The sequence below is a fragment of the Megalobrama amblycephala genome, linkage group LG23, assembly GCF_018812025.1.
Source record: "Megalobrama amblycephala isolate DHTTF-2021 linkage group LG23, ASM1881202v1, whole genome shotgun sequence".
Classification (NCBI taxonomy): Eukaryota; Metazoa; Chordata; class Actinopteri; order Cypriniformes; family Xenocyprididae; genus Megalobrama; species Megalobrama amblycephala.
In genome coordinates, this window is record NC_063066.1 from 22,302,661 (window position 1) to 22,504,710 (window position 202,050).

General features: G+C 37.3%; 1 protein-coding gene across 8 annotated transcripts; it reads left to right on the forward strand.

Moving 5' to 3' along the window:
* The first annotated feature begins 24,115 nt into the window (after nucleotides 1–24,115).
* On the forward strand, nucleotides 24,116–171,155 carry gria3b (glutamate receptor, ionotropic, AMPA 3b). Of its 8 annotated transcripts, none has more exons than XR_007182704.1 (16): nucleotides 24,118–24,769; nucleotides 25,225–25,383; nucleotides 70,669–70,908; nucleotides 110,656–110,843; nucleotides 126,445–126,498; nucleotides 127,217–127,378; nucleotides 130,293–130,460; nucleotides 131,074–131,178; nucleotides 132,999–133,106; nucleotides 135,455–135,661; nucleotides 138,718–139,091; nucleotides 144,291–144,489; nucleotides 158,620–158,867; nucleotides 159,650–159,764; nucleotides 164,287–164,401; nucleotides 165,575–165,711. XR_007182704.1 is itself a non-coding variant. In XM_048176211.1 (16 exons), the coding sequence occupies exons 1-15, from the start codon at nucleotides 24,658–24,660 to the stop codon at nucleotides 165,818–165,820; spliced, it is 2,685 nt and encodes an 894-aa protein (XP_048032168.1). In that variant the 5' UTR covers nucleotides 24,248–24,657; the 3' UTR covers nucleotides 165,821–165,822; nucleotides 168,355–171,155. The 8 variants fall into 8 exon arrangements, 6 of the variants coding, with proteins under 6 accessions (XP_048032170.1, XP_048032172.1, XP_048032171.1 ...); XM_048176211.1 differs by lacking the exon at nucleotides 164,287–164,401 and adding an exon at nucleotides 168,355–171,155 and having other exon boundaries at nucleotides 24,248–24,769; nucleotides 165,575–165,822; XM_048176212.1 differs by lacking the exon at nucleotides 159,650–159,764 and adding an exon at nucleotides 168,355–171,155 and having other exon boundaries at nucleotides 24,250–24,769; nucleotides 165,575–165,822.
* Nucleotides 171,156–202,050: the final 30,895 nt, after the last annotated feature.

Genomic DNA, 202,050 nt, shown 5'->3' on the forward strand with positions numbered 1-202,050 from the left:
TAATGATGAAATAGTGTACACTTTACAATAAGGTTCACAAATCCATTAATGAATGCTTTGTTAATGGTAAGTCATGTTAATAAAGGGTCTACAAATGCTAGTAACACATCAGTTAATGATGAAATAGTGTACACTTTACAATAAGGTTCACAAATCCATTAATAAATGCTTTGTTAATGGTAAGTCATGTTAATAAAGGATCTACAAATGTTAGTAACTCATCAGTTAATGATGAAATAGTGTACACTTTACAATAAGGTTCACAAATCCATTAATAAATGCTTTGTTAATGGTAAGTCATGTTAATAAAGGGTCTACAAATGCTAGTAACACATCAGTTAATGATGAAATAGTGTACACTTTACAATAAGGTTCACAAATCCATTAATAAATGCTTTGTTAATGGTAAGTCATGTTAATAAAGGGTCTACAAATGCTAGTAACACATCAGTTAATGATGAAATAGTGTACACTTTACAATAAGGTTCACAAATCCATTAAATGCTTTGTTAATGGTAAGTCATGTTAATAAATGGTCTACAAATGTTACTAACACATCAGTTAAAGATGAAATAGTGTACACTCACAAATCCATTAATAAATGCTTTGTTGAATGTAAGTAATGATAGTAAAATGCATATAAACATGAACAACATATCTGTTAATGTTCAGATGGTTTGCACTTCGTAATTATATTTACAGCCCAAATCAATGCCTTGTTAATAAATAATGCTGATAAGGTACACAATGGTATTTTTTACCTTAATTTAGTGTAAGTGAGTGGAGAGTTAGAAATGTGTCAACTGCTACATAAACTAATGTAAGTACAGTAAGTTAACCTTAACAAGGCTAAATAAGAGGCATTGTTCATGATTAATTCATGTTATCTAATGCATTAACTAATGTTAACTACTTGTGCTGTTAATATGAATAGATTCATTAATATATGCGTGATTTAACGTTAACAATGATTGACTAATGCATTAACTAATGTTAACTAATTGCGCTGTTCACAGGAACAGATATGCGTGAGTTAATGATAATAAAGTAAATAATGCTGAACAGAGGTGTTGTTAATGTTAACCAATGCATTAACTAATGTTAACGACTTGCACTGTCAGCGTGAATTCATGCATTAATATATGCGTTAGTTAACGTTAACAAACATTAACTAATGCTGAACAGAGGTGTTGTTCATGGTTAGATAACGTTAACTAATGTTAACTAATGCAACCTTATTGTAAAGTGTTACCGATATAACTTCTACAAGATATATCAGTCTGGTCAGTCCGCCCTCTGTCGCGCCTCGAGTCAACTCCAAACCGTACCGTGCAATCAGATTAGTTTGTTTCCCTTCAATATCAACAAAGATTGTCCACGGGAGACCCGAGAGTTTGTTCTATTCAGCCGTGAATTCAGTTTTAAATGACTAAAAACACATTAATTATTTACTTTTCGCTGTTGACTCTCTTGTCACTTTGCTAACGTCATATCCGCCCTTCTCTGATTGGTTTACTCCGCTTTCTGTTTGCTCAGATTTGCTCCGCCCTAGAAATCAAATCGATTCAATGGCCGACCAGACTCATCCGCTAGTACAGTGGTGAGGCTGGATTTTCCAGGCAAATAAAATATGCCAATTCACAAAACTATCAGAATGCATAGTTTATATATAACATTGGATGACTAGTAATTTCTTACAGCTAAATTCTGTAAAAACAGAGGTTGGGGTAGAGATCACATGGCTTGTTGGCACAGCTGTGAAGATGTCAGTAATGAGAGTTCCAAGTCTTGAGATCTAATCTTGGAGCATTATACAAGCAAAACTACTAGTTTATTATCAGTAGACAGGCTTACATTTTAGTTGACAGAACTCTTTTTATTCTGTGTTCTTACTAATTTCCCCTGTACTATTTTCTAGCAGATGTCAAGTTTGAAAGTAGTGTTCATTTTCTTAGATGTTCCTTATATTGAAGAAGAAAAACATGTATATATTGAGTGTTCCTTTAGTGCACTTGTTGCAGTTTGTTTTAACTGCATTGATTAAAACCTTTAAAACTGCTGTAGAGAAACCTACAGAAATTCTGCAGCTTTACACTATATCATTTTTGTATGAAAATTAAAATTTATAACATTAAAGGGTACCTATTATGCAAAATTTGAACATAAATGTGTGTCGGCACTTTTTTTTTTTCTTCCCATAAATCATAAGCAGTGCCTCAGAACAAGCTGTTTGCAGAATCTGGGCAAAATGACGTCATTTTGCACAGGCCCCACCCACGACTGCTGATGGACTCTGACGTATTAGCATACACACCTCCCTGGGTGAGTTGTTCACAGTCCACCATTTTCTCCAGGCTGGAGCAGCTGTAGCGACAACAATGTCTCTTAAGTGATTGAGGTGTTTTGTTGTTGGATGTAAGAGTGAACATAACAGTCTCCATATACTCCCGACATCAGAGTCACTGAAGACACAGTGGATTAGTTTTATTTTTGAAGGGAATGCACCCCCATACCTAAATTCATTTTTGTCTGCGCAAATCATTTTACACCAGACTGCTTTGTGAACGAATGTCAATAGAAAGGGACAATAAAAAACACAGGTTTTGCTAAAAAGTTGTTACTCAAGGATGGATCACTACCAACTGTTCATGGTCCAGCTTACAGTCTCCAGAGCCATACTGGATAAAGCAATAATGAAGGGGAGAGCACACACTTTATTATAGTTCATCAGAGTTGATTTACGGATATAAAGTTTACCAGTTTATTAAGCATCCCCAAAAGGCATAAGGTCACTATTGTTTTACTGTTAATTGTAACAAGTGTTTCTGTGTAAATATGTAATAATAATAGTTAATTTTTCCGATAAGTAATGCAAGTTACTTTTTTGTATATATTGACTGACAGCTCTTCTGTCCCCATGTTGAGAGAAATAAAGTGCAGAGGTGTTGTGTGCACTGAGTAAATATGATAGTTATTGTAGTTCTAGACTAAATGTGAACATGCATTTACTCATCTCACTTGCAGAAAACATTCATTATTCATTAAATGAATAAAAACAGTGAAATGCAATCTCAGAATTTTATGCAAACCTGTAATAGTTAACTATATTAAACTACACAAATGTAATATACTTTGTGTAATAAAAATGTAAAATATTTTATGTATTTAATCTCAATTTATTTACCAATGTCTTTGCTGCTGACCTTCAATAATCTAATTCAACCATACTAGCAAAAATTACTTTAAAAAATTAGATTAGATTTATAAATGAGCGTTGAACTTCCTTCTCCTTTAACCCATTCTTTTTTAATCCAGAATGGCAGCACAGCTGAAAGGAACTATAAGCTACAAGTCTTATGTAAAAAAAAAAATGATGCTCTTCAAAATATGTGAATATGAGTACAACTAAAAAATAGGGGAAATATTTCCCCTATTTTATGGAGGTCAAGCATGCAGCATTATTTCTTTATTTCTCATTATCTCAACTTAAGTTGTTTTCTCATGATCTAGACATTTAAAAAGTATTTGCAATCACAAGAAAACATAGGCTTCCAAGAAAACATGGGCTTCCATAGGCTTAGGCTTCCGTACTTTTTTGTTTGGATAGTTAAAAGACACCTATCCTGGTTTAAAAACACCCCAATATTGGGAGACGTTACTTTTTTGTTCCACAGAGACGAAGGCTGCGTTCCACTCCAATTTTAGACACGCACTCGCAAACTTCCCTAAACACTTTCCCTCTGGGGAATCCCTGTCACCATTTTGAAGTGCGTTCCACTTCATGAAGTGAACGAGTGAAGTTTATATGGACATACCCTCGTCCCCTTGATTTTGACAGAGGGAGCGAGTCTACTCTGATGTACGCTTCAAGTAGCTCTATATCCCACAATTCAACTTGATTGTGATGTCACAGCAGATCGCGCTTAATTGAAGTGTATGATTATGTAATAATATATTAATTATTTTGAGAATTAATCGCATAATAGTGTATAATATATTCATTATGGCGAGATTTAATCACATAATTGTAGCTACCTTATGTTCACAGTCAAAGATGATATTTTGTTTCATTTGTGTAATTTTATTTTTCTCCAACAGCTCATATACCTATAGGATTTTATATATTTTCTCCAACAACTTATAAGCATATAGAATGGTACATAAAACAAATTCATGAGTTCAAAAGGGGTTTAAATAATAAATCAGCTCCAGTGAATTCCAAGGGATCAAGGGCTTAGTGCATTTCATTTAAACCTTATGCACGAGTTCCGCCAGTAGTGGGCACTTGTGCAACGCAAGCAACATTCGAGTCCAGGAGACAGAGGGAAGTTAGCGAGTGAAGGGCATACAAATTTGGAGTGGAACGCAGCCCTATACTTGAACACAGAGAATGAGCTCTTGAAGCTCCGCCCTCAGGCCGAGAGCAGCAGCTCATTTGCATTGGCAAAAAGTGGCAATTTTAACATGCTATAAAAAATTATCTGTGGAGTATTTTGAGCTAAAACTTCACATACACACTTAGACATCACAGACTTATTTTACATCTTGTAAAAAGGGGCATAAATGGTGCCCTTTAATATCTCCATGCTTTTTCATAATCAAAGTGCAATGTGGAGCTATTAATCAGAGGTCTGAAACTTTCATAGAGATAGTTTATTTAACTCAAATATAATTATATTAAATATGAACTTACATTGTATTCAAGGTATACATTTTATCAATTCATGCATTCCCTGACAATGTTATATAATATGTTGTTGAAATTACCATCATATTGATTTTGATATTTAATGCAAGATGAAACAGAATAAAATGTAAGCTGCAAGCTAAGATCAAAATGACAGAGAATTTCAGTCCAATTTGAAGAAAGAGAAAAGAAAAAAAAAATTAGTGTGCATCAGGGAAATTGACTCCCGCATATATTGGCTAAAACCAAACAAACATCTCTCTGCTTCTCTGTACTGTATCCAACTCTCTGACATGATTTTGCGATGATTCCTCCTGTTTTTTAAGGCCAGTCAACATTTTATGACTATCTCCTACTGCATTTGTAAAAATTCATTCTCTAGCGCTAAGGCCTCTGTATCTTGCCTCTTTATGTTTCTTTAAGGCTCGATAGGGGATTCAGGGTTGGCCACAAGCATCTTTGAAAAGTGCTGTGGTGGGGGTGTGCTGCTAAATATAAAACTGCATATTCACACAGTCCACTGAGCAAAAAGAGCTCATTACAGCATACAAAACAATAGGCGCTCTGTGGTTTGGGTGAGCGTTGTCTGAAGGTAAAAAAGACAGAGAGAAAATGAAAAGCAGGCACAACTCAGTTCATATTTGAAGTGACAGTTGGCTAAAGGAACTCATACTATTAGTACTGAAAGTGCAGCAGTCACAGAGTGTTTCCATTATAGTATACTTAAAACACAGTCAGAACATGCCTAAGTGCAATGCTGCAGAATTTGGAAATGAAGCAACGAACAAAACATCCTGTTGCTCGTCACTTGTCATAGTTGTGGCTGGATAGCACAAAAACTTGGCTATTGTTTTATCACATACACATTTTGTCAGAAGTGTTCTCAGGAAAAGGATGTTCACACCAACAACAATAACTATATTGATAACTATAAAGTTTTAATAATCATTGAGAATATGGCTTCGCACAGTCGATAACACACAGCACCAATATCGCTAGAATCACTTTCAGAACTATTTTTTCCCCAGCTGATCAGTAGCTCCTCAGTACAAGAGATCCAGAGGGCGAAGTTGGATCCAGATCCAGGGTGTGGAGAAGGGTAGATGTAGGGATCAGTGTTTGGTGTAGGCAATCAGTACTGTGACTGACAAGACCAGAATTGGCTGCTGTGCGGCATTGGCCTGGCTTCTGACATCACACTTGGATGTGGGCTAACCTCACCCCTTGGATATCGTGTTCTGGAGTGAGGACCATCTCCAGCTGATGAACGAGAAAATCATGGATCAGAATCCAACTTACATTGAAGGGTTATGAAACCCCCTGTTCACCACCAGTCACCACAGTTGTGAAAAATGCTACAAAAGTGGGAGTGGTAAACTGTGGAGTGGAGGGGAAAAAACACACTTAGAATCTATGGAAGAGAACTTATGCAACACAGAAACTCTTACAAAGAAAAAACAAACACTCATTTTTGACCCATTAACGCATCTCTCACTTACAGTATGCAATCTCACTGTTTGAAGTGTCATAGGAAATCAACACGTGCTGTTGTGAATAAGTGAGGCATCTTCTCAAAGGATAAGGGCATGCACTCTCATGAATATTTATGAGTCATCAATGTTTTATAGTACAAGAAAATGTCACATCCTGTGACGCTGACACAAGTTTAAACTCGGAAGATCAAAATATTGCAAAAAAGCTTAAAATTAACTAGTTTTCCCTTACAATTAAAATGGATAGTAGCATTGCCTTCTATGATGTTCAACACACATAACATAAAATCTCAGAAAATTTAGTTTAGGGTTTCATGACCCTTTAAAGAGCTCCAGCATTTAAAGCGGCAGACGACAAAACTCCAGCACACGCTTATAATAAACAGAACAATATCATGCGTTGGTATAGACACTAGTTATTGTTATAGTTATTGTCCTTTTTGTGAACAGGCCTTAAAGGGTTCATAACACACACACTTTCCACCATGTCAATCTTGAGTACCTACAGAGTAGAATTGCATCCTTCATATCTCCGAAACATCTTTATTTTTATCATATTTAGAAAAGATAGATACGCTGAACCAACTCTCTCCGGAAAAAAAGCCAAGCTCCTGGAGGCGTGCCGTGGGCGGAGCTAAAGAGTCACGAGCACACGCAGGAACAAAACTGTTGTGTTGTTTACATTATATGCACTTGCGTGCCTATTGCCAACAAAACACAGACATTTGATGCAGTTTTACTCACCGCCCCTGATCTGCAAATCCAGCGTCGAACTGGGACTTGTTTACAAAACATTCCTCACCAAAAATTCAGCGAACAAACAAACATACATGCACAACTCCATTGCTGCCCCGGAAAAACAAACTGCATCCATTGTTCCCTTAATGCTGGGTTCTTTGGGAAGCTGAAAAAGGGTATCTTTTCTTTTCTCACAACCAAAAACATACTTCTTTGGTGACATTGTTGAAAAATCTCTTGGCTTCCGTAACCCGAACGAAGCACGTTGATGGGCGCGCTCTTGCTTTCGCTTTGGGTGATGTGTATGCTTATCAGGGAGAAGTGCCCATACAAGGAATTCCACCCTTTATGATGTGATACAGGGCCATACTCTGAAAAAAAAACTTTCCGAAACGTATCCGAATCCGGAAGGAATGTATTTGGCACAGAAATACTTCCATACATCTAACTCGTGTTTTGAAACTTTGGCCATGTTTAGCATGAGAATGCAACTCTTTAACAGTGTAAATAAGTCAGAATGCATTAAATAGCATTAACCCCCCCCCCCCCCCCCCCCCCCCCCCCCCCCCCTTTAAATGTGTGAAACCATACAAATACAAAAACCCTTTCGTTGTGCTCCACCCAGCTATTTATGAACACAAGAACAACATTCAAGTGTGGTTAAAAATTAAGACAGTGCTCATGGCGTGTGATGTGTCATGTGAACAACATGTGAGAAGCAATGCGATGGCCAAAGTCAGTCTGTATATTGATAGAGTTTATAGAGATTAAATATAATGCAAACATAAGAATGTGCTAATAATATGAATGTGCTTCAATAATATGAAAATATCAAAAAGCCAATTTGTCATTATTCAGTATTTGTCTGGCACATTAATATAATGTCTTTCAATAATCTTCATTGGGAGGTTTTCCTAGCAAATATGGGTATGTTATTGACTGAAAGACTGATTGAGTAGAAATCATGGAGTTAATTTGATAACAATTGATTTTCCTTCTTTTATTTAATGCATACTTATTGCTATTAAGTAAGCCCTCCCTTAAGTAAGCTTCTCATTAGCATTCAACTATTAGTCCCTAGTTAAGAAAACACAACTAAATCTGCAAATGGTATATGTGCAGCTTAAAATGAGAGAAAAAGGACAGAAATGTATTCCGACTGCCTCATCGAAACACCCACTCATGCCTTAGAGCACACAGCTCTCTCCTGCCTCTCTTTTGACAGCATCAAAAGGTTATTCAGAACATCTCTTCTCCACCGAGTGCACACTTTCTGTCTGCAAGCTACACAAGGGCTCTTTTATTTACAATACACTCCTGCACCTCAAGGCCAGCGCTCATGCTGAATATCCAGGCAACTCCATCCCAAACGCTGGCGTCTCTATACCTCAGAAAATACAAATAAATGCGGCACCTCCACCCACACATCTCGCTGAGAACATCAGCGTGGACCTCGGCATGACATCCCGAGGTGCTTTTAACTCCTGTAAGATGCAGATGTGAAGCAGTACTAAAATCCCTGCTCCCATTAAGCAGAACAGAGATGCAGACGGTCTGAGAACTTCTCTCGAAAACATTCTCGTGTGTCAGCTGGAACAATCTCTATCTTGATTGCGCCAGTCAGGGCATTCACAGCATGAAGGGTGAGGAATTGATTAAAAGCTCATTATTAATGCTATGTTCGCTTTAATTGGGAGCCATGACAGAGTCGAACCCATGCAGATAACAGGGCTGCTGTTGGCGATGAATGTACCTCCGCTGGTGCAGGAAGATAATTGTGTGATTGTACCGTAGGGTATTTTGGGACAGAAAGGGCTTCATCATTATCTGAGTTTGTTTATTAGCTATACCATCTTTCTTTAGATTTCTGCAGGTTAATGCCACTTGTTAGACTGTATGCTTGAATGAACTGAATTCAACACTATTTAATGCCTAAATAGAGTAGCTGGACAGTGTGTTTGTCCTAAGGCGAGCATCACTGTCTATAATGCTTAAGATTAGAAATTTTAACAAACACATAATGCTAAGTATTAAACACATAGAATGCTCAGAACACCTTAGCAGCTGCAAAGCAATATCTTGCCAACCACCCACAACACCCTAGCATCGTGGTGGTGCGTTTGGCAAGCACCACTCACATTTTCTTCAGAGTTATTTTTGTAATTCTGTTTGGTTTCACTAGTCCTGGAGAAATTACACACTTCAACTCTAATGAGCTCAATTCATTTGTTGGTTTGTACATACGAAAGGTGAGTCCCAAATCACATGCTTGCGCACTATAGCCACTTCTTCAGAGTTTGAGACTGAGTTGTTGCATCCGAAACTGCATACTTCCCTACTATATAGTAGGCGGAAAACAGTATATTATAAAATAAGTATGTCCGAATTCACAGAACTCATAAAAATGTTGGAACGTTTTTTAAATTTGAATAAAATGAAAACTAAAAGACTTTCAAATCACATTAGCCAATATTTTATTCACAATAGAACATAGATAACATAACAAATGTTTAAACTGAGGTCTCAAAATAGTTGGGATGGGGGCATGTTTACCATGGTGTAGCATCTCCACTTTTCCACTTTGAAACATTTTGAAATTTTAATTGAGCCTTGGCCCACAGGGCACAACGGCGCTTCAGGATCATGTTCAAATATGGCTTCCTTTTTGCATGATAGAGCTTTAGTTGGCATCTGCAGATGGTACGGCGGATTGTGTTTACCGACAGTGGTTTCTGGAAGTATTCCTGGGCCCATTAAGTAATGTCATTGGCACAATCATGCCGATGAGTGATGCAGTTTCTCTGAATGTTTGATGATGTTATGCACTGTAGATGATGAGATTTGCAAAGCCTTTGCAATTTGACGTTGAGGAACATTGTTTTTAAAGTATTCCACAATCTTTTTACACACTCTTTCACAGATTGGAGAGCCTCTGCCCATCTTTACTTCTGAGAGACTCTGCTTCTCTAAGACAATCCTTTTATAGCTAATCATGTTACAGACCTGATATCAGTTAACTTAATTAGTTGCTAGATGTTCTCCCAGCTGAATCTTTTCGAAATGTCTTGCTTTTTCAGCCATTTGTTGCCCCCGTGACAACTTTTTTGAGACCTGTAGCAGGCATCAAATTTGAAATGAGCTCATTTAGTGAATAAAAGTGTAACATTTCTCCCTTTAAACATTTATTATGTTATCTCTGTTTTATTGTGAATAAAATATTGGCTCATGTGATTTGAAAGTCTTTTAGTTTTCATTTTATTCAAATTTAAAAAAGTCCCAACATTTCCAGAATTCGAGTTGTACATTCGGGTTGAATTCAGGTGATTGCTGAAAAAACAAAAGTACCTGAAACTGAATGCCCATGAACAAAGATGGCAGCAAGCAGATTGTCTACCTCCTGCACCAGATGAGCAACTGTCACTGAGATGAACAGGAGTGCAAATGGATAGATCTCCAGGGTTTTTTACCTTCTTGCTGTTGCATGCATACTAGTTTAAATGTAAAGGTATCATTTGTCTTTTTGTTGTTGTTGTTGTTTAGGAAAGCAGTGACTATCCCATTGTATCCCATTGTACTAACTTTTTACAGTACAGTAACTTCTGCCCTACTTGTATACTAAAAAATTTGCAAATTTTAGTTGGTTGATTGATTGAATGGAAAACAAAAAAAAAAAACTTTTTTTTTTTTTAATGTTGTCTTTCCGCATTTTAACCTTTTCAGCCACTTTCATCCACAGCACCTTCACCGCACAAGAATGTGAGGTGCGTGATCTCCCGGCAATTCAACCTTTTATCATATGTGACCGCTCAGGGATATGAAAGCTGCAGGACCACACTCACAACATAAATGGACGAGCTGACAACAACTGAACAGGCATATTGGCGTTATTTTGAGAGATATATTGCAACTCTGTTACAAATGTTACTCGGGTCAGGCCACCTGCTCAAGTGTCAATAAGACCTCTCATCCAGCATCAGCAGTGAGATATCACCTCTCAAAATGACACTATGCCGTCTGTTTTCCCCCCTCATGACTGTTATGGCTAGACATTTGTCAGAGGTCCCTTCCCCTCTCTTTATACACTCACATATTAGAGGCTACTTAACTCAGCACACAAGCTGAAAAATGAACCTTGTCATTTGGCCAAAGGCTTGTTTGTGATTTTATTAGTCACAAACTCAAGCAGAGAGGTAACTGGATGATATATGCACATGCTAAATACAAGACCAGCTCTTTTATTTTTTCAATGCATCAACTTCAGCAGAATTTTTGTTCTGTTAGTGGTAAAACAATATAATGTTTATTGGATTCTGTTTTATAATGCTTTGAAAAGGGTTGCCAAGAAATCTACCATGTAATTTATAATTATGAAAATGTTTGCTGAAAGTGAAGCTGGCAGTGAGATGGTGGCATTGTGTGCTATGTGTATCCCCATGACTTACTACAGACATAATGGGTATGATACTGAATTTAGTCTCATTATTTGATCGATTAGTGTGTAATGCAAAAAAAGTAAAAAAAAAACTTATTTTAAATATCAGAAAATATGCGTGTAAGCAGCCATAACTTTGCGTTTTGGGAGCTTTGATTATCTCAAGAATGGTCATGTAATTTTGATAGTATTTTTCCAAATTCAGGTGGCCTCATTTCGAGTCCTGTCCAGAAACAGAGTACATTGACATTTTAAGACTGCATTTGTCCTACTTCCAATGCTGAGGATCTTCTCTGCACGCTTTTATTAAACAGTGGGGCGACCGCACATCTCTCCGGTTCCTGCCAGTCATTGCATTAACCTGAGAGTAAAGAATTTACAAGTGTCAGGGACATTAAGAACATCATGGCCTAGATCCTGTACCCTGCTGTCCCTCCCATCATAGGCAGCCTTGTGTCAAATGCTCACTGTCGTTATTGCTGAATATGCAAGTCAGGCCTCTAAACAAACCTGCTGACTGTGGAGATCTGTGTGCAGTGCCAGATGGAACCTGAAAGCACCTGAGTGTCAAAATACTGTGATATCTTTGACCTGCAATTTCATTAGGATAGTGTGAACAGAAGGATTACAACTCAAAGCTGATGTTGCTGCTTTGATTTTCAAAAGTTCGCAACAGTTTTAAGGTCGCCAAAATGTGTAAAGTAGCAATATGAAAGGAGACCACAGAGACCACCTACATTTCAATCTAAGGCGCAAACATCAAGAGCTCACCTCTAACAGCCTGCAGCTGGGGTCTAAATTATTAAACCTGGGGTTTACTGCATCTGTTATATTATTTGATGGACCTGCAATAACATGAACAGTTGTATTAACTAACTCTCAGGGAATACCACACTAAGTTAGTTGAACCCAAACAGGTATTTACTGGCACATAGGTGAACAACAACAGAGCAGGAGAAGTTTGCTTGGAAATGTAGTCTTTCACTAGATGATTGGACTGCTGAAGATGGGAGGATGGAGAGCATACGTAACACTAACATTAACAAAGATGAATAAACACTGGAACAAATATATTGCTCATTGTTAGTTCATGTTAGTTAATGCATTGTTAACTAATTGTAAAGTGTTACCAGAATTTTTTGAAAGAAGTCTCTTCTGCTTACTTAGGCTGCATTTATTTGATGAAAAATTGAATAATATTGTGAAATATTATTACAACTCAAAATAACTGTTTTCTATTTGTATATATATATATATATATATATATATATATATATATTTTTTTTTTTTTTTTTTTTTTTTTTACAATTTATGACAGATTAGGGTCCAAATCTCACTATTATCTAACTATTAATACTAATAAGACTTTTGCCTCAATAAACTCCTAATTACTGCTTATTAATAGTTAGTAAGGTAATTGTTAAGTTTAGGTATTAGCTAGGATTAAGGGATGTAGAATATGGTCATGCAGAATAATGCATTAATATGTGCTTCATAAATACTTATAAACAGCCAATATCCCAGTAATATGCATGCTAATAAGCAACTAGTAAATAGTGAGAATTGGACCCTTAACTAAAGTGTTACCATTTGTGTTTTCGGTAGCACTTTATGTTAGGGTCTTTTAACTAGCTGTTTATTAGCATGCATATTACTAGAATATTGTCTGTTTTTATTTCTATTAGTAATTATTAAGCAATAAGCACATATTAATGCCTTATTCTGCATTATCTTATTCTACATTCTTAATCCTACCCAATACCTAAACTTAACAACTAACTTACTAACTATTAATAAGCAGTAAATTAGGAGTTTATTGAGAGAAAAGCCATAGTTAATAATGAATACATGTTCCCTATACTAAAGTGTTAATGAGTTTTCTATTTATTATGGCACATGGTCTAAAAAAATTGTTTCAGTCACCAAATTCTTGCATTATCCACTATGCCACAGCACCTCACAACAAGACAACTACAGAAACACCTACAGGGTTAGAGAAAAATAGTTAAGAAATGACTTAACATATCCATTGTTTCAGGTAAATGGATGACACATGAGTGAAAATGCATGAAGTGCTTTTGTGCACAGAATACATCAACATCAATACATCACATCGAGTCAGAATGTATAAGACAACAAATTTGTCTTTCCTGCAATGTGTGTAAGATCTACCTACTGCCTCAACAACATTCCAATAGTGTGGGTGAAGGTTTCCTGCATAAATATCTTATCTCATAATGCATGTGATTGGTTAGACTTTTAAGAAGTATATCTCATAAACAACAGTACATTTCGTATGCTATGTCCTACTACTATAACATGTATATTCAGTTAGGTTCTGTTTTGGTTTCATTTTCACTCTGTTTGCTCTGTTCCCATTTGCCTGTGTTCATAGTTAGTTTCCTTGGTTGTTAATTATTCCCCATCTGTTTCTGTTCACGTTAATTACTCTGCCCATGTATTTAAGCCCTGAGTTTCCTAAGTTCATTTGTCTGGTATCGTCCTGTATCATTTATTATTAAAGACTATTTTTGTTCCCTTTTCCTTAAGTTGTGCACTTCACTAAAGCCATAGTGACAACTATAATGAGTCATAATCTTTAAAAGTGTAACCATGATTATTACTGTTACTGTTATTGTTACAACTGTGGTTATTTATGAAGAAACGTAATGTATTGCAATATGCATTCTAAGGAATTATGCTAATTTATACAGGCTTCAAGTCAACCAGAAAGCCATACAGATTCAGCAGCTATTGTTTACAGCCCCTGGTGCAGAAGTTCAGGGTCACCTCATCACAAAGGAGAAACAGCACTGGGCAGATGCATTACTTGGTTTATTCTTTAGGAGAAGTTATGAGACGACAGCAGTGACCACACCTACTGCTCCAGTGTGCACACAGTACAAGCCGTTGTTTCTCACATGACATTTTTATTTGCAAAAAGTGATTTATTCATGGTTCAATCACTGAAACCTTGCATTCATACTTTACATCAGAGGGCTATCTATAAAAATGGGGCAATTCTTGGCACAACTATAGAATCTTTGACATAATACATTATAATATACACTACAATTTAATATTCTATAATATAATATATAGGCCTGGTTTCACAGACAGGGCTTAGATTAAGCCAGGATTAGAGTTTAGTTAAATTAGGACATTTAAGTAGCTTTTTTAAATGTGCCTTAGAAAAAAAACATAACTAGCGTGCATCCTGAAAAAAAAAAAAAATAAATAAAAATAATCAAAACTTACATAAGATGCATTTATGTAAGAATCCAATATCATTAACTGCCATTGCAAGATGTGTGCAGCTATTTTATAGCTGTCTGTGGAATGCTGATTTACTATTAGGCTTGGAAAATGTGTGCTGTTGTGCTGTTTGTCTAATCAGACTAAAAGGACAGACAGTACAATTTCTAATGGCTCTAATCTGTAAACTGCTGACCATGTTTAGGTCTGTATAATTGCAAAGTTTGGTTATGCGAACAACTATGCCAGTAGAGTCATATTTATTCTACAAACACTTAATAGTATTTAAAATTATAATAGTAGCACTTTAGTGTGGGGAACAATTCTCACTTTTAACTTAGGAGTTTATTGAGGCAAAAGTCAGAGTTAATAGTGAATATGTGTCCCCCATAAGTGTTACCATGGTAATAATACAGTGGTTTAGTTTAATACTCCCTGATGATTCTACTTGTGGTGCAGAGATCACATCCCCCGACGACACAAACGAACGAGTGATGATTGACAAGAAACGACGTCTAAATGACATACCACCTCACCTCTTTCATCAGCCATGACAACCTCTTTCTTCCCCTCAATTAGCCACGCAGTATCTAACAATACCCACCTCGCTGGACAGAGCCAAGGGGCTGCAGAGAACACATGAGTGCTTGTCACCTCGCCAGACGCTCGACTCTACCCACAGAACGGGTGAGCCTGTAGGTGTGATATCCATGGTGATCAGATGGAGGTGTAACGCTTATAATATTAATCTTAGATCATGGCGACTGGCTTGATCTGTTCTGAAGGGATGACTCAGATGAATAATTGATTGTAATAGAGAGTAAGGAACAGAGGAGAGGGGTCAGAGCACTGCTGCTTTACACAGACAGGTCCATTCAAATGGTGAAATGGTGGATATCACAAGCGTCTGATGAATCATGTTGATTTAATCAGAAGGAGCTAGCCCAAAGGTTTTGCTTCAAGCTTTTGCCAAAGTAAATGGCATGCAATCTAAACAAAGGAGGTCTAGAATACCTGGACAAAAGCTATCTGTAAGCATTCCTATTCATCTCAGTGGTAGTTGTTTGGCTGGTGTATTCAAGCCTGGTTGTATACAATATAGATTGACACACAACACTTTTTTGAGCCAAAGCAAAGTGACTCATCTCTCTGGAGTCGCAGGGAAATTATGTCACAACAGTGCTGATTGGCTGATGGCACTTCAAGAATGAGCACAGTCACAAACCCTCCAAGACTGCTTTAGAACTCTTCACTCCAGGCTAGCAAATGAGCTAAGGACATCAATGACAGTAGACAGTGGAAATAATTTGGTCACTGGTGAAATATTCAATATACATATAATTTATTTATATGTTTGGTGCAAAAAGAAAAAAAAAATCTCTGTGCTATAGAGAACGTCAGTAAACTCATTAACATTCATGATTTCCTTCCCTCAGTTACAGCATCTTCCAGTAAAGACTTAGAGCTAAAGATAACCAGCCAAATCATGACCAACTGTGTAAAGCTGAACCAAATGATCAAACTATTTACCAGAATTTGCCAACTGACTGGATACATAATGAGCGTTTTGTCCAAGTAAGGGTGTGAGCTGACCGAGCTGAATATCAGGAATTTGTTTTACCCTAAAAGAAACCCCAGCAAGTCAAACAGTGGAGGGGAGAAGGCTTGAAGAATGACCAGATGAATGATCAACAAAGGCACATTCAGAACGTGCCTTATACATGCCTCAGGTGAACTATACATTTTGACCAGTCCAAAGGTACAATCTAAGCAGGAGACAACTGAGAGGCCTGCAAGTCTCCTTCTCTTTTAAGCCAAGTTAATGACAGTGACAGAACCACCTTTAAAGTCAGAAACTTCTCTGAGGCTGACACCAAGGACTCAAACGGAGCCTCTAATAAACCTACAGAAAGATCCCAAGAAGGACGTGTCAAGCCGAAACAGTGGTCGAGTACACCTTAAGAGTAGCAGGTGATAGTCCTGCTGGAAGACACTCCTGCAAGACCTCCAGCACTGAACCAAACGGGCAGTGGACTGGGTCAACTTGGTGCACTCAGTGCTTATCAAGAGATACAAGAGATGCTGCCTCAGGGTATAAAGCTTCCTCGTGGAGGGAGCTCTAGCATGTAGGATGGTTTCAACAACCTCAATTGAGAGACCCAAATCTATGAGCTGTTACCCTACAGGGGCCAGACCCACAGCTTCCAAATCTTTCACTAGGGGTGGAGAATCGACCCCTGAGCCTGGGACAGAAGGTCTCTCCTGATTGGAATCTCCAAAGGAGAACCTTCCAGGAGAGACATTAAGTCTGAGAACTAGATTTAGGCCAGCCAGAATGGATCCACTAATGACAGGCGAACTCTGTTCTGATGATCCCTCACTAGAACTCTTGGGAGCAGAGAGATCGGGGAGCCTCGGCCACTTCTGTACCATGGCATCCAGCCCAAATGGAGGTGAAAGTATGAGGGCGAACCAGAGGGGATAGTGTGTAGACTCTACTGATGCAAACACGTCCACTTCCACTCTGTCATACCTCTGCCAAATCAACTGCACTGCATGTTCAAAATGCCCTGGAATATAGACTGCCCCTAGTGAGAGCAGGATCTGCTGCACCAACCTGAATAGGGGGCGCAAACACCCTTGAGACTACCAATATGTTGTTCAGCAGGACCAAAGCATGGTAGCCCCATGGATATGGGAGAAAGTATTTTCATTGCTAGAAATACAGGCCTTGTCTTTCAGGTAATTAAATGCCATATGACATGACAGCACTCCCAGAGACTGTAAGCTGGATGGGCATTCAAGACCACACCCGAGCCTGAGAAGGATGCGTCCATTGTAATAACTCTTTATGGTTTGCATAGGGTCACGAGAGTGAAACCTCTGCTCTTGAGCCACCATTACAACAGTCTAACAGTCATTACAACAGTCTGTTCTGGAATTCAGAATATACAGGAGACTATCCCAGTGTTGTCTGCCACACCAACATGTGGTTGCCTCCCATCAGCCATGAGCTGGGCGGCCCTTTAAGACTGCCCCCAAACCATGAGGGGGGCATCATAAGATATAGCAAAGAAGTTGCAACACACATCGTACATATATTTAGTCACTTTATTAATAGGTCTCTATTTGGATTGAAAGAATTCACAGAGCGAGCTTATAGATCCAAAATGGAACACAGAGTCAGGAAAAAGAGCAAGAGAAAGGGGAACACCCGTCTCAAGATCTCCATGATCAAAGCTTCCGCGCCACCTCTGCAGACGCAGAACCCAGAACCATGGAGTGAAAATTTCTGACTTTCACCCCTCCAGAAGAGAGCGAGATAGGAGCGAAGCTTCCTTATCATGAAAGCTCGCAATGACCACAGTCAGCCCCCTCGAGAACTGACTGAGCATGCTCCACTCCCAGACAAGCAACACAGAGATTGTGACTTGTTCAGCAGTGAAAGGTTTAGGCACAGCATAACACTTTCTGTACTTCAGACCTGACATTTACAGACTAACTCCTGGTCTAAAGATTTTCCATACACAACACAGTTTTCTTTGTTTGACAATGCGCTCAACAGACATGCAGCTTCTGAAAACAAAAAAGCTGGGGATTCCATGACATAGACCCTTTTATGGTCTTGATGACACACTGCGCTTCGTCACCTGGCCTCTGTCGTCCAATAGGATTAGGGTGATTTTACACATGCTCCGGACACCAGTTCATGCTGAAGGTGTTCCCATAATGTCAATGCAATGATGCAGTGTTGATGTTCCCTTAAAAGGGAACTTTTTTCTACACAGCTGTGTAAAGTTGAGCAAGATGAATTTCAGGCACTGTTTTTTAAATCACTCTCAAAAGGAAATGTCACCTTAGCAGCATTTATCACTTTACTGAATCAAGGTTAAATTTTGTTGCTAAAGTGACAAATGTTTTAGACAGATGTTAACCTGCATGAAATGCTGGCAATTCCATTTAGATGGTTGTCATCATTCCATCACACATCTCATCTGAATAAAGTAATGCCAACTTAATGTTCATTCCTGGTCGTATTTAGAAAGAACACACAAATTCTTCCATCAAAATTTAATAATTTCATAATAAAATCATAATCATAATAAAATAATTTTTGACATCACAAATCCCTCCCACAAACGTTTTTACATGGCTCTATTCTAGTATGCAGCGCCCAGTTTTCACAATCCCATTCATTCTCATTGGATAAAATCAAGTCCCACCCTACATGTTTCCTTGCTGAATATCCCATTTCACTCTGACATATGCAGATTTGAGAAAGGAGTTTAACATAGACTTCAAACTGTACCTCTCCCTCGTATGAAAAGCAAAGCATGTGTACCCACCATTCCCTTGATCAGTTCTGGAGATTCATGCTGTCATGCTGAGGAGTGCAGTCACATGACCATGCCTGTTTTGGCCCTGGGGGTCTGTAAGTGTGTCAGTCTGCTCAGCTGATAACACAGAAGCCTCTGTCACACTTCTGCAAAGAGCGTTTGCAAAGAAACCAAATCGCATGAGGAGCGTTGTGACAGACCTCGATGTGGCGTTTAAAGACTGTCCAAGCGGTTATTTCTGTAAGTGTGTCACGGCGACTCTAGCACCGTGACACATTCAATAACTATAATCTCAATCACAGTATTTCTCAATAATGCCATTTTGTATGCAGCAGATAACACAAAATCATTTAGGAAGTTCAGTGCTCACTTCAGGAAGTTGCAATTTAGTTGATGGTGTGCAATTGCATGGGTTTCGGTGCCATGGGTAAACAAACTCTTAAGGAAACTTGCTCTTATGTGTGTAGCCGAGCACTTGACATCAACCTTACCGGTCTGGGGAGGGGAAAAAAAAAAAAAAGGAGTAATTGGCTCTTTCCCCGTTTAAATGTCACTGGGCTCCACTGATGTACAGGGGCTTGAGCCAACTGTCTCTTTGAATGATGCTGTGTTGCCCCTGTCATTACATCCCACAGTTTTCCAGAGCATGTTTTTCAAGTCAAGATGTGGGGTAATGTGAATGAATGGTCCTGACACATCTGGGCCATCACCATGACAAGCAAAGATTAAAAAGTCTCACCTTTTCAGAGGATGCTGGCAACATAACCATCAGTGTTACTTTGTATCATCCAACCCAACATTGGTCCATATACTACCATAAACACATTAGGGAATAATACTAAATTGTTAATGGGTTAATGCCAAATGAAGAGGTGCAAAAATAAGGTAGCTGGTATAGGAAATAATTTAATAATACAATATTTTCTTGTGTCTCAGTTTAGACAACTACTGTCTAAGCTATTTGTATGTGAACTTATTAAAGAGTCTAAACACTGTGACTCTGTGGCACAATTAAAACACTGTTTGAATGTCCCAACCAGATCGACATGCAGATCGAATTTAAAATTCCATTTGGTGATGCCATATTCTGCTTTTTCAGATATTATCTTTCATGCAGTATAAGCTGTTTGTGAAGGTAACACATCTGCAAAGTTTTAAAGATCAAAGTGCAGATATATGGAGTTATAGTCTCCCAAAATAAAGAATAGGTTCTGAGCTGCTGAAACGAGTCATCAGGAATTCCAGTCTCACATCCTGTTACAAACCTATGTCGAGATGATGCTGTTTTTGGTGCTGCGAAAGTAAATTTACATGCACTTCAAAAGGATGAGGATTGATATGGTAAAACTGACGCCATGTTACTGTTCATGTCAATGTATATCAAGGTGAAATTTAGGTATGGTAATGTCTGTATGTTTTCTGACACATGCTGTAAATGGTTGACCAGTCACAACAGACTAGGCCATCTGACCAATCAGAGCAGAGCAGGCTCTTGGAAAGGAGTGGTTCAGACAGACCGCATCCTCGATCAAACTGTTTCAGACATTGTGAGAAAAGAGGTAATGCTGCAATGTATATTATGAGAAAATGATTTTTACTTTGGGTGCATGTAAACATATTATAGAAGACTCCAAAACAAAATAAGGAGAGCATTATAGGAGTGCTTTAACTTAACTACTTTCCACTTGTGTTTATTGCTCAGTGTTTGAATCACATCCTTAATGTTTATTTCCCACTAATTCGATGAATTACAGGTATTTGTCATTGATCGAACATTCTTGATTGATTCCCAGTTCTTTCATTTAATTAGCCTGCAAATCATACATAAAACACATGTATTTGTATATCTTGAAATCTAATCAATTGCCTTAGTGCTGCAATGAAACTCTAACCTTTAATGATTATGGGATCAGTTTTTATAGGATGGTAAGGCGAATGACCTAAGTGCTCATAAGTAGATGACAATGATGACAGTCACAGAAAAATCAATGCTGGGGTCTTATTTGCTTCTCCATGCGACACATTAATGCAGGGAAGAGTGTGTGCTGTGGACGCTCACCTTCATGAAAGACACTTCATATTGCCTTACCACACAAGACATACATCTGATGCCACCTGTCAAATGCATCACATTCAATAAACAACGGGACAATTTTGAAAAACTGAACTGAAGTTTCACAATTTGTTTTAATACAAACAAAAGAACACAAAATAATCTCTACATACTGTTATGTTTTATTTGTTAGTTTGTTTATTAGTGTTCATGAATTTTGTAACACTGTATTTAGTCTTCGGAGATGTTGGGGAATTAACTTCTCTGCTTTGGAATTAACTAGTACATCTTCTTTATTACTCATTTTGGGGAACACATTTGCTGGTGATTGCAGAATTGCTGTTGAACGGAACTCGCAATGACGTTTTCCTTTGGAATGTTGCACTGGGGGCACAAGCCAATTTTAGTATCAATAGCTAAAGCCTTGTCTGTCTGCAATGCAATTAAAAACTCAATTTTGGTAGAGCTTTGCTGCCCACGATAAATGGAACTGTCATCCTTGAATTGTTCTTCCGACTGACAAAAATACACAGAGGGTAGACAATGCAAGGCTATACGTGTCTTAGTTAAAAATCTCAAAGAAACTCAAATAACCCCAAATAATGTTATTAGAGTAGTCAAATTATGTTATAAATCTATATTATAGGTTAATGTGTAAATATAATTTTACACTATTTCGCTATTTATTGGTTGGGACAGGGCAATCCCAAGTTGCATGCAGTTACTCCTTACAGTCACTCACTCATGTAAATACACAATATTGAACTATATATATATATATATACACAGTTGCAAGGATAAGTATGTGAACCACTTGCAGAATCTGTGAAAATGTGTAAAATTTTAACAAAATAAGAGAGATCATACAAAATGCATGTTATTTTTTTATTTAGTACTGTCCTGAGTAAGATATTTTACATAAAATATGTTTACATATAATCCATAAGACAAAAAAATAGCTGAATTTATTAAAATGACCCAGTTCAAAAGTTTGTGAACCATTGATTCTTAATACTGTGTGTCATTACCTGGATGATCTACAACTGTTTTTTGTTGTTGTTGTTGTTGTTGTTGTTGTGTGATGGTTGTTCATGAGTCCCTTGTTTATTCTGAGCAGTTAAACTGAGCTCTGTTCTTCAGAAAAAAATCTCCAGGTCCCAAAAATTCTTCAGTTTTCCACCATCTTTTGCATTTTTGAATCCTTTACAACAGTGACTGAATGATTTTGAGATCCATCTTTTCACATGGAGGACAACTGAGGGACTCAAACACAACTATTAAAAAAGGTTCAAACATTCACTGATGCTCCAGAAGGAAACACGATGCATTAAGAGTCGGGGGGTGAAAACTTTTGAACAGGATGAAGAGGTCCAAATTTTTCTTATTTCGCTTGAATGTCATTTTGTTGTTGTTGTTGTTGTTGTTGTTTCCCGGAAGACAAATTAAATACAATTTACCTTGATCTTCAAATTCCAAATGTTTTCAACCCCCATCTATTAATGCATCATGTTTCCTTCTGGAGCATCAGTGAATGTTTGAACCTTCTTTAATAGTTGTGTTTGAGTCCCTCAGTTGTCCTCAGTGTGAAAAGACGGATCTCAAAATCATTCAGTCACTGCTGGAAAGGGTTCAAATATGCAAAAAAATGCTGGAAAACTGAAGAATCCGCAGGACCTAGAGAATTTTTCTGAAGAACAGAGCTCAGTTTAACTGTGCGGGACAAACAAGGGACTCAAGAACAACCATCAAAAAAAACAAAAAAACCAACAAAAAAAAACAGCCGTAGATCATCCAGATAACCACACACAATATTAAGAATCAATGGTTCACATACTTATGAATGGGGTTATTTTAATAAATTCAGCTTTTTTTTTTCTTTTTTTTTTTTCCTCTTGTGGATTATATGTAAACATATTTTATGTAAAATATCTTACTCAGGACAGTACTAAATAAAAAATAACATGCATTTTGTATAATCTCCCTTATTTTGTTAAAATTATTAACATTTTCACAGATTTTGCAAGTGGTTCACATACTTTTTCTTGCAACTGTGTGTGTGTGTGTGTGTGTGTGTGTGTGTGTGTGTGTGTGTGTGTGTGTGTGTGTGTGTGTGTGTGTGTGTGTGTGTGTGTAAGTATAGTCACTTGACAGGAGTAAAATGTGCTCAGCACCATGGACAGCAGCCCTGCTCAATAATAGCTGCACTATAAAAGAGCCAACTAGCTCTCTCTGTTGCGTCCGTATTCATTTATTAATTCGTTCATTCATTCGCCATTAGATGGGATTATTATGTTTAGTCGTTTTTCCAAAGGCGGCGTTCACGCGGTAGGCTACGCGTCTGCCATGTTTTAATTGGGGTTGAAAGAAACCGGTGATCTGTGCAAACACGCGTCAAACGGCCGTTGCATTGCGTCTCTGTTGTTTGCGCGTTGGTGTCGCGTTATTAGACGGCGTGTCGACAGCTCAACTTTTAAAAACACTTCTTGAAACCACCGCGTTCTTTCTTTAAACGCAATACGCGTGCGAATCTCCTTCAAATAACATGACTGCTTTATCTTCATCCAGTCGCTTTCGATATGACGCAACGGTAAACGATTCCTAACAAAGCGATCGATGGAGCTAAACTTAATGGGCTTCATGTTACGTTACGCGTCACCGCCTCCCAAAACAATAGCACACAGTCTTCCTTTCGCGTGACACGGGATCTGCAGTGAACTGCCGTTATATTAAACAAACTTTGAGTTCGCGAGAACCTCAGTGTTGGTCGCGTCACTTGGAATATAGATTAGTACACTGAGCGTAGTAAATGCACACAGCTCAATGCATCAAAATGTTGTTTTTAATTAAGGTAATTACATGTGTAAAATAAGCTGCATGAACCCTTGACATGCAGCTGCTGAGGTAATGTATAATCACACTGGTCGCCTTGAGGCTGGTGGTTTTCCACCGCAACCTTTTGATAATTTCATGACGCAGATGATGAATAGTGAGAATAACCTCAGGTAGAATATTTCCTAGTCATGGTTATATCTTTAAACAGTACAGTATAAGTCAACAACACACACAGGTCCAATACCAGATGTGTTACATCATGTGTTACACGTCATATTCTTTAAAAGTTTGCATCAGTCGGTGAGCGAGTTGAATATATCAACGATGGCCAATAATATATTAACCTTATTAGCGTTTATTACATTGTTTATAGTGTGCATTAAAACGCATTTCCATTATTATATTAATATTTAAATATTATGATGCATTATAAATGTGGTTACTGTAATTCACGAACAAATCTAACAATATGTAAGCTATTATAATTAATAATGAAAAGCTCTATGCATGCATAATATACAGGCTTTCATAGCAAGTGTTACCAAATCTCCTTCTTCTTCAACGTCAGATCAAGTTTGATCAATATCGCCCTGCTGGTCCAATTGGAGGAGTCGCTCGCACTCACTCTGAATGTGATGCTCTCAGTCGCCTCGACCATCTTCAGCACCAGTCCCTCTCCATCTCCCCCCTTCTCTCTCTCTCTTTCCCTCTCTCTCTCTTTCTCTCTCTCTCTCTCTCCTCACATGCAGAAGAATTGTTCTCCATGAGTCGCTCCGCTTCACTCACGGCTGGATTTTTGCGTTTATGATTCTCCTCAAACAGTTCGTTTTATGAGGCTTGATTTTTTTGCGGCAGGAGAGAAAATGGCTCAAAGCGCGCTGCTTTTTTTATTATGGCTATTCGGCACATCTCTCGCTGGCTTCCCCAATCAGATAAATATCGGTGAGTCCGTCCGGATATGCTTGCCTTCTTTTATCGCTAGGCTTTGTATGTCGATGTCTGGTTTCGATGTATAGGCTATATATGTATATGCATGTTAAACGAAGATGTTAGTATCGCCCACTGTATTAAGTGCACTAATACAATCTAAGGAATCATCGCAAATTATACCAAACAGAATTGACATAAAAAATAAAACGATTATGATTATATTTATGCGAAATGTTTAGGTTTCCATTCATCTGCATGCATGTCTGCTATCAATCGCTTTTCATAAAACTTAAGAGAAAGTTCCTTCCTACGAATGGAAGCGAATCAAATTGAGTCCATGAATGTGTCTAAATGGATTTGACACTATCTAGTGGTGATTTAAGCCAACTGTTTAATATTTATGCAGTCTTTATATGCATGAAATCTGCGCATCATCTTTGATTCATTGCTGTTTGGTCTTCATAAAGGTGGGCTCTTCATGCGTTCCACCGTGCAAGAACACAGCGCTTTCAGATTCGCTGTGCAGCTCTACAACACCAATCAGAACATGACTGAGAAACCCTTCCATCTCAATTACAACGTAGATAACCTGGAGTCCTCCAACAGTTTCTCTGTCACTCATGCATGTGAGTACTATGAGCTTTTTTGCCTCAACGCTGCTTCATATCACTGACTGAACGAGACGGAGGAATAATTGTCCATTGGTGGAATTTCAGTGAACTGTGTTAATTATCATCCTTGTCCATCGGTAATAAACCAGTCACTACTTTGATAGATTCCAGCTCAATGCAGCATTAAAACTAGTGGAGAAACACTATGTTTAATAGGGTATTCTGCAGTGAAGTGTTTCTATTACCCCATATATTATCTCATAATCTTTACTGTAATGATCCAGTTAACATCATGCCTCACTGTGGAGCTCAAATAAAATGTATTGGTACTGATTGAATAGGTTAATAATATGAATATTAATATTAACAACATGCAGTAGCACAAAGTGGGGCATACAGTGACACAAACAATATAAGAGCACAAAAAAATTCAAGAACAGAACAGACAGGGTTGAATTCAGAAGCCAGAGTTTAGTATAACACAAAGAGATGTGTTTTTGGAGTTCGGATAGGGTGGAGAGGTCACCGAGGGACTGTGGGAGAGAATTTCATAGCTTCAGGTTGATATTACATTTCTTCTCTTCTCTAAGCAACAGAATGTAAGAGAGGATTTTCTCTGAGAAACTTCTGATATTTATCAAAATTCTTGCTTATGAAAATGTTTCCATTCAGTTCACTGTGGTTGGCTTCACCGTTACGCTTGCTTTGTACATGACAAGTCGTTTTGTATTTCTGCTTTGATGTTTTTGTGATTGAATCCCTTTATAATTATAACAGTTCTTTTGTGGCATCCATGCTTGTCCAGTCTGATTTGCAAGTGAAAGTGTTGCAATAAGAGGATGAGCATTCAGTGATAGAAGTGCTTTGTGGGCACAGTCTGTCGGTATTTCTGAGTCAAAATCACTTTGAATTCAAAAGCAAGTTCCCTTGGCAACACAGAATAACCCCAGCAATGTAGAGGTACCGATAGGTGTGAGATAGATAGCATAAATGATTATGCAACTCGAGATTTTCATGGAATTATTGGAAAGAAATAAACAAAATATTTTGTTATTTGAGACCGGAATATTTCCTACCAGACCTTGGACACTCACTATTCATCTTTTTCATCTTTTTTTTTGCTTATATTGTAGTCAACCAATATTAATATCTAGTGAGGAGGGTGAATATATGTATATATGTATATATATTATTGTGACGTGTATATATATATATATATATATATATATATATATATATATATATATATATATATATATATATATATTATAACATATGACGGGTCATTTTTTTTGTGTCCAAAGGCCTTAATAATAATAAAAAAACAAAGATATGATATCCAAAGTATGATATGATATCCAACTAGATCTCTTTTATTGAATCCAAAAGGTTTTAATTATATTTTGCTACATATAAATGTATTTTAAAGATTCAAAAGTTATTCAGTTTAACCCTCCAAAGGCCAAAACAGCCATTTCATTTGTGATTAAAATATTTTAAAATGTAATAAATGTAAATATTTTTTTATTCTGGAATGATTTTATAACATCATATATCAACACAGTGCAAAATGGTTTTAAAATTATGTGTAGAAGTCATTGCTTTGTTATGAGAAAAAATCTAATTCGGAGTAGCCAATAAAAAGGGACCATTTTTGAATCAAGTCATGCGGACAATATCATGTGACAGGATGTGACTTCATTCAGACACCTGCAAAGGACCACATGGTCGTGAAGCAAAGTTAACTAACTAATTCATGTTTTCACTTGCTCATACGCATGTCCCGAAACATCAGGTCATTCGGTACAATTGCTATAAAAAACAGAAAAATGTTTAATTGTCCTTTTAGCTAACTAGCAAGCTAACTAGCAAGCTAGCTAGATATCAGCCTGTTAGCATTGTTTGAAAATATTGTCATTCGGTATAACCAAAAGTGTCATTAGGTAAAATTGAAATTTTGGTTAAAGGGTTAGTTCACCCAAAAATGAAAATTCTGTCATTTATTATTCACCCTCATTCCGTTTCACACTCGTAAGATCTTCGTTAATCTTCTGAACACAAATTAAGATATTTTAGTTAAATCCGATGGCTCCATGAGGACTTCATAGGGAGCAATGACATTTCCTCTCTCAAGATCCATAAAGGTACTAAAAACATATTTAAATCGGTTCATGTGAGTACAGTGGTTCAATATTAATATTATAAAGCGACAAGAATATTTTTGGTGCGCCAAAAAAAAATAAATAATGACTTATTTAGTGATGGCCGATTTCAAAACACTGCTTCAGGAAGATTCGGAGCATAAATGAATCAGTGTATCGAATCTGCTGTTCGGAGTGCCAAAGTCACATGATTTCAGCCGTTGGCAATTTGACACACAATCTGAATCATGATTCGACACACTGATTCATTTGTGCTCTGATGCTTCATGAAGCAGTGTTTTGAAATCGGCCATCACTAAATAAGTCGTTTTTTTTTTTTTTTTTTTTTTTTCTTTTGGCTCACCAAAAATATTCTCGTCGCTTTATAATATTAATATTGAACCACTGTAACTTACTTAAATATGTTTTTAGTATCTTTATGGATCTTGAGAGAGGAAATTTCATTGCTCCCTATGAAGGCCTCACGGAGTCATCGGATTTCAACTAAAATATCTTAATTTGTGTTCCGAAGATTAACAAAGGTCTTACGGGTGTGAAACGGCATGAGGGTAAGTAATAAATAACAGAATTTTCATTTTTGGGTGAACTAACCCTTTAAACTGAATGACTTTTTTGGTGACAAATTTTGTCCATCTTAAAAAAAAAAAATGACAAAAGCAGCATTACTTGATTAAAAACAACCACATAATTTCATTGTTAACACTTAATAAAACTTTTAAATTAATTATATCTCCATTAGGTTTTTTTTTTTTTTTTTTTACACTTCTGAAAACCTTATTCGTTAATGACCCGTTAATGGAAATGAACTTTTCCATTAAGGGGTGATATTTAGATGTATTTACACAGACTGTTTAATGAAGGTCTGAGATTCCATGAATGCATTTACAGTTTAATTACAACTGCAAAAATAATGTTATGAGATTATAATTTTCAAATATAAAATATACTGAATATAGAAATATGAACTGTTGGAAAATATGAAACTTTAAAAAATATATACTTTAAATATGAAAGTAAAACCACCAGTAAGTGACAGCAAGTCTTAATGAGTGAGTCATTGATTTATTCATTCAATTGATTCGTTCAAAACTGCTGATTCATTCAGGAATTAATGGATAGGCGACGCTTCTCTGTTTAGAACTTTTTTTTGTTTTGTGAGCAGAATAGAGCAAAAACAGTTGACATTGGCAATATTGTGTACAAATGTATATTATTTATATTGGCTATTATTAATATATATTAATTATATACCATTGGATAAAGTTTAAAATAAATGGAGGATAAATGGCCATTGTTAGGTGAAATGGCCATTTCCGTTAGCTATACATTTCCATTGCCCAATACATTTTGAAATAGCCATATATTGGCAGATTTATCAGCCTGTTTAAAATATACACAAACCGTTCTTGAGTTTTTTGTTTTTTTTATCAGGCAAGGTCAGATTGACCAAAACACACTCCATAGTATATGAGCTTTAAAGGAATAGTTCACCCAAAAATGTGGTAAGAAGAAAGTAAAAATCATTTACTCTGTATGAATTTCTCTCTTCTGCTGAACACAAAAGAAGATATTTTGAAGAATATGGATAACATATATAACAGTTGATGGACCCCATTGACTTCCATAGTATTTTTATTTTTTTTCCATACAATGGAAGGTAATGGGATTCATCAACTTTTAGGTTTCTGACATTCTTCAAAATCTCTTCTTTTGTGTTCAGCAGAAGAAAGAAATTCATACAGGTTTGGAACAATTTGAGGGTGAGTAAATGATGACAGAATTTTCATTTTTGGTAAACTATCCCTTTAAGTATGTAAGATGTACCGCTGTCTGCTGTCCGACAATTGACTGTGATATCCAGCAATCCCTTATACTGTGAATATATGTAACATTTTTACTTATCTGAGCAGAGCACATATAAGGAATATCCCCACCAGTTGCTTTACTCATGCGTTCACTTCAGTGCTGATCTGTGATGTGGTAACCTCAGCAGCCATGTGGATCTCTAAACCTCTCCTCAACCTCTGCAGTGTCGTCTCATTAACAAACAGACCTCATATTGCTCCACTGCACTGACTGCCATTGGGGGGAAAAAATCTACACATAGACAGCCAATCAAACTGGAAGTGTCAAGGTGGGGGTGGGTTTGTGGTAAAAGAGGTGCGAATCTCTGTGTTAAGGTATGTTGAGCGGCAATCACATACTAATTAGGTGTCTGCACTGATAAGAGCAAAGGCGTTAAGAAAATGAGTGAATAAATAATAGATTACATTGTTCTAGCAACATGTCACTGCATTGAAGACGCTAAGGGCTGGGGGAGAAGGAAGCTGGATTTTAGCAATCCTAAGAAATCGAGGGGCACAGTAGTCCTAAGAGAGTCCCTTACAAAGCATCCAGAAAATGATTCAAGACTGTCTATATATAACATCTGATGCAAATGACAATGTCATTTTTAAACATGTAAAGCTATAAGCTGTAAGCTGCCATCTTGATTTTACAAAAAAAAAAAAAAAAAACAGACAAAAGAAACAATAGGCTGGGATTTCAGTGGGATTTTAGTGGGATTTATCAATAAACTTGAATAATAACAAAAAATTTAGATGTTACTTTTTAGGCTGCCATTTTTTAAGTGTTTGACTTTGAATATCAATTGATGCAGCACAGCATCTTATGTCTTTTTCACAGACTTAAAAATCACTATATCATGAAAAGTTCATACGAAAAGCTGACCTATTGGATAATCATTGACTTTGTTTTGTTTAACGATTATTAGCCTCATACAAAAGCACATGCCCTGTAGCTACTGTACTGTAAGTGTTAGTAATTGTGTTTTTGTAAATGTCAGCACTCTTAATTATAGTTATCCATGATGACATTTTATATGGAAAAAACATGTAATGCATGAATTTGTTTTTTTAAAGGGGTCATGAACTGCATTATTTTATTGTTTTATAATGTTTCCTAGGGTGCACTTATAATGTTAGTATGATTTCTACACCAAAAATTGTCATTATTTAGAAATAATAGGCATTATTCCTACCCTGATTTTAGCCCTCTTATATGAACACTCTGTTTTAAGGGGCATGTCAGCTGTGAGACTTCAATGTAAATGTCCAAGGCTGTGATTGGCTAACATCTTTGCCTATAAGTATTACTCTCTTGAAAACTTTTAGCACATTTTTACTATTACAGCTCTCAAGTTAACTGATTGTGAAAAGTGTTGTTTATAGGATTAAAAGATCTATGGCATTATATTTAGATCCTGTCATGAAAGGTTGCAGTGATGAACACTGTAGCTGATCACAGACATGTTGTTGAGTGTATGAATGCAGTGATCTCGTCATTGCAACTCAATTTCTACACACTAACGAATGCTTTCATCATAACAGTGCAAACGTGATGTTACTAAGAGATTCGTTGATTAAAACTGGAATTTTGCCGTGAGTCCAGAACTCAGTCACTGATAAACTTGCTGTTTGATTGACAGCTCCAGTGTGTGCTGTTTGATTGACAAAAGGGAGCATTCTTTGATCGCTTTCTATATAATTTAATAACCATTTAAATAACAGATTATTTTAATCCTACTAAGAGAAACAAAGTGATGTTGACTGTTTAGTCACTGGTTTGATTTACTGACACATAGATGAACATCTGTCTGTACATGCATCATTACATATCAGATCAGGCATTAGAATTAACACAGTTACTTACATATTCTTACATATCATAAAAGTCTGTTCGCAAATTCTGCACCAAAATGCGATTGGTTTACCGAAGAATCCACAGTGAAATGTACCGAATACAAATAAATAATGCTCAGCTGAGACATTCACATTGTTGAAAATAACCATATTCCTAACATTAGGATCCTTTGAAAGGTAATATTATTTTCAGTCCTGTATCTCTATTCCCTCCTCCTCATCTCACTAACATGCCAGTGGGTTGGGCTAACATTGCAATGATGAAGTAGGCGTTGATTTCTTCAGGTGTTTCACCTATCTATAGGCACATTCCAGGATGAGTCGCTCACTGGGCCTGGTGTCAATAAAAGCTTTTATTGGATTAACAAGGAAGGTATCAGTTCTGAAACTTACAGTATATTTTTTATAGTACGATGACCTCTTATATATCCAAAGCTCAAGGAAAAGTTGTTTTCTTACAATTGATGTTTACACTTTATTTTGATAGTTTACTTTAGAGAGTCTACTAACTATATGTAACTTTTCAATTGCATGTCAACTAACTCTCATTATTTTGCAACTACATGTCAACCATCTCTCATTAGATTATTAGTAGACTGTTAGGGTAGGGTTAGGGTTAGTAGAATAAGGGTTAGTAGAAAAAGTTCACATGTAGTTGCAAAGGAGACTGTCCTCCTCCAAAAAACGATCCTATAGGTCATTTTTTTAAGCACCTTATTAAAGGTGCTAAAGAGGATCTTTTCGTCGACTGAGAAACCAAAGACTGTTAGTCAGTTTTTGAAATGAGCGCATGCGTAAGAACAACCCCCCTCCTTCACAGCTCATTTCGAGGGAACGCCTCCCAAAACTTGTGCACGAGTATTAGAACACGAGTGTTTACCACCGGCATTCGCTGTGTCGTGTTAGTGGATTCATTATGTCGGACTCACCGCAGGTAACTCATAATCTGCAGTTGTTACTCCTGTCTCCTGACAAAAACATTGCATGTAGGCGCCTGTAGAGTGTGGAAAGTTACTGGAGCGCGCAGCCGCGCTTGTCTCTCACAAGGAACGTCATGTCAGTGATTTACAAGCCAGAGGGCCAATCCGCGCACGCCTTCAGAAGGAACGTAATGGCAGTGATTGACAAGCCAGAGGGCCAATCGTTTACGCGATTGGTAAACTGGTGTAAAAATAGCTGGTGTAAAAATAATGACAGTGTCGTGTTACATCTGTCGTTATGAAATGACGTATGACCGTCGTTAGCTATCAAAATGCGTGTTCATTTAAATGCAATGTGTGGACTTTTATGACGCAGATAAAAGGGTACAATGCATTAAAATGAAAGTGTCCTGTTGTCGATAGGGGCGCAACTTTAGTAAACGCTCCTATGCGTCATATTTCAGGGAAGTGACAAACCATCTACAGGTGCTGGTCATCATCAAAAAGTTGATTTATTTCACTAATTCCATTCAAAAAGTGAAACTTGTATATTATATTCATTCATTACACACAGACTGATATATTTCAAATGTTTATTTCTTTTAATTTTGATGATTTTAACTGACAACTAAGGAAAATCCCAAACTGAGTTTCTCAGAAAATTAGAAAATTACTTAAGACCAATACAAAGAAAGGATTTTTAGAAATCTTGGCCAACTGAAAAGTATGAACATGAAAAGTATGAGCATGTACAGCACTCAATACTTAGTTGGGGCTCCTTTTGCCTGAATTACTGCAGCAATGCGGCATGGCATGGAGTCGATCAGTCTGTGGCACTGCTCAGGTGTTATGAGAGCCCAGGTTGCTCTGATAGTGGCCTTCAGCTCTTCTGCATTGTTGGGTCTGGCATATCGCATCTTCCTCTTCACTATACCCCATAGATTTTCTATGGGGTTAAGGTCAGGCGAGTTTGCTGGCCAATTAAGAACAGAGATACCATGGTCCTTAAACCAGGTACTGGTAGCTTTGGCACTGTGTGGAGGTGCCAAGTCCTGTTGGAAAATGAAATCTGCATCTAAATAAAGTTGGTCAGCAGCAGGAAGCATGAAGTGCTCTAAAACTTCCTGGTATATGGCTGCGTTGACCTTGGACCTCAGAAAACACAGTGGACCAACACCAGCAGATGACATGGCACCCCAAACCATCACTGACTGTGGAAACTTTACACTGGACCTCAGCATAAAGCAACGTGGATTGTGTGCCTCTCCTCTCTTCCTCCAGACTCTGAGACCCTGATTTCCAGAGGAAATGCAAAATTTACTTTCATCAGAGAACATAACTTTGGACCACTCAGCAGCAGTCCAGTCCTTTTTATCGTTAACCCAGGCGAGACGCTTCTGACGCTGTCTGTTGTTCAAGACTGGCTTGACACAAGGAATGCGACAGCTGAAACCCATGTCTTGCATACATCTGTGCGTAGTGGTTCTTGAAGCACTGACTCCAGCTGCAGTCCATTCTTTGTGAATCTCCCCCACATTTTTGAATGGGTTTTGTTTCACAATCCTCTCCAGGGTGCGGTTATCCCTATTGCTTGTACACTTTTTTTCTACCACATCTTTTCCTTCCCTTCGCCTCTCTATTAATGTGCTTGGACACAGAGCTCTGTGAACAGCCAGCCTCTTTTGCAATGACATTTTGTGTCTTGCCCTCCTTGTGCAAGGTGTCAATGGTCGTCTTTTGGACAACTGTCAAGTCAGCAGTATTCCCCATGGTTGTGTAGCCTACAGAACTAGACTGAGAGACCATTTAAAGGCCTTTGCAGGTGTTTTGAGTTAATTAGCTGATTAGAGTGTGGCACCAGGTGTCTTCAATATTGAACCTTTTCACAATATTCTAATTTTCTGAGATACTGAATTTGGGATTTTCCTTAGTTGTCAGTTATAATCATCAAAATTAAAAGAAATAAACATTTGAAATATATCAGTCTACATGTAATGAATTAATATAATAATAATAATACATTTTATTTATAATGCGCTTTTCGTAAACCCAAAGCACTACAGTAATAAAATAAAGCAAAAACAACAAAAGCAATACAACAATTCATTAGAGAAAGACAATATAATAGAATATAATATACAAGTTTCACTTTTGAATGGAATTAGTGAAATAAATCAACTTTTTGATGATATACTAATTATATGACCAGCACCTGTATATGGGCGTTTTGGTTGGAGGACATGTTGTCTACAAATACTCTAATGACTGTAGTTGACGTAGTTGCAAAATATACTAATAGTTAGTAGAATGTGGGAAAAAAAAGTGGGCCATCAAAATAAAGTGTTACCCAAATGATTTTTTACAACCACTGAGAAACTGTGCAAAGTGAAGAAGTGTTTCCATTACTCCTCAAACGTGACAGCTACACTTTTCGTTTTGCATTTCAAAAGCAGCATAAAAGATCTGAAGCATGCTGAATAAAATCTTCAAATCGTTGTGGCGCTGAGTGTGTTTAGATGACACCATGTGCTAAAGTAGTCACAGTCATTTCTAAGTGTTTTCCTTTTACCCTTGTGGCATCTCTACATTATAAATTTGAGATTTGTTTAACAGTAAATCAAAAATGCAGAGAGGAAGCTTTCAGTGTGAAACACTGAAATGGCCCTTTATGGATTGGAAAATTTAAATGCTGCTTCCAAAATGTGTCATATTTAGCTGAATTAGTGCAATGGCAGCTAGATTTGTACATTTCCCAAAGAAAAACACATTGGTAGAGTGTTCTGGGTGGTTACTAGGTGGTTTCTTACATGATATATGAGCAGCAGTTATGCTTGCTTTAATTATCAGTGTAAATTCATTGGCTCTTACCTTCACACGAAGAGCTGAAGCATGCAATGCATTCACCATCTTTCTTAGAACAAGAAACAATATATTCTTCTCAAAAATTGCCTTATCAAGTAGCATGCATAATAGGTTCCTAGTATAATTTCTTGGTTCACTTGTCTTTAATGTGATACTGAATTGGAAATGTGTAATAAAGACCTAAAGTGCGATATAAAGCTTTACGAATAGCAAATCAGTGTAACATTTCTTTAAACTCCATGAAACATTTCAATATTTCATTTTCCCCCTTGCTTTTCGTGCTGGTTGCTCTATATAAAATCAGTGCATATTAATTTAATTTTGTCACATGGGAGTGGATGTCTTTTAAGGTGAATCTATTTAAGGGAAGCGATGTTCCTTCAAGGCTGAAGCAGCGTCACATGTCTCTCCCTGTAAACCTTCATTAGGAACAGCAGCCCAGCAGCCTACATTCACACAGCAGGCCTGAAACGCAAACAAACTTTCAACACAAAATCATTTGTTCTTTCCTTGTTACTAGCTTGGATTCAATGAGAAAAGACCTTAGCAGCATCGTTCTGCCTATTTCAGTTGATTGGATGTCGCCCCAAAGAGCTTCACTTTACTGTAAATTCAATACACTTGAACAATCAAAGGCAAAAAAGGAATGTCTGGAATGAAATCACTTGCTCTTTTAAGTTTTATCAATTATTATTTTTTGTCTATCTGATATGAGTATTGCATTGAAAAGCTGTTTTGCTTCTCACAATCGTGAGCTGTTTTAATTGTTAAACTGCTTTGCTGTCAGGTTATCAATCGATAATTTAGGTAATTGCTGTTTACAAAGTGACAATGAAGCAAACCAATGTTTATGAATGACTGAGCAAAGTAATGAGACTGCTTCTCAAATTGTTCTAGTTGATTGTACTCTGAGATTACATTTTTGGCTGTACAATTGTTTTTGTTTCTAATGGTGTTGGAGTTGTATAGTCTGGGGACATTTTGATGAGGTTGCCAGTTTATTTATTCTGGAAGAAATATCATTCTGGGATGGGTCATGTTTCACCACAAAACCAAAAGAAAGAAAATGATTGTGCATAATTAGAGATATACCAATGTATCGGCCAACAATCAGTTTCGCTCGATAAAAGCTATTATCGCTATCGGTAACAGCTGATGATCAGGGCCGATTATATGCTGTCAATCAAAAGGGTGAAGAAAAACATGTTCAGACTCATATTCATACTGTATGTGAAGAAAATCTCTCTTGTGTTGAATTTATTTAACAGTTTAAAAAACAGCGATGTTAACCCATTTTAGCTCACCGGCAACTATAGTTGCCGCAGTGTTTGGTTGTCATTTTTCTTTTGTAAGTATTTTTCTAGATGTTTTCTATGTTTTATGTCTCAATGACATGCAAGAAAACATCCAAATAAAGGATTTCAAGACCAAAAAAAAAGGTATTCACTTCCTTCCTGCGACATGAGGCTGTCAACTTCCAACCCCTACTTCCAGGAAGCATAGCGAAGGCAAACCCTCCCAAAGAAAAGTAATTTTCATGTTAATATTAAAAAATTTTTGTTTGACATATATCTACGTAATCATGAGGGTCTCTAGAATCATCCGAACAAAACAAATCTTACAAGAGATCTATAGTTTTTTTTGTATACTTAGTCAAAAGTACGAGCGGCAACTATAGTTGCCGGTGGGCAAATGACTTGTAAGTACATATATCATGGGGAAATGGGGTATACTGTGTTTAATGGGTTAATAAATCAGGGTTATTGGTCTTGTTTAGTGCTTTTTGCTTTCATAATATTTTATATTGTCATATATTATATATTGTTATTTGTAAATTCATTTATTTTTTAAATTTATTTATTTTTAGTTTGTTTGTTATATGTGACCCTGGACTACAAAACCAGTCATAGGGGTCGATTTTTTAAATTAAGATTTATACATCATCTGAAAGCTGAATATATAAGCTTTCCATTGATGTATGGTTTCTTAGGATAGGACATTTGGCCGAGATACAACTATTTGAAAATCTGCAATCTGAAGGTGCAAAAAAATTAAAATATTGAGAAAATCACCTTAAATTTGACCAAATGAAGTCCTTAACAATGTACATCCACTCACAAAAAGAATTTGTTATATATTTATGGTAGAAAATTTACAAAATATCCTCATGGAACATGATCTTTACATAATATCCTAATGATTTTTGGCATTAAAAAAAAATCAATAATTTTGACCCAAACAATGTATTGTTGGCTATAGCTACAAATATACCTGTGTGAATTATGACTGGGTTTGTGGTCCAGGGTCACATATAGAAGTAATTTTTTCTGATGAACAATGTAATTTAACATTTTGATTCACAACGCTCTGTTGGAGCAACTTAATGGCTGCACTTTGTTCTGCACTATGTTCCACCACTTTAAAACAAAAGGATTTGTTATTTGTTTTGTTTTCATATTCAAGAGATTATAAGCTAGATGCAACTTTTTTATGTTCGCATCGAATGTTCTTCAAATTTGATTGATCTGTTGATCTGTTGAAAGCAGCTAATTTGAGTTAGATGCATAAATGTTATTGTCCTATTCAAATTTTACATTGAGAGGTGCATACAACATATTTGCCCATCGGCAACTATAGTTGCCGCACGTTCAAACACGTTTTTTAAGAAGAAAAAAAAAAAAACCTGGGGAAAATAAATGCAGAACATGTTCACATAGGACACTATTAACAGGACTATATGCATGAAACCATTCAGAAAAATTTGGGCACACATGGGTTAAAGCAGACCCTATGAATCACCCATAGTTAAAGCGTTAAGTTGATTCAAGTGACTTTTAACGTGGCATATAGCTTCTAATGTCTATTGAAACCTGAACGTCTGAAACAGATTAATAGGGAAAGAAACTGGCATTCATTGTGACTGTTAAGTCCTATCTTGTATCTTATTTTACACTTTATATTAAGTTTATTACTTTATTACTTATTAGTTTGTTACCTTATTACAGTGTAATTACACATGTAAGTACTGATTAATAATAATTAACCTCATGTACTAACTATAGGGTTAGGGTTAGGATCAGGGTTTGGTTTAGGGTTGTAATTATGCATATTTTATAGTTGTTATTACAGTAACTACATGAACGTGTAACAAGGACACTGCAAAAAAAAAGTGTTACCAAATTGCTCATTTTAAAAGCTGTGGAAGAACAGAAGAATATATGTTTGAACCAGCAATGAAACGGTCAACTAGAGCTGCTTGTACACCAAAGACAGCACTGTCAAAACTGTCTGCCACACAAGCACAATGAAATGGCCATCCACTGCAAAATGTTCTGGCAGAAATGCAGGGCTCACAAAAATAATAGAATAAATAGACTCAAAATGACATTTCACCTCTACCGCCTATTGACGGAGACAGATTTCTGAGTCACTGAAGTATGTTGAGCACAACAAAGTACAGAGATTGCTAGAGCCCAAGATAAGAGCCATATTTGCCATAGGGAATCAGCTGTGATGTGTACTGTGAAGACAGTATGTGCAATATGGCAACTGCGACGGCAAAGAAAACAGCACATTTAAGCATGTTTTGTTTACATTAATTCAGTACGCAAATACATTCTGCATTCTGTCACTCCTCACTGTAATGAGATAGGAATCTTCCCAGACAGCATACATTATTTCTGAGAGAGCGGAACGTCTTTATATTTGCAGAATGCAGCATATATGTTGCACTTAATAGACCACATCTGTTGTGATTGCAAATATTTACATTTTGTCTTACTCAAAATCTTCTGGTGTTTTGGCCAGTCACAAGTTTGTATTTGTTTTGCTGCGGTGAATCTAATCCTTCGTTTGTTTGCTGCCAAATCAAGTCTTAGGCAAGCCTCAGTTTTGCAGTGGAACTTTGGAAAAATTTTGAGCATTTTGCTTTGTTTTGTGCTACTCACGGTAGATGGATCTGCCAAGACGAATGAATTTTCCTCCCAGCCCGCTGATTTGTGTCTGGGAAACCTTGTAGTTTTTGTGCAGCACTTTTGGGTATCAACTGTGGTTTTCTCTGGATGTGTTTAGTAGAAATTGTTTTAAAAATGCTTTTACAAATCAGATAAAGAGAGATTTTTCCCCTCCAAAAATGATTAAATTCTCTGTGATGTTTGTGAGAATTTAAAACAAACTCTGAATGCAACTGAGATTTCACTGAGATTTCAATTTCTCATTGTGTTGCAGGGCATCGTTAATAGCTGAACTACCTCAGAAAACTCTTTTAGCTTGAAATTAGACATGTACCTAAATCATGGGGTGGAATCCATTCTCTTGATTGGAATATGAATCAAGTTGTCCTACCACTGCTTATAAAATTGCCATCCTCTGATGGGATCAATACTGCCAAACTGATATCAAATTGCTGTGGCTTAATGCCTTGTTCTTCTCTGAGTAAATAAGCACAGAATACCTGAGATTGGAATTTTATGAGATGTGCAATTTCTTTTTGTCAAAAATGTTTTTGCTTATCATGTCTAAGCCATACTGTTTGTGATAAGACAGAGCTAATAGCCTCCGGTGCGTTTGACTGAGTCAGAGTCCATTCGAATTTTGTTTAGTCAATTAGCCTAGCTGAACTTGTGGTATTTTGCAGGAAAAAAAAGAGGCATTTCTCTGTGACGTCTGTTTGGGTTTTGTTTCTTGTTTATTGGTTAATGTTCATGTCTTGTGATTCCCTGTTCCCCTCATGTGATCTACTCATGTGTTTCCTATAGGTGTGTTCAACTTGAAGTGCGCTGATCAGTGTATGATATCAAAATACTGCAAGAACAATTAGAGAGCAGGCGTCTCAATGCTTTCGAATCACTCTCACGATACTTTGATGTCTGCACAGCGCCACCTCAAGTCAAACGCACCTTTTGTTTCTTATGTTTTCATTTGTTTGTCTGATAACACTTTATTTCACAGCCTTGATACACATGTAGTAACTATAGTAATCATATATATATATATATATATATATATATATATATATAGTAATATTAATATAAATTGTGCATAATTACATGCAAATAACATGCAATTACATCATTTCAACTTGTAAAAAGCATTTATATCCTCATAGAACTCGTAGTTACAACTTCTAAGCTGGGAAGTTCCCACCTGTAACACTTGATCGCTGCAGATTCATATTGCCGTTGATAGTGTTGCCATGGAAATGCATAATTCCTGGTCCGAGGATGTGAACAGCTAGAACATCACATGATTTCATCTTGAAATTATGGTAACTACGGCATGGCGTAGTGTGTAGTGTGTATTTATTTTTTTTATTTTATTTTAATGTTTAAAGGTGCCATCGAACGTTTTTTTTACAAGATGTAATATAAGTCTAAGGTGTCCCCTGAATGTGTCTGTGAAGTTTCAGCTCAAAATACCCCATAGATTTTTTTTAACTGCCTATTTTGGGGCATCATTTAATATGAGCCGATTTATGCTGTGTGGCCCCTTTAAATGCTGACGCTCCCCGCCCACGGAGCTCGCGCTTGCCTTAAACAGTGCCTAAACAAAGTTTACACAGCTAATATAACCCTCAAATGGATCTTTACAAAGTGTTTGTCATGCATGCGGCATGCATGCGTCGGATTATGTGAGTATTGTATACTGTTATATTGTTTACATTTGATTATGAATGAATTTGAGGCTGTGATCCGTGGATAACGGCTAATGCTACACTGTTGGAGAGATTTATATAGAATGAAGTTGTGTTTATGAATTATACAGACTGCAAGTGTTTAAAAATGAAAATAGCAACGGCTCTTGTCTCCGTGAATACAGTAAGAAACAATGGTAACTTTAACCACATTTAACAGTACATTAGCAACATGCTAACGAAACATTTAGAAAGACAGTTTACAAATATCACTAAAAATATCATGATTATCATGGATCATGTCAGTTATTATCGCTCCATCTGCCATTTTTCGCTATTGTTCTCGCTTGCTTACCTAGTCTGATGATTCGGCTGTGCTGCTCCAGACGTTAATACTGGCTGCCCTTGTCTAATGCCTTTCATAATGTTGGGAACATGGGCTGGCATATGCAAATTTTGGGGCGTACACCCCGACTGTTACATAACAGTCGGTGTTATGTTGAGATTCGCCTGTTCTTCGGAGGTCTTTTAAACAAATGAGGTTTATATAAGAAGGAGGAAACAGTGGAGTTTGAGACTCACTGTATGTCATTTCCATGTACTGAACACTTGTTATTTAACTATGCCAAGATAAATTCAATTTTTCATTCGAGGGCACCTTTAAAATGTTTTTCTTAAAGTCTGCATGAAATTAAAACTGACCCTATGGAGTGATTAATCTATGCATATTTTGGTCACACTTTACTTAATTAACTATTTACTATGACTTTTGCCTTTTTATTAACAGTTAGTAGGGTAGTTGTTAAGTGTAGGTATTAGCTAGGATTAAGGGATGTAGAATAAGGTCATGCAGAATAAGGCATTAATATGTGCTTTATAAACATAAAGTACTAATAAACAGCCAATATCCGAGTAATATGCATGCTAATAAGCATCTTAAAGGGTTAGTTCACCCAAAAATGAAAATTATGTCATTTATTATGCACCCTTGTGTCATTCAACAACCGTAAGACCTACATTCATCTTCAGAACACAAATTAAGATCTTTTTGATAACGAAGGTCTTACGTATGTGGAACGACATGAGGGTGAGTGATTAATGACAGAATTTTCAATTTTGGATGAACTAACCCTTTAATAGTGAGAATTAGACCCTAAACTACAGCGCTACCTATACATATATATATACCTATACATAGATATATATATAATGGTAATCTTTAATCAAAATGTCGTCTCTCTGCTTATGTTTGCAAGGCCATGCTGCATTTAAATCAGTCTAATTCAGATCGCCTTCATTCTGGTATTCAATGCTCTCAATCAAGAGCTAATGGATAAAATATAGCCCCGTCATTTCACTCAGAAATACATCACATTATGACAATAATGGCACATCTTACATTTCATGTCAACTTTAATATGCAGAAATAGTTTCCAGAAAAGTGTAAACACTGTGACTGTAGTGCATCCAATGACCAATAGAAGAATGAGGATGTGTTTTGGTTTAAAAAAAGAATTTTGCAGTTTTGTTAAGTGATGCACAGAAAATTCACACTTCAGCTTGAATTTTTGCTAATTTAAGTTCAGAACATAAGTTTTTAAAAGTTTATTCCTTCTTCCCTGCATTTACTGTGACTCACAACATTACATGTTAAAGTGATTTTGAAGCTTCTCTGTTAAATTAATTAGTGACACTAGCTAAACAATATTTGAGCATGCTAATCCTCCAGGCAGGGCTTTGAATGTTCGATACATTTTCTTGCCCAGGACTATGACAGATGTGCTACTTTGAAGTATGGTTGGGGTGAAAGAGGAGGGGACGGTGGTAGCTCCCTAATTACTTCTGTTTTCCCATTATGCCATTCAAGGCTTGAAGTCGCAGGTACATTTAGACGAGCAGTTCAAAGCCAAAGAAGCAACATGAAAAGACCGTGGGTGCAGCATTTCTTTTCTGATGGCCACAGCTGAATTAAAGCTGAGTATGTCTTCCTCCTAGCAGCACGATAGAACAGTGAGACCAATGCACATTTTTGTTCTCTTTATGAGCTTACTTTTCTTGATTTTTGTTAAAAAAAAGAATTTGCATTCCTAGGCCCTTTAATCTTGTCTCTCTGTCTGCACAAAGTTGCCCATCTTTCATTCTGTCATTAGGCTAATGGTGCATCTCTTCTGCCAAGATTTTACATGTGCCTAGCCCCTTTTTTTATGGGACCCACCAGTTTCGTACACACCCTGCTAGCAGATGGGTTATTTGGCCACGCCGCTTTGCAGTCTGCTGTTTTACTTTTCGAAAAAAGAGCTACAACAAAGCTTGATTTTATATTATGCACATTAGCTTCTCAAAGTTTAAGGCTGTGTTCACACTTCCGTACTGCATAATGTTGGTCCAGGCTGGTTTATGCTGGTATATTGCTAGTCTACCTGGTGGACCAGCATAGTCATTCACCAGCACTCATGCTTCTCATGCTGGGGACCAGTAGGCAAATCATACCTTATGTTGGTGACCAACAACGCTGGATTTTTCAGCAGGGTTGGCAGATTTGGTTCAATTAAAATTAACTTTGGTGCAATTGCTCTGTTAGTGCGGTTCATTTGAATAAGTGTGAATGCTGCCATCTGAACCTTGGTGTGCACCAAACAAGCAGACCGCTTCGAAAGGAACTCTGGTACGGTTCAACTGAAATATGAATGCAACACGGACCAATCTAAACAAAGCAAAAACAGGATGTGATGTCACAAGATGCGGCCCTAAAAAGGACAGAATTCTCAAGCATACCTTGTGGTTCTTGTCATAGGTGCTATGTTGTCGATTACAGTTCGGTACAGGCTTCAGAAATGCCGCCTCCTTGCAGCAGATCTTCGTTTGTGTGCAACAGAGGAATTCCTGTCACTGTTTTGACTCATTTGCACTTAAAAATAAAGGTGTGATTTTAAGAAAACAGGGTTTTCACAGTGATGCCATAGAAGATTGAATTTTGGTTCCCCAAAACAACATTTCAGTGTACAGTTCTTAAAAGAACAATTTTCTTCTTAACGTAAAGAACATTTTAATAATCTAAAGAACCTATTTTTTCACTATAAAGAACCATTTGTACAATAGAAGGTTTCCATGGATGTTAATGGTTCTTCATGGAACCATCAATGCCAATAAAGAACTTTTATTTTTAAGAGTGTAAACATTGTATAAGCCTTTCGTGAGTTCTCTAAAAAAAAAAATACTATTATATGTCCATCGCGCATTTGTTTTTTTTGTTTTGTTTGTTTTTTGTTTTGTTTTTCTCTCTTCCCCATTTGTATATTTGAGTCTGGTGTTAATAATGACAGTGTGAACACTAAGTGAACCAGTACTAAGTGTATCATTCTCTTTTTTTGGTCCGTACCAAAAGAACCAGAGAATCAAACTACAAGAATGAACACATGAGAATGCTAATAGAGACAACAAACAGAATTGTGACAATAATTAAGCAATTGCAGTTTACTGAATATCACAGACAAGCTGCAATTTTTCCACATAAAACTCCCATAAATAAGAAGTAAATATGTAAATATATTCATATTTAATTTTTCAATTATCAAAAATAGTTCCAAAAGAATTCAAAGCATAAAGCATTGTGTTACCAAGTAACACACAAGGGTATGTTAGTGGAGTGGAGTGGAGTGACAGCCATTTTCCCTTCTCACTTGAAGTATTGCGCAATAACTCCATTCCAGCTCCATTTCAGGCTTTCCATTTTGCATCCATTTCCCACACCGAATGATTCTGGAACAAGGCAAAAATCAAATTTTTGGAACCAGATGCTGTAGTTAGAGTATCTGGTTTTGCTGTTTATTTCAATTTTTTTCTCAAGTGATAGAAACGTTTTGTTAGCCAGCGTGTTTCCTGGAAATCAAACCTGCGGTGTTGCCAGTGTCATGCTCTCCCAGTAGCGCTACAGGAACACACATTATTTGTGTTGTGAAAGGTGTGATTTTTAAGAATGTTTGACAAACTCTTAATCTCTCATGAGTGGCAAGATTTTTCTTCACTGTCAGTCAGCAGGACAGCACAGCTTGTACTACGATCAAACTCTCAGCTGCAAAGAGCATATGTAATGATAGGTTGAAAGATGAAAGACTCTACTTGTTCTGCCACTTTCTTTCTGTCTCTCGCTTTTACTTTAACATGAAATTGTGAAGTCATGTATGACTTTCTTTGACAGATGCCCTTGACAGTCCATGGTATGGTCTTGGCCCAGCGCTGCTCTCATTAGCCAGAGCATTGGTGCACCGGAGGTGTTTTGTCAGGTCATTCTCCCCCTCGCAATCTAAAGCCAAAAAAAGCAACTTATGCCTGGGTCTCCCGTCAGAATGGTGGTGTCCAGCATTGCTGGAGTCAGGGGAGATCTGTCAAATGAGAGGGAGGATGTCTTCAGGGCAAGTGGACAGTTGCTGTCCCACCATGGATCAACTGTTCTGGCATTATGAAGGAAGAGCTACTCCAAGGACAGCGAATCGATACTCTGCTTCTCAAACATATAAACAAATACTGTTCATCTACTGGGGACAAAGTTTTTCCTCCGCATCTTTTTTTTAAAGAAACTACCTGGCCCATTTCTCTTGTTTCCTAAAAGAAAATATGAGTCCTGATTGCCAGTGTACTCACTAGAGCATTGTGGGCGGTTGTCACGGCTTTATCATGAAGTTTCTACAGTGTTCTGGGTGGCCGATAGCTGCTTTGGCCCAAGTCAAAAAAGCGACCTTCTGGTCTTAATGATTATAGTCTATAGATATTGCAACATAGAATCATTAGAAAAAGAATCTTCTATCTACATGTTTCCAAAACTCCAAAAACAAACCAATACATTCAATTCAATGCCGTTTTGCAGCATTGCAGGAAGTAACATAATATTTTGTCTACAAGTATGCGTTAATGTACATAATAGTAATAGATTTGTATAAAGTATGAACAATAATGATGCTAGTGGTAAGCACTAATAACATAAATACCACACTTTCAGTTAACAAATGTATATCCTGAGAGATCTCCATGAATGCCTGCAAACGTTATCTTATATCCAGTTAAGTATTATTGGTGGCAATAAATTAACCTGTTCATATCTACAACAAACAAGGTGAGTGTACCATTCAGTGTGATTATTTGGCCACAATAATCACATCACACTTGCTTACCTGTGTATAGAGGCTTCATTCAATCTTGCATGTGCTGATCAAATCATAGCCATTAGGAGATGATAGGAAAGACCTTCATCTGTCCTCTTCTCCATAGATGTGCTTGAAGAGATTTGAAAGTAGGCTATGCAGACAAGTGCATTTGATATTCAGCTGAAAGAAAACAGGATGGATCAAGGGCCCAGGGCGATTGGCAATTCATTTGTATGCTTTAAGAGGGATGATATCTTCAACAGAGAACGGTCAAGGGTACAAATAATATGCTATGCAAGAGAATATAGACAGAGAATGATAATTAAAAAAAAAAAAAGAAAAAAGCTCTTTATGAAGACTGAAGGCACAAAATGATTAAAAAAAAATCTATTGTTTAATAGTACTATATCTACAAATTATTCAGTGATTTCTAGGGGAAGCAGTATTATTACGGCTCCTCTCTCATACACTATTATTCTCCTTAAAACTTTTTTAGATTTTTTACTGTTAAAATCCATTTTAGAGTTTTATTGTTAAAAACAATACCAATCATGTTAATACCGTGTTATATTACTACTGTAACACATTACCGTTAATTTGACCATTCGTTAATAATTAGATTTCAGTAATAATATTACAGTTACCATCCATAAAACAGCTTGTTGCAAAATAATTTTTCTTTGCCTCAACCCCTATGATCTGAAGTCCAACAATCCAATCATTCCTAGATTAATTTTTGTAATCTTCATGACTTCATGAGTCCACCGTTACAGCAAGCCATCTTGGAATATCGAAAAGCTTACATTCAGCAACTGGAAATATTGACATTACTGATTTTGCTGGGAGAAAGGATGACAAGAACACCATTGTCAAATGTAAGTTGTGGCATATTTTAATCTGGCATTACATAGCTTGCCCATCCACATATCCCTTTGATCCCTATATAAATTGTACCTACCTGTTATAAAAAATCTTACTAGAAAACAAAACATTTTCTTACTACCTTACTTGATATTCTTTTGACAATATACAGCTATGGAAAAAATTAAGAGACCACTCCAAGTTCAGAAATCAATGTTAAGTGGTCTCTTAATTTTTTCCATAGCTGTACATCATGACATACTGTATAAAAGTATCTTGGTAACAGGTAGCAGTTCAACGGATCACAAAACTCACGGTTCGGATCATAGCACGGTTATTAAGTCACGGATCGGATCATTTTTCGGATCAGCACATAAAACAAAAAAACAAAAATTATTAAAGGCAAGTGAACAGACTGTAAAAAGAACAAACACTGTACACTAATTACAGATAAATGCAACATAAAGTTACAAATAAATGAAGAGTTTGGTTCCAAAACGCGATAAACGCCATTTTCAAAAAATTTAGTTTCCGCCAAAATCAGTATTGTATCTGGTCGGTATTGAAAAGTCATTTATTAGTTTTGCGCAAAATGCGATATCCGTCGTGTTATTCTGTCATGTTTTCTCCCTTTCTTCCCAAAACGCGACAAACGCCAGTCTCCTTTTTCTGCAGAACGTGATATATCCGCTCTCAACCAATCACAGCGCACCATTCCACGCACTGTAAACATTAAAGGCTTTTTTAAAAGCCGTTTTTAATACCAATGTACGCAGAAAAAAGTGTGTTTATTTAACCGTGCGGTGGCGCCAGATACTCTTTAATCGGTAATGACAAATAATTCATAACATTAACAAGATGACCATTTTGGGAGCGACGGTTGAATGTATTTTTAGTAAAACGGCTGAATATAAGATAAATATTGGCAAAGTTTAGACTCTGTCATATATGTGAATCAACTTACTTTGTTGTGTATTTTCAAAATGAAAAATAACTTTTATATTGACGAATTAATTGCATTTTGAAAAAAAAAAAGTGTCATGGATTTATTGCATTTTGGGAAAAAAAATAATACGTTTTTATAATAAACTTTTTAAAATCAAAATGTAGATTTGAATTTTTAATGTTTTTATATCCAAAAGATGCTATCTGAAAGTTTGAAACAGAAAATAGGGGTTTTCATCTTGCCACTTACTTGGTAAAGAAAACACCTTTTTACTCAAAATAATCAAAATGGAGTTATTGCGTTTTGGAACCAAACTCTTCAAATATAAGGTCTAACTATAGTATTCATTTTTGTGTACAGAAATGTAATTAAATGTAAAATGACACTGTTCACTGTATAACTTGAATATAGATTAATCTTTGTTAAAGCTGTGTTTTGTTTGATTTACATGACAGACAACAGCAGGTAGGCTATTTATAGGTTGCTGTCACTTTAAGAGTAAGACGCACGCTCACATCCGATAGATACACATCCGAATTCTCACATCGTTCACTTAAGACATAACCGAATGTGTTTACGAGAATACTTGCAGAGAGGAGTATTTTGGCTGACATCATTTGTGTATGTGTCCATCTAAGTGCATTGAGGATGCGAAAGAGAAATCAATTTGGAGTTTGCGAGCTATCTGAAACACGCCTCTCTCTCTCTCTCTCTCTCTCTCTCTCTCTCTCTCTCTCTCTCTCTCTCTCTCTCTCTGTGCGCGCGAGCCTTGTATGTATGCGCGTCTGTGCGCACATAACAGCGTGGCGTGCGATAGCCTACCGAATTAAATCCTCTTTTGCCTCTTCTAGCACTGGAATAGTTTTATATCTATTTAATGTGTAAACTAATGAGACAAAACGTGCAAATGATAACCTTTCACTCTATTGTAGTTAAACTTGCAATTGATCCGCGAATCACATGCGTGCCGAACCGTGGGGCTTGGTCCGTACGGATCACGGATCAACAACGATCTGTTTAACCACTAGTAACAGGTGAATTATAGCAACAATTAGCATCAGGCTACACATAACAATTTATGAGATTAATACTACACTTTTACTCAAAACTTACTGTGAACCACCATCAAGTGTTTGTAATAAAGTTTGATTGCGATCTAATGTGGATTTTGGTAATATGATGAGGCAGAAATATGTTGTTTGAAATATGTTGTTCGTACTGTACTACATTTGAATTTGAACTTACTTTGCGACTGTTAAAAAACATATCTCTCCAACAGTGTGTAATGTTAGCTTTAGCCACGGAGCACAGTCTCAAACTCATTCAGAATCAAATGTAAACATCCAAACAAATACTATACTCACATGATCCGATCCATACATGCAGCATGCGTGACAAACATCTTGTAAAGATCCATTTGAGGGTTATATTATAGCTGTGTGAACTTTGTTTATGCACTGTATAACTGCACTTATAGTCGAGAGCTCGGGGGGGCAGGGAGCGAGAGATTTAAAGGGGCCTCACGCTGAATCGGTGCATAGTTAATGATGCCTTAAAATAGGCAGTTAAAAAATTTAATTTGAAAAAAATGTTGAGCTGAAACTTCGCAGACACATTCAGGGGACACCTTAGACTTATATTACATCTTGTGAAAGAACGTTCTACGGCACCTTTAATATTAATATTTTGTATTAATATTAATACTGAGTCAGATGGTTCCTTCCAATATTTTGGGGCACCAGACAAGGACTCTCACCTTGACAATAAAGAACAATCATGGAAGATTGTTGACTGAATTATAATTATATAAATTGGAGGAAGTTTGTCATCTAACCAATCTGAAGGATTTGTGAGATACGGTTAACTTGTAGAGCCTCTTACTGTATTATTAACACAAAGAAGACACAAGTTTAATAAATGGACTTTATTAACAAAAGGATAGACAAATGTAACTAACAACTACTGAATGGACAAAGTGCAAAAATATTGATAAATGCAAGTGAATGAGTTGGATGTTACTATGGCAGTTATGAGTTAATCTTATGGAAAGATAAACTGTAGTTTCTCTAGAAGAAATAAGGTAAACCTTATTCTGAATTAAACAAATAAACCAAGGGATTATTTGTTATTAACTGATATTAGCTATGCAAAATCTAATGCAAATTAGATAATCATATACTGACAATATAAACTAATGCCAAGGCCTCTGGAAAGAGGTTTGGTAAGTGATATTTATGTCTGCCTGAATCCGAGGGTGACGTCTTCCACTTGTTGAGCTGAGCAGCGTTGCAGTGGGAAGAAAGGTGTTGGAATCTGTTTCACAGCCTTGAACACGAAGTACTTCTGAATGTTGAACTCCTGGAGCACAGAGAAGGTCCTTTTCCTGGAACACGCAGAAGAAGAAGCCTTGAAGAAGCTGTGAAGGTTCTGATGTCTGTGCAGACGATCCTTATTCTCTGGAACACGCAGATGGAAGGATCTTTAGATTCTGAAGTCAGTGCAGATCTAAGCAGTCTGGAACACGCAGATCTGGAGGATCTCTGATTTTGAAGATTTTTGAAGTTGGTGCAGAAGATAGTTTGAAGACGGGGGCTAAGCTTGTCGTCGTTGTCTCCATTGCAGTTTTCAAACTTCCCAAATTCACTTCTTGCAGAAATTCCTTATTTCTCTCTTTAGAATCTTGAGAGAGCAACTTCACAACTCCGTAGAATTGGGCTTAGCACATTTTGGGACCGGAACCTTGAACCGGGACTGGAAAAGGAACTGGAGCCTGGAACCAAAATAGGAAACTGCAGCAACCCAGAAACTGGAACCATTCTCTGTCTCAGAGACAAGCCTTTTAATCTGTCCTGAGAAGGAGGGAAATGCAAATTGGCACTTTTCAGATCCAGTGATTGATTGGCTGATGCTGTCAGAGGTGGCCACTGGATGGCCCCCCTCTTGCATGAGGTTCATTTGCATATCTTAAAGTTCATGTTTAGAACAATGTCTTTAAGGTTTTTCCTATGCATAATTCACTTTCCAAACCAATTTCAGATTAACCTAGGCATCGTGCTGAAAACATAAAGTCCAAACATCATTGGGTTATGTTGAGCTCCCTATGCGTTCATGTATACATTAATAGGTAGGTTTGTATATTTTGCATGTACACAAACAACACTCATTAAGTATATACAAAAATGGAGAAGATTTGCTCCATGTTATCCACTGTGTGTCCATTTTGTGTCCTTTGTGACTTCAAGCCACATGGCAAACTTGTTTGGTGAGTGGAGTTCAGTTCACACCACAGATGTTCGGACTGAGGGACGGGGATGAACAATGGGGCAAAATGGTGAAAGGATTAGTCTGCTCAATGACATGCTAATGTCATCATTCTTCCCTTGCACAAATGGTCAGGCTGATTGTCTTTGCAGGCTTATCTACTAGTCCATCTATTTCCTTGTTTGTGAAACTTCTCTTGGAGGTGCACATTTTGAGTCCTGTGCTTTTCATTATGGCAGATGAGGTGATTATTGAATTGATGTAATGGGGGTGTCTGCCCTCATGTCTGCCTGCTGATCACTACATACCCTAACATTCACAGAGAGGCACACATGCAAAGTTAATTACCACTTCTGTGGGGTGTAATGGAAAATTAATACAACTAGTAGTGTAACTGGATAACTGTTGCCAGGAAATAATAAGTAAAATAATTACTTTTAAAAGTAGTAATGAGTCATGAGTAATATTTGTATTTATTTTATTTATTTATTTACTTTTTTTTTTTTTTTTGAGTAACGAGCCCAACACTGATGTCAATACAATAATCACTTTTAGAAACCAGCATGAACATTTTTTTTTTTGTTATGTAAACATGTATTTTTTTTATTTAAAATCATTCCAAAAAAAAAAAAAAAAAAATGAATTGTTAAGTTAACATGCTCATACAGACTTAAAAGTCACTCCCTGAGGGTCCCTAAACCCCAGTTTGAATAGCACTGTTATGAGTGACTAGGCTTAAAATGATAATGCCATAATACCTGTATACTTACATTGATGGAGAGGCTCAGGCCATATAGAGAGCAGAATATCATTGAGACATGAGGATGAGCCCTTTTGATTTGCAACTTCCTACACAACCCTAGCAATACACTAAAAAAACATTCAGTTAGCAAAGCCCCAGTGGCAAATTGTGCATGGGGCAAATAAAGATCTAGTTTTTCATTTTATTTACCTCATGTGGTTGCACTTTATTTTACAGTACGTGCACTTACATGTACTTACAGTGTACTTACCTAAGAAAGTACACTGGGTAATATAAGGTTACTACATTGGTTAAGGTTAGGTTTAGGGGTAGGTTCAGGGTTAGTACTTAGTTATTACCCAGTTATTGCAATTACTATAAGTACAAAGTATGTACATGGGGAACAGAACTGTAAAATAAAGTGCTACCCCTCATGTGATAAAGAAAGTTCAGCTAAATTAAAAAAATAAATAAATAAAAAATGGAAGCAATATGCCGGCACCATGTGGCAGGAAATATATGCAGATATATGCAGAGCAGTATGCTGAAAAGGTCCCATAGAGACAGTCATTGTTTGCAGTCATCAGGGGGTGGTGGTCAGTCAATGAATTTGTTGGGGGATTCCAAGGCCGTTTCCATGCTATGCAGGCAGGTTCGGATTTAAGGTCCCAAAGAGGCAGCGGGGCAGTCACATGGTGTGGTCTGGACCCATGTGATTCTTGTCAGTAAAGGGCACAATGTAGTGCACAGCAGTCAAGCCTTCCATAACTTCATGCCCTATCCCTCCACCAATACATTTTTGTATTGTTTGTGTTGTCGCTGCCCTTGGTCCTGAACGACTGCCCTTGCCAAAGCGACTTGATCTCACAGGCCTCGCTGTTACACGAGAACAATGACATCATCCTGTGGAGTGAGGCGGTGGTGGGCAGTGTTATGAAATCCGGTTTAATTAAGGTTTTATTTCTCAAAGAACATTACAAACCTCGTCACACTTTCTGTTCCAAGAATTGAGCTCTGGAGAGATCCTGCAAGATAGCTTGGGGAAGATAGGGGGCAACAAACACTTCACTCACTTGAAGGCAAATAAAACACAATGAATTTTTAATGGGAATATCAAAGGGAACCTGAGGAGTATTGTAGCTGTGTCTTATTTATCCTGGTATAACTGGTGCTCACAGATGTTGTTTGATATTCAAGTCTCTAGTTTTTTGAGGTGCTGCGTACACTATCCACCCAGCTGAAGTAGCGCTTTTACCATTTTCAAAACCAAGCCGACGTTTTGACAGCGTAGCAACGATGGCGCCGGTCTGGCATTGAGCTCTTATTAGATAGAGCGCTGCTCTTATCTGCCTGTTGTTTTCGTGTGACCATGTTTCGAGAGGTTCTTTTCCCCTAAATCACTTTGAGGCAGAAATCAACAGATGACAGATCTTGCCCTTGTTGTTATTGAAGATGATATCAGCATGATGATATGACAAGAATGCACAGCTGACCATAAAAATCACCAGTAAACAGAAGGGGGAAATAAGTATAAGAGTAAATATTCCCACACACTCATAAAATCTCATTTATGCTTTGAAAACGTTTATCTGCAGTACAAAGCTGCAGATGGTTTATGGCGAACCTTATGACAAGCTCCTGGTGTGCACAATCACACAAATGAAAATTACTTGTTGTTATGGACTGTTTATCACTCATGCGTCACAGCTGTGGAGGAAAAAAAAATGGCTTTTGTGATTGTGACAAACCAGCATTTGGGTTAGGAAAAACACGGATGGGATTCATAGAATAGTTCAGAGAGAGTAAACAAAAACAGAGACCGGAAAGTCTTGAACTAATCCATCAGTTGAATCATGTAAAAATGAGCTACAGGGGCAAAATCATTATCATGCATGAGCATAAAGCTCCTCAAGTGACTGTAGAAGTTTTAAAGACTCTATAAAAATGGAATGGATTTACAGGACAAAACTAATTTTGAGGTGGAAAATTTAAATCTGGTATATAATTTGTTTTGCAGTCACATTTATGAATGTTAAATGACAGAAGTGGTCTCATCTGAATCAGCAAATTCTCTTGTTTCATATGATATATATCCATACAACTTTTCATCTAAATGTAAAGAGCTAGAAATATCTTGGTTTATGTATTTCTGTCATGTTCTGTTTTTTTGTTTGTTTTTTGTACTTAAAGGATTAGTCCACTTCAAATAAAATTTTCCTGATTTACTCACCCCCATATCATCCAAGATGTTCATGTCTTTCTTTCTTCAGTCGAAAAGAAATGAAGGTTTTTGATGAAAACATTCCAGGATTATTCTCCTTATAGTGGACTTCAATGGCCTCCAAACAGTTGAAGGTCAAAATTACAGTTTCAGTGCAGCTTCAAAGGGCTTTAAGCAATACCAGACGAGGAATAAGGGTCTTATCTAGCAAAACGATCTGTCATTTTTGAAAAAAATACAACTGTATATGCTTTATAAACACAAATGATCACCTTGCACGTGCTTCCGCTTTCCTTATTCTTCAAAAAGCTTACGCTGTATGTCCTACGCCTTCCCTATTCTACTTACTGAACGAACGCGGCGGCGCCAGTTCCGTTTTTTCTGTAAGTAGAATAGGGAAGGTATCTTGGATGACATGGGGGTGAGTAAATTATCAGGAAAAGTTTATTTGAAAGTGAACAAATCCTTTAAAGTTTGTCTAGTTCAGTTCCTGTTTCCTGTGATTCCCTCATTCCTCCATTTTACCCTTAGTATTTGTGTATTTATGCCCTTGTGGTCTTTGTCAGGTCTTGTCCTTCTATGGTGTTTCGTCGGTTTACTCAGTTCTGTTCCCTGGTTGTGCTATTATGTACTGCAGTTGGATCCTCTCGCCCTCATTTCTGAGTACTCCAGCATGAAAAATCCCATTTTATTTTTCTCTTTTGAGTTAAATGTTTGCTGTATGCATACAGTTTAGGTTAAAATGGGGTGATGGGGGTTGGTACAAGTATAATTATTAAGTAAAATCATGCATAAAAAAAAAAAAAAAAAAAAAAATCTATGTTTTGATGCTATAACTTATCCTGCTGTTCTGTTGTAACAACAGCACTCTTTGTACTTGGCACTAATTTACACTGTTTAATAAATTATGTATTTCAAAACTACTTGAAATGTTTGGACATATTAAAGCAACCTACCTGTCTACTTCCAAACGGTTTCCTATTTAAATATTTTAAATCTCAATTTGTCTATGATGTAGTGCACATCTTTTTTTTCTGGTGTATTTTCAGCCTGTTCTGTATTTTTTTAATTCAGCTATGTTGCGCTTCTGAAGGTCAGAGTGACGTCTTCAACTACATTTAACACTCCTTGGGCTTCAGCTGTTCTCTAGGAATAATGGAAAACACTTAACAGTGTGCATATGTTTCTATAATCTACTCTGGTGCACCAGGACCCCTCTATTGTTCATCGCTATGGCTTTGTGGAAAATGTATTTAGGAGAGGCAGAGGAAAGGCACAAAAGATGACAAAAGTCTCATTTGAATGGAGCGTGCAGAACTATCACAGGCTTTCAGATGGTTCCCATCCCAAGTTTATTATGGAACATGATTTTGGCAAGCTTTCAGCAGCCTCTGTGTGGAGAACTCACATACGTCTCTAGACCCAGTCAAGATTAATGAAGATCCCTGGATTGAGATCTGATCCTACCGATCCCAAGGCCACTGAGAGCATTTAAACCATTGCCCTGCAGGAAAGATGACACCATTAGGGAGTATGTGAACATTTGGTCTAGCTTAACCATATAAATCTACTAGCTTTCCAAGGATATTATGTGCTGAAATGGACAAGATTAGCACACCTGCCAAGATCATACCTATATAGGCCAGAAATATGATGTACAATAATTCATGACCCATGCAGTGTATGCAGTCTTCCATCAGTTAGCTACAAATAGAACATAGAACAAGCTTTTAATGTACCTTCAGAGCACCGTCAATTTGTGCAAAGAAATATACTGTAAATCAAGCAAGCTATTGATGTTTATCCTTTTATGCTAAAGATGCCCAACATTCTCTGAAGTCTTGCTTTAAGATGCAGTGCCCCTTCTGTTCTCAGTTACAGTACATACAGCAAACCATAATATGTTTAATTGGTTAAAAACACCAGCAAGCACAATACCACAGGTTAATGCAGCTGGCAGTAGTTTGACTCAAAGTAGGTCTAAACAGAGGAGTCATTGGTATCATCGTTTACTATTGATCTTTAACTGGGGTGTCGAATAGACTGGTCAAATTGATCAAGATTCGCTAGCTAAAGATTGCTTTAACAAAAAAAGAATGCAGAACCACTATGAACATCAATAACCTCTAGCAGTTTTGATATTCTAGCTTTTTATTGACATTTTCACTTTTATAGAACCTCCAACCCAACTGTGTTGTAATTTAAATAAAATTTGTATTGATTCCTCACTGTCAGTTGAAGAAATGGAGTAGAATAATACTGCTTACGGCAGTGTTGCATTATTGTAGGAAGTTATAAAACAACAAAAAAACATGTAGTATTTTGTGATAATGTCTTGCTGACTGTACATTATCCTTCTCTTACTGCATGTTGGAGTTTGTGGTAGTGCTGCACTGACCCTAACCAAATCTGTGAGTTAAATAATCATGATTATTGATTGATAATCATCCTGAGCTGAGAATCATTCTCTCATCCATGTTCTTCCCATGTTACTTTGGAAATGGTTCATTTGAGTAGCTTTACTCGGCAGTTCAAGCATCAGCAAGCAAAAGCTGTGGGTAGATTCCATAGGAAGACTTCCCAGCTTGTCCGTGGCTGTTTGTGTGACAAGCAATGAAATATTAAGTCACTCGCAAGTCAATCTGCAAATGCAAGGCCTGACACATGGCTCCTATTTATAACTCTCTCTCTCTCTCTCTCTCTCTCTCTCTTTCTTTGTGTGGGCTTTTGCTGCTTTCCCCCGAAGTTCCTCAGCTGGATTGTTTTCTTGTTAGGCTTGCATGTGGATCAGAAAGTTCACCCCAGGCAGAGATGATCCCTAATCCTGTCCAGCTGCAGACTGAAAAGACAATCTGGAGCGATTCCATGCTTGAACCTCCCGATGGTGCGTTTGGCTCAGATGTCCTCTATTTGGAAAAGCAAAAGAAAGGGGGAAAAATGTGATCTGTCAGAAGTGAAGCACTGTTTAAAGACATTTGAAAAGGGACAATGGCTCCTAAGCCTGTCATTGTGTTTTTATGCTGGCTTGGGTGACCTGGGAACTTGGTTGTGCAAAATAAGCAGCACGGACTCGCGCAGCAGCCAGTCTTTCCCTTCTGTTCAAGTCAGCGGCTCTGAAACTCTGGCTGTCTCAGCGCTCGAGTAGCTGCCACTTCTATCACCTGTGTGTTCCCTTTTGTGGCCCTGACCCTGGCTCTGCGTTAACCCGAGGGCCCCTTAGGTAATAGTTGGGCCTTTCATAGGCATTGTGTGTTTCTTTCCTCATCGCTCACATCTCCAATGCTGTTCACGCTGGACTGCAGCTTTTTGTGAACACACCGCCTCCTCTATCTCTATTACTGTCTTTCGTTCCTCCCTTTGCAGCCCACTGGTATCACAGGCTCTAGGATCTGCTGGATGTGCAAGCATTTAATGAAGGCCAGTGTCAGTGATGAGAGGATTCAGAGCTCTGCCAACTGCATCTTCACCCCACCACATACTATTAGTGCTATATAGCAATGAGTTAGATTTGAAGGAGAGCAAAGTGGATTGGTTAGGGGAAATGTTTCAAAGAGTATGAATTTCTTTACCACTATGCTTGCATTTCAGGGGTATGATAGGAGTTGGATTAGGGCTGGAGTCTGTCTCTCAAATTTAGGAGTAATTAGTGGTAAGGGATAGGGCATGCACTTTCCCATCATCAGCAAAGTACATTAGTGTGTGGTAGTGGTAAGCGAATTGGGATGCAGCCCACATCCCTTTCATGGTCTTTGGGTACTTTACCTCAAGTCACTGAGCCGCTCCTAGAAGACACATCTGCGGGCTGTCTGCAGGCGAGGCATAAGAAATGCCTAGATATTCTCATACTGCCAAGCTCCGAAATAAAGGGATTCTGAAGCTCAGCCTGTAATGAGGCAGGCCCTCTTTACTTTAGCATTACAACCTCAGCAAGGACTCCTGAAAGCTGTGATAGGAAAGTGGACTCTTTACTGTTTAAGACCAAAAGTAGGCTTGAGAGCGAGGCAGAAAGAAGTATTCTTTACATGATAGCTTCAAGGTTAAAGAGTCCTTTCCCCTCCCACCCGTGGCCTGTTTAGTTATTCTGGACAGTAACGCCAGAGCTGAAAGAGAGCGCCTTGGGAGACTTGCTTTAAATTCATGCCTGTAATCAAGCAAACAATGCAAATCCCTTTCTTGCTGGGATTGACTTTTTATCAGGCACTTCTTGTCATGAATTCCTATATATCATTTGAGAACAACTCTATGGTGAAAGCTATATTACAAGAGCTGGTCAGTGGTTTTCAGGTTAGTATCAGTGATGTGGAGGCGGCCGTGATGGATAGATATGTGGGTGATATGAGTGAGCTGACTCGAAGAATTCAGAGAGGCTGAAAAAGAGAAAAGCACAGAAAGAGAGAGACTGAATGTTGCATCTGAGCTGCCATTTTTTCATCCTGCTTTACAAGAAACCCAGATAAAACACACACCACCCACAGTTCTCGTCTCTCCCCTTTGAAAATGGCCTCTCTTGGAAACTGCAGCTAAGTTACCCAGAGGAAGAGACGATTTGCAAATGGCCTCTTTGACGACTTCCCCTGAGCTCTCTCCTCAACGAGGCTCGCTGCCCACTCCAGCTCCTGCTACGGGGGCGACTAGCATGATATGCTAGAAATACTGAGTCCAAGGTCTCTGCTTTTGTGTACGTGACAGAAAAGTTTTCCCTACAACAAACAAGCATGTAATTGTGTTTCATTCAGTGATTTCAGACAGCTTTTGATCTGTAATGAAGCACTTGCTTATTGAAAATGTAAGTTCTCACAAAATGTAACATTTTGTTAAATACAGTAGTTTATAACTCTATTTGATTTTTTTGAGTGAATTAGCTCATTGGTATATAGCTACATATAGTAAGCATGTATAAGCATAGCTAACACAGCTAAATGGTAGCATAGCGTTGAAACTGTATACTGTGATAATACCATGCTTTCTGTGCAATTGACCCTTCGCAAAGACCCGCCCCCCTTAGTTACTGTTGCTTTGTCCGACAAGCCGTAGCGCTGTCACACCACACGCAGTGAAAAATACATCGTGGAGCGAAGAGGACACTGACAACACGTCGACAGACAAGACAGAGCAGGTTACAAAGTCCCAGCTTTCAAACTGTGTAGTTATTAAAGAAATTCAAACAATAAAAAACGTTTTTAGGCTCTTTAATATGTCGTGACCATGGTCGTGACAGATTGCTGTAACGCCTCAGCTCAAGAGGCTCCTTAACCGATCATCTCTTCCTACGAGTCCATTTATAGCGTCAAATAAACATGAATGAACATGAGAATGAATGTTGTTTTAAACGCGTAGAGACGTCAATATACACAATTTTTCAAGTTTAACTCCACCGAGGTTAATCGTCTAACTACGGGCTGCTTTGTCGGACAAAATGGCGGATGCGGCGTTCTGATTGGTTAGATTGCTTGTCAATCAAACTCCCGGCAAGGGGTCAATTGAAGTATGTTTGGTACAATTTAAAGTACCTTGGATTACCAAATAAATACCTTGGAACTTGAATATAATCATTCAGTACCATTATAGTGCAATCTGACACCATGCTACTACTAACATTTTTTTTGTAAGGTAAGTTTAGTGTAGCTTCCTGATAACTATCATTTTATGGGAAAGAATAATTGGTTCTCAATGTCAGTGGACTATCACTGGCTTCATTACCTGATACAGTATCTATTAGATGTGAGTTAGGTTACATGATAGCATGTTCTCCCTTGTGCTTTCTTGAGATTAGCTGTTTTTATTGCATACCCTGTAAAATGCGCTGTGTTTTGTCAAATGCTACAGTAAATCCACAGCACCCCCTCATGCCATATTACAATGGCATCTCTGGGCTGCATGCTTCCATTGCTCTCTACCCAGCTATAGGAACATGCTCAGTGCTGCACTGCTGATTGGGGATTAGGCAGTTGTGGGAGACTTTGTCAACAGCTTTCTGAAAATCCAATTACAGAATATCATAAGCTGTACATGCATCAACCCCAGTCATAAACCCCCAAGGGGAAAAAGAAGTAGAAGGAGATTGTTGCAACCATTGCCCTTGTAATACATTTCCTCTGTGGAGAATGCATGATTTGTTGGATATTCTAGCAGGAACAGCAAAATACTGCAACAGCAGTGGATTGCAGAAAATGCTTAAGTGAATTAACAGCATGCTCACAATTCTTCACATGTTTGTTCTTTCATGCAGAGACTGTTTTTTTTTTTTTTTTTTTTGTTCTACCAGGAAAAGATAACATTTAAAGGTTATGTATGCAGTCTTTGGATGGATGTCAGAATACTTTGTTCTATCCTTGTTTAATGTGCAGAGACAACTATAAGTAAGTCATTCATAGGTTGATTTAAGAGTGTAGACATTGTGACACTATGGGTCTATGCTTTCAAAACATTGCTCTGTTCTGGTCGACATCTCGACCTCTCGACCCTGGGATTAACCAAAAGCTTGGGGTAAAATTACACAGTTCAACTTTAATAATTGGATTCATATTTATGTTACCATCAAGCTGCATTAGCTGTCATGTTTTGAAGGGCAGTTTGGTACTTTTATGATGCTATTTTTTAAGATTGATAGCCCCAAGTAACCATTCACTTAAATTGAATGAAAAATAACAGTGTGAATATTCTTCAAAACATCTCCTTCAGTATTTCACAGAAAGAGGAAAGTCATCTGAGTTTGGAATGACATGAATACATGATGACAGAGTATATATATGTGGCCCGTCACTAATGCAAATACGGCCCGCGATATGCCAACCACAATTAAAAAAATAAATTTGAGCTATAATGTTATAATGTTGTATAAAATATTTCTGGTGGGCATTTATTGTTTTTGGACGCGCAGACCTATGTACTTATGCAATTACGCAGTTAAGGAACGCTTACAAGTGCGCGCTTTGGCAGAATTCCAACAGTAGCCATTATTTTTGTAAATTTAGGGATCAGAATGATCAAATTTGTTATTAGAGGAGAAAACGAAATGAGGAACATACAATGAAGGAACACGTGCAAACAAGAAGAGTCGTAGCATCAGCAGCAAAGGTAAGAAGAATGGAAGAATCAGTTGCTGTTAATGAGCAAGATGGGTAGCCTTCCTGTTTGCTCTGTAGTAAAGTAATGTTAGCCTACTTGACATTTACAAAGCCTACAATTCCAAAAGACATGTGAATTGTGAATTCGATGTGTTTGTTTGATGTACTTGTATTTTAAATCAATAAAAATGACCGCATCAGCGCACCGCAGCTGGAATGAGGCCAACTCGGCCGCACGCTCGGACTTCTTGATATCGTCAGAGATTGTAATTACAATGCGCTTAATGTTGTTTATAAAAAGAGCTGAGTAACATTTTCTTATTAAGGTGTTTGTGGGATTGTTTGGTGACTATTAGATGCTGTTGAAGAGATTTTACAGTTGTACCGAGTTAAATAGCTACTTAAAGTGACTATATACAGTTTGTGAATGTTCATGGATAATTGTCAGTAAGTTAGTCAGTAACTTACAAATTATATTCGGCCTGTGACACATGCAGTAGGACCATTGTGCGACCCACTGGGAAAAAAGGTTGAGAACCACTGCCTTAAAGGGTTAGTTCACCCAAAAATGAAATTTCTGTCATTATTTACTCACCCTCATGTCGTTCCAAACCTATAAGACCTTCGTTCATCTTTGGAACAGAAATTAAGATATTTTTAATGAAATCCGAGACGTATCTGAACCATATAGGCAGCAACGTCATTGCACTTTTCAAGGCCCAGAAAGGTAACTGCCTATGTGTGGTTCAGATACCTCTCGGATTTTATCAAAAATATCTTAATTTCTGTTCAAAAGATGAACAAAGGCCTTACGGGTTTGGAACGATATGAGGGTGAGTAATTAATGACAGAAATTTCATTTTTGTATGTACTGACCCTTTAAAGAGCTGTTTTGTTGTTGTTTATTGTTGTTTACTTGATGTAACCAATAGAATTGCATTTTTTATTTTTTTTTTATTTTTTTGTATAAATTATTGTATCTAGGTTGATTTAGCAATAATAAATAATTTTGACTTGAATAACATATGCTATTATTTTTAGGTTAGAGTGTACAAAAATCAGGACACAACTATGACTAGCAGATTAGTGATGGACTACACCAATTGCTGATGTCACATGAGGTTGAAGGGTCTAGAGAAGACTTGTGGTACATTATATGTGTTTGTGCGTGTGTGTGTTTGTGTGTGTGTGTGTGTGTGTGTGTGTGTGTGTGTGTGTGTGTGTGTGTGTGTGTGTGTGTGTGTGTGTGTGTGTGTGTGTGTGTGTGTGTGGAAGGTTGGAATTGGTGTGGTCATGACCCTTGTCATGACCCTTTGGACAGGATTGACTACCATGTTTTGATTTGTTTTTCCTACTGTGGTAGTCAATGGGGGGCAAGGTCTGCTAGATTACAAACATTCTTCCAAATATTTTACTTTGTGTACAGCAGAACAAAGAAATGTATACAGGTTTGGAACAACTTGAGGGTGAGTAAATAATGAGAAAATTGTAATTTTTGAGTATCCCTTTAAGACCATGCATTTTTACTTTTGTGCAATATGTACTAACGTTAAACTTGGATTCAGCAGTAAGCTTTTAATATCTTATGAGAAATAGAGTAAGAACAATGTGCATTCACTTTTTTAACATATTTAGATATGAATTTAGCATGTGCAGGATGATGATGCATCAGCCAAAGTGTTATTATGGAAAATAAACAGAAACATTTGCTAATTTAGTTGTCATAGCACAAAATATACATTTATTCAAAAAGGCCATCTTACCCCAATACTTGTGGTCCTGGTCCTCCATGTACAAGGCAATGGTGACACCAGCAGAAATATCTTCTTACCACATCTTACCTTGCTATTTGTGTCCTGTGCGCGAGTGAATGTAAGGAGTTTGGCTGGAATGCCACCTATGTGCAGTATGCAGTGCAAATTGCTATTTATGTGTTGTAGTGAGCCAGTCTGTAACCCATAAACAGCCAAAATACCATCTGAAGGCTAACTGATGCTCCAGATCTGAAATGGCCAAAGGACAGAGGATACATTATGAAATGGCCATTTGTTTTGTGCAGGGCCGCTGCTGGCTAAATGGGTTCCCTAAGCAGAATTGTATTGTTGTACCCTCCCACCCCCCATACCTCTTCCAAATGTTATGGAAGTTTAGAAAAACAAAACAAAAAAAAACAGCTTCATTAGGGGTCAGAATAGAACTTTAATAAAATATTTAAAGAGAAATAAAATTGTAATTATGTACAATTGTAGCTTTACAGCATAAAACTCAAAGTATGATTTTATACATATTAAATCAAATTTAATGACTATTTTGGTAATCAAGTACTCTGTCGAACATTTTGACGATTAATTGAGTAATCAGATATTTGTATGATAATTAAATAAACCTAATGAACAATAGCCTGTAAAATAACAATGAGGCAATAATAATAGGTTCAAAGAAAGTATCAAAAGCAAGTAATTTTATGGTTTTACTGAACAACACTGTTAAAATACATAATATAATATACGAAATATAAATATTCAATTCTTTACATTATGTATTATAACAAATGCCTATAAAGGGTGTCAACGGCATGGTGATTGTTGTTGTTACACTTTACAGCATGATAAAATCCTTATTTAATATTGGCCAAACAACATTTAATTCAAATGATCACTTAATATTTAATATGGCCACTTCTTTATGATAGAAATGCTACAGCCACTACAGCCAAACAAGAATGTGTGGATATCAAAACATGCAAACTCAGAGCGAGGGTTTAAACTTTTATTAACAACTGGCATATTTAGAAACATATTGATGTATTCACCTGTGTTAGCATAGGTTTATAAATGATAGCACTATGCTATGCCAAATTATGGTATTTAAATAGTTTTAATATATTGTGCAGCCTTAGAAAATGGTCTAATAATACAGGTCATTGATTCTCATCTGTAGTATGTGCCACTTCCGGTATTTTACCGGTTAATTGACACAGGTAAATTGCAAATCGAGGATTTTTTAAAAATTTAATCGAGGAATCGTGACAACATAAACTGTAAAAAAAATCCCAGTAAAATTTATGGTAAAAAACTGGCAGCTGTGGTTGCCAGAACTTTACCATAAAAAATACAGTAGCAACGTAAAAAAAAAAAAAAAATCTGTTCAATTTACGGTAAAATAACGTATTTCATTAACTTATATAATGTTAATTTTAGAGTTGTGACGTTCGCGAACGAACCGATTCTTTTGAACGGCTCATAAACATGAACGATGGGAGCCGAGTCGCGGCTGGAGGGGAGCCGTTCTTTCTGTCGTTCTTTTTTCCTATGCGTGTTTCACACACACAAATGAGCTCCTCCGCGAGACAGAACAGTTATAGGGGGAGGGGCGCACCCAGCGCAGGCCAACCCTTTATAGCGTGATGATATTAGTTATTAGTTGTGCACGCATCCTTCACGTGAGTACTCCAGTGGAAAAAAACCCTGCGTTCCTCTGTCATTGGGTAGGAGCGGAAGTTGAAGGGGCTGATGTCCTATTTGCAAAGTTTACAGTAGTAATAGTATGTAGTATGTAGACATTTCCATTTTATTTATTCTAATTTTATCTACTTTAAATATTTTTTGTTTTCTATCAAAATGTTCTTGTGTGATAACAATGTTCTTGTGTGGAAGTGTTTGTAGTAAAAGCTGTTTTGCACAGAAATTCATTGCAGCCGGCTTTGTTTTTGATGTTTATTTGTGAGTAGGTATTGTATGAATAACATAAGTCAACGTAGCTTTACACACACACACACACACACACACACACACACACACACACACACACACACACACACACACACACACACACGCACACACTTTGTACTAAAGGTAAATCCAAAATAGTGATGTCACTGTCTAAGCAGAGGGATTTGTGCAACCCTATGGAATATAGTCCACACATGACAAATGAGGTAATAATCAATATTTCAGAATAATTCAAACTCAGATATTGGTGTGTGATATCCGAGTTTTAATTATTTGACTACAAATCTCACCTCATCATTCCTCCCAGTGATTATTTCCAGGATAAACTGAGATGCCCCCAAGCTGGCTTCTTAAAACTGACTAAATATTTAAAAAGAGCCAAAAGAGCCGTTCTTTTGAACGGCTCTTTGAAAGGAACGGATCGCGAAGATCCGGATCCCCTCAAAGAGCCATAAATCCCATCACTAGTTAATTTACCAACCTAATGAAGTACTAATATCTGTTTTGTACCTTTATAATACACTGACAGTCACCAAACACAGTGGTGATAAGAGTCACATGATGAATCAAAGTTCATCACAAGCAGCTTTTCCACAAGCTGAGAAGGACAACACTAACATATAGAAAGTGCACACAGTGTCATTCACACACACACTAAGCACCATCATGGTAACATTCATGAAATTTTAAAAATGCAATAAACATTAATTTAACAACATTAGATGTAACATAAAACCCTAATGTACATAACTGATTAGAAAAAAAATGAGAAAAACTAAGAAGAAACAGAGTTATTTCAACGAAAATATATCAAATGTGAAGTGTCACGCAGGGAATTGTGGGAATGTCAATTTACGGTTTTTCACTGTAAATTTTACAATGAATTGTTATTTTTCACTTCCAAAAACTGTGAATTTAATGGTATTTTACCGTAAAATTACATTAAATGTACCGTTAGATCTATTACAGTTATTCACCGTATATAGTACGGAAACTTTCTGTAAAACAATTGACAGTTTTTCACCGCAGCATTTTTACAGTATTTTACTGTTAAAATCACGGTCATTATACAGTGTAGCACATTAAAATAATTAAAATTATATGACATAAATTGCATTATCAGATGCATTATCAGAAATCAGATGCATTGATGGTTGCCAAATTATTAACGGCGATAAACACATTTAATTAATCTCATTTAAATTATCATCTCAATTATTTTTTTTTTTTTTTGGAGCTCTGCGTATAGGGAGCAGCAGAAGTACTGTTTTTGTGGTCAGTTCAATAAATCTGGTTAAAAAAATATATGTTTGTGCATGCAAGAGGATGTGAAATCTAAAAGTATTTGCCTTTCAAATACACATCCCAATTGCACGCTTCTTCACGCGTCTGTTTTCAGCTGGTATTTTGAAGAAACAGTTTGAAGGACTTCACATGTCTCCTCACAAGAGCAGATACAATTACTTGCTCAAACCCCCAGAGGACTTTCATCCTTGAGAGTGTTGTGTTTGGGGGGAGGTGTTTGTAGGGGTGGGTGGAATAGCAGAAGCAGCAGGATGAGAAGAGAGAGAGAGGACTAAGGACAGAAGAGGACAGTGAATACCGAAAGCTGGATGATCGACTCTGACATTTGCAGCAATGTGCTCTAGGTCTCTGGGCCATGTACAATCATGGTGGTGAAAGATGGCTTCAAGTGCATGACACTGCGATTACATTATTTCAGTCCGAAACGCAGCCGTTGGGACGGAGCCTTTTCTAATGGTTCTTATCATTTCAACACCAGTGGCCTCACGGTCATTTGGAGCAGCCAGGCATGTGGAAAGGCATTGTTCCTGCTACAGTGCAGAGAGCATCCTGATTAGCAGAATGAAGGCGCATTTTGACGAGTACCCTGTAATGAGACCGCTAGTTGCTCGGGGGTTAGAAGGTAAAGATGGAGGGGCCGAGGAAGGATTCTTCAGCCATTGAGAGAGCCGTTTACACTGTTCCCTGAGCTGCAGTGGGCCCAGCTGCATGCCCCGTGCCCACCAGAGTAAACACGTTATCAAAATGTGACGTGACATGCCAGGACTCTCTGCGTAATGAAAAGCAATGAGGCAATGCGTGCGCTACAAAACAGGGCTTATAGTGACTCCAAGCACTGAGATTTGTCTTAATCTCATGGAATTACTTTAAGGAATGAAGCAAGACCAATAGTGCAAACACTACTTCACATTGATGTTCAAGAATGTTCAAGAAGGGCCTCATTCACTCAGGCTGGGTTCTCAACAATGTTACAAAATCTGCCCTTTGGATAATCTTAAAGGGATAGTTTACCTAAAAATGAAAATTCTGCCATCACTCACCCTCATGTTGTTCCAAACCCATAAGATCTTCAAAACTTAATTTTTTTGAAAATCTGAAAGATTTCGTCCCTCTATTGAAAGTCCATTCCACTAAAACGTCTATTCATCCTCAGAAAGTTCATGTAAAAATAATCCATTCGAATTGATTGGCACTGCAGGGTCTCATGTTTCTTGAGAAAATATTTATAGTTATTATCAATTGCAAATTATTATCAATTATCATTGTTTTGTAAATTCAAGCCTATCACAAAGTGTGCACGTGAAAAACTTTTAATTCTCGAATATAGCATACAGTTGTCTTGCAATAATATTGTCGACAACATTAATTCCTATTATAGGACTGGTTATTCTGGTTAATTTTTCGCTCTTTAACTGGGACAGTGTATTTAATTGCAAGTAATGGTCTTAGGAGTGATCCAATGCTGCTAATTTATGTACTACTTAGATGATGATGATTTTGACAAAACGACTTAAAGATTAAACACTATTTGTGTGCACTTAGTGCTTTGAAAAAAAAAAAAAACAGCCTTAATCTGTAAACCAATTGATATTGAGAAATTCAGGAAGAGAAAGGTGCCAGGCCTGAAACAAGTAAGCTTAGGGGAACATCCAGATGGTTGGGGTAGACAGGCTGACACAAACAGGCTTTAGTTGGAGTTGAGAGACGATTGCAAGCAGAGGCATCTGACATAATTTATGTATTTGGTTTGAGTTTGTTCAAAGCCTGTCCTAATAAGTCCAGGACAACTGATGGAAAGGAAGCAGCCAGCTCTTATCCCTGAGGACAAAGGCTGTGTCAGAACTGGCCCAAATTAAGAGTAAACTGAAGGAAATGCTGCAGACCAGCAGAGCCAGTGAGGAGACGGGCAACTTAACTAGCCCCTTCACAGTGTAATTGTCACTCCGCTGCAGGCCTGTTATCTCACATACATGCCAGAGTAATCCAGCTGTATGGATGTCCAGCTGTTGAGACGGCATCTTCTAGAGCAATAGAGAAGACAGTGATTTTGTAATCACTAGTCTGGCCTAGTTAGACTTTTGATTATCAGCATAAGATCTGGTCCACTTACTAGCTAATTCCAGCCAGGAACGGGCAGTTTATATGTTATGTTTGGCCTTTGGGTAAATATGAAATCCATGATACCAATAGACTAATTGACCTGTTGGACTAATAAGGCTGGGTAAGGCTGGACGATTAAAGCCTAAAATCAAAACCTCGATTAATTGAACATTTTACCTCGATTACGATTAATGAACGATTATTTTGTTTGTTTTTGCCCTCATAGTTCACTGACAAGGTTTTTACTGTAAATATGATTGACTATTAAAGGTGGGATATTTTTTCCTATTAAAAGAGTGCTCTGACATAACTCACTTTCAGCAGTTATTTTATCTATGGTTCGTAACATTTCTTACAGATTTTTGCTAATTGTAAATCAGATGCAGATAAATTAGCATGTGTATTTGCATGTGTGAATTGGTCATTCTGTCTCTCTATTAATTGTGAAGCTGTGGGTTGTAAATAGTTCCTTCAAAAGTAGAAAAATATATGCTATAATAAGTTTTGAGTTTCTTAGCTACTTTAGTGATAAATCACAGGACGGCGCTGACATTTATAAATGCAACATACTACACACGTGGTAGTATGTTTTTAAGGGGGAAGTATTAACAGGATTAAAAAAACGAAATAACCGACATGGGAAAATTACGTCGGTTAGAGGTTCTGAATTTCGGTTTCAATTACTTTTCGATTAATCGTCCAGCCCTAATTACGGGTCTTGGTTTGACTGGTTAGCATGGCCCGTTAGCCCCTGATGGCTGATCTCTCAGCTACACCATCTGATTCTAACGGACCAATCTGGTTGGAGCTTGAGATTTTGAGTGCAGCATGCATCAGATGGCCATTGAACAGCATTAAGTGGTCTGGCTGAGATCAAGCACTATTCCACAGCCATTACCAAGACATCAGAGCTCTGCTGTTCAGAGATTTTAGTCACACATCCAAATTGTTAGGAGAAAATAAGAAATTTTTACATCTCTTCAAATGGCTAACAAATTAATTATAAGATAGTTATAAGTTATATTTAATGTCAGTACTGTATACATACTTTTCACAGCTTTTAAAAGTACACATTATGTCTACTATCAATATGGCATCTACAGGTCAGTATTTTCTTAAGTAGTTGCTTTTTTTGATTGTCTGAAATGAAACATACAAAGTTCCTGCTACATTAAGAGTAAAGCAGAGAGAAGAGCAATTCAGAAACGCTCTCTGTCAGTAAATCATTTTGCACATTCTGATTGGCTGACATGTCTGGAGGTCGGCGCTTTAGAAAGAGGCCTTGGTTGAAGGAATTGTAGCGGTAGGAAACCACTTGCAGCTGACAGTGTTTCCAATTTAGCGTTTTTTGTTTGTTTGTTTTGTTTGTTTTGTTTTTTTACTAGATTTAGCGAGTCCCGTGCTTCTTTTGAGCCTTTTTTTTTTTAAAGCCTAGCGATAAATCTACCAACTTCTTGAATAAACCTTATCTAGATTCTTATCACTGATCTATATTTATGTGAAGTTCCTAAACATAATTTAGGGAGGAGCGAGCCCATCTAAACTTCCAATCAACAGCCAGAGTATATAAGCCGCTGCTTACCTCTCTTCAGTCTCAGCTGTTCCAGCATCCCTCCACCTCCCCAAACTCCATCTTCATCTCAGGTACCTTGCCCTATGTAATCATATCCTATATTTATTCACTGGGGGGTATATCAGAGCTCGAGTTGAAGCTGCTTCATCGAGCCCCTCCTCAGTGGACAGCAAGCCAATTTAGCTAACCTAATACCCTAAAGATTATATGGGCAAACGAACTCATTAAATTTATATAAATCAGTGAAATCACCATTATGACGTCATCCAGTTAATTTAGCAATCAGATTTAACTACTTTCAATTGAAAGCAGTCGGCAACACTGGGAGCTGCATGTGGTAACTAGGCATTTTTCACACAATTTCATCAGCCAACAGTAAAGTATGAACATAGAAATGCTGAAAAGATCAATATTGCTGGTCAACCTGTTAGGATACTGGTGTCCTCACCAGGGCTTCTCACTATCTTGAAAATGTCTTGCTAACATTTTATTATTTCTACTGTATTAAGCCACAGATTCCATAATTTGTTTATAAAATTCTGAAACTGTTGTTACAATGAACATCTGTAAATATCTTTTAAATAAGTATATCATCTCTAAATTCATATTATTTCTTGCATACAAAACTACCCATGTTGTTGCCCTTGGCTAAATATTGTAACACAGATGAACAGAGGTTTTTTGCAAACCGCTATCTGTGTCAGTAATTAGATGTTATTGGCTCATAGAGATGTGCATAATTATGCTTCATTTGCTTCAAGTGTTTTGGGAGAATAAGGAACAGCCAATCAGACATGAAGTTTTGTGTTTTGTTTAAGGCAAGAGTGTGTTGATGGGTTCTCACTGTGAGACGTAACGAAGTACTTTCATCTGCTGGAAATAATGCAATTATTTCTCCGCTCATATTTATGCAGTCAAAACAAATTTCCCTGTTTGTACAGATTTTCCTATTATTGCAATTACTCACATGCCAACATCATCCAATTCCATTTTGTAGGATTGGTTTAGAATTACAAAGCTGTTTTTACTGTTACTTGGTCGAAAACAAACTAAACTCGTCTTGCTCTGATTCCAGTTTGTTCGCAGTTCTCCAGAGGGGTGTACGCCATCTTCGGCTTTTATGACAAGAAGTCTATGAACACGCTGACCTCCTTCTGTGGAGCCCTCCACACCTCCTTCGTCACACCCAGCTACCCCATCGACTCAGACGTGCAGTTTGTCATCCAGATGCGCCCTCCTTTGAAGGGCGCCGTCCTGAGTCTCCTGTCTCACTACAAGTGGGACAAGTTTGTCTACCTCTATGACACAGACAGAGGTAAGTCCTCTTAGTTACCTGTGGAACTCCAAGCAAAGTGGTTGTCCTACTGTACATGAGTTAATGAGTTAGTGCTGATTTGTATTGTTTTTGCTGGGTTTGTAGCACATAAGGAGCAGGGCTTGATGGAGGATGGATGCCCCATTTGAGTCCTTAGGGTCTGGATAGAGCGCCTGCAGTACTGGTGCAAAGGTCCAGATATCTCTGGATACATGATGAATTTAGAACTGATGTGCCCCAGTTCTGAGCAGCATAGACGAGTTTGGGGCCCTAAACTACTTCACTTATTAAATAGCTCACCTTACTTTCCTAATACAGTTTATCTGCATTAGCACTGCACAGGGATATTGATTTCAAACAGTTCATAAAAACACATCTTGCTATTCATAAGAATGATTCACCCAAATAAGAAAACTGTGCCTTCTCTCCCACAAGTCATTCTTTTCCTCATGGAACACACAAACAAGATATGTTCTAAAGAAGGTGTATGCTGCTCTTTTCCAGTGAAAGCATGTGACCTGTGTCACTGCTATTTTATGATGTGTCAGTTCCGTATGAATTTGTACAATGTGAATCGTACAAAAACGTGCAATTTTTTGGGGAAATAAAAGCATGAAGGTACACCCCGAAACATAACTGTTACCGGCGTGCAAGCAGATTGTAGGAAAACGTACAAATGAGATTGCTTGAATTGCCGAATTGCCAAAAATGTAAAATATTTATGAACTGCCATGAGATTTTGTTGGTCAAGTTCTAAAATGGAGAAAGAAGAAGAAGAAAAAGACCATAACACCATAAGGGTAGTCGATATAACTTGCATCCTATATATTCCAAGATTTCTGAAGCCACACAATAGGTTTATGTGAGGAACAGGAAAAAAAAAAAGACAAAAAAGAAAAGTTGATATTCATTGAAAATGAATTTGTTATATCAGTCTGGAAGTACAGCTGAGATTTAAGAGCTATAGCAAGATTATCAGTAAAAAATGACTTAAATATCAGCTACTCATAAAAATAAAAAAATGAAAAAAATGCTGCTGGCTTCAGAAGACTAACCAGACATGATGTGATAAGATTCCACTGAATCACAAATCACAGCCAATAGGAAGAGTGTGTGGGTGGGCTCTCCAGTTTCTCACACTCTCAATGAAATGGATTGGTCAAATTCATAAATATTAAACCAATTTAACATTATTCAAAACACATACTTAGGGACTGATGCAGTCTTTGTCATGATATATACTTGTTTGTTTACACAAAGTTCATTTCAAACATTATTTTTTCCTTTTTCAATTTACTTGCAAGATCTAATGTAAATTATTCATTGTGAATAATTAAAGTCATGCACAATGATATTCATTTTATTATCATTAAAAACAACATCAGTACCTGAGCTGTCAATCACAACATCTCAGAAACGGAAAATTTCTGGAAATACAATCCCCTGATGGTCGTTACGTATCGCTTTCACAGCTGGTTATGACAAAAACTCTGATTTAACATGGAAAAGATGCCTTTTATGACTCCACTGCGTTGTGTCTGGTCAGGACACGTTGTTAGAATGTATCGCATGAGTCATATGGACTTCCTTTATAGTGCTTTACTATGATTAAATTGTCATTTTTTAAATGAATCAGTTCTCATTCACTTTCATTGTATAGAACATAGTGTGAATATCACATTATTAATATAATATAACATTATTTTTTATTACACCGAAGAAAGAAATCCATACAGGTTTGGAATAGAATTAGGATTAGTAAATAATGACATCATTTTAAGTTTTGGACAAAATGAGAAGTGGCAGTAAAATAATAGGATCCTAACATGTCTTTGTTACCCAATTAAAATTCAGGACCATAACACCGCCAATGCCTCATTACCTCCCCCCGCTCCCCCTAGCGCACCTGTTCTTGGCCATGGTTTGTGTTTACTAATCATGAAGAGGTCACAATCTCCGTTTGACCCAGAAGACACCTGCCCGATGATTCCGCTCTCTCCGTACTTTATAGATGGCACTGCAGTCGACTCCTCTGCCGCACTTGTCAAGTTACAACATCTGTGCTGTTGTTTCGGTGTGGACGCCGCACTGCCGTTCCACCGTTCGCCTTTCTGCACCATGTCCTATTTAACCATTCACTTACTCGCAAGGAACACATCATTTCCCATCGCTCATCTCAGATGGATTGAGCAATTAATTAAACTCAAGTGCTTTATGTTGAGGAATATCTGCGATGAATCAAAGCGTCTCATGGAGGCACACAAGCTCGAGGCGGTGACACTGGCATTTCGGGTCCCATTAAAGCCTGCTAGCATCCTGCGGTTGAGTTCACAATGGTTTTCCCGCAAAATGCATCACTAATTAGATGAGACACAGAGCTAGCTCAGAGAGCTCAATGAGTCTTTCCCCCTTCCCATCCCAATGTGTCCTTCATAGCAGTTTCCGCCTGGATTTGTTTCACTGCGATTTAAAGGTCATTTCCTGTAAGTTGCCAAGGAGCTTCTCAGTTCAGTAAAAGACAATGCAAAAGAGCAGTTTTAGCATATCTCTCAAACTCCAGGACTTGCAACCAAGGACACTATGTAAATAGACTGGCATTTTAATCAAATTACATTAACATACATGATATGATGTAGGGCTGCCACAATATCAGATTATCTTTGTTTATTTTGTTTTATACTTTTTTTTAACAATGAATCACACTCAAACTATGAGTGAATGGAAGTGGAGTTTCAGAAAGATGCTGCTGGATGATTTATGATATTGCAACACCCCTAATATGATATAATTGGAGTTAATCATAAAACATCCCACATGGAAAGAACCTATATGTGGATATATGCGCATATATGAAACCTATATGCAGTGTATATGTACATATATGCTGCATATATGCAAATATATGATAATATATATGCTGCATATATGAGCATATATGCTGCATATATGCGCATATATACTGCATATATGCTATATATATGCTGCATATATGCGTATATATACTGCATATATGTGTATATATGCCACATATAGGCAAAATTGAGGTACATATATGTGCATATACAGGAAATATAGGTCTCCTGTATTGCTTCTTCATATCCATATATATGCCCTATACATACAAGATATGTCTTCTATATAGCTAATGGCAGGATCTGGTCATTTTGTAGCTCATATCTCATTTTTGACTGTCATACATGATGCCTTGCTCATATTTTCTATTATCAAGGCAAAAACTAAGAATTAACGAAAAAAATTATGCAAGAACTTATGTATGTGCGAATGTAGCAGTTATGTATTTAGACAATTATTTTGTGATTCCACTTGCCATGACCATATTTGGGGTTTCCTGCCGCCATGCTGACTTGGGGTGTTGACGCACTTTGCTGCTTCCCAGTCTGCATGAGACATCACAGCGGTAGGTCGCACAAAGTTTTTGCGGTGATTCAATTAAGGCCATGTTTCATGTAACAGCTGAATTCACATGATATATTTGTATGATTGTAATCCAAAACCCCTCTGTGATGTACATTCAGATGTTTCGTTGATTATTTTTCTTTACTTAAGTTACTTTTAATATCTCTCTTTCTCAGCGTTGTGCGTTGCTGCCGCATGCTGTTTGTATGCTGCACAAGTCCTCATATATTGCCATTTGTGTTATACAGAATAAAGTGAGGACCTGATGGCAAGATTTTTCGCAGTCTGTCTTTGATTACGACACAACGCAGAAAACACACCGCTACACGAACACGTGAAATTGGTCCCACATGGAAAAAACCTATATAAACATATATGTTTCAATATAGGTTTGATATAGGTTTTTAATATATGTGACATATATAAAATTGGCCGTTTTCCTATATTATGTGTACATATATGTACATATATGTGTATATATATATATATATATATATATATATATATATATGTGTACATATACGTGTACATATATGTGTACATATGTGTACATATGTGTACATATGTGTACATATATGTGTGCATATATGTACATATATGTACATATAATATAGGAAAACGGCCAATTTTATATATGTCACATATATGTAAAACCTATATCAAAACCTATATTGAAACATATATGTTTATATAGGTTTTTTCCATGTGGGATTATTTGCTGAAAAATGAAATACAATTAATATGGCAGGTAAAGCTTTGAATTGATAGATAGGCGTCTTTGATTAGGTGGTACTTTAGGGTTGGATTTGCGCAATGGCTTATTAAAGGCCTGCTGAAGTGCCTTGGAACGCATAGCATTATTCAGTGTGTTTGACATAATTTAAACTGTAGGAAGACAGGGCAGGACAGCTCCTCCCCTTTTTTTTAAATAGCCAATAGCGTTTTGTTTATATCACAGCTCTGCTAGAGCCGTTGAGCTCGGTAAAGCCTCTAGTCTCTAACCATTTATCCTCCTAATCTCCTAAATATCGCTTTAAAATATAGCATTCTGTGCAGAATTCAAATGGGCCAAATACGTTTTGTCGCCTGCGCCGACTTGCGCATATGATCCGCTCTCTCCTCTCGTGTCTCTGGACTGGAGCAGACTGTGTGCACACTAACATGAATCCAGACTTCATTCGCCTCAATGGAAAGCATATTTACACTTAATCATTCCCTGTCCCCCATATAGTGCACTTTTGTGCCATTCACCACGTAGAAATAGTAAATGTGTGAACAAGTGACTGATTTCACCGCAGCATTCGCAGCTTCAGCATCTATTAAAAATGTAGGGGGGGCGGGACGCTTTAGAATCTAGAGAGCATTTGATTGGACAGAAGATCTGATGAGAAGCTGAAGTCCGCGGTGATGTCATGAAAATCTGTGATCCATTTTAGCGGAAGTGAGTGTAGGTTTTGAATGCTTATATCTCCTAAATGCAAATGTTGTCATTGTTTTGGAACACACCAGCTTATTCATAACATTAAGGCTAACATAACTTAGCATTTTGATTTCAGGGGGACTTTAAAGTTTTAGTCCACTTTCAAATAAAATTGTCCTGATAATTTACTCACCCCCATGTCATCCAAGATGTTAATGTCTTTCTTTCTTTCGTCAGTCGAAAAGAAATTAAGGTTTTTGATGAAAACATTCCAGGATTATTCTCCTTATAGTGGACTTCAATGGCCTCCAGATGGTTGAAGGTCAAAATTACAGTTTCAGTGCAGCTTCAAAGGGCTTTAAATGAGACCAGACAAGGAATAAGGGTCTTATCTAGCAAAACGATCTGTCATTTTATAAATAAAAAAATACAACTGTATATGCTTTATGAACACAAATTATCGCCTTGCACGTGCTTCTGCTTTCCGCATTTCCGTTTCGTTTTTTTTTTTTCCATAAGTTGAATAGGGAAGGCGTAGGACATACAACGTAAGCTTTTTGAAGAATATGGAAAGGGGAAGCACATGCAAGGCGATAATTTGTGTTTATAAAGCATATACAGTTATCTCAGTTAGATAAGACCCTTATTCCTCGTCTGGTATCGTTTAAAGCCCTTTGAAGCTGCACTGAAACTGTAATTTTGACCTTCAACCCTTTGGAGTCCATTGAAGTCTACTATAAGGAGAATAATCCTGGAATGTTTTCATCAAAAACCTTAATTTCTTTTCGACTGAAGAAAGAAAGACATGAACATCTTGGATGACATGGGGGTGAGTAAATTATCATGAAAATTTTATTTGAAAGTGGACTAATCCTTTAAGGAATATATGTATAGGTTAAGGGGCATGATTAAATGCATTACTGATTTTAATAATTAAATGCACTTAATTAATGTGTTAAATTGACAACCCAAATAACTACTAATTACAGCAGACACATGCATCTAATGCAAGACAACCAAATTAAATAATGTAGCAATTACGTTGCATTAAAACACTATAGCTTCTCGCTCAGATTATTGGCTCAGATTTAAGCTAAGCTTCATGCCCGGCCAGCATCCCTCCCTCAAAGGCAGCAGTGAAATGTAATCCTTATTACTGGAACCCCAGGAGAGGATTAACTGAGTTTATTAAAGCACTTCATCAGGAATCTTAAGTCAAGTTGACACTTGGCGCATCACATGGACACGTATATCAAATGACATGACCCTGATGCGACATGGACGGGTATGGCACAGAGATGCTGGCCAAAGATGTTTATTCGTTTTTGGCACGGTTTGCTATTTAAATCTAATTTGGGGTAAGGTTAGAGCTGGTGCTTATATTCTCATCACTCTGCCATTTTGATTGTTGTTGTTACCTTATAGTTGGGGTTAAAGTGTTTCCCACAGAATTTTGTGGGGGGTGGACCTCAGTCCCTTTGGGGGGTCCGGGGATATGACCACCCCACCCTACCCTGAAAGAAATTTTTGTACATTTTAATTAATCTGGTGCACTTTAAGAGTTCAAATTTAAGATCTCCAACCCATGTTCAGATTACAGCTATTACTGTCATAATAATAATAATAATAATAATAATAATAATATAGAATTATTATTATTATTATATTCTAATTTTTTGGCTTCCTAAAACAACAGTGTGAATGTAATGATTTGATAAGGGCACAAAGCCATATCACTCTTTCAATTTTAGTTCATTAAACAGATACTTTGCAACTGTGCAAAACAATGTTAGAGAGTTTTTATGTTATCATGAGAAGTTTTCACAAATTTTTGGTTCATTATGAAACTGTGGCGGCACAGATTAGATTATGGCGGGCCGCCAGAGTGGGTAATCAATGGGAACACTGGGGTTAGGGCAGGATGTGAGATGGGCTTAGTAGTACTATGCTTGTTTGACAGAAATATTATCTCAATGCCAACAAAAGATATTGATCCAGGAACACATTCAGGCAAGGAAGGTGCTTCCTACAAAGAAAATAATCAGTTTGCAAAGACAAAACATAAGGAATATTAAAAATATGAGATCAGATTATAAGAATAAGAATTAATCAGAATATAAAACACCCAAACCTCCCTTAAGCACATTGTGTTCTCATTGAGTTCAAGTTGTGTGAAGTGAATGTGAGGGGGGAATGACCAGATACAGGTGAAAAGTCATGTGAGAGGAGGCAGTGCCTCCATCACGCTAAATTTGGCTCATCCGTCCATGTCAACGTGATAATGCCCACTTCTTGTGCTCGCACTCGGTCCCCAAATCATTCTGGGTGGGTCTAACTGGTGGAGATGGATAGACTAATTACAAAGTAAACAGCTCACCCACTCAAATATCACCACTTTCAAAATTAACTTAAAATGACTTGAAATGATGATCTGCATGCAAGCTCATTTTAGCTAGTAATTAGCCAGTTTAAATTAAAGCCGCAAATTTGTGCCTGCAATCATCATGACACATTGCAATGTATGGTAAATACAATAAAAAGGCACAAACATGATATGATTTTGACTTTGTTTTAATAAATAGTGTTAATATAAAACATACAAAAATAATGTGTTTATATATATATATATATATATATATATATATATATATATACACACACACACACACACACACACACACACAAGCATACTATAGTAATAATTTACATTTAACAAAAGGAAGGCGGAGAAGGGACTTAAAAAAAATCTAACCTACTTGACAAGATCTTAGTCATCCCTATATTACGGGTCTGTACATATGGGTATTTTCAGTTCTCTCCATTTTACACTCAAGTGCCTTTTCCTAAAACAGCTGGTTTCACACACACACACTCACACACACACACACACACACAAGTGTGTTTTTTTTTTTTGTTTTGTTTTGTTTTGTTTTACTTTACTCTGGAATATATAATTCTGTAAATCCACTTAGTTTCATCTATGATCCTGCTAGGGAAATGTCTGTGTTTCTGCTACAGGACCATTTCTAGTTCAGTCATGGAGGATAATAGCAAACCCCCAATCTGCCCCCGGCACCCATCAACTCAATAAAAGCAATTATTTTCCCCATGTAAAGGACAGATAGTGAAAAGATGACGACTGAGGGATGAAACGCAAAAGCATCTAGCAAAGCAAGCTTAATTCTACAGTTCTTGGCTCAGTGGTTTTCAGGTGAACAACAGTTCAAAGTCAGGTTTACAAGGTAGTGAGCTGAAAGTCTAACTAATCACTGTTTGCCAGGTTAGAATTTGAAAGATACTTTCAAGTTTTCCGTCACATACAGGTTTTTTTGTTTGTTTGTTGTTTTGTTGTTTTGTTTTTTTTACAAAATAAGAATGAAGGTTTTTTCAAGATTCAAACCTTGAAATCAGGATTAGGCCTAAAATAATGTCATACATGTAAAAACTAGCAGAAAATTGAACAAATAGTATCCTGGCTCAGAGGATGATGGGAATCATGTTATTGTGGCAGTTTATTTGGTGACCAAGAGTTACAAATGGATGTCTCAAAAATGCTACAAAATGCACATCATATTTTGTGAGAAAGTGTGAAATGCTAGAGCAAATCAGGCACTATTTTTGGAAAAATCATTTCAAAATTAGTTGGAAACAAGTCATTTCTAATTTCATTCAGCAACAAGCATTTAATTCAGCAAATATGATGCAAGGTGGTGTTCATATATATATCTTTATTTCTTCCTTGAATTTCTTTTTTTTTTTCTCTTTTTTTTTTCTTTTCAAAAACAGCATTACCATTATTTATGTACTTATTTAATCTGTTTTAGGTCTATGTACTGTATTAAACTCACCCCTAAACAGCCCATAAAATCAAAACAAACTGGTAGGTTGCTTTACATGTAATCAGACACTCTCTTTCTGTCTAAATAGGTGGCTTTTGGAAAGATATAATATATAAGAAGACTTTATGCCAAGAATAGCTTTGCAATGGCCTTAATGCATTGACCAGGCATTCACGTCAGAGTTTGCATACTCGTGTAGACTATGTTTTTGGCCATAAAAAGAAACAAATCAAACGGCAGTAGAAGTCTTCTTTATTTCTGCAGACTTTGAGTTTCTCCTTGACATAAGTTGAGGAGTGAATACATTTATCCACTGAATGCATGCAAGTTAAAGAGAAGAAGTTGTGTGTGTGGGAGCAATAGGAAGAAGTGAGATGGATTTTGCCCTTTCTGAAGTGGCGGTCAGGTATGGGCAGATAATTGCCGGGCTTGTGCAGCAGAGACGGATGATTACAGGGTTTATTGTCTCTCGCAGGCACAATCAACCTTACCTCATGTCCCTGATTCAGCACACTCACTGCCACTTGATTTATGGGGTTCGGTGGCTCTCTCTCTCCCTCGCTCAGGCTTCATCATGGCCACTATATTGCTTGAATTCTCTCTCCTATATGCTTTCTTCCTCTTTTCCATCTCACGCGTACACTGTATTTCTCATTGTTTCTCTGTGTCTGTTGTCTCTCACTCACATAAATCTGATGCAGATGTATGTTCATCTCTGCTGGACACAGGGTCACGCACAAGGCCAGATTTGATATGAACTTAAATTTCAGGTAGCTAGAAGGATTTTGTACATTTACACGATGACAATGTGCTAAAAACACAAAAGTTTTCCTTTGCGTTTTCAGACGACAACATTGTCAAAAAGATCCCAGTTCATACGGATCCAAGAAAACGATTAAACACTGTATTCTGCTGCCAGGCCAGTATTTGACGATGTCACTGTGTAGAGAAACACTACACACCTGTGCACTGAAGCATAACCTGATATTGCTGAGTTCAACATGTTACTGGGTCAACATTTTTGTTGATCCTGGAACAACATTCAAATCAACCAATCATATTTGAGGGACAAGTTTACAGATTATGTCAAGTTTAGGCTTAAAATCATGAATTGATGCTTCTATATCAGTGTTATTCATGTATCATTTCCCTCTGATTTTTGGGATAACTTATGGGTAGGGTTAGGTTTAGGGGTAGGAATAGGGTTAAGACTACATTTTCAGACTAGAATGTTGTTCCAGGATCAACAAAATATGGTGACCCAGGAACGCATCTAACTCAGCAATATCAGGACATGCTAGACACAACACGTAATATGCATGACGCCACCGTTTTCACAAATTTGCGTTTTTGTAGGGACTATAACAGTATTGTTTTCAAAAACTTGAAACGCATTTATCATGTTAATGAAAAGACATAAAAAAAAACACAAAAAGATTTCAGATTTTAAAAAGTGTTGTGTAAACGGCCCCTTAAATAACACTGGTTGCATGACCCTACTTACAAAATATGCTAAATTCCTTTCACTTGAATTCAGTAAATTCCTCTTCCTGTCATTCTGTCCTGTGGGGGATGTTCAATTCAATTCCAATTCAGTTCCATTTCACAAACTGTGAATCTCATGAAAGGATTCTCTTCTAGAAACGGAAGAGGAGAAAAGCAGCCCAGCATGCCATTCTGACTGTATGAAAGCACTTTTTCTTTCATTTGACATTTGTGACTGGCAATTTTGGAAAAGAAGTAAGTGACATTCCATGGAAGAGACCCACCAGCCATCTATTTAGGTACAGAACAGCATTTATACCAGCAGGATCTTGACTATCTTGACCTCATCAACTGCATGACTACTCTCAGTAGTGAGGGAGTGACTGCAGTCCAACCATCAACCTCTGCACCCTGATCAATGCTTGCGTATCACACAGTCCAGTCAATGATATGCAGGCTAATCGGGGCATGACTACGGGTTCAGACTTGAAAAAATACATCAATAATTTCAACCAAGAACATGGACACACAAAATTATCAATCTGGTCTCGTGGAAAGACGTACCTGTGGGAACATTTTTGCAAGTCGCAAAATACGTACCAATACGTACATATCACTGCAGTTTCCAACAGAAATTAACACTAGAGGCAGTAAAACAGCAAGCACTTTTAATAGTTTTCATACACACTTATGATTACAGGGTCAGATTGATTAATAAAGACTTGTTTTCACATCTCCTTGCACAATACTATTTTATGATCACAAAACACTTTTTACCAAAGTGCATGATTTGTAAACAAATACATTTTGGACTTTGCATTGCTTAACCAGCTCCATATGTTTCGCTTTTCTGACATACACCGCATTCCAAATCATTATGCAAGTGAATAAGATTTCTGTACAATAAACATTCAGATTTTAGTTTTTCTAAGAAAATGTTTGTTTGTTTATTTATCCATGACTTTTTAGATAAACAAACAAAATAATTTTCCAGGTCTATGGAAACCCTACTTAGAGGTTGTTCCACATTATTAAGCAAGTCACAGTTCTCATGCAATATGAGGAGGAAGAAAGATCTTTCTGAAGATGAAAAGCATGAAATGGTACAATGTTGTGCAAAAGGCATGAAAACAACTAATACTGTGTGAAAACTGAATGGAGATTATTGAATTATCATAAGATTTGTGAGTGATTTAGAGCACAGCAGAACTCGGTCAGATAAAGGCTTATTAATGAAAGTTCCTGTCAAAAAAATTAATTGTATTAAAAGGGCAGCTATAAAAAAAAGCCAGTGTTGAGCAGCAAACAGGTATTTGAAGCTGCTGGTGTCTCTGGAGTCTCAAGAAGCTCTGTATGCAGGCTGGCAGTTGTGCATAAAGATGCATTTTAGCCACCACTAACCAAACCTCACAAAGAGAAACATTTATACTTAGGATGCGGAAACATTTATACTTAGAATTATACTTAGGATGCGGAAGGCTTGGGTACGAATCCCGTGAAAGATGGGTCACGGTAAAAGAGCTCAAAGATGAGAGATCAAAAACAAGATAAAATGGCATGATTACGAAAACTTTTTATATCACATTTGCTTTTGTTAACACTATTGGGTAGGTTTAGGTGTAGTGTTGGTGGTACTTTATTTTAAAACGTAATGGAGCATTACACTTTTAGCACCACTCACCGGACATTTCAAATCAGAACTTCGGTGATACATATAAAACCAACGTAATAAAAATGTACCATATTCACGTTCAGAAAAAAACTGATCACGCTTTTAGCGCCACTCAGTGGACATTTCACTTTGAAACTGTCACGAAATGTACATGGCGCTATGTATTTTCCTTTTGCAAAAATGTTCCCAGAGGTACAGTTTTCTAATGGGACTGAGTTAAAAATGATATATGCAACATGCAATTTCACTAGAATTTTTTATTTTTTTTATTTTTTTTAATTTATTTTCAAGTCTTAAATTCTTATAGAGTAAACAGCGAGGGGAAAAAAATGCTGAATACCAGAAAGGACTTCTTTCTAGAGCATAAAAATACTGTACCCACCCAAACCTGCAGTATAATATAATATAATATAATATAATATAATATAATATAATATAATATAATATAATATAATATAAATGTTTGATGTGTCTTTTCCATTGAGGGTCTACAATGGTTTTGCACACCCCTCAATAAAATGGGTAGTTTTGCCCCTGGTTCTAGTAAATGTAAAAGATATGCATATCCACATTGGGGTTATATATAACATCTGTCATGATTTCATGTGATTGTTTTTTCACTTCTAATGAATTTACACTACCCCTCGCATAAACATACCCCTCCCGTAATGTCTGTGTTATGAGGTTGTGTGGTGTTTGCGAGCGATAAAGCTGGCGTGAGAACATCTTCAGTGTAATGACTGCAATCCATTACTAAGTGTGTGTGTGTGTGTGTGATGTGCAAGAAAACACTAATCTGTATAATGTGTACATACACAACTACTGAGCACTGCCTCAACTGTCAATACAAGACTTGTTCAATGAAAAAACAAATTTATCATTTTTCTTTTGCTGCAGCAATGGAGAAATAATATTTAACTGGCCCATGCGAATCCATGCCCACACTTATTAACTGTTTAACAAATGACTGACACAGGCACAACCAAATGTGAAACGTCTTGATAAACAGATCATTCACTCCAGGATCCATTGAGCTGGGATCAGGATTTGTGTTTGTTTGGAAGGGAATAAATTAGAAGGTTTACATGTGCGAAAATATCATAAAAGTAGTCTGAATAATTAGTGCACAGGCCATATTATAAGCTGCAAACTAAAACATAACCACTTGATGGCTGTATCCGAAAACGCATACTATCTTGAGAAGGTACTTATTTTAAATAAGTACTTTGTGAGCGCTAAAAAAGTATGTTATGTAGTATGAATGTAATCCGTTCGTACTACATTTACCATGCTGTCATTATCATGTGACCTTCACTGCCATTCTCAAAACCTCTCCATTGGCCTCATGGGATAGTAAAGTGTCCATCATATGCACACTTCAAAATCTCGCCAGAAGTAGTAGGTCATTCTAGTACTTTTTGCCTAATTTCTTATGATTACTGTGAATTTGGACATGCTTCTTTTGTCACATACTGTTTTTCACCTACTATATAGTAAGGAAGTATGCGATTTCAGATGCAGCTGTTGTTTCATTTTTTTTTTTTTTTTTTTTTTTTATCTAAGCTATCATATGTGGAAGTCTTATGAACCACTTTTATGATACTTCTGGAGTTTTTATTATTATTCTTATTATTATTTTTGTCAAACTGATATTCTTCAAAAAAACAACATTTATGTTATGGAACAACATGGTGAGTACATGATGGCAAAATGATGTTTTTTGTTGTTGTTTGTTGTTGTTGTTGTTGTTGTTGTTTGTTTTATGGTAAACTATCCCTTTAACGCTACGATTTAAATGTAAATTCTGGTCAGGCAGAAAGAAATTGCATTCAAATGGCCAGCATTTTCCTCAGAAGCCTTGTGCAATGAACCATTACCAAGCCCAAGACAACAACATTCAATATTGCATGGCAGGACTTGTAAGTGAAGATGGTTTGTGATGTGTGTCAAGCTAAATCCAGCAATATCCTTCCTTTATTGACTAAAAGCTTTTCATTAGGGTAAATAAAACAGAGAAGCCAAGTCCTCCCACCGTGAGAGCTTTATCCACCCACTGCAGTGCACAATTAAAATCCATATTTCACAGTTGGGGAAGAAAAAAAACATCACAAATGTTGAACAACAAATCATTTTTGTATATAAAAAAGATGCACAGAGGAGAAATACATCAAGCAGATGATATTTCTTTGTTTTTATTCCACTGGTGGGATTCTTGAATTCACTTTTATTCTTACCAGGGGTAAGATACTCTTGTAGTCTTATGACACGAGCAATATAACAGCGTATTATGCGTCTCACATATGCATCGTAATTAGAGACGAATTGCCCCCAAATTGGTGAGTGTCCTTCAAATGCCCCAACCACCCATGAAGATTTCAACACACCACGAATCAATACATGTGCACTTACTGAGTCTGTGTAATCAGTGACCTGACAATGGCATTCACAAGATTCATTCACAAGAAAAACAACAATAATGGCAGAGCTGAGCTGCAGTAAACATATATAAGGGGGGGTGGGACACTGGTCCATATCGGGACACAGTTTGCCACATATTTTTTAGACGTATTATTGCGTCTGGTGATTGTCTGCACCACCAGCCCCTCCCCCAAGACCAGATGTCCTGTAATGGCAGGGATATCCTTTACTGTCTCACATTAAAGTGGCAAACCTACTCTACTATATAGTTAATAAATGAATAGTCATTTTGGTAATACTTTATTTCAATTGTCCACTATTGTATAAGCAACTTTGCAACTATGTCAACTAACTCTATTATCTTGAGGTTTATATCTATTATATCTCGAGTATTAGTAGACTCTTGTCAGGGTTCTGTCACTTCAGTCAAGTATATTCTTAGTCTGGTGACAGAGCCATGACCCTCATGTATCATCCTGTCTTTGTGTGAGCATGCGGCTTTGAGCATGCTTGGGTTGTACAATCTCTTGTCCACGTGACATTTTGTATGTGTGGAGCATGATGTCCGGATCATAGCACTTCTGTCTAGTTTGGTTTCAGTTCTTTGCTAGGGTTCGGACATTCATGCGCCATGTTTGGTCTTTCATTGTGAACGCATGGTGAGGAAACAAACAACTGGCCTTGTGTCTCACATGCTTCATCTAGCGTTCTTGTGTTGTCATGTTCTGTGTAGCACACGGTTCGTGTTTTTCAACAGCCGCATCCTTCGTGCTTCATGCATGTTGTGCTTTGTGTGGACGTGTGGTCTGTTGGAGCTCTCATTGGCCATTTGTTCTCATGTTGTGTTTTGTTTTGTTTTAAGCTTGTGGTCTGTGGTAGTTATCATTCTCATTGGCCACCTGTTCTCATTTTATGTTTTGTGAACACATGACTTTTGTGTTTGTTTCTATGGGCCATGTGTTCTCTTGTTTATTGTCTAACCCCGCCCCTCTTGTTATCTGATTATTGGTTAATTTGCCCTGCCTGTCCTCGCTCGTTCCCTGCTTTGTTTGCTCTCCTATTTATTCTCCTTGTGTGATCTGTCCTGTGCTTCATTTCTCTACCCATATCCTGACAATCGTCTACTTAATATCTTCTAACACTTTATTTTGATACACCTCTAACAGACAAATATCCATAGACTTGCATACATGTTTCAGAAAACCCAAATAATAAAAACGTTTATATATATAAATAAAAGATTGGTAATCTGAACAAAGGTAAAATCCAATAAATCATTGCCAAAACATGGTGTGGATTAATTTGTAGCTGCATTTCTTCCACTTTTTAATTTGTTTTATACATGGCAACATAGCAAGTTATTAACAACATTATCTTTCTTATACTTGGGTTACTGAACATGTACACAGGTCATAACATAAATATATTTCAGCAGTGTATGAGACGGGGGATCCCCCAAATGAGGTGCCAGATTGGATCTTGGAGGTGCCGATCTGGATCCGGCTTGTTCCTGTACAAATTAAGCCCTGAGTCTACTAATACTTTAATGAGAGTTATTTGACATGTAGTTGCAAAGTTACTTATAATTAGTAAAATATCTAAAGTGGAACATCTAAATAAAGTGTAACTGTCATTTTAAAAAATTGTTATTTAAAAACATTTAAACCTCCCATGAGACATGGAAACAGACATGTTGAGATCACATGAACAGGTGAATATAATGGAAGGCATAAATGGAAGGTGAATATAATGAGAAATGAGGTTCCCTGAGAAGAGGAATGAGACACTGCGTAATGGAGATGACGCTATGGGAATGCATTGCATGAGTGTCTGAAGCATGTGTGTTACATGCCAATCTTGATTGGCTACCACCATCAGGTGACATCACGGGTGCTCTGACAGGATATAAAAGGGCACCCAAAGAGAACGTCATCAAATTCATATTCTGAAGGAAGATGTACAGGCATGCCGGAAGTATGGCAATGAGACAGTGTCTCATTACCCTTCTCAAGAAACCATTGTTACAGTTGTAACCTAAAAGCCAGATATCATTCTAAATAATTGGCGGGGAAATTTAGTATCAGTACATTTTTATTTTTAGTTTAGTTTAGTTCAGTTATTAATTTTAGTGCTTTCATTCATTTCAGTTAGTTGCCAAGGTGACATTTCTACTTTTTTTTTTAAATTTAGTTTAACACTCTGAAGTCGGGAAATGCGCCGGCGCATTTTGCTGAATTTTTTTCACATAGCAGCAAAATCAACTTAAAATACTTTGTCACTTTTTGTCATAGAGACGGAAGTAATATATCAATTGAAACTATAGAATGTCTTCTTTTATTTGTGTGCACTCAGAGTAAAAACAAAATATTGTGCTTTTTGCAAAATAAAGAAAACTAACATGATGTGTGATCTGTCGTCTGCCTCTGAACGAAGTCCAATCTGGTACTCCCTCAGAAAATGAACTGTAACTTAGTGAGTACTAATCACACAAAAATAAGACATGTGTTTAAAGAAACATTTAAATGTCAGGTTTTAAATTGTGTAAGTCAAATCAAAAACAAATATTCTCTGTTTATGTGTAAGGAACCCATAGCTGGAGACTGAGTTGAATCCATAGTGCAGAGGTTGTTTATTGTCAAAAACAAACTCAGAATGAACAATACAAGACGGCAGGCAAAAGATGTAGTCAAAGTAGAGGCAAGGTTCAAAAACACAGCAAGGCAGGCAGGCAACAGGCTAAATCCAAAACAGTAGACAAAAAGGTAAATCCAAAAACAGGCTAAAGGGTCAAGATACATGGAATAGGCAGATATAAGATTAAAAGCTTGGTAAGGCAGAGTTAAAGGTCCTATGACATGCTACTTTTTGGATGCTTTTATATAGGCCTAAGTGGTCCCTAGTACTGTATCTGAAGTCTCTTTCCCGAAATTCAGCCTTGGTGCAGAATTTCAGCCACCACAAGCCAGTCCCACAATGAGCTTTCCTCAGGATGTGCTGTTTCTGGGTCTGTAGCTTTAAATGCTAATGAGGAGGAGAGAGGCGGGGCAAGGTGGAGGGTGGGTGTGGCCTTAACCAGCTTGCGGCTACAGTACCATGCGCTAATGTTGACAGTGGATATACAGTATCCAATGGCTCATAGAATCTGGAAATCAGCTCTGCAATCTGGAAATGTGGAAACAGTCGTCGGTGAAATGTGTGGCGCAGACATACAAAACTATGGGAAGTTGTATCGTATTACCAGAGAAAATAAAATTAACCCACTGTTTCTTCATAGGCTCAGATGAAGGAACTAAAAAAATACTAATGTGTTCATTTGTACATCCAGACACTGAGCAACTCCCATGATTCGCTCGTTTGCAAGACATGATGTGTCTCTCAAGGAAAAAAAAAATATTGTGCTTGAATCTCACTGTAGTAGCTCATTTTCTCATGGGCGGGCAAAGCAGAGAAATGGGAGGTAACCTTTCCCCTTATGACGACATATGGGGAAGATTCCAGATTGGGTCGTCTGAGCTTTAATTTTCTCAAACGCGAAGCAAAACACCCTGTGCTCGGTTTACACCCATCGCATTTTCTAGCCACTGGGGGACCATATGCAGGCTAGGGGAACTCATATTAATGTTAAAAAACGTCATAAAGTGAAATTTTCATGCCATGGGACCTTTAACATGCAATACTTCGCAAGGTATTCAGATAAGCACATGGCTTATAAGGCTGCAAACAGGACATGAGAATACAAACAGGAAGAACCACTAAAACTCAGGTGACGGCTCCCTCTGCTGGAGGGATGAACTGTGCATGGGCTGAACTGTTACATTATGTAATCTGTATGAAAAGTGAGACATGTCAGACGTTGGTGACTCAGCTCATTATGCACTAATTCGGCCACGCCCACGGAGCTCGAGTGCTATTCAGACGCAAATTCTGAGGTGACACATGCAACAGAGTGAACGCCCATGTCAGCTCGGAAAAACGCTTCAAGCTTGGTCAGTTTCATGTAGGCTACTTTTCATCATTTTGAGATGCGGTGAAGAATAATTCTAAAAGGATTTACCTCAGTGGAAGAGCTGTTTTTTTTTTATCAGTATTGCTGTTTTTTATCTTTTTGATCAAATAAATGCAGGCTTGATGAGCATGTGACTTCTTTCTAAAACATTATAAATAGTAATGCGTCAAATCTTTTGATCGGTTCTGTAATTAAAAATATAATAGGCCTATACAAAATTTTCTTCACATGATGTGCAATAATACGTGCATGCATGAGATCACAAAAATCATGTTTTCTGCTAAGAGTGGACATTATTTTAATGTTAATACAATAGCTGATATGATCCTGTTATCAGCATGCTCACAGAGGGTTTTTTATCTCACGGATTTGAGAATTATATTGGTCCACACTGGACTACATGCATATGATACTAAGATCACTGACTGGAAGCAGGAAAGTTCTTTTTTTTTTTTTTTCCATTGCAGAAACACCAAATGCCAGGTATGTGATGTTCACATATATATTTGAACAGAATTTATTTCCAGGTATAACTGTGTACTCAAAATGTGTCTTTGACTCTCATTTATATAGTTAACTATATTTTAAATAAACTTCAAAAAAAAAGTTTAAGACAAAAAGTGTCTTAGAAATTTAAAATCAATACATTGTTTTTTGTATCCGAGTAGGCAGGATAATTTCCACATTATTTTGAAGCAAAAAACTCTAGACAAAAATATCCAATTCCCAAAAGTCTTGTGGAAAAAAAAACATTTAGTGTGTATTATTTTTTTATTTTATTTTTTTTTATTTTTTTTTTCAAAAATCACGCATATAGGTAATTCTCTCAAAAATACAAACATGTACATACTTGTTGCTCACATATTCTTGTAGCCTAGTTTCTGCTGAATATAGTGTAATGAGACTTTTGTCATTAATGTGTTAATAAACAACTGAAAAAAGCACAAATGTCAGGGCATGTCAGAACTTCTCCAGGACCCCAAATCAGTCTCAGACTCCAGAGAGTTAAGTTTTTTTTTTTTTTTTTTTTTTTTTTATCTGATATTTTATTTTATTAGAGCCTTATTTAAATTAATAAAATGTTTTTAATAGTTTTAGTTGATCATAACAACAAAGGCGGGTCGATAACTATGGTATGCATTGCAATTCACTACTCTCTATTTTTAGAAGTGATTTTTGCACACACTTCTTGATTAGTCATTTACACACCTTGATTTAACACACACTCCAATGACCTCTGCTCAATGGCAGATGCCATTGTAGTAAAAGATTGTCAGCAGTTGTAACAGTTACATTGTTCACTTGCATCTGTACTGACAGTTTCTGATGCTTCTGAATGAATTATTCCTGATGTGTGCTAAGTTTAGCGACCTACCTTGGAGACAGGTCAGACATCCCCACATGAACTACATATAAAATACATATTTTATGCCCTCCGTTAATGTGCGTTATGCTGCCGCAGTACCCTTGAGTCACTTCATGCACTTCGTAGTGTGTCCAATGTCTGACAAAATCAATGGGAAGGCACAATGCGGAGTGATGAACGTGCTTGTGAATGCTGTGAATGGAAGGAAGCCCTTGAATGGGTTTAATGTTGAGACACAGAAACCTTCCCTGCAGCTCACTGAAGAATCTCAAAAGGATGCTCTAAATGAAGGCCATTGGCTCTGCATTAAACTCCCATAATTCACAATAATGAGCCTGTTTAGCGGCTTTCAGTTTAACGCAGAGGATGAATGCCGCCTGGCACAGTTGGCAGAGATGGGCGGCACAGAGGCCAAGGCGCCTGTGAATAGGATTATTAGATGACCACACTTAGTTAGATCATCGCTCTATTTCATTAGTCAACCTCGGGAAGAGGAAATGGCCGTATCATGTTCACACAGTCAATGAACAGCTTTTAAAGGGACGGCCTTTTTAACCCTTGCCCTTTCATCTATTTTTAACTTCCCTGTTCATATATGCACTTCTCTAGAGTGCTCTGGTACTCCCCTGTCTCATTAAATGAGACTTTTCTCCCTTTTCTCTTATAAATTTTATATCATAGAATGGGACTCTATTATACATTATTACACTTCTATTATACTATCATAGATTTTATTAATGTTTTGAATTAGCTTTTATTTTATTTTATTCAGTTTTCATTTTAATTTATAGTTGAATTTTTAGTAATTTTGTTATGTATTTTTGTTATTTTGTATTATTTTTAATATTTCTATATGTCATGCTTTGGCTGCGTAAGGTATGTGCAGGAACAGGAAGAATAAGATAAATAGAATTTATATACAGGGAAAGAAACATCTCCAAACTAAGCTGAAACATTAACGAGAACTGACAAAGGTGTACTGAAACAAGGGAACTTTTACATACACTGACAAACAAGGATAACTAATTAGTCCACAGCTGAACTAAATGACTAATCAAATGAGTAGTCATAGAAACAAATGACTGGTAAGAAACAGAACAAAAGGAAACAAGAAAATGAGAAATGCAAACTAAAAATCCATGAAAAAGACACTAACTAGACCTAATGGTGACAGTACACCCCCCCTCTGGGAAGGTGGGCCTCATGCTGTAGAGATAGATGAGGTTGTTGAGATGAGAGGCCGGTGAAGGAAGTCCCAGAGGAGGGAACCAGGGTGGTGAAGATGGTGGTAGTAACCATGGTGGAGTTGGTGGGAGCCAGATGACAGCCCACGGCAGAGTCGATAGAGGGAGGAGCCAAGATTTGGCAGACGACATCCAGGGGATGACCGATAGGAAAATGTAGATGATGTCCATGGTGCAGGCAAGGTGACGGCTAACCTAGGTGGAGCTAGAGGGACGAGGGAGTCTGGTGGAGCCGCAAGGCCGAGGCTCTCTGGTGGAGCCGAGGGAGAGAGGAGCCAATGCAAAGCCAACAGGTCGATGGATCAAGGTGGAGCAAAGGGATCAGTGGCCGAAGGCAGAGCCAGGGGATTCACCTGCTTGGTGGAAGCAGGCGATCATAAGACCTGAGGCTTATCCACACCACAAGGTGTCCAAGGAGAGGACAAAGGGCTGAAGGGAACCAGCGAACATGAGGCTGAAGGATTGGCTGATGCAGGATCAGTGACGACAACATAATCTCAATCCAAGGTGATGAATCATGCTTGACGCTGGGCTGAACCAGCACCAATGATGGCACAGACGATTCAGGGCTGGGCAGTACCAGTGGTGATGAACAAACAATAATGCATGTAGGAACTGATGATGTAAAGGATTTCTCATTGGGCTGGTTGGGAAGTACTACCTCCGATTCCCAGTCAATCAAATCCTTGTCAGTTTCCAGATCCACTAACTCCCTCTCAATCATAGTCTCTGCTGGCTCACACACCTGGTCAGATTCTTGCATTGAGGTCATGTGTATCCTTTGATGTCTGGAAGGTCTACCTAGCGGTGGTAGTTTGCCCTGATCCAAAAAAAGACATTAAAGTCTTGTCATCAAAAGTAGTTTGCTGTGCAAGATGATAAAAATGAAATGAATAGTCCAAAAAAGAAAGCCCTTTTTGGACAAGGGTGGAAAATGCAGCAGCGATCTCCATAATGCTTTTTGTGGTTGGTTCTTGTGTCATGTTTTGGCTAAGTGAGGAATGTGCAGGAACACGAAAAATAAGATAAAATAGAATTTATTAAAAGGGAAAAAAACACCACCAAACTAAGCTGAAGCATTAATGAGAACCGACAAAGGAGCACTGAAACAAGGGAACTTATATATACACTGACAAACAAGGATAACTATTTAGTCCACAGCTGAACTAGATGAATAATCAAATGAGTAGTCATAGAAACAAATGACAAAAGGAAACAATGGAAAATGAGAAATACAAAGTCCATGAAAAAGACACTAACTAGACCTAATGGTGACAGCACATCCCCACTCCGGGAAGGCGCAGCCTTACACTGTAGAGATAGAGGAGTTTGTTCTGGAGGTAGACGGGGAGCTGGTGAAGGAAGTCCCAGAGGAGGGAACCAGGGTGGTGAAGATGGTGGTAGTAACAATGGTGAAGTTGGTGGGAGCCAGATGACAGTCCACTGCAGAGTCGATGGAGGGAGGAGCCAAGTTAGAGTTTTGGCCAATGACATCCAGGGGATGACCAACAGGAAAAGGAGCCGCAGTCAGTAGAGCCCTAGGCAAAGATGGTGTCCGTGGTGCAGGTAGGGTGATGGCTAACCTAGGTGGAGCTAGAGGGATGAGGGAGCCTGGTGGAGCTCCAAGGCCTAGGCTTGAGCCAAGGTGGAGCCAAGAGGTCGACGGGTTGAGGTGGATCAGGCCCTAGACTGGGCTGAACCAGCAGCAATGATGGCACAGACAATTCAGGGCTGGGCAGTACCAGCGGTGACAAACAAACAATACCTACCTGTTGAATAACAAAAAAGAAAATCTCCGTTTTGCTTTTACAACATTTAAAATCCCTCAGTTCTCACTAGCTCTGAAAAGCCAAGTCAGTGTTGATTCTGGTTTTATTATGAGTTCTGTCGCATTCTCTTTTAGTCAGCAGGCTCTCCTCTGTTCGATGTTTGTTTAAATTGTGTGATTCCCCAAAGGTTGGAGATTTAGCGGTGTCATGTCACCCTTTCTCATTCATTGTGACAACTAACCTCTGCCACTCCCACAACAGACAAGTAGCCGGGGCAGCTGTTCTTTATTTACGGATATGACCAAGCACGTATGTACGCAATTTCCAGGTGAAAACAAACGTTTTGGAAGAAGGATTGATGATGTATTGACTCATTTTGAAAAAAAAAAAACCTTTAAAGACCAAGTCTGTAATTGATTATCAAGTCCACTGATGTGACAGTCCAAAAATGATCAGCTGTACAGTAGATATTTTACACCAGCATCCCCTGTCTCGCTGGATCAGAGGATAAATTATGCACAAGGTGGAATTAATCAGCTGTGACACAATGACAGCTCAGGACACTTGGGACAAGGCCTAAGGACATAGAGAAGCTTATTTTTAAAAAGGACTGTAGAAAAACCTTTATTTTGCTCTGCGGCACCATAGTGGTCCTAAAAAACTCAATGCAATGATGTGTTATATCGCCTCAGAGGACAAACAGCTAATTTTCTACTTTCCAGGTAGAAAAGCAGCTCAGAGCTATTCCAAGGTGAGTGCATGTGTCTCTTGTCAGAAGCATGTTTAGAGATGTATAGTGGTAACCATAAAGAGCCGTATTGCTTTGTAATCCACTGCTAACTGAACCTGGAATAAGGACATTCGCTCACCTACCCACTACCAGTTCGACAACCATGAAATTACTGCTGGGAGCACTTTTTTTTTTTTTTTCATTAGAAATGTTATACAACACAAAATGACCTGCTCTTTGCTTTAAACAGCCAGTGACACGAATGATTACTGTGATGTTGCTATACGTATGTAACAAGCAAACATGAAATGTTTGTGAGCAAACATGCAACATGCAGAGAACATTATAAGGTAATGACTGAAATTATGAGGAGTGGCTGCTTAATATGACATCAGCATGAGGAGATGTGTACCAATCTGGCATAATAAACAGGGAAATAAGAGATTAATGAGACTGAACAAACACAGTGGTTGAATTAATGTTGACATTTGCTCACATCACGCACTGGGCAAACAATTTTATATTAGATTTTGTTTTGCATTTTAAATCCTGAAACCCTCCCTTCTCACGAAAATGATATTTAGTTACTGTATAATGCATTTGCAGAAAGGGTAAATTTTAATTAAATAAGCAAATTAATTATTTTTCTCAATTTATAATTCTTTGTTTCATACATCATATAGTATGTATATATATATATATATAATACATAACTCACAAACTTTATTATTATTATTATTATTATTATTGGTAGCACTTTACAATAGTAAAATCATTAGTTAACTACATTAGTTAACATGAACTAATAATGAACTGCACAGCATTTATTAATGTTTGTTAAAGGGTTAGTTCACCCAAAAATAAAAATTCTGTCATTTATTACTTAGACTCATGCTTTTCCACACCCGTAAGAGCTTTGTTAATCTTCGGAACACAAATTAAGATATTTTTTGTTGAAATCCGATGACTCAGTGAGGCCTGCATAGGGAGCAATGACATTTCCTCTCTCAAGATCCATAAAGGTAGTAAAAACATATTTAAATCAGTTCATGTGAGTACAGTGGTTCAATTATTATAAAGCGATGAGAATGTTTTTGGTGCACCAAAAAAATTAAAAAAAATAACGACTTATATAGTGATGGCCGATTTCAAAACACTGCTTCAGGAAGCTTCGGAGCATTATGAATCAGCATACCGAATCATGATTCGGATTGCGTGTCAAACTGCCAAACTGCTGAAATCATGTGACTTTGGCGCTCTGAACAGCTGATTCGACACACTGATTCATAACACTCCGAAGCTTCCTGAAGCAGTGTTTTGAAATCGGCCATCACTATATAAGACGTTATTTTGTTTTTTTGGCGCACCAAAAATATTCTCGTCGCTTTATAATATTAATATTGAACCACTGTACTCACATGAACTGATTTAAATATGTTTTTAGTACATTTATGGATCTTGAGAGAGGAAATGTCATTGCTGGCTATGGAGTCCTCACTGAGTCATCGGATTTCAACAAAAATATCTTAATTTGTGTTCCAAAGATTAACGAAGGACTTACAGGTGTGAAACGACATGACGGTGAGTAATAAATGACATTATTTTCATTTTTGGGTGAACTAACCCTTTAATGTTAATTTCAACATTTACTAATGCATCATTAAAATCAAGAGTTATATTTGTTAACATTAGTTAATGCACTGTGAACTAACATGAACAAACTAGCCGTATTTTTATTAACTAACTTTAACAAAGATTAACAAATACAGTAACAAATGTACTGAATGGTTAGTTCATGTTAGTTAATACATTAACTAATGTTAACAAATAAAACCTTATTGTAAAATGTGACATTATTATTATTATTATTAAGGAATGAGGTGAACAGATTGTACTACTATATATAATATGTCCATGTAACATCATAAAGGGTTCTGATTGATTAATAAGAGCACCAGGATTTTGAGGTATGATTTAACAAGTATGAATGTCACCGCATTAGACAACAAAATATCAAAGCAGGTGACATTTACTTCAAAGAAAACGTCTGTACTTAATGTGATGAATTTCACCTGCGCTGACTCTGCTATGACACCTGTGTGACTTTATTCATGCTTTATACTGTATGTCTACATTAGTACTGACTTTATATGTCTACATTAGCAGTCGTGCACTGAGCTCTGTTTGAAGTGAAGCTAGATCAGCTAAGCCTTGGATAAATGGAAATAAGGGCATCATTTGTAAGTTGTTCGTCTTTAATGGGTTTTTCTTACTGAAGTGCGATGGTAATGATAACCCAGCATGATATTAACATTTTGTTGAGCTCAGGCTGGTTTTGTGTGTTTTGTCATGTTTGTTCCTTCCTAATGGAATATTTTACCATTACCCTTTTGAAGCATTACACTCCAGGAATCACGTAAATCAAAAATTAAAAGCATTATCTTGCTCCAGTTGTTGCAAGGGGGCCTGAAACTCCCTCGTCTGTTTAATTTTAAACTTGTGATTGAATGTTTTTGGGGTGGCGAAAGGTACACTAAGGTAGATTAGATATTGACATGATATTTTTCTTATCCAGAATAAAAGTGTGTTCACATCATTTTATGAGTCATATAGCTGATGTAACAGATAATTGAATAGCATCCATCCACAAGTGTGGGCTATGTGTTTTTGCGGAGGTGTTTACTGTGTGTGTGTGTGTGTGTGTGTGTGTGTGTGTGTGTGTGTGTGTGTGTGTGTGTCTGCCCGCTGGCTCCAGCAGTCTGTAGGCTGTGCAAATGAAAAACAGTGCTGAGAGCCCCTACACTCACTGCATGTATGCTCTTTTATAGATATGCTTGACATGCTGCTTTGCATTTTGATTTTCGTATCGGCTGTCTGGCCGATTAGAACTGTACTTGGCTCGAGATGGTTTTAATTGGAATAAACATACCACATCAAAGACTCTCTCCCCCCCCTTAACCGTTTCTGCAATAGCACACTTAGGACACTTCCAATCTATCTTCTTTATTACAGAATGCAACAAGCATGGCGCATGCACCGAGAGGTGGGGAATTTCTGAGATATTTCTTGCTGGTAGCTGTGCATTATTAAAGATGCGTTCGTCCGCTCTTAGTGTGAGGTGAGAAGCAAACACTCATCAAACATTAAGATGGTATTTATTTTGGCTGTGGCAGAAGACTATGAAGATTAAGTATCCAAGAAGCCGTTGCTCATTAATGTGCGCTCATTCCCAGCAACAACCCAGGGAGCGAGTGTTCTCGGGAGAAAGCAATATCTGCCTAATGAAACATGAAGTATGAGTAAACTAACTGAAAGTCAATGACATTGTCTTTTCCTGTTCCTCCGGTGTTTGTGTGGTGCGGCTGAACATCAATGAAACATGCTTTGATGTGTCCAGAACTATCTCTCTCACAAGTCCAATGAGATTTCTGGGGTAAATTCAGAACCTTTCCATTTTGTGGAACAATAAATCTAATGGTGAATCTGTACTGCTCTTATCATGATGGATTCTGTTCATTTAAGTGGTGATTCAGCACCGTGGACAGCAGCAGACATTTACATTTACACATTTAGCAGATGCTTTTATCCAGAGCAACATACAAATTATGAAGCAGACAATCAATTAATGTTAAATTATTCCTGTTTCTAATTTCTGTGCCACTAAAAATGCCAATCACATAAATAACTAGACTTTTATTTTTATTTTATTTCATTTATTTATTTATTTATTAATGCCTGTACAAAACTTGTATTTATTATTTTGGGGGTTGCTAAATAAATCTTGAAGTGTTAATTTTGATTTGATGAGTTTTAGTCATTGTTTTTTGACTAAATTGGCACTTCGCTTTAGTCATATTTTAGTTATCTGAATTGTTTTAGTCTAGTTTTAGTCAACTAAATCTACTGTAGATTTAGTATTTACTGCTAAAATTATTTTGAAAGTTGTCATCATATATATATATATATATATATATATATATATATATATATGTTAAAACTACCACTTTCAGCTCCATGGCAGATCAGTTCGGTTCATATCTTTAGCCTGGAGCTGTGAATGATTTCATCTTCATCATGCATTCAGAGCCGGTAGCGAAATCTCTCAGTTGTCTCGTCACAGAACGGATGCTAAGCAACCTCGCTCAAACGGCGCTCTGGAGGTGGCAGAGCCGTCACGGCTCACATCACAAACGCAGCCCATACTGGCCGTGGCGTTTCAATTAGCCACCGCGAGCAGCACAGGAGCAAAGAGAAGATTAGAAACAACTAAATTCAATTACAGCTAAGCCTCCATGGGTATTGCTTCAAACTTCATCTTGTTAAGATCTAGTTAAGAGTACAGAGGAAAGGACGCTTACTTACTGCTGGATTCCCACACTCGGATTTCTGCATCTGTCCTATAGTGAGACATCAGAACATTACACAGAGTCACAGCGAGCAGTTTACTGAGAGATTTGAATGAATAAGCAAAGACCATACAAGCAGCATCAAAACAACAAACAAACAAACACATGAGCTCCATTTGAAACCTGTCTCCCATAGATTTTATTTTAATTTCACAACTCACAAGACTAGATGGCTGAATGTCTGAAATGTTTCTCTTTAGGAGAATTAGGAGACAATTAACCCTTTGCTAATCCCCACTCCTAAATTAGTAAAAAACATTAACTGGAATCAATTATGATATTACTTTTACCTGCTGTTTTCTTTAAAGAGACTGTTAAGTTGCACAGTAACATGACTAAAAACTGAAAACAGTGAATCAGGATCAAGGCAAAATCTTCTCACAGTCACAGAAGAGTGAACTATAGTACTGTAAACTCTTTAGTTATTATAAACACTACAATGACGTGAATCAATACATTAAGTGATATTAAGTTATTAAAGGTTTAGTTCACCCAAAAATGAAATTTCTGTCATTAATTACTCACCCTCATGTCGTTCCAAACCCATAAGACCTTCGGAACACGAATTAAGATGTTTTTGATGAAATCTGAGAGGTTTTTTATCTCCCATAGAAAGCAATGAAATTACCACATTCAAGGTCCAGAAAAAGTAGTAAAGACATCAAAAAATAATGTCTACATTCTAAAATCTCATAAAATAGTAAACATGACTACAGTGGTTCAACCTTAATGTTATGAAGTGACGAGAATACTTTTTGTGTGCAAAAACAAAACAAACATCAAAACTATCCAACAGGATCATTGGAAAACGTACCTGTGTCAACATTTTTGCAAAACGCAAAATACGTACCAATATGTACATATCACTGCAGTTTCTAACAGAAATGAACACTAGAGGCAGTAAAACAGCAAGCACTTTTAATTGTTTTCACACACAATTATGATTACAGGGCCAGATTATGGATTAATAAAGACTTGTTTTCACACGGCTCCTTGCACAACTATGTTATGACCTCAAAACACTTTTTTACCATAGTGCATGATTTGGAAACAAATATATTTTGGAGATCCATATGTTTTTGAGCTCCATATGAGCTCCATGTCAGTTTTACTTACATAATAAGATTGCTCAGTAGCTCAGCTGGTACAGAATTGTACTTACGATGCGAAGAGATGGGGTATGAATCCCATGAAAGACGAGTCATAACAAAAGAGTTCAAAAACAAGCTAAAATGCCATGGTTACGACTGCGTGTTTATGTCACATTTGCTTTGGCTAACACTATCGGGTATGTTTAGGGTTTAGTCTAGGTGTACATTATTAAGCGCGATGGAGCATTAAGCTTTTAGCGCCACTCATTTCAATTCAGAACTGCAGTGATACGTACAAACTCCAACATAATGAAATGTTGCCATATATTCACGTTCATATGTTCTGGAAAAAAATGTGTATGTACTTTGTGTTATTATTATACAGTAATTGCCCTAGTAGTCTCAGCCTCAGACGTCACACCCATGGACCGTTGGCTGAACATCTGATGCGTATGGCACACTTAACTGAAACACTTCAGGTCGTCATCTGGTTGGTTAAATTCTACATAATGTCCGGGAAACGTGTGTAACGTTTTTTAACGGTCCACCTGGAAACAAATGCCATGAAGCCAAGCCCCCTTATGGAAGAAGAAAGCCGTCTTGTTTACAACTGTGACAATAAGCTCTTACTAGGATCAACTAAACGTTGGATTTTCAAAAGTATGTGAAGTTCGTGGCTCCATTGTTGTTGCACAACGTTCTTGAATGAATAATTTATTAAATGCACACCAGTCTGTTATTGTAGGGACATTGACTTTACATTATCACGCCCATAAACATGACATGGAATAAAACGAACTATGACTGGTTGCGTTACATGTCAGTCAAATGTCCTCTTGGGCGGTCTTTGGCCAATGAAAGCTGCCGTCAGACTGAAGGTCTATTTTTTATGCAATTATTTATTTATGCAAGGTATTTTTTTGTTTGTTTGTTTGTTTGTTTTTATGTGTGTGTATGTTTGTTTTATTCTTTTTGCTATAACCTACTATTAGTTAATCACAAAGGACTTTATTAAACTCATACTTAATAAGGCAACAATCTTTTAAATTATGTTATAATTAGTTTAATCCAAAGCATGCACTGGTCATGTAAAGGTGTGTAGTGAAAAGCACAATCAAGAAGGAGAATAGGAATAGCATTGTTTAAGGACAAAACTCAGGAGAACAGATAGGAAACTCACATTAACACAGCATAACATTGACGAGAACTGACGAAGACTGAGTCAGAACACAGGGAATTAATACATGTAGCAAACAAAGGAGCTTAATCAGATGAGTAACAGGACACAGGTGAATGAAATGACTAATTAAACAGACTGGAGAAAACTAGTTCACAAGGAAAAACAAGACACGGTAAAACTGTAACAGCACTTCTCAATGATTTATTAAAGATTTGACAAATAAATAAATAAATAAATGCTTGACTTAGGGGAAGACATTTTAAAAAACAATAGAGTAATGTCAAACTTTGAGTAAATGTTTGTTGAGGGAGACCAATCAAATCAGTCAGCAGGCAGCTGTATGACCATGTGCTCACCAGTGCCGCAATGCACAGGATTTTTACAGCGTATTAAAATGAACCAGACACAAAGCTATGATTAGCACTTAGCAGTGCAATCAGAAACTACCCACACTGCCCACATTTCACCAGGCAAAAATTTATAGATCACAATACGGAAATCTTGTCATCAGATTTTATGTTCTCGCCAGTATTACTTTTGCCACAATCCCACCCGCAGCTGTGGCTTGTTTACCTAAAGAAGTGGTTGCAATTTATGGGGTTAGGTCACTGAAATATCAATAAAACATAACGGCCATGTCCACGATATCAGTGCTGCCGGTTCAGCTCAACCAGATGTAGAGTTCTTCTGGTCTGCTAATGCCCTAGATGGCGACTGGCAAGGGTAGAGGGCCCGTCTGCTGTAAATTACCGTTGGCAGGGACAGGGCCTTTTTTTTTTTTTTTTGGCAATGACTCACTACAGGATGCATATGCAAATGCAGCAGCCGAGTCATAGAATCATTCCAAATCAGTCTCAAAGTCAATTTACTTTTCCACTCTAATTAACTGTCAAAAACAGCTAAAAGAGTGATAAAGCCATTATGTGTATTGATAACTGGAGCTCAGCTCAGCTGGGTCTCTGTTTATAGGTGCAGACAGCTTTGTCAGGGCTGTCAAAGTTCTGCGCTCCTTCCACAGTTTGTCCGTCTTTGGTTTTAATGTCTGCGGGAAACTTTTGTGCTGACTTTGAAGAAGTGAAAGTAGAACTCGTTTAATTCTTTGGAAAATGTTTAGTCAGATTTCATCTCTTAATTTCCATACAAATGTGGATCCAGACAGGCATGGAATCTTTTGATGAATCTTCAATGAATTCCATTGTACCCATTCAGATTCTGTCTGGCAGCCAATGAGAGATAGTGCTTCTATTAATCGTGTTTTTCACAATAAAAGATGTATAGTTGTGACATTTATCTGGTTTTCAGTAAGAATTGCTCCTAACATTTGATTTGACTTTAATTTGACTGTAAAACTAGTGAGGATAGTCTTATTTAGCAAACATGCAACTTTTCACATTACAAGAAGTTCAATAAAAAAAAAATGTACTGTGTTGATAGAAAGGAATTCTCTTGATTTTGCACAGGTGTTTTACCCATCCACAGTGCATTGTGTTGTGTTGTGTTTTAGGGTTGAAAGAAATGTCTGTAAACTTAATGGATAATATCCTGGAAGAAAATACCAGTACCTTTTCCCTTTTTCTATGGATTTATTCGTTACAGTGTATAGGGTTAAGATTAACCCTTAAATGCATGACTGTTTTCATTCTTACATATCCGGGTCTTTATCGACCCGGATCTATATCTAACACGTAAGGATTTCTACCTGTCGCGATAATATAAAATTCCTCTGATATTAGAGTAACAATTGCAGAAGAATAAAATAAATCATATTTGGTTACCTTTTGGAGCTTGAAAGGGCTCAGTTTGAGCAGATGTTTTATGCCATCATCACTGTCCTCGTCAGAGCTAATTTCCCAATAAATTCAGCAAAGGTCACGAATATGAGCCCATTCGCGATCTCAAACGTATTCTCAAAACTATATAATTTTCAACATCTTCAAAATCAATATTTCGATCACTAACAGCTTCACCAGATCCATCCAGTAACAGTTACAGTCATATTTGATTGCATTCAGTACTTGCTCTGCAGTAAATCGCTGAACCATTTCATGTTTTTCTTATTTCATTTTTTGTCTGAATGAATCATCACTTCATCAATGTATATCAGACATTGCCACCTTGTGGAATAAAGGTGAATTGCACTTATTCCATCATCTAAGATTCAATTATTGTTGTGCAGAAAAAAATATACGTACACTCATACACACCTCGGGTCGTTTGCGACCCTATACAATTTTTACAAAAAATGAATACAAAAAAAGGCATTCTTTCATAATTTTATGATTTTTTTTTGTTATATTCTTTATAATGAATTGATTGAGGACTACCAAGAACGTTGATGTCTAACTTTAAAAAATGAATGAGGTGGAGGGTAGTGAATTATGTCCCGGGTCACTAAAGACCCGAGGTATGCATTTAAGGGTTAAACCTCGAAAAGCATCACTAAGTGTTACATTATTTTATTCATTTCAGTTGACCAGGTTAGCATGGCCCAGTTAGCCCATCCATCCATCCATCCATCCATCCATCCATCCATCCAGACCAAATAAAACATTTAAATATGCTCAACAATACCTCTGTTCAACTATTTATGGTCAATACAAATCATGTATCTGTGAGGTACAAAACCTTTATTAGTGGACTCAGGAGTTGGAGTGTAGCTCTGCAGGATGATGAATCTCCAGGGTCAAGTATTCATTATAGGGTATATCCATGTTTAGCCAAATACTTGAAATTCAACACTATTTTTGTAATGTCCAGCTTGAACAGTTTGCTTCCGAAGACTGTTCGGTTAATGCTGTGCAAAAACCAATGGTCTTTAAATGAACTGCATTTTTTGTAGCCAGAATCTTTGTAGTCAAAACCCATGAACGCCACTCATAGTGATGCATGAACAAAGACATTATTAATAGAAAAAGAGGTCTACGGATACTTAACGGTTCCCCGAGGGTTCTTTGTTGTTTCTTTGAGGATTTGATGGTATTCCAGCACTGATCTTTGGAAATCTCCACAGGGACTAACAGCAGAATTTCTTTCCCTTGTAATGTGACCATCTCTTGAAATCCTCCTGTAACTCTTTACAGTCTAGTGAGCTTTAACAACTCTTCAAAAGTTCTCAAAAATCTCACTTGATCTGCCATTTTGCACTTGAATAGAAATACATTGTGCAGAGCAGGTGACCAAGACAAGTATTTTGGCAAGTCAGGTCAAACCCCATGACTAAATAAATAAATAAAAAATAAATAAAAAAAGATTTCAATTACACCTTACACCTTTTTCCCCCTGTATTATCTTTATTAACCATTATTATTTATTTAAATTAATCACAAAGCCACTCATCCAAGAGGCTTTGTGATCTGATAATGGAGATTCCCAGCAACCTCTTCAACCTCACAGTCACATTACATATATATCAATAGTCACATAAAGATATTAAATAATGGCTCATTAATGGTGGAGTGATTAGATCACATGTATGAATCGGAGTCAGGGTACGGTCTGTAGCTCTTATTTTCACACAGATGGCCTCCTTAGCTCCTCTCTGAAACCATCTATGCTCTTTGTCCAAAATCTTCATCTCACTGTCCTCAAACGTGTGGTCTGTGTCCTTTAGATGCAGATACACTGCTGTGTCTTGTCCAGAGGGCTTTGCCCTTCTGTGTGGTGACATGCGCTTACACAGTGGTTGTTTGGTTTGCTGGTGTGCAGCTTTGGACATCATCCTCATCACACTCTGCTGCATGTATGATGTTGTTCTGTTTATTCTTCAGGAGTGTTTTAGCCAGTTTTAAGTGTATGTTGTGTTTGTTGATACTGTCTCAAATATTCCAGCCATCTAGGCAATGACAAGGGGATTTTATTATTATAATTATTATTATTATTAATATCATTTTGGTAACACTTTACAATAATGTTCATTAGTTAAACATTAGTTAATGTATTAACTAACATTAACTAACCACTAGCAATACATTTGTTACTGTATTTACTACTAATCTTCAGTAACGTTAGTTAATGAAAATACAGTTGTTCATTGTTTGTTCATGTTAGTTCACAGTGCATTAACTAATGTTAACAAGATTTTCATAATGTATTAGTAAATGTTGAAATTAACATTAACAAACATTAATAAATGCTGTATAAGTGCAGTATTATTAGTTCATGTTAACTAATGTTGTTAACTAACGTTAACTAATGAACCTTATTGTAAAGTGTTACCATTATTTTAATAAAGGTTCTTTATTGGCAGTGATGGTTTCATGAAGAATCTTTAACTTCACTGGAAACTTTCCAATGCACAAAAGGTCCTTTATAGTGGAAAAAGTTTCTTTGTTCCTCACACTAACAAAAAAAAAAAAAAAAAAAAAAATGAAAAGAAAAAAGCCCTCGAATGAAAAATTGAATTTATCTTGGCATAGTTAAATAACAAGAGTTCAGTACATGGAAAAGACATACAGTGAGTCTCAAACTCCATTGTTTCCTCCTTCTTATATAAATCTCATTTGTTTAAAAGACCTCAGAAGAACAGGCGAATCTCAACATAACACCGACTGTTACGTAACAGTCGGGGTGTACGCCCCCAATATTTGCATATGCCAGCCCACGTTTCCAACATTATAAAAGGCATTAGACAAGGGCAGCCAGTATTAACGTCTGGATGTGCACAACCAAATCATCAGACTAGGTAAGCAACCAAGAACAATAGCGAAAAATGGCAGATGGAGCAATAATAACTGACATGATCCATGATAACATGATATTTTTAGTGATATTTGTAAACTGTCTTTCTAAATGTTTCGTTAGCATGTTGCTAATGTACTGTTAAATGTGGTTAAAGTTACCATCGGTTATTACTGTATTCACGGAGACAAGAGAGCTGTCGCTATTTTCATTTTTAAACACTTGCAGTCTGTATAATGCATAAACACAACTTCATTCTTTATAAATCTCTCCAACAGTGTAGCATTACCCGTTAGCCACGGAGCACTATCAAACTCATTCAAAATCAGAAGTAAACAATATAACAGTATACAATACTCACATAATCCGTGCCGCATGCATGACGAACACTTTGTAAAGATCCATTTTGAGGGTTATATTAGCTGTGTAAACTTTGTTAAGGCACTGTTCAAGGCAAACGCAGGCTTTGTGGGCGGAGAGCATGGGATTTAAAGGGGCCGCAGCATAAAATCGGCGCGTTTATAATGATGCCCCAAAATAGGCAGTTAAAAAAATTAATAAAAAAAATGTATGGGGTATTTTGAGCTGAAACTTCACAGACACATTCAGGGGACACCTTAGACTTATATTACATCTTTTAAAAACATAATCTAGGGCACCTTTAAGAAATGTTCACTGATTTGGGAAACCAAAAATGGTTTCTTCTATGCCATCACTGAACCAAGTTGGAGCTAAACTCTACAGGACATTAGTATGTCTAAAGAAATGTCATGATATTTATCACAATTATTATATATATATATATATATATATATATATATATATATATATATATATATATAAGAATAGCTGTCATTGCCATAATATAAGCTGTCAAGTCAATACAAAGTGAAAATTCTCCAGATTTAAAAAGAAAAAAAAGTTACAAATATTAAAATAGTAAATATAATTTAATCATATACAAGTGCAGTGGCAATATAAAAAACAATAATGATAATTAAATGATTAAAATGAGTCCAAAATCAACATAATCCCTTGTGCCGATCATCAAGGAACGATTTTAAAAATGCCCATTAGGGGGGTGTCAAGGGCTAAACAAAAAGGCTACCTTGGTTCCAAATGCTGTAACTTTTGATTACTTTATGCTATCACTACAAAATTTGATCCGTGTCAAATTGCATTTAAAATCATGATATGTAAAATGATATATTTTTTTATATTTTATCAGCAGTTTCTCAGCATGAGAATGTCCAAATGTAATTTTTTTTAATTTTCTATCAAACGATACATACCTTTTGAGTCTCCTTGCTATATTTTTGGAATTTTGAGACTTTTGTGTATGTCACTCAGAAAAAAAAAAAAAAAAAAAAAAAACTAAAAATGTCTTCAGGACTTAAAGTGTTAAACTGAACTGAGTATTCCCTACCATAGCATATAGGTAAAAAAAAAAGGCTGAGAACCCATTTATCAAGTTCATTCTCCCATCAGAGAGCTAGAGAGTGCATGTAAATGCACATTACAAACCATTATTCTTAATTTCTAAGTCAATATCAAGTCACAGAAAAAGCAGCTCTTCCCGGAGATTGCTCTGAGCAAACATACATACAGCCCCTCATATATTATGAACTGGACACATTGTGCAGATGAGGATGTCAGACGTGCTGAGCATCACATCGATTCATTTGGAGCTGTCCTGTGATGGCTGGCATGTCTCTTCTTTGGGCGTCTTGCAGAAGAGTCATTTAGTGCTTTTTTCAGCCATTTGCTTAGCGTTTTTCTGAAAAGTCATTTAATGGGGTGGGGAGCGGTACGATGACAGCTGCATGCTGGGAGAGCAGACACAGGGCTTTTCACGCCACCTGGGCCGGGCAGAGCAACTGAGCCGTGCAAAGCCTGAATAGAGGAAGTCCAAAGAGAAGTTCGAGCAATCTGTAGTACAGAGGAGTTGCCAAAAACTGTTGACTTTGTTGCATTCGTGCCTGTGTTCACCGGCTGAGATAAGGCTTTAGAGGGGCAACAGCACGTGATTTCAGCCCTGAATGAATGCATTTGCATAATCCGCAGTGAATTACTCTGGCTATCATCTTTTAAAATCAGCATTTTTTAAAATGCATGTTTATATCTGGGAAAACACTGTCAGTCTGTTCTGCCACTAAGTACAGTTGGTCTTTTCAAAAACTGTGACAACAAAATTATTTTTAAAGTTAATCACAGCACAGTAATGTGTTTAAAAATAAGGTTTTTGTCTTCTTTATAATGACATGCTTAAGCTGCGTTTTCTGCCACTCATGGCTATTTTCTTTGTGTTCTGGTCTGTGTACAGGAACTAAATAAATCCTTTTAGCAAACCCCATACAAACCAATTTAGACCTGTCAGTCTATCACCGCACATTATGGAGAAAATGTCAATATGGTATATTAAAAAAATCCAGGGGTGCTATTCTATATGATCTTTGAAATCAAACGAAATGAATGAAATTATGTTCGTTCATAAATTGTAATATTTATACATATTAATAATGAAGTGTCTATTTACACCAAGTGCAAATTAGTCCGACTTGTTGGCAGAGGCTATTTACAAAAACTCCACCCACCAATGCCTGGTTAAGCCAGACAAAACCAGAGGTTTAAAGAGTAAACCATACTTGAGTAAAAGTACAGATACCTTACAGCAAAGATGCACTAGTCCTCAACACCTAAAGCCGGGGACACACTTAACGATTGTAAGGCCGATTATGAATGTAATTTGATACTAATGACTGATCATGCCCAAACATGCCGACTCAGAGCCAGTTGCGTTCAGTCGGTGTTTATAGCTAGCATTTAAAATCATATAGTGTGTTGAGTTCAGTCTTAGAATGTTTCAGCTAGTCGTTCAGTGTGTCCCCAGCTTTAGAGGCATGCTAGTGAAAAACAAGAAACAGTTTATTTTGTGAGGAGAGCAATCACCTTTATTTTCTAAAATTGAAATAAAACTACACACCTCAATTTTGCAATAAATCAAGGTCGACACAACAGCCTCTTAAATGTCTGCAAACACTCAAGTCACTCACATTCACGTAAAGTAGTCTTGTTGACAAGTTTGGGTGAATAAGGGCAAAGCGCGTAAGATATAGTCCCTTTAATGCCCTGTAGATGGTGAAATCGCTTCTTTTGTAGCAGAAATAAACTTCTGCAGAAAAAGTTAGGTGCCATGCAAAATGTAATGAGCAATTGCATTACTCATTACAAATGTATTGGAGTAAAGAGTACATATACTTGTAAAAATGTACAGTAGTCATGTACAGTAGTCAAGTATAGAGTAATTGTCTTAAAAAAATGAAGAAAATATTAGAAAAGTGGAAATAAAGTGCCTAACGGGTAATCAATAATGAGAATTAGTGTTAATGGGTATGGTTAGGGGTAGGTGTAGGGAGGACTTTAAGGACTAGTTACATCCCAATAAGGCATCCATTTATGATTTTAATAAATATAATCATAAACACTGAATATGTTGTTATTATTGCATACTGTTTTGTAATGTACAACAATAAACAAAGGTGCAAATAGTATCTGCCACTATTTTCACTCAGTATAAATAGCATCAATCAGCACTTTATTATTAATATAGCCTCTGCCTATTATGTGGTGAAAATCAAGTTTTTAATGTTGTTCATATGTCTATCTGGTGTTTTTAACATGCTTTAAGACAAACAATGTGCAAATTCATAAGTTACACCATTGCTGAGTATTTTCTATTTAAAACTGCAGTAAACCAAAGACAGTCTCAAACCTGCGGTTTGAAATCGCAGGTGTTTCTGACGACACAAACTACCTTGTAACCAAACGCATCAACATGCCTGCGGGCTTTAGCATATCATTAACTGAACACGGCGTGCAAGGGAGTCTCAAAAGAAGGTTATGCCGATATACTTTTCTGTTGATATGAAAAATCGGGTAGGTTTAGCAATATGGCGAGTGTATGATGTATATTACAATGTTATGATCAACTATATGCCTTTCTCCACCAACGTTCTGAGTTGTTCAAAGCATTTCTAAGGATATTGATTGTCAGAAGGCAGCTGTCTGACAGCAACACATTATTAGCTGTTTAATAACGTACACTGTAAAAAAAAACAAAAAAAAACACACATGATGAATCAAAGTTCATCACAAGCAGCTTTTCCACAAGCTGAGAAGGACAATACTAATATATAGAAGGTACACAGTCATTTACACAAACACTAAACACCATCATGGTAACACACATGAAATTTTAAAAATGCAATACTCATTAATTTAACAACATTAGATGTAACATAAAACCCAAATGTACATAACTGATTAGAAAAAAAATAAGACAAACTAAGAAGAAACATACATCAAATGTGAAGTGTTACGCAGGGAATTGTGGGAATGTCAATTTACGGTTTTTCCACTGTAAATGATTAGCAAATGCTAATCATATTTATTACCATCATTTGGCCGACATTGTAAAAAGTGATACCATTGTGCAGCGTTTACCTCAGTAAGTTGACCGAGAGGATCTGTCTGAGCTCGTTTAAGTGAGTGGAGGCGGGGCTAATTAGCATATTCATACATCCATGTATATTAAATGAGGCAAGGGTGTAGAGCTATTCAAGCTATTAAAGCATTAAGAATTTTTTTCAAATTTTTTATTTTATTTATTAAGGGCATGCAGCTGGTGAACAGATGTTTCTTGACTGTTACTATGTGTATTTAAACACAGCTGGAATGCTGTATTGACCACTGCTATCTGTTTAATATTCAACTCAGGTTACATTGCAGATATTTTTGTGAATAATTTTTGTACTTTGTGCAGTTGTTTTTAAACTGCTGTATGACAACCTAGATATCTAATCTAAAATTACATATTCACATTAATTCTCTTTGTGTATATACATACTGTAACACTTCATTTGTGGAAAATTGAATATGCACTCTGAATAAATTTTATATGACAGCATGTCAACACCTGTGAAGCTCTGGAGTGTGAGCTAACACAAAAATGATTGTTTTCCTGTCAGGATTTTCCATTCTTCAAGCCATAATGGAGGCAGCAGTGGCAAACAACTGGCAAGTTACAGCGCGGTCGGTGGGCAGCATAACGGACCCCCAAGAGTTCCGGCGCATCATTGAGGAAATGGACAGAAGACAGGAGAAACGCTACCTCATCGACTGTGAAGTGGACAGAATCAATGTCATCTTGGAGCAGGTAAAATCTGAATCTCCCCCCTACCTGTCTCATGCTCGGTCGTTCGCTTTTCTGCCTGTCTGGCTGGTTCGACGTGTCTTCCCTACCCATAAACCCCTGCATCTGAAGACTTATTCATTTAGCAAGAGTCTTGTCCCTGATTTATTAATATTCCTGAAATCCATCACTCTACCCGTGTCTTTTCCACATGGATGACCTGACAGATCCTTAGATGGGTTCTCAAAGCACACAATTAAACTGAATGGCTGAGCAGATATTTAAGCTCAACTGTCCTCTTCTCTTCGGTCTCTAATAGATCGGCGCGGCTCTTTGATGTCTGTCTGTGAAGGGTAATCAGCCCCTGAATTGGAATGTCCTCGTTAGCGCTAATTTAAATGTATTAGCTCCAGTAGCACAATACCTCCTCATTGAATTTTTTGTTTCGCTTGCTTTTATGAATCTGTTCTGCAACTAAATTTAATCCATAATATATTTTTAGCATTCATTTACCATGACCAGCATAATTCAGTTTTCTTTACTCTGGCAAACTGCACAAATGATCTCGTCATTGCTCTATTTTTTTTTTTTTTTGAAAAAGACCAAAATGGCTACTATAAATCAATAGAGCGCACCAGTAACTATTCATTTTTTCAGCAGCCTTGGTTCCAGAAAGTATTTTTTCCATTCATTTTCTCTATAGGGATTTCTGAGAATCTTTCAATAGAGCTCTAAGCCTCAAACCAAACCAGACAGCTTTGAGATGAATCACAACATTACAACATATGATTTGAAGCAAACAAGGGTCCAAGACTGAACAGATAACATGCAAAATATACTTTTAAAATACTTTTTTAAAATAATAAAATGCTATAAAACATGTGTACGCACAGATTTGATGTTAGAGTGTGCGTACACCATGCCAGTGTTCATATTTATTAAAACGGTCACGTCAGGGTCTAAGCAGGTGTACACACTTTTCCTTGTGGCAGAGAATCAGAGTACTGTAGCTAAATCTAAACAATTCTTGCCCCTCGCCGTTCTCAATTAAAGGATTTGGATGTTGACTGGTGCTCTTTTATATGTTATGACATTAATAGGGGGCGTTTACAAGAATGAAACCATTCATCTGCACACAATTTCAAGATCATTTGAGACTTTCACATCTGGAAGAGAGGTGTACGCATGTTTTTTGTGCATACGTTCTCTGAATCACACATACTCATGTTTGAGAAATTATCATCAGATTCAATGAAGGATGGTTTCTACGTAGACCCCACGTTTATATAATTTTGAAGAGTCATGAAGGAAAAAAAAAATCGTCTGGATTTCAACAACAATCGTGGGGTTTAAGATTCTTGTTTTTCAACAATGACTTTTCTGACTGGTGTCTTCAGGATTGTGGGTAGTGTTGTTCTTCACTGGGATTTGAAAAAAAAGAAGAAGAATTGAAATCACACTGTTTTATGTGAAATCACATAAAACATGAACAGAGAGAATTTATATATCCTTATGTATATGCTTTCGTAAAAAACATTCTTACATATATTTTCATGTCGATTTGAATTAAACAATTTATATAAGATTTAAATGAATGAGTCTCACTGTGGCATCAACAGAAATAATACCGTTTGTTTGCTCATAGTAGGTCTGTCTTGAAAGGTTTCGCAAATGTTTCCATTGAGAAAATGAATGAAACCCTATACTGTTATGCTCTTTTTTTCTTTCTTTCTTTCTTTTTTTTTTTTTGGGCCAACAAGATAACATCAGCCTGGTTCTCTCGACAAAAACCTAAAAGGATTTTTTCCAATTCTGGATTACTGCAGAAAGATGCAAATCACACCAACATACAATGTCTCAGACTGTATGATGGCACATACAAAAGAAAAAACAGGAATTTTGAGACTTTTGAGTGGTTTGTTACTGTTTTGTATGCGCATATTAATTCAAATGCATTTTGTGTAATTGACCACAACACTGTTGTTGATGGTTAGGGGCACTTTGATTGACTTTTGAGAAATACCTCATCCCTGCAGCACTTTATGATCTGCATTTATACAAAATTTTACAAAGAGCCAATGAAATGCTGTGCTGTACCTTGTCTTTGCCTCCAGCTGTACCTCTCCTAAATATTGCAGCCGATTTAAGGGTGAAAAACGAGTAGGCTGGAGAGGAATTAGGGAAATTACAGTGGGAATCCTGTGTTATTGCCCCCTGGAGCACGCATGTTTTTAATCCCTTTTCCGACCTCAGCATGTATTGGCTAAACTGGATCTAATTGAACTAATCTCCCCGGCCCTGCTGACACTGATAGCCGAGATAAGTTTCTGGACTGCGGTCCTTCAGAGACCTGCAGCGAGAGCTGATTCCAGACAGGAGAACCACGCTATTGAGTTCTGCTCACCGTAATCCATCTGAATTTTGTGATCTTGAGCTGTTCAGCACAGACTGGGAATGGGAGCTGGCCTCCAGAGGGTTTCAACAGCTGAGTTAAGCTTCACGAAGAGCAATGGTGACAGCTTTTACTGCCCTGCTATACTGAGTATGTCAACCCATCGCAATAATTTATAAGCAGTGCCCTTGCAGTGGGAGCACGGAGGGGCTTGTGCCTTTTCAAGAGGAAAACTAGCTTGTGATCTGGGGTTTACACTCAGGATGTGTCATTTTACAGTGTGAGTGCATGACGGCCTGTCATGAGGCAGAGTGACATCTCATGTGTCATTCTGCTGTATGTGTGAATATGGTGAATAGTGCTACAAATTGCCAATATCTGCTTTGTGTCTTTGTTATGATTGCATATGAATGCGCACATTCTTTGATGAGTCTCAGAGGGTCTTTGGTGGAGCATTGGCTCTACCTGGACTGTCTGTGCTGATGTTTGCGTAAAGTCATCAACATGTCCATCTTAATCTGGGGGTTGTAGTGGGATGAATAAATGACATCTGGGACTACCTTTAAGATACAATATGCAGCACTTACCAGAGAGCCAGGATGTGACGGGAGTGTGGGAGGAAAAATATTAAAATGCATCGAGAGCCAATGCTTCACTGAAGCCTTGCTGGATCTGCCACCATGGAGCATAAAGAATAGGTCTTAGATAGATGCACCTTTGAATTCATTCAGTGCATGAATTTTGTGGTGAAATGTCTGGCTAAAATAGTTTTTACAGTAAAAGGCCAAACAGGAAATAAGAATACAAATTTTAAAAAGTCCATCACGTAAATCTGAACATGTAAACCAATAGTTATAATTACATAACGTGTTTGATGTAATAAAATTATATTTATTAATAAATAGAATAGAATAGGTAATTGATGACAAAGTTGTTCAACAATATTGTCCAAAAATATCTCAAAATGCACTCCAAAATACCTGTGCAATAGCAGTTGGCAAGGTTGATGGTTAATTTTGTAATAGTCACAAAGAAAAGCTAACACTTCTGTTACTTGATCAAGAGGGAACATGTCAGGATTGAGGTGAACCAGGAGTGAGGACTGAAAGACGCTGAGCAATGTGGGCCTTTTTTAATTCAAAAAGAAAAAAATAATACCCTGTTGGGGAAAACAGACCAGCAAGGCATGGAAGGACTGGACTGTACAGGACAGGACGGGACGGGACACGGCAGGTCAGGACACAACAGGAGAACACCATTAATGTGGCAACAATTGACGACAAACTGGCAAAAGACAGAGAACACAGGGAGATTAAATATATTAGAGCAAAAAAAGCAGGTAACGAGAGGACAGGTGGAGCAAATGAAGCAATAATCAGATAACAAGAAGGGTCAGATTAAGACAATACACGGGGAGAACATGGCACATAGAAACAAACATGACAAGCAATGTGCTCACACCAAACATGATAAAAACAAGAGCGCATGGCTTGTGATTGTGTTCATTGTGATTGTGTTCAAACGAAACACGCAAGTTGTAAGCCATGTGCTCAAAGCAGAAACACGGAGCACATGGTAAGGGAAACAACCCCCGCCATGTGCACAAGAACACAACAACACACGGAAAGAAGAGCAGCCCGAGCGAACTCAGAACCGCACGCTCACACACCGAGACTAGAGCACACAGAGAATGAGAAAATACTCATCCTGTGCGCTCATAACAGAAGGAAAACACATGGAGCATGAATGCCCGATCCCTGGCACTGAACCGAAACCAAACTAGACCAAAGTGCTGGGATCCAAAAACCACTCTCCGCACACAAAACAACTCAAGCGGATGGAAGAGCGCATGGCCCAAGCAAACTCGAAACCGCACTCTCACACAGAGACAAGACAGTAGGCAATGTTAGAGCTCTGTCACCAAACCAAGAATAAACCAGACCGAATGACAGAATCCTGACAGTACGGTTATCAGCAGTAATCTCGGAATGGTCAAAGGGTCAATTAATCGCTCTACTGTCTGATATATTAGTCTGTCACTTATTCCTAATGAACTCATAGCTATCCTCACTTTCAGTTTGCTTTATAGTGAAGATCCTATACCCATTTATGTAATAGATCACAGATTAAAATAATAAAAAAAATAATCATTGTTATCTTTGACTCAAAACATATTTGTGCCTACCTTGTTTTATAAAGAAATGTTTCAGGGTTTTATTTTGAATGAATGTCAGTGTATTAAAGGCTAATAACATACTTAAAGGGATAGTTCACAAAAAATAAATAAATAAATAAATAAATAAATAAATAAAAAAATCTTATCATTTTCTCACCCTCATATCATGACAGAAGTCAATTTTGGGTGAACTACCTCATTAGACCTGCAACAGAAACAGGCTGAAAAAGTAAGACTCAAAATAAAACAAATCTCAAGTCATCTGAGGTAAATCCTAAAGACTGAGGCCTTAAAATCTCTTAAAAGCTCACAGGCTCCGGAGAGCGTTTAACGTGTCACTTTAACAATCTAATGGGATTAGGGGGTTAGAGTTGTACTGCAGGAGGCAAACAGAGTGAGACGGAACGAAACAGGATTCAGGAACAGGCAATAGTCAAACAGAGTAAAGAGGGTAATCCAAAATCTTAATTAAAAATACACTAACAGTAATCCACACACTCTTCGTGTTTCTACTTTTGATAGTCGAGTGTGCTCAAGTTGCAGCTGCTGAATTAAAAATCAGCCATATTTCTCTTTCCAGTCTTCAACCACAGGGATCTCAATCTGAATAGGGAAGGAAACAAATATAACATAGAACATCATATAAATTGAACAGACTGAAACAAAGAACAGCTGTGCACAATAAACATTAAGGGAGGAATGACCCTGTAGTGCCTCCACAGGAGCGGCAAAAATAAAGAAAAACCAGGCATGAAACCTATTTAATACCATCTATTGCTTTCCTACACAGTAATGCCCTTAGATGGAAAGCAATGGATACTTTCCTACCAAGAAAATAACTAATCTCATATGTTTTCTCTAGTTTCAGAAGAGAGCTCAACAAGGCCTCAAACTGTGCTCTAATTCACCAAGATATTAAAGTCTGCAATCAAAAATCAGTGATGTTAAGCTCACAAATTTCCCATCATATACTTCCAAGATATTTTTAGATGGGTTTACACAGACTGTTTTATCCAGTTTGGAGATGCCATGAATGCATTTATACAGCAGTTACAATTGTTTAAATAATGTTATAAGATTGGTGTTTTAAAAACAATATTGAATATAGAGATATGAAATGATGGGAAAATGAAATTATACATTAAATATGAAACTTACCGTCTTACTGAGTGAGTCATTGGTTCATTAATTCAACAGATTCATTCAAAATGGCTGATTAATTTAGGAATGAAGCAAGTGACTGTCTTCTGAACACTGAATCATTGACTCACGTGACTCATTCAAAAACACAGATTCATTCAGGAACGAAACATCACTGCGTTGATCAAAGATGGAATTGTTGTTCTACATTTGAATTATTTTGACAGAACAGAGCAAAAACAATATTGTGTCTAAAATGTGCTTTACTCAATTTTAACTTATATATAGATTATTTTGTAATTTGGATAAAGTATAAAATAGTGACAGTCTTAAAAAGAGGACAAATTAGCGTCAAACTCAAGGCTGCCCCTGTTGAAAAAAAAACAGCATATGCTGGTTAGGTATGTTTTGAAGCATGGCAGCTGGTTTGAGCTGGTTTATGCTGGTTCTTAATTGGTCATGAGCTGGTTTAAGCTGGTCATGAGCTGGTTATAAGCTGGTCCTGAGCCGGAGCTAGTTGCTTAGGACCAGCTCAGAACCAGCACTTGACCAGCTAAGGACCAACTAAGGACCAACTAAGGACCAGCTTAAACCAGCTCAAACCAGCTGTCAATGCTTCAAAACATACCTAACCAGCATATGCTGGTTTTTTTTTTTTTTTTTCATCAGGGGTGCTGTCAGGAGAACACGGTACACCGAAACCGGACTGTCCAGTCTAAAACAGGGCAGATGGTCACCCTAGTGATGTTGCTGAATTCAGCAGGAACCGGACACCATCGGCTAGGTCATCTCTCAGGTCAAAGGGGTGTGGAGAACTGATCACAGATCCAGAGAGCAGGATTGATTTTTCAGCTCAGGATTTCACTCTACAACCTTTAACAGGAAAACATGGATTCAGAGAGATTCTTAAAATGAAACTTTAGAAAAACAGGGTTGATTGGTTTAATGATTTCAGATGGGTCACAGCTTTTTCAAAGGTATTTTGAAGCATATGTTTTAGATGAAAAGCCAGCCATTAGTTTTGGTCCACTTGATGCTTTTAAGATGGCTATGTTCTTCTTATATTTATTTACTTAGTTTGTTTAAACAATCAATAATTATGTCTGAGGACTTTCCACACAATGAAACTATGGGCTTAGTAACCCAAGAGTTTTGCCCCTCTCTTCATACCAGTTCCTTCTTTTTTGCTCCCATCAAATACTTTACAGACACGTTAATCTTGTGATTAGTAAATAATTGGTAATTCTTTATAATTTGGTCTTTATAATCAGTTGTTAGTTCTTAATGAGACTAATCTCATTCAGCAATTATTGATTACCAAATAAAGAACTCATAAATTTGCTATTACTTACCGATTGGTTATCCTTGTTTCCATATTAGTTGATGGTAGTAGCTGAAGTGTTAATGTAGAACTACTAATTTGTCCTGCATTACTTCCTGCATGGAAGTTACCTAATAATGACAGACAGTTATTTTAATGTGTCAGAGGAATGATACCTAGATTCAGATCAGTTAGTGTATTTGGTTTGTCTTTTGGAAAAGAGCCAGACCTGCTCAGCTCACAGAGGTTTAAATTCAAAGCAGCTGAGAGGACAGGAGAGGTACAGATGCTCCTGCCAGTTAATTAGAATGTATCCCCTCGGGATCACTCCGGCTTCTGGCCTGCCCACATAAAAGCTAGCCTGAGGTAGGAAAAATGAAGATAACTGAGTGTTCTAGAGAGCTTTTGGAAAGCGTTTGGGGCCATTTGTCCTCCCCCAGCCTCAACCCTCAATGAGTTTTGAAGAACGCTTATTGATTGGTCATACCATGAGGTAAGTGTTGGAGGAGGAATTGATGATGCTGCAGCTTTTTTGTTACCCGAGCTGCACCCATGCTGTGAGTGAGATAAGACCAGACCCGCATTTATACCCACTTCCTACTGTTCATTATTTGTTTTAGTTACAGTGCTTATGAACACTGCATTGAACAACCTCATACATTTTTATTCTTCTCCAGTATTCTTTAATTAATTTTGCAAACCACATAACATAGAGACAGCATTCTATCTTTGTTTTGTAGCCTTATGTGTATAATTTTTTTATTAACTTTATACCTTTGTATATAAAAAATATCATTAAATATTAAGAGGAACCATCTTTTGAGATAAAAGAGTACTGTGAAAGCATACATTTCTTTCAAAACTCAAAACTTCCTTCCTAGTCCACAAAAATGTTCTGAAGTTTTGTGACTTCAAACAGATGAATAAATATATATCTTTCTTTGTCCGGTCAAAGTTTGGTATCTTAAGCCTGGAACACACCAAGCCAACACCAACAAACTAGTGGCAACGAAAGCAAACTGTGGGGTTGGCTCACGTCGGCAGCGTCTGGGTCCAAAGTTGCCCTGACACACCAAACCGACGCACGACACCCAGCTGTCAAGTAGCACATCTGTTCTGCGCTTGCGTAAGAAGAAATGCCTTTCCGTACCAGCAGGTGGCAGTAGCTGAACAGCCAATCAGGGGTGTGTTTCCTGAAACCATCGTTAGTCAACTACAGGTGCTGGTCATATAATTAGAATATCATCAAAAAGTTGATTTATTTCACTAATTCCATTCAAAAAGTGAAACTTGTATATTATATTAATTCATTACACACAGACTGATATATTTCAAATGTTTATTTCTTTTCATTTTGATGATTTTAACTGACAACTAAGGAAAATCCCAAATTCAGTATCTCAGAAAATTAGAATATTACTTAAGACCAATACAAAGAAAGGATTTTTAGAAATCTTGGCCAACTGAAAAGTATGAACATGAAAAGTATGAGCATGTACAGCACTCAATACTTAGTTGGGGCTTCGTTTGCCTGAATTACTGCAGCAATGCGGCATGGCATGGAGTCGATCAGTCTGTGGCACTGCTCAGGTGTTATGAGAGCCCAGGTTGCTCTGATAGTGGCCTTCAGCTCTTCTGCATTGTTGGGTCTGGCATATCGCATCTTCCTCTTCACAATACCCAATAGATTTTCTATGGGGTTAAGGTCAGGCGAGTTTGCTGGCCAATTAAGAACAGGGATACCATGGTCCTTAAACCAGGTACTGGTAGCTTTGGCACTGTGTGCAGGTGCCAAGTCCTGTTGGAAAATAAAATCTGCATCTCCATAAAGTTGGTCAGCAGCAGGAAGCATGAAGTGCTCTAAAACTTCCTGGTATACGGCTGCGTTGACCTTGGACCTAAGAAAACACAGTGGACCAACACCAGCAGATGACATGGCACCCCAAACCATCACTGACTGTGGAAACTTTACACTGGACCTCAAGCAACGTGGATTGTGTGCCTCTCCTCTCTTCCTCCAGACTCTGGGACCCTGATTTCCAAAGGAAATGCAAAATTTACTTTCATCAGAGATCATAACTTTGGACCACTCAGCAGCAGTTTAGTACTTTTTGTCTTTAGACGCTTCTGACGCTGTCTGTTGTTCAAGAGTTGTTTGACACAAGGAATGCGACAGCTGAAACCCATGTCTTGCATACGTCTGTGCGTAGTGGTTCTTGAAGCACTGACTCCAGCTGCAGTCCACTCTTTGTGAATCTCCCCAACATTTTTGAATGGGTTTTGTTTCACAATCCACTCCAGGGTGTAGTTATCCCTATTGCTTGTACACTTTTTTCTACCACATCTTTTCCTTCCCTTCGCCTCTCTATTAATGTGCTTAGACACAGAGCTCTGTGAACAGCCAGCCTCTTTTGCAATGACCTTTTGTGTCTTGTCCTCCTTGTGCAAGGTGTCAATGGTCGTCTTTTGGACAACTGTCAAGTCAGCAGTCTTCCCCATGATTGTGTAGCCTACAGAACTAGACTGAGAGACCATTTAAAGGCCTTTGCAGGTGTTTTGAGTTAAATAGCTGATTAGAGTGTGGCACCAGGTGTCTTCAATACTGAACCTTTTTGACAATATTCTAATTTTCTGAGATACTGAATTTGGGATTTCCCCTAGTTGTCAGTTATAAAATTAAAAGAAATAAACATTTGAAATATATCAGTCTGTGTGTAATGAATGAATATAATATACAAGTTTCACTTTTTTAATGGAATTAGTGAAATAAATCAACTTTTTGATGATATTCTAATTATATGACCAGCACCTGTATGGTCGTAAGTCCCATTGAACTCTATTGGTAACGACGGAACTTGCGACCATATTTCACTTTGGGAAACACACTACAGAATGATCAGATGGCCCGACTGACTGATGAGCTCCGACGCCAAAAAAAGCCGACACACTGAGAAAACTTAGTCGGTCAATGAACAAAAACTGCCTGGCGGTCGACCGTCGGTTTGGTGTGTTCTGGGCTATAAACCTCATTTCATATCATTCTGGACTAATTTAACACATAAATAGAGCAAATTCATGCTACTTATTTCACATGTGAACCGGGTGTTTCTTATCCCATTTTTAGGCACTGCATAAATAAATAAATAAATAAATAAAGGAAAATGGTCATTGCACTAAATTACTACAAAGTAATGTTACAAAATTCTAAATAAATAAAATAAAATAAACTGAAAAACTATATAACTCCTATAAAGTTTGAAAATCTCTCCCTAAATTACATAATGTACAGAATGTTTATTATTCAAATTTAACCAACACTGATGATACTGTATCATTGCAATATTTGTATTCAAAATTGCAGTTGGTCTTCTTTTTAAACTGATTTACATATTGAGTTATGGTGAATGATTTTTTTTTTCTTTTATTACATATTTAGTTATTTATTTAGCATATTTTGCATATTAATATCATATTACCTTCTATATCTATTGCTATATTTTTATTACCTACAATTTTCACACTGCTCTTTGCAAGCACCCATATTTCCTCTAGGAAATGCAAATCTATTTTTTTTTTTTTTTTTTCATATTCATTTTTCTATTCTTCCATGGTACTATCCAATATCACTTTCTTCATAAACCCCAAGAAATGAAACCCTAAGTGCTCACTGCAGGGAAGAGCAATTATATAATTCCTGCTATGCCATTTAACATCATTTTCCTAAAACAGTCAAACTGTTTATGCAGTTATTGCGCATGAGTCTTAATCCCAGCTCTGCGTGTTTTAGCTAAAGGTCATGCCTCAGCTGTAATGACCCAGCAGTCTGACGTCTGGTTTTATTGAACCTCTGGACTGAATGCTTTGCGATTGCTTTCATTTCTGCCCATGCACTGGGCTCTCTCTGTCAGACCTGTGTGAGTAATAGGTTCTGCCTGTGGGAGAGCACTGGGTCACTCCGTTCTGTCTTTGCCCATCACGACGGGGGGTGAAAACTTCCCTCAAGGACACCAAATCTCTTTCTGGCTGGCCAAACACAAAGGTGACAGTGCTAGAGGTGGGATCAATGTGCCAGTCGGGGGAGGAATATTACAAAGTAAGTGAGGAATCTTCGGGTATTTACTTCACATTAACTCAGAGCACAACTGTAATCCAGTCCCATAATGCCTCTCAGAAATCAGCACACCTTCAGCCGTCTATGTTACACACTGGGATTTCAATAATCTGCTACTGTGAAATATTAAAGTTGTTGAATAATATCATTTAAAGTGCTCATATATTATGCTCATTTACAAGTTAATAATTTTATTTTCATGAAAAAAAAAAAATGAAAAAAAAACACTTTTCTTATACTGTTCATTGCTGCAGCAGCTCTTTTAATTCTCTGTCTGTAACATACGACATACTATGGATTGTGCACTTATACTATGCACTGTGCTCAGCTATATGAATTTTATAATGTATTTTGTCATCCAGAATTGGAGTTTAATCTCACCTCTCCTTTTGGCTATGTAAGGAAATCTGTGACAGTTGAGTCCATGAAATGTCCAAAATTCCATGCTTTGATAATATGTTAATTAAGTGCATTGCCTGTGTATCTGAAATGCACATTTTCTTGTTATACTATTTATACTACAAAACGCCATAAAATAGTGCATAAGTACACAAATTTGAGCACAACTAGAGTGTATCAGTTTTAGTTCCTAAAGCCCGTGACTGCGTCAGAAGCTGCATACTTCTATACTATACAGTAGGCGAATGTAAGTATGTGACAAAAGAAGTATGTTTGAAATCACAGTACTCCTAAAATTGTAAGCCAAAAGTACCCGGATAACCTATTACTTCCTGTGAGATTCTGAAGTGTGCATATGATGGACATTTTACTATCCAACCCGTTCTCGAGGCAATTCATATATATTTTACGAGGTGGCTAATTCGTACAAATTTATACGACCTCACTCATATGAATTCATACATTTTTTGCTAAATCGTACGTATTTTACGAGTTGACAAATTCGTATGAATTCATACGAGTGACCTACCCCAAACCCTGCCCCTAAACCTACCCGTCACTGGGGTTTAGACAAATCGTACGAATTGGTACGAGTGAGGTCGTATGAATTCATACAAATTAGCCACCTCGTAAAATACGTACGAATTGGTCATGAGATAGCATTGTACTATCCCATGAGGCCATGGGAAAGGATTTGTGAATGGCAGTGAAGCGACTCAACCTACGCTGGTAGGTCATATGAAAATGACAACATGGCGAATGTAATACGTTCATACTATACACATTCATACTACGGCTATGTTTACACGTGGGCGGCTATTTTCATAAACGGACATTTCAACCTCTCCAGTTTCAAAAATAACATTGTGCACACATGTCAGTTTTTAGAAAAGTGTTCATTTACACGTACCCGTGTATATATGACGTCAAGAGTGTAACGAGCAGCTCAAGCCCACGTAAGCCAATCAGAATCCCGAATTCCTCTTGAAGTGATTCGAAGTTGTTGCAAAATTGCTGATCTCCGAGCACTCATTCGTCTCTGCTCCTCGACATAATGGAGCAGCTGTATTTGCAAATGCAAACACACAAGCCCTTTTGACATAGGTGCGAGCTCTGACGCATACTGTGACGTTGGCTGCCTAAACACCCGTTTGTCTCAGTTTACATGCAAACGTGCAAACGAAGATTTTCGAAATCTCCACTCTGGCTGCAGTTTTTAGAAAGACTCTTTTTCAGAGGCGAATTCTCCGTTTGCGTGTAAACGAAGGGCGCAAACGAAGGGAAATGTCTCTGTTTTTCAAAATAACCATGTACGTGTAAACGGGGCCTAAATAGAACACATTTTTTTAGCAATAGAGTATGCGATTTCGGACGCAGCCCACCTTTTCAAAACTCTCACTCTGATTGGTCTACTGGCCAAGTCGTAATTGGTCATGATTGGTCAGCCACTTAAAGCTTGTGTTGGAGATGTAACGCCCCTTTACCATATTCGTATTTCAGCTCCCAAGGCTTCATGAGCAGCTGTAAACAGTATGATATCTATGGCAACTATGGTGTCGTTATTGGAAGTCCATACAAATGTTTGCCCTTGCAGTGGAAAAAAAATTGGCATCTCCTCAACATAGCGAAATCACATGGCCAACTGTTCTTTGAGGATGGGTCAAAGCAGCCAGTAGGCGGGTATTATGCAAATGTGTAACATGGTGATATAGCAAAGTCATGGAAATAATGGCAAGACTACAAACAGGCTGTTTCAGGAAGGTGTTTTCTGCTGGAGAGATTCTCTCCCTTTGGCATGAAATTGGTAACTTTGCAGATCACAAACTATTATATTACACACTAAAGGAAAGGTAAAATAAAAAAAAGAATAATAGGTTCCCTGTAATATCACACATTATTGTAGATGACTTTTAAAGGAATATCCCTGGTTACTTAAAGCTAAAGGACGGGTTCACTCCAAAGGTAAACTCTTGTCATGTGCTAGCTGTAGTGCTCAGCGTCAGGTCTTGGCCTAGACTCTTTGAATGGATTCATGTCATTAGGCCCTGGCTGTTTCCACATCAAGGTTGTAGAGTCATCCTGCTGGCTTGCAGGCTGTGAAGTTCATCGTGATCTCTGTTCTTCCGCCAGCTCTCGCTCAGGTGTGAGGTGCCTGCAGCAGTATTTGTTTGTGGGACAGGACTGATAACCTTACTGGCTCCAGAAACCTTCAGTGGAGCCAAGAGTCAAGGGCATCAGAAAAGCTATGGCTACATCATTATATCACAGTCTTTGAGTTTTTTGAGAACATTAAAGGTTCACCCAAAAATGAAAAGGGAGCGGGAGTAACCCATATGACTGTCACTGTATTCCATGTATCCTGAAGACATGTAAGAGCTTTGTGTTAGACTGAAACTTGAACATGCACCATGCCAGGTTTGACAGAAGCCAAATGGCATTGGTGTGTCTTGTAACTAATCGAAATGAACATAGGTTTAAAAGCTAGAATATTTTTTAACAACTGAAGTTTTGTTCTGTTTATCTGATTTATAAGCATATCTATAATGCGTTTAATAATTGTATTTTCATACTTTATTAATGATCAATTTATCTAAATTAAGTATTACATTATTTACAAACCAGTTATTTAGGAGTTGTCAGTGGTTCATAAGATCTTTTAGGAAGTAAATGATTAATAGACTATTTAAACATACATTTATATCTTATTACACATATACTAATAGTTACTCAGTGTGTTAATAAATGCTTTATTAACACATTCCTACTGTAATTCATGCTTAATTCAGGTAGTTCCTCAGTTATCTTCTACACTGCTATTCTCTAATGTTTTAAAGTTAGTACTGAGGTAGTTTTGACACTGTGAAATATTTTATTATATTATTGTATATTTATATATATATATATATATATATATATATATATATATATATATATGTTGAATTTTGGCACTCCTGTAATCCAAAATTTATTTTTATATCAGATTGCAAAGGCTTAGTTTCATTTTACTGCATGTTTTCTGGAGGTGTACAGGAATTTTTATTTTCTGTGACACTGCAGGGGTTTATTTTTAATTTTATATTACGTTACCCATTGTAAAGTTTCATTTTTTGCTTGAAATAAATATTTCTATGTTCTGTACCCTTTTAATCTTCTTTATAAAAGCTTTATGAGGCATAAATAGTCCTCACTTTAGATGAGTTCATAAAAATAGTTAACTGACAAATGTACTAAATGTTTTATAACTACCTAAATTAATCATGAATTACAGTAGGAATATGTGATAATAAAGCATTTATTAACACACTGAGTAACTATTACTATATGTCTAAATAATAAGATGCATAAATGTACATTTAAATAGTTTATTAATCATTTACTTACACTTTCTAAATGATCTTATGAACCACTGACAACTCCTAAATGACTGGTTTGTAAATAATGTAATACATAATTTAGAAATGATAACTTGATCATTAATAAAGTATGAAAATACAATTATTAAACACATTATAGATATGCTTATAAATCAAGAGCAAAGCATTTATAGCTGTATTTATAAACTGCTTACTAATGCCTATTCATGTTTTATAAATGATGAATTAACTATTTACTAATGTGTAACTAATGTCTCATAGCATGCAGTTATTATAAAGTGTTACCTATTTATTAACTGCAGGGCACTGTCAACCTGCACAAAGCCAAGTGATCTTACCTTCAAAATGAATTATGAGGACACATCACTCAGGATCATAAATGGAATTATGTCCTTGAAGTGAACATTGTTTGCACGCTTCACTAAAGGCCACTAAGAAAAGAGGTCTGAGGTGAAGGTTACAGTCATCAGTGATGCACAAGAAGTCAGAGTTATGTAGGGTTTTGTCCAAGTGTATTCCCGTTGGCCAGCATACAGTAGGAAGCCACATCAAAGACTGTCAGTCGCTGCATGTGAAATCATCCATCAATGTTGAGTGTCTTTGTCACTTAAGACAGTGTAAATGGAGAGAGAAGCTCACCTGAGGGACGATATAAGGCCCCTGCACTCTTCTTACATGGATTGTAAACTGTTATTGATTCTCTTCCCTGTAGGTTGTGACACTTGGAAAGAACAGTCGGGGTTACCATTACGTTATTGCCAATCTGGTGAGTTGCAGCACCTCCGTACACTAACTAAAAAAGAGAGAAATAATGGAAATTCGTTGGCAAATAAGAATGTTCAAGAAGATGAAAAGATTCTTTATTAAACAAGTGCAAAGCATGTATGTATGTTTTTGTGTTGTGGTCATTTTTATACAATCTCTAAAAATGTGGTGAAATCATCAAGTAACACACCTTAAATACTTCTCAGTCATTATTTTAAAACATTATTTTCAATTTCATTTTCATTTTTGGAAGTAATGACTTTGAATCATGAATATCAGTTTTCTTGGGATTCTACTAATTTGACAACCCTGAAAAATATTGTCATAAATTATCTGATATTCACTGACTTTAGTGCACACTGGGGGTCTCAGTGGTACACTCTGGGATACTACTTCTTGTTTTATGGTTTTATAATAATAATAATAATAATAATAATAAGCCAAAACACATTTTTTTCAAGATTTTCAGTGAGACCTGTTTATACTCATGGCCATAATGATTATAAGGAACCCCAGTGATTGGCCATATTACGCTTTTCCTCTTTTGGGTTTTGAAATATTATGCCTAAAACCAGAAATACTGAGTTGCTAATCCAGAGATTAGACCACTTACAGTCACTCTATACACACAAGACCTTCCGTTTCTACAAAATCTATTTTCACATGATGATTGTTATATTGCCATCATGTCATGGATCCTAACTTTTCTCATTCCACAGGGCTTCACCAACATCAGTCTGGACAAGGTGTTTCTCGGCGGAGCAAACATTAGCGGCTTCCAGATAATCAATCCGGAAAACTCAGTTGTACAGCAGTTTCTCCAGAGATGGGATCGTCTAGATGAAAGAGAGTTTCCTGAAGCTAGAAACACACCTCTGAAGGTCTGAAACTACTATTAAAACAACAACAACAACAACAACAAAACAACTGATCTTTGACTTTCTCTTTCTTTGCCTGATTTTTTTTTTTTTTTTTTTCCTCCTTGCAACAGTCGATATATTGACATTCAGTCCAAGGTGCTATTAAAGCTGGGGCTCAATTTACATCTAATTAAACAATGATCATGAGATGAATAGATTTTAAATGCAGTTTAATTAAGGTTTTATTATGGATGGGTGGGTAAGAAATTGCATCAAACTAATGAGTAGACAGAGTTTAAAAACACCTGAATGTTATAAACAAAAAGTCACCCAAAAAGTGAAGGATTATATTTTCCATAAATAAAATGAAACCTGTTTAAGGGACCACTTATTTCCAGGGTTGCCAGATTTTTACACCCTTGCCCAAAACTAGCCCGTTTCAGGGGGCTCCCCGAGTAAAAATCGCATTCCGGGGGGTAAAATCTGTGTTTTTGGCGGGGTTCCCTTCGTAAAATTTGCATTCCAGAGGCTAAATATCATGAAAAATAACCCGCGGCAACAGTGTAAAAATAGCCCAATTCCATGAGAAAAACATGGATTTGGCAACACTGATTATTTCCATGAAAATTAGGTACATTTCACTCAAGTGGGTCATTTTATTTTTAATAAATTATTGCATTTTGAGTCATTCGGTAAAACTTTACTTGAAGCCTTTATATACTGTATAATGCATTACAAAATATTTTTAATGCATTAATTATGCCTTGTAATGCACTTTGTAATGCATTGTATAGTCTCATGAATAATTGTAACCACAGTTATAATACATTATAGTCCTTATGTTACCCCTTTATAACCCACATGGAAAAAACCTATATAAACATATATGTTTCAATATAGGTTTTGATATAGGTTTTACATATATGTGACATATATAAAATTGGCCGTTTTCCTATATTATATGTACATATATGTACATATATGCACACATATATATATACACATATATGCACACATATATGTACACATATATGTACACATATATATATATACACATATATGTACATATATGTACACATAATATAGGAAAACGGCCAATTTTATATATGTCACATATATTAAAAACCTATATCAAACCTATATTGAAACATATATGTTTATATAGGTTTTTTCCATGTGGGACCAATTTCACGTGTTCGTGTAGCGGTGTGTTTTCTGCGTTGTGTCGTAATCAAAGACAGACTGCGAAAAATCTTGCCATCAGGTCCTCACTTTATTCTGTATAACACAAATGGCAATATATGAGGACTTGTGCAGCATACAAACAGCATGCGGCAGCAACGCACAACGCTGAGAAAGAGAGATATTAAAAGTAACTTAAGTAAAGAAAAATAATCAACGAAACATCTGAATGTACATCACAGAGGGGTTTTGGATTACAATCATACAAATATATAATGTGAATTCAGCTATTACATGAAACGTGGCCTTAATTGAATCACCGCAAAAACTTTGTGCGACCTAGCGCTGTGATGTCTCATGCAGACTGGGAAGCAGCAAAGTGCGTCAACACCCCAAGTCAGCATGGCGGCAAGAAACCCCAAATATGGTCATGGCAAGTGGAATCACAAAATAATAGTCTAAATACATAACTGCTACATTCGCACATACATAAGTTCTTGCATAATTTTTTTCGTTAATTCTTAGTTTTTGCCTTGATAATAGAAAATATGAGCTAGGCATCATGTATGACAGTCAAAAATGAGATATGAGCTACAAAATGACCAGATCCTGCCATTAGCTATATAGAAGACATATCTTATATGTATAGGGCATATATATGGATATGAAGAAGCAATACAGGAGACCTATATTTCCTGTATATGCACATATATGCACCTCAGTTTTGCCTATATGTGGCATATATACACATATATGCAGTATATATACGCATATATGCAGCATATATATAGCATATATGCAGTATATATGCGCATATATGCAGCATATATATTATCATATATGTGCATATATGCAGCATATATGTACATATACACTGCATATAGGTTTCATATATGCGCATATATCCACATATAGGTTCTTTCCATGTGGGAATGTATAATGCATTAAAACACATAACAAACAACCATTTTCAGATGTAACAAGGAATCTGCAAATATTATAATGAATTTTAACTTTAGTTACAATTATTTATGAAATGCTTGAAATGCTTAATGCATTTAAGTAAAGTTTTACCATTTATTCTTAAATATAAATACAGGTTTTGTTAAATTCAGCCAAAAAATAAATAAATAAATACTGTTGAAATGTGCACATGCAGCCACACACACTTTGTTTGTGTGTAAAGCCTTCTCCAAGACAGTATTTTAATGAAGCCATCAGAAGGTGTTTTGAATTGAGAATGTAAATGTCTCCTTTGATGTTACCTTTGTTATATTCCATTTATTTTAGTCGCTAAATTCCTTGCTATAGTCGCTTTGAAGAAATACAAAACAATACAATGCAGCTCACGGCAAATTAGCAGATGCCAGCTTGTTCTCTTTTCTTTGTTGAAATGGGATGTAATTACAGGTTGAACAACAATAGCAGCAAAACCCTGTTGAGTCTCACATAACTAAACATTTTACATATCTCTGTAATTAGAAACCTGGTTAACACTCTGTACATAGCAAGAAACAATGCACAAGCTACATCCCTGAAGTGTGTCGTCTTTGGTTGCGTTTGCCAACTATGATTACATGCAGTAATGCATCGCAATTATCCTTCATTATGTACATCAATATATGCGTGTGGACCTGGAAGAGGGCAGCTTATTTTAACCCTCTTCAAAGTGTTTACTTACAGATAATGTGTTTGCTTATTTCAAACTGATCTAACAAATAACTGTGAGGTGCTTAATGGTTTTTGTGTACAGTATACTTCAGCGCTGTCTTATGATGCTATCCTGGTCATTGCGGAGGCGTTCCGGTACCTACGCCGCCAGCGAGTAGACGTGTCCAGGCGAGGCAGTGCAGGCGATTGCTTGGCTAACCCTGCGGTCCCTTGGAGCCAAGGAATTGACATCGAACGAGCTCTCAAAATGGTAAACTTTCTTTTACTCAGGCAAGATTCTTTGAGTCTTCCAGCTTTTACGAAAATGACTGTTTGTAATCTCTCAATGTGTAAATCTGATCTTCAGAGTGAGTACGCTTCATGTCTCTGTATGATTCAGATAACGCATTCAAATGTATTCTTAATTGCCATTGTTATTTAGCTGGTTACTTTATTTTTGGGTCATTCCTACAGTTTGGTGGATTTTGGACTGAGTAGGTCTGTTGAAAAAAACTTTAAAATTCAACTATTTTTTGTCAAGTCTTGTTTTTTAGTCAGGCTAGTATAACCTTATGATTATGACCAAATATTTCAGATTTCTCATTCTATGGAGTCTGTCCACTCTGTTGCATGACATTTTTTCACTTAACAGGGTGGATGTTTTAAGCTTATGAAGCCTATTAGGGAACAACAACATGCTAGAAGAAGATTTATATTTGGGAAGAATTTTAATAGATATATAAAATATATATTTTGAGTACTTCGATTAATATTATTATTCTTAAGTACTAACCATTATGAATTTGTGTTAATTGGGGTACATAAAATCCACCAAACTATGGGAATGACCCTTTTGTTGTTGTTGTTCTTGTTGTTCTTGGCAGGTCCAAGTGCAAGGAATGACTGGCAATATCCAGTTTGACAGCTTTGGTCGTAGATCAAACTACACTATTGATGTTTATGAAATGAAAACAGGGGGACCAAGAAAGGTAAGTCAGCAGTAAATCTGTCAATTGCTGTGTAAGCTCTGTAAAATCAGTGTAAGAACTCAAATCATGGTCCATTTCAAGACTTATATTCACTTGTATTGCTATTTTCGAGACTAATGAGCTCAATGATTTTATGATAAACAGCGTAATAGTTGTAAAGGGAAAATGAGCTGCACACTTCGGGGACAACAGCTGTGTTATCTAGGAAGGGAAAAGGATTTATTGCCAAAATTGCCCTCCAGCTACAGATAGCTTTGAGGTTATCTATATGCTAGTTTACCCCTAAAGTCTGACAAAACAAGTTTTGACAGATAAATAGAAATAAAGTCTTTATCATCAGAGAAAATAGATTGATGACTAATCTTGCAATCCGTACTACTAACTAGCAATAGCATGGTGGCACACATGGTATTATTATTATAGGGCCCCTACTGTTTGCCTGTAGTGTCTTGCCTTAAGTGGTTGCAAAAGAAATTGCTTGGACAAGCCCTCCAATATGTCCTAACTTCCAGTTTCAATAATAAATACATAAAAACAGGAAATAAAACTGTTCATCAAACCACTCCATGGGGTCTTTAAAGGTGCTACAGAGGATGTTTTGTTTTATAAATTTTTGCAATATTACTTGAAACTGTCTTTACTAACTGATAAAAGTCTATTTATTAGGTGCACTGAAAGGAATAATATTAATATACATCATCTGTGCACGAGGTAGGGCCTTAAAAACATCAGCCAATCGTTTACACGATCATCACGTAAACGATTGGCCCTCTGGCTTGTCAATCACTGCCATTACATTCCTTGTGACAGACGTGCGCGCTCCAGTAACTTTCCACAGGCGCCGCATGAAATGTTTTTGTCAGGAGTAACAACTGCAGATTACGCGTTACCTGCGGTGAGTCCGACATAATGAATCCACTAACACGACACAGCGAATGCCAGTGGTAAACAAACACTCGTGTTCCGATACTCGTGCACGAGTTTTGGGAGGCGTTCCCTCGAAATGAGCTGTGAAGGAGGGGGGTTGTTCTTACGCATGCACTCATTTCAAAAACGCACTAACGGTCTTTGGTTTCTCAGTCGTCGAAAACATCCTCTGTAGCACCTTTAAGGCCACTAGATACAAAACCAATGACCCGCAGCAGCTTGAATCAGCATAACCAGTATTCATTAGCTTTCCTGTGAGCTAATAGCAACAGCCCTTTATAAAACAGAATTCCGGTTGGCATCGCAGCAACAATCACCATGAATAAGAGTAGTTTAGCCTAAGGTTAGATGGGGTCAGGGTCGGTAAGGAGACGTACATTGACAGTGACTGTCAGAAGTGATGTACAGGACTGTGTTGGACCCCTCTGCAGTGTCACCTCAGTGATGCCCTAGTGGCTAGTGCTATGCTAAAGTTTCTGACACATGCCACTCAACCGTTAAACAACTCAAGCATATAACAAAGAGGAAACACACAGTGCACCCTTATAACAGAATGTGCTAAGCATTACAACCTAACCCAGTTGAGTTTTAGTCGAACAGAATTACATCCAAGAGTAGCTTCCAGATTCTGCATCCCTAGAAATTCCACCATAAGCATTTTTTTCCCATTTAACAAATGTCAGCCAAGAATTTGCCTTTTTTGTTTAACTGCAGGCAATAACAGCAGCAGCACAGAGATCTAATACTTTTTTAATGAACACAATCTTATGAGAGTACACATCCACAACAGCTCCTTAGCTGAGCAGAAGGGCTGGGGTGGGGGTTGCTAGTTAGCGTTGGTGCAGTAAAAATATCTGCTGTTTGATAATAACATGAATGTTTTCCCTTTACAGATCGGATACTGGAACGAGTTTGAGCGCTTTGTTAATATAATGGATCAGCAGTTCACCAACGATTCCTCCTCAGTGGAAAACCGAACAATTGTGGTCACTACTATTATGGTACACGCTCCATGACGTTTTAAACGTGTCGCATATTCTGCCCATCAGGGTCATGGTGTTGACTCCTAGATTGATACATTCTGTCCTGGGCGGGTAGAAGTACATTTCTTTTGTGTTGCTTTCCATCCACTCATTACACGTTGAAACAGTCGAATGCGAGGAAAAGTGACGCATGAGTGTTTCAACTGTATCCGTGTGGGTGTCAAAGCATTTTGATTTTCCATATATCAGTGGCCTGTCGTAGCAGTGACATCACAATAACGGCATTAGGTATGATGGTTTTACATTGACATCATCAAAGTAGACATACAATCCATATGTAGGTAAGACTTCAAGACTCCACTCATCAAGTAAATGGTCAATGACACATGAGCTAGGTCAGCAAGCTAATGCTTACTGCAACAAAGAAGGGTTCGATGGTTTGCCTCTGGCAAAGTGCAAGCGTATTTGAGCAAGGCCAGGTATGAGGCCTTTGCACAGATCCACTTTACATTGACCGGAGGACTGCTCAGTGCTGACGTATCACTTCATCTCCTGCAGTTAACGACATTAGCTTTAGCATCAGCCTCCAATTGGCAAGGCGAATATACATCTCTGAGGAATTCAAATCAATGCTCACAACATCATCCCATGTAAAACAACAATCGCTTGTAATTGTTTTGTTTCACCAAAAACCAAGGTCAGTCTTTCAAATGACTTGAATGTAAGCAATTAAACCAGCAGCTGTCGGTTATTCCATCAGTGGGATTCAGGAGGAAAACAATCGCACAAAGGATGAGGTGAGAGGATACATTCAGCACAGAACAAACAAACCATTGCTAACCCACTGGTACCCTAATTGTCTCTGACTCTAATGGGATGCGTTCTCTCTGCGAGAAGCCATATTGTTTGGTAATAATGATGTGCTTAAAAAAGCAAGCCGCTGCCGCAGTGTCTGAAATGGGGCGAAAGAGAGGATAAAACCAGCTTGCACAATTTTCTTTGTTCAATCCTGTATGTCGACAAAGTGCTTTTGAGTTTGGATTCTAACGAAGGCTTTGTTTTTGCTTTGGTTTTGTTTTGTTTCCCTACTGAAAAGACCATATATTGTTTTTTTGGATGCTGGTCCCCAGCATGACACACTGGTGTGCTGGTGTAAATAGCTAAACCAGTACGTCCGCCAGCATCACCAGAATGACCATGCTAGTCGACCTATGCTGGTCCACCAGCTAGAACGAAACAGCAATACCTGGCATAAACCAGCCTGAAATTCATGCTGGTGTAAGCTGGTCTTTTTAGCAGGCCTATGTTCAATGTTCTTTCTGTTGGAATGTTAAAGGCTTCTGGCGCATATAGGTGCAACGTGCTTGATAATGTCTGAACAGAATCAACACTATGATTCCTCTGCAGTCACTGCCATTTACTTCATGAATCGGATTCCTTCTCACTTCATACTTTCTTGCCTACCTCACCTGTCACCCTCAACTTATGCCAATGCATCTCAGACCCCTGGGATATTGCACCACGGCCGTGTGTGTGTGTGTGTTTGAGTAAGAACGGAGAATTGAACTTACTTTTATTCATCTCGAATGCTGCTTCATAGTCTCAGACCTTGTTTACACCTGATATCAAGTGTTTTGATCCCAAGTCCAAAATCAAAACTAGACCCCTTAAAGACTCAGCCATCTGAGAACCAGGCTGCCAATTGTCAGTGAACCAAAACAGAAAAAAGGTGAATTTCTAATTCTGTGCTACTACTCGTGACCATGTGTTTCTTGCAAATTTTCTGTAGCTACAATCTTTAGTCGGCTACTGTGCCAACTAAAGACTGAAACAATTATTACCTATAATAAGTATGCTGGAACTCAGACAGCTTTCTTGAGGCCATACGTCAAATCTCAGAGCATGACAGAGTAAGACAAGGCATCATTTATGTGATTTCCTAAGATCTCAAGACCAAGAGCACAAGATCCAGAGTTTAACTCTCAGACTCTACGCCAAGTGTAGACAACAATTTCTCTCAGTTGACCACTTGTAATTGGATCACCTGAGACTGTTGTTAATAATCAGGTGTAAAGAAGGCCTTAGAAGGGGCTGGGCGATTAGCAAAGTGTTCTGACTATGGCCACATGTGGATCAATGTCCCGCAATCCCCTGTCTGCTGCTTCTGTCTTTCCTCTTGTATGTGTTCCAGTTTGGTGGATTATGTGTGTGAGAGAATGGGTGGGTATGAATGTACAGTCATGATGTCCCAGCATGCCTGCATGCCTGTGACTGATAAGCTGTCAGTGGGCTCTGGTGCCTGTGACACCAGACAATGAAAGTAATGAGCAAAGATGGTAATAAATGAGTGTGTGTTTGATTAACAGGAAGCACCATATGTGATGTACAAGAAAAACCACATGCATCTGGAAGGCAATGACAAGTATGAAGGCTACTGTGTCGATTTAGCTTCTGAGATTGCCAAACATGTTGGGATTAAGTACAGACTGTCCATAGTCATGGATGGAAAATATGGCGCCCGTGACCCTGAGACCAAGACTTGGAACGGGATGGTGGGTGAACTAGTCTATGGGGTGAGTAGTGGATTATATATAATAATAGTTCTGTTATAGTTCTCGCAGTGAAATACTAACCTTTCCTTCTGCAGTTGTCTCTTTTATACATGAACCTTGCATAAATTATATAAAGAGAAATTGCTGTCAAATGAGGGTTTGGAAGAAGTGAATTGCCTTTATTTCTTCAGTTCATGGTTAAAAGCTTGGGGAAATTGACTGGAAATGTCTGGGTGTCATTTAACTATATCTGCAGCCAGACAGTGCTGGTGGCGATACTGTGTTTTAAACATGCTCCTTCCCGACATGCACTGCTTTGATTCATTTCTATGCTGTTGGATCTCAAAAGCACTTTTCACAGCAAGCCCAGGCAGCCCGCCATTTTTGCATTTGTCAAAGCGCTCCCCTGCTATAAATGGAGGAAAACCCAGCGAAATCACTTCCAATTCCCTGAGCCGACATTCAAGAATGAAGACCATATACAAAATGCATGAGGGTTAGGCTACCTCATCTGTTCAATTTCCTTACCATCAGCCAGAGAGATTGCCTGGTTTTGATGTGCTAACGTTGGAAATTATACTCAAATTATTCTCAAAATGAAAAAAAAAAAAAAAATTGCATGCAGAGATAAAATATATATATCACCATCATGGAACCATCAAGCATAATAGTGGACCCCTTTCAGCTCAGATAGCCAGGACAAACGTTTCTGAGTCACATTTGACCTTTTGACAAATATATTTGATTTTGCTAGTCTTTCAAAGGTTATCTCACAGAATGGCCTTTCTGACTTTCAATATATAGTCATTAATGCTATGTTTTTTCTTGATAGTTTGTAGCGTAGCGAATTACTTTTTCAAAAGCATAGCTTGACTGTAGTTTAACTACTTTAGATTATGCGTAGCTTGTATCATGGGAAGCTACACTTTCAAAATAACTTCCCCAACACTGATTGATACTATAATCATGTAATCATATTATAATCACATGATCCACTCCTGTCATCTGTTGACTCAAAGTTTTCAGACAGTAACGACAGCTCTGTCTAAACAATGACAGTGAATCCCTCTGTTTTTTATAAGCCCAATGTAGAAACACTACAGCTTTCATGGATTTGTTTTCCGTTACTTACCATTAGCAGATAAGAAAATAATGAATAGGACTCCTCTGGGATTCTTCTAAATGAAATCTAAGTGGATTAGTTGACATGGCAGTGTTATTTTATCTCTCTTTTTTTTCTTTCATGTTTTATCAACAGGTCTGCTTTTAATATCAATTGGATTTACCTGGGCACGTTTGTGCAATACATAGATAATTTCAAAGCTAAAAAGATCACATGCAATTATTTATTGTGCAGAAAGTTTTAAGGCATATTTCTTGCTCACTGATAAATCACTTCTGGTAGACTCTTAATTAGCTATTTATATGCAAATGATTATAAGATTTATTGAGACAGTACACCGGAGTTCCATTCACTACAACCACAAGATAAAAGGATATTAATATTTGTAGAGGCTTTTATAACCAGCGTTCACCTGCAGAGTTTCTTTGACCTTATACTTCCTGATTGCATAACTAATGTCCTCCTGGCTGGGGACACATGTGAGATAAAATCTTTCACTGCCTTTTTATTATACGCTCATGCTAGAGTGCCTCTGAGGATTATGGGAAGTGGGAAGCGACTGTGCCTCATATCTGCAGCTCCCACAGCAACATTATGTGAAGCATGAGAAGGGAAGCGTTCAAAAAAGATTTTCCAACAAAGTCTCCTGCTTGTTCCGATTACGCTCTGTTTGTCGCCTGATACAGCAGTGTAGGGGTCACAGAAATTAGCAAGACTCTTGCTATCTAGTCAAGTGAACACTCAGCTGTCACTTCTGCGCTACACGGTCAAAAGCCTTTTCTGTTATGCCTTGCATGTGGTTCTCTGAGGCAGTGAAAGTCCTGTCTCTGTGAATGTCTTTTTCCTGGTGTCCTTCTGCACACCAAGGTCTGAGAAAACACAAAATGTCCCCCTTTTAGGTACACAAAGCAAACTCCACCAACAGAAATAGCGTTGGTAATGCATAACCAGACATTTATCTGCCTACGCTGGTAAAATAAGAGCTTTGAATTTACACAATTTAATCATGTACATCAATTTCACTCAAATCAAATGTCAATATTTTTCCTCTCAGTTTAGTTCAATAATAAACCTTTTTCAGAAAACATAATTTGTTCATGTAATGGAATGTTAATCTAAAATTAATTGTGAATATAATGACCAAATTAAGTAGCCTTAAATTAATTTTATATGCACCAACATATTTTTTTTTTTTTTTCACATTTTTGAGTCTCATAATGTTATTACAGTTTAACCATTTACAAGCTACTAGCTAACACACAACAGCATGCTAAATGCTAAATAGTAATTACTTGTCGAGTAAAGCAACAAATAACATATTTTTGTTGCACCCGCTCTCAACCTAAGCAAAAGCATAATGGTAAAATTATATTAAATGGTTATATATCTTGCCATTAGTCTCATCTTGCTCAAAAACCCAGTTTCTGTTAATGCCAAAAAATATTAATGTAGTCCCACCAATGGATAAATGGATAATAATTAATTAATGGATAACTGTTTTACATTAGCATATTTTTTTATTAATTAAAAAGGGAAAACAGATCTTGTTTTATTGTAGGTCATTTTACCTTAAAAAGGATGATCTAGACAACTTTACAGCTCCAATAATGCACTCTGGTATTCCTCACTTCCCAAAACAGATCCTCAGCACCCAAAACAGATCAAAGCCTTTTTGGCTGTGTTTTGATCCAAAGATTCTCTCTCAGAAGATGCCTGTTACCATATAACAGTGAAAACACAGAAAGCCAGAAAATTCTGTCAATGGCGGGGAAAGAGTTAAGATCCCTTGCAATATACAGCTTGAAGTGAATTTGCAACCAAACCTGCCAAATCTTCCTTATGAGAAATGAATACCTTGCTAACATCTGTAAATTAACAGTACTGTTGCATTGCATGTTTATTGCACTGGTGAATGTTCTGCACTAACACATTTTGTTCATGTCCCCATTTCCAGAGAGCAGATATAGCTGTCGCACCGTTAACAATCACGCTTGTGCGAGAGGAAGTCATTGACTTTTCTAAGCCCTTCATGAGTTTGGGCATCTCCATTATGATCAAGAAACCTCAGAAGTCCAAGCCGGGTGTGTTCTCTTTCCTGGACCCTCTGGCATATGAGATCTGGATGTGTATCGTTTTTGCCTACATCGGCGTCAGTGTGGTGCTGTTCCTCGTGAGCCGCTTCAGCCCCTACGAGTGGCACCTGGATGAGACTGATGAAGCCAAAGACCCCCAGACCCCTCCAGACCCGCCTAATGACTTTGGGATTTTTAACAGCCTATGGTTCTCTCTTGGGGCCTTCATGCAGCAGGGCTGTGATATCTCACCAAGGTTGGTGCCTCATCCTGACATTTTATTGTCATAAAAAAGGTTTCCACCCTGCCAACATTTCACGGTGGAGCCAAATTTTGGCACAATATGGGCTTGAGGAATGGGCCCAACATGGGTTAGTCTATGGGTTCCATGTCGGCATTATCTGAATTAGCCCCAGTATGGGCCATAAATGAGTTTGTCCCAGTATGGGTTAATTCAAATAGGGCTGACATGAAACCCATGGACAAACCCATATCATGTCTACATTGGCCCCATCATGAAATGTAGGCTGGGATGAGGGTTCAATGAACATGTCTTGAACGGTCATCAGAGTAGATTTAACTGAAAAAAACATCCCAGATTTTCAATATGGCCTCAGACCAGACAGAAAATCTGGAATTGTTTTATTCATCAATCACAAAAGATTATGAGAATTCATTAGTCAAAATATGTGATAACTCATACACATATTATGGTGATTCGGTAACATTGTCATTCAGTACCATGGTATACTGTATATCAATGATACAAGCGTCACGGTACGTTTCTGTAAGGGACGTTTCCAACAAAGCACATTAAATACATTACAGCTCTAATTTTGAGGCTAATTCCAGTATTTCACGTTTGAAAGATTATGCCGACACAGCTCTAGTTTTAATTTGTTCTTTTGTAAAGGATTAGCTGAGCAACATATTCTCATTTGGCTCTTTCTATGAATTTCTCATTTACCTGATTCATTTATTGTTTGAGAAGTCCTACTGCAGCACTTTGTAGGCATCTGTGACGGAGATGTATGATTATTCACATTGTTCCGCCATTTAACAGCAGGAAGTTGATTAATAATGACTCCATTGTGCAGCTTGCTGTCATAGATCATTTTTCAGAATCCCTTATATTCCCCTCTGCCGGCTGTCAATTGTGCATGCAATAAAAAAGCACAAAAAGATTAATACATTTCTCAATATCAGATATTAGACATTCAAAATATCTCAATAAATATCACAGAGAAGGCTTATTTGCTGCGACATAAGATGACACATTGATTGATTGAAATTAAATTTTGTTACATTTTAACTTTAATTTCATATTAATACAATTACATCTAATACTACACTATCATAGTTCTAAAACTACACAAATGTTTAGTTTTTGCACTAGACAGATAGATTTTAAATTAATGAATCATTTCAATTTTCTTTTCCTGTCAGTGCAATCATGCCTGCGGTTTTTAGCATTTGGCCCTGATCTGTAACACTAGTTATTTGGAACACTATACAGCATTGATTGGTTATTACATCTTAAATGTTAGTTTTCAAATGGCTCTACAGTGTCATTAAAAGTCATATTAGTCTAAAATTCAATAATTATATACAAACCCGATTCCAAAAAAGTTGGGCCACTGTACAAATTGTGAATAAAAAAGAATGCAATAATTTACAAATCTCATAAACTTATATTTTATTCACAATAGAATATAGATAACATATCAAATGTTGAAAGTAGGGATGTCCCGATCAGGTTTTTTTGCCCTCGAGTCCGAGTCCGAGTCATTTGATTTTGAGTATCTGCCGATACCGAGTCCCGATCCGATACTTCTATAATACACATTCCTTATTTTTTATTTAATTACAAACAGAGCACTTCTGTGAGGTAGCTTGAACAATCAAGTAATAAATAACATAAATTGTTCACTTCACTTTAGTGCAACAGTAAATATAAAAAAGGCTAATATAAAAACAAATATATTTGGTTTGATTTGGGTATGCGTAGTGTAATAACTAAAATAATGTTTATATATATCATATTTCTGGCTAGTTTACTTTAGTTTTTTATAATACACCATACTTTAACCCAAACTGAATAATAAAAAACAAGTTTAAATGGGTAAATCTTCTATTATTATTTTTGATTCTTAATTTTCTTTTCTGTCATACTCAAATTCTTGTTAAAACACATGCATTTTGAACACTTTTTGTGTGAAATTATATTTATTTTGTCCATCAAAAGTGTGCTTTCACTTTAATTATGCGTCAGCAGCGCAGCGTGTGTCTCAATCAGCTCCCTAGTTCAGTAGTCAGGGCACTGATCAGGGTATCAGCCACATTCACTTTCATTATATACTGATTCACGACCTAGGGAGCTAGGGAGCTGATTGAGACACAGGGATAGACTCGGTGCCGAGACGATCGCAGCACTGCTGCTTACGCGACGCTCCTGCCTGACGCTTTACGAGCTGCTCCTGCTGCCTGTGTGAATGCATCCGTTGGTTGACATGCACGCTGAAAAAAATATGCGCTACTCACGCGCCGCTTACGCTTGCAGTGTGAAACAGGCCTAACTCTGTGCCACCGCGTCACTATAGATGTGTTAAAAATAATGAGAATATATATACATATATATCCGAGTCCTGATCGGGAGGTAACGTCCGATTCCGATCGAGTCTGAAACCACATGATCGGGCCTGATTTCCGATCACGTGATCGGATCTGGACATCCCTAGTTGAAAGTGAGACATTTTGAAATGTCATGCCAAATATTGGCTCATTTTGGATTTCGTGAGAGCTTCACATTCCAAAAAAGTTGGGACAGGTAGCAATAAGAGGCCGGAAAAGTTAAATGTACATATAAGGAACAGCTGGAGGACCAATTTGCAACTTATTAGGTCAATTGGCAACATTATTGGGTATAAAAAGAGCCTCTCAGAGTGGCAGTGTCTCTCAGAAGTCAAGATGGGCAGAGGATCACCAATTCCCCCAATGCTGCGGCGAAAAATAGTGGAGCAATATCAGAAAGGAGTTTCTCAGAGAAAAATTGCAAAGAGTTTGAAGTTATCATCATCTACAGTGCATAATATCATCCAAAGATTCAGAGAATCTGGAACAGTCTCTGTGCGTAAGGGTCAAGGCTGGAAAATCATACTGGATGCCCGTGATCTTCGGGCCCTTAGATGGCACTGCATCACATACAGGAATGCTACTGTAATGGAAATCACAACATGGGCCCAGGAATACTTCCAGAAAACATTGTCGGTGAACACAATCCACCGTGCCATTCGCCGTTGCTGGCTAAAACTCTATAGGTCAAAAAAGAAGCCATATCTAAACATGATCCAGAAGCGCAGGCGTTTTCTCTGGGCCAAGGCTCATTTAAAATGGACTGTGGCAAAGTGGAAAACTGTTCTGTGGTCAGACGAATCAAAATTTTAAGTTCTTTTTGGAAAACTGGGACGCCATGTCATCCGGACTAAAGAGGACAAGGACAACCCAAGTTGTTATCAGCGCTCAGTTCAGAAGCCTGTATCTCTGATAGTATGGGGTTGCATGAGTGCGTGTGGCATCGGCAGCTTACACATCTGGAAAGGCACCATCAATGCTGAAAGGTATATCCAAGTTCTAGAACAACATATGCTCCCATCCAGACGTCGTCTCTTTCAGGGAAGACCTTGCATTTTCCAACATGACAATGCCAGACCACATACTGCATCAATTACAACATCATGGCTGTGTAGAAGAAGGATCTGGGTACTGAAATGGCCAGCCTGCAGTCCAGATCTTTCACCCATAGAAAACATTGGGCACATTATAAAAAGGAAGATGTGACAAAGAAGACCTAAGACAGTTGAGCAACTAGAAGCCTGTATTAGACAAGAATGGGACAACATTCCTATTCCTAAACTTGAGCAACTTATCTCCTCAGTCCCCAGACGTTTGCAGACTATAAAAAGAAAGAGGGGATGCCACACAGTGGTAAACATGGCCTTGTCCCAACTTTTTTAAGATGTGTTGATGCCATGGAATTTAAAATCAACTTATTTTTCCCTTAAAATGATACATTTTCTCAGTTTAAACATTTGATATGTCATCTATGTTGTATTCTGAATAAAATATTGAAATTTGAAACTTCCATATCATTGCATTCTGTTTTTATTCACAATTTGTACAGCATCCCAACTTTCTTGGAATCGGGTTTGTACTTAAGTCCATAAGAGTTTCTACTTATTGTTTGCATTCTGTATGTGTATTTTATAAATCTGCATGGTTGAGAGTGAATACAGTCGTCTAAAGCCAAACTGCCCTACAGCCCAAGGCAAGAAAATTCCATACTTACATGTGAATATATTGCATTTGCAAAAATGGCTTCTCCAGGTAGCTAAATAGAAGCTCAGGATGCAAGTCATGTATCTGAATGAAGTGGATGAATGTGGAACAAATACAGCAGCAGTGCTGTACTACAGTTGAGATACATATGAAGAATAGAGATGTTCAACTACTTTTACAAAAAGACTAAGACATATCACTTTGGCATTGCAGTCACTTTCTCTATGATAACCAAATACACCAAAAACATTTTAAAATGATTTATAACAAATTTCAATTATCATTCTTTCATCATGTAATCTCCCTCATATTGTTCCAAAACCATAGGTTAACTGACTCTCCAAATTAAGACATTTTAATGAAACCTGAGAGGTTTCTGCCTCTCCATTGAAAGTCCAGGTAACCAAAATTTACAAGATCCAAAAAGCTCATAAAGACACCGTAAACAAATCCATATGAATCAAGCTGTTTAATTCAAGTCTTCTGAAGAGACATTATTACTTTGTGCATTTAGATGTGAATTAAAGCCTAATTAAATTTTTGAGTCTTCTAAGTTTTTGTTATCTAGACTTCCAAAGAGGGGGACAGAAACCTCTCAGGTTTCATTAAAAATGTGTGTTTCGAAGATTAACCAAAGTCTCAAAGTCAAAATTTTGGGGTGAACTATTCCTTTCATTTGGGCTAGACTTAAATCACCAACACAGGAAAATGCTAATTAGTTTAATCTCTGTTTCACCGTGAAATCACATGTGATTTCACCAGGTACAACATATTCCTGGAACAACATTCCAATTAAGCAATCAGATTTGAGGGACAAGTTTACAGTTTATGTCAAGTTTAGGCTTACAACCAGGATTAGGTGCTTCTACAGTATATCACTGTTATTCACCTATCATTTCCCTCTTTAGGGACACGGGTTAGGACTAAATTTTCAGACAGGAATGTTTTTACAGGTTCATTAAAATATGTTGACGCAGGAACATGTCTTACTTGGCAAAATCCTGGTGACCGTTTCGCTGTATGTACAGAAATGCATGTTTGTGAAGTTGATATATTAATTACAATTGTGTGAAACATCAGGAAAGTATTCAGAGGCTAAATATTTGTCTTTGCGCATCAGGTCCTTATCGGGCAGAATAGTGGGAGGCGTCTGGTGGTTCTTCACCCTCATCATAATCTCGTCCTACACGGCCAACCTAGCTGCTTTCCTCACAGTGGAAAGGATGGTCTCTCCCATAGAGAGCGCTGAAGATCTAGCCAAACAAACAGAGATTGCATATGGAACCTTGGACTCAGGATCAACCAAAGAGTTCTTTAGGGTGAGTCTCCTACTGCTCAAGAGAGCTACATTTCTGCATTGATATTCAGCTGAATTAAAATGCATAAAACTTCAATGGCTGTGCAAGCTTTCAGGTCAGAATCCATCCTTTAGTTGCTGCTGTGTTTTTCACAAAGAACTAAAAGAAAAAAGGTTCCCAGCCTCAGTCTTTGCCAAACATTTCTTTCTTTTAATTATTATTTATGTGTTAGTTTTTGCTCACATCCCTGTTGATAAGACCAGCATGACAGTTGAATAGAACACAAAAATTATCTAGACACACTTAGGCCACATTTAACATTTCTAAATGTCATTGCGTTAGATGAAATACCAAACCAAGTAACAATTATTTTAAAGAATCATAGTTCAAGCAGAATTTGCAAACAAAACAATTCCCCAAAATTAATGTGTTTGTTGACATGCCAGTAGTGCACTCATAAAAATTTTTTGTAGTGCTTTTGTGTACTATTTGTGTTTTTTGTTGGAAAATTGTGATTTACATGTTCAAGAGTTCAATTCAAGAATCATTAGGCTTGTTCATGATGCATCGTCGCTGCGCAGACTGAGAGCATACGACTCCTTATGCTTTTCAGTCGCTTTCATGATACTGTGATGTCATACGCCGATCGGTCTGCAAAGCGCCAATGCATCTTGAACAAGAATATTAACAAGCTGAACACACAGGTGTTGAACTTAATAAATACCTCCTTCATTCCTGACACTTTTGCAGAATTTGTATTTGTGGATTGAGGGTAAATATCTACTTCATCCAGCACTCATTTGTATCATGTTGTTTTACAGCATGAAAAACTACTCTAAACAATTTAGAGTGACTGAGCTGTCCAAATGATTCACACTGAATCACAAACTGATTGAGACTTTGCTAACCAATTCAATTCATTGCAAGAAACTGAACAAAAATGGACATCACTATTTTTTTTTTATTCTTAACAGCCGACAGAACATTTTCAACATAACACTTAACTAATGAAGTAGTGCCAGAGAATTGTAGTGTTTGCCATTGTTACCTTGCTAATTAATTACTATTAAACCTATATGATTGTAGCAAAGCTGCAGCGCAACACTGCTGTTAGAATTCCTGTTTATCTCATTGCAACTGCTTGGCTGGCCTGCCCCCCTCAAAGGCATTTTCTACACTTTTAAGAGGCCTCAAAACTCATTTACTATAAAAGAAAAATGATGTATTTTAACTTTATATTGATATATTTCACCATTGTGAGAGGGTGTGCAGATGGGAGGTCCATCCCAGTAAGGTGGTTGGTGGCCTTCCACCTAAACTACAACTCTCAGAATCCCATGCATTGAGGCAAGATGGCCAACAAGAAAGAACTACAATCCCCAAACTGCCACTTAACGAGGAGCCAGATGCAGCCAATCAAGGAGATGCCATGCCTGATGAAAAGATACTTTTTTTAGTTGAATGCTGAAAATGCTGTTGAACTGCTAAACAAGGAGAAAGAACCCACCTTTTTTTAATTTGATGAAGTTTTGTATGAATCCATTAAAACAACCTATCTGATAGAAGCTGTTCTGCATTACCATCCTGTGAGTCACCAATCCTCAAACCCACAAATTACCACACCATCAATAGAGAAAGCACCTTAACTTACTGGATAGACTACCTGTATGAATTTTATGTGGAACTAATTTCATACAACCACCTAAAATCTCCAGGCTCAATGGGAAAACACAAGCCTCTACCTACATTTTTGCAAAACTCAAAACAAAAAACCTGACCTATTCATACATTTTGACATTTGTACATCACCAGCTCCATATGCTTTTTTTTCTGTAGTAAACTTGCGCTGTTGCTCACCTGGTACAGCATTGCACTAGTGATGTGGAGTCCCATGAAACGAGTCACAATAGAAGCTAAAATGCTTAAATGGCATGGTTTCATCAGCAAATGTGTTTTAATCTCACATTTGCTTTTAACACTTTTGGTTATGTTTAGGGTCGGGTTTAATATAGGTGGTATATTGTTTTCCGGTACCGCATTAAGCTTTTGGCACAACTCACCGGACATTTAATTTCTGAATTGCCATGATACTGCTATTGCCAGATTCACATTTATCTCTGTTGGATAAAACTGAACTGTTTTTCCAGTGAGCCTGGGTTGTAAATTGACTTTGTCAATGTTCCATTCTGGATGCTGGTGCCTTGGAGTCTCACAGTTTAGTAGTGTAGCTTAACCATCAGTTAAGTAAGCCTGGATCAGCATGGAAATTCATTACAGCAGGGTGGCCACCTGGAGCTTGTTGTTGGAGACCAAACAAAAAGGAACATTAGCTCTGCAACCATTCCTTTCCCACACCTGCTTGTTAGGGAAATTCTTCTCTTTTAGCTGACAAAGTCAGTTAGGTCTGCGTTATGCAGCCCTTTTTGATGAAGTAGTCATTAAGTCAATGGAGATGATTGCTGAAGGTGCTGTGTACAACCTCGAGTTAGCCTGAGCTGTCAAAGTGAAGCCAGGCAAAGGCAGGCAGGAGTCTCTGTAGTCTAATCAAATCTCACATATAGCCAAAGAGGTCAGCTCAAAAACCTTAATTAGTTGCTTTACCTGGGCCTGCAAATTGTGCGTAATGAAAAGCAGCCCAGAGGGTCAAAAAGTACACTTGAAAGATATTGAGAATAAAGTAAGCAATACATCCATGAGCACATCAAGACTGACATTGCAATTAGGGCTGAAATTAACTATCTGTGTGATACTGTAATACTTAAACTGCTTGCTCTACACACACTTCCATCAGAAGGAATTTTTACTGTCCTGTCGGTTGCAGGTTTGCATGGTGGCATGCCTTTGATGCCATTGAAGGTTTGCAAGTCGACAACCCATGGGTTTTGGGATCTCAAATATTCTATATAATGAGTGTCCTAGTTACACTCTACAGCTTTCAGATTTCCAATGACATGTGTGAACGACTATTCCAAGGGATCTTTAATTAAAATTGCAGAGACCTGACAGGGGGGGAAAACCTGATTAATGGAGATTCAAGCTCTATTTTAGATCTGTTTTCAGAAAACACATTCCAGTTTAATTAGAGCCATACGGCAGAGAACAGCTGGATGTTTCAAATTATCCACAACATTTGGAGCAAGACATATGTCATCATCTTTGACACAAACCCAAAGTGCATTATTTCCTTTCCAAATATGCTTATATTTACTTAATTTATTTGGTTGATTTACTCAGAATTTCCTATTAAAGCTATTAGTCTAAAATGGCTTTTTGTGTTTTGGACTCAACTCTGCACTCAGAGAACCAACATTTCAATATTAATGTACTGATACATATAATATAATAAATATTAGGTTTGTAAAAATCCATTGATGCAATGCAATACATCAATCGGACAATACAAATTTAATCAATTGTTTGTGGAATTTAAGAATTTACCAGAATTACTGTAATAATGTGTTCATTTCATATAAATTAAAATCTAAAACTCTAATTTTCACTTTTAAAATTCACCAAGTACACACATCATTTATCTTTCCTAGTACATTTGAATTCTAATTTTGGAAAATAATTATAAATTACCAAAATAATGTGTATATAAGGGCTATATGTAAGAATCTTCATGTATTAATGTCAATGTGTCATGCAAAGATAGTCAGATATATATATATATATATATATATATATATATATATATATATATATATATATATATATATATATATATATATATATATATATAGTATTCTCAAATATACTTTATTTTAAAACTGTCATAACAATGTAATTTTAGGGACCGAAGTGGAGACTTTGAATTTTAATGACCTCATCTGTTGACATGATGCCGGTGATAGTATATCGGGGCCTTGAATCACGTTCATTCTCTTGTATGTTATGTGTGCTTGTGCGTTATGTATTTGCTGGCTGCAGTTCGCTTAATGGCTACCGATGCCACTAATAACAAGGGTTTCTGAATTCTACATATAGCCCCTTTAACAGAACAGCACTCAGATATTCCAGGCTTACCTTATTGAGTAAGGACGGTCCAGTCACATTTATGTGGGAGCTGTCTTCTTGAAAAGATAAAATATTACATTTATTAAAAGCAGATATGGTGCATGAAATCTTTTTTAATATTTAAAACCATCACTGTGCCTCTGGCCCTGAGGAATCTGTAATGATTGAGAGCATCAGTTCAGGTTATCATGCGCTGAGTGCTCAGCTGGCTGTTAAAATGCTATTCTTCATTGACAGTTTTTAGAGCAATAGATAGATTGTTAAAATCTCAAAAAGCGAAGTGACATTCAGTTTGTCCTACTGACAGTGGACATGATTCTTTCGACATTGATGTCTATTTATTCTCTAAAACACAAACAGTTTTATTGAAAGTGTGCAGGCGGTGGTGGATAGAATGTAATCCTTGATCAATATCTTCTCAAGGTGCTCACATCTGTTTCTCACATAAAGAAAAACAGCTAACTCACTCAGGAGATTCACCACATTCAGCACTCATATACGCACAACCTCAGTTGGACACTTTATTTCGATAGTCCACTTTAGACATTCTACTAACTATAAGTAACATAGCAACTGCATGTCAACTTATTCTACTAACCCGAACCCTAACACCTAACCCTTACCTAACAGTCTATTATCAGTATACTACAGTCTACTAATACTCTAATGACTGCTAGTTGACATGAACCATCGAAATAAATGTTACCCTCCAGTTTTTGTTGACTATAGTAGTATTACACTTGTGAAATACTATTGTAATAAAGGTGTAATTCTACTACTGTTCTACTTTTGCATACATCTGTTAAACAAGCTGTGTAAAAAGAGTGTCTTCAATGTCACAGTGTTAATTTAGACATTTAGATCATTGATTTCCCAAGGGCGCGCAAACAGAGAATTACCTTGCATGGAGTTTTTTGGACATGGTACCATGTCATTACTGTTGAGAGAACAAAAAAAGTAACACTTTATAATAAGTACACAGAAACAAAGCACTTAAAAATAATTTGCAAACTTTAGTTAATTCATAGTTTATCAATTGTAGTTTCTACACTGTTATTTCATAGGCTATATACAAATAGTGAATTCTTTGTTCATTGTTTCTAATAAACAAATTATTATTGTTTAATTAACTCAGATGTAAAGAGTTAGAGAACATTTTTCTATCCTTTTTAGCAACTTGTTGACCATTTACCTAACTAATGTACAGTATTTTAAAACAGTAAAATGTTCTCACTTTAAATTAGGTCATGGAAAATACTAAATTGGCATTAAGTGCTTTAAACCTACATTTATTAGACAATGAATAGTAAGTTGCTCGAGACAAGACACGATATTGGGTTCACGAGATAAAATTTTTACACTAAGTTCAGAGACATGCAAGGTGGAGACCCAGGCAGAGCTGAGAAGATGAAAACCTAAGGCCTGGAGGGCCAAGGTGGAGTCACAGGCTCGTAGGGACCGAAGTAGGGCTGGGCGATATATCGCATACGATTGTCACGCGCATTTCGTCAGTAAAGCCGGTTCCCTGATTACCGCTAAATCGCCATCACCTGCTTTCAAATGAAGCGGCATTTAATAGACAGAACCATAGATCACTGACAAGCTACGCAATATCGCGTTCATTATCGCAGATGAATCGCCTTCGATAATGAACGCGATATTGCGTAGCTTATCAGTGATCTAGACCGAAGTGGAGACAGGGGCTGGGCAGACCCACATGGAGGCAGTGGAAGTGAGGGCAATGGCAGAACCGGAGGGAAGGAGGAGCATGATGGAGCCATGGTGGAGCCGAGGGAGCGTAGAGCCAAGTGGAGCCAATGGGTCAGAGGGGCGAGGTTGAGTCCAGGGCTCAGAAGCTTGAGGTGAAGCAAAGGGATCAACACACCAGGGTGGAGCTGAAGGCCTGAAAGCCCAAGGCAGATCCGAGCACCTGGGCAGAGCTGCTGAAGAGGTGCCGATGGGCTGAAGGGAGTCAGCGGAGCCGAGGAACTGAGTGGCATTGTCAGAGGAGGAGGGAGTGGGAGGCTGGGACCAGCTACAACGAAGGAGACTTGAGGCTGGGCGGGACTAGTGGCAATGAAGGAAACCTGAGGCTCAGAGGGACCAGTGGCGACGAAGAAGACTTTAGGCTGGGCGGGACCAGCGGTGACAAGGGAGCCTTGAGGCTGGGTGGGACCAGCAGTGATGGAGACTTGAAGCTGGGCAGGACCAGCAGGGAAACGAGACTTTAGGGAATGACATCATCCAAATCATCATACCACTCCTTGTGGACCAGGCACAGCACACCCTCAGTGGTGGGAGTATGGGCAGGACTCCATTCCATGCACTCAAACTCCACTAATACACCCTCTGGGATGGACATTGATGCTGGCTCTCGCACTTGAACAGACTCCGTGATGGGCTCAGGCTCTAGGACAAAGATGACCTCTGGCATTTGATCTAGTTCTGGCTTCATGGAGGACACAGGCTCTGAGTCAACAGTAGACTCTGGCTGTTGGTCCGTGGTGAAATTTACTTCCATGTATTTTAAACTTTTATACATGTTACAACAATTGAATCCCAAATGAATGTTGAATGTGCAGGAAAGCCTCAGGAAGTCTCAGAGCATATATATTATTTCTAATCCAAACCTATATATCATGCATAACTCCATAAGCTGCATCCAGAATGTTTGCCCAAAGCATGGAAACACTTTCACAGCTGAGGAATTATGGGACAGGGGCACTAAACCTTATACATTATACAGAACAATATGCCTGACCATGAAATTAAATGCACCTCACGGATTGAACTTTCAGGACCTTCTGGCAAAAATTCCAGGAAACAAACTGATATGCCTGACAGTTGTGAGTTAATAAATAACTCTTACCACACTCTTTTTAATAGTTTATCTAATGCAATGACATTCACACCTAGTACACTGAGTAAAGCTTCCCGGTGAGTAACAACCCAAGCAGTATACTGCAGAAAAAGCACTGTGCACTGAGGAGAAATATGTTCCGTCTCCAAACCAAATCATTCAGAAGTAAAGCTTTAGTGGAGAGTGAGATGGAGCAGGCGATATGAGGTGGATGTGAACAGCACCATAATAAGCTCGGTGGCGAGGACAGAGATATGAAGAGAGACTGAGAGAGGGGCATGATGAAAGCACCCTGCAATGTGTGGAATATGTTTACTCAGGGCATATAGCTACAGTATATAGATTAATACACTGATAATTAATCTATATACTTTATATGCTATATGCTATATGCTTTATAAGTGCGTATGTCATATGTCTGTTTTTTTTTATTATTTTTTTTATACTTTCTGTACAGCACTTTGGTTCCACTTGTGGTGTTGAAAGTGCTTTATAAATAAAGTAGAGTTGAGTTGAGTTGATAATAGAGCAGTATTAGAACCATGTTGTTATGATTCTGAACTCTAATATACTCTAATTATTGTGTGTCCAAAGTATATCTTGTTCAGATTAACCTATTATTAAATACATGAGGGGGAATAAATGCATGATTTGGCTCATGGTCATCTATTTATTTATTAAATAATTTTAGCCCTGGCTTAGAATCAATCAATCAATCAATCAATCAATCAATCTATCTATCTATCTATCTATCTATCTATCTATCTATCTATCTATCTATCTATCTATCTATCTATCTATCTATCTATCTATCTATCTATCTATCGTTCTATCTATCGTTCTATCTATCGTTCTATTGTTCTATCTATCGATCTATCGTTCTTTCTATCGTTCTATCATTCTATCGTTCTATCTATCGTTCTATCTATTGATCTATCATTCTTTCTATCGTTCTATCTATCATTCTATCTATCGTTCTATCATTCTATCGTTCTCTGTCGTTCTATCTGTCGTTCTATCTATCGTTCCTTCTATCATTCTATTGTTCTATCGTTCTATCTATCGTTCTATTGTTCTATCATTATATCGTTCTATTGTTCTATCTATCTATCGTTCTATCTATCATTCTATCTATCATTCTATCGTTCTATCTATCGGTCTATCTTTCTATCGTTCTATCTATCGTTCTATCATTCTATCGTTCTATCTATCTATCCTTCTATCTATCTATCCTTCTGTCGTTCTATCTATCTATCATTCTATCGTCGTCTGTCTGTCTCTATCCTTTCATTAATTCATTTGAATGAATAATTGACATTAATAATTCCAATTGATTCAATGGGAAACCTTTTTCATCTCTAAAGAACGATACAGTTTAACCAACTCGACAACCTTATATATCTAAAAGGGTTCTTGGTTCTTTGATGAACCAAAGGTACTGCAGAGATCCACTGAAGAATGTGATACCCTACACAAAGGAAAAGACCCTCAAACTGTAGGGCATTTTCTCAGCTCAGTGGCACGACTGACAGCAGACTTTAGCAGCAGGTTTGTGCCCTGTAAGACAGAGACAGCACAGCAGCTCGTGTCATCACACTGAGAGCTGTTTAATTCTTCTCTCTAAAAACTACCTGTCTTCCTGAAAGTGAGGTAACAGTCTTCAGAAGCATTGCTCCTCAACCTCTCAAGGCCCTGTAGAACAAGAGCAGCGGTAAACACTTTTTTTTTTCCATTTTAAGCGACTCAGTGAAGTTTATATGCTAGGCTGCGCGTCTGCAGTGCGGTGACACTTTCATTTTGCGAGCTGAATGATATGACCCCTAGCTCGGTACAATGTAGGCTCCGGTAATGCTCACCAAAACTGAAGGGAGGAGAGGATGGTTGAGCTTTCGACTTCACGTCACTCTCGCAGTCGGTCAGGAGCAGTCACCCTGTCTCTACTCTTCTATCTCAGTATTTATTCCCACATCTTCAGAAGTTGAAGTGACATATTGAAGCAGAATGGAGACAGTTTCAGAGCAACAACTCTCTTTTGACCTAAATTGCTATTGTAGGACTGTCTCGCCTCGAAGGAAGGTTTAAACGCTTCCCATTATAGTTGAGGCAGTAGGGTTTGGATTTGACCACATGTATCATATGAAACATTTTGTCATGGTACAAAAATGGTATTTATATGGTCCTTCAAGGTACCCCTTATAAAAAAAAGAAGTGTGCTTAATTGTGTCGAATGTGCACTCGTTTTTTGTTTGTTTGTTTAGCTGTACTTGGTGTACTTAGAGTACACTTCCATGACCATTTCTTAACATACTTTTTGTGTACAAAAAGAGCACTTTATAATGTTGTAAAATTAAAAGTTATGTTTTAATCTTTTTTATTTTACACTTATATTGATGTGTTTACTAACTTATCATGAATATGAATAACATCATTTTAACTGTAGTGTGTAATTCAATACTGCATTTAAAATAAATAGGCTATGTTTAAATACATGACATAAAAGCTTCAATAAAACTTACATTAAATTCAAGTTTACCATAAATGCTTGACAGTACATTTGGCAACACAATTAGAATCAATGAGGTTCATTCTCATGTGTTACTCAGCATGTTTGAGCATCTGGAAGAGATTTGTTCTCGTGCATCAAGCAGGTTCGGATGAGCTTCTGTTTATATTCGCTGATCAATGTTTAAAAGTGAATAAAAGCCTAAATTAAACCTGTTCATCATATAAAGCAATCAAGTCTCTTCAGAAAATTTGGACTAACCTGCTCAATTCATATGGATTAGTTTTACTAACTTTATGAAATTTTTGAAGCGTCAAAGTGGAGGTTGCGTAGACTGTCAATGGAGGGACAGAAATCTCTCAGATTTCATTTAAAATATCTTCATTTGTGTTCTGAAGTTGAACAAAAGTCTTACGGGTTTGGAACAACATGAGGTTGAGTAATTGATGACAGAATTTTCATTTTTGGCTAAACTATCCCTTTAAGTTCAACTAATTGCATTTAATATAAACTTAAACTATAATACATTTGACTTAAAGGGAAATAAGTGTTGAAAACATTACATTAAATTCACACTTAAGATATATACTTTCTATAATAAGTACTCTTTTTAAAAGTATGTTTTTTTTTTTTTAGTTAATGTGTACTTTTTGACAAGGGATATCAGAGAATACAATGCTACTACTATGGTAAATGTAAAAAAAACAAAACAACAACAACATGGTATTACCACATAAACATATAGTTTAAAAAAAAGAAGATAAGGTACCTTTGTACTCCTGAATACTATATTCAGCTTTGGTAACACCCATGGGAAAGTGTAGACTTCTGAGTAGTAAGACAGTTTTGGGGCATATCCTGCACATTTGACACTTTTTTCAATGTATTATGATTTATGAAGCACCAATTACATTTTGCATACTATTTAGGATAGATGGGAGTGCCTGTTGGAATGCAGAGCTTGTTTTGTCATATACACTAATGGGGAACTGCTCTTCAGAAAATCATCTTTTTAATGTCTTTGGCTTGACTTTAAACTTTAAATGAGTGAAGAACAGTCTCAAAGACTAGAGTTTCGTAAATTACCACTATTGACATTCTACTCATTAATACAATATTTATTGTGCTCATAGTAAAATGTGATGTATTTATATGATCTAATTATTGAGTTGCCAACTTTTAATTCATTCAATTATTGAGTTATCAACCTTGATGCTAGTCTCACTTGATAGCAGTTTAATTACGGATAGTGATGTATCCATTATTAATACAAACCTTTATGTGAAAACTGTGGGCTTTGTGTTCAGTTGTTGTCTTGATTCACAGTTAATAGCACTCATATTATCACTTATAATGACAAAATCCCACTATATTTAATGCCTTTGGACCTTGCTTAGCTGTGACCTTGTTGGGTATTCTTCCTGTACAAACCAGGGTAGCGTTTCCCAAAAGCATCGTAAGCCTAAGTTGATCGTAGCTCCATTGGTGGCAATGGAGCTACGATCAACTTAGGCTTACAATGCTTTTGGGAAACGCTACCCTTGTTTGTACAGGAAGAATACAAATAACAGAAGGAAACTGCCTACAAATTAGTGTCCTGTTATTAACAAAATAATATTTTCTTTGGAGAGGGATATGTTATATGAAATAAACAGCATGATTTTTTCTCCAGAACATCCCATAAGAGTTCAGTGATTATATGTAATGATGAAGAAGGCCATCTTAGTCTTTATTATATAGTCTTGATGTGTATATGAGGGAATATGGGAATATCATGAGGGAATAGTGATGCAGCAGTAAAAACAGCCTCATAATCTTCAGCTGTTATATGATCACACACAACAATCATTTGATATAATGACTCCCATGATAAAACAGCACATAATATTGCACATTCACTATCACATTTAACAGTTTCCAACAGATACAATGGGTTGAAGCCATCATTTGATTTTATTTAAACAAAACTCAGTCCAGATGTAAGAAATGCCGTTGGACATATTTTTTTTTTCAATTGCCCAGGTTTAATTCTCCATTCACCAGATGTGTGTTTCCTCATGTCTTGGGTCTGTATAATAGCGCTGCCATAAACTTTTTTATTTCTTTGGTGATTTTTAAGGCTTTATTATTGTGCCATTTAGCAACGATCCTACGAAGTGCCCATCTGTTCCTGTTGGTGCTCTGGAAGTAAACCGCTGTGACTTTTTTTTGCTGATGCAGTTTTCTATGTTGCCACATGCTGTCATTATTTATGCTCCCCTTGACGCATTAAATAATTCTGCAGTTATTGCACCTTCAGCTCAGGCACTGACTATTTGGCCCTTGTTGAAACCCTGCTGCTTTGAAACTGGACACCTCTGTATTATGGCTACTAAGCTGCTTATTGTAACTAACTGACTATTCGTTCTAGAATAGTAGTGGACTAGTTAGTGAGCATTATCAGTGATGGCTGGTAGACAGTGTAACAGATAAACTTGTGTAAAGGAAACATATGTTTCTGTCAGGCTCAGAGAGACACTTGGTCAGTTTTAGATTCCTCCAAGTGGTTCGCAAGAATTTTGTCTTATAAGTGAACACTGCAATTCAACGCACATTATCCAATAAATCAGCTTTGCTGATCTGTTTATCCACCTTTTTCCAGAGCAAACAATGAGCGGTGACAGATTCCAATGTCCTTTGAACTGTTGTACTATTCCAGTCTCAATTAGAAACCCATGATAATAATGGGTGAAAAGAGTGTCTAAATTAATTAAACTTTTTGAATACTACAAAAAAAAAAAAAAAAAAAAAAAAGGAGCTCAGGGTCAAGCTGTGCTGTTGTTGGCTGACACAACATTGGCAATAAACTGAAGGAAATCCTGAATTACATTCTATGGCAAAGACTGATGAGAGAAAATGAGCATGGCTTGCAGAGCTTCAAGTCAAGTCAAGTCACTTATTTATATAGCACTTTTTACAATGCAGATTGTGTCAAAGCAGCTTTACAGTGACTGGTAAATAATTTTGGCTGCACAGCAGCTCTTAAAGTAAATGGTGTTATTTTCCAGCTTAAGTAAATTCAGAATTGATTCATTCCGTAAAAAAATCAATAGTTATTAATGTAGTTTGCATACAATGGTGTCAATGCAGGCAGATCAAAAACAAATTGTTGAATATCAAGTGTCCCCAACTAAGCAAGCCAAGGCGAGAGCGGCAAGGAACCCAAACTCCAACAGGTGACAATAGGTGACAAACAGGTGATAAAAATGGAGAAAAAAAACCTTGGGAGAAACCAGGCTCAGTCAGGGGGCCAGTTCTCCTCTGGCCAAGAGCGAACAGTGCATTATTATGATACAGGCAGCTTTATAAGTCATAACCCGGATTGGGATTGCAACAGTCAAAATATTTAATCCAGTTCCATCTAGTTGAAGATTGGGAATCTGTGCCACTGGCTTCAGTTTAATATGATTGAAGTTATTAAGGTGGTCTTATCATTTTTGGACAAAAAGCCCTCTGAACTTCGCCATTATCTGGAGCTGTATGCTGTACAGTATGTAGGATATGAACACTGTTACCAACGTGGTTAACCTCAGGACGCTTCATGTCATCTAGTCATTCATTAAACTTTGACAGGCACTGCCAGTCAATGTGACGTGTTAATGTGTCAGCACTACCCAGGTGAAAAAAAAAAGTACACTATCATAATGTACTTAAAGTGCTCTATTTTCGCACACTAATTTTGTACTTAATATACTAAAAATTCTTCTTCTTAAGAACATCTAAGTGTACTCAACTGTGCTATTTTGAGACACCATGAAAATGAACTAAAATATGCTTTTAACATACTATGAGCTGTATTACAAAAATGTATTTAGTTACCACTTGTAGAACACTATGGGTTCAAGTGTACTACAAATGGTAACTAAATAAATTTTTGTAATACAGAAATAGTATAAGCACATTTTAGTTCATATTCATGGTGTCTCTAAAATAGCACAGTTGATACACTTAGATGTTCTCAATATTATCTTAAGAAGTACTAAAGAACAATTTTTAGTTTTTTTTTAAGTACAAAATTAGTGCGTGGAAATAGAGCACTTTAAGTATATTATGGAAGTGTACTTATTTTTCCACCTGGGTATGGATCTATTTGATGACCAGAAATATTTTCTGGGATGAGTCAGGTGAGATTTGCCCATTCCAGAAAAAGGTGGAGAGCATGCAATGTGAATGCAAAGTGTTTCTGTTCACTTCTTCTTCTTCACATTCACACAACTGCAAATTGAATTTTTTATAGGTTAACATACAAAGCTAATGACAAGCTAATACACTGTATGTGCTTCCCAATTAATGTACTATTCTTGCCATTTTAGTGTGTTCACACTGAAAATTCCAACTAAAAAAAAAAGTGCACTTCAAATTAATTAACAGGGAAAAAAAGTGCGGAATGTTGGACACTTCATGCGCTCAACTGTCACAGCTTTAATTACAGCTGAAGGCAGAAGCTATCAGACTCCGATACTGGATGACAAAATAACATTATAAAATAAAATTCATACACTACACAGTTGAGTGGACTCAGGAAACATCTTCCTTTTGTTGACAGAACAAGTCAGAGCAAGTATAACATACTCGGTATACTGCTAATTAGCAGCAAACTTATTGTGAACTAAACACATGATGTCTGTAATTCTTTATCATTTTTTATGTTTATCTGTCTGACATGATCTTTGTGCACTTCATGTGTAATGATATACGGTATATCTGTTTTTTTTTTGTCTCCTTTGTACAGCGTTCAAAAATAGCGGTGTATGAAAAAATGTGGTCGTACATGAAATCGGCCGAGCCCTCCGTCTTCGCCAAGACCACACCGGACGGAGTGGCACGGGTACGAAAGTCGAAGGGCAAATTCGCCTTTCTTCTCGAATCCACCATGAACGAATACATTGAGCAGAGGAAGCCCTGCGACACCATGAAAGTGGGCGGCAATCTGGACTCTAAGGGCTATGGTGTGGCGACCCCCAAAGGCTCAGCATTAAGGTGGGTGGAATAATATAACAATATTCTCCATGTTGTTATAGTATTCCACCTACCCTGATGTCCTGTGTTGTCATTTCCTCCCCTCCCCTTCCCCTCCCTCCCTCCCCAAACCCCCTCTATTTTGACAAAGAGGTAACGGTATAATGCATTTTGATTGTTATTTGATTCACAATGATGCTTCTGATCAGTTCTCTCTTCTTTAAATGTTTGTCTTCTTTTTCCAGTTTTTCAACCAGATTTTTATCATTTCGAGTGGCAATCATTTCACATTTGTGTGTGTGTGTGTGTGTGTCTGCGTCCCTTCCCGTCTCTCTGCTGTCTTTTTGTCCTTCGATCTTTCTCTCACTGTCTCGTGTGGCTGTCCTTCCTGACTGTTGTGTTGTCACTTTTAATTTAACAGTTCAACGGTTTTTCAATTTAGCTTGTAAAAGCTGCGCTGTCACTTGTGACGAATGTTAATTGCATGATGTTTGTTGTTGTTACTTTTCTTCTCAATGACAATGTCCCCATCCCGCACACTTCAGTTTGAAACAGCGTAACCCTCCATGCCACCTTGAATATTTAACACTTTCTTTGCTCTGAGCGTCTCTTACCTTCATATTTCGTGAAATTTTTAACCAAATTGTGCTCTTTCAACCATTCTGATTACTGCTATAATTGACTCTCAGTAGTAGTAGCTCACCGTATTCAGTAACGTTACCATATTACTACTACTATGCTAATGCAGTAGATTGCTCACAGACCTGTGCATTTTCTTACAAGTTATGTTTTATTGTTTCAAGAAATGCTGTTAACCTGGCAGTTTTAAAACTGAATGAGCAAGGCCTGTTGGACAAATTGAAAAACAAATGGTGGTACGACAAGGGAGAGTGCGGCAGCGGGGGAGGTGACTCCAAGGTCAGCCTCAATGTCACCGAAATCGGGTACCATAGTGCAGAGTAATCGGCAAGCCTGTTATTCCTGAACTGAGCCAAACCAAATCCAAAGAAAAACGCATCTTTTCAGTGACCCCACATTAATGTGCCATCTGAGAGCAAAACCAGAACCCTGACTTGGCTAACGGAGGAGAGAAAATGACCAGTATGATTTTGTCCTACTGAGGAGAAGTAATCTTGTTTTTTTTTTTTTTTTTTTCACACTAGCGCTTACCAACAGATGTTAGCAATGCTGTCAGTGTTGTTCGATTAGCAGCAGGAGCTGCGTTAGCTCATTAGCCATATTAGCGCTGAGACTGGTGAACTGTTCGTGTTTTAGGAATCAGGCAAAACATCCGCCTAGCAGACAGTGAAGAGAGATTTCAGATTGCCTTCTCGCTTTGCTTCTGCTAGGCAGCTGTCAAAGGATGGTAACCTAGTCTTGTTAGTTAGTCTTCCTCTATGGTTAAGGTTTAATCTATTATAACTCGGGTAGAATAACAATGCTAACTACCTATGACCAATTTATGCCAGACGTTAAAGTGGAAGTGTGCAAAGTCCCTTCCCAAACCAGCAGTGTGTTTACACTTAGTAGAATCAACCTACCAATGGTTATGTATGCATTTAATGGTTATGTAAACTTCAACACACTTCAGCTTTAATGTCTGACAGAAACTAAAAGACTGTAGGTTTAGTCTCATCAAGGCTGGTAAGAGAAAACACTGACACAAACAATGTGATCTGAGGCTTGAGAGGCTAAGAATAGCACACATACAAGAGAATTCCCATCTCCACACCAATTTGAACACAGGATCAGAAATCCATTCCTTCATTTGATCCTGGCTGTTTTTCCTTCCTCCACAAGGGCGATGTTATCCCACACAGCAGGGTACATGTGGAACGTGTCTGGCCCTTATTTTGTACTCATATGGAGGTGAAGATTAACTGATGTGCTACCCTTAGACTTTCCAGTTCATTTCACATCATACAGAAGGGCAATTTTATATGGAACTGTTCTTGTTGTTTGTTTTGGGAATAATAGCAAAAATGGGGACACGCATGATGAGGGCTAACAGTGCTTTTTCATGCGTGTCCCAGACTCTCCATGAACGTTAAAAGCCTCATTTTCAGGACCTAAAATTTTGCCGAAGTGGAGCATGGATGTAGTTTGTATAATAAATGCAATATAGAGCAGAAATTTTCTCGGCATGTAAAAAGGATTTATGTAACCACTAAAAGCATTTCAATTTAAGTGAAATTTCTTGCAATCTACCAAAATAGTTCAGTGTACATTTGCATAGCATTTAGGATTGTAAATGCTAGCTTTTCACCACTTAAAATATAACAATTTTTAGTGCTTGAATAGGTTGCCTAATCTCAGTTTTGGGGATGTTGGGAAGATTTTTCATTTGATTTAAAGTCAACATGAAATGGCATTCGCCACTTTCGTATGTGACATTTCTGAGTGAAATTTGGTGATTATTGATAGTTCAAAAAGAAAACAACTATGTAGGGCTGTTGTTATTTGCTATTATTGCTATTATATTTTTTAACCAGCAGTAAGTGACTGCACTGACTATTGCATACTAAGATTTTAGAAAGGCTGGATTATTTAGAAAAGAAAAAAGCAACCCAGGCTCATTGGGAAAAATGTGTCTCTACCTACATTTAATGCAAAACTGCAACAACATACTGATACATACAATTCTGCTTCATATGTTTGGCTTTTCTTAGCAAACTTGCTCGGAAGCTCACCTGGTACAGCATTGGACTTGTGATGCAGAGTGCTCAGGTACGAGTCACAATTAAAGCTAAAATGCTAAAATGACATGGTTAAAATGACAAGTGTTTTAATCTCACGTTTGCTTTTGTTAACACTATCGGTTAGGTTTAATGTAGATGGTACATTATTTTCAAAAACTCAATATTCAATAGAGCTTTAAAGTTTTAGGCCCACTTACCAGACATTTCATTTCTGAACTGGAGTGATACATACAACAACCAACATAATAAACGTTGCCAGATGAAACTGGCACCACTCGCTGGATATTTCACTTTGAAACATGTAAAAAGCAACGTAATATCATTTTTCACAAATGCCGCCACAGGCACATTTTTCCAATGAGCTTGGATTGGAAAAAGACATAAACATGCCAACATAGCAAGTATGGCCTAGGTGACGTCATCCAAAAACAAAAGCTATTGTGTCTGAGGGCAAGCGAGTCTTTAAATTTTGATCAAAGATAACATGCACTGGTGAACCGCTCACATGTAGACCAAAAATGTATATTCAGCCAAGTTTATAAGGCAAGTTTGGATTTCATGTTGACTTAAATTGTAATTTCTGGGACTTTTCCATAGTTTTCTATTTCCTGAAAATGGGGCCTAAAGTCTTTCGAATAACGTCTGTGCTAATTATTAAGGAGCAGGTTTTTCAGTACGATCAAAAGCATTGTGCCCCCTGCCTGTGGATGAAGGTGAAAGGTTATGTGAGCTTTCATAATCACCTTCTTTGTTCCAGCTCTCTGTTTTTGCAGTTTGCAGTGATTTGAAGCCCCCATTAGTCGACACGCAGTGGATGGGCTAGCTCTAATGATCTAATGCAGTGAGTCTACAGTGGCACGTCTGGACCCAGCCGCACAGCCAGCTGTGGAAAAACAGAACAAAAAGAGAGAAAAACAGGAGAAAAAATCCACATTAAGCCACCTGCAACAAACAGACATCATGAGTCACACAACCCGTTCTCCTCTCGGCCCCTGGCAGCCTGCTGCCATCCTTGCTGCTGATAGGTTTCCCACTCCAGTCGCTCCAAACGCTCTGAGGATAATTACGTTGTTAATCAATGTCTCTCCCCAAGCTAAAAGAAATGTTAGGACCACAAAGCTAAATCAGTAGCAGCCATGAGAAATGTAAAGAACATTTAAGCGACTAATTATGTCTAGACGAGTGATGGCACGGCTTTCTATTATGGTTTAAAAAAAAGAGTTAACAGTCTATTATAGTCAAAAAAATGTAATCATAGCAGTTTACATATCTTTTTAGAAAAAATGTTGCACTAATATTTAGGATATAAAACACTTAAAGTCAACATGAAATGATAATCGCAACCCATCCAACATGTGTATTTAAAGTTAAATGTGATATTCATCAAGAAAAAAAAATTCTGGACTTTATTTATGGCAAGCATTCATAGCACTGAAAAAAAAAGAAAATGCTGTAGGATTTATCTTTAAACAATTTTCACTCAGAAATGTCACAAATAATTACAAAGAAATGGCAAATATATTGAATAATCATGAAATTTTGAAGTAGAAATCCTGAAATACTATTTTCTTTTAATACATACTCTTATAATATTTATTTACAACAATTTTATGCAGTATACCAAAATCAATTGTGCAGGAAGCTCGTTTCCACCGTGGAATAAAAATTAATTGCTGCTTTTTTTTTTCTCTGCCAATTCTGACTTTATTTCTCAAAATTCCAAGTTTGTAATTTGTAATGTTTTTTTTTTTTTTTTTACCTTCAGAATTGTGATATAAATTCAAAATTGCAAAATTACAAAGTCAGAATTGTACATATATATAAAACAAAATTTTGTGAAAATTTTGTGCAATTTTGTGAAAAAGTAATTTATTCTGTGGTGGAAACAAGCTTCCATAGAGCAGGACACAAGTGATTACAGAGGCAGAGCAAATTATTGCATTTTGATGAAAGATTTGGAATCAAATTTTGATTTCATGTTGACTTTAATCATCTGAAACATCTACTAGCATTACGCTAACTGTATATAATTAAAGGGTACTACCCAAAATGGCTTCTACGTCAATTATTGATCAAAAGTAGATTGTTTATTTACAATAGTCCGTGCTTCGTTAGCCACTAACGCTAATGTCAATTACAGGACCTGTAGCCACCGATTAGCAAGACGTAGTATTACTGCAGTAGGCAGCGGTTTGGGTTAACGCCGCGTTAACTCCAGAACACAGGTAAACGCAAAGTTTTCCTTGGTAAATGCTTTCACTATTTGTGTCCGGTCTTGTTTACTTTTGTATGTGTGTCTGCTTGTTTGGTTTCTTTGTACTCTCCGCCTATAATCCGTTCACAGAGTCCTAACGTCAACTCTCCTCAGCCTGAGCAAAATACTACTGGTAATTTTCGTTGGTCTGTCAGTCAGTCGAGGGTTCCAGTGGAGATCTACATTCTCAGATGATCAAATTAACCAAGAAGCTTCTCTGCTTTTATAGTCACGCAGGCGATCTCTTCAGAAACCTGCCCGTTCTTCTCTTAACAGTGTATGCCGATTACTCAAAGCGATACGGGTAGGTCCTGGCACACTAGATTAGCCCTGGTGAATGGAAGGTACTAGTCAGAATGCCTGCCACATGTGTGTTGATAATGGCCAGGAGCCCTGCTTTATCGCTTTGTAAAGTATGAAGTAGTTAAGACTTGAATAACATAAAATAACATAATATAATGTTATTTATGTTATTTCCCACGTGAAGAACTCCTGTAAACCTTGCAGTATTGAAACTCAGTGAACAAGGCATCTTAGCCAAGCTGAAAAACAAATGGTGGTACGATAAGGGTGAATGTGGAACCAAGGACTCGGGAAGTAAGGTCAGTCGCTGCAGGTCTTTTGTACTGATTCAAAAAATTGCATTTTGACATATTGTTCATATGCAAAGAACAAGTCAATAGTCAAGTAGCTTGATTTAACTCATGTGTAGATGTAATGATTCATGGCCACAAATAAGAAAAAAAAGGGGGCGTGTGGCCTACAGTTTTGCACAATTCCCCATTATTTCAGATGATCAGATAAATTATAAGACATATTTTTCTGTTTCTCTGTTTGTTTTTTTAGCATTACCTCCAATGAATGCCCTCACATAAGGCTGTAATGATAAATCTAATGGGGAATTAGTTAAAAGTACAAATTGATCAACAGATTAGATTAATTTTTGTATACCAATTGTCTTTCTTGCTTATTTTTCACTTGATATAAATGACACAATAACCATTATGCTGCAGTTCTTACTCACCAAACTTCGAATTTAAAATTTGATGTATTAGTGTTGTTACTTATTTGTCTTTTACTCAAGGAAAAGGCCTATTCAATTATTGAGCCTCCTGTGAACATCGTTTCTCATCGTGACAAATAGTTTCAGCGCAAGTTTCATTAGAGAAGCAAAGGTTGACTCATTTTGTTTAGAAAGTGAAGATGGAAATGAATTTGTTATAACAGACAGAATAGTCCAAATGTAGCAGTAAAAACCAGCTCAATAAACGGCAAATAATGTAATACTAATGGACAAATTTTTAATGGACAAGTTTGGGGGGTAAACTGCAGCAGAATGGTTTGACTGATTCTTAAATTCAGTACTCTGGTGTAGAAAATATGTCAAAATATTAATTTGAAGGTTAAAGGATGGAAAGGCAGTTGTTTAAAGTAAGGTTATTAAGTCAGAGGTCTGACCTGTACGTAACTGACCAGCTTCCTCAGATACATGAAGAAGCCAATGAGAAGATCAGGTTAGAGAAAATATCTACATTCACCAGTTATGGTCCTAATTGACTTTAAATTACATTGAGCTAGAACTTTAGATGAGCCATATCATAGACTGATATTTTGGCTTAATCTCTCCATTGGAATCTAGATTCCTCTGGTAGCAGTAGAAATGCATTTTATAGTCAGTAGTTCTGCTTGATAGAACATGTGAAGAGCTGTATAGTGTGTGTTGTCAAACGACTGCCACTGCGAGATATGCTAACTATGTCCCTCGCTTCTCTTAGGACAAGACAAGTGCACTGAGCCTGAGCAATGTTGCTGGTGTCTTCTATATTCTGGTTGGTGGACTAGGGCTGGCCATGATGGTGGCTTTGATAGAGTTCTGTTACAAGTCACGTGCAGAAGCCAAACGGTTGAAACTTGAAAAGAACGCCCAAAACTATAAGCCAGCCCCGCCAGCCAACACCCAAAACTTTGCCACATACCGAGAAGGATACAACGTGTATGGAACAGAGAGCGTTAAGATCTAACGGTAATGCTTCTACGCCACCTGTGCGTGTGTGTGAGTGTGTGTGTGCAGGATGGATGGGTTTGTGTGCCAAAGCTGGAGATTGTGTTTGTCCTCGCAATGTCATTAATTCTAGATAATCGAATCAATTGAGAAGTGCAGCAGCGTCCTGGCTGATTTTTTTCCCCCAATGCTGGCTTGTTTTCAAATGGTTGCATCAGTCAGACTGCGCTACGGAATGCGATGGAAACACATTCTGTTAATATTTGTACTCTGGCAGAAAATAGTGAAAGATATCCATGTTCTACATGTGTATCATTTGGCACAGAAAAAAATTGACCAACCAAACCAACACAGTATGGGACAGTCAGAGATTGGAGGAACAGAGCAGCTATCTTTTATCATCCAAAATATTGACAGAAGTCATCTGAAATGACTCAATAATATAAAATCAGGACATACACTTAATCAGCGAATCTCAAAGAAATTGGGTCATATTTCAACCCCAAAATCAAGAGATTTGTAGACAGTATTTTACAGCCACTAATATGTTTTACATTGTGACATTATTTTGATATTACAGCCCAACAGATACTAAAATAATGTATACATACTTGTACTACCATTCAAATGTCTGGGGTCTGTTTTATTTTTTTTTATTTTTTTTTGGTCTCTTCTTCTTAGCAAGGCTGCATTTATTTGATCAAAAATAAAGTAATATTACAGTTTTTTTTAATAAAAAAAAAACAATATTGTGAAAAATTATTACAAAAGAACTTTCTATTTGAATATATTTTAAAATATAATTTATTCATGTCATGTTAAAGCTGAATTTTCAGGAGCCATTACTACAATTACTACAATATTAGTCCATATTTCTAATATGCTGATTTGGAGCTCAATAAACATTTGTTCAAAACAGTTGTGCTGCTTCATATTTTTGTGGAAATCATGATCATTTTTTCCCCTTTAAATCCTTTGATGCTTAGAAAGTACAAAAAAATACTTTTTTTTTTTTTTTTTGCAGCAGCAGCAGCAGCAGCAGTGTAAAAGCCATTACTTGTCACTATTCAATTTAATGCATCCTTGCTGAATAAAAGTATTTCTACCAGAAAGACTCGGGAAGCAAAGAAACGTTTGAATACGATTTATTCAACAGTTTGAATGTAAATATCAAAGATAAATGATAAAGTTCTTTGGTGTAGGCCCCCGTCCATAGTACAATCCGTAGGGTAGCAAAAGATTGCAGATCCTGCCTTAAGATGAAGGCAGGGGCGGAGCCTACCCCCGATGTATAGACAGGGGTGGGGAGAATAGAGGTGAATGCCGGCGATGGTATCTGGGAACACAATAGTGGGTGGGAACAGAACTTATATACTCAGGTGACGTGTAATGATTGGTTAGATAACGAGCAATGACGTGCATTAGAGTCTTCCGGGTAGAACTTCTGCTAAAGCTCCCATTTCTTACCCCAAACTTTTGAACTGTATTTGAATATTTTCAGCTTATAGTAATGAGAATAGGGTGGAGTGTTGCCTTTTCATAAAAAATTGTAAGAAAAAAAAAAAAAAAAACTAAAAACTTAAACTATTCTTTCTTTTGATTTTGGTGTGAAATATGACCAGGATGCATTCTTGACACGATTCAGTCTCATAGCAGCTGCTGAAGCCTGTGTTATAATGAATCAAAGAAATACATTATAGATTTTTCATTATTTCCAAATGTTCCATGTTTAAAATCAATTTAAATGTTTTAAGATTTAATGTAACATCTTACAGCGTCAGAGGATAGATGATAGGTACAATGCAAGTGATACTCTCTGATGCATATTCATAGAGCTGTGAGTCTCTAATGTGTGTGTGTGAGAGAGAGAGAGAGAGAGAGAGGCGTGTGTGTGTGAGTGCGTGTAAGAAAGTGTGTGTGAGAGTGTGCACGTGTTTGTGATTTATGAAGACACAAATTTGTTTAATGACATGTGTATTACTCTGGTATTACGACGTAAACATAAAATATGATGACATTTCATGATGAGTCCTCATTTAAAATAGCTTTAAAAACATGCTAAACAATTTTTTATTAAAAATGTAAAAATGCAGAATGTTTTCTGTGATGGGTAGGTTTAGGGGTAGATGTAGTGTAGAGGGATAGAATATACAGTTTGTACAGTATAAAAACCATTACGCCTATGGAATGTCCTCACTTTGATAGCAAAACAAACCTGTGTGTGTCTGTGTGTGTGAGTGTATGTGTGAGAGAGAGTGTGTGTATGGGTTTAACTATACTTGTGAGGGCCAAATGTCTTCACTTATATAGTACAATATTATGACAACCGACCATTAAAATGTCCTCACTAGTTAAAAAAGGCTTATAAATCAGTCAAAATATGTTTTTATTTAAATCTAATGTTTTGCACACATTTCTGTGATGAGTAGGTTTTAGGGGTAGGGGTTGGGTTAGGCCATAGAAAATATCATTAACCTGACATAAAATCAATGGAAGTCTATGCAATGTCCTCATTAATATAGTGAAAAAACGTGTGTGTGTGTGTGTTTGCAGACTCACAGCCTGGCAGCGTGGTGTGACGATTCCGACAAGACACCTTACAGAGACGGCTGGATCTTCAGGAGGGGTCGCCGCCCCTCTCGCCCACTTTCTCCATACACATCAACTCCAGCCTCTCCTGCCCACGCAGACGCCACAGCACGCTAATCAAAGACCCCGGCCGCGTGGACTGCCGCGAGAATTGGAATAGATTTCTTCAGTGCCTTATGGAATATTCAGAGTCTCACACTGATGCAAACTCATCGCAGAAACATTGCATCACTCAAATCAATGCCATCATCATATCTGTGAAATAAAAAGCGAGAAATAAAGCCATCACTTGCGATCTTAGCACACCGAAAGAGCCGATCGGACTCGAGACGTCCTCTCTGGACATTGGTGGTCGAGCTTGTAATACTGTAAATTTGCTTTCACACTCATTCAATCGGTGTATTAATTTATCAGAAGATCAGGATCTTTGTGAGTCGGTCGGATATGTTGCAGTATATTGTGTGCTTTTCTTTTGTCTGATGATCTATATTTCTCAGAAGTTCAGAAGCTATAAACCCCATTTGACCTTCAATAATGGCGTTCTCACACGTGAGCTTCAAAAAACCAAAAATCACCTCAGAGTCTCACGATTTCATTCATCCGCACACGCTTGACATGAACTTCCAAGATTTTGTAGTCATTACGGCATACTATACAAGAAACAGAAGCTATAAAACAGATCACATTAATGTAGATAAACCGCAATCCACAAAAAGGACATGGCTTTTACGATGTAGTATTTGATTACCTCACGGTTTTCCGAATATAATTCGCACATGAAATCAAGCTTTGAGATTTAGTTTTATTTGATGAGCATTATTAGTGTTTGGTGAATTATTTAGAAAACAAGACTAGGATTAATAACATTTACAATAGATTTATAAACGGAGCTAACGGGAAGCTTAGCACATTTACATTTTGCTGTGACATTTTTGTGTTGGAGAGAAGGAAAACAAACTGTGACTCCGTGGGGCTGAAGGATATTGCTGATCCTGTGACCATGGACAGATAGTTTTATAATGAAAAGCTTTTAAAAGACTACAACGTGGAAAACAAAATCTAAACGAACTGTACATTTCTAGTGAAGGATTCACAAACGAGTGACTGAATTCCCAAATTTTCTATCTGCATGCGAAAACTTGTGATTGCCAAGTAAAGCCCTGAGACTTCCATTAGATTCTAGAGGGTCGGTAGAAAGTCGGTTTCAGCATTCATATTTTGACCTGCTCCTAACTGTAAAACTGCACTTCAGCCCAGAGTACATGAGCAGGCGGCAGGCTGATGTAAGACATGCATGCGTGGGTGTCCTTTCCCGAGCCCTGATAGTGAGGCCTTGTACAAAGAATTTTAATACATTTTGTAAATAAAGACAAAAAAAAAAAAAAAAAAAAATGTATAGAAGAATGTGTGGGGGCTTTTTTTTTTCCTTGCTGACAATGTGTCTGTGGTCCTCATTTTATCAATGCAGGCTATTTGTGCTGAGAAGGTTTTGGATTACAAAGAAACCATCAACCACACGAGAATGGCATTCTCCGTCAATACTAATGTTTTCACACTAATATTTTTTTTTTGTTTCACTTTATTAAAAAATCACGTTCGTTATAATAAATAAATGGAGTCAGCACCATGTGTACAAACTGAGAAAATGTTGTAAGATTGACTTTATAAAGGAAATGTATGGAATATTCTGTTGCACACAAGCAAACTATTGTCTTTTGGGTATTAAAGGTAGGGTAGGCAATTTCAGAGAGGCTAGCTATAGAGCGCTGCGAGTGATGGTGAATTTTTGAAGCATCACACTGGTTCCCTCGACAAAAACCACATAGGATTTTTCCAATGGCTTTTGGATTTCAGAGAGTAAGCTCTGTGACTAACAAAAGCTTATGATTCTTACATGTTTGGTTCATTATGATAACCTTTACAAATGAACAAGCCTAAATACAGTCGGCAAAAGTAAAAAGCTAAAAGTAGGCTATAAACGACCTACACCATGGTCACATGAATTCAACATCACCATCACTAAGCTTCCAACAACTCCTTCTGTCCTTTAGAACATTTTCCCTTAAAGTTTGACTCATTTCATTTCATTACTGGATAAATCAGTGTGTTTGAATAAATCTGTTGAATGAATGATTCAATGACATTAATTCAAATACATTTTTTAACAGTCACTTGTCACCACCTACTGGTGTAACGATGTAATTGATACAATCTTAATTTAAAGCATCAAGTTACTTTCAAATGGTCATTTACTCTGTTTTGATCACTACTGTAGACATAAGTGTTTATATCCGAACTATAAACTTTTATCCCAGTACTTCTGTGATAATTTGAATTATTGTGACAGAGAAATAATGATACTGTGTGGTTGAAAAGACTGTTTCATACATGAAAACTGCTCTCTCTGGATCAGCGGCAGCGCCAACACAGATCTGAATGTTTGCTGAGATCGTACTTGTCAAAGGTTTCATAGACATAGCCGAATCATGATCATTTTGGAATAAGATTGTGTGGGTGTTTGAATCGAGATTACAATCTTTTAACAATTATTCGTGCTGCTCTACAAGTCTGTGAAAGCGACTACTGCGTAGATGAGTTTACCTGTTCAGCTGATGATGTTTAATACCCATAATGCCCTCATTTAGCCTTTTTCAAGGCACAAAAGTAAAAAATCACAAGAGGGTATTACTGATGTATTTTATGTCTTAGAATAAAACGTGAAAATATCTTGAGCTTGTGGTCACCACAGACTTTATTTCAGGCATTTAACCAAAAACCCATAGAAAAAAAGAAATTGACTTCGGGACAATGGAACTGGAAGCCCTAAAATGCAAACTCATGTCTGTGTTTTGGCCTACAAAAATATTTTATCCCTGCACCACTCTATAGCAAACTAGCTTTGAAAGCATTAGGCCCCACCCTCCCTTCAGAGCGCTCTCTAAAACCACACCTCCTCCAGAACACATGAACGCGCACAGCCAGAGCAGAGTCTGCAAAGCATCATGAGAGAGCCTTTCTAACCTTATTAAATGTGCCATTTTTCATAACAAATTCATACATTTATATTTATGAATTGAGCTAGAATTCAGGAACAATCAGGAAGAATTTTTATTTTATGTTTTGTGATGGTTGTTCATGAGTCGCTTCGCTTGTATTAGCCCAATATTCTAAAAAAAAATCCTCCAGGTCCCAAAAATTCTTGATGCATGATGCATTAAGAGAAAAGAAAAGATATTTAAACAAAATAAGAAAAAATTTGGACATCTTTATCCTGTTCAAAAGTTTTCACCCCCGACTCTTAATGCATCGTGTTTCCTTCTGGAGCATCAGTGAATGTTTGAACCTTTTTTAATAGTGGTCTTTGAGTCCCTCAGTTGTCCTCAGTGTGAAAAGATGGATCTCAAAATCATTCAGTCACTGCTGGAAAGGGTTCAAATATGCAAAAGATGCTGGAAAATTTTTGGGACCTGGAGGATTTTTCTAAAGAATATTGGGCAGTTTAACTGCTCAGGACTCATGAACAACATCACAAAAAAAAAAAAAAAAAAAAAAAAAAAAAAAAAACAGTCATAGATCATCCAGGTAACCACACAGTATTAAGAATCAAGGGTTCACAAACTTTTGAGCGGGTTGTTTTTATAAATTTAGCTATTTTTTTGTCTTGTGGACCATATGTAAACATTTTTTATGTAAAATATCTTACTCAGTACAGTACTAAATAAAAAATAACATGCATACTGTATGATCCCTCTTATTTTGTTAAAATTATTCACATTTTCACAGATTCTGCAAGGGGTTCACAATCTTTCAAGCAGCACTGTATTTACAGACTGTTTAATGAGGCTCAGAAGTAAATGCATTTAAATTCATGATAACTATTTTATGAGATTAATGTTTTAAATAGAATCTTTTGAATAAAGATTTTGAAGAATATTTTGAAGTTTTGAAGAAATATTAAATGAATTAAACATTAACTGAAATGATACTTTAAAAATGAAACCAATAGGGGGTGGCAAGTCACTGTCTTTGTCACTGAATCATTCATTCAATCGATTCGTTCAAACGGCTGATTCATTCAGGGAAAAAAGCAAGCAACTTATTGTTTATATGACATGGGCTGCGTTCCAGTTCATTTTTTTATGCTCTTCCCTCGCTAACTTCTGCTCGGATGAACGTCATTGCTTACGTTGGGGGGAAGTCATGCAATGGGCTGAATTGGAATGTCCTAAGGCCTTGATCACTTGGATTCTGCTATGGAATTGATTTATTAATTAATTAATTATTAATTAATGCAGCATTCTATATGTATATAGGTGTGTTTGGGTTGTTTTAGATATTTAAAAAAATAATAATAATAATATAATATATCATAGAGTTGTTTGTGGTGGGTTAAATTAAACGTGATATGCAGTGACATCACAATCGTGTTGCATTGTGGTATATGAAGCTGCCTGAAGTGTACATATGAAGTAGACTAGCTACCTCGGTCAAAATCAAGTGAGTGAGGATCTGTCCATATAAACTTCCCTCGTCCACTTCATGAAGTGGAACGCACTTCAAAATGGCAGCAGGGATTCCCCCGAGGGGAAGTGCTTAGGGAAGTTCATGAGTACGTGTCTTAAAGTGGAGTGGAACGCAGCCTGGGTCATTGAATCATTGACTCACTAGATTTGTTTGAAAATGCAAACTCATTCATAAATGAAACAACTGTGTTTGCTCGGAGATGCGCAGCGGTTCAGTTTGTTTGGAACTATTTTCGTTGACAAAATAGAGCAAAATCTGACAATACTGTTCCTAAAATGTAGTCACTCACTTAATATTAACTTCATGTTTATTGATTTGTTGTATAAAAGCAATATTACATGTGCAAACCTTTATAATCGTTAACAAAGCTGTCACTCATCTCAGTTCATTGCGATCTCACACTTCCGCTATACAGGTGCTGGTCATATAATTAGAATATCATCAAAAAGTTGATCATTCAGACACTCTAATCAGCTAATTAACTCAAAACATCTGCAAAGGCCTTTAAATGGTCTCTCAGTCTAGTTCTGTAGGCTACACAATCATGGGGAAGACTGCTGACTTGATAGTTGTCCAAAAGACGACCATTGACACCTTGCACAAGGAGGGCAAGACAAAAAAGGTCATTGCAAAAGAGGCTGGCTGTTCACAGAGCTCTGTGTCCAAGCACATTAATAGAGAGGCGAAGGGAAGGAAAAGATGTGGTAGAAAAAAGTGTACAAGCAATAGGGATAACCGCACCCTGGAGAGGATTGTGAAACAAAACCCATTCAAAAATGTGGGGGAGATTCACAAAGAGTGGACTGCAGCTGGAGTCAGTGCTTCAAGAACCACTACGCACAGACGTATGCAAGACGTGGGTTTCAGCTGTCGCATTCCTTGTGTCAAGCCACTCTTGAACAACAGACAGCGTCAGAAGCGTCTAAAGACAAAAAGGACTGGACTGCTGCTGAGTGGTCCAAAGTTATGTTCTCTGATGAAAGTAAATTTTGCATTTCCTTTGGAAATCAGGGTCCCAGAGTCTGGAGGAAGAGAGGAGAGGCACACAATCCACATTGCTTGAGGTCCAGTGTAAAGTTTACACAGTGATGGTTTGGGGTGCCATGTCATCTGCTGGTGTTGGTCCACTGTGTTTTCTGAGGTCGAAGGTCAACGCAGCCGTATACCAGGAAGTTTTAGAGCACTTAATGCTTCCTGCTGCTGACCAACTTTATGGAGATGCAGATTTTATTTTCCAACAGGAAAAGTGCCAAAGGACCATGGTATCCCTGTTCTCAATTGGCCAGCAAACTCGCCTGACCTTAACCCCATAGAAAATCTATGGGGTATTGTGAAGAGGAAGATGCGATATGCCAGACCCAACAATGCAGAAGAGCTGAAGGCCACTATCAACCTGGGCTCTCATAACACCTGAGCAGTGCCACAGACTGATCGACTCCATGCCACGCCGCATTGCTGCAGTAATTCAGGCAAAAGGAGCCCCAACTAAGTATTGAGTGCTGTACATGCTCATACTTTTCATGTTCATACTTTTCAGTTGGCCAAGATTTCTAAAAACCCTTTCTTTGTATTGGTCTGAAGTAATATTCTAATTTTCTGAAATACTGAATTTGGGATTTTCCTTAGTTGTCAGTTATAATCATCAAAATTAAAAGAAATAAACATTTGAAATATATCAGTCTGTGTGTAATGAATGAATATAATATACAAGTTTCACTTTTTGAATGGAAGTAGTGAAATAAATCAACTTTTTGATGATATTCTAATTATATGACCAGCACCTGTAATTAATGAAATTGTCTATACTGCACAATGAATCTTTTCTTTACATCGTGTATGTACTTTGTTTGTTATAATGAGAGAATTGTGAGCTTGCATAACTCAGCACTGAACAAAAACCTTTTGAGCGGTGTAACTTAAACGCCTCTGATTGGCAAACTGGAAACACACATACGCACTGTTTGGCCTGTTTTGCACCCTCTAGCACCCGCGTAGAACCGGGCCAGATCGGGTCAGTTGCACTGGTGCTCCAAGATACTTTTTCACAGTCGCACACAGTAAATTTCGGTCGCAAATGCGACTGAGATGGTCACACTCTAGAGCCCTGGAAATGCATAATTCCTAGTCCGAGTGTGTGAAACGATCTGAGTAGAACGTCACAAGTTAGCATTTCTTAATTACAGCATGGCGTGAACGCAGTATAAGCTTGTTATTTTGGTTCAGGAGGAACTGTAAATTATGCTGTTTGTTTGCGGCGCTCTGTGACCCTCTAGGTGCGTCCCAATTCACATACTTATGCACTATTCTATTACGTTTTTAAGTACAAATCGTGCGAGTAGTGCGTTCACACAGAAAATTCCATCAAGAAAAAGTGCACTTTAAATACACAGATAATGCACTAAATTAACGGAAAAAGCAAAGTGTGGAATGTTGGACACTTCATGCACTCAGCTGTCGCAGCTGTAATTACGTAGCAGAGGGGGAGGGGGATCAGACTCTGATGTTTAATGATAAAATAAATTTCATACACTACATAGTGCATAAGTACATAGTGTATAGTGCGTCATTTGGGATGCAACTTCTGTCCTCAACTCTGCATAGCCTCATGGAATGCACTGATGACTTGTGATGTCCGTGCGAGCAGGAGGCAGGTAGGACATTGAATCATTGCATTCGGACCAATTGATTGAATGGACATTTTTGGTCCTGAGACTTCCACAGAAGATATACAGAATATTTTTTTAATATTTAGACCAAATAAGAATGTGAAGAGAGTTTCAACCAGTATACTTAATAAGTGTTTATGAAAAACATTGCCTACCCAACCTGTAAACCAGATTATATTTTACAATATTTTTCTGCAATTAACTGAAAATGAATTCTACAGTAAAAATGAACAGATGGTTGAATGGTTTGTTGGATAGTCCAGACACTTTCCCACCTGATGTGTTAAAACAAGTTACTTTTTGTGCTGTTCATGTTATGTTAGACAATAGTTTATCCAACCACTTAGATAACTGATAATAGACTTGGATGTTTGAATGCTGTGATTTAACACAATGAAACAACACCCCTTAGCTAAGACTGTACTCACAATATTCAGTAATACAGCTTTTATTGCCTAAATGAAACATTTTAGCTACTCAAATGAGACCTCATAATTGGGTGTATATTCACAATAAAATCAATTTTATAATTTGGATATTCAATTTGAACAGAATTAATATGATCTCTTCAACAAAATATGATGTATTTGGACACTTAGACTAGCCTACTTAAAATTCCAGCGTGTCATTTAGTAATACTGTATATCAGGGTTCCTCAATTAGTTTTCACCAAGGGCCAAATTCTGCCAACAATACAAAGCTAAGGGCCACTGACTAGTGGTCCACCGATATTGTTTTTTTTTTTTTTTTTTTTTTTTTTGTTTGTTTTTTGATGGCCAATGCCAATATATTAGACAGCAGGGTGACAGATGGCCGATATAAATCTGGTATCTATTATATGTATAATTTATATTTATTATTTCATATTAATAAATTAGAAATATGAATATTAAAATTCAATTATTGAATGAAAATTAAAATTTAAAATAAATAAATATTTAAAATAAACATGCTTATATTTTAGATGGCAACTTTCTTGCCAAGGTAATGACAAGGTTTTTAGCACAAGTGAAAATAGCATGAATATGACATAGTGGGCAACTGGATATAGCGCAGCATATTTTAAAATCTAGGATTTAAAGTTTGTAAATCCTCCAGTGAAACTGAACTCTCAAGTCCGCATTCACTTCACACGGACTGACTGTCATGCACAGAATACACGCGTTCATGCGGGCTACAAATAGAAGACACCTCAGAAGATCTCATAGCTGGATTTGATTGAATATGCAAGGTTTGTGAAATTAAATGTTAATTAGATATTCAGAGATTTGTTTTAATGATATAGATGTGTATTTGCTGAATGTTGACAATAAATGAGAAAGTATTATAGCTTTTAGTTTGCCTTTCTGTAACTAATAATATAAAAGCAAGCGCTATACTTTCTCACATACCATTCACTTTCTTTGTTCAACACGCCGTCTAGCAATTGTGGTGGTCAGGCAAAATAAAACAAAAAAAACTGAGTCCATTCACATTTGAGTCGTCTATTTGCCGTGTCCACTTTTCTTTTCTTTTCTTTTCTTCACACTTGCCTTGTTTTCACTGTCAGAATAACTGTGCGTGTCCACTGGCGCGGAGCGAGAGGAGCAGAGCAAGCGAAAAACACTGAAGCTGTTTATACTGTGAAATTAATATCTTACCGATTCGTACACATATTTGCACTTTGTTCAGTCAGCGAGCGAGTGAAGAAAACACCGGCATTTTAGTGATGACTCATCTGAACACCTCTGATTGGTCATTGCATTCATAAGCTCAACAGCATCGTGTGTGATTGGTTACAGTCTATGGTTAAGACAACGTCAGCACTATTGACGGCAAAATAGGCTACAGCATATTTCGTTCTGTATTGACAGGGAGGTTTTTTTAAGCAGAATTTGATGAGAATTTGATGCAGTTGCAGATACCATAGAGAGTAAAAGAAACACTAGGCGGGCCGCGGGAGGCGCCGAAAAGCGCTGTGTTTTTGCATCCCTGATATCTACAATTTCCCCAACAACAGCCATGTTATCACATAAGCACAATTTACCCTTGAAAAAAGTCGGTGATCTTTCTTTTTCCTCTTTTTCTCTCCATGTGCAGGATTCTAAATTAAGAAAAATAATATTAGCTTCCTAGATAGCTTACCAAGCTCTCATGTACTGTACATTCATGCTCAAATCACATTCACTTTAATCAACTCACAGACTTGAATTAAGTCCTGATTTATCTTTCGTAATCACTGACTGGACAAGTAGGTTGTTAAGCTAGCTTTGAATAACTAGTCTAGCTGCTAGGTCTGCTGTTAGCTGGCAGATCATTTGGCTTCATACACATAAGTTACAGCTAGCAAGAAACGTTGACAAATGTACTCTTCTAATCATTACACTGGGTATCTAGTTAATGCAACTTTTGATAACTCGAACTCCTAATATTTTACTATAAGCAATTATGGAGATATAAACACAATCGAAGCCCTTACAGGATTTTCATTCAGGATTTCACTCTTTGTGATGTCTCGTTTTGCCACGTTTATCTAGTACGTGTCTGCGGGAGCACCACAACAACAATCTGTGACGCTGTATAGGAACTCATTCGGCTAATAGCTGCCCTGATTGCTGCCTCGCGCTAGGAAATAAATTAATTACTGTTATAAATACAAAACGTCACTAAAACCTATAATTTTCACAATCATTTTTAATGTTAAAATATATTTGTCAGGGACCCCCCAAAATCCAAAAATTAATTCTTATGGGGGGTCCCTAATGACTTATGGAGGTTCTGGGACCCCCCCAGACCCCCCTCATTTCGAACCCTGATTTTATACCTTTATTGTGTCTTAAAAACGGCGGTTGCTAACAAGTTGCTAAAAGGGACTACTTCCTTTGGCGGGGACTTTAGACGTCATCATGACAAACACAAATCACACTCACTAGCCCACATCTCACGTTCTTAGAAGTTTTACCTGTCAGTTAATATACATACAGTACAGTCCAAAAGTTTGGAACCACTAAGATTTTTAATGTTTTTAAAAGAAGTTTCGTCTGCTCACCAAGGCTACATTTATTTAATTAAAAATACAGTAAAAAACAGTAATATTGTGAAATATTATTACAATTTAAAATAACTGTGTACTATTTAAATATATTTGACAAAGTAATTTATTCCTGTGATGCAAAGCTGAATTTTCAGCATCGTTACTCTAGTCTTCAGTGTCACATGATCCTTCAGAAATCATTCTAATATGCTGATTTGCTGCTCAATAAATATTTATGATTATTTTCAATGTTGAAAACAGTTGTGTACTTTTTTTTTCAGGATTCCTTGATGAATAGAAAGTTCAAAAGAACAGCATTTATCTGAAATACAAAGCTACTGTAGCATTATACACTACCGTTCAAAAGTTTGGGGTCAGTAAGCATTTTTATTTTTATTTTTTTGAAAAGAAATTAAAGAAATGAATACTTTTATTCAGCAAGGATGCATTAAATCAATCAAAAGTGGCAGTAAAGACATTTATAATGTTACAAAAGATTAGATTTCAGATAAACACTGTTCTTTTGAACTTTCTATTCATCAAATAATCCTGAAAAAAAAATATTGTACACAAATATTTTGTACAATTGTACACATTAAATGTTTCTTGAGCAGCAGATCAGCATATTAGAATGATTTCTGAAGGATCATGTGACACTGAAGACTGGAGTAATGATGCCATCATTCAGCTTTGCCATCACAGGAATCAATTACTTTGTGAAATATATTCAAATAGAAAACAGTTATTTTAAATTGTAATAATATTTCACAATATTACTGTTTTTTACTGTATTTTTAATTAAATAAATGTAGCCTTGGTGAGCAGACGAAACTTCTTTTAAAAACATTAAAAATCTTAGTGGTTCCAAACTTTTGGACTGTACTGTATATATTTACTCTTTTCAAATTGTAGTTTTTAACATATTGTAGTACACAGAATTGATCAAGCATAAGATTTTTTATTTTATTTTTTTAAACACAAAGAAAATAATATTAAGGTTTATATAAACTAACAAAATAATAAACAAATAAATAAAACATTATTAACAAAAGATAAAAAAAAAATATCTCAGAGAGGCATGCATAAAATTATTTTCTAACATTTTTGGACAAAACTAATGGACAGAATTTCTCATGAAAAAGTGGTTAAGTATTCATACACAGCGCAGATCATAATCAGCGAGCATGTTCTTTTAAAATAAAGCTGTTTTTTAAATAAAGTTTGAGGAAGCTTGGTGGTGGTGACGTTGAACCGCGACCATGGTTTGCTGAAGTCCGTTTATAGCCTGTTAGCTTTTTATATCTGACGACTTTATTAAGGCTTCAAAATGTATAAATGTTGTGTTAACTTGTAAAGTTTATCTTGATAGACAAAGTGTGTAAGTGTCATAACCCTTTGTTAAACACAGCTTATTTTTTGCGATTTTCCAAAAGTCTATGGGAAAAATGCATAGGCTTTTGATCGAAGGAACCCGTGTGCCGCTAACTTCCGGGTTGGCCTACAAAGTGACGTCATACCTGCACCACTCTATTGACCTTATTCCTGACGAGCCTACTGCATTTCGAATTATGGGTTCCACTTCCGGTTTGGGGAACTTCTATTCAAAAAGACTGAAACTAATCATTTCAAATCATAAGGTTGCCCTACAAATAAAGCTTATCCAATAAAGCTATTAGGACATCAGCTTCAGTTTGGATCCAGCCTCAGACCTCAGATGACCAACACATATGAAGAGACGGCACCAACTCCTACTAGGACTTCAGAAGACGCAATCATCTGGATCAACATGCACATTGCCAAATTTCTATATATCCTAATTATTGTTAATATGTAATTCATTTTTCCAGGAAGCTCATTGCTTCTACCTTCAGTTAAACTGCTAACAGTGATTGTAAATGCCTAAATGATTATTTGCTAACTGCATTCTTTAAATTGTAATGTTGACATGATGCATTCTCTGTAAAGCTGCTTTGAAATATATATCGTGAAAAGCGCTATACAAATAAATGTGAATTGAATTGAATTGAATTGAATTATCTGTCAGGGTCAGTTTGACTGAATGAGCTGTCAATTTTTCTTTCATGTTTTATTTTCAGACATCATGAGAATAAAGTAACGCTTGGTATTTTAACATAACATGTTATAACAAGAATATCTATGGCAAAAGCTCTTTTCAGCCACTGCTTTCTATCCTCGTGATTATTTTATTTTGTCCCTTTGCATACCTCTGTAATAGTAGGCTGAAAAAGGACAACATATGCTGCACATTGTGGTCTGTTCTCCCGATATAATTTACGATATATCCCATTAATAATTAACTGGAATGCACGAAGAATCGATCGTTTTTCTCCTCAAAGCCTCACGGTTCTTTCCAGGTTTGTTTTCACAGGTAAATACAATTTATTAAAATGGAAAGCACTTTGAAATAGTATTACGCAATGCTGAAATTTTTATTAAGGCAATGTATATTAGATAATGCAGATATCACTATAGTTATGTTCAACCCGTCCGTTATTACTAAGGAAAGAATCGCGCTTTTTCATGGCCTGTTGATAGTAGCCTACCTTGTTGATGCTTTTACACTTTTAAATGTCCTTTTAATGTTCGTTGGTTGAAGGGTGAGTAGAATAATGTCATCTCATTGTACACCGTTTAAAAATAAAACGTATTATTGCATTCATCCAAAGAATAGTAGCTACAACGGCGAGCGCGTCAAGTATAAACGCCTCGTTCGTTTGGGGAGGAGCTCGCGCTGCAGAGCCAGGCCAAAGTGTAAACAAGGCTTAAGTAATGACGCTGCGTTTGAATTTTCGTGACGTGCTTATGCTGACATTATACCTTGACTACACTATTTGACATTAGCGCGAGCCGGCCCGCGGCCCAACTATTGAGGAACCCTGCTGTATATCAAAGTGAGTGTCATTTACTTTAAAGAATAATAGCACAAACAAAGAAAAACAGAAATAAAAGAGGTTTGTTGGGTGTGAAAAGATAAAACATTATGTACTGTTCAAAAACAGAGAAAAAAATATTGGTTGTGAAATGTACAACCACACAAAGACATTCTCAACCGACCATGAATGCAGAGGTGCGTCCCAATTTGTGTACTTATGCACTATTCTATGGCATTTTGTAGTATGAATTTATATTCGCACTAAATTATAAATACAAGGATGATGCTGAAAAAATGAAGGCTGTGCCCAAAATCGCCCCCTATACCCTCATTCACTAATATAGTTCACTTGAAGGAGTGAATGAAAACGAATGAATTCGGACACTGACCCGCCCATAGTTTGTGCTTGCTGTTTTTATAATTATTTGAAATTTGGCAAACTGGCAGGTCCAGTAGTAATGAAAAGATTTATCTTGAACTCTTCAATGGAAACCGTGTATAAATCTTAATTAAACAATTAAATAATCAATTGAAAAGGAATTTAAACCTGTATGATATTACTGTAGCCACATTGGACCAGCGGGTTTGGAAAATGGATGGATGGATGATTCAGCTGTGGGCGCCATCTTCTGGTAAGAAAAGATGCGGGAATTCATTTGGCCATGAATTTCACAGTGCATTATGTGTATTCTCCGCTTCTGGTAAGAAAGCCATCTTCTGGTAAGAAAAGATGTGGGAATTCATTTGGCCTTGAATTTCACAGTACATTATGAGTATTCTCTAGCCGCTGAGCGTACGTCGGTTTTACACTCATTACTGTAGTGCATTGTGGGATTGAATGAGCGCACTTGATAACGTCCACTATGGTTTCGGACACCACTACAAATGGCTGTCCCCTCAAATAGTGCCTATTCAAGGGTACGGGGGCGATTTTGGACAGCCGAAGTGTGGAACGTTGGAGGCTTCATGTACTTTATGCTGCCTTCATGCTGCCTTTCGGAATTATCATAAATACGAGTTTCCTTGGTAAAAATTGCACATGAACGCCCTCCCATTTCGAAACTTGAATGTGATGAGCTTGTAATCATGACTTCAGAAGTGGGAATTATCAAATTTCCAATAGCACATGCAGCATATTATCACATCTTTAATTACGAAGGGGGGAGGGGGTTAACAGACTCTGATGCTAAATGACAAAATAACCTTTTAAAATTCATACACTTCATGGTTGAGTACATAAGCATATGTATAAGTGCATAGTGCAGGGGTATTGTGTTTTTCAGGGCAAGGACCCCTTAGGCGATACACTTCGATATCAATAGAAACTAACCATATTATGATTACGAATCAGTTATATTTTAAGACAGTAGATCAGATCTATGCACATTGTTGTTTCGCATGCATCACTATCTGTATTTTCCTCTGTAAGGCTCTCTGGAGGAGCAACCTCTACGGGTCCGTTAACCTGGAGTTTGCGTGCGTTTACATCTGCCCCAAATTCCAGCAGGACCTTTTCTATGCTTACACAGTCTTTCTAGGCTGCTGCATGAAGAGGAGTCTCCATATGTGTGCCTCTCTGCAACCTGTACCAACCTGCAACAACTGTAACCCTGGTTCCCTGAGAACAGGAAACAAGTCACTGCATCCTCAGATACATTGAGGAATGCCTCAGCGTGACTGATGGCTTAAGTATAATAGAATCACAACAATTGTAATTGTCCGGCATCAGCCATGACGTCACTAATAGTGCAAACAGTAAGTATAAAAGGAGCGCCTAGAGAACATGTCATCCACTTCTTCGTCTGAAGGGACTGTGCAGGCAGCCCGAAGGAATGGCTAAGAGACGCAGTGTCTTGTTCCCTGTTCTCAGGGAACCAGGGTTACAGTCATAACCTGAGACATTCCCTTTCGAAAGGGAACTCGAACTGCGTCCTGAGACACATTAGGGAATGAAATACCCACACTGCCATGCTGAGGGGATGCATGTAAAATGGTAGTGACAATCCCATCATAATCTAACTCCAAGTCTGACGTACTAGAGTTAAACTCCCTCATTCGTACACACCAGTCTAGTTGTCATTGACACTACTCCCAGGCCACTGCCCAAGCATCATTTCTCAATAAGGAAGGACCTTCACAATTCCAGAATGGAAGGACTTGACATAGAGATGCTTCCTTCTCAAAAGAGCCACAGTTTTTTGTTTTGCCACAGAGTTTTTCCACATCGCCTTCTCCTGCCCCTACAACGACGAGACCCTGAAGTCACTGGACCTCCCAAACACCTCTGGACTGAGCTGGAGAGAAGCGATCATCCGGTGTCTGGAGAGCGTCACGTCCCGGTCCAGAACACAGCCAGACCCAGAGCCTGCATCACCTCCATCGACTGTGGAGTACTTGTGCGAGCCCCCCACATATGGAGAGTTACCACCCGCCACAACACGTCAGAGCCTGAGACAAAGAGGGCAGAGGTGACCCTCACCCCGGAAGTGGAACTTCATCACATGTCTGACCAGGTGCGTGAGCCCACGACATCAGAGGATGAGGGGGAATGTCCCGTTGTGACTCACCAATCATTAAATGTGTTGTGTAGTAGTCTCATTCAATCGTAAACATTTGTGCCCTTCTCTGACTGTCAAAGGTTAAAATTTGCTCTAGTCGAAGGAAACAGTCTTTAAGTCTGTTCAGTTCAGTCTTAGAATGTTTCAGCTAGTCGTTAAGTGTGTCCCTGGCTTTAGTTAAAGCGCAAACAATAATCAGAGGTTATGGCTACTATAAAATAATGCCGCCCCAATGCTTGCTATTATCTCAATAGTATTTTTTAATCTAGCCCCCTATAGTTAATAATAGAACTATATAACAAGTTGAATAAAGCTGAAACATTAACCAGAGGTTATGGCTAGTACTATGAAATAATGAGAATGGGTCTGAAATGGGCCGATCTGACTACAGAATCACGCTCTGAGCCTCTTACAACGTTTCTTTAAATACCTAGACCAAAACAAATCATCCCTCAAAGTGGGACAAGAATTTACAATAGGAATTTACATTAATCAAGGTTCCAGACCTGGGTTGTTTACACCTTTTGGGGACAGAAGGTATTAATTTGCATGTAAGACTCTGGGAGAGGACACACACAAAAAAAAGTATCTTTAAACTCTGAAAACCTTTATTACCTTTTGGTTTACATCTGTGGGGATGGGACCATTGTACCATTCGCACTGAGACATTTCAAATGATACCAAACATGTATAGTGTTGTATGATAATTGTTCACATTATAATATGATAATGTTCGCATGATAATCGTTCATCTTCAGAACACTGATGAGGATCTTTTTGATTAAATCTGACAGCATGCTCTCCCTCCATAGACTGCCTTTGCAACTTGATCTTTGATGCTTCAAAAGGTTCATAAAGAAATCAGAAAACTAATCCATATGAATTGAGCGGTTTAGTCCAAATTTTCTGAAGTGACTCAATCGCTTTTTATGATTTTTATCAGCGGACATAAACAGATGCTCAACCGAACATGAATGACAATGTCCACTACAGTGGATAGATATTTGGAAGCTATTTTTAACCATTTAGATTGTAGTACCATGTCCCAACCACCAAGTGGTGAAAGCCCCAAAGCTGTATTACATCATCAAAAAGGCGGAGGGAAGAGGAGATGCACCAAGTACCTCAGGAATAAATGTTGAATCCTTATATTCTTCCCAGCAAAGTTATCTGCCTTTCACAAACTGTGTGCTCCTATCTTGGTCATTAATTTATAACAATAATTATTCTCCTCATCATTATTTCATTTGGAATAACAGAAACATTCTATACAAACACAAATCTCTTTTTTTTAAGAACTGGTTTGACAATAATGTTAAATTGGTTAGTCAATATACAACAAAGAAGGAATGCTCTTTTCTTATGATGAAATCCTTTCTTATTATAAAATACCAATTACTCCAAGAGAATTTTCAATTGTTTTTGGTTCAATTCCCTTGGGTACTCTTATGCTTTTTAGAGGTATTGATAAAACCCATTCCCCTGAATTAATGTCTTTTGATATTACAAAATCTTATGTTGGTAACATTTGTTTTTCGTTAAATCCCAAGAATAATAATAGAGCTATTCATACTCTTTTCCAAAGAGAAATTGTTACTGTTTCTTATGTTTTGCCTCATTGGATTTATTTACTAAATGGAAAATTGATTTGCTGGAGGAAAGTGTGGTTATTACCACAGAAATATCATCTTAGAAATAAGATTAAATAAGTTTATTATAAGCTTATTCACAGATTTTATCCAGCAAATCATTGTTTACAAAAAATGAAAATATGAATAAATGTGAATTGTATTTTTTGTAATAAACAGGAGGAAACTGCCTTGCACTTATTTTGGCACTGTACATACTCGGCTACACTATGGTGTAAGGTTCAAAAATTTATCAACAAAAATATTCAATGTTCAAAATCTCTTTGACTCTTGTGGGAGAACATACACTTTGGCTTTACTGACTATTCTGATCAAGAAGAACAGTGCTTTTACCTAATAAATTTAATTATATTGTTAACCAAATTTCACATTCATAAGTGCAAATTTACCAATAAGAAACCAAACTTTATGATTTTGTTGACTGAAATATCTATATATATTGACAGTATCAGAGACTCTTTAAACAAGAAAGCTTTCAGAACTTTGAAAGCTTGTGAACTTTATAATATATTTATTTGATTTGTATATGTATGTATATGTGTGTGTGTATGTATGTATATATATATATATATATATATATATATATATATATATATATATATATATATATATATATATATATATATATATATTAAAACATACAAATAAGGAGGAACCCATATATAGGCCTAATAGGCATAATATAACCTTTAGCGCATAACGTACAAAACTGTATAAAAGTACCGCATTTATTAAAGGGTAATCCATAAACGGAGTCAAAAAACAGGCAAAGGTCATACACAGCAGTGACCAGTCCAAACAATGATGAAATACAAATCACGAAACAGAAAATCCAGAGAACATGGGAAATAAACCAGAAACCAAGACACAGGAAAACAAGAATACAAAAGCTCTGAAGTGCAGTCTAACAGACAAACAAGATCCAGCGATGAGTGACTGTGAAGACCAGGCTTTTATAGGCAGAACCACTGAGGGTAATGACACAAATGAGACACAGCTGAAAACAATAATGGCAGATGAGTCTGGGCAAAGGATGATAGGAAATGAAGTTGTTGATGAAATGGTGAAAGTCATTGGTTGAGTGCCTCCTGGTGGCTCTCAAGGGCACTCCAGCTGGTGATCATGATGCACTTAAAGGGTTAGTTCACCCAAAAATGAAAATTCTGTCATTTATTACTCACCCTCATGCTGTTCCACACCCGTAAGACCTTCGTTAATCTTCGGAACACAAATTAAGATATTTTAGTTGAAATCCGATGGCTCCATGAGGCCTCCATATGGAGCAATGACACTTCCTCTCTCAAGATCCATAAAGGTACTAAAAACATATTTAAATCAGTTCATGTGAGTACAGTGGTTTAATATTAATATTATAAAGCGACGAGAATATTTTTGGAGTGCCAAAAAAAAATAAATAAAAAAATAACGACTTATTTAGTGATGGCCGATTTCAAAACACTGCTTCATGAAGCATCGGAGCTCAAATGAATCAGTGTATCGAATCTGCTGTTCGGAGCGACAAAGTCACGTGATTTCAGCCGTTGACAGTTTGACAAGCGATCTGAATCATGATTCGATATGCTGATTCATTTGTGCTCCGAATCTTCCTGAAGCAGTGTTTTGAAATCAGCCATCACTATATAAGTCGTTATTTTGTTTTTTTTTTGGTGCACCAAAAATATTCTTGTCGCTTTATAATATTAATATTGAACCACTGTACTCACATGAACTGACTTAAATATATTTTTAGTACCTTTATGGATCTTGAGAGAGGAAATGTCATTGCTCCCTACGCAGGCCTCACTGAGCCATTGGATTTCAACTAAAATATCTTAATTTGTGTTCCGAAGATTAACGAAGGTTTTACGGGTGTGGAACGGCATGAGGGTAAGTAATAAATGACAGAATTTTCATTTTTGGGTGAACTAACCCTTTAAATTACACTCAAGGAAGTTTTTATAATAATAAAGTTGTAATACTAACTTACATAATTATATTTCTACTCCAAATCCAATTATTTTTTTATTCATTTATTTAAATGGTGGCTGTCATAAAAACTTGACGGATTTATTGAAACATGCATTAAAGGTCCCATTTTTCGTGTTTTTTTGAAGCTTTGATTGTGTTTATAGTGTGCAATATAACGTGTTCATGTTTCGCGTGTAAAAAAAACACAGTATTTTTCACATAATTTACTTATCTGTATACCGCTGTTTCCACTGTCATAAAAACGGGCTGATGACTTCCTTGTTCTATGAAGTCCCTCCTTCAGAAATACGTAACGAGTTCTGATTGTGCCAGCGGTTCCTGTGTTGTGATTCGACAGCAGCTTAGCGAACCCAGAGCCAGAGAGCGCACCTTGCCCGGAAATGTCACGCCTCTTACCATAACGTGTGCTGCACATAGTTTTAATGTGGATTATTGTGGTGTTGTGCCGAATGAACACAAAAGACAATAATTCCCGAGAGACTGAACTCTTTAATCTCCACAAGCAGCGACAGAAAATGTACAACGTTAGCACTCACTCAGAAGAGTACCTCATATGGAAAACAGCCATATACATAAACATAGTCCCCTCTTGTGGCCATTATGTGCACTGCAGTCCAACATTAACTATTGCAGTAAGGATACCACAATTATAATTTTCGGGAACCGAGTTAAACATAAATTGTAACCATTGATCTCTAAGTACAGCGTCCCTGGGAAGGCCAAACAAAGGTGATTGGACTGCGGGATGAAAATAACAGCGTTTCGACGACATGGCGACAAACACACTCTACAAACGCAACTCTTGCGTATTCCTGTGGGCGGAGGTTAGTCAAAAAACTGTTTTAGTGACGTCATTAAAGAAGGAAGTAGAGGGATGTAGTTCAAACTGGCCGTTCGATGTAGGGACTTCTGTTAAATAAAATATCTCGCTTGGCATTGAACTTTGAGCTTTAAAATTTTACAGATTTTATTTATACTCTAACAACAACATTACACACTAACTAAAGTTTGAAACATGGGATCACGAAGAACGGGACCTTTAAATACTGAAGGACATTTGTGCCTGGTTTTAGACAGGGCTTAGATTAATCCAGGATTAGGCCTTAGTTCAGTTAGAACATTGAACTAGCTTTAATAAACATGCCTTAATCCTTTAACCTGTTTGTGTGTCTGTTTAAGAGCCAATAAAAACTGAACCCATATAGGTAGCACAATAATTCTTCTTGCATACAAAATTAGAGACTTTTCACATTCAGATCAAGCCTCCAACCTGCTCCTGTTGTCTTGTTTTCAACTTCTAATGAGTCTGAGTAAAATGCGTTTACAACAAAAACAGTGCACAGCTGCTAACTGAATACAAATATGTAGATTTCACGTGCTCAAAACTTAATGAAAAATGCACATATCATAGAAAATGGCACATCATTATTTAAAGCAGATTCTTACAATTAAAATGAACAATCTATTGCGTTGCTCACAGGATATTACTCAAGAAATTATGTAACATACTTGGCTAAAAACATGTCTCCCATCTTTCCGGGATGCGGTGTGTATCCAATGTTCCTGGAACCATCCATGTTCGTTTTCCTACGTGGAATGACACAAAATAGGTATCATTTTCAAACTCTAATGCATCTAACCATTTTGATAAACTCCTAAAGGGTGCTGAGAAGTGCCTCTAAACCCAAGTGTACCGCCCGTGGGCGCCATCTAGCTGCGAAAAAATGAATAATACTATATTCAACTATACTTTCACCACAAAACTATGCTATCACCACAAAATTTGAACCAGATGCAGCTCACATGTAGGAGAGCATCACCAAAAATAATTTTTCTTATTTCCTTCCTGAGTTATTCCATGTCAAATAAAAAATATGAAAATTTATTTTAAAAAATTGTATATATATTTTGTCTTTTATATATATATTTTGCAGTTTCTCAGCATGTAAATGTCCAAATGTAAAGTTAAAAAGTGTTCTATCAAACGATACCTACCTCTTGACTCTCCTTGCTACAGTTTTGGAGTTATTAGTCTTCACTTTTGTGTATGTCGCTCAGAAAAAAGAAAAAAAAAAAACTCTAAAAATGCCTTCTGGTCTTAAAGGATTAGAAAAAAAAAAAAAAAAAAACATTACTGGTGTGCATCTTGACACAATAGCACTCATATATTTTTAGAATCCGTGTATCATTCATTGTCATTTTTGATTTAATACTGAAAGTAGAAAAATGAGAAAATGGCTTCTTTTTTGTTTTGTTTTTTTCAGCTTGATTTTTGATTTTTAATTGAGGTAGAAAAATGAACAAACAGCTTGAATATTCGATTCCTTGTCATTTCTGACTTGTACCAAAAAGCAGAACAATCTCTAAAAGCTGCTATCTGACAGGGTGTAGAGCAAACAAGCTAAAAAAAAAAAAACAATAACAGAACTATGTTTTTATAAGCTGTCGACTCAAAAAACGAGCCATTGGCTTAGGTAAGAAAGTTGGTCATGGTCAAGTTAAAGTCTTAGCCATTCTTAGCCATTCTCTAAAGTCTTTAGCCATTCTATCTCTCTTCTATTTTTGGGAATGGTGGGCTACTTCAGAGGATTTTGTGAGAATTTCGCCACTGTAGTCTCTCCATTAACTAACCTCCTGAGTCCCTCAAAAAAGTTTACATGGAGTGCGGAGTGTGCTGCAAAGGACATTATGTGTAATTCCTGTGCTTGCTGCACCAGATTTCAGTAGACCAATTGACCCTTCGCCGGGAGTTTGATTGACAGGCGTTTTAACCAATCATAACGCCAAATCCGCCATTTTGTCCAACAAAGCAGTCAGGGGAATTAGTAGATTAACGTTGGTGGACTTGAACTTGAAAAATGATGTGTATTGACGTCTTTCTTTGTTTGAAAAGTGGTTTATTCATGTTTATTTGATGATATAAATGAACTAGTATGAAATGATGATTGGTTCATGAGCCGCTTGAGGCACTACAGAGGCAGAAAACGGTATTTATTGTTTAAATTTCTTAAAAAATTACAAAATTTGTCAAATCAAAAGTAACCTCCTCTGTCTTGTCTGTACGTTGTCAGTGTCCTCTTTGCTCCGCGATGTATTTTTCACTGTGAGAACGTGTGGCGCAGCAGGGTTTGTCGGACATAGCAACAGTAACTAAAGGAGGCGGGTCTTTGCGAATGGTCAATTGTCCAGTAAGCACAACCAGAAACCTAGTATGTTACTTCTCCAGAAAACTTTCCAAGTGCCAGCAGAATTACAGCACCATAGAGAAGGAAACCGTAGCTCTTATCTTGGCTCTGCAACATTTTGAAGTTTATGTTGGAGGTCGTTGTAACCGATGTTAATTTATACCGACCATAATCACTTATCTTGAATGGGCAATTCTAATCAATGCCTGATTTGCTGGTCCCTCATTTTGCAAGAGTACAACTTAGAAATTAGTCATAAGAAGGATTTATAAAATGTCATAGCGGATGCGCTGTCCACAACCAAATGTGCAGACAGCTGACCTGTGAATATTTAACACCTTTGTACACGAGTGCATGTTTTGTTCAAATGTTACACGGTGGAAATATTTAATTTATTGGTGGGGGTGTTACGTCCCTGGACGTATGTCATTTTGTTTTGTTAATTTTGTGAATATGTGTATGTGATTGTGTTTCCCTGATGCTCAACAGCCTGCTGGGAAGTGTAGTTTTTGCCTGTTTTCCTCTGTTCCTCCCTGTCCTCTAGCAGGAGCCTAATTGATGCCACCTGTTCCTTGTCAGAGTTGTGCACAGGAATTTAAACAGAGAGAACTGGTTGTTCACCAGAGAGAGCAAGGTCTGTCTGCTTTCTCAGACTTTGTTGGATGTGTGCTCTTAAAGCTTCTTCAAGAAAACCTGTTGTATCTGCTGTAGTGATAGTGTGTAACTGCCCCATTATTGTTGCATGTAGATGCAGTAGGGAGGTGGGTGCCACTTTTGTTTTTACTAACCCTTGCTTTTCTCCTGTTTTGGGATAGTAAGGTACTCAGGGATAAGATTTGTTGTTTATTTAATAGGTTAATTAGATTCCCTTACTCCCAGGTAGCTTACCCCTTTTGTTTATTTTGGCTTTAACCCCTTCCTGAAGCTAGAAGCTTCTAATTATCATTTCTTTTTGAGTTATCATTACTGTTTATTGTTGTATTGTTGTAATTGTAATGTATTGTATTTGGGTGTGAGTCAGGCTTCTCTCTCCCGTTTGCAGCTCGTTCAGAACTCAGCTGCTAGACTTTTAACGGGTACTAAGAAGAGAGAACACATTACTCCGGTTTTAATTAAACTACATTGGTTACCCATATGATACAGAATTCAATACAAAGCACTGTTGTACGTTTTTAAGTCTCTGCATGGTCTAGCCCCTGAGTATGTTAGTGATTTAATCAGCCGCTGTCAATCCAGCAGATCTCTGCGCTCAAATGATCAGTTGCTTCTTGTGGTTCCACGTACGCGTTTAAAATGTAAAGGTGATCGGGCATTTTCTGTTGCAGCTCCTAGGCTTTGGAATGACCTTCCTCTGTCTCTAAAAACTTGTCCTTCATTGGGTGTTTTTCAGAGTGCGCTTAACTTATTTGTTTTCTTTACTTTTTGACAATGCTTTGTAAGTGGGTATGTCATATGTCTGTTTTTTGTTTTTCTATGTTTCTCTTTTATACTTTCTGTACAGCACTTTGGTTCCACTTGTGGTGTTGAAAGTGCTTTATAAATAAAGTTGAGTTTACCTTAATCTTAGTTGCTGTGAAAGAGACTTTTTTTTTTTTTTTTTTTATAAAACCTTGAAGAGTTTCTCTCTGTGTATGTTTGTGAGTGCTGGGATTGCAGACAGAACCAACTCTCTCTCATTTTTGCCCTGATTTTCGTGGGGACACGTTTTGTTTCCTAATAATAATAATAATAATAATAATAATAATGTTACTCTCACAACACCCCTAGACAAAAAGGGGATGTAACAATTAAAATAAAATTCTTTTATGTTGTGTGTTTTAATAAATGTTTGTAATGAATGGAACTATATATAGCTTTTTTTTTTTTATAAGGCTATACATGGCTATATATATATATATATATATATATATATATATATATATATATATATATATATAAATAATATTCAAGCTGTATATATACACAGGTGCTGGTCATATAATTAGAATATCATAAAAAAGTTGATTTATTTCACTAATTCCATTCAAAAAGTGAAACTTGTATATTGTATTAATTTATTACACACAGACTGATATATTTCAAATGTTTATTTCTTTTAATTTTGATGATTATAACTGACAACTAAGGAAAATCCCAAATTCAATATCTCAGAAAATTAGAATATTACTTAAAGGGCACCTATTATGCCCCTTTTTACAAGATGTAATATTGGTCTTGGGTGTCCCCAGAATGTATTTGTGAAGTTTCAGCACAAAATACCCCACAGTTAATTTATTATAACCATTTGAAAATGTCATTTTTGGGGCCTGTTTTAAAAAGAGCTGTTTTGGTGTGTACCACCTTAAATATAAATGAGCTGCATATCCCCGCCCTGCCTTTGGATGAGGGCGTAACTTGCATACCTATGGCAATAAACAGAGGGTAGAAGCAGAATGGCTGAGAGTGAGAGACCCGCTGTTTTGTATGGCATTCAGCCGTACATGTTTGAACCGGAATCAGACCCAGATGATGAAGAGACTCCGGCAGAAGAAACACAATTGAGAATGGAGCAGGACGTCTCTGAATGGTTATTTGATACATTTATGTACTTATAGAGTTTTAATCGCGTCCCCTTTGCAATTATGGATGTGCAACACACACACACACACACACACACACTGTGATAACGTTCGCGCAATTTTTTGAAACTACAAACACAAATACTGTGATAACGTTTGCTAAGTAAACATACACAGTTTTTAATACAATATCTTTAAAAATATATATATATACGTGTGGATACACACTATACAAACAAGGTTTAAATTATATACACAGACATTTTACGACGACGACAACAACTTTAGACGCATTTGTTATTGAATTGGCTGACATCGACTGAAATGACTATTTGCTCAAAAAACATTAAATACACTTACTTCTTCTGGAGGTGACGTTGGATCGCGAACAGTAGGCAACGATCCACACTTGAGGATTAACTTTGAAGCAAGACCTGCTTTGAATTGACCCTCGTTCTCAAAACAGTCAGTCAAAAAATGATTCGCGCAAACATAAACGTATTTTGGAATTTTGAGTGGCGCCTTTCCTTCGTAAATAAAATCCATCCACTGCGTTTTCAGTGGCTCTGATGTCGGAAGTAAGTGAAAACTACTATGTTCATTATTACATCCCACAACAGAACACTTATGTTTCTTAGGAGACATTACCGGTTGTCGTTGAAACAATGGAGGATGGGTCTGTGCCAAAACCAGATTGTCAGTCAAACCACGTGGGTGGGGCTTAGCGCAATTCTACGTCACAGTGAGAGCAATCTCAGAACAGGGCGTTCTGAGACAGTGCTTATGAATTATTGAGATTGTAAAAAAACCACTGGGTGGATTTTTCTCATTCTAGGGTGGTTTTGCTCACACACTGCCAACACACATTTATGGTCAAACACCATGTAAAAGTGAATTTTGCATAATAGGTGCCCTTTAAGACCAATACAAAGAAAGGATTTTTAGAAATCTTGGCCAACTGAAAAATATGAACATGAAAAGTATGAGCATGTACAGCACTCAATACTTAGTTGGGGCTCCTTTTGCCTGAATTACTGCAGCAATGCGGCATGGCATGGAGTCGATCAGTTTGTGGCACTGCTCAGGTGTTATGAGAGCCCAGGTTGCTCTGATAGTGGCCTTCAGTTCTTCTGCATTGTTGGGTCTGGCATATCACATCTTCCTCTTCACAATACCCCATAGATTTTCTATGGGGTTAAGGTCAGGCGAGTTTGCTGGCCAATTAAGAACAGGGATACCATGGTCCTTAAACCAAGTACTGGTAGCTTTGGCACTGTGTGCAGGTGGAAAATGTGTCCTGTTGGAAAATGAAATCTGCATCTCCATAAAGTTGGTCAGCAGCAGGAAGCATGAAGTGCTCTAAAACTTCCTGGTATACGGCTGAGTTGACCTAGGACCTCAGAAAACATAGTGGACCAACACCAGCAGATGACATGGCACCCCAAACCATCACTGACTGTGGAAACTTTACACTGGACCTTAAGCAATGTGGATTGTGTGCCTCTCCTCTCTTCCTCCAGACTCTGGGACCCTGATTTCCAAAGGAAATGCATTCGCTTTGCGAATGCAGACGCTTCTGACGCTGTCCGTTGTTCAAGAGTGGCTTGACACTAGGAATGCAACAGCTGAAACCCATGTCTTGCATACGTCTGTGCGTAGTGGTTCTTGAAGTACTGACTCCAGCTGCAGTCCACTCTTTGTGAATCTCCCCCACATTTTTGAATGGGTTTTGTTTCACAATCCTCTCCAGGGTGCGGTTGTCCCTATTGCTTGTACACTTTTTTCTACCACATCTTTCCCTTCTATTTGCCTCTCTATTAATGTGCTTGGACACAGAGCTCTGTGAACAGCCAGCCTCTTTTGCAATGACCTTTTGTGTCTTGCCCTCCTTGTGCAAGGTGTCAATGCTCATCTTTTGGACAACTGTCAAGTCAGCAGTCTTCCCCATGGTTGTGTAGCCTACAGAAATAGACTGAGAGACCATTTAAAGGCCTTTGGAGGTGTTTTGAGTTAATTAGCTGATTAGAGTGTGGCACCAGGTGTCTTCAATATTGAACCTTTTCACAATATTCTAATTTTCTGAGATACTGAATTTGGGATTTTCCTTAGTTGTCAGTTATAATCATCAAAATTAAAAGAAATAAACATTTGAAATATATCAGTCTGTGTGTAATGAATGAATATAATATACAAGTTTCACTTTTTGAATGGAATTAGTGAAATAAATCAACTTTTTGATGATATTCTAATTATATGACCAGCACCTGTATTATATTCATTCATTACACACAGACTGATATTTCACAGACTGATACACACAGACTGATTATATTTCTGATATATTATTTCTTTTAATTTTGATGATTATAACTGACAACTAAGGAAAATCCCAAATTCAGTATCTCAGAAAATTAGAATATTACTTAAGACCAATACAAAGAAAGGATTTTTAGAAATCTTGGCCAACTGAAAAGTATGAACATGAAAAGTATGAGCATGTACAGCACTCAATACTTAGTTGGGGCTCCTTTTGCCTGAATTACTGCAGCAATGTGGCATGGCATGGAGTCGATCAGTCTGTGGCACTGCTCAGGTGTTATGAGAGCCCAGGTTGCTCTGATAGTGGCCTTCAGCTCTTCTGCATTGTTGGGTCTGGCATATCGCATCTTCCTCTCAACATTACCCCATAGATTTTCTATGGGGTTAAGGTCAGGCGAGTTTGCTGGCCAATTAAGAACAGGGATACCATGGTCCTTAAACCAGGTACTGGTAGCTTTGGCACTGTGTGCAGGTGCCAAGTCCTGTTGGAAAATGAAATCTGCATTTCCATAAAGCTGGTCAGCAGCAGGAAGCATGAAGCGCTCTAAAACTTCCTGCTATACGGCTGCGTTGACCTTGGACCTCAGAAAACACAGTGGACCAACACCAGCAGATGACATGGCACCCCAAACCATCACTGACTGTGGAAACTTTACACTGGACCTCAAGCAACGTGGATTGTGTGCCTCTCCTCTCTTCCTCCAGACTCTGGGACCCTGGTTTCCAAAGGAAATGCAAAATTTACTTTCATTAGAGAACATAACTTTGGACCACTCAGCAGCAGTCCAGTCCTTTTTGTCTTTAGAAGCTTCTGACGCTGTCTGTTGTTCAAGAGTGTCTTGACACTAGGAATGCGACAGCTGAAACCCATGTCTTGCATACGTCTGTGTGTAGTGGTTCTTGAAGCACTGACTCCAGCTGCAGTCCACTCTTTGTGAATCTCCCCAACATTTTTGAATGGGTTTTGTTTCACAATCCACTCCAGGGTGCGGCTATCCCTATTGCTTGTACACTTTTTTCTACCACATCTTTTCCTTCCCTTCGCCTCTCTATTAATGTGCTTGGACACAGAGCTCTGTGAACAGCCAGCCTCTTTTGCAATGACCTTTTGTGTCTTGCCCTCCTTGTGCAAGGTGTCAATGGTCGTCTTTTGGACAACTGTCAAGTCAGTAGTCTTCCCCATGATTGTGTAACCTACAGAACTAGACTGAGAGACCATTTAAAGGCCTTTGCAGGTGTTTTGAGTTAATTAGCTGATTAGAGTGTGGCACCAGGTGTCTTCAATATTGAACCTTTTCACAATATTCTAATTTTCTGAGATACTGAATTTGGGATTTTCCTTAGTTGTCAGTTATAATCATCAAAATTAAAAGAAATAAACATTTGAAATATATCAATCTGTGTGTAATGAATGAATATAATATACAAGTTTCACTTTTTGAATGGAATTAGTGAAATAAATCAACTTTTTGATGATATTCTAATTATATGACCAGCACCTGTATATATATATTTATACAACAGTTCTGTCTGGTTCTCGAATCTGATTGGCTGATAGCCATGCGATATTTCAGTGATAACAGCACTACTACTGCCTTTTCACCGTTTGTATCACTCCGCTTGAAGTGACCGTCATGGCGGCCGATCAAATCAACCGTAATTTTTACAAATACTACTTCTTGTACTACGAACTGTAGTTTTAATAGTTTTTTAGGCGAGAATGTAGTTGTTTAGACCTGAAATATGTGACTCATGTTTAATAACAGCGCCTATTTTACAATTTGTTTTGATGTTTTCGGAGATGCAAGCTCGAGTGCGTCAGCGGCCGTTCAGTGCTTCTGTAACCGCCGAGAACAGCTTCATCTCGGCCAGTGCCTCGGGGATTTGCCGCTGACTCTTATAGTGGTTAAACATGAGACATAATTCAATTTGAGTACATAGAACGGGCAATCTTTGGTCTTATTAATCTATTATTTGTTCCAGAGCAAGTCGAATTGTGCTATATTAAATTTCATAATAATAAACGTTACATTACATCCTTATATAGCACATTGGCTACAACTAGACTGGACATATCAGACTCTTCTCCGCTCTTCAAATACGTAAAACATTAAACTTTATAAACATATGGTTTTTTGAGTAAAGAAAACGCTTTACAATTTTTTTCAAACATCAAATCTTTATTTACCTTTGCATTGCACAGAGATGTCCAAACTGCGTGCGCACTTTATTCAGTAGGTGAGGCAGATTAATGAGGCTTGATTGACAGTTTGAGGATCCAATGGAGTTAGGAGGTTTTGTCACACGCTCTTTAAAATCCTTTTCATTCGTTAAATATTTGTAAAAACCCACATACCAGCGTAAATGGTGACCTATTTTTTTTTTTTTTTAATAACTAGTGCTTTATGTTTGACTGAACTGTACAATTGTGCTTATTTGTTGTTCTAAATATTATTGTTAATAAATATGATTTTATATAAATATGTCCATTAAGTAATATGGATTGAGTGAACATTACATTAATACGCCATTAGATGGCGGCAACACTTTACAGGAGAATGAGTCAGTGAAGCACAAGAGACTTTTAAATTGAAAGGAACTTTTGCAAAAGGAAGTTTTAGCGCTGTGGTGTAATGGATGTAAAAAAGGACAAATACAAAGATCGCTTTCCTCAGCGGACATTCAAACGGACTTGTATAAAGGATATAATATTATGGACATCGACTTGAAGAATGAATGTAATGCAATATACCAGACACAGGTAATAGCCTACTCTCTCTCTCTCTCTCTCTCTCTCTCTAATACTGTACAAATTTCAATGTGTTTCAATGAAGCGACTCAACGTTCCTTCGTTACTAGTTCTAAAGTGACGTTTTAGAGTTAGTAACGGAGGCTTGGTTCAACTGTCAAATTGAGATTTGAATCCGTGGCGGAAGGAAGTAGTGCTGCACAAAAGACTGTTTTAAAGACACTTCGTTGTTGTTCTTATTTATTTACACACTCGTGTCGTCGAACTGTTGTATAAACGCAATATCACACTCGTAGCCGTGCGATATGGCTGTATATCAGCACGCTGTGATTCGTCCGTAGGTAATCACAGCGTGCTGATATACAGCCATATCGCACGGCTACTCGTGTGATATTGCTCATATATATTCAAGCTGTATATATGTATATAATAGCTAGGCTATTATAGGTGCTTACTTCATAAATATGAATGTACCTCCCATCTTCTCCCATACGCTGTCCAGTAGTCTACTTCTTAGGCCTGTTTTGTTTAGAAGGTCAACTCTGAAAATCTGTGTGGGACACACTGGATGGCCTGGAGAGAACGCACAATGACTTTGCTTTGGAAGTTTAGTTGGCCGTTACGTTTGATATCAGTTAATACTCAATACGCTGTTAGTTAATACGCTGCATATTTCCTGTACACTTCAATATTGGTCTGTGCTTGACTGTAGGTGCGTTTATTTGTTTATTTGTGTAGCAGTTCGTGTTTCGCACAAAGTGGTGCATCTATTTATTGGAGATATCAATTTTAATAAAACACAAGGACATTATAAAACTCAGAAGAGTATGCATTTTAATATGTCTGACAGTTCTTGTGTGAACGTTAATAGGCCTATATAGCCTACCCAAGTCAATGCATTATTCTTTCCTTTTTGTATTAGCGTGTAAAAATTATTAGGTTAATTTACAACTAATTATATTTAATTTATATATTTATTTTATTTTTAAACTTACTGGCTGACCAGAATAGGCAGCCTTACCCTGCCATACCAAGCTGATGCAAAGTGTATCTACACAGAAGAAAGCCCTAACTAGGCTATGCCCCAACACGGGTTGTGTGGTTGTTGATGAGAAAAAGATGAAATGTAGTTGCAATAAGCGTGTTAAAAATCCGTAAAACTGCAGCAGCTGAGGACTATTATTCTGATGTGCGGTACTGAGGAAGAACCGATGACAGCACGGTTTGATCTTCAGCTGACTAATCAGCAGAAAGGGGGTTTAATTCCCACCCACGTGTAGAAATCGAATATTCAAGCTGTTTATTAATTTTCCCACCCCTGAACAAAAAACTAAAAATCAACCTGAATTCTTTTTTTTTTTTTTTTTTTCTACTTTCTACTACTTTTTTACTTTTTAACTTTCCACAGTTGAAACACTGATTTTGAGCTCTTACATGAGAGGTTTTTGGTAAGTTGTACTCTATCTTTTAACACTATATTGCCAAAAGTTTTGGGACACCCCTCCAAATCATTAAATTCAGGTGTTCCAATCACTTCCATGGCCACAGGTGTATAAAATCAAGCACCTAGGCATGCAGACTGCGTGAAAAAAATGGGTCGCTCTCAGGAGCTCAGTGAATTCAAGCGTGATACCGTGATAGGTTGCCACCTGTGCAATAAATCCATTTGTTAAAATTTCCTCACTACTAAATATTCCACAGTCAACTGTTAGTGGTATCATAATAAAGTAGAAGCCATTGGGAACAAAGTCGCCAACTTTCTGCAGAGTAAATAACTATGATTAGCTCAAGAACAGTGCATAGAGAGCTTCATGGAATGGGTTTCCATGGCCGTACAGCTGCATACAAGCCTTACATCAAGTGCAATGCAAAGCGTTGGATGCAGTGGTGTAAAGCACACCGCCACTGGACTCTAGAGCAGTGGAGACGTGTTCTCTGGAGTGACGAATCACGCTTCTCTGTCTGGCAATATGATGGACGAGTCTGGGTTTGGCAGTTGCCAGGAGAACGGTACTTACCTGACTGCATTGTGCCGAGTGTAAAGTTTAGTGGAGGGGGGATTATGGTGTGGGGTTGTTTTTCAGGGGTTGGGCTTGACCCTTAGTTCCAGTGAAAAGAACTCTTAATGCTTCAGCATACCAAGACATTTTGGACATTTTTCATGCTCCCAACTTAGTGGGAACAGTTTGGGGATGGCCCCTTCCTGTACCAAAATGACTGTGCACCAGCGAACAAAGCAAGGTCCATAAAGACATGGATGAGTTTGGTGTGGAGGAACTTGACTGGCCTGCACAGAGTCCTGACCTCAACCCGATAGAACACCTTTGGGATGAATTAGAGTTGAGACTGCGAGCCAGGCCTTCTCGTCCAACATCAGTGCCTGACCTCATAAATGTGCTTCTAAAAGAATGGTCAAAAATTCCTATAAACTATAACCATCCCAGTTACTTTGCACAGGTCAAGCTACAAGAGTTTAAAGGGGAATCATCTTTTGTGCAAGAAAGGTCTATTAATAAATAAAGTCTTTAACAAACAAGAGTGCAGTTTCATTTAGCGTGTATTCAAAAAATTTTTCACATTCAATATTTCACAATACCCAATATACTACAAGTCCTCAAAAATATACATACAATTCAACAATTTCATCAAAGGCAAGTGTATGTGCATATAGGGAATCAAATTGTCCAACACAGCTGTTTGAGAACTTAAACAGTTCAGGTATTGAAGGAAAGCAATGTTATCTTTTTGTTGAGTATAGTTACGGAGGATGAAGAAGTTGATGAGGTCGTTTGTTGTCCTATGCTTGGATGTTTGGTCAATTTCAGCATTTCACACCACATGAACCAAGGATGGCTTCAGCAAACCAGGGTGTATGTAAACATGTAGAGGTAGTCATAGTTGACTAGCAAAAGCTACATCACAGTAAAATCCTCTATAAAGGGAAAACAATATACCAATTAAACTAAATACATTCCATGCAAGTTCATTACAATGATACAAACATTAAACTTACGTTTGAGCAGGAAACAAACAGTTTCTCAAACAGGATTAGGCAAACAGGTGGTAACAGGTAGCAAACAACTATGAGGCACCATCAAACAGACCCTACCATTTACTCTACTGTTTCCTGTTATATACCATAATGAGTACGCTCCATCTCCCCCTAGAGTCCAGGAAGAGCATAGCACCCATAATACAATAAACCTTGTGACAGGCAGTGACTGTTACAAAACACACTCCTAAACCTTATGGAAAGCCTTCATAGAAGAGATAAAGGTGTTATAGCAGCAAAGGGTGGGCCAACTCCATATTAAACCCTACGGATTAAGAATGGGATGTCATAAATGATTGTGCACGTAAAGGCAGGCATCCCAAAACTGTTGGCAATATAGTATACCTTCAGATGTTCATTCATTTATTTTGCTCTGTAACTGGTATTAAAGCAAAGGAGATGATAAGTTCATGTGTGCTTTATCACACCAGCGTTTATTTTTTGAATTTCGTAATAAAATCAGGGTTCACACTCTTTCATGAACACCAGATTTAAGGACCGTTTA

Excerpts from the sequence above, each read along its gene's own strand:
- gria3b (XM_048176211.1), top strand. The coding sequence starts at position 24,658 with ATGAGGCTTGATTTTTTTGCGGCAGGAGAGAAAATGGCTCAAAGCGCG. Across the intron at positions 131,179-132,998 it reads AAACAGGGGGACCAAGAAAG|ATCGGATACTGGAACGAGTT; the intron begins GTAAGTCAGCAG and ends TTCCCTTTACAG. Across the intron at positions 133,107-135,454 it reads TTGTGGTCACTACTATTATG|GAAGCACCATATGTGATGTA; the intron begins GTACACGCTCCA and ends TTTGATTAACAG.